Raw genomic sequence first — 288,358 nt, forward strand, 5'->3', positions numbered from 1 at the left:
TAAATAATAAATTCACTAATGTTAACAATGAGACCTTATTGTAAAGTGTTTACCAGATAATTGTTTTACGAAGGCTCTGATACCCTCTGCTGTTGAAACATTGTAAAGCAGATAATTAATCCAGACTTTCACTGTGTAATTTCTACATAGGATATTTTCACACACCTTATACAACTGCCTGATCATTGAATTTGGAAATGATTTGAATCTACTGTAAATAGCCATCTGAAAACCATGAGTATCCCACTCAAACCTTGCAGTACTGCCAACTACTACATACTTCAGTTTATAACCTAAATCTTTTGGTGTAGAAGCCATTTTTATGTTCAGTTTTTTTTAACCTCAGGTTAAGATCAGTTTTACTGAGTTTTCAGTTTTGAATCTCTGCCCAACAGAGATTTTGTGCAATTGTTTTTTTTCAATTGCCCCCAAAAAAACCTTTACAAATTGAAATGACCAACCACATAAATCAAATGATATTGATAATGTGTCTGGTGTAAGTGCAAAAAAATTAACATTGGAGGTGAAAGACTCAAAACGACTAAACGAAGTAAAAGACTAAACGAAGTGACTAAACGAAGTAAAAGCATTAGAAAATTATAGCTTTAAAGAAAATAGTCTTGGACCTATCAGGAAATTTGAGGCAGATACCAATATTTTAAAGGGATACTCCACCCAAAAATTAAAATTCTGTCATCATTTACTCCCCCTCAAGTTGTTGCAAACCTGTGTGAGTTTCTTTCTTCTGCTGAACACAAAGGAAGATATTTTGAAGGACGATTGGAACTTTGGCACCATTGACTTCCATAGTATTTTTTTTTTCTACTATGGAAGTCAATGGTGCCAAACAACTGTTTGGTTCCAATCGTTCTTCAAAATATCTTCCTTTGTGTTCAGCAGAAGAAAGAAACTCATACAGGTTTGCAACAACTTGAGGGGGAGTAAACGACAGAATTTTCATTTTTGGGTGGAGTATCCATTTATCATCAAGATCAGCCATAAACAGATCATTGATATGTTTACTTCCCCTTGCCACATTTATTTAGTATACTGCAATGTAGAACGACACATTTCAGACAATTTACATTGTGAAATGCTAACACTAAAAAGGGTGAATAGCATGAATATTGCCAAAGATCATGACAATGGGGAGAAAAAAAGCAGCGATATTTGAAAAGGAGATTAGAAGCTCCAAAACTGCACAAAAGCCTCAACTATAACCACTTTTAAATAGTCCGCAAATTTGAGTTAAACAGTGAATGCTTACAAAAAATAAATTAAGACAGACACTGAATCTTAACCAATTTGGTACACAGAAAAACCCTAGATGGGACCCTTTACGAGTTAATACTCAACTAGCATGAGATATCCTTTAAATGTTGTATAAAACCCACAAGAACAAGAAAAACGTTTCAAACATTTTTTCAATTTTATTCTGGAAGACATATTTTGCATTATGAGGCAGTTTTTCTAGTCCCTTAGCCCTTGACGGAGTAGCGGCTTGAGGAATGGTTGCTTGTATAGCTGGACATCTGACCCAGATTCACGTAGAGCCTGTGCAGTCTGACTCTGCGGGATACCAGAGAACATACCAACAGAAGATGCTTGGGAACTCAAGCCTAAAACTGGAGCTCTGTTGGAACCTGTGAGGCGCTCCTATGTCACAAAACGCTCAGATATTTTCTTACTGATTGGGGAGTCAGAAGGAGCTTGAGATGAAAGTCTAGAGGTTCTTTCAACTACACCAAGGAGACCCTGGGTTCGCCGAGAGTCTGAGCTATACAGGCCATTTGACCTCTGATCAGTGATAGACTGACTAGAAACAGCTAAGGGAGGGTAACCAAGCTTGGCATATGTATGGGACCCAGGGATATACTTGCTAGAGGGGCTTTGAGAAAGCCCACCATAACTTGTGCTACCATCCTGTGCAGAAACAAACTGTCCAGAATCTCCTGATGAGTCTCCTGCTGAAGACAGAGAAGAGAACCTACTCTGCATTGTTACTCAGTATTTGATCATTCAAATAATTGAACAAAATAAGGGATGGTTAGTGATAATTCAAAACACTTTATACAGACATTTTGCAATAAATTGGCAGTGGTGGACAGTAACGAAGTAAATGTAATTCGTTACTGTACTTAAGTAGCTTTTTTGCGTATCTGTACTTTACTCAAGTATTTAAATTTTGGGAGACTTTTACTTTAACTCCACTACATTTCAAAGTCAAATATCTTACTTTTTACTCTACTACATTTTCAAAATCAGTCGTTCCTTTTTATTTATGAGTGGATAAAAACGTAACTGGTCAAACGAGCCACCAATCACAGTACAGCACGTGCGCCTTGTTTTGAACTTGCCTTGGCGGTATCTACTAAGCGCGAACCAGAGCAGTTAAATATGAGAGTTGCGAACATAGATGGTTGTGACAGTGATCTCGCCGCCGCGTGGTCACGTTATTCGTGTAGCTCTCAATAGTTCCAAACAAATCGCATTGACAATGATTTTAAGCGGGACAGAGAGCAGCTGCTATTATTGCAGCAATTATCGGTAAATGACGCATAATGTACATTGCTTACGTTGCCACTAAAATGACTTGCATATAATAGCTTTTTTTCTTCTTCTGGGGAGTAGCCTAGCAGAAACACTGCATTAATACGTTTTTGTGTTTAATGTTGGAGGGAAATTGGCTGCTCCCATAACATAGAATATAGAATGTATATATATATATATATGTATGTGTGTGTGTGTGTGTGTGTGAATATATGTGTGTATGTGTGTGTATATATATTTAATGGCGTTGTGCAGGTTTATGTGAATGTATCATAACATTAAGATGTTAATAATTATGACCATAGGCGCTGGAGAAAAATATATACAGTAAATACTGTAAATGTTTTATACCTTATGGGAACAGTCCCTTTCCCTCCAAAATTAAACACACAAAAAATTAATTCAATTCAAATATATATACACACACATATATATATATATACACACATATATATATATATATATATATATATCAGACTAATTAATGCCATTTCATTAATAGATTGGTGTGCCAAGAGTGACATTAGTCTTCACTTAGACTGAGTTAAGCAAGAGTCTTGTGACAAATTATAATAGGACATTATAGCCATAAAAAATCTAAGTACTTGGATGCTTAAGTACATTTGAAGGCAAATACCAAATTGTACTTTTACTCAAGTGAATGTTTAAAGGCAGCACTTCTACTTTTACTTGAGTAATATTTTACCTTGAGTATCTTTACTTTTACTCAAGTACATGTCATGTGTACTTCGTCCACCACTGTAAATTGGTATTTTTTATTTTTGCATATTAACAAAATTTGCTGTTGCAGTCTTATCAGCCATTCTCTCTCTCTCTCTCTCTCTCTCTCTCTCTCTCTCTCTCTCTCTGTGTGTGTGTGTGCACTCTTATTTGCACTCTTGATGTTTTAGAGTGTCACCCCTTCATTGCTGTACACTTTTTTTCTCCACAGTGGCTGATCTGTAGCTTGTACCACCAAAAGTTTCTCTGAGTTTTCCTATTTTTTTCGTATTTCCCATTCATTTCCTATGTTGGTCATTTTTGACCGGGAGGAAGCTAAGTGGGACTATTTTTTTTACGACCCTTTAACATATCCAAATCATCTCCTTGATTTTTTTGTGTGATCACATAGGTAATACAACAAAAGTCACCAAGTTTCATCCCCCTCTGATGAAGCAAAAAAATTAAAAAAATCAAAACGTAAATTATTTCGGTCATTTTTGACCGAAGAAGCCGTAAGGGTTAATAATGCTCTTCATTTCCATCCTACTGATGTTAACTTCTACATCGATGTCTTCTCTTTTTGTGGCCTCCTTTGCAGCCTTATCTGCCTTTTCGTTTCCTTTAATTCCAATATGTCCCCAGACTACCTAGTAATCTTCACTACTGATCAATGTAAGATTCTTCTTCTTTCAAGTTTAATGGCGGTTGGCAAACCAAACTTTAATGGTGCATTCCCGCCACCTACTGGATTGGAGTGTGGATAACGTAATGGTATTAGTGACCTAAATCCTAATGTAAGATTAAAATATCTCCAACACAAACCTCACAATAAAATAAAAAAAACCTTAGCAAATCAAGGAGAGATAGATAAATTGTACCTTTAAATCCAGAAACATTACCCAAAAGCAGGAAGATTACAAACAAGGGGAACCTACAAGTATTTACACAAAATATTAAATACAGAACATAAAAAAATAAACTCAATATTTGCTGAATCATTCACAAACACAGATTGATTACATTAATAAACTCACTTGTTCCACCATTGATCCATGACAAACAAACCCCTTTCACTTTCTCAAAACACTACACAGAGGCTACAAATACAAGCATACATGTAGCTGGAGAGAAGTGTTTTTTATAGGCTGTCATTAGTCCAGTTAGAGCAAATAACTAATTACATGAAACATCGTTCACCTGGGAAACTAACTGGATGTTAAAAGATAATTTATGATTGTTTTATGAAAGCTCTGATACCCTCTGCTCTTTAAAGATTGTAAAGCATATAATTAATTCAGACATTCATCCAATGTCTAGGACATTCTCATACACCTTACACAAAATGTGCCTGTTTGTTTTGTGTAATGTCATAATGTAATGCAGACTTTGCAGAGACAATACTGATATATGGGGCACATACGTTTTAGGATTGGGCACATGCAGAAGAACAAAGCTCAGTTTATGCTAAATTGGGTGGAGTTTAAAAACAATCCTGTACATTTTCTTATTGTCTGACTTGGCACATTACATGGACAAGGTTAAGCAAAACGTACATTTTTCAATGTCTTACAAAATGTGTTTTGCACAATTGAGAACCACTGTGCTTTGTAAAGTCCCTATACCCTGTTATGCAAATTGAATCAGTACCAAAATTGACATCAGTCAATCAGGATGTGCATTGCTGCAGTATTATATTTGATTACTTTCATCATGATCATTAATTTACACCACATCAAAGTTTATTTAATGAAGCAAGTGGTCACATACATATTTCCAATATAGTGTTCATGCATTAGGATAATCACTTCATTATGAATTACCCTTGATATTACGCACTGTATCACAGTAAATATTTATGGCACCAAAATAAATTATAATAAATACATTTCTTACACAACTATAAATTACACCTTTTTATACAAAACATAAATTAACGATACGACAAAGCATGAAAAAAAATATTGCTCAGTGTTTGGATTTCTTTCTTTGATTTGATAGAGCCACTGTGCTTATCTATTCCCTTTTAATGCATTCTATGAACATATGGCTTCCTTTTATACTTTATGATATATGTACTTATAGATATGTAGTGGATTCATTTTAATGATGACAAATTCATAGAATACATTAAGCCATTATACATTAATCTTGGCACTTTTTGAAATAAATAATCACTGTTTTGCGACATACTATTAGTTTGTCAGTTCAAAAATTTTGCAGGCTAAGAGAAAGGTTGGCCTTTACATCATATACCACTTGGTCAGAGCACTGTTTGACACACTGAGCTACACACTAAAGAACGTTCACACTATAGTGTAGCGACAATATTCATACAATATTTTCTTTACTAATTAGCTAAACTTTCACAATAAATAAATACCAAGAGCAGCAATGAAAAACAACTTTGTAATCCGTCAGTGTAGACTTGGTGTACTTGATCAGAGAGATTGAGTAACATCTAAAAGTGTAGAAGACAGATTCATAGCTGATTGAACGACAGAGTGAATGAACAAGGAAAAAAGCAAGACTAATGTTTGGAGTCTCGGGGATAAAACTCAGCCAGAGTGCTCTGAGGAATCCTCTTCAGCATCTCTTTGGGGAAGATTCTCAAGAGCTGCCAGCCAATGTCCAATGTTTCGAACACAGTTCGATTCTCATATGCACCTGTGATACAAAACATGTTAGGTTCATTCTGAAGTAATATAGAGTACAGCCCATTGCCATTCACGGAATTTAATTACATTTGATAAAAAAAAGAAAAAAGTATACACTTTTTTATTACTTATCAATATACTTTCTAAATGTCCTTTCACACCAAACTTGAATAATGTGAAAAAAAAAAAAAGATTTAGAATGCAAACAATGCATTCCTGAAAAGCTATTCACACCGGGGTGAACATATGCCTGACAACAAACTAAAGTTTTTGTTTCTTTGTACGGTGCTGAAACAGCATTGACAAATAAAGTTATAATTGTCGGGTCATGTGACCATTGCGGGTACACATATCAGTACATCTCAACGTGCCAATAAGCATTAAAAAAATAATACAAAGATTCAGATTTATTTGAAAGTAATAAAGATAGAAAATGCAAGCATTTGGTATGGTATTTCAAGTGTTTGCTTTGAAAGGGCCTTAAAGAAATAGTTCCCCCAGAAATAAAAATTCTGTAATCATTCACTCATCCTCAAGTTTGTTCTGCTGAACACAAAAGATGTTACTTTGAAGAATGTAGGAAACAAAACAGTTGCCTGTCCCCATTGACTTCCATAGCATTATAAAAATATACTATGGAAGTCAATGGGGACCAAAAACGGTTTGGTTACCCACATTCTTCAAAATATCTTCTTTTGTGTTCAACAGAACATAGAAACTCAAACAGGTTTAGAACAAGCTGAGTGTGAGTAAATTATGACAGAATTGGTTTTTGGGTAAACTATCCCTTTAAGATAAGATTTTTACATCATTCCACAGGTGCCCTCCTGTTGTTACTTACCCTGTGCAATAAAGTTCTTCTCAAATTTCTGTAAGAACTCCAAGTACAACAAATCATCCGATGTCAGTGCTTCTTCCCCAACCACGGCCTTCATTGCTTGCACATCTTTCCCGATAGCATAGCAAGCATACTGCAAAAGAGGAGATGTCCATACACAATTAACTCAAAACATTAGATAAATAAAATAAACATTTGCATGAAAGAGACCAAGTGCTTTGGTCATAATACAGGTGTTGTTCTTTCTCCGTTTCTTTACAATTTACAATATCATTCAACTGTTTGGGATAGAAAGTTTATATATTTATTTTTTGAAATCATTTTTATTTATTTATTTAGCAAGGATGCATTAAACGGTTCAAAGGGGGAAAAAGACTCCTCAAAACATTTCTATTTCAAATAAATGCTGTTCTTTTCGATCATTCTATTCATCAAAGGATCCTGGAAAAACTGTTTTTAACATAATAATAAATGTTTCTTGAGCATTAAATAAGCACATTAGAATGATTTCTGAAGGCAAATGTGAAACTGAAGTCTGAAGTAATGATGCTAAAAATTCAGCTTTGTCATCACATACACAAATTACAATTTATGATATTAAAATAGAAAACAGGCATTTTAAATGTAAATAATATTTAAAAAAATTTCTGTTTTCACTGTATTTTTCATCAAATAAATGCAGTCTTGGTGAGTATAAGAGACTTCTTTCAAAAAATATTACAAACCCCAAACTTCTGAACAGTATTGTATGTTCATCCATACTTACCAACTGATTAGAAACATCTGAGTGGTCTTTGCGTGTCATTCCCTCGCCAATGGCTGATTTCATCAATCGAGACAAAGAAGGTAGTACATTGATAGGAGGATAGATCTGGATAGAAATATCAATAGTTGGTATAAAACAGCACATGAGATTTATTAAAGTGTTAGTTCACCCAAAAATGAAAATTCTGTCATCGTTTACTTAAACTCGTGTTGTTCCAAACCACTAAGACTATTGTTCATCTTCGGAACACAAATGAAGATATTTTTACTACAATCTGAGTGTTTTCTGTCCCTCCATTGACAGCTACGCAACTACCACTTTGACTCTTCAAAAAGTTCATAAAAGAAAGGCAAAACTAATTCATATGAATTGAGTGGTTTGGTCCAAATTTTCTGAAGAGACACGATCGCTTTATATGATGAACAGATTGAATTTAGGCTTTTATTCACATTTAAACATTCATCAACTCACACATCAGTTTTGGTAAACGGAAGCTCAAGCATGTTCTGTTACACAGCACGTTTGAGCTTCGACTAAACCACTCAATTCATATGGATAAGTTTTACAATCTCTTTATGGATTGTTGAAGCGTCAAAGTGGTAGTTGCGTAGCTGTCAATGGAGAGTACAGAAAGCTCTCAGATTTTAGTAAAAATATCTTAATTTGTGTTACGAAGCTGAACGAAAGTCTTACGGGTTTGGAACAACACGAGGGTGTGTAAATGATGACAGAATTTTCATTTTTGGGTGAACTAACCCTTTAATGAAGTATTCAACTAATGTTCACACTGTAAGCTTGTTTCCATCACTTGCCTGTCTGTTATGAAGCTGTCTGTCCACATAAATTTGACCCTCAGTGATGTAGCCAGTTAAATCCGGAATAGGATGGGTAATATCTGCAGATAATAGTAAGCAAACCATTAAAGTAGTAAGCAAACCATTTATGATGATATAAAGATTAAAAGATGAGTAGGTAGATGTTTGCTGACCATCGTTGGGCATAGTGAGGATTGGGATTTGGGTGATGGAGCCATTGCGTCCCTCCACACGTCCGGCCCTCTCGTATATCGTGGCCAGATCGGTGTACATGTAACCTGGGAAACCACGTCGACCAGGAACCTCTTCTCTAGCCGCAGAGACCTTCAAGACGATGATAGAGTTTAATGCATAGCAATGAGTAGCAAGTTTAGAATTAATCCTAACGGCTGTCAGTATAAATTCACATATTATATCATACCTCTCGTAAAGCCTCGGCGTAAGAGCTCATGTCAGTCAATATGACCAGTACGTGTTTCTCACACTGGTAAGCCAGAAACTCAGCTGCGGTCAGTGCAAGCCGAGGGGTGATGATGCGTTCAATCCTGCAACAGGTAAATCAAACTTTTTGGTCCAAGTTGCTCCAAAAAAAAAAAATATATATATATATGAGTCTTATCATGTACTCACATTCATGTTGTTCCAAACCTGCATGACATTTTTAAGGATTGTACTAATTACTCTTCTTGCATTCATTTAGTTTTGGTCTACTTGGAATCATTTAGAACACAAGTCATATAGAATGACATGAGGGTGAGTAAATGATGACAGAATTTCATTTTTGGGTGAACTATCCCTTTACTTTCAAGAATATTCGAGAGAATACTGACGTGGGATCATTGGCCAAATTTAAAAAGAGGCACACGTTGTCCATGGACCCGTTCTCTTCAAAATCGGACTTAAAAAATCTTGCAGTCTCCATGTTGACCTAAAGATAAAACTAATGTCATGAAGATATCCCACTGGTATGGATGCATTTATTTAGATTAAAAACTTTTAATCCGAAGTGCTCCTCACCCCCATGGCAGCAAACACAATGGCAAAGTTATCCTCACTGTAATCCATCACATCTTTGGATTTCTTCACCAATCCCGCCTGACGACAGATCTGTGCAGCAATCTGGGAAAAGAAGAAGAAGAAAATAATAATAATAATCAAGGATCAATTGTTAGGTAACTACATTAGACTTAAATTAAAATTGGCATTTTTTGGGTAAGGAGAAGCAGTCAAGCATGAGAAGTGGACAGCAGCGTGTAAGTGTATTTGTTTTTGATTTAAGCACAGTTGTTGTTGCTAGGAAACATTGTTTTGTTTACTGTATCCACCTTATTACTGACGACCTTACTGCGTTTTGAATTATGGGTGGCACTTCCGGTTTGGGGAACTTCCATTCAAAAAGACTGAAACGAATCATTTCAAATCATAAGGTTGCCCTACAAATAAAGCTGAACCGTCAGTTTGACTGGATGAGCTGTCAATTTTCCTTTATGATTTATTTTTAGACATCATGAGAATAACGTTATACTTGGCATTTTAACGTGACATGTTATAACAAGAATATCTATGGCAAGAGCTCTTTTCAGTCGCTGCTTTCTTTTCCTCATGATGATTTTTATTTTTTCCTTTACAATCCGCTGTAAAAGTATGAAAAAGGACAACATATACGGCACATTTGTGGTCTGTTCTCCCGAATTTAATTTACGATATTCCATTAATAATTCACTGGAATGCACGAAGAATCTCGTTATTCTACTCAAATCCTCACGTCTCTTTCCAGGTTTGTTTTCACGGGTAAAAGCAATTTATAATCTGTCAAAATGACGAAAATCACTTTGATATAGTGTCACGTAATGCTGATGAACATTTTTGATTACCGGTTGGCTTCTATACAATACATTTGCCTACAGTGATAATAAGACTCGCGCTTTTGGGGCTATTTTTGTCTGTTGAAAGTACCTCGTTGATTCTTTTAAACTTTTAAATTTCATTTTAATGTGGTTGAAGGGTGAGTCGATTAATGTCATCTCATTGTGACACTTTTTTAGCGTTCATAGAGCAAGCCTTTCACTGATTGTTTACAGCTTAACGGAAGTTACACCCATAATTCGTGCAAAGCGTCATGGGGCGTAGGAATAAGGTGGATACTGGTAAACTGTGTTTACCATTTGTTCTCATGCCATGTCGTGTGGTTTTTCAGTTTCATTCAGAAGGTGTTGCCAACTAAATTCAATAATATTTCAGGCAGGTACAGAAATAGAAATCTTTTGTAACATTATTCATGTATTCAAGGTCACTTTAATATATTTAATGTATCTTTGCTGTATAAAAGTATTCATTTCTTTCAAGAAAAACCCCAAAGAAGATGGACTGACAGCGGCCTCACCTCATTGTGGGGTAGACCAGCCGCAGAGAAAATGGGAATTTTTTGTCCTCTGGCAATACTGTTCATGCCATCAATGGCAGAGATGCCGGTCTGGATCATTTCCTCAGGATAAATACGACACTGAGGATTAATCGGCTGACCTGCAGGAAGCAGGAGGGAATTTGATGGAACATTTTTCATCAATATATATAAAAAAAAAACACTTATGACAATGTACTATGAGCATAACAGCTCATGTGGTGCATCACAGCCTCATTGAAATGTACCCATGATGTCTAAGTAGTCCTCCGCCAACACTGTAGGCCCTCGATCAATCGGCTTTCCTGATCCGTTGAACACACGACCTGTAATAGACTTCAAGTTTAACCAAATACACATAATAAAAAACATCACATGGCTTCAGAGTGCCTCTTTTTTATTATTACCCAGCATATCCTCGGACACAGGTGTACGCAAAATGTCCCCTGTAAATTCACATGTGGTTTTTTTGGCATCAATACCAGATGTTCCCTCAAACACCTAAAAATGAAATGATGAGATACTACAGATCAGATTACAAAATGGTGGGAAAAAGTAAAAATGTAGGTCTATTTCAGAAGTGTTATTCCCTGACCTGAACCACAGCTTTGGAGCCCGTGACCTCCAGCACTTGTCCGCTCCTCTTGGTGCCATCAGGGAGCGTCAGATGGACGATCTCAGCATACCTGGGGAACTGTCCCAGCCAGGTAACCAGTTAACATTGCATCAAAAACATCAATGTGTGATACAGTACTTTCCAAACAAATTAGCTGATGTTTGCAGAAATCCAATACCTTCACTTGATCCAAAATCACCAGGGGTCCATTAACACCAGCCACGGTTTTATACGCTGAGCACACAATAAACATGAATGTCACAACACAAGAGTGTTTTCATAGTCTAGATCGAATCACAAACACAACTAAGGTACGCAAATTCAGCATACAGATTTTCTTCATGTAATTAAGAGAAAAGCCTTAAGCACTGCATTAAGGAAAACAAATACAGTAAAAAATAAAACACATCACCTGATAAAATATGACATCATGCTATGGTCAAAGTGTCTTAAAAAGAAAAATAAAGAAAACAAATGAGAGTGTGTTATTAATATTATATGAAAACATAAATAACAGATATAAATAACAAACACAAACATGCTCAGAATAAGACAATAAAAGGGCATGATGCCTTAGAAATGTGTTATTAAGAAATAATTATATATCTTAACTAAAACAACTTAAACTTGAGTAGGGAATGAACATGTTTAAATTTTGTTTTTTAAAGCTCCTTGCATGTTTTGACCATCAATGCATCTGATGATGCTGTCATCTATGGCAAGCCAATTTAACATTATTCCTCACAACTAACTATTTCTATTTTTAGTACTTATTTAGCCTAATTTCTAGTAAAAAACTAAAAAAACAATTAGTAACCAGTAGGGGTATATGAAATTTACAAAAAATGATATCAACATTTTCTGGGATTTCATTGATAACGATAATTAGACGATATTTTGCTCAGTGTGTTTATTGTGTTGGCACCTTGTCCGGTTTAGAACTGCCGTGGACAGCTGACTCCTAAAGTCTTGGATATTGGTCTGTTCGCAGTAGTGACAGAAATGATCTTTTCAAATAAGTTTAAATAGATTTTTACCTTTGATAGGTATTTTTACCTTTGTAAAGATTTTTTTTAACCTAATTAAATGTACGCATCATCTTTTGTCGCATTCTTACATTTGATCAATAAATTAAATTAGAATAATGAGACACAATAGGGCTTTTACCATAGACTGTAAAAAAATATGGATGTCACCCGTAGGTTTCTGAAGAGCATTTTTGAAGCCCAAAGTGGGCGGGGCCGGCCGTCGCCATCTTGGTAGCATGTCACCACTAGTCACTCCCGGATCAACGAAAATGAGCAAAGAGGCTGGATTAGCTGAGCTGACATGACGGCTAACAGACAGCAGACAAACGGCTAGCAGTGACAGCAGTGGCAATCCATCAGTCACTCAGGTGGCCACGCCCTTAATTATGCAGAACTTTAAGGCTTAATATAATTTAAACGGATGAGTTATAAAAGAATTCACCCCCCTCACAGTTGTCATGAAGGGCAAAATTAGCTATTTAAACCAAAAACACTTTTTGCACCAGGCTGTAAACAGATTTTTTTTCTGCTGTAAAGTTGGGCATATTAGGGGGTCTATGGGATTGACTCTAGCCTGTCTCTAGCGGCCAGTTGATGAATTGCAGTTTAAGTCACTTCCGAAACTGAATAGAGGCATTCTAAGTGCATTTTAATAGACTAAATCATACAGCGAAAGCGTGCACTCTAAATGCACAAGCACACTAGTCTAACCGACTAGACTACATCACGTAGTGTTAGTGTATGCGTGCACTCTCTTGGTGTGTTTTTGAAAAGTGAGGAACATACTAATGTCAGATCGCACATCATTAAAACAACAATCGCGATATTATTGTAGACGGTATATATCGCACACACTAGTAGGGGTTGAACTTTAAGCTTGACGTCGACTGTCGCTGATCATTCGTGGCCTACAGAGGGCGCAACAGGATAATACATTTTTGAAGTCCACTTTTAAGCTCTGTGTCAGTTAAAATGACAAATAAATGCATACTCAGAGAGCGCTCCACAAGATATATTTCATTATACCATCTGGATGCTCAAAATTGATCGCGTGAACCCACTATGTTTTGTTCACATGCTCTGATAATAACAGCTTTGTAGGACTTTACATTATTTGGATAACTGGTCAAAAATAATTCTGATAAATCAAAATTGTGTTGCATAGAACTGAAAAAAGAATAATATATGGTTTCATTATTAATATTAATATAATATAAATTAATATAAATATTAATATATTTCCAGTCTAATTTTAGTGTTAGTTTCAATAAAAGTGTGGTTATTTTGTTTTATTGTCTTGTATTTCTTAAAATCAGTTTTTGGCCAAGTGTATCCAGAATTTTCAGTTTCTACCCAGAGTTTTCATTTCCGAGCATCCCTACGATTACTTATTTTAAATGTCACTTTCAGTGTAACCCTATTTTTTACTTGGTATTGTACATAATATAAAAAAATAAAATGTATAATAAAAATAGGCCCATATGATTTAATTTATTGATGTGAAAAATAATATTTCTATAATTACTCATTTAAAAAAAAAAATATATATATATTATATTATATAACTGAAATATAATTTTCCTTATTTGGATGGTAACTATTCAGTAGGTAAAAGTTGTTATAAGTTATTCTGGAAGTAATGAAAAAAGAACTAGAAACAAAAATAAATACTAGTTAAGGAATAGTCTAAATGCTGAACCAGCTTGCCACTCCATCACGATGCAGAATTGCAGATCCTACACGCATCAACCTAAATCCTGCATCATGTTGATTTATTAACATCTAATGTGATGAAAATCCAACCAATCATTCATTTAATTTTTTAGATCATGCACTTAGAGTTAAACAATATGCATGAACAGGGAATATACCCTTTATTTAGTAAACTAACCCTAGATTATTTACCTGACTGCAAAACGTTATCATAAATGTACAACATCAGAAATGTTCAAATGTTATAAGTCTACAGTTGAAAATAACATGATGATTAGCAGATTCAGTGGAAGTTAAATACAAAACATGTCATTCATTCGTTGCGCCATACACACATCATTGTATCGCTCTAGTGGGGTTCTGTTTGTATGGGCCCCCCTTCATAGTCAGCATTGGACACTCACTCAATCTCGGCTGAGAAATGTAGTCACGAGTCACGGCAAGGACATTTTCCCGAACGGCGACGTGTTTGGTCCCGGTAACCGCAGATGATATTTCGCTGACAGCTCCACTCACCATTCCCCTAAGAGCCTTCATGATGACTATAATACTCAAAAATCACTACAGGTCTGAAGCTAAGCTTGTGACAACACGGCGGCACATGCGCAATAATGCTTATGTGTTTCTTTCCCCTCCCCTTTTCAAAATCGACGCAGTGGACGACGACGCCCTCTAGAGGTGTATGAGTGGTTAACACGATAACCCATAACGGTATAAAAACAGTATAACATTTTCTCTAGATATTACAATATATTATTAGAATAACAATGTGAGTAAAAAGTTGAACTGAACATTCTGAAAAATGTCCTTAATAGGACTAACAGAAACGGCTGAAGAACAATTATTTTGATTGCACTTTATTTTACAGTACGTGTACTTATAGTATACTTACCTAAGAAAGTACTGGGTTAGTACCTTATTACACAGTTATTATAATTACTATAAGTACATAGTATGTATATGGGGAACAGGACTGTAAAATAAAGTGCTACTATTATTTTTTTATGGTCATCCTTCTTGTAAAAATAAAATAAAAATAAAAAACATAAAAAAATAACTCATTCAAATGCATTTCAGTAACATATTTAGGACAAATAAGTAGAGACAAAACAACAGCAAAAGACATTTTTTTTACCAAATTTAAAAAAGCACTTAAAAATAAAGAGAATGATGTCAATTTAAAAAAAAAAGGTTTTCTTTTACATTTAAATTCATTTTTAATGTCATTTTTGTCATTAACATCAACGTCCAAATCTCATATAAAACCATGACATTTATTTAAAAGAAATACATTATCTTAACAAAAAAGAGAAAAAAAGCAACAATGGACACCTCACCATGCATCATTAATCTGAGGAATAATGTATCCTTCTCTCATATTAAACTTTATTACATTGAATGCTACACAATTACAAGACATAACATTTTGGTTCCATATTGTATCATGACAGAAAGAAATGGGGTTCTATATAGAACCCTAGGATTCATGACTCAATTTTAAAGAACAGTTCATGCCAAAAAGGTAAGGAGAAACATCATAAATGATTGCATAATACTTTCATGATTAACAGGTTATTTAATTTCTTTCTTGTGATAAAGTGTGTTTCTAATTCATAACATTTTATCAAAATAAAAATATTTTTTTAAATAAAAACAAAATTTATTTAATTAAATCTAAATCCATAAAATGATCACATAATGGGAACCTCTAAAAGGTAATAAGAGTAATCCTTTAAGGTCCTTTAAAGAACCTTTTCTTCTAAGAGTGAAATAAAAGGTCACCTGAGTCAATATACATAATCAATCCTTCTTCCAAAACGTGTTTTCGTCTTACCGTTATTCACTAAGGTGAGTCTATTATAAGTGTTTATCTTTCAGACTTGACAGGATGGTTTTCGCTGGAACTTGCGTACAAACGACACTTGCCCTTTCTTGTCTCGTCACATCAGTAAATAGAGAAAAGTTGCTCCTGCTACTCTGGGTGCTTCTCAATCTGAAGGCCGTGTCCTAGTAAGGCTGCATACTGTACCTTGGCTGCCACTACATCAGCCATGTGCACTAAACCGTCTCATTCTAGCGTTCAATGCTGAGGAGGACTCAGTGTATTTCTACGGAATTAGGCTACTTACCGGGGGGACGCAATTGGGCTAGTTTCTATTAGCAATTAGGTGGGCTTTGTTGTGCAGACCTGGAAACCCTGACTCTAGCCTACAAGCCTCAAAAGGACTGGACTAGGAAGGACAAGGCCTCACTAGGATGCAGCTTTCCGTTTGAGAAGCACCCTTTGATGCGTGTATGGTGTGGGAGTGGCATAGGTTCGTTGTCGTAATTAGCGAGAAAGCTTGACATGGAGTCGCTAAATCTCGAACCTCCGGGGAATCACCCATTTAAAAAAAAAAAACGTGAGAAAAAAGAGAACGTGACAGAGCTGGTAATAAAATGAGAATCAACATTGGCTTTTCAGAGATTGCGAGAACTGAGGGATTTGAAATGTTGTAAAAAAGACACAGAGATGGCGTTTTTATTACTCAACAGGCGAGTAAGGTATTTTATTGAACAGAAAAACTCCCATATGTAGCTCTCTAACAGTTCATTGTAAAGCATTTTCTATTGTGAAAGGTCATATTCACCCGAAGCACAACCGAAACGATGTTCTTCCGCAAAATGCGTCCATTTTTGTTTTTTAACCTCTACAGAGCAAAAAGTTACATATTGTACCTTTAACTGTAAACCAATGGCAATCTACAGTATAATATAAGTATGAATCCTCATACAGCATAGCCAAATCTGCTGTCATACTTTGCAGTGCTGTTGCTGGTGTTAGTAGAGGGTGGATGCTCAGTTTGGGTTTGGCCCACCTGGCTGTAGGCCACACCTGAACGGAAGCTGGAGATTCGGCTGGTAGGACGGCTCTCAGGCGCAGGAGCATCCTCTCTTTAAAGACAGAAAGAAAACAGAGCCAGAATGTCTTGTTATCATCATCAAACTTCACATGATTGATGGAAATGGAGGGATTCATGGAGGAAAATATCACCTAATCTCATTGGAGAAATCTTTCTCCTGTCGATTCCTGTTACATCTGAAGACGAGAAGCCATATAATGAGCAGGACGATCATGATGAGGAGTAAACACCCAACAACGGTGCCTGTGATGACCCCCGCTCTGTTAGGAGCTGTGAAAGATTACGATTTTTAAGACTGACCATTATGAATAATCAGTTAGCATCAAATCACTGGAGTGTGTCTATGCGCTTCACATACGCTTCACAGCTTGAAGGTTAAGCCGACAGCTCTCTTTCCCAACAGAATTGGAAACTTCGCAGGAATAGACACCGGAATGGCTTACGGAGTGGTTACTGATTAGAAGTTCTCCTGTGAGGGAGTCTAATGTATAGAGAGAACAAAAAACATGCTTTTCCTCCTGTATGTTAATATAAATAGGTACAAATCCTCCACAGAAATGAATTGACAATACATAATAATAACAATAATGACAATTAAACTTTTTTTAACTACATTTCTTTAATGCTCTATATGGATTTTAGTTATAAATAAAATAACTGTTAGGTTTTTCTCAGATCCGATTTGATTTTATTACCAATTAATTTACTTAAAACACTTTAACAGTGTTTGAAATTAATATATTATATAAGTCTCATCACTTCACTTTTGCATTTAAAAAAAAAAAAACTAAAAAACTTCTGCACACTTTTAAAAATAAAGGTTTAAAAAGGGTATTTTTCCACAACAATGCAATAGAAGAACCATTCTTGACTTCCTTAAGAACCTTTTAGTGATCAGTTCTTAAAATAACCATTTTTTAAAAGAACATTTTAATCTGAAAAACATCGTTCCACTATAAAGAACCTTTTTGTGGAATGGAAAGTTTCCATGGAAGGATTTTTAAGGGTGTATTGGGCCCTTAAATAAATAGCTAAATAAGCCATGATACAGTAAATTGTATTGGCTCCACATTGTTTTGCAAAAGCCATAATTTATATATCAAAATAAAAGACGTAATTTAGCTATCAAAGTGATGGTTTGCATACTATTTTAGGGAGTCAAAACGGTTTAGAATCACTGATGGAAAAGCAACATTTCATTACAATACATTACCACCAGAGGTAGCACTAACTCTGAATGGCGTCTTGAGGAATGGGACCTCCGCTCTCTCTCCTCCATGAATACAGCAGAGGAGCAGAGCCTTGATCCGATCTGCAGCGGAGAGATGCTGTCTCACCCACGGCTTCGCCAGCATCAACCCAACACTTCGGCACGGACGGCCTCACTACCACACAGAGAGTCAAAACACTGTTATTCTCCCATAGAAATTCAAGACTGTTTGAATTATTGCATTGTGCAGATCTGTAGGGAGCCGAAAGCACTGCTGAGAAATGGTGCATGGCTATTTTCCTCAAAGACTCTTCTATTCAAAGTAATCCTTTCAAAATCGAGGAAAAATCCAATTTTGAACAATAAGTCTTAAACCAGAAGAACTTGGGAACTTTTGTTGGAGGTAAAACAAATAAAATTAAAAGGCCTATTTGTTTTTTTGTTGAGTATTATGTTGAGATAGGCTCATACATTAGGCTATGAAATGAGAATATGGAGTTCATACTCAAAGAGGAAAAAACATCTGTTTTATTTAGAGGCCCAGACTGAGCATACATATGCAATTCGGTGCATATGCTGATATTTCTATGGCCAAAAAGTAACATGATGAATTATAGTGTGTAATGTAAATCAATGAAATCTGTATAACAGTATAGCAGACTATAGATAAAATGCATATACATAATCAGTTATCTCCACAATAATGTGTTATAAGATTATATTTAAATGCTTAGTTTTATGATCAAATCTCTGTATTTTTTCATTGTGGGGGGAAAAGGCATATAATGCAATGCAATAAATTGATGATTGAAAGATCAGATGCCTGATGCATCATATTTGATACTCACAATTTAATGTGAATTTAATGTAGGGATTATGGATAATGGACAAAGTTGCATTAAATTGCGTTATACATTACCCCTAATCCCATAAATATTTTTTTTATCAAAATAACTTCCCCTCACTCTTGCAGCGACATCTCTACTCTTCTTTGATGACGTGTTTACTGATGCAAGAGAGAGACAACCTGTCAATCATATGAGATCGACCAATAGCAAACTACAACCATCAAATCAATTCCACATGGACAAAATCAAGCCCCAGCCTACATTTTTTCTTGCTCGAGAAGCCGTTTCACTCGGATATACGTCACAATAGAAAGATTATGGAAGCAACTTCTGTTTAATGGCGTCTTTAAAGATTCCTCATAGAAAAGCTCTGTGAAGTATTCAAAGACTGGAAATACATGACATTACCCATCACAATCAGAGATATTTTCCGACTGTCCACCCCAGGTGCCTTTTTAACTTTGCACTGATACGTTCCAGCATGACTGACCATCAGCGAGGTGATAGATAGAGATGCATCTCCCTGGGCAGGGTCAACAGCTGTGAAGTTCACACCTTTCATTAAAGCAGGGTCACCATGGGTATATCTCCTTCCACCTGTATATGATATGATCTAATAGACAACAAATTTAAATAACAGTTCAAATTGATAGTTGTTTTTCAACACATATGTAAATCATCAGTAAGAGTCTGGTCAAAGCAAGTGCCTATAGGGAGATTATATTTCACTGATATAAGCAGATCCTTACGCACCATCTGGTCTTTTTTTGTGGTGTCTGGACTGACAACTGACCACTCAATGTCAAGCTCGCCGATGTCTGCTGGACTTGAGGTGTAGGTGCAGTCTAGTGTAACAGGTTCCCCTTGAGCCATCTGCATAGTCTGTGGTCCACTGGAGGTCACTTTCATCGCTACTGACACATCTGCAAAAGATTGATGTGCATCTGCTTGCAAAATTCTCTGTAGAGATGTTTAGTCATGACGTCAATGACTATGCCAACCTAGAAGGCTTATCGATATCAGCTTCTCTTCATAATGAATTGGATTTTTTTTTTATGAGTAAAAAGGCTGTTTAACTACTTGAAGAAATGTTCATGTTTTGTTAAATATTATTATTATGAAAACCCAAATCCGCCAAATTTACCTTTGGTAAATCATAATTATGAGATAAAAAGTAATTATCATGACGTTAAAGGTCGAAATTATGAGATACTAAATCATAACTATGAGATAAAGATCAAAATATGAGATAAAATTTCATAATCATGACAAGACAACTTACAAGATAAAAGGTTATTATTATGACATAGAATTATGAGATAAAAAGTCATAATTATGATGTAAAAAGTTGAAATGATGAGACACTAAGCCATAATTATTATGTTATGTTATTATATTAAGTCATTATCATGACAAGTTAAAATTATGAGATAAAAAGTCATAGTTATGACATAAACATCCTAATCATGACAAGTCAGAATTTTAAGATATAATCATAATTATGACACTAAAATCAGAATTATGAGATAAAAGTCAAAACAATTATATAAAAAGTCATGGCAAATAACTTTGGAATTGTGGCATAAAAAGTCATAATTATTACATTAAAAATCTAATTATAATTGTACAATTTTATTTGACTTTTATATCATAATTATAACTTAGAATCTCATAATTGCAACTTTTTATGTTTTAATTATAACTGACAAAAGAATGATTTTGTTTTTCTCATGTGACAGAAATGGGCATATATTACATTTCACAGTCACCTCACATCACATATGATTATACAACTATATCTACAGTATAATGACTACAAGGTAACCGTACATCTTTGTTGTAGTTGTAGTCCTTATTTAGCAACTTGTTATCAACTTAGCACACAATGGTTCCAGGATTCTATTTTAGATGACTGTGTAATTTTTGTTGTAGAACATGACTTTATTTGACACATTAATTGAAAACTACTATTCTAATTTCAGAGGGAATCCGTGGACTGAAAATGAAAACTCTGTCACTTTAGAACTACAAACTGATTACAAATGTTTTGAGACTGTAAATATAGAATTTGGTCAACAAACTACAAAGACACTTTTCTTTGAACTATGATATATTAAAGCATCAAACTTAATTGAAAATGAAATAAGTTATGAGAATTACTAGTCTTTTTAATTATTCTGTTCTTTCTAGGTCATTCAGCTTTTTTTCTTTGTCATTTAAAGTCTAAGGATGATTATTTTCAATTAGCCTGTAATTCCAAAAATCCTGGTTTCATACTGAAGTTCCATCCTGGTGCTCCCTCATAAATGATTCATATGGACTCATATAATGAAACTCTCCAAATGACTAATATCTGGATTTTGTCCAGATGCTTGTGAATAAATCCCATCATACATCCATGCCTTGGATGAAGGAAAACTTTCAGGCCTAATTGAAGAACTTTAGCAGGGTTGTGAGCAGAATGCCATATTATCTGGTCTAGTAGCTACAAATTGTGCTGGAAATCAAGTTTGAAAGTTTTTGCCAAGAAACTTACTTGCATTGAGAAACACGGCGAGCACAGTCAATATCACAAATGAGGACAACGGGGACAAACTTCTTCGTCTAACACAAGGCCATTTTAGACATCTGTGAGAGATGAAAGTAAAAAGAGAGTTAAAGCTAGAGGAGAGGAGCATGACTGAAAGAGATTTGAGGAAGATAATGAGCATGTCTTGCTGGGTACCATATTTTGAACTTTCAGTTCTAACATACAGTACCTTGTGTTGCAGCAGCAGTTTTGTACATTCATGTTTGTACACGCTTTTTTGTGCCACTTCCTCCCATTCAGCTGAGTGAAGTTTTTAAGACACACGCTTAAGCCTAGAAATGAAAAGAGACTGCAAAAAGGAACGATATTTTACACCAGTAAATTGTTCGGTCTTTGCTATTTTAGTAACATTTTACAATAACGTCCCATTAGTTAACATTAGTTTATGGATTAACTAACATTAACTAAAAAATAAGCAAGATATTTGTTTCTGTCACGAGTGGTTGCAGGAAGGCAGATGAAGATGAACTTGCAACACGTAATTAAATGAAAGATCACGAAGGGTAAACAGCTAAAAAAACACACACTAAAAGCAACGTAGACATGAGAATGAATATGAGGGACTAACTTATATAGCAAACACAAATGAGGATGATTAATAGAACACAGCTGACACAAATAAACTAATAATGAGCGGGAAAACTGAACAAAGGAGCATGTGATGGGAATGAAAACAAACTAAAAGTCCATCATAAAGAAACTAAACTGAACATAATGGTGACAGAATGCCCCCTCCCAGTAGGCGCGAACTCGAGTCGTAGTAGCAGAGGTGAGGGAGGGATGGAAGGGGATTCGGAAGTGGACGAGGAGGTGGCAAAGGAGTGGTGACAGGAGACGGTGACAGAGGATTGATGGGTGGATGACGATCCCCTGGCGGCGATGATGGCAATAGTCCACAGGCACAGACCCAGAGCTATCCAGTGCCGACAGCCGACGGCGGAGTCAAGGGAGGGAGGAGCCAAGGTGGTGTAGTGGCTGACGACAGCTGGGGGATGACCGCGGGAGACGCGGCCGATGGATCCACAGGAGCAGACGGAGAGCCGATGGAATCGAGCGACATCACTGGCTCTGAAGACCAAGGCGATGCCATGGCGACGAACGTCTGAGGAGGAGCCAGAGTACCTGACGGCTGAGGTGGAGCCGGTGTGATGGAGGACAGAGGCGACGCTGAGGGGAAGGAGGAACCAGCTGCAGCCTTAGGGGTGGAGAGACGGAGTGCAGTGGACGGCCTGCAAGTCCGTTGCGGAAGTGGTGTGAAGACTGATCAAGGGGGAGCCGGCAGGACGAGGGAACCCGGTGGAGCCCAAGGTGGGAAGAGATAGACGGAGCTGACAGGCCGAGATGGAGAGAAGAGATCTGAGGCCAGAGGCGAAGCCGCAGGATCCTCTCGCACTGACGCTGCTGGTGGTAACATGACCTGCAGCTTGACGTCATAGCAGGGCTTCCACGGAGACGGCGCAGGGCTGTTGACATCCGGCAGTGGCGGGGCTGGAGGACTGGCTGAGCTTCACGGTGATGACAGAAGAAATCTCGACAGAATGATGGTGAGTATGGCACAGTCTATGTCAGGGATGGGCAACTTCAGTCCTGGAGGGCCATTGTCCTACAGAGCTAAACTGTAGGACAGTGGCCCTTCAGGACCGACGTTGCCCATCCCTTGTCTACGTAGGTCGATGAAAATAATAGTTCATAGTTTATACAGTCAATGGTACTGTTCCCAAAACAGCAATGATGAAGGTACCAGGTGGGATAGGGTGGGAGTCGATAATTCCACATTGAAGTCAATCAGCCAGCCAGTCCTCATCGTCTGTAGTCACGACTCCCTCGTCCGCTGATGTCGTGGGCTCACGCCCCTGGTCAGACTCACGATGGAGCTCCACTTCCGGGGCGAGGGTCAGCTCTGTACTCTCCTCCTCAGGCTCTGGCTAATACGTCGCGGGGGTGGGTAGCTCTCCGTCTACAGGGGGAATTCATCACACGAATTCTCCGCGGTCGATGGTGGTGATTCGGGCTCTGGGTCTGGCTGTGTTCTGGATCGTGGAAGGACGCTCTCCAGACACTGGATGATTGCTTCTTTCCAGTTCAAACCGGTAGTGGGAGGTCAACTGGATGATGATAGTTCGCCCCGATCCAGAACAGTGACTTCAGGGTCTCGTCGTAGAAGGGGCAGGTGATGGCGCGACGGAAAAACTCCTCTGAGAAAGACAAAAAATGTGCCACGGTCGCAAACTTCGCTGCGTTAGATATGGGTTGGTCTTCTGTTATGGGTGGTTGCAGGAAGGCAGATGAAGATGAAGATATAAGTTCCAACATGTAATTTAATGAAGATAACACGAAAGGTAAACAGACAGCCAGGGCAACACACACTAAAAGCAACGTAGACCGAATAGAGAATGACAACACATTCTCATCCTATGGCGTCATATAGTTGACGCCATATGACATTTCGTCGAAATCTTACGCACATGGCATCCTTTAGCGTCAATATAACACGCACTGTTATGGGTAGGTTTAGGTCTGGGGTAGGGTTACGGTTATGACGCCTTGGGATCTGCGTCTCATATTGACGCTAAAGGATGCCATGTGCGTCGGATTTAGACGAAATGTCAAAAGTGTCACCTGTATGACGCCTTGGGTTCTGCGTCTTATATTGACGCTAAAGGATGCCATGTGCGTAAGATTTCGACGAAATGTCAAAAGCGTCACATGTATGACGCCTTGGGATGAGAACGGGCTGAGAATCAATGTGAGGGACCAACTTATATAGCTAACACAAACGAGGATGATTGAAGACATGTCAACTTAAATTACATTAAACTGGCATAAAAAAATGAATCTTGTATAACTTATAAAATAAAGTTGAAAATTGCTTAACTTATTTTGATGAGTTAAAGTAATGTAAAAACATATGTTGTCATGACTTACTGATCATATCATTTTTTACAGTGTATTTGTTGAAGTTTACATCAACTAAGATTAAGAAAAGGATTTGTTTTATTGTTAGTTCATGTAAACTAATGCAGTTAACTAATGTTAAAGCTGCAGTCCGTAGCTTTTTTTGGGTTAAAAATGATCCCAAATACATATTTGAGAAAATACATAACCAGCCAGTGTTCAAAACTATCTGCTTGCCTTAGCTCAATTCAAAGCGGTAAGCCTGTAATAATGTTTTTAATTCCAGTGGTACTGGTGGATTTCCGCGTGAGATTCGAGCATGTCTTTGCGTCATTACGTCACATCTGTACACATAAAGAAGGAGTCTCGGCTAGTAGGCTATATTGCGAGTGAGGATGCTGGAGGTGGAGATTTATAGCCTTTTCTCACAGCACTTGATATAATTAAACTTATCAATTTGATGGCGGATCCAGAAAGGTTCAAACGACAATCACCAGTGACAACAGATTCACCCGCTGTAAAATGCAAAAGACTTCGTTCTGACTTCGGAGTGGCTAACTTACAGAAAAAAGAGACTGCAACCGGCCCATGCGAAAACAAGGAAGGATACATATCGGAAGGACATTACATGTAGGCCTAGTCACGCAATGCTTGCTTACGTTGTTAACATTAACAATTTGAGAACAAAGTATAATTTGCACGGTTTTGCTTGATATGATAACTTATGAGCGATTGTTGGCAACAGATGGCAACAAAGAGGAAAAACGCCGAACTGCAGCTTTAACAAATGGAACATTATTGTAAAGTGTTACTATTTTATTACATTTTTAAGCATTAAAATATTTTTAGTGTCACTTTACTAGCGGATGTCACCAAAATGCCTCAAAATTACTCATCCCAAAATTAGTAATTCCCACTTGTTATAAGCAATTCAATGGTAGTCTATAATTATAATGCATATAAATAAAAAATAGGACACAAAACCTGGAAAATATTACAACTGTAGCAAAAAGTCAAAAATACGCACCTGTTGTGACCCGAAGACATTACCAGCATGAAAAGTTTCTTATCTACTTCCCTGCTGAGAGAGAAAAAACACATCTTTGTTGTTTTTCTTTTTGTAACGCACTCCATTCTTCCTCCTACACTATTTTGAGAGCCTGTAACCTCATTGTTCACCAAAATCTATCCTGTACCATGCATTATACAACACAAGACGAAACATTTTGGCTGCTTTTATGCTGATCGACTGGAATAACTGGTTCCTCTGCATGTTCATCTGAGCAGGAAAATAGGCCATGAAAACATGGATAAAATGGAATTATTTATAGAAACTTACAGATGGAGGGCCAGTTCATCTCTGTGCTTTAGTCCTCATGCACGTCCCCTTCTGAATGGCTCCACTGTGAGAAAACAAGTCACTGCTGGTATCAAGTGAAGGTGGTGCCATGGTGATGTGGTCCACGGAGACTGGTCTCAGGTGACAACTGGTTACTCCACTCAGAAAAACAAAGGACACAATAATAAGTTATTATAACTGTTCAGTATACACATGCAGGGCATTTTTTATTTTATCGAAAATAAACAGTTTTTCTTTTCTTGCTATGCCTTTTCACCAAGCTATGCAGTGGAAGTCCATCTAAAGGTGATTCTTTCACAATGAACAGTGAGGCTCCACACATCTTCATGAATAGGCCACTGCAACCTTATCTTTAAGACATATACATGCTTGAATATAATGAGAAGAGAACCATTAACATAATTTAAATGGTGAACGATTACTTACATTTAAGACATTTAACAGCTGCTCCAGCTTCACATGTGAGGCTGCTATAGTCAACAGATGGCAGTTATGCAATTCAGAAAGACAGATGGGAAATTAAATGTTTCCTAAAGAAATACAAATAAACAAGACACATTTTCCCCCCAGTTAGCCCAATTCTAATCATTTGGGCTATGGATAAAATGGCTATATAGTTAAAAATGCATGTAGAAAATATTATAGCAAATATGAGCACACATGGTTTCACAAAAGCACATGAGAATGAGATCACAACATTTAGTTCATGACCTGATCACAACTTTTTCTTTCATTTCCATGAAACGCTAAATCCTACTTTATATAGCCTACAGAACTACATTTCTGAACAAATGTTCTGCACGTTTCATGTCTAAATCAACTGAATCAAATTATTATTCAACATGATAAAGCTACATGTATTTAAAATAATACACATTTATATTGTCAGAATTTTTTTTTTACTGTACCCTAAAGGTGCATTTTTTTTGCACATTTTTATCTGAGAGTGTTCTTTACAGTTTCCGTTAGCCAAAATAATGGTTTGATATTCTGTACATGTTGATATTTTTTTGCTTTTGTTTGGTTTGTTTTCTGTTTACATACACATTTCAGTTTACATTGTTTGCAAATGCCATAGTTTGATATTTTGTTGTCTAATGCAACATTCATTTTTTAAATGTGACTTAAGTACAAATACTTTTTGGGAGGTTTTATATACACAGAAAATCCAAGTAGAGAGAATAATCAGTTAAACACAACAAGTGGGAGGTCTGAATGTCTCCCACTGCAGTCAGTGGTCCGCTTTATCAGAGCGAAGTGCCAAGTGCGTTAAGTCATAAAGTCGAACTTTAACCATTCTTGCCTTTGCAGTTTCTCACTGCAGGATAATCGAGGTGTTATATTCGCCTGTGCTACACATTCCCTCGAGCTATTTCATCAAACCGCTGCAGGAATGAGTGAAGATCAGTTTGACGTAGTTGTCGTCGGCGCGGGCCTGTCAGGACTCAGTGCGGCTCGAAGGCTGCAAAAGAGAAACTCGCAACTCAGCGTGTTGGTTCTGGAGGCCAGAGGTGTGTCACTCGCAAGAAAACATACTTTTATCTTAGATATTCTCTTTAATTAACAATACTTGCATATGTCTGCAGTCCACGTGCATAGCTATGGAAAATATGAGCATTTCTTGTTTTCTATTGGCTGCATACAGACCGTGTCGGGGGAAGAACTGTAAGCGAAAAGCTGCCAGCCGCGAATGGCGTTGACCAGTGGGACATGGGGGGACAATGGGTGTCCAGGTAAGCTTTCGATGATTAAGCTTGTGATGATGATTTCATTTTTCAAGGAAAGTTTTTTAAATGTCACTTTGGGTAGAGTAGAGAACTCTTATTTGCCGAGAGAGTGAGGATGAGTGAGGCTCACACTCATTTCCTCCACATAAGAAAACAAAATCATGACATGAAAAAAATCGAAATTATGAGTTATATGTGATGAAAAGGATAAATTATGACAAAAAGTCCAAATTATGACATAAAAAGTCAAAATTCTGAGATAAATTCGAAATTATGACAAACTAAATCATAATTACAAGATTAAAAGTCAGAATTATGAAAAAATCTAAACTTTTATGCCACAATTTTGACTTTTTAAGTCATAATTATGATTTTCTTCTCATGAATATGCGTTAAGTGATAATTCTATCATCTTTTACTCACCCTCAAGTTGTTCCAAACCTGTATTTCTTTCTTCTGCTGAACACAAAAGATATTTTGAAGAATGTCGGTAAGTAAAAAGTTGATGACTTTGATAGTATGGAGAAAGAAAATAAAGACTGTAAGTCAATGGGGCCCATCAACTGTTTGGTTACCCATATTACCCATATGTGTTCAGCAGACGAGAGAAATTCATCAACTTGATGGTATAAAAAAAAATATGACAGAATTTTTCATACAATAAAAACAGAACTATCCCTTTAAAGCTGCAGTAGGGAGTTTTGAGAAAACGTTGATTTAGCCTGAAAATTTGAACAAGCACAACTTACAGGTCCCACCCCCTTGCTCTCTGCTGCGCTACAGCCCTCCCTCCACAGCTCGTCCTCCACAGCGGAGCCTGTCGTGAACGCGCAGGCTAGTAAACAGGGCCACCCATAACGGCGGATAAAAAGTTATATGGCACATTTACTAATAGGGACTAAACGTCAATAATATGCTTTACATTGACTATGGCCTGCCCATACTTTGACTACAAACTTGGTCCTCAAATCATTATGTATTTTCCAATAGCCTACATGTAACTTTATAACGTTGCACTCTTTCTATAAGTTATAAATAGCTAGTAAGATAACGTTAATATAACGGTAACTAACGTTACGTTACAGTATGTAAGTAATTATTCTAGCGATATATAATGCTAGATAAGGTGTGCTAGTACATTATTTCAGCAACATGACAAGCCAGTGAATTAGCAGGTTTCAATGGTTGCTTAGCAGAGTGCGTGACATTTTATCTAACGTTACATGTTATTATCGTCATCAGTCTTTTTCCTTTTACCTCTTTGTTTTATGAGCAGGTGTCACTCGAGAATTGGCAGTTTAGGTTGTTTCTCCGTCATAAGCACAGCTGCAGCACGTCGGCAATCTTGAGTTTGAACCGGTTTGAACGACGGCTCGCGCTCCGGCGCTCGCGCTGTGCAAGAGAGGGGTGTGATCAGCGAGTACACGAGCGTGACTGACACTGCTAAGACACTCCTCTCGGCTCTGATTGGTTGTTTCTGACCGGGAGCGTGTATTTCTTGCAAATGGCAATAGGACCACTGGGAGGAGCCAGAGGAGCTTGATTTTTACACAGATTATCTGTCTTATATTCTACTGTCAGGACATAATGACAGTTTTAGCAAATACATGTTTTCAAAAGTTACCTACAGGAGCTTTAAGGCATATTTATTAGACTTTAAAAAAGTCAAAGTTATGGCACATACCTCATAATCTTTTAATCTAACAATTTTTGTGTCATAATTAAGATTTACCAAAGCATGATTTTTTTTCGTATGTGGCGGAAATGGGCTTCTGTACTTAGTTGCACCAAATAACAAGACAGCACAAAATAAATCACAAAAAAATCCGCTCATGCATGGTCTCCTCTGGTTTTGGTTTCCTCCTGGTGCTTCGATTTCCTAGCCTGGATGCCAGCCGAACTTAGCCCCGCCCACAACATTTGAGGATGGGAAGTTCTGTCTGGACTTGATCCGTTGAGAAGCAAGTATGCCTGAACCATAGCTGTTCGGACCAATCAAATTGTCAGGGCGGGCTTTATACGATGATGGACAGATGATCAACCGTAACGTAATCATCCACGTCACCAAAGAGCGCTTGAGATGAATAGAGAGCCTAAGTCCCTCCCATCCGCGTCCGGCTCATGGGACCTTATTTCAGAAAAAATATGTATGGTAGTCAATGGCAAGAGACATCTTATCTTTTTATTCCATCTGAACTGTGCCCTGAATTACACATATGATGTTTGTCAATTTAAAAGATAATTATGAAAGTCAAGAAAGTCGGTAACATTTAGTTTTATGTGAAAATCGCTCAATGAACTACATCTCCCGGGAAGCGAAACAACGAGCAAGATCCGTTGCTCGTATGTGTGCAGTCTGGTACAAAACACTCAGGCATGGCGGCGTAACGTTACGATTATAACATAAGACTATAGAAAAAATGACAGACGTTAGCTTCAGTAAAGTTAGCTTCATTCATTGAGAGAAAATGTGTGCCTTTTGGGGTTTGTAGTCTTTGTAATTACGTATTTTCAAAGTCTTATACCTCAACAGTTTTACATCACACTGCGACCTTTTTTTACTTTAAAATGTATCTTTTAAATTGACAAACATCATATGTGTAATTCAGGGCACAATTCAAACGAGATCAAAATATTTGTTGTCTCTCGCCATTGACTACCATATAATATTTTTCCGAAATAAGGTCCCATGGTGATCGACTGGAAGGGGAGGGACTTAGGCTCTCTATTCATTTACAACAAAGAATGGCTGCCGCTGGAGAATTTAGATGTGTAGATTCAGCCATTGCGTCTGTTATAGAAGATCTAGACAGCGCATTCATTTTAAAAGAGGAACAGAGAACCGCGATCAAGGCATTTGTCAGAAAGATGTTTTTGCCGTTCTTCCTACGGGATTCGGTCTATCCAATTGAGTGGAGAGGCATTTTTTTCCTGGTTCGGTTGAAACACGCCCCATAATCACAGCCCAATGGAGCAGTATCAGACTCACATTCTGACTAGAATCTGAGTATGAAGACGTCAGGCTACCGATTTCCCCCACAATCCAAAGATATCCAGGTTTGGGGAATTGGAGACACTAAATTGGAGACACTGCGAGTGGGAATGACATTTTTCTGGCTAAAATCAATCTATTTATATTGATATATTATTTATTTATATTGTAATAATAAAATGTATACATTTAAAACACGTGATGCCTTGCCCAACCTGACATTCATTAAAAATAACCTTGTCCTGAGACTACCTTTATTATAAGTTTACTCTTGCTGGAATGTATGTTTAGTGTGGTTGTATTGTGTTGTTTTCTTGTTACCAAGCATATACAGCATGATCATATTGTGAAGAACATAATTTATTTTTAATTTAACATGGTTAAACAACACACATTTGTGTAATTGGACCTTTGATTCAAAACCTCATAGTTACTGACTGAGATATAGCCATTGTGACAACTAACCCCAGTCTCCCTATAGTTTGTTTTCGAGCTGTGATAATTGGAACATCACAAAAGCTTGTTTAAGCCTAAAAGCAGTACAAGTGTGTTTTCAAGCAAGGCATTTTATTCCAGCAATCCACTACCCAAACTATTAGAAAAACACCCAGAGCTACTCTCAGAATCCACAGAGATCAATAAACAGCTGTTGCCTGGGGCTTTGAAAGCCTTCGCTTTAGACGAGGGAAAGCAGGGACTTTCATCAAGTTACATAAAAGCTGATTTGAAGCAGGTTTCCGCCTTTAGACGTCCGAATGTGTGCAGAAACATGGTTTCTCGCAATTTTCTTGATTTTCATTTCTTGTAGCTCACAGACCCATGTCATGGAGCTTATTCGAGAGCTTGGCGTGGAGGTCTTTCCACAATACACAGAGGGGAAGAAGGTGCATCACATGGGCGGCCCACATGCCAAAATCTCAACGTATTCTTCTAGCATCCCATCATACTCCCCGCTGGTCCTGCTGGATTTCACCCAGATTCTTTGGCGGGTAGGAGAAACAGCACAATCTCATCTAACAAAGTGCTGGTCTACAATAGAATAAATCTTTTTTTATTATTATTGAGTAGTAGAATGTGACTAATAGCCATCATTTCATATCTTAATGGATGAATGGATTTTTGTTCCATACGGAATTTAAGATGCATGTTTTCCTTATACGTTCAGCCATGAACATACGCAATAGTTTTTAGATTTCTCAAACATGTATGGATGTATGAAAGCTTTTTAGCTGCTATTCCTAAGACTACCGAGTAGATTCATGTTTTTTTTTTATCTCTTGATGTCATTTTTTACATCATGCTAGTTTTAAACTCAACCATGAGGATAGAAATGTGTTGCTGGTGTTAGGGCTGCACGATATTGGGGGAAAAAACTGTTATTGTGAAATTTGGGTTTTCTGCAATATATATTGTGATGAAAAAGTATAAGAAGTTTCACTTAATGACTTGAACAGCTCTATTTGGAAAACAGGGTTTTTCCTGGGTCAAAAACATGGTCATCCACACACATACAGTACACAAACTGCAAGCCTAGTACTGACAATAAGTCCAAAATAAATGCCAAGAAACAGTTTGTAGAATTAAATAATCTCATCCTATTTATTTGTGAAATAAACAATAACCACTCTCAGGACAGATGATAAAACTAAGTGCTTTATAATATACATGTACAAAAAAGGCCTATTTCTCTCAAATATTGTTCACAAATATGTCTAAATCTGTGTTAGTGAGCACTTCTCCTTTGCCGAGATAATCCATCCACCTCACAGGTGTGGCATATCAAGATGCTGATTAGACAGCATGATTATTGCACAGGTGTGCCTTAAGCCCCGTTCACACTACACGCGACCAAGCGACGCGATACCATTCATTTCAATGGTGAGCGGGCGACTTCCGGCGACACGCGCGACAGCGACCGTTGGCGACTAGATGGGGCGTGTCTGGCGACGCGACAAAGTTGAGAAATTTTTAACTTTATGCAAATGAAGAGCGATTTTCGCGAGCGACAACCAATAGGAGTGGAGCGCACGTGATCCTTCTCCTCAGCCCCTGGGCCTGCAGTGATAGCGACAAGAAAGCTGATTCGCTGTCTTTTGGATGTCATACTAGTCAACCAGTAGTGGGAACGCCCACTAGCGACCTCATCGCCAGCGGCTGGCGACTTGCAGCGACAAAGTCGCGTGTAGTGTGAACGGGGCTTTAGGCTGGCCACAATAAAAGGCCACTCTAAAATGTGCAGTTTTACTGTATTGGGGGGACCCCCCCCCAAAATAAAGGTTGTTGATTGTGGCCTGTGGAATGTTGGTCCACTCCTCTTCAATGGCTGTGTGAAGTTGCTGGATATTGGTAGGACCTGGAACACACTGTTGTATACGCCGATCCAGAGCATCCCAAACACATTCATTCATGCTGACTGCAGGAATGTCCACCAGAGCTGTTGCCCGTGAATTGAATGTTCATTTCTCTATCATAAGCCGCCTCCAAAGGCGTTTCAGAGAATTTGGCAGTACATCCAACCGGCCTCACAACCGCAGAGCTCGTGTAACCACACCAGCCCAGGACATCCACATCATCTTCACCTCCAAGATCGTCTGAGACCAGCCACCCAGACAGCTGCTGCAACAATCGGTTGGCATAACCAAAGAATTTCTGCACAAACTGTCAGAAACCGTCTCAGGGAAGCTGATCTGCATGCTCGTCGTCCTCATTGGGGTCTCGACCTGACTGCAGTTCGTCGTCGTAACCGATGTAGCGTCTGGACCAATCAGAGACACACAAATTATTCATTATATTTAATGGATAATACAGCAAACTGTTACAAGATTGATAAGTTTTACTACCCAAAAGAATGTGCATGGACTTAATTCTTGCTGAGAAGGAGAAATGAACCCTTTTAATCCTATATATTCTATATATGAAGAGTTCAGATGCAAAACCCTCTAAATCCGTCAGACTTATTTTCTTTAAATGAGCATTTTTTATCAGGCTCCTATGTTCACGTCCAGTAGTTTCATTTTAAAGGTACTGATAAGGTTATTAGTCATTGAATAAAATAACTTTTTTTCAAAAATGTCACTTGAGTCAATTCAGTGATTTTTAACAAATTAGATTTTCTTTTGCGTCAAAAACAGCTAAATCCACTTGTGCTTTTTTCGCAAAAACCTCTAAATCCACCTCTTTGGGACAAGACATAGTAAATAGCTGAAAAATCAATACAAATGTAACTAGAAACACTGAAAAAGATTAGAGCACATTCATTTCAAAACTAAACAGTAGACACACCTCTTTACAGGGGGGCTGAATGAGATCTGCGATTATTTGCAAATCCCACCCCATTTCTCTGCAGTCACCTTTCTGCCCTGTCTGAATAAAGACAAAAGCCCCCCCGATTCACACAGTACAACCACATTGGCAAAAAGAATTGGCGATTAAAATAGTTTAATAGTTTTAGTTTGTATAATCAAGTAGAACAGAGCAACATTCTTAAACATCAATATCTGTGCATTTTGTATAAGAAGCTTATAAGACTTAAATAATGTAAAGTAATATTATAATGTATATCTCAAGTATAATAAATCAAATTCCTTCAAAGTTACAGCACTGCACCAAGAACTGTTATGAGTGCATGCTACACTTGCGACCAAGCTATTTTCACTGTAAAGTTACCGATTTTCTTTTGCCTTGTAAATTAACGGGAAGAGTTTTGAGGTAGATAAACGACGTTCTCTTCTGCCTTTTGATGTCAGTAGGACAGGCTCCTCCATTTCATCGTACTCCATCTTAAAAATGTAAAAAATCTGAATCCAAAAACAAAACAATCTCCTCAGCCGTCTCAAAAAATCCGTCTCCTCAGCGCACCGCTCTATTGAAACAGCCTGTACTGATTCGCGCGGCTCGCGCCTTCTGATTGGTTCTCGGGATGTAGTGGCTTTTGCTGCCAAAGGGAAGTGGCGTCTAGAGGCTTTTGCCGACAAACTGATATTTCTGAATGGGCTGAGGCTGAGATTTCGAGGATTTGAAGCAAATATATTTGTTGAACGTGTACTGTGTTCAGATAGCTTTCACTCAATGTCATTATCTCATTTTTGACGGAGGTGGCGTTTAGAGGCTTTTGCATCTGAACTCTTCATATATAACCATGTGATAAATGTATTAACATGTATCTAATGTTCCATCTCATGATTTTCCTTTATGTTGTTTGGTCTATGTTTTCTTGTAAACTCTAATGGGTTAATGTTTCAGACTTTGCATACTATGGTTAACCAGAATCATATGTGTGGCATATTTGATCTCTATAACCTGGTACTTTGAAGATCGAAATGACTGTGTACATGATATGTCGATAACAACAACATATTAGTATTACAAGAATCTTTCATAGTTTCTTCACTGGCTACCACCCCTCCAGCGTGCACATGCAATCAGCACCCTTAAAACAAAGAGCAATAAACCAAATTCCCGCCTGGAACTTCCACCCTTCTTATTGGCCGAGCCAACCCTGAGAGGTTTGACTTTTCTCAGGTAATAAATTGCATCCACACCAGCCCTTCCCTCTCTCTCACTCTCCTGTCCTCTCTTTTCCTCTAAGCCCTCTCTGAGCCTCTGGCTCTCTTACTCTCTTGGGCCTTCCTGAGAAGTCCTATGGTGAAGATGATGCTTAACTAGAAGTCCCTCAAGGACTCCCAAGCTTGCGCCAGGCTGTGACCTTGTCTTTCCATTCACCAAAGATCCTCTGACTACCACTGGTTCTCTCTCATCAAGACCACATCAGCAAAGATCAACCGGAGCCTCAACAAATTGCATCAGGACAGTTTAATTCAAATGGACGAGACATGCAAGTATCAAATTTAGTCTCATTATTTGATACATTAAGTATCCTTACCCCTTTTCAAGAAGGGCGTGTTAGAACTAAACTGATGGTTTGCTCAGGCTGTTGATCTGCTGAACATCAAACAATGCTATAACCTCTTGCTTTCCTGTATTCTGCTTCAGCTTTCTTTCCCTTGGTAAACTGTATGCATGTATGTATGTGTATGTTAGACTAGTTTAAATGTTTAGTCTAGTTAATAATAAAGTCTTTTTCATATCACACGTAAAGTTGTCTGTGTCTCAAGCTCATATCTGGAGTCACTAATCATAGATCTTGACTACTTGCTCTTAGTAGTACTTAGTAAGAAAGACATTTCCCATGCCCCGAAAATGTACATTTCTATTAATTAATTAATAACCAATATTGAGTGTTCACGGGATGAACCGGGTAATTGGTTGTAATGTTAAAGCTACATCAAGTTAACCAGATTAACTGATCCAAATATTCATAATCAATTATAACAAGTTGTGATTGATTATTAATATTTCATAGAGCTAGTTTGCTACACCGATTTGAGTGGGCAAATGCTCACATTCGATGGCGTCTGGCACTTTGGAGAGGTGTTCTCTTCACGGATGAATCCCGGTTTTCACTGTACAGGGCAGATGGCAGACAGCGTGTATGGTGTTGTGTGGGTGAGCAGTTTGCTGATGTCAGCGTTGTGAATCGAGTGGCCCATGGTGGCGGTGGGGTTATGGTATGGGCAGGCATATGTTATGGACAACGAACACAGGTGCATTTTATTGATGGCATTTTGAATGCACCGAGATACCGTGACGAGATCCTGAAGCACATTGTTGTGCCATTCATCCACGACCATCACCTCATGTTGCAGCATGATAATGCACGGCCCCATGTTGCAAGGATCTGTACACAATTCATGGAAGCTGAAAACATCCCAGTTCTTGCACATTTTAGAGTGGCCTTTTATTGTGGCCAGCCTAAGGCACACCTGTGCAATAATCGTGCTGTCTAATCAGCATCTTGATATGCCACACCTGTGAGGTGGTTGGATTATCTCGGCAAAGGAGAAGTGCTCACTAACACAGATTTAGACAGATTTGTGAACAATATTTGAGAGAAATAGGCCTTTTGTGTACATAGAAAAAGTCTTAGATCTTTGAGTTCAGCTCATTAAAAATGGGGGCAAAAACAAAAAGTTTTGCATTTATAATTTTGTTCAGTGTATTTAAATATATATATATATTTAAAAATCTGTAAATTTATATGTAAAAAGTCACTGAGTGACTGATTTGAAAAGTTAGTAATAAATTGAACAACAAAGTAGCACATTATATAGAAAAAGTTGCAGGACTATTATTTTGCATTTACACTCTAAGACTTAATGCACTGGGGCCGTATTCACAAAGAATTTTGTCTTACCACTAGGAGTACTCCTAAATCGCACTAAAATATTTTAGCTAGGAGTTTTCTCTTAAAAGTTATTCACAACGCCTTTCAGACCTACTCTTAGTAAGGAAAAATGACAACTCCTAAACTAAGAGTGAGTCATCGTTGCTATGGATGACGTCACTTCTCATGCACGAGCTTCCTCGCAATGATCACGGTGATTGGTTGTTAGATGACAGGGCCATCATGGGGAACATAACACAGACGCAACAAATCATGGAATTACGACATCTAAATATGTCTGTGTCCTACACAAAATAATAATAGTAATGTCATTGAAATGCATAATGACATGTTTGTGCAGGCCCCAGTGAAGTGTAATTCTAAAAAGGCAGAGAGAGAGAGAGAGAGAGAGAGAGAAAAGTGGTGAATTCAATTAAATCAAGCTAATACCCTAATGAAAATCATCACTTGCCTAATAATGAAAAAACGACACTTGCATTTACACTTGCTTGGTTAATTGACATCCTATTAGCCTAAATAGACTACTTAAAGCAAGGAAATGTTGCTCCTATTGAAGTAATGTAATAGTTGATTTACGGTGGATTATGAACTTGCCAAAACTTAAAAGAAAGCCCAACTGGACGCAGGATCAGTTACTGCTGCTGGCCCAGTTGGTGGCTTGGTGCTGAAAAAAAGTAATAATGATAAAAGTGAAATTCGGCACTGGGATATCAAGCAAAACTAAGCGTGAGACATGGGAGAGGATTTGTTTGCAGATCAATGCAGCATTCCTGCTTGTGTCGCGGACCCCGGACGACTGCGAGAGGCGGTGGTGTGCGCTACAGTCCTTTGTGAATAGGTCTTAGTGAGTTAGGAGTCCTCTCGACTTATTTTAAGCTGTCCCAGACTTAGGTGCTACTTTTAGGGCTAAAATGCTTCGTGAATTACTCTTAGTGAAAAAAATTAGGAGTCCTAAAGTTAGGAGTGACACGCCCATTATTTTTAGGAGTTGCTCCTAAATTCGCCAGTTAGGAGCTACTTTTAGCCTTAAAATTCTTTGTGAATACGGCCCCAGATCATTTGACATACAGTATCTGTTTTGTTCCATCTATTAATACGGTTGAAATTTTCTGTAAAATATATATAATATACAGAAATTTAGCAAAGATCGCTGTCATTATATTCACTAAAGCTGTCAATTACAACACGAGGCACACAAAGCTGTGAAAACCCGTTTTAATCAATGGCTGTCTACGTCGTGCAATGAATCTCATATTGACATTGTGTTTACTTTGTTGGTTATAATGAAAGGATTTGCAAGCATGCATAACTCGTGTTGAACCAAAACTCAGCCATTTTGAGCGGTGTTGGGCGGATTCTGACTAACTTAAACACATCTGATTGGCCATTGCTTTCACACACTCAACAGATATGTCTGTGATTGGCTACAAAGCTCATCGCTGTAAAAACATAATGTAAATAGAAACCTTTGATGCTCTTCACAGAGTGCAAACACAAACAACTCACCCCAGCGTTTTAAAGGAGCCGGCAATCAGTGGATACCGTTACTGCAGAACTGCAGGTATCATCACGTTAAATGATCAAATAAATGTTTGGTGGGATATTTTCATCAATATTTTCAATGCAGGAAAAACCCTGGAAAGAATGAATAGTTGTAGAATATTTGGGTGATTTTGTTTGGGAGTGCATCTGTATAGAACATTTTTTTAAAAAGGCAGAAAAAGTACTTTTTACTAGGAAATCCTTTTGGGTCTGAACAATTTGGGAAAACTTGAAAAATATGGGCGTTCATCCTTGGGTTTACTTCTAAAAGAATAAACTCAAACCAGTGTGACCAATTAAAAAAAAAGTCACTCAAGATTTCATAGACCACATTCACACTGTAAAATAATAATAATTATGATTTTGTAGTGATTATTATTAAATATATTAAACAAAACAAGAACTATATTGTAATACTATACTGTAAAGTACAAAAAAATTACAATACTAATATCTATGGCTTAATTCCTCATTTTCAAACAGTAGCATCAACTTTTATTTTTGAAGTGTTTCTGTCAAATAAATAAATGGGCTGCTGCTTTCAATGTGAAGGCATTGTATGTTCATTTACACACGTGCAGCTCACAGCGACTCAGAGCGGCTTGATTAAATGAACCAAGCAGTTCTGACACTCTGAAACGCTGTATCATGAACTACATGTTTGTAAATGTCTTGCTTCACTCTAAAACGGGTAGCACATATATTTACTTAAATCACAGCCTGTGCGAATTGACAATCGCACTAAGCCATATCGCGATACTGATTTTATTTATATATATCGTGCAGCCCTCACTGGTGTACTAAAAGCATGCTTTTTCAAGTGGATTATGTCTCCTAGATTGACTCTCTCACTAAGACCATATCAGTTGAAGACCCGATGAGTTCTCCTAATGCCGAGCTCTATGACAGCATGACGCTTTACTCCTTCATGGAAAAACATATCTGGACCACACGTGAGCATTTTGGATTTCTTGCGTGTTCAATTCATTGGATTGTACAAAACAGTCCATTGACATTTGTCGATACTTATCTATCTGTCCCTGTGCATCCTACAGAGATAAAAGAGGAGATAGCCTTGTGTAGCCGTATCGTGTTCGGCCTGGAAGCCTCTCAGGTGTCTTTCCTCTACTTTCTGATGTACTCCGCTGCAGCAGGGGGCACTCTACGCCTCCTGGAGACCACACCTGGATCGGGTCAGGAGTTCAGAGTCAAGGTGAGGGAGAGAGATAAGGTGGATAAACGACACAGAGACGTGACAGAGATAATTCTCACTATCTGCAATTGACCCTTCGCTAAGCCACGCCCGAAAACCGCCACTGGCCAATCGTGGCTTAGCAACCGTAACTAGGCGCGGGAGGTCTGTCAAGCTTTCGAGCGAGGGAAACATGCCGACGCGTTGTGCGTATGGATTGTGCAAATCTGATACCCGGTATTCTAAAAGTTTGGACAGTGCAGTGGGGTGGCATTTTTTCTCTTCCCGAAACCTAAAAGCCAAAGGGGAGAAATCCCGGGCGTGGATCAAGCAGTGTGGAGACCCATTCACAACTAAATGTCGACAGGATTAACAAAAAAAAAAACGCCTATTGCTTGGAAATAATGGCGGTTCTTCATAATGCATATATTTGAACGTAACATAAGACGATTAAAGGCAAGACGGAGGCTCACTGATATACTTTAAAATATGTTTCAGCATTTTGTTAATCGACGGCGGACGGCCTACGTTACCCCTGTAACTTTACCCCAATCCGATCGCGGCTCTCCCGGTGTTAGATTGATGGATAAACTGTTTGATTTGTAATTATTAGATTATTTTCACATTTCACTTACTCTGCTGTGCATGAACATAGCTGTTCAATTTGTGTGTTTCCCATTTGAATGGTCTGCTAAGGAGGCGGCTGCTACTTGCGCTGGGACTTAACGTTATAGGCTTTAGCTTCAATTTTGATGAAATTATTCTCTAATAAGTTGCATATTATGTCGTGGATATATCCCTCGAATGCATACTGCTGTCCATTTTGTCTTGCTCTCTCAGATATTTCACTTGTTCGCCAAAAATTACTAAATATCTCCTTTGGGAATGTCTGACACCGGTGCATTCACACTGTAATAGACGTGGCAGCCGCGAAAGCTTGACAGGCGTAGCAACAGTAACTAAGGAGGGCGGGGCTTAGCGAAGGGTCAATTGTTATTTAACAACGGAAGCGCAGTTTCAGATCTTAAAGAGGCCAGTCATTGCTTGAAAGCACAGCTTTTGTAATACAACTGGTTTGAAAGGAATAATTCAGCAAAAAAAGAAAACTTTTGTACTTATTTGCACTTTTGACATGACTTATTCCATAGAACACAAAAGTAGACAGTTGTTGCATTATAACAACATAGTGATCAAGGTCTTTCAAGCTCCAAAAAGTACTAAAAACACCATAAAAGTATTATAAAACAATTTTTTAATGTGGAATACTTTTTGCGGTTCTTATGGGGCTTTTTGGGTATTTACAGATGTGGTCATTATGGATTGTTTTTGTATGAAAGACTGTGTAACTTATACAAAACTATACTTTTGTCTTGCACTGACAAATAAAATCTGAACATGGGTTTGGAATGACGTGAGGTTAAGAAAACATTAAAAGGAAAATAGAAATATATATATATATATATATACAAAATTGCTTTTTCTTTTTTTTTCTTTTTTTAAACAAATGTGTATATGTTTTTAAATAAATTCTATTATAATTAATTTTCTTAAGGATAAAGAAATCAATCTTAGCTAATGCTGTAAACAATTGTTACACGTATGTCTTGTTTTTGCCCTTGTGTTCAGTATGTTAGTTCTGCCCTTTGACCTAGTCTTCCCCAGTCTGTTTAATTAGTAATTTCGTCCACCTGTCGTCCATTAATTATATCATTAGTTCTCACCCATTCTCTGTTCGTCCTCGTTTGAGATAGTGTTTGGTTGTGTTTATTCTTTGTTGTTCTCCAAGTTTACTATTAAATATTACTCCAGTTAAATCTCCTTCGTTAACTCAACCATTCCGTAACAACTATACGGGGAGCCCTTAATTACACAATACTATAATATTAAAGGTTACAATTACAAAAAAACAGATTACATTCAGTTGCTATTCATTTTTAGATGTAATAATCAACAACACTAAGTAAAAAAAAAAAAAGTACTGTAAATTGCACATAAAGGCAGGTTTTGCATTAACTTATAAATCTAATTATAAAGTAAATTTTCTACTCCAATTCAGTTTTGAAATATAGTCATTTACACATGCGGCTGTCATAACTTATTTTCATGACAAATTTATTTAAACATACATTAAACAATCAAGACATTAGGTTAAGTAAATGTAATAAATATGGCTAATAATGTGCATACGAAATGCTTCTCTCTAGTGTTCAATTCATCTAGCGAAGTAACCTGCTGTCGACACTAAATGCCTGAGGTAAATGTAATGCTACGTGAAATTATTCTCAAGCCATTTTATTGATATCTTTCCGCAGTTGAAACCATAGACAGTAAAAGAAATGGACAGAGCGATCTCATTGGAACTCAGTTGAGACAGTTGAAGCCCACTTTTAGCGATTTTTGAGAACTTCCGTTCCTGACGCGCAGACTCAGACCGACTCAAACTAAGCTTGATGACGTGAGCAACCTGTCTGACAGACGTTAATCTTCTAGTAGCTGTGCGTGAAAACTGCCAACGTTAATCTTGCAGAGACGGGGAACTTGAGCAAAGAGTTCTTTATCGTGAGTGAGCAGGAGGAAGTATTCCGTTGCTTTTATGGACTCATTATCTATGGGCTTCTCCCTTGACGGGACGTCCCCCTGATTGCCTGCGAGCTTCTCCTCCTGTCTGTACGGTCATTTCTGTACAGCGCGACAGAGAGTCGAGTGGTTATGACGCAATCGTTAGCCTATTTTTACTAAATCTGTTTCTACGGGGCCATAATGTAACATAGAAGGTAATGGAGCCCATTATACATTGTCGTGTTTCTTTAGAAATAAATAATGGACAAATGGAGTCTTTAAACGCCTCAGATGTAAAGTTATTCGCTGTCAAAGTGACGCCAAAATGACTGGGAGTCAATGGAAATGCTAACGCAAGTGAAGTTCTGCTACAACATGGCGGCACCCGGCCGGCTTCAACTTCCGGTCGATGGATTACCCCCTTGGTTGAAACGTTCGATCATTTCTTCTTCTGTGCTTTTTACTGGTAGCAAACAGCATTGCATTGCCGCGCGCGCCCCCTTCTGGATTGGAGTGAGGATCGCCTGTGACTGATTGTATTCTTTGTAGAGGTCTGCACGGGCTTTAAACTGAAGCCCGAACCCGGCCCGTACCCGCGATCATTTAACCCGACCCGACCCGACAATTACATTTACATATTAAGCCCGAACCCGACCCGAACCCGAGGTCCATTCTGTTTCTCACAGCAATACCATTTTTGCAATATGCTATGTTGTATTTAATGATTGCTTGACATATTAAACAAATACATGTAGGCGCAGCGGCCCTATCAGCAGGCAGCACAGCAGTAAGAGAAAAAACTTACCAAGTAATTTTTTGCTTTATCAGACTCATGGTTTGCTTGTTGTCGTCGGCTGTCTGTATTGTGACTGAAATAGCGCGCGAGAGCGGTAGCACATGCGCAAAACAGTTTTGTGATATAAATGATATGATAAAATAAAACAAATAATTAAAAAAATTATATTTATATATCATTATATTTGAGAGAGAGAGCCTGTATGCACATATTGCACATCTGCGCACGTAGCCTATACTTTCTCTCTCTCGCGTGCCGGTCACCACAACACAGCAAGCAGGCAAAGCACACGGCACGCAAACTATATAGCCTATTTAGTTTTTCTTAGTTAAACCCGAACCCGACCCGAACCCGAGGCTGTTCATTAACATTAACCCGAACCCGACCCGAAACCCGCACATTTTTCGGGACCCGTCGGGCTCGGGTCGGGTAGCAGACCTCTAATTCTTTGTGCGACTGCATGCACCGAACCGTCACGTCCGTACCGTACGGTTTGGGACGAATACTGTATACATGTACCGTTACACCCCTGATATATGTGTATATATATACACTCACCGGCCACTTTATTAGGTACACCTGTCCAACTGCTCGTTAACACTTAATTTCTAAGCAGCCAATCACATGGCGGCAACTCAGTGCATTTAGGCATGTAGACATGGTCAAGACAATCTCCTGCAGTTCAAACCGAGCATCAGTATGGGGAAGAAAGTTGATTTGAGTGACTTTGAACGTGGCATGATTGTTGGTGCCAGAAGGGCTGGTCTGAGTATTTCAGAAACTGCTAATCTACTGGGATTTTCACGCACAACCATCTCTAGGGTTTACAGAGAATGGTCCGAAAAAGAAAAAACATCCAGTGAGCGGCAGTTCTGTGGGCGGAAATGCCTTGTTGATGCCAGAGGTCAGAGGAGAATGGCCAGACTGGTTCGAGCTGATAGAAGGGCAACAGTGACTGAAATAACCACTCGTTACAACCGAGGTATGCAGCAAAGCATTTGTGAAGCCACAACACGCACAACCTTGAGGCGGATGGGCTACAACAGCAGAAGACTCCACCGGGTACCACTCATCTCCACTACAAATAGGAAAAAGAGGCTACAATTTGCAAGAGCTCACCAAAATTGAACAGTTGAAGACTGGAAAAATGTTGCCTGGTCTGATGAGTCTCGATTTCTGTTGAGACATTCAGATGTTAGAGTCAGAATTTGGCGTAAACAGAATGAGAACATGGAACCATCATGCCTTGTTACCACTGTGCAGGCTGGTGGTGGTGGTGTAATGGTGTGGGGGATGTTTTCCTGGCACACTTTAGGCCCCTTAGTGCCAATTGGGCATCGTTTAAATGCCACGGCCTACCTGAGCATTGTTTCTGACCATGTCCATCCCTTTATGGCCACCATGTACCCATCCTCTGATGGCTACTTCCACCATGTCACAAAGCTCTAATCATTTCAAATTGGTTTCTTGAACATGACAATGAGTTCACTGTACTAAAATGGCCTCCGCAGTCACCAGATCTCAACCCAATAGAGCATCTTTGGGATGTGGTGGAACGGGAGATTCGCATCATGGATGTGCAGCCGACAAATCTGCGGCAACTGTGTGATGCCATCATGTCAATATGGACCAAACTCCCTGAGGAATGCTTCCAGCACCTTGTTGAATCTATGCCACGAAGAATTGAGGCAGTTCTGAAGGCAAAAGGGGGTCCAACCCGTTACTAGCATGGGGTACCTAATAAAGCGTCCGGTGAGTGTATATATATATATATATATATATATATATATATATATATATATATATATTAATATGAAAAAAAATGATAAAGAAAGAAATATCAAGTTTAAACAAACTCCCATGTGGCTGAATAGTGTGAGCTAGGTTGAAACTCAGCGATAGCATCCGATATCAGCAGTTGATTTAGGTGAAAGGGTGAAAAACGGCTCATTTTGAAAAGCTTTTATCTCTTAGTCCTCTTTTACCTACATTCTGCCAGCACTGACTGCCTTATTTATCTCTCTACCAGATTAGGCCTGTCTTTAACCTCCTAACCATTGAGCACTGCATACGATTACCATGTGTACTGTATTCCCCATTGCGATTTTTCAGCACACACTCAATGCGATCTCATAGTCTCATAAAACAAAACAGATGTATCATCATGGCATGATACTCTTTTACACACCAGTCATTTTGAACATAATTTGTGGCAGAGGAGAAGCCCAGTGGAGCAACACAGACGTCTGAAACAAGGTGTTGTGTTTTTTTGTGTGCATTGAGAGCAGAATCAGTGGATGACCCTAGTGTGATGCCCATCTCTCTCCACAGGGAGGCACTCAGCAGCTGTCGGAGAAGCTAGTGGAGCAGATCGGAGCAGAGCGGGTTCGGCTGGGTGCCGGCGTAACCACCATATGTCAGGTAACAACTCCATCAGCGCAAGGCTTGACACAGAGATAATGAGCATTTCTCCACCAGCCGTGCGAGTGATAAGTTCCTTTCCTTTAAACGAGATACTATTCAGATACCAAGGCATGGGTCCTGCTGTGTGCTTTTCTCTCTCTCTCTTTTTTGTTTTGTTTTGCACTGCCTCTTCCTTTTCATTTCTGTATAATGCACTGCTGTACGCTGAAGTGCTTGTCATGACTAAAATATTTAGATAACCTAAATCAAATCCACTCCATTAGATCGTTCTCATTTGAGAATTGGTGACACAAAATCTTTTGAAAGCCTCTCGTCAGGGAATTAGCCTATAATGTCGCTCTCACACATAGAGAGGGAAAATCCATTAGCCATCTTAATGGTGTTACATCGACATGGCTGAGTAGAAAGTTTTACTCGCTCCTCACTGTTTATCAAACCAAACTCGTTGACTTCTATCAATATCAATTAAGTGAAGTGGTGGTCACCGTATAGCACATGTGATAATAAGTCTGCACTATTCAATAGAGGCAAAAGCCCCTGCAGCACATTTTTTTTAGTATTTGAATATAGTTGGTTACTTGTACAATCAAAACGATCTTCTATAATCAGTGTCAAATATAATATTCAAAGGTGTTGCAGTTGTAGCAAATTGTTTTTTTTGCGATACCATGTATGAGATTTCACTGAAATAGGTCCTCTGAGAAATCACACATCGGGAGCTCTGTAAACAGAAAAGGGCTCACATTTGTTTAGTTAATCAGAAAATTAGTTTAAAAAATGTTGTACTAAAAATAATATAAATTAATACATTATTTGTATATAAATAAAATATTAATGTAATTTTTTACTTTTTGTTTACTTTAATATCACATTTCTTTAGGTTCACATTTCTTTAGGTTTTTCACATTTCTTTAGGTCTTGTGTTATACGTATGAAGATACAACCTGAATAAATGTGATGTTGGTTCCTACATATATTTTTCTATTCTATGAACACACTACCGAAACTAGTTTGGGGTCTGTAAGAATTTTTTTTTAATGATTTTAAAAGAAGTGTCTTTTGCTCATCAAAGCTGCATTTATTTGACCAAAATTATATTTTAATAAAGTTTAATTAAAGGGTTAGTTCACCCAAAAAGGAAAATTATGTCATTAATGACTCACCCTCATGTCGTTCCAAGCCCGTAAGACCTCCGTTCATCTTCGGAACACAGTTTAAGATATTTTAGATTTAGTCCGAGAGTTTTCTGTCCCTCCATTGAAAATGTATACACAGTATACCGTCCTTGTCCAGAAAGGTTAGAAAAACATCATCAAAGTAGTCCATGTGACATCAGTGGGTTAGTTAGAATTTTTTGAAGCATCAAAAATACATTTTGGTCCACAAATAACAAAAACTACAACTTTATTCAGCATTGTATTCTCTTCCGATTCTGTTGTCAAGCCGTGTTCACGAGTCCGCAGTGACGCCGATGACGTGTATCTGGTGCGTCCGTGTATTCGGGTTCAAATAAATATGAAGTCTTCCTCTGTCGAAATCCTTAGACATGTTTGCGAAGATTGTTTTGTTTACAGCGTGCGTCTCCCTCAGACTCTAAACGAAGCTCGGGCGCACTGATAACACGTCAGCAGCGTCTTACGTCATCAGCGTCACTGAACGCGAATTGACAACAGAACCGGAAGAGAATACAATGCTGAATAAAGTCGCAATGCTGAATAAAGTCGTAGTTTTTGTTATTTTTGGACCAAAATGTATTTTCGATACTTCAAAAAATTCTAACTAACCCACTGATGTCACATGGACTACTTTGATGATGTCTGTATTTCCTTTCTGGACAAGGACAGTATACCTTGTATACATTTTCAATGAAGGGACAGAAAGCTCTCGGACTAAATCTAAAATATCTTAAACTGTGTTCCGAAGATGAACGGAGGTCTTACGGGCTTGGAACGACATGAGGGTGAGTCATTAATGACATAATTTTCATTTTTGGGTGAACTAACCCTTTAAGTTTCATAAAAATATGTAAATGTATTGAGAAATATTATTACAATTATTATTCTATTTTAAAATTTATTTATAAATTTATACATCTGATATACTGATTTGCTGCTCAATAATTGAATGAATGAATAGAAAGTTTAAAAGAAGAGCATTTATTAAATACATATAAATATTTTGTAACATTTTACATGTCTGTTTCGATCAATTTAATGCATCCTTGCTAAAAGTACAAATCAAATGTATTTCTTTAAAAACAAAAAAATCAAACTAAACCCAAACGTTATTATTACATTATATAAAAATATCAAACAGTAAAAGCTTCTTTTCAGTTGAATTTCCAGAGCCCAGGAAAAATGCTGAATGTATGTTGAACCCGGCAGTGTAAAGACCTGTTAAATGTGCCCCCCTTGTCCCATAGCCAAGGATAACGTTTATCAATCTCCTTTACAATGATTTCTATCTGCAGCACCTCTGGGGGTCGTACATACTGTAACAGCCTGTATTTATTTATATCTCAGTCTGGCCAGCGGTGAGATCTGTTGGGGGAGAGCTTTATGACAGATGGCCATATTAATAATATAAAATTAATAAAGAATAATGGCACTATTGTCGTCTTTAGGGCTGCTTATATCTAAATTTAACTCGTTTCATGATTGATGAACTTTACAAAGTTATTGTCCAAAACTGATTTTTGTGCATATCCGAGTGGAATCCGATCATATTTAGCAAGTAAAAATCACATGATCCTATTTCGAGATGCATTCTTATGTGGTTTGAAATCTTGTTCAAAATGCATTTCTGGAAATCCTTTTCAGTCTGACCGTTCTAATCGGATGTTGTGCCATTTGTTGCTTTCTTTTGCCATGCAAGACCTTGTTATAGGAAACATGATGAAAGTCTCTGCAGAAACAACTGTTGTTGCAAAGTGCCGGTCGAGCAGAAAATTTGAATATAATAGAGACATGTTTTGAGAATGATGTAGACGAAAGCACATCATGTTGTAAATAAGACACAACATCTGTTTTGCAAATCCCCTCCATTTTGCTGTTGTTGTTTTTAGCGTATTTGGCGTAAACGTCATTGCCATAGAAACCAATGCAGATATTCTGGAAAACACAAATCAGATCTAAACAGTTGCGATGCACAGTGTGGACAGCCAATAATGTAGATCAGATTCCAATCGGATACACAAATAATCAGATTTGGATTTGAATTTGTCTCATATTTGATGAGGTTTGCATCATTGAAACAATCTGCACTGTATAAAAGGCTGTTGAAATATAGGTGACATGCCTCCCTGTTGATATGTATTCTCCAATACATAATAACATGAATTTCTTGATAGGGATCAATAGAGTTCATTAACAATACCGTTATTGTGTATTGGCTACAGTTTCAGCAGCCACATTGTGTCAGTGTCCTTGCCATTTCAGTCTAAGCTCACAATACCAGACAGTTTTAGTCTTTGAATCAATTCTAATATGTTTTTCTCTTACAGGATTCAGAGAACATAAAAGTCACGACTTCTGCAGGCACAGTCACTTGTAAAGCCGTCATTGTTGCTTGTCCTTCTAACTTGGCAGGTTAGTGCCCGTACAGTATACACACACGTCTATGTGAATCACAAAGTTCATACAAAACAGTCTGTCGCATTGACCCCGAAACAGCCGTCAATCACATGCCCCCTGTAGTCTACTTCCTCCTGGACTGCCGCCATCCTGACTGCAAGTTTGGCTGCCACATTTTGTTTAACAGATAGTGCAGCGCAGTCTGTTGCACGGAGTCTGGCGTGGACACTTTTAATGTGACGGATCTAAGGACAGCTCTGAATTACGCAGAGTGCCTGAACTGCCATCGTCCTGCTGGCTCGAAATCAGAATTCACGCATGGCAAGCTGACAGGTGACAGGAACTCTTAAAAACTGGAGACACTGTTAACTTTAGACAGCCGCCCAAAATGCATTCAGCGAATAAATAATGAAGGCAGTGTGGCTTGAAGTCAACCCTCTGGCAACTTCTCCTGTTACAAACTGAAAACTTTTAATATGTACTGGGAATCAGACTGTTGAAGCATCACACAAGCTGTATTGTTGAGCACACACACACACACACACACGTACACACACACACACACACACATATATATATATACTCTGTCAATCGATTAAAATATATTATAATTTATAATTATAATTATATATATATATTATAATTTCACATTTAATATCCAAATTAATGTAGAAACAACATCAAAAACAGTACCTTAATTTTTTTTATATTTGTTTAATGGCATCTTTTTATGAAAGAAGGCCAGTCAGTATCACAGATAACAATTATGCTACTGATGTCTCTATGAAATTGATTTTTCTTTCTCAAATTTAGCCATTATAGCCATTCAGCATTACAGTATAATTGAAAGCTATAAATTGTTACATTTATTAGGTTTTAAAAAATATCACTACGTTTTGATTTAAGTGAACTTAAAACAATCTTCACATAAAACCATTATACTAAATGTCACATTTACCAATGCTCTTCAATACAGCAGGGTTAAAATTTTTCTATTAAGTTGACCCAGTCAGACTGGTTCAGATTTTTACTTGTCCAGTCAAAATGCCCAAAAAAGTTACTGTTTTCGTTGTTTTTGACCCATGTAACCCTGTAAACCAGTGGTTCTCAACCTCTCCTGCAGGGACCCCCTGACACACCATGTTTCTGTTTTAACCCTGAAATGGCACACCTGATTCAATTAATTAAAGGCTTAATGAGTCATTATTAGAGTAGGAAGTAGGAATTAGTTAATTGATCAATTAGTCAACTACTCATTAAGCCTTCAATTAATTGAATCAGGTGTGCCATTTCAGGGTTAAAACAGAAACATGGTGTGTCAGGGGGTCCCTGCAGGAGAGGTTGAGAACCACTGCTGTAAACAGTGCTTTAAGATTTTTAGGTCTAGCAGGTTGGATATATCAAACACTTCACAGTCTTCACTGCATAAATTATAAATTAAATATAGATTAATCCTGATTAAAGCTACGAAAGTTATTCAGTCAAGAGCAGTGAGGGATTTTCTCTTTTTCATTTGTTCTTTGATTACCCTTAATGACGGACAGCAGCAGGTTTATTAGGTTGCTGTCACTTTAAGACCTGCCGCACATCAAGTGGATCTGACACACATCCCATATTCTCACAACTCTTTACGTTCATTTTAGACTTCATTTAACTAATCTAAGACTGTTTGCGAGGACACGCAACAAAAAAGGGCATTTTGGCATAATTTTGTGTTTTTGTTCATTCAAGCCTGTCTGAAGCGGTTTTCTGTGCACATCTGCGCACTAGTCGTGTGTGTGTCACACAGACAGGAGATTCACAGACGTGGCCGTACCGCACTGCGTTCTCTTTTTGGGCTTGAATGGTTTAAAAGCATTAATAAGAGCATGATCATATAATGTAAAGCTTTCTAAAGGATGACGGGAAAAACGGAGGCTGCATTAATTGCATTAAATATTTTTAACATGTTAAACTGAAAATATTAATTGGATGCCTTAACACATTCAGTTTGACAGCCCTAATATGTGTGTGTGTGTGTGTGTGTGTGTGTGTGTGTGTGTGTGTGTGTGTGTGTGTGTGTGTGTGTGTGTGTGTGTGTGTGTGTGTGTGTGACTGTGTGTTTGTGTGCGTACATATTCTGATGATACGATGCAATTCTACTTGGTGAAACTAGTGACAGAAATTAGCTTTAAAGTAGTGCTGCACGATTAATCATATCGCAATCACAATGTCAAGCCTATGCGATTATATGGCGCAAAATGCTGCGATCTTATGAAATAAATAAATGCATGTGTGGACATGACAACCCATTCTCTCTGAGAGCTCTTTGCCCATTTTCTACACTGCCAACTTTCACTCATTCAGCTTGAGACTCACGCAATCGACACTTTTCACACGCTCTCACGCCACACATCCATTTTCTCACGCAGAGAAAAATCGCGAAGCAAAGAGAACACTGACTGTCACTTTTGATATGAAACTAATTTTCAGCTCTCAGATTCTGTAAATTTTATTACGAAATTCAAACAATAGGGTTTTTGCGCTTGTAAATGTGACGTGACAGATTGTGATCGTGAGCCGAACATCTCTTACTCTTTACTAGTTAATAGTAAATAAACACGAATGAACAATTGGTGTGTTGAAAGATACAGTACAACTTACCGAAATGTTTATGCCTCATACATAATATCGATCAATCAGTGTTTTTTTTCAACTGGAAAGAGGTCAATAACAGCTGGAGAACAATAGGCCTATGTCACATTACATGTACCTCAGGAAAGCCATTTGATAGCACGTTAGTTGGCTAGACAAATTATATATAGAGAGGAGTATTTTACTAAATATGTGCACTATATTAAATATTTATTTATTTTTACTTATCATTAAAATATTGTAACGTTGTTATTATAGCCTAGTAAAAACCACATTATATTTAATTTGAGTTGTTATTTTTAACCATTAATAATAATACCAGCTGACAGGGCTCTCTGTATGTTTATAGCATTAGGCGAGATATTTTTTTTCTTGAGAAAAATTAACATGTATCTACTGTTAGGCTACCTAATATTTATCCAAATGAATCGATATTGAATCAAGATCGGAATCAAATCACAAGATTTGAATTGAAATCGTGAAATTTGTGTCAAGGAATAATAAAAACAGTAGCCAACAAGTCATTGTACCATGTAAACATTGTAACATGTTGTCACTAAACTTAACAAAATTCTGTTTAGTTACCAAATGTTTTGACAATCACAATACACTTACACCAAAAATGATCCACAGGCTGAGTTTAGACAAAGCATATACGTTACATCCTGCTTATATGTCCCTGCTTGTCTTGACAGAATGTTCAAAATATCTTATTTTCATGAGCATACAAATGTTATTATTTATTGTTCTATTTATTTTATACTATTGTACTATTGAGACAATAACAAGTTTGCAGTAATGCAAAGATGTCATTATTTAATTTGGTAAAAAAATATTATTTTAATTTGAAAACATTGTGCATTTAGTTGTTGTTGCTAGTTTGAGTTGAGAAATACACATTTCAGCATTATCACTAATCTGTGTGTGCATTTTCCTTGAGAACCAAGCAAGTTGACTCATGAAACCATTTGTTTATAATAAATCGTGCAGCCCTACTTTAAAGTAATAATTCACTCAAAATTGCAGTTTGAATGCAGTATTTTCTTTCTTACATGAAGCACAAAGTATATCTTAATTAAAAAGAATGTCCTTAGACAGCTTTTTTCTACAATTAAAATTGATAGTGATTTAATATGCCAAGCTTAAAAAAAACACCAATCTCATAAAAGCTCCAAAAATTAAGGAGGATACTGTTAGGGAATAATATATATATATAAAAAAAAAAATTCTCAAAAAAGGTTATTATATAACTTCAGAAGACTTGGAATGTAGCAGTAGTCATCACATGGTTACTTATTTGAGGTTAGCATTTATAATCACCATCCATTCTAATTGAATAGAAAAGCTCCTTAAGGACTTCTGTTTCATGAAAGAAAGAAATTAATACTGGGAACTGAGGACATGATCACAAAACTAATTTTTGGGTGAGCTGTTTCATAAAAGGCTTGTCTTCAGAAAATGTCTTTATTTACATTAGTGTAAGAATTGTAATATGCTGTAAATATAAAATTAATATTATTAATATAATATTATTTATGATTAATAATAATACATTAATAAATATAATATGTATATTTTAAAAACATGTATACAGTTCCCTTTCAGTCGTTCACGTTCAACGTAGTCGACGTCGACTGAATGGGATCACGGCAGGGAGCCAGTCATCTTTGAGTACTATTGAAACGAGCCAATGGAATTGGCGTATCGTAACAAAATTTTTGATACCGATACCTTGACTTCGATACCAGTTCCTGAACGATACTTTTTTCGATACCAATTTTAGGAAATCCGTTTTAACAATATTACATTACCTAATTTTTTTTTTCAGTATGTTGACTTTTTTACACTCATATTTTGAGTCTGTAAAAAAGCACCAATGCTAAAGTTTTCTATGTTTCCTAATCATTTAACAACATGTATTCTTTACTTCAATGAGCTCATTGTTTCTGCCTTAACTTAATGCATTGTTTAACAATGAAAGAAATGAAACTGAATGAAAATTAATTGAAATGCATTACACACAGTCACCTCTGATAACAGATAATTTAGACACATGCATTTTCTGTAAAGCTGTTTTGAAACTATATGTTTTGTGAAAAATGCTATACAAATAAATGTGAATTGAATTAAATATAGGCTAATGGGGTGCGGAATATATGCCTCACACTCAGCACACATAAAGCTTGCCGCAAAGCAATGGGGAAAGTAGCCTAATGATAATGGATGTGTCGGGAAAAAATAGCAAGGAGATATTTTTTTTTTTTATTAATAAACAAGCGTTTACTGAGTGGGTTGGCTGCAGAGAATATGGCGATGTTGACACATGAACACGCACGTGCGCCTATATAGATTACATAATCAAACTATTTATTTCGTTTAAAAGTAGACATATTTTAACCGTCTAGGCCTATTTCTCATGTCTGTGTGTGAGTCAAGTATCCTATACGCTGAGTTTCGGTTCATTTGTGACGCGCTCCAGTTCTTGCAGTCGAAGACGGATAAACTTTCTACTCTCAAATGTATTCTGTGCGCTTTTAACCCTCTGGGGACCAGAAACGCGCCGGCGCGTTTTGCTCGTTTTTTTTTCACATAGCAGAAAAATAGACTTAAAGAACTACCATCATTTCTGTTCATATAGAGTTAAGAAATATGAAAAAATAATCTGGTAAATGTCTACTTTTTTATGTGCCCACATACAATCGAAATAAAATATTGTGCTTTTGTAAAATAAAGAAAATAAACAGGGTGTGCCTTCTGCCTCTCAGTCACCGTGAACTTTTTTTCTGGAGCACGTCTCTAATCTTCAACACAACTCAGCTAATACTATTCACCCAGCCATAAGCAATATATCTTTTAAATCATTTGAGTTTGTACTTTTAAATGATCCGATTCAAAACTAAAATTAATATTCTCCGTTTATGTCATCTATATAAAAAGAGAGACGTGTCAGCCCGTCTCATTATCGTTCTCTCAGCTGATTATCTCTGGTAATGTGACACGCCCACGGAGAGCACGCGCTATTCAAACACAAATATGTGAAGCAACACATTGAGACGCGTTAACGCCCATAAACTCTGAAAACACACATTATTTTTTAGTCAGGTTAATCTACTGTCGTCTTGCGCGGCTATATGAGGAACAATCCTGGGACATTTACCACTGGGTTTATTTTCACTTCGAGGATGAACAGATTCAGCTGAGAAGTAAGTGTTTTTTGCAAGTGCTTTGTTCTAATCGCGATATAGAATAACGTTAGTGTCTGTAAACGGAAAAATAGCATACTGTTTAAAATGTGAATCATGTTTGTGTGTGTGTGTGTGTGAATGAATGAATGAATGAATGAACGCACAGATACGCACTGTTACAGACTAAATAACAGACAACATTTCGTTGACTCGTTTTGGATAAAGTTTTTACTCTAAAATAGACATCAAATAAGCTTTTTTTAGGAGTTTCTGCTCATATGTTAAATATATAGTATGTTTTGTAAATAAACTAATCAACTAAGATGTTATAGTGTTTGTTCAAGCTATATCAAAATAATGAATCCTCAACTTTGAAATATGTATGATCAAACTAAGACATTTATGGAGAAAGACAATTTTCTTTTCAAGATGTTAAAAACTCTAACTTTGAATTGAAATAAAACCATGTCTATATGGTGAAGGGTGTGTGATAGAAGTGTCCAGACGTATGCACCCTGTATTTTCCTTATATAAATCCAAACAATCTAAAAGCCATTCTTTTTTAAATCTCCTCATTCTTTGTTCAAGTCTCCTGTAATGATAGGGCCTGATAGCACCTAATAGGGCCATTGTGGGAGGGTCTTTGTCTTTCTCAGGTGTGAAATGCCACACATATTAATGAGAGATCAAGCCTCCTGCATAAAGCTTTCTCAAACAAAACACGTCATTAAAAATGTAAAAGACTTTATTGACTTATCTGAATGAGTAGTCAGGATGATTCTCACATAGTTTTGGAGCAAATATTCTAGGCTATGTGATACAATTTTCAAAAGTCTTGTGAAGAAATAATCAATATGTGTTTTGTGGTCTTATTTCAGCAACTTTCATTTTTATTTTTTTCAATAACCACGCATAAACATTATTCTATTAAAAATACAAACATGTACATACATGTTGCTCAGATATCATGGTAGCCAAGTTTGTGCTATATAGAGTGAATTTACACCTTTGCCATTAACATATTTTCTATCTATCTATCTGGGTTGGGACGGTTGGGCCGCTCACACACACACACTACAGCCTCACGTGCGACAAGCCACGTCTCTCTGGGCATCCGCGTAAACTAACGTTAGTGTTTTTCCGCCACAGCCAATCATGCTGCATGATTTTTGTTTCACTGACATTGACTAGATTAACCCTCTGGGGACCAAGAACGCGCCCGCGCGTTTTGCTGTTTTTTTTTCACATAGCAGCAACATAGACTTAAAATACTCCGTCATTTATGGTCATATAAATAAAATCAATACATGATTATAAACTATAGAGGGTCTTCTTTTTTTGTGTACACTCACATTAACATCAAAACCTTGTGTTTTTTTAAAAATAAATAAAATAAACAGGGTGCGCTTTCAGCTCACTCTGTCTCCGCAAAAATCTTTCTGAAACATGTCTGGAAAATGAACGGAAACTCCGCTAATACTTATCACACAAACATGAAACATACGTCTAAAGAACGCTTTAAATTTCTACTTTTAAATAAAACAATTCACATTTAAAACAAATATTCTCCTGCAATGTAATCTGTCAAAAACTAAAGAGAAGTACAGTTTCTCCTGTCTCAGCTCATTATCGTTAATTTGTTCACACCCACTCGCAGAGCGCGCTATTCATAAGATAATGTGTTGAGGCCATTTGCAAAATAGATAAACGCCCCCAGGCAAATGTTGTAAACACACAATATTTTTTAGTCAGATTAAGATTCGTCTTGCGCGGCTATGAGGAATAATCCTGGGACATTTACCACAGAAGGGCTGGTTTATTTTCACTTCGAGGAGGAGCAACAGATTCAGCTGAGAAGTGTAAGTGTTTTGTGCTTTGTTCTAATCGCGATATAGAATAACGTTAGTGTCTGTAAACGGACAAATAGCATATCCTACTGTTTAAATGTGAATTATGTTTCTCTCTCTCTGTGTGTGTGTGTGTGTGTGTGTGTGTGTGTGTGTGTGTGTGTGTGTGTGTGTGTGTGTGAATGAATGAATGAACGCACAGATACACACTGTTACAGACGAAATAAAATAACATTTCTTTGACTAGTTTTGGATAAAATTTTTCAAATCAAATAAGCATCAAATAAGCTTCAAAATAAAGACATCAAATAAGCTTATGTTTTGTCAATAAACTAATCAACTAAGATGTTTGTTCCAATGCAAGCTATATCAAAATAATGAATCCTCAACTTTGAAATATGTATGATCAAACTAAGACATTTATGGAAAAAGACTATTTTCTTTTCAAGATGTTTCCAACTCTAACTTTGAACTGAAATAAAACCATGTCTATATGGTGAAGGGTGTGTGATAGAAGTGTCCAGAGTATGCACCCTGTATTTTAAAGAAGAACATTTAATTATTTGCGATACATTATTCATTCACAAAGAATTCAGGGACATTATTCATTTCCCTAAAGGTTAGAGTTTTCCTCATTTTTTAAATTAAGGCATTAAGATTTTTTATTCCTCTTCTTAGTCAACTTTAGCATGGGTGTTTTCACTTATTCTAAGCAGTGTGTGTGTGTGTGTATATACACTACCGTTCAAAAGTTTGGGGTCAGTGAGAATTTTATTTTTATTTTTTGGAGGAAAGAAATCAATACTTTTATTTATCAAGGAATAATTAATTTGATCGAAAGTGACAGTAAAGACATTTATAATGTTACAAAAGTCTTTTGAACTTCCTATTCATCAAAGAATCCAAAAAAAAAAAAAAAAAAAAACTGTACAACTGACAGACCAACAACTGTTTCAACATTGATAATAATAATAAATGTTTCTTGAGCATCAAATCCTCATATTATACTGATTTGTGAAGGATCATTTGACACTGAAGACACTGACACTGGTGATGCTGAAAATTCAGCTTTGATCACAGGAATAAATTACACTTTACTATATATTCACACAGAAAACAGCTGATTTACACTGGAATAATATTTAATACTATATACTATAACTATTTTTGTTGTATTTTTAATCAAATAAGCGCATGGTTAGCAGAAGAGAATTCTTTTAAAAGTATTTAAAATCGTACCGACCCCAAACTTTTGAACGGTAGTGTATATATAATTAAAAAGCAATTTTAACCAGAAACCAGTCCTTTGTTGTGTATCTTTGGATTATGTTGTGTTGTAAATAAATCCAAACAATCTAAAAGCCATTCTTTTTTAAATCTCCTCATTCTTTGTGCAAGGCTCCTCATAAGGGCCTGATAGCACATAATAGGGCCATTATGGGAGGGTCTTTGTCTTTCTCAGGTGTGAAATTCCATACATATTAATGAGAGATCACGCCTCCTTGCATAAAGCTTTCTCACACTAAACACGTCATACACATTATAAAAGACTTTATTGACTTATCTGAATGAGTAGTCAGGATGATTCTCACATAGTTTTGGAGCAAATATTCTAGGCTATGTGATACAATTTTCAAAAGTCTTGTGAATAAATAATCAATATGTGTTTTGTGGCCTTATTTCAGAAACTTTTATTTTTAAGTTTTTCAATAACCATGCATAAATAATATTCTCTCAAAAATACAGACATGTACATACATGTTGCTCAAATATTATGGTAGCCCCGTTTGTGCTATATAGAGTGAATTTACACTGTTGCCATTAACATGTTTATAAATAACTGAAAAAAGCACAAATGTCAGTGCATGTCAAAACATCCCAAGGGCCTCAAAAAACCCTTGGTCCCCAGAGGGTTAACCCCTTAGGTATCGAAATTTGGTACCGAAAAACAAGACATGTTTCGATACTCGGTAGTGTAGAGGCAATTCGGTCGGTACCTAAAAAGTATCGAACTCGATACCCAAACGTACTTCCATCACACACTCCGCCCCCGCGGCGCGGGTATAAATACGGAAGTGGATGCACACACTAGTTGCCTTTCGCTTCGGAGCCGATCGTTTGATGTCTCTGAAGAGTGCTGTTGTTTACAACGAGCGAGTGTGTCTGTGTTCTTCTGGAAGACTCTCCCAGTGCTGGTTGTTCTACAGCGAGAGCGCAGCGGTGATCGCGAGCTTCTGAGCTATCAACCGCTATTTTAACAGCATCATTTCTGTGTGTTTGTTGGCGATTGGTTAGAGGGCAAAGAAGTGAGTGCTTCACTGTTTCAGTTCAGTGTTGCCGCGGTCATTCCCGTGTGCTCCGGCACTGGTGATGGGTCCCATTTCCTGAAAGAGCAACACGGGTGCGTTTTTCAAGATGCCATTCCATCTGTAAGTTTCTGGATGCGGTCGTTCTCTGTACCCCTCTGACGGTCACAATGGTTGCATCACGTGTTTGAGGAATGTGTCTATATATGTATATGTAAATATATATATGTATGTGTGTATATATATATATATATATATATATATATATATATATATATTCAGCACGCTGAAGCAGCTTTTGTGGATAGTTCATGTTCTCATTGCTAGAACATGACTATCGCGGTGTTGAGATCGAGACTCGCCTTTACTCGGTGGAGTCCCCATTACCACGCCCCACTACGGCGCCCCACTGGGAGTGCCCGAGCCAGATCCAAAAATGTCAGCTATGCTGAAACGGGCCGCCCGTTGACATCATGCTGAACAGATGTTAAATAAAGTTGAGGGCTGGGCGACACCTATCACGTTCGCTAGAGAATTAGCCTATGTGTCGAACCGCTGCTTCCCGTGGGCTCCCTTCACATGAAGCCAGTTTCACTGTAAGCCCGGTTCGAAGTGTCGGCTTGCTGTGCCATTCCCCTCCTATGGACTGGAAATGTGCACAATTCTTGCTTCAGTAGAGTTCCCCTTATTAGCCGAACCCGGTCAAATTCCTCCATACCCTTCGACAATGGACGTGGCAGAATGTCCGAAGCTAGGCCTCTCCAGCGAGCCCGTGTCTTCCCTCGGCATAGTCTGCTCTGCCGTCACTGTTCGGTTGATCCTAACCCCTGTTTTAGGCTGGAGTCATCCCAGTTACATTCCATATGTTGTACTGCCCGGTCTTCCGCCCAGTCCATGTGTGTGCCCTCCACATGTTACCTCCCTTCGGGCAGGATGTGGCTTCCGCAGCATCCCTTCCTTCCATTTATAGGGTATGCTTTCCCAGTGGTCCTGTGGAACAGCAGTGAGTTCCCTGGCCTAAGCCCTTCCATCTCCGCCTCAAGTTGCGGAGGGATCAGGAGGCGTTTGTCTAGGCACTGGAAGGTGGCAGCACTAGTCTGCCCTACAAAGGCAAAAGACTCGCTAGAGTGTGGAACTGAGAAAAATCACTTTAAAGATTTTTAGTTGTCCCGCCAAATTGATTATAGGTAGGACATTGCAAATCTGGCAATTAGATGTTTAAGTAATGCAAATTATCTACATAACAAAATTTTGAGCTCAAACTTGACTTTTGACCACTATTTTAAAGTTACTGTACTCTGCCTTTGTATTGTCAGCAAAAAGTGAGAAGTCATGCCAAGGCAAAAGGCAGTAACTTCCACATTATCAATATTTGGTTGCTGATCACCATTAACAAAATCATTATAGTAACACCTGTATAAAATCTAGTGATCATGGCATTTATTTTGTATGATTTACAATTACCTAGCCTTCTAGTTATTGTGCTTTGGATGCATTCTGGTGGCCCTATTAATAGATTAGACATGACAAAATACCTCCATAGCGGTAAAGACTAAAGAGTATCTTCAAGTGGTACCGAGTGGCATAAGACTTGTTAAACACGCGTTATAATGTAATGTAATGATCACGATAAAACAGATCCTCGGGCACATTCGACCCGGAGACTGGTTTATAGCGGTGGATCTGAAAGACGCATACTTTCACAGGCGTTTACCGAGATTCGTGTTCGAAGGTGTCACGCTCCGTTCACGAAAAGTAGCCCATGCAGTGCTTTACCCCTTAGGACTCAGTAGGGAGCGCGTCCTGGACTACTTAGACGACTAATGCATTTATAGCACAACCTTCTGTGTTCTGCGTCTTTTCAGTATGCGTTGGTTTCAGCTGTCTGCCCTATTATTGTGCGTGCACTTCGCTCGTCCCGCGGATTTATTCCGGACGCTGTGTTTTGTATGCATGCTTTTAACAGCTGTTCTGATGTTGTATGCAGCAGCACTTCTTGCTCTATTATGTTGTACCTATGCGCCAATATACCCTTGTTGCTTCATTATTATCACTCTGTGATACATCAGTCTCGCGTCGGCTCGACCGAGTTCAGGGCGGAGCTGAAGGCGCCGGCGAAGTTTTGGCACCCTGCCAGCTAGATGCATGATTGTTTCAACTAGGTCCGGTACCCGAACTGGGTGAGGCGGGGCTTTAGTTCTTTGTTGTAATGACCTGCTTCGGCATGTGTAACATTTTTCTGTCAACTCTGCATATATCCTTCGCGATCGATATCGCACGTTTGTCGATGGAGCAGGTTAACCCCCTGGGGTCGGCTATCGCGCCGGCGCGATTGTCTCGCTTTTTTTCTTATCAGTGTAAAAGAGACTCAAAATACTCGGTTAATTTTGATCTTACATATAAGTGTTGTACATCATTAGATCCTGTTAAGTTTCTATTTTTTTTGTGGATACTCACAATAAAAACAAAGTGTTGTGCTTTTCACCAAAAAAAAGAAAAACAAACATGATGCGAGTTCTGCGTTCTCTCTGTCAGTGAAGTCCATTCTGAAACGCGTCCTAAGATTAACTGTAACTCCGCGATTACTTGTCACACAGGCACAAGAGGTTTTTCTTTATGAAGCTTAAATTCTCTTCTTTTAAATGAAGTAATTTATATAAAAAACAAATATTCTCAGTTTATGCAATCTGTATGAAAAGAGAGTGCTGTCAGTATTTTTTTCCCCAGCTCATTACACTTCATTACGCGTTAATCTGACACGCCCACGGAGGACGCGCGCTATTCAAACGCAAATGTCGAGGCAAGCCATGACAATGCCCACATCAGCCGTTCCACCGCGGCGGTAAAATGTGTGGTGTATTTGCTGCCTTTTACCGCTAAGAGGCGCTACAATCATAGACTCTGAAAAGTGTTTGTTTATTCCGGTTTATTCTCTCTAATGCGTAATCTGCTGCCGCACCGCGCTGATTCAGAGCGATTGAAAGCTGGTAGCAGAAGAATTCAACAAGTGAAATGTAGTTAAAATAATTCATAATCACAATACTGAAATTAGGCTACTGAAATGTAATTGAATAAATAATGAAAACATTTCAACATAAAACATTGCAATAAAAACATTTAGGCTACATGAATGAGGCTTTACAACTTTATCAGCGTACAGACGATAGCTCAGTGGTTAACGCAACGACACGAGCTTCGAGGAGCTTCAATAGACCCGAGGTCGAATCTCAATGTAGCATACATGTTGTTAACCGATGTTGTCCTACGTTTATATTTTCCCACCTTGATGCTTAAATAGGTAACTGTTTATATCTGTTTACTTATTTAAAGTCAAGAGTTTTGTTTGATTATCATTACAACATAAATTTGCTACATTCCTGTAGAACCGCAGCCGCTGCACAAACGACACAAACTGATGAAGGAAGATTGTCAGCCGATTGCATCAGAAAATGAAAAAGAAGAAGCTCGTCTTTAGTCTGCTAAATTATTGTGTAATGTAAAAGAACACAAAAATTACTTATGTTTGAAACCAAGTTCGAACATTTCAAGGTTTAAATAAAGTGTCGGGACAGTTTTTTTTTAATTTAAAACAGGGTTGCATCGGTTTAGAGTTTATTTCTTTTGCGATGCAAAATAAGAAACACTAGGCTAATCTTATTCTTGCGACATTTTAAATTCGTATTGCCAAAGAAATTACAGCTAAATTAAACAATTAAAACAGTACAAAACGAAAATTGTCCAAAGAAACATATTTAAATTAAAAACATGCGTTTCTCTTTGCCTCTCTCGCGCTGGATCTCTTTTTAACAAGTTTATTTAGTCTCCCTCGCTCTGATAATACTACTGTATATGTCGCTGCGTGTCAGCCATACAAATCACGAAAAAATTATTTAGCCTTTAATTGTTGCTTCAAAGACACAGCATGCCTTGTTGAATTCACCGTACAATAACTTCAATTGAAATTTTGTGTGAAAAAAAACTTTAAATAGGCTACAATAAATAAACTACAATATTTATAATATACTAAAACTACTATTATAAATTTATATAAAATATGGGGTCTACATTTGGACACAGATTTATCCTTACAATAATTTTGCCTGCTCATCAGGCTGGCTATCCGACACTCTCCATATGAAAGAGGAACATTAACACCTTTGTCCAGCAATGTCCCTCCAACCCCCCACAGGCTATCGGAGTCTGAGGCTGACTTAACACAAAGAGAAGTCGCAATTCACACTTAAATCGCTATTCTAGACAGTGTTGATAATGAAGGAATCAAATGGAATTACATGTAGCCTAGTGATATTTCTGTCATAAAAGTTTATTACTAAATATTTCATTATTTCAATAATTGATGAAATAAAACTGGTTTGGGGCAGCTTTTTCCAAGCAAAACTAAATATAATCTGAAAAAACGCTTGTTAATTTGTTGTCATGAACAAAATGTTCAACTCAATATTAAATTCTACAGGGATCTTTGGATCCTTACAACCAGGCATGCAATTTGTGAATTAAGTTTTTATTTGATTTTGTATTATTCAAATAAATATCGAAACACGGTGCTTCGTGGTAATGCTGCTAAATTAAATAACATTTATAGAACAATTATGAACTTAAATGAAACAATATCGCAACATTTCGACAAATACATTATTTGATCTGTTTTTACATTTTAATTCAGGGCGATTTAGCCTACATTTAATTAGAGCGAGATTTTCACCCTTGTCATTTTCTCATTGGGAAGCGCTTACATTGCATGTTTGAGTAGATCCTCTGTTCCTCTAGTTTTCATATGGATTAGCCTATAATCAGATAACATTTATTAGCCTAAATATTTAGACATTTAAAGGCTTTAGACATAGCCGATTTCTTATCGTGACTGAGCTGAAGTGGCTTTCGGTTCATTTTTGTGACGCGCAGTTCCCGAAGACAGAGACGACAGATAGCCTATAGCCTACTGTTTTTGTCGTTAGCCTAATATGAATACAAGTTTACAGTTTTGAACGATGTAAGCTACTATCTGTATGACCAAAAAATTACGGAGTCGCCTACTAAGTTATTTTAGCTGTAATAATGAGAAAAATAAATTAATCTAAATGAACGCGCCGCCGTGTTTGTCGAACACTAACTCACCATGCCAGAATAAAACCCGACTTTAGAAAAATGCATAGGGCCACTCGGCGTGGTGTGCCAAAACACTTAATTATAAACTTCAATATTTCATTCAAAATAATCTCAACACGCTTTGTGAAATTTGAAAAGCCGTGCATGCATTAAGGCCACTGGAACTAATGAACAACTGAAACGCTGGTTTTGATTTTATTGTTTGTCGTTTAAACGTGCCTGTTGCATATCTCTATTTTATATATTTGATATTGATGAAGTAGCCTATAGCACTGATTAGCTGTGGAGGGAGGGGTGTGGGGATTAAAATAATTCAGCAGAAGCAGGGATGTTTAGACCAGAAGGAAATCACAATCCCCCCTGGCAAATCACACTTTACTTAAAACAATGTTTTTAAAAACTCTAGGTTAGGGAACAGACCCCTCTGCCATGCGCGCGCACGGTTTGGAGCACAATATCTGTCTCGCATGCACGCTCGCTCTAGATAGATTACGGGATATTTTAACTAATTTGCGGTATAATAACTAGTCGATCACGAGTGGCTCAACAGGTATCTATAGATAAACTATATCCTTCAGGAATTTGACCGACCGGGTTGACACTTCAGCGTGAGAAATCGGGGGTGTGGCATGAGAGCCTGGAATAAAAAAAAATATATATATATAGCCTATATATATAGGCTATATATAATTTATTTTTTTACAGAACTGCTTTTGAAATTACGATTGGTAGCCTATTATTATACAGATGCAAAGTCGTTCTGTTGGATACTATTTTGTTTTTTTGTATTTTTACTTAGTGTGAAATGGAAATGCATGATAATTGTATTTTATAAATATAAGCAAAAAAAAAACTGTATGGTGTAACAGAGTTTTAGAGCTAGACAAATCTCTTTGCAATAATAAATATAAAATTTACAGCAGACCATGTTTGTGCGGGATTTGAACCTGTGTCATCTTGATGATGAACCGTAAGTTCTACCGCTCGGCTATGAATTTTCTCACTGAGAAATACCCAAACGTCTGTTTCTGACATGAGCGAGAAAACGTTTTGTCTTTAGCCGGTGAGAGTGTAGGCCTACTTTAGCCTTTTAAAGTTTTAAAAGATTATATCTTATCTGTATGACCAACAATTTGTTGTAGGCTTATTTGGAAATTACCATAACTTGTAGTATTTCATCCTTAGGCTACAGACATTAGCCCCACTTACGTTTTGCTAAATGTCTCTTTGAGCCACCTGGCGGTCATTTCGCGAACGACTTTGCAATGCGACTGGTTTATTTTTACCGCGGTGGATGGCTAAAAATGGTATGTGGATGGCTAAAAGGTCTGACTATAAATGTGCTTTTGGCTTTCATTTAAATTTTGATTCTTTGTATATATATATATATATATATATATGTGTGTGTGTGTATAAACATTTATTTATTTATATACACTACCGTTCAAAAGTTTGGGGTCGGTACGATTTTAAATACTTTTAAAAGAATTCTCTTCTGCTAACCATGGCTGCGCTTATTTGATTAAAAATACAACAAAAATCAGTTATAGTATTAAATATTATCTCCAGTGTAAATCAGCTGTTTTCTGTGTGAATATATAGTAAAGTGTAATTTATTCCTGTGATCAAAGCTGAATTTTCAGCATCACCAATGTCAGTGTCTTCAGTGTCAAATGATCCTTCACAAATCAGTATAATATGAGGATTTGATGCTCAAGAAACATTTATTATTATTATCAATGTTGAAACAGTTGTTGGTCTGTCAGTTGTACAGTTTTTTTGTTTGTTTTAGGATTCTTTGATGAATAGGAAGTTCAAAAGACTTTTGTAACATTATAAATGTCTTTACTGTCACTTTCGATCAAATTAATTATTCCTTGATAAATAAAAGTATTGTTTTCTTTCCTCCAAAAAATAAAAATAAAATTCTCACTGACCCCAAACTTTTGAACGGTAGTGTATATATATTGTCCTTGCATTCTTTCTTGTGTGACACCCCTGAATGAAAGGCTCATTAGTATGCAGACTGCTCAGGTGAGAACTGCCTAATTATTCATGAGGGGGTTGGGCCGTTCCGCCCATCCGCATATTGCCTTTGCAAACAAAAAAATGTTTTTCACAATTTAAAACAATCTATTGTTTTATGTGAATGATAAGGCAGAATGATTTTCAGATCAATTTGAAGCAAAAACTCTAGGCGATAACATCCACTAGTCAAAAGTCTTGTGGACAAATATTTAGTATGTTATTTGTGGCCTTATATTATAAACTTTAGTTTTTAGTTTTTTCAATAACCACGCATAAACAATATTCTCTCAAAAATACAAACATGTACATACATGTTGCTCACACATTATGGTAGCCCTGTGTGTGCTATATAGAGTGTAATTTCACCTGTGCCATTAATATGTTTATAAGCAACTGAAAAAAGCACAAATGTCAGAGCATGCCAAAACATCTCAAGGACCCCGAAAACACCTCAGACCCCAGAGGGTAAGAGCATACTAAATGTTCTGACCGCATTAGTGCAGGACAAAGCTCTGAGGACATCAGAAGTTACAGGGACGGATGGTAGCTGTACAAAGTACACAGGCTACATCGTAATTTCAATTTTAATGGAGAGTAAAACAAAGGCAGAACACCGTATAATCTGATAGGTAGCATTATTTGATAGAACGCCAGCACCGTAACTTCATATTGACGCGCGGCTAAACAAAGGCAGAGTGCCGTAACTCAATATGAGCGTTCCAAAACTAAGCCAAAGAGCCGTAACTGGTGTCACGGTGTTCTGCCTTGGTTTCTCATGGGCTTTTGGAAGTTACGGTTAAGACAAACCATTATTTTCTCGAACAAACGACAGAATTGACTCAAGATACTTATCCACATGATAAAGGAGGTCTTGAATGTGCCAAAAATATCAATAACTAATTTTCGACCAAAAACGAAGTTACGGTCTTTTGCCTTTGCACGGCAGTAGTGGCATTTTCAATGGTGATCCCATTCAGTCGACGTCGACTACGTCGAACATGAGCGACTGAAAGGGAACGTCTCGGTTACGTATGTAGTCCCTTCGCCACTATTGCTGGACCACCGCTGACTCCGAGTTACGCTCGGCTCCTCAGCGAAAAAGCAACTAGTGCGTGCATCCACTTCTGTATTTATTCCCACGCCGCGATTCCATTGGCTCGTTTCTACAGTCTTTGAAGATGACTGGCTCCCTGGTGTGATCCCATTCAGTCGACGTCGACTACGTCTCCGTTCCCTCCTTCAGGGAACGAGGGTTACATATGTAACCGAGAAGTTCTAAAGCGTATTTTGTCATCTTTTTTTGTTTTTTTTTTCATTTGTTTAATTATCCTCACTGAATTATTATTTAATTAAATTTTTTAAACTGCTATTTACAGTGTCCAAACTGATATAGTCAGGGTGTCAGCAAGTGTCGCACAGACAGATGATGAAGAAGGATAAAGTTCAAACATGAGTCTTTAAGTTGCTTATACAAAGAATTTTATTTCAACATATTTCAGTCGATTTTTAGTCATCTCAGCATAGCAATATAGTTTGGTAAAAGCTGTTCATTCATTCAAACACAGAAAGCGATTCATATTTAAACAGTCTTTTTGCGGTTTACATAGGCTATTCCATATCGCGATTACAACAAAGCACTTAATAATAAAAAACGTACTACATCAGCTTGATCCATCGCTCCTCGAAATGAATTTAAACCAGCACTTCTGATGTATTTTAGGATTATTCCTTACAGCCTCGCAAGACGACGTAAGGTAGCCTACTGTAATCTGATAAATGTTTTATCGCATTGATGTGGGGGCGTTGACATGTTTGCATGTATCGCCTCAGATCATTTGCGTTTGAATAGCGCACGCTCTCAGTGGGCGTGATCAAATTAAAAGATAATGAGCTTATATGAGAACGGGTGACATCTCTCTTTTTTCATATAGATTACATAAACAGAGAATATTTGTTTTTGTTATGAATTAGACTATTTAAAAGTACACACTTAAATGATTATAAAGATATATAGCTCATGCCTGGGTGAATAGTATTCGCTGAGTTTTTTTTAAAGTTTAGAGACGTGCTCCAAAACAAAAGTTCACGGTGACGGAGAGCCAGAAAGCACACCCTGTTTATTTTCTTTATTTTACAAAAGCACAATGTTTTGTTTCGATTGTAAGTGGACACATAAAAAAGAAGACATTCAACAGTTTTTTTTTTATATATTTCTTAAGTATGAACCAGAAATGACGGAGTATTTTAAGTCTATTTTGCTGCTATGTGAAAAAAATCGAGCAAAACGCGCCGGCGCGTTTGCCGACCCCAGAGGGTTAATAGTAATCCACAGCATAAAACAGAACAAAAGGAAGTTGCATACCCAAACGCTAACGCAAACGAGACCGGACCTTAAACACAGGAAAAGGCTGAACGGAAGTATGCTGACTAACAAGGTAATTAATGTAACACTGCTGAACTAAACAAACTAATGACATAGTAACCATGACAACACAAGAGAAATGGGAAAAGAACAAAGGAAAACAGGAAACTAATGAATACAAACTAAAAATCCATTAAAACTCAACTAAGAACAAACACTTATTTATAACACAGGGCTTTTTTTTGTTTGTAAAGCCTATAGACTCACTTACTCTACGTGTGGTCTTGTCATCCGGGCTGATGGAGAACAATGTTTTAACCTCCCATCCATCTATCTTTTATAATGAGGGAAGTCACTTCCCCACCACCTCCATTTCAATGATTAATGTGCTTGACTTGATACTTTATTGTGCTTCAGTTTGCCATGCCAGGTGATTGAAGACTTTGAAGGTCTCAATGTATACTTTTAATATTGAGTTTTTGTACATTATTAAGTATTTTAAGGAATAATTCAGCCAAATATGAAAATTGTCAATTTAGTAGCATTCCAAACACATGTGTTGTTGTTTAAAAAAATAATAATTATAAAACACACGTTCTTGGCATTCAAGCTCCAAAACACTAACATAGTGGTCCAAATAACTCATGGTCTCTGTCTTCTGAAATCATACAATTAAGTACTATTAGGGCCATATGAAGGAATCACGGAATCCAGTCACAAAAATGGAATTGACTGTATAACGTGGAATGTCACAGAATTTGGCAAATTTGGGATGAATAAAGGGCTGTACACTTAATTATATCATGATATGGACTAGTGTCTTTGAAAAATAAATGATACACACAGGATATCTGAGAAAAAAACATTTCATATGGCCCTATTATTGTAAAGAGAAAGAAAATTATTAAATTAAAACTCCACTGATTAGACATGCTTTTTAATTATTAAAATGTAATTTAATTGAGTCCAGAAAAATTTAAATGGAAAAATTGACCTTTTTAGAGCCTCTGGTTACAATGAACTTCTATTGCATTCCAAAAGGTGCATTTCTTTATGCATATTAGCATACAAATAACAGCATATAGGTTTAGAGAGACATGAGGATGAATGAAAAATAATTGAATGTTTATATGTGGGTGAACTGTTTCTCTGATAGTGAATTGGACACTTTTGCCTTGGATTTGGATTTACAGTTTTTAGATATTTCTTTACTTTTAAAGTCATAGGTAATGGCTGTCACGAGTAAAGTCAGCGGGACAGACGTCTTCGAGCAATCGCTTTATATCCGTGTGTTAAAACCGTATTCGCAATCCTGGATTTCTGTGACAGTTGGGGAGAGGACAGAATATGAAGTGTGGGTGTGCGTGGGCAACCATGAGAAACGAATGTGTGTGTGTGCGTGTGTGTTTGCTGGAATTGTTTTGCGTGGTATAAAACCATGAAGTATTCATGCTTTGCTGCATCAAGCCTACATTATGCCGGCGATTAGTCAGGTTGTGGGATGTATGTGCTTTTTTGTCTTGGTATTTTGGTTGGCGTTAAGATGCTCAAACAGGTTTGGACGCATTCCTTCGGTGGGTTTGTGGCGTGTCGAAGCATAACCGGGTGCAGCCGGTTGGTTGCTATATTTAACTCCCCAGTCTTCCTCCAAAACGCTGTACCTGACTTAGCTGGCATTGCAGCTGCATGCAATTTGAGCTGACTGGCAGAGAAAACGGTCCCCGGCCCAGCCTCCTATTGACTCCACTTTGATGAGAGAACATCTCCAGTGACAGCGGGCTACGGTGGAGGCAAGTTTCGCTTAGAGGCCTGTTTATACTTTAAGAAAGAAGGGAAGCAATATATTAGCATCCGTTTGACTGCAGTGACCTATTTTTAAGGGTGGTTACACCGAAGTTTAAACAGATTTTTGTTTTTGTTTAAGAGTGCCAGATTATTTCCAATTTCTCAGCGCTTTGGGAATGTGTTCAAAAGGACAGGCTTTATACCCAAACCTTTAATCACCAAATTGTTGGTATCACTTTTGCCATTTACAGATGAATGGAGTAGAGCCCGACCGATATGGATTTTTGGGGGCCGATGCCGATGCCGATAAAAAAAAAGCCTGATACCGATATATCGGCCGATATTATTTATGTGTACAGTAGCAATATTATTTATGTGTATTATAGTACAGTACCAGTCAAAAGTTTGGACACACTTTCCTATTGGTGTGTACAAACGTTTGATGGGTACTGTATATAGAATACACAGTATTTAAACAGAATAAATATATAAACGTTTTGCAATGATCACTCAAATGTGGTGATCAAACACTTGAGTGATATGTAATGGAAGCAGGGGGAATGATAGAATGAGAATGATACATTTGAGCTGTAACCAAACTAGTTTGCATTGCATGTTATTTTATATTATATTCTAAATACTGTTGCATAATCTTCACTGACGACTTTGTCTTTTAATTTAGTCACGTTATATAAAACAACTTGTATCAATAAATATATCAAAAGTGTCACTGACATTATCTTCTGTTTTTGGTCTTAATTCCTCTAATCTCTACCAGTGGAGGAAGAACTCAGATCTTTTTACTAAAGTAAAATGTATAATATCATAATGAAAACGTTTATAATTACATAATGTACAGACTTTTATACTATTTTAAATAAGTAGTAAGCAAAATGTACCTGCTAAACGTGAAACTAGGCTACTCTTAAAGGGTTAGTTCACCCAAAAATGAAAATTCTGTCAGTAATTACTCACCCTCATGTTGTTCCAACCCCGTAAGACCTTCGTTCATCTTCGGAACACGAATTAAGATATTTTTGATGAAATCTGAGAGCTGGATCACTCCTCCATAGGCTTCTTCAGGGATTGAACTTGCCGGCCTCGAAAAGTTATTAAAGACATTGTTAAAATAGTCCAAGTGACTACAGTGGCTCAATCTTAAGTTTATCAAGCGACGAGAATACTTTTTGTGCGCAAAAACAAACAAAAATAACGACTTTATTTCAACTATTCATGTCCATCTCCTTGGGCCTCGAGTCAGTTCACTAGTGTAATAGCGTAAGCTTCTGTTGTTGTACGTCACACGCATCACGCACATGACCAGTGTCGGCCAATAGTGAGCCTACATGTGACGTAGCTCTACGGAATCACACTACGTTAACTGACTAGAGGCCCAAAGAGAAGGACATGAATAGTTGAAATAAAGTAGTTATTTTTGTTTGTTTTTGCGCACAAAAAGTATTCTCGTCGCTTGATAAACTTAAGATTGAGCCACTGTAGTCACTTGGACTATTTTAACGATGTCTTTAATAACTTTTCGAGGCCGGCAAGTTCAATCCCTGAAGAAGCCTATGGACTAGTATGGAGGAGTGATCCAGCTGTCAGATTTCATCAAAAATATCTTAATTCGTGTTCCGAAGATGAACGAAGGTCTTATGGGGTTGGAACAACATGAGGGTGAGTAATTACTGACAGAATTTTCATTTTTGGGTGAACTAACCCTTTAATGCAAAATGGCCCTATATAAAGTGTTATAATTATATAAATTATTGGAATATTGCTTGATGTTGTAACGTAGCGTTATAGGCGGAATGAGCTTTAACACTGTGTCTACACACCAGACACGGCCGTTATTGCTCGCGTGAGTCGCAACAGCTGTTTACCCGAGACGCGGAAAAGCACCCGTTACAGAGCAGAATGGGCCATCCGTTTACTGTCGGAGAATTGTCGCTCGCGCCACGCATTTTAATCAATGTTTAATAAATTAATTGCCTGGATTTAATAAATAAGAAGTAGGCTAAATATAGCAGACAATATAATTAGGATTTCTCAGCTGCACGCTTGCAATAGTCACAAGCTCACACAATACGTGACAGAGGCTGGCAGCAGAGAAATCAATTCAGTGAATTACACTGCGCAAATCAAAAGTAATAGTCTACTACCCACTGGATGAAGAAGAGTTGGCTCTCAACAGAACATATAATATTCATTTTATTTTATTTTTCGTGTTCGCATTTATGAGGAAAAAACGGACGTGACAAGCTCCGAAAGCGGCACTAAAGTGCTTTAAAACTTTCACATAGGCCTACCTCGAACAGAAAGCACAAAGCCTTTCATTAAAGTCAATTTCGTTTTGTATTAATTATATCTTAATTTTAATCAATGTTTCATCAACCAAATGCCTGGATTTAATAAATAAGAAGTAAATATAACAGACAATAGATAATCTCGAAACGCGGCGAGTGAACTGCAACTCGTCTCATAAATGAACCTAAACTCAGCGTATAGACCTGAGAAATATATCTATTGAAATGTCTACTTTTAAACAGAACAAATCAAAACGAAAGACAAACTGCTCTCTGCCTATGTAATCCTTCTGAAATGTATACATTTCTCTCTGGTGCGTTCAAAGATCGCGAGTCCGCATCCTCAACTTCATCTTTGCAGCCCACAATGACTGAAAACACTTGTTATTAATAAACAATTAAAATGTCTCCTTTCTCTCCTGTCTTGACATATTTCCTATTAAATAGTGCAAATTCAATTGGATGGAAATTTTATATGCAATTCAAATACATACATCTTAATTTTAGGCCTAAATATATTATTTTTGAGTAAAGAATTGTCCCTTAAAAAATAATCAATTCCCAGACTGTTACAGGCAATGTCCCTCACATTGTCATTTCTTTAAGCATTTGATTGGTCAAAAATCTATGAAGTGCAGGATGAGTCATACTTTTAAAAATATTTTTAATGTATGTGTATATATATTATATTATATTATTTTATATATTATATTATGTTATATATTATATTTAATTAGTTTAGTTATTCAAAGCAATTGCTACCTGATAATTAGTACGTTTTCAGCCGTATCCAGGATTTTCAGTTTCACTGCATCACTAGCGTAAACAAGTGAATCTTTTTTCCCCCTTCCTTTTTAAGTATAGTTTTCCCAAAGGCTCCGAGCAGGAGGGTATCCTAGAGAAATGCTGAGAGCACCTGTGGCCCATTAGCCTGAGGTTATGCTATAACTGTCTGTTCCACCACTCACGGCTACCTGGGTAACATAGGTGACAGAGATGCCAAGGAGTGAGGGGGAAAAGAGACAACACAAAGACACACACACACAGAAAAAAAACCTTAAGGCAAGAAAGAGAGCGACAGACTGACTGAAGTGTAGGAGGATCTAGAATATGGTCTGTAAAATATCCTGGGAATTCACGAAAGCTTGAACTGCAGCCACATACCTGTGGAGTGTGCATAGTGTTGTTTATTTGCATTTAACATCTTGTTCACTAAAAGAATTATGCAAATCAGGTAAAGACAAACATATCTCACTCCCTAATTGGCTCTTTAAAATGAGAACTTGATTTGAATGATGACTTGAAAAAATCTTAAGTGGGGTGATTTTGTTGGGAAGTGCATCTGCATTGAAAATAAATATATATAAAAAAATAAAGCTTAACTATTTCTCTGAACACTTTAACGCAAAAATCCTTTTAGGGCTGAACGATTAAGGAAAAGCTTCACTGTTAAAAAAGTTAAAAAAGATAATTGGAGTATGTTTTACAATATACTATTTCAGTGTTTCTACTTCAGAAATTTTGTTTAATTCAATGTATTACTTGCCATTTCTTTGTAATTATTTGTGAAATGTACAAGCAATTTCTGAGTGAAACTTGTTTCAAGGTAAATCCTACACCAAATTTTTTTCTAGTGTTGCAAAATGTTTGTTTTTTTTAATCTCTCAAAGCCACATTCACACTGTTAATAATCATTATGATTTTATTGATTATTATTAAAAATAAAAATTACAAACATTTATTGACTTCTTAATTTCAAGCTTTTTTGTTAGGTTTCTGCGAAATAAAAATATGCGCTGTGGTTTCAGAGTGAAGCTCGGCACTGTGTTCATTTATGCAACTCACAATATCAGAGGTGTGTAAATGGCGCACTTCACTTTGAAACCGGTAGTGCATATAATAATAATAATAATAATTCATTAAATTTATATAGCGCTTTTCTAGGCACTCAAACCGCTTCACATGGAAGGGGGAATCTCCTCAACCACCACCAATGTGCAGCATCCACTTGGATGATAAACGTCATGATAAACGTTTATAATAAATATAAATATATTTATTTAATTATATTGCAGCCTTCGCGATTTGACAATTACACTAAGCAATGTTGCGATATTTTATTTTGATATATCATGCAACCCTAGTATATGCCTATTTAACACTCCATCATTTGATTGCAATTTGATGAATTTCCACTTCCATAATCAATATAAAATGTACACAAACATCTCTTAATTTCTTCTAAAGTTGCTCATCCCTTTGTCTCCCTGTGTGGCTGCCAGATTGGTGGTGTTGCAGTTTCCTAACATCTAGCAAATTGAAGCAAGCAGACAGTTGCTGTCTCTTACAAGCACACAGTTATGATGGACTGCCAGACGCAGAGCGATTGCTCTCAATCAACGAGAGCAACACTACACCTCAGTCACTGCGGTTAAATTAGATCTGTTTCCCCTGTCTGCCATCACAGCCCTTTCGAGAGGCAGATTCATGTGGGCTGTCATGGGATTGGCGGTCACATATAAATGATCGCAAAAATAAATCATGGTTAAGAAAAGATACGTTAGAAACATGTTTTGCCTTGTTGTTGTTTTTTCCATTAAAAGAATGGAAAGGGTTCTGCCAGAGGGTTTGTACAATGGAAATGTGCTAATCAGAGCCTCTTGTTCAATTAGCAAAGTGTTCGTGAAACATAATGTAATCAAAATATCTTTTTCTGATTGCCGTCGCTTTACACAATTACAACGTAGCGCTTCTCCACATCGCTTGTCCTGTTTGATTTTTCAGTCTGGACAGAGACGTTTATTAACATTAGCTCCAATTAAAATGCTTCTCTGCGTAATTCTGGAATGGATCCACTTTAATGAGATGTTGGGTGATTTGCTAAACATTTTACAGATGGACTTAGTGACAATTTCCTTCCCAACAGTATCCGAGCTCCCTTTTTTGTCCCTTTTGTTATAATAACCCTGGTGTTTTGTAATTGCTTTTCATTTCCAGCTCTTAAGATAATCACATTCAGTGTTTCCCACAGGATTTTGTGAGATTATATGAGGGGTCAACCGCGGTCCCTCTAGGCATGCCTCTATCCACAGTCTGTGTCTATATTTTTCTTCATGCTAATAAGTGCTAAATAACTACTTTTACAAAGGTATATTGTTGAGAACATTGTAGCATACCCTGTACACAACCTCATATGCACGCTGCTTGTGTGAATGCAGTCCACTGCAGAAGATGAGGTCATTTGATTGGATGTCATCTATTTGACCTTTTTTTATGGCATTTTGCCTGTTTGAAATACATGCACTGTTTTAATGTTATTTTAAAGTGGGGTAGAATTAAATGAATGGCAAAATTCAGCATTTTGTTCATGTACCCCCTCTTGAGCTGTTTTTAACTGAAAGCAACTTGCACTGATATATCTTAAAATATGTCAGTGCAATTGTTTTCTCCCAAGATGCACGCCAATAATGTTTTTTTCTATGGCACGTTTATAGAAGTTACCTACATGTCCCAACTGAATTATGGCCTAATCCTGGCTTAATTAATCTTTTTCATATCTTTTAATATTGTTATGCTTCTCAAGCATTTACTTCTCAATTGACCAACTGGATGGTAGGCTAACATTTATTTGTGTGTCCTCTCTTCAAAAGGCTAGTTCACATGTTGGCTTGTTGCCAAAAAGGCTGTCTTTTCAAAACTGGGGTCAGGGTCCCTTCTGGCACTGGTAACGTTACGCAGACATAGAGATGGCCCTGTGGGCCGCACATAAAGTTATTGGATACCCCACACTCGCGAAATGACTAAGCCTTAATTATGGCTTTTAAGAAAACAAAGTAGTAGTGTTAAATCGCAGGGATTCTTTAATAGATTGGCAATTTCATGGAGAGCTAGTCACTGGGGTATTAGATCCAATTTTCCAAAGTGCTGCTTGATTAGAAGGTATAGCCACCTAAATCAATACCCAGGGATGATCTGAGACCTATGAGTTATTCTATACCATATTCTTCCTGTCTGTGCTTCCCATTTTTCCCTTTCCCCTCATCTGGGAGTCCATTTTCTGTTTCCCATTGCTCTTTAAAATGTGTATTTCTATTCAGTCCTGTCCTCCCCTTTATAACACTCTTAATCCAATGTATACAGTTTTGCTCCTTTACGAGGTTCAATGATGGTTAAATGCTTTCTTAGAAGGTAGCTGCCTATGAAGACAGTTGGCAACAATGCAGCTTACTACTTTTAAAGTCACCATGGAATCAAAATTGACCGTTTTTTTATTTTGTATTTATTATAAATTATGTATGCGTCCACATCACGGATAGGAAAACCCGTCACTCACATGAGATAGCAGCATTATCAAATCACAATCATCCAATCAATTCCCCAAGAACAAAGTCAAGTCCTTCCCTACATTTTTTCTTGTTTAAGAAGCCATTTTACTCGAATATACGACACGGGAAGAAAAGACTATCACAACTTCTGTTTCATTACAACTTTAAGAACAGAGCTGTTACCTTTCTCATCTGTCCTTCCTATTTTATGTCAGTATCATTCCACTGTTCTTTTTTAGCACTAAACGGCTTTTCATTCAGTGCTAATTATGCCCTCATTTCCAGCCCAGATCCACTACGAGCCTGCCCTGCCAGCTGAGCGCCAGCGCCTCATCCAGTGCCTGCCCATGGGCCACATGACGAAATTTATCGTCACGTACCCCACTGTGAGTAACACGCATAACCCATCCACTTACCCACAGCCGGCTTTACTGGCTTTCCTGGCTTTCCTAGCGCAGCGCAGTGCAGTTACTTCCCCTATGGCTCTATTGCATTATACTCTATAATGAAGTTAAAATGTGCAAAGGCATGGAGAGCTGTCTCCTAGTGCTCAGTCTACCATATTCAGTATAAGCCCTCACTTTAATTTAATATTTAATTTTGGCCCTGCAGTGACTGGAGAAACCACCTTAATTAGAGGATAAGCCTTGTCTGTCAACTGTGAAATGTTTACTTGAATATTTTCTATCTTTTGTATATTAATTAAGATCATGAGTTTCATTCATTAACAACTTGTGCATAAAACGTGAGAAATATTGATTCAATAATAAGTTCACACCTAAATTTATCATAAATTTGATTAGAACCAACTGAAACCAAAGATGCACAAAAATCACTCCCAGTGGCCTCTGAAATGTAGATTGTGTTAATGTGAATTGATTATTTATATATTTTATTATGCATTTAATAACTATGTGACGCTACAATTCAGGGAAACAAAATGATCGATCAAACCTCTTGTGAATCTGGGAGATTCTCAGGGATTTTCAGGGAGAAGCTTTTCTGTGCAGCACATTAAAATTGTAGTCCATGAAAGCCTGTCTGAGTGCTTAAAAGTGTATTTTAATCTTTCTTATTATCTCTAATTGCATATATACATGAAACACAAGTTTGCTAAATGAATAAATGTAAAAATATAAATGAATATATTTTACATTTATTTATTTAGCAAATGCTTTTATCCAAATCAACTTACAAATGAGGAATACACACATAAGCTATTTTTTCTTTTTTAAATAAGGTGCTTCAGATAAAGTGCTGTTTTGGAAAAGTACTACATATTTGAAACTGCACATAGGCAGAATGTGATTATGAATTACAATAGATGCATTTATATTTTAGGAACAAACAAACATTTTAAGAACAAAGTAATTTATTATATATGTGTTATTGTTTTAGTTTAATGGATAGTTGATGATGATAAGTAACAACTATCCATTAAACTAAAACAATAACAAGATAAGTTGTTATGGGAACAATAATCCCATTCATGCTAATCTAAGCTAGTCTCTCTCCCTTTTGAACTGAGGTGCTACGTGGCCCATTGAAAAGTGTATTTTGGATGGGCCACGTAGCACCTCAGTTCAAAAGGGAGAGAGATGATCAATATGCAGATAATGCATATAAAATCTTATAAATCTACAATTGAATATTTACATTTATGCAAATATAGTTGACATTTATGCAGATAATGTCAGTTGTCAGCATAGTGCTAATCAAGAATGAATGCTTTTCATTTTCAGGGATGTTGATTCTCTGCATTTTTGATCTGACTTCACAGGCATTTTGGAAGGAAAAGGGTTTCTCGGGGGAAATTGTGGTTCGCCCCTCCGAGTGCTGCCCTTTAAGCGTCACATTTGACGCCACCAGCCCGAAAGGCAATCCTGCATTGGTGGGGTTCATCACTGGTGTACAGGCCCTTGACTGGAGCGAGAGAAAGGTGAGAGACAAAGAATTTGGTTTATGAAAAACAGAGACATACTGTATAGTGAGCTGAACTGGAGTGAGAAATGGAAGGAAGGAGTGTGAGATAAAGAGAAAGAAGTTCATTATGTTCCGGTGTCAGGTCTATTCTCAGTTTCACACTTTCATAGGAATACTTAGACAGTGACTCAATAGGTGAAAATAAATACGTTTTGACATTTAGTTGCTCAAAATCTGCCCTTGTAAAGCATATCAGTCATAATACCCTGCTGAAAAGAAAAGACAGACAGCTGCTCACAACCGTTTTGGATGCTCATGTACTGGTTTGCTTCATCTAGCTGAACTTGAGGAAATCTATAATATGTGGAGAAATCTTTTAGCATTCCCATTTCAAAGTCTGTTTCATATTTTTAAGAGGCTTCAAAAACAATCTGTCTACCTATAGAAAACAATATAAAAGTTCCTTCAAGACAAGTCATTTTACTCAAGCGTTTTTTTTTTAAACCCCCCTCGGGCAGCTATTTCCGTCATGCAAGTACATCTCCTATCTCTATAAATGGGGAATCATCAAATTCTCCAAAGCTGTTCACCAAGTTGACGATTAAATTTCATATTTGAAATCACCATTGAAATCTCAGACAACAACGGACGACAGTTGTCTCATAAATGTGTTTTCTTATGTTAAGGTAGCGTTAAAAAAATTAATGAACTTTTCAGGCTGGACCAGCCAATGCGCATGTGCAGTTCTAAGCGTGCGTCTCAGAACACTGACTTAGCTTCTAATGTCAGCTGCAGTGAATCAATGACTTTACCATTTAGCGATTGCACTTTCTCCCATTCATAGGAATATGAGTACGAGCTACATTTTGCTGAAGAAAATCATGTCTATGTTGGTCCACCAACTAGACCAGCACCAGTGTTGTTAATGTTAATGTAGATAATAAAAAAATCTTTTTTAGTAATTGTAATAAAGGTGAAATAATATACCATATAAATATTAGATGAAAAACTTAGGCTGCGTCTGAAAACGTAGGCAGCTGGCTTGTTGCCTCGCTGCCTTATCAGGCAATGACTTTGCAGGAAGCGTTTGTGCATAAAGGCACCTCGTAACAGCGTAACAGTTTAATGATCTACAGCAGAGTAGACAGAGCTTTGGTGAAAACTAAGCAAATATTTAATTACTATGATTAATTAGAGTAAGTTCTTGCTAGGAATGACATCAGAAGTGGAAAACATTGGTCAGAAACGTACATTTACACACAAACTGACCAGCAACCGCAACTTTCAGATGCCATCTTTATTTTTTTAGCTCAACTGTCACAGAATGGAAAGCACAGGATTGTGGGATTATGGGATTTCAAAGGCAGCGAAGGCAGCATTAATACACAAGGGGTAATTGGGAAACAAGACACCCTGGTCTTGTGTGGACTTTGATTGTTCCCAGGTATGTCTTGTTTCATCTTTCAACAAAATTTTCTTTGTGAAACTCTCCATTTCACCTCGGTTTTGCCTCGTTTACAAAACAAAATGATGAACAAACATATATAGGCCATGAGACGGGACCCCAAATTTGGGCTACCGGTACCATTTTGAGGGATTAAATTTCTTTTTGATTTTCACGAAGGTACACATCTCTAGTGTTGGAAAATGTGTGATAGCATCCGATCCATGGTAGCTTTCATTAGAAATCAACACTTATATCATCCTACCTCAAGGTAAGGTGTTCAGTGACTACAAGAGAGAAAAATGTATCCTTTTATAATTTAAAAAATGTATTAAAAAAATGTATAATTTTTTTTATTATAAAAATGTATAAAAATTTTATAAAATTTATTTAAAGATAAATTCATTTATCCTTTTTCTTGACATATGTTTGAAAATTGTCCTCCGTAACCAAAAACTACCTTGAATCTAATGCTATCACACATTTTTCAAATACAGGGTCATATACCTACACAAAAATCACCATGCGGTTTAATCCCTCAAAATGGTACCAATCCAACCCTCTGTCTCACGGCCTAATAATCATCTGACGCAATCTGGGCCGTCATAAAAAAAAACACCCACTTGTTCCTGATGCTATCCTTCTGAAGTCTCTACAGAAATTAGCTAATGAGCTGTTTAAAATGGATGTGTCAAAGCGAACGTTCTTTAACGCTTCCTTTTACCCTTCCATTTGTTCTGTTGTCGACAGACTCCAGTGCGTGGAGTACAGCAGAAAATGAATGGGCATCTGTACACTGTATCCAGTTGTCAGGGTTCTGTCACTACAGTCTGTTTATTCTTGGTTTGGTGACAGAGCTCTGAAACTCCTATTGTCTTGTCATGGTGAGCATGAGGTTCCAAGTTCGCTTGGGCTGTACGCTCTTCCATCCATGCGAGATGTTTTTGCAAACTCTGAACCGCACGCTCACCATAACAATAGGAGTGTCAGAGCAAGAATCAACAGACTGAAGTTACAGAACCCTGACACCAGTGTAGACAGCGTCAGTGATTATAATGGGTTCTATTTGCTTTTGACGCAACGCTCACATCCAATGTAGACGAATGTCAGTCTTTAAACGACTGAATGACAGTGGGCAGGGCCTATGGTGCGATGATGTATAACTATTCGTCCATGTCTTGCTCTGGAGGTGGTCATATGCAAATGTGTTTGCCCGTGTGATGTCACAGATCCCAAATAGGAATGTTGTCTTGGCAATTAACTGAAATAAATAAGTTGAAGTTGAAGTTCTAAAATGATTAAAACTAAAATAAAATTTTGAACTGAAAATATAAAAACAAAAGCTAATTCAAAATATGAATAATTTAAAAATATTATTGTATAACTAATACTAAAATATAAAATAAATAATTCTAAAATAACAAAAATAACCAATTTTGCTAACATGCTAGTTTAAGCTAGTCTTTGTGAGTGTTTGAGCCAGTGGAATGAAGGACAAATGTTTTTTTCAGCATTCTAATCTTATAAGCGATTAGCTAAATGTCTTTGCTACAGTTTTAAACTGGAAGCCTTATCTTGGGAAAACAAATATTTCCAGCTTTGAGTCTTCAAAGGGTCTTTTCCTGACTGATAATGTGGCAAAATATTGATTTATCTGTTACTCGATGCTCAATCAAACAAAGATAGCCACACATCCTGCATGCAGAAAATAGCTACTGTAGCCTAAAGCTAAAAACTCCCTCTTCGAGATGAGCTGGTCTGATGATAAACATGTTTCCATCTCGCTTCTTATGATAAAACTCCCAGACCATCCGTAGTCATGCATTATAGACAAGAGGAGTTCTTTTAAGCCACTGAGTTTATGGTTGCTTCATTCATAATGAATCAGATGGACAAGTCAAACTGGTTCTCATCTACTAATACAACATTACTATTTTGTGTATGGTGGTATTTTATGCTGGAATAGCCAATCCATTTTTGTTTTGTCTGTAAAATGTCTTGTACTCTGCAAAGCAGTTGTCACCAGTTGTATACAGAATGATGTCCATAAGAAGTCCAGACTTACTACTCAGCACATTATGGCGAGCCGTGTGCTTTCTGCCGTTACTCCACATTAACTTCACATGAATGAGCTGGCAAAATTTGAAGAACGGACATGAAGTGCAATTTTGTACGGTTTGTTTTATGAGCAGGCATTAGAGATAGCGGCTACCCCTCAAGCTCCTTATGGACACTTTTATACCACCCACCGCATATGGTTCCTCTGCCGCCCTGCCCCCTACCTGGTGTAAAGCCATAATTGTAGGCTGAATTATGGTCTGGGACACTTGGTTCAAGTGGAAGTGTGCACAACATGCAGATGCAGAGTTTTATGTGTTCCCTTAACATCTGTCACTCGTTGGCATAGTAACAGCAGGGGTGCGCGCCCCGGCCCCTTTCTGCCCATAACTCATAGAGTTATAAAAAGGAACTGACTTATTCAGATCGATGTAGGTTGGAGAACGGGACTCAGCCCATTTCCTGCCCTTGTGAAAATGTACAGTTTAGCGTAATTTTAAAAAGAGAACTTATTAAGGACATAATATACTTTAAAAGAATATGCTTTAAAAGAATATATGTAATATTTTCAGACAATTAATTGTTATTTACTATTAAATTAGAGTGTATTCTAGTTTAAATATATTTTAAATACAATTAGCTGAACTTTAGAGGGATTTTGAAATTTAAGTAGGTCTTAAGTACATATGTTATGTAATTTTCTATTTTACTTCTATTGTCTTTGAAATATGGTAAATGTGTACTGTTGAAAGTACTGACAAACATTTATGGTTAACTAAAATGTACTTAAATGTCATTTGTAATGAAACTTATCTTTATACTTAATTAGTAATGATGAAGTTGTAATTTAGTGCATTTAAAATATATGAACTTTAAATGTAATATCGAATAGCACAGTAACATTTTAAAATGATACTTTACATGTGTTTTAGTGTGTTGGTTAAAGTCGCCCTGTAGTCAGTAATTTTTTCCTTTAAAACTTACCTTTGATCACCAAAATTACATATTTAATAATTTTTTCCTTTGATTTTTTTTGTCATGCCTTAAAATTGCTTGAATGTAACTCTACACCCTTGCCTCATTTAGTATATACAGGTCTATGAATATGCAAATTAGCCCCACCTCCACTCACTCGCACCAGCTCAGAGATCTACTCGTTGATGATCACACGTTGACGTGATTGGTTGTAAGGTAGTTTGTGACGTCGGAAACACCAGCGATTTCAAACCGCGATTTTGAGGCTGTTTTTTTTTTTCACTGCAGTTTTAAGGAGAAAATACTCAGCAATGGTGCTGACTTATGAATTTGTACATGGTTTGTCAAAGTTATGGATTTTTTAAAATGACCTTTTGTAACGTAGTGTGTAACATAGCTCTAAGTGAATGAAAACATCCTGCAAAGTTTTAAATCTAAAAGTGCACCGTATATGAAGTTATTGTCTTTCAAAAGTAAGAGTCGACTCTGAGTCAATGAAATTAATCATTTTTCAAATGAGTCATAAGCCGTTTCGTTGTGAAGTCATGACGAAACATTAGCATATTGCCCGCCCACTTATTGCGCTCGCAGACACCAGGGAAAACTTGAACCTCAAACACTGTAGCTGATTCCTGTGGATACTGGACAGCATCATGTCGAGAAGACGCTGTGCTCTACAATGAGAAGGTAAAGCCAGTTTTTTTTCACTGCCCAAGGACAGTAGTTAAAATTAATCTTTACCACGATACCACAGCAGTAAAATCCTAAACTTTTGCTGTGTTCCCTTTATTTTACTGATGACTGCTTCTCAAATCTCAGAGTTCAATGCAGGATTCACAAACCGCTTGCTCTTGAAAGATGGTGTTCAAAATACTTAGATTTACATTTTATCTGTCATTCACGCTAGAGCTCGGCTGATACAGTTTCCACATATTCACCGCAATAAATTCGAAAAATAATCGGTTTGTTGATGAACATGCACTTGTTAATGCTGATGGTGAGGAATTACAGTTGCAACATCTCATAATCTGCCTCAAACTGAGTAGTGCATCACTGAGAAATGTCCTGCTCGAGTTGTCCTTGCGATGGAGGTTTGGGTTGATTACTATTTCTTCCAATGTTTCATCATCGGACTCGCGCTCGGATTGATATGGTAAAATCAACGTCATTGTTCGTATCTGTGTTTAGTTTACGCTGTAGGAAGCCTCAGGACAAGCAGAGCTGACGTTGTTATGGCAATGGCCGTTTTTGTTTTCGACACGCAGTACACGTTAAACCAATCACAACAGACTGAGCTGTTTGGCCAATCAGAGCAGAGTAGCTCGCGGAAAAGGAGGGATTTAGAGAGATTGATTCATCTGACTCTCAATGTTTGAGAGTCATTGAAAATGTGGTGATGTGCAAATGTATATTATTAGGAAATGAAACAGTTTTTTTTTACCTTTGATGCATGTAAACCTGTTGTAGGAGACTCCAAAACAACATTAGGAAACTTTAAAATAGCATAATAGGGGTACTTTAAAGGATATTAAAAACACCACATAGACATATAAACAACATTAAAAGCTAACACATCAAAATAAGTGTCCTTCTTTAAAGGCTGTCAAAAGATGATTGATTTAAGGATTTAAAATGTACTTTAAAATAAAACTTTTTAATTTACATTATTACAAAGTTTGCTTTTTAGAAGTGTACTTATTAACTGTGTTAAGAAACATAGTGTCCTCTCTTTAAGTACACTTAAATTGGCCTTTTATTTCAATAATATATTACCTACAAGTAAATTTTTTAATACAATTGAGATTTAAAGTACACAACAAGTGCACATTCAATACAACCAAGCACACTTCTTTTTCACAATGACAACAGTGCAGTCATATTCTAGCAGCTTTGGCCTTTTATGATATGATGATAAACAAATGTTTTTATGTTTTTCTCATTTTAGATGGAGGAGAGAAGAGATGCTGTCATCTCAAGCCTGGTAAAGTACCTCGGCCCAGAGGCGTCCACCTACATTCACTATGGGGAAAAGGTATGTGGTGAATTTCAACCAATATGTTCACTGAGTCAGAGAATTTATAGTCATTGTCTTGCAAAACCCTCCACTTCAGCTTTATTTAGGAACAAAATATTTTCTGAAAAAATTTGGAAAAGAGGCTAAGAAAGACACTCAGTTTTTTTTTAGGTATTTTTAAGGGAACACACATTTGAGTCTGTGGTGGTTTGTCTTATGCATTTGCAAGTGTCTGACTAATCATCTTTCATTGTGGAGAAGTTTTAATAAATGGTAATTGATTTTTAGCTAAGCTCCGCCCACTTCGGTGATCGTCGCTTATTTAGATAAGCTTAGCAGAACGCTTCTTCATAGGAATGAATTGGATATTTATGTCAACGATGTGATTTTCAGTAAAATGTGCTCATAAATTGGTAAAAATATAAACTGGATATTATTCTCAAGGGGGTCTGGAATGAATTGTCACATTGTACATTTTTTTAAGTGCTGCTTTTCTTTAAATAAAATCTTAAATTACACAGTAACATGATTAAAAACTGTAGAGCCTATGAAGAAGAATCAAGGCAATTGTTTCAAAAGAAATACAAAAAAGAGAAAAACCTGATTAACAGCAATTTCTAGTTATAACTTTAGTGATTCCTAATGTTTCTACAATACATTCATTATGGTGCTGTAAATGCTTTAGTTAATTTTAAGACCACAGTGACCTGACTCAATATGTAAATAATATTACCTTTTTAGTATCATTCATTTACATGTAGCAAATGTACAGTCATGTCAAAAGAAAGGACACCCTTAAGAATTTTGTGGTTTTACGTATCAGAACATAATAAAAAAAACTTCTGGTCGTTAGCAGGTCTTGAAATGAGGTCAATACAACCTCAGATGAACAACAACAAATGACATATTGCATTGTGTCATTATTTATTTAACAAATAATTTCCAAAATGGGAAAGCCATGGGTGACAAACTAATTACACCATATAATTTAATAGCTAGTAGTGCCACTTTTAGCTGCAATAAGTTGAAGGAATCGTTTTCTATATGACTTTATCAGTCTCTCACATTGTTGTGGCGGAATTTTGTCCTGCTCTTCTTCATAAAGTTTGTGGTTATGTGTTTATGCACAGCTCTCTTACGGTCTCGCCACAGTATTTCAGTCGGGTTGAGGTCTGGACACTGACTGGGCCATTACAACACCTTGATTCTTTTCTTTTTCAGCCATTCTGTTGATTTGCTGGTGTGCTTAGGATCATTGTCTTGTTCCATTGAAAGAGTTCCAATTTCGGCCAAGCTTTAGCTGTCGGACAGATGGCCTCACATTTGACTCTTGAATACTTTGGCATACAGAGGAGTTAATGGTCGACTCAATGACTGCAAGGTGCCCTGGTCCTGTGGCTGCAAAACAAGCCAAAAATCATCATCCCTCCATCTGCATGATGGACAGTTGGAATGAGGTGTTTGTGCTGATATGCTCTGTTTGGTTTTCTCCTAACTTGGCGCTGTGCATTATGGCCAAACATCTCCGCTTTGGTCTTGTCTGTCTAAAAGACATTGTTCCAGAAGTCTTGTGGTTTGTTCAGATGCAACTTTCCAAACCTAAGCCATGCTGCCATGTTCTTTTTAGAGAGAAGAAGCTTTCTCCTGGCAACCCTTCCAAACATGCAATAATTGTCCCGTCTTTTTCTAATTCAACTGCCATGAACTTTAACATTTAACATGTTAACTGAGGCCTGTAGAGTCTGAGGTGTAGCTCTTGGGTTTTTTGCAGTTTCTCTAAGCATTGCACTGTCATGACCCTGGGGTGAATTTGCTGGGACGTCCACTCCAGGGAAGATTGGCAACTGTCTTGAATGTTTTCCACTTGTGAATTATCTTCCTTACTGTAGAATAATGGACTTCAAATTGTTTGGAAATGGCCGTATAACCCTTCCCAGATTGATGGCAGCAACAATAGCTTCTCTAAGATCATTGCTAAGGTCTTTCCTCCTTGGCATTGTGTTTTAATACACACCTGGAGGCTCCAGACCAGCAAACTGAAAAAACTTCTGCTTTTATAGAGTTGATCACACTTGCTAATTATCAATAAATCAAAGACCTTTGATTATCAGCTCCTGACTGCTACTTACACTCTTAATTCCTATGGAAGCTGTAAGGGTGTACTTAGTTTGTCACACATGGCTTCTCCATTTTGGCCTAGTTTTTGCTAAATAAGTAATGCCACAGTGTAATATGTCATGTTGTTGTTTTGAGGTTGTATTTACCTAATTTTAAGACCTGCCAAGGAACAGATGACTTTTTATTATGTCCTGATACATAAAACCATAGAATTCAATAGGGTGTCCTTTCTTTTTCACATGACTGTAGTATCCTTTCTTAGATTATACATAGACATAGAAAATTTGAAAAAAAGAATATGATGGGGTAACTTGTATAAGATTTACTGTATTTTTGTTCAATTTTTAAAAAAATTTAAAACTTGCCAAAACACAAATCCTCTCAGCCAAAGATGAGAAAATGGCGGATGACAACAGTTGCTAAGGTAGAATTGGTCAATAATGTTTTTAAGGGCCATGACATGACACACCATCTGACAGTCGGCCAACTTTGGCTGTCTGTGAGTGTCTGTCAGGATAGTCTTTGCTGTGTTCCACACGTCGGCGGCAGTTCACCTGAGTCAGCATGATGAATCGGTATTGGGGTGTCGGTGAGAGAGATTGCTATGATTGGCTGTTCAGTTTAGCAAACAAGTCAGTGCACAAGAATAAAAGCGAAAAGCAACAGAAGGCATATTTTACTTCACCTTACCCAAAAGTTCAATACAGTTTGTATATCTGAAGTCCTTTTTTCAGTGTCCCTTTTTCAATGACGAATATAGACTATTGATACCTGCTGATATAGATAGTTATCTCCTTATGCGCAGGCGCAGAACGCACATACTAATTGGCAGTCACCTTTAGTCGTTTTGGTGTGTTCAAGCGCAGCTTTTTGGCTGAGACGCAGTCAACACGAGGTGACAACTTTTAATGACACTAATAACACTAAAAACAATACAATTACAAATTATTTTAATTATTGATAGTAATATCACTAAAATTATATAGGCCTAATAACAGTTTTAGGTCCAACTCAGCACAAATCAGTCATCTATGAAAATCAAAAGCAGCTTCAAATGCTGACTTTAAAAAACTTGAAATTTCACTGTCATGGTCTATTAGAGAAATATTAAGCCAGTAAATTAAGATTAACCGTTATCAGCTTTTGTTAAGGTAGATTGATCGTCCTCTCTGAGAGAGTGTGCCATTAATGCAGCGACAGCTGCTCAGTCAGTTTTTGCTTTCACTTTCAGGAAATAAGTGAGCGCGTTTATGTGCACGTTCTTAACCCGATTATGCTGAATAAGCTGACAATGCATGTGGACATGTTATTGCGTTTACCCGGTTTCCTTTATTGGAGTAAAGTCATAAAAGACATAAGCATAAACCGATTGACACAGCTCGATTTTTGCCCCTTACCCCTGTTTCTCCCGGCATGTAAACACATTAACATGCGTTCTTTGGGCTTATTGAAGTGTACATATGTGATAGGCTGTATGACAGGAAAGCGTCCTTACTGTGCATTTACGTGTATCCAGACAGTGCGAGCTTTTCGCGGTAGCTTTAGGGAGGAGGAAATATTGCAAACTCCAACTCTTTCTTGACCCAAGAAACTCTAAAAATGTGTTTTCATCTCGTGTCTTACAGTCCTACAGTAAAAATGCTGCATCTGTAACGGCATGAGAGGATATGTGTCCATAAATTTCCCGCTGACATGTTGAAATACTCTTTCATTTTTAATGCTTTATTTAACATCACAACAGACATAATAAATGGAATACTCAAAGTCAGATAAACGAATGATTAGGCTATGTTTTTACCTCACTACTGGGAAATGACCTGATTTGTTAATATACACTCCACCTTTGCTAGCAAAATAGAAAAAGATTCTCATATATAAAGCAAATTAATGAGTAAAGAAATAAGCAAAGAAACAAGCAACTTAATGATCAAATAAGTAATACGATAATATCGTGTATCGCCGATCTCCCAGGCTAACGATAGGGTTAAACTTTAGGAAATTACACTCGCCTAAAGGATTATTAGGAACACCTGCTCAATTTCTCATTAATGCAATTATTTAATCAACCAATCACATGGCAGTTGCTTCAATGCATTTAGGGGTGTGGTCCTGGTCAAGACAATCTCCTGAACACCAAACTGAATGTCAGAATGGGAAAGAAAGGTGATTTAAGCAATTTTGAGCGTGGCATGGTTGTTGGTGCCAGACGGGCCGAGTATTTCACAATCTGCTCAGTTACTGGGATTTTCACGCACAACCATTTCTAGGGTTTACAAAGAATGGTGTGAAAAGGGAAAAACATCCAGTATGCGGCAGTCCTGTGGGCGAAAATGCCTTGTTGATGCTAGAGGTCAGAGGAGAATGGGCCGACTGATTCAAGCTGATAGAAGAGCAACTTTGACTGAAATAACCTCTTGTTACAACCGAGGTATGCAGCAAAGCATTTGTGAAGCCACAACACGCACAACCTTGAGGCGGATGGGCTACAACAGCAGAAGACCCCACCGGGTACCACTCATCTCCACTACAAATAGGAAAAAGAGGCTACAATTTGGAAGAGCTCACCAAAATTGGACAGTTGAAGACTGGAAAAATGTTGCCTGGTCTGATGAGTCTCGATTTCTGTTGAGACATTCAGATGGTAGAGTCAGAATTTGGCGTAAACAGAATGAGAACATGGACCATCATGCCTTGTTACCACTGTGCAGGCTGGTGGTGTAATGGTGTGGGGGATGTTTTCTTGGCACACTTTAGGCCCCTTAGTGCCAATTGGGCATCTTTTAAATGCCACGGCCTACCTGAGCATTGTTTCTGACCATGTCCATCCCTTTATGGCCACCATGTACCCATCCTCTGATGGCTACTTCCAGCAGGATATTGCACCATGTCACAAAGCTCGAATCATTTCAAATTGGTTTCTTGAACATGACAATGAGTTCAGTGTACTAAAATGGCCCCCACAGTCACCAGATCTCAACCCAATAGAGCATCTTTGGGATGTGGTGGAACGGGAGCTTCGTGCCCTGGATGTGCATCCCACAAATCTCCATCAACTGCAAGATGCTATCCTATCAATATGGGCCAACATTTCTAAAGAATGCTTTCAGCACCTTGTTGAATCAATGCTACGTAGAATTAAGGCAGTTCTGAAGGCGAAAGGGGGTCAAACACAGTATTAGTATGGTGTTCCTAATAATCCTTTAGGTGAGTGTATATTCAAATGTCATTCAGACAGACCTACAGAAATGTTTCATACACAGTATGTAAAAATAAGCCTGCTAAGTGTAGGTATTTTTTTTTATTAAGACCAACCTACTCATTTTGATGGTTCATTGTTTAATTAGGGGGTTCATACTCAAAATTGACATCTTAACCAGTATGATACGTTTTCATATTTACTCAATTCCACCAACACTTGATACATTATGTGATCATGTATGGCCCGGGATACAGAGATAGGCCCAGTATCCCAGCGACCCTATATTGAACAAGCGGTTTGAAAATTAATGGATGAAAGATTGACAGTGAAAACATCTCAGTCTTGAATGGATCCAAATGCCAAAGCCCTCAGTTTGTGGCTTTTTCTCACTGAATGAGTCAGCATGTGAATATAACACACATTGTCCAAAATCAGGCATGAAACCTGTTAAGGCCTGATAGAGTTCATCACCTCTGTCCAAGCTCCCTCTATGGCTTTGACAAGCCTCCATGTGACACTCGCCACAGGCATCAAGTGAAATGGTAATCTCTGCAGCCACCTCTATTCCTAGTTGGCCAAAGCTGAGAACCAGTCCTCCACTGTGCCTAAAAAGCACAATTTCACAAAAGAAATGGGAATTTATTCCCCCTGAGAGGTAAAAAGGCGACATAGACCGTGCTGAGGGCGTAATTGAGATTGACAAACGGGCACATTGGTTTGACAGCCATCAGCTTCAACAGAATGTTAACATTTTACCACCTTGGTGCAAAAGTGGTGTCTGGCCACTTTAGCACTATAAGTGAAAAAGGAGAATAGCCTTAAGCAACTCCTTGGCCTGTGAATGGAGAGGGCAGGAGAGACTTATAGGACTACGGATGGCAAGGCCTTTTTTACAATGAGCTGCTACTGAGAAAGGAAATATACTATCTTTTCAACCCAGAGAGTCTTGAGAAGTCTTGTGTTGGGCTTATGGGTGCATTGTGGAAAGCAAAGGTGCATCAACTCAGAAAACCTCCAGATGGTGTTTAATCTAAATAAAACTGAAATAGTGTTAGATCTTATCAAATAGTGATTATCAAATCAAAGGCTGCTGTGCTGTGTGAGTGAAAACCGGCACTGTGTTCATTTGCATGTGTGTAGCTGTGGGATTAAATGAGTGCACTCGATGACGTACACTATGGTTTTGAACACCACTACAAATGGCTGTCCCCTCAAATAGTGTCCTATTTAAGGGTGTAGGAGGCAATTTCGAACAAAGCTGCAGTCTATGGGTGCTTCTCATTTCTAATGTGTGCATCCTCGCTTCCTTAGGATGCGAGGGAAGGCTGCAAGGAAAGAAAGTGAGGATGGAGGAATCAAAGGAAAGCTTATTTGTATATTGGAAATATACTTACAATATAACAAAAACTTATATTGACACCTAGTGGTGTGGAGACAGCATTGGTGTTTAGTATTCAGCTGATTGTATCAAGCTAATTGTTAACTGTAATTGTGTTATTCATATTTTCATAGAAAGGTGATGCATACTACCAATAGAGCTGTCTGAGATGCCAAAACCTTCTTCTAATAAAATCTTATACACAAGTTATTCACAAGTTAACATGCTTGGATTGTTTAAGGGTTTTGCTTCAAGTACCTTCAACAAATCCACAAGAGCATTTAAGAACATTCAACATTAACCAAGACGCCAGCAGGGTATTTCGTGAAGAACGGCTACAGGGCTCTAATGATGAATAATGAATAATTGTTCATTAAATGAAATTATAAATAATTTCTAGACCTTATATTTAGTTCAACATGAACTGAACAAGCATAAGGGGAACAGTTAGTCTAATCCACACAGAATTCATTAAGGTGACCTTATTAAAAGTGAGAAATAGGGGGTTGTAGGGAGTTTATGATAATGTGAAGCTGCATTAATATAAAAGTAACCTGCTCAGTGAGAAGAGAAACAAGACGACTTTCTGCCAAATGTTGTCTGCCAGACGTCTAAATGTTTTGTTAGTGTCAATGCAAAAGGCACCTGCATAATAAATCCGTCTCTTCTAAGAAATAAAGGACAAGCGACATCAAACCACAGAGTGTAAATGTTTCTCAGATCATTTATTAGCCCCGAAATTAGATTTCACATTGACGCTGACTGCTGCAAAATGTTAATTGTTGTCTTGTTTTTTCAGGACTGGGCAAAGGAGGAATATAGTGGAGGCTGTCCTGTGAATGTAATGACCCCCGGGATGTTAACGTATTACCACCCCAGTCTTCGAAAGCCCTTCGGCAGGTAAACCAATCCACTACACTGGCCAAATCCCTTCATGTTCAACAAAGCCTATTTCAAAGCCCCAATCCCTCATTTCACCACTTCCTCTGTCCTACAAGGAATAGTTCACACAAAAATGAAAATTCTGTCATTATGTGCTCACCCTCATGTCGTTCCAAACCCACTATTATTTAGCCTTCTAAAGACTTTGAATACTGAACATGAGTCATATAGGTTACTTTTATGGTCTTGGAGTGAAACAACTTTATCAATAAACTTAGCCAATAAAAGTGGCTCAGATCTCATTTTAGTTAATTTTACTTGTCGTCAGGTCTTAGTCCACTTTCTATTTTTTAGTGCCACGACCACATAATAATAATAATAATAATAATTATTATTATTTAGTTAATTTCTGTTATTAATAATAACAGTGGCCCCGGCACTAAACAAATTGCAATGTTATTAGAATAAATAATAAGTCCCAGTAGGGTAGTTAAAAGTACCGGTACTTCGGTACCAGGTCCGTACTGAAATTAAAAAATGTGACGATGATATGCATTGATCATTGTAGCCAATCACAGACATTTGTTGAGTGTGTGAACACAGTGGCCAATCAGAGGTGTTTAAGTTAGCCAGACTCCACTCAACCATTCATAACCTTTTGTACACAGTGCGATTTAGCTCTGCACGCTTGAAAATACTTTCATTATTACCAACAAAGTGTAAACACAATGCAAATAAGAGATTCATTGTGCTGTGTAGGCAGCTTTTTCGAGTTTCCACAGAACTGTTAATCTCAGTAAGCAGGTGCTGAACATAGCCTAAGTTATTGACAGCTTCAGTGATAATAAAGGTAGTGCTCTTTGCTCGCTTTGTGGTTGTTTATAACCCGGACACATTTGAATAAAAGTTTTGTTTTTCATGCTACTCAGTACACTGCACAGTTTCTGGATTTCCAACTGTATTTAAATACGTGATCTGATACTGCATGTCAAAATGCATTAAGTCTTAGAGTGGGAATGCAAACTAATAGACCTGTCTTTCTTTGTCCTTGATTTTATTACTAATTTTTCACTTAATTTTTTTATAAGCAGTATTTACTTATAAACATTTGAAGGCTACATGCTGTTTAAATGTATTATTTACTCATTTAATTAAATTATTATTATTTTTTTTTCAAATAGATAAATAAAATAGTAAAATAGTTCCCACTATTTCTGCTATGGGTCGGAAATTGGTAGAGAGAATCGTGACATTGTACTGGTATTTGTACCGACTAATGGAATTCTGGTACTGTGATAACCCTAGATCCTAGTACCAAAACATATTGTGGTACTATTAGAATATTTAATAATAATAATAATAATAATAATAATAACAGCCTTTATTAATTACTGTTATTAATAAAAAACTGTGGTCCAGGCACCAAAACAGATTGTAATATTAATTTAATTTATTATTATATTATTACTTATAATATTTATTTATTTATGATATTATTCAATATTATTTTAAATACTAATTTGTAATAATAATGTTTAATAATAATCGTTATTTTTTTTCACTTTTTTGTCCTTGTATGTACAGACATTGAAAAGAGGATTATTAAAATGTTATTAAAACATTTTTACAAAAAAAAAAACAGCATACAGGTTGGGAAAGACACTAAGAATAGTAAATAGTGACTGTTAATTTTTACTATTTAACTATTCAACTATTTAATTGGAGATCTCATTGACTTTAGCAGACATTAGCTGCAGATAAAGATAAAAGTGAGAGTAGTACATAAATGCCCATTTTACCATGAAGTGCAAATGCTACCCGAATGCATGACTTGATGTCAAAAGGACAGCGCTCTCAGGGGAAACCGTCTCAAAAGCTATTTGAAATTGGCCGGTTAAGCGATTGACAGGGCTGAACTAATGCTCGCCCAAGGAGAACGTACAGAAAGAGCGTGCAAGAGAGAAAGCGAGAGTGTGCGGTGGCTGAAATATAGGGGAAATTTCCATAATAGAATTAAATCCATAGGGAGAGGAATGAGTTCATCATGTAAAGGTGGTTGAGGCATGTACAGACTTCTCATTCTCTCTGGTACCTGTGCGGGCGATGAGACGTTTTCTGAAAGAAGGCTGTAATCTGTCCTTGACCCACTTGGAAACCGACGAGATCTTGAAGCTCTTGATCTCTCAGATGCTACAAGACTCTGTCTTCGTCAGAAGACTCAATCTCCGTCCATTCGTTCTTGCTATAAAAGTGATTCATATTAGATGTGAGTAATTAAAAGGCCTAAAACATGAATTTAGCACACAATTCTCAAATATGCCATTTAAGATGTCTCGATACAGCCTGCTCTGATTTTTGGCACTGCACAAGGGCAGTCGTTCTTAAATTGTAGTGCACGGCAAGATTCTGTAAAATTATAAAGGCCCTGATATACTTCAAGAGAAATCAAAGAACAAACTGGTGTAACATCATTTCGAACAAAATAAATGCTGCTTTCTGAGAGAGAGAGAGAGAGAGAGAGAGAGAGAGAGAGAGAGAGAGAGAGAGAGAGAGAGGACCAAAGTTGTGACGAGGTGGTACTTGGATGTTCTGACTTTGAAGGTGGTACTTGGTCAGAAAAGTTTGAAAACCGCAGAACTAGACTTTTAGATATTATGCTGGCTGCTTTTTTCAGTGCAGTATTTCCAGAGTTAGAAGAGCATCTCTTGCCTGCTGCCATAGATGGTGGAATAGAAAACAAACCGCTTTCATGTCTTCGAAGTGATTCGCATAGACAAAGAGCATAGGTGAAAACACTGTGGGTAAGTGATATCCCTGAGGGTTTAATTCAAGTCCACACATCCATAATGCATAAAGAATAAACAGTGTGGTGGATGGGAAATGGTCTTGCATGGGGAATATGTTGTTGAATGCAGCAATAAGCATTTTTGAGAACCCAATTAAAAATTATTTCTGTTAAATTCACAACAGACATGAATGTGTCCGTTATCTGCTGGAGGTTGACTGAGTTGTTTTATATGTGCATAAATTAACCATCCAATGGAGTTACTAGGACTGTCAGATTAGATAATAACTTTTTTTAGTAAATAGCTTTTGCTTTTGTTCCTCTTTTGTAAGTCGCTATGGATAAAAATGCATCTGTTAAATGCATAAATGTAATTCTGTCAGGACCACTATCATTAAAGATGATTGACAGTTACCTAACAGTTTGGATTGGGCGCCTAGCATGGGTAAGAGCAGGGAGAACAGTGATAACCCCCTCAGGGTAAACAGAACAGAACCAACATAAATGTATTGCAGATATAATTCATGTTCAATAATTTAATGTTCAACTTAACTCAAGAAAAAGGAGCCTGATTAGAAGAGGAATATCAGAATGCTAAGTCCTGACGGGACGAGGAGGAGCTGGAGATGGATGAGGGTCATTAGCTCCTGAGCAACACGATAAAGCTGCTGAATACTGAATGGGCTTTATATATAGGGATGCTGTGATAGGCGTTGTATTATAGGTACATTAGACAAGGATCAGCTGAGAGTCAGACCTGCCAGAACTAACTCTATGCTTGATATGTTTAATCTTGTAGGTATTAACTTTAATTTTACTACAGTTTTATATTTTAATTATTGTATAATGTTTACGCCTTTTTAATTAAAAAAATATATATATTTGTATTATTCATAGAATATATTTATAATTATATTTACTGTTCAAATGTTTTATTTAAGTTAGTCTCTTTTATGCTCACCAAGGCTGCATGTATTTGATTAAACATACAGTAAGTACAGTACTATTATACTGAAAGATGAATTTTCAGCATCATTGCTCTAGTCTTTAGTGTCACATGATCCTTCAAAAATCATTCTGATTTGATGTTTAAGAAACATTTCTGATTATTATTAGGGATGCACCGAATATTCGGCCACCGAAAATTTTCGGTCGAAAATGGCCCAAAAGACCATTTTCGGTTTTCGGCCGAAAGACTTTTATCACCGAAAAAATACGGCCGAGATGTTGTGATGACGCAAACAGAAACCGCGACCTGCACGTGCTTGTCTGAAGCAACATGTCTGCGGTGTGGACGTATTTCAGTATCTGAACTCGCGAGGAGACGGAAGCCTTGTTTATACTTTCGCCTGCCTCCGCAGAGGAGATTCACATCACTTTCGCTGTCAGATGCTGGCAGAGCTGACAGCGAAATAACTTGCGCTCTGAATGGAGTGCCCATCACTTTAGGAGCATAGCCATGTCTAGGTCTGAGGATGACTTTAGAGTCATTCGGCCCGAACTCAAGACACGACAGGTCCCCCACACGTTTTACTGACGATAGTGCAGTCAGAAAGACGGTTTCAGTGATAGATATTTCAACCCCACGGAGTCTAGTGGTTCAAATGGAAAGGCTTTCAGGGCCTCGAGCACCAATGAAAGATCCCACATAGGAACCGACGGGGGGCGCGGCGGGTTCATCCTTCTAGCTCCTCTAAGGAAGCGGATGACCAACTCATGTCTTCCCAGTGACTGGCCGTGCGTCGATTCTGCGAACGCTGCCACGGCCGCCACGTATACTTTGAGCGCGGATGGGGACCTCCCCTTATCCAACAGCTCTTGTAGGAAGGTGAGCAGATGCGCCACCGCGCATGTCCGTGGGTCCAGACCTCTGTTGGTGCACCATCCGGAGAACACCGACCATTTAGACGCGTAGAGCCTTCTCGTGGAAGGAGCTCTAGACTGCGTGATCGTGTTCATCACTCCTTCTGGCAGGGCAACGAGTACCCGTTGATCAACCATGCGTGGAGAGACCAGCGCTCTGGATGGGGATGCCAGATCGCGCCGCGAGCCTGAGAGAGGAGATCTGCCCTCACCAGAATCGGCCACGGAGCTGTATGTGACAGTCGTGCTAGTTCCGGGAACCAAATCTGATTCTCCCAACGCGGGGCTATGAGGAGCACCGAGTGGCACGCTTCCCTGATTCCCTTGATCACCTGTGGTAACAGAGAGACTGGAGGGAAAGCATATAGCGGGAGGCTGGGCCAAACCTGGGCCAGCCCGTCCTCGTCCTTCGAGAAGAACGTCGGGCATTGAGCGTTGTCTTTTGACGCAAATAGGTCGACTTCCGCTCTGCCGAATAGGCGCCACGGTTTCTGGACCGTTTGGGGGTGCAGGGACCATTCCTCTGGGGGAACATTGTCCCTGGACAGTTTGTCTGGGCCGTCGTTCAAATGGCCAGGCACATGCATGCGCCGCCCTCAGCGAGCGCAGGTGCATCTGAGACCAAATAAGGAGGTGTTCCGTCAGATTGCAGAGATTTCTGGATCTGACACCGCCCTGACGGTTTACATAGGATACCACAGACATGTTGTCCGAGCGGACAAGAACATGTTGGTCCTGTATGAACGGGAGGAAGCGCTTCAGCGCGTTCTCGACCGCTATCATTTCCTTACAGTTTATGTGAAAACACTTCTCTTGGTCTGACCACTGGCCGAAGACCGGTCTGCCCTCGAACAGCGCGCCCCAACCCGAGTTGGACGCATCTGTCGAAATGACTTCCCGATAAGAGATGGTTCCCATCATCACTCCCTGCTGGTACCAGTCGGCTACTAACCAGGGCTGCAGAGCCGCTATGCAGGTCTGAGTCACTCTGATTTTCTGGCCGCCAGAAACCCAAGCTCGGCGGGACGCGCGAGCATTCAACCAGCGTTGGAGCGGGCGCATGCGCAGTAGGCCCAGCTGAAGCATCGTTGCAGCTGATGCCATACAGCCCAACATCCTTTGAAATGTTTTCAAAGGGAGAAAGCTGCCCTTCTGGAAAGATGCGGCTAGGTGGCTAACACGGCGCGCGCTGTGTCGATAAAAAGTTTTGGCACATCCAACTGTTTACTTCATCAATGCATTGGCACATGGAGTCAATGGGGCTGTAGTCGTTAGGCGATAGGGCTAAGTAGAGCTGTGTGTCATCTGCATAGCTGTGGTAAGCAATTTTGTTCTTTCTCATTATTTGTCTCATTGGGAGCATATACAGGTTGAACAGGAGTGGTGCAAGAATTGAGCCTTGAGGGACTCCGCAAGTCATGGATGTCCACTCAGACTATGGTCTCCTATACTCACATAATAACCTCTCCCTTCTAAGTATGACCTAAGCCATTTTAGGACTATCCCAGAAAGCCCCACCCAGTTTTCCAGCCTGTCAAGAAGTGTCGTGATCAACAGGGTCAAATGCAGCACTGAGGTCGAGTAGTACCAGCACTGATAATTTGCCTGTATCAGTATTTAAGCGAATATCGTTTATTATCTTTATGAGCGCTGTCTCTGTGCTGTGATGCGATCGGAAACCAGATTGAAAATTGTCAAAGTATCAATTTGAGCTCAAGAATTTGTTCAGCTGATTGAAGACAACTTTTTCAATGATCTTGCCTATGAAAGGAATATTTGAGATCGGTCTATAGTTGCTCAAGATGGTCTTATCCAGATTGCTCTTTTTCAGGAGGGGCTTGACAACTGCAGTTTTCAGAGAGTTTGGAAAACTACCAGAGAGAAGTGAGGCATTTACCACTTCTAGGAGATCTGCTTCTAAGCAGTTTAACACACTTTTGAAAAAAGATGTGGGAAGTGCGTCAAGGGCGCAGGTTGATGTTTTAAGGTGCTGTACGGTTTCTTCCAAAATTGTGCCTTCAATTTCTTCGAAAACAGACAAAGTAACTACTTTCTCAGGTTGTGGTCTGATCTGTCTGACCCCAGCGCAACTCAAGGATGAGCTGATCACCTTTCTGATATTATTGATTTTCTCAGAGAAGAAAGAAGCAAACTCACTGCACTTGCTGTCTGAGAGCATTTCACTGGGAATCTGGCTTGGGGGGTTTGTCAGTCTCTCTATAGTAGCAAAAAGTGTGCGTGTGTTGTTTAAGTTTCTGTTTATAATATTCGAGAAGAAGGTCTGTCTAGCTTTGCCTATTTCAATATTAAAAGCATGGATGCTGTCTTTGTAGATGTTATAATGGACTACAAGTTTTGTCTTCCGCCACATGCGCTCTGCTCTTCTGCATTGTCTTTTCATATTTTGCACAGCTGTTGAGTTTCTCCAAGGTGCTTTTTGTCTACCACTATTCTTCCTGACTTTCACAGAAGCAATATCATCAATTACACTTTTAACTTTTGAGTTAAAAGAACCAAGGAGAAAATCAACAGAGTCAGCAGATATGCTTGGTTTTAAAGATATGGCCTTCATAAATAGCACACTAGTGTTCTCATTTAGAAAAGTGTCCTTGAGAGCTGAATCTTGGAGCAGTTCTGATATGTCCCGGTCTGTCTGTGGAGAGCTCTGTGGGCGGGGCTCTGCTGAGATTGTGTCCGTGAGCAGAAGTTGTTGTGGCTGCATGGTGTTATCGTTGTCCTTGTGTGATATGTCAACCGCATGTCCATTCAGGTGCTGAAGTGAAGTCCTGTGGTCATTCATACTGTGTCCAGGTGTGTGTGTGGCATTCAGGTTGAGTGGATTGGCACACACTGCAGAAGGATGATTGAGAGAGAAGTAGATGTTGTCCTTTAGCACTCTTGAACCAAGTTTGTTTGGTTGGAGCCCATCCTGTTGAAAAAGTTGCCTCTGACTCCAGAAAAGATTGAAGTTGTCAATGAAGTTCACTCCTTTTATATTGCAGGTTTTTTGCAGCCATGTGTTGAGCCCAAGCAACCGTGAAAACCTGTTTGTTCCTCTTGCTGGGAGTGGTCCACTGATGAATGGCTGAACTTTCAGTCTTTTAAGTGTTGCAAAAAGTTCATTGAAATCCTTCTTAAGGAGTTCTGACTGCTCTTTATGAATATCATTTTCCCCCACATGAATGATGAGTCGATTTGCAGTCTTATGTTTCATCAGAATGTTCTGAAGTTCCCTATTTACATCAGAAGTCGTTGCTTGTGGAAGGCAGCACGTAGTTGTATCCCTGCTAATAATGTTTCTGATTATGGGGTCACCCACTATCAGAGTCCTGTGCTCGGCTGCGCTCTGAGCTGAGTGCCGCTCTCTGCTCGACCTTGAGCGCCAGTTAGCAGTGTTGGTAACTGGCTGATTCAGTCTGTGTTCGATCACATTCATCACATTCAGGGATTCCTCATTCATTAATACTTCAAATCTGTTCTCAAGATGTATAGGCGGTGGTAGTAGACCAGTGTTTGCAATCCTTGTCAGAGCCGTATCTGGGGTAGAGGATGCTACTGCAGCAATATGTGATGCTGGTGACAATCTGATGTCTCGAGTGCCTTTGGGTCTCGCTCCCTGTTTGTGCCATCGATTTGTAAGTCGATCGGCTTGTTTCTCGACACTCAGTATGCCCTGTATAGACCAATTTTCAGTTGGTAAACATGGTGACGTTTTTATGTGGGCGGAGCTTAAGTGGTGGCAGAACGATCCCTCTGGCTGCTTCACTAACGTAAAGTCTGCAAGTTTTGTTAGCTTGTTTTTAACAATGACTGGAGAAAATCCGATTTTATCTTAATGTGCAAGGTCACTCACTGTCCAGGACCACGATTGTTATTTGCAAAAGTTAATTTTAATCGGACGGAACCAGATTGGCCGACCCGTACACTCATTGAGGATCTGACAGGATTAACGTTAACGTTACCTCCGGTTGAGTGGCCTGACTTCTACACCTACCTGATAGAGAAACGGAGGGCATGTAAATCTTTAGATGCCTATAACTATGTGCTGAATGGTCATGTACAAGACTTGTGTGGTACGATCTGCAGTTCTGCCTAGCCAGCGCCGAGAAGACGACAATGTAAAGAGGGACATTACGGTGCAATTTTTATGAGGCGTATATTTCTAGAAATAAAAAATTGCAGATAAAGCATATTAATTTTTCATTGATTCTTGCACCCAACAACACAACAAGATGACATTTAATAATAAGAAGAATAATTTAAGATCCTTATTTTGTAGCCGAATCTGTGCTGGTTTGTATTTGCCGCCTCCAGTTTTCCCTTTGTTCTGCCACCAGCTAGCGCCGTGACGTAACTGTGACGTCGGCTGAAAATTGGTCTATTGGAGCACTAGATTCATGGGACTCACCGGCTGTATGCTGAGGGCGTCCATGACGAAGCTCTGTTGTGTGTTCCGTCTGTTTTGGTGGTCCCAGAAATAACTTTGTTTCAAGAACTGCAATCCTTTGTGAAAGTCTCTGGCAGTTAGTGCAGCAAGTAGATTCCAGAAGAGGCATTTTCTCTTATCCTTTTGCAGTTGTGTTTTCCCTTCCCCGGAATGTAAGCTTTCAGTGGGAGGCTGGTCGGAGAAAAGAATTCTGCTTTTTTGTAGTAATCAAGCATTTAAACACTGTGCTGATTTGTTGAAGTTAAAATTAGGTGATAAAAGGAGATAAAATTTAAAAATATAGAAGCAATAGAGCGATTAAAAAATATAAAAGCGATAGAGCAAAGCGCGGAGCAGTAAGCAAGAGCGTCCGAACAGTAGCTGAACAGGAAGTGGAAGTGTAAAGTAAAGTAAACGTAAAGAGAGCTAGCCGCGTGCTCGTTGGTCAAGCAGAACTATATAACAATTTCTGCTTTTACCACGCATCCAGTACGTCGCTCGCGTATGTTGATGCCCGTCCGGGTACCTCTCGAGCTCTCTGCATGACGCGCGAACGGCGACGCGAGGGCGGGGTAGCTCTCTTGTAACGTAAAGAGAGCTAGCCGCGGTCTGATGCCAGGATGGAGCAGCAGTCTCTCGTGGCGTGTCCCTCGGCCTCATCCTCAGATGCGACGGCAGTGAGGCTCGTGAGCGGCAGCTGCGCGTTGGTGAGGGGAGGCGGGGAAGGCGAAAGCGAGGCTTGAGGGAGGTTCTCCGGCGAGCGCGTCGCTGTGGCCACGGGTTCCGGCTGTCTCAGGGAACGGCGCTTCTTCCTGCGCGGTCCCACAGAGGGCGGAGTGACTGCTTCGGGGTTGAAGGCTTCGAGTCGAGCCCGCAGGGTCGACAGCGGAAGCGCTTCAGAGAGCTCGCAGCCCCCGGACGCGAGGGCGAGCTCTGCATGTTCCAGGCCCAGGCAGAGAGCGCAGATCACATGGCGTTCTCCGACGCTGAGCGGGGCCCTACACGAGCCGCAGGAAGTGCGAGGCATCTTTAAAAAGACACTCGCGCTCTTTTAGGAATAGGTTTTGCAAGGTAAAAGGATACGTCGCCGGATAGCGTAGTTCGCACGGATGGCTGAAGGTGGCGAAGACGGCCGGCTCCTCAGCGCTGTCCTAAGCTGGCTGTTCGCTGTTCGACGAACAGATCCAGCGATGCGAAGAGCTCGCTGAAGAGACGAAAAATCAGGGAAGTCAGCCTACAGCCTCTACTTTTATACGCTAAGCCACGCCCATTCTGGCGGGCTGTGACGCTATGAAAGCGCGGGCGCCCTTCATTAGGCGTGACGTCACGCCGGGCTCACTGGTAGGCTGCAGCAGTTGCCCGCAGGGCAGCCAATGAGCACTCGCGTGGTCTGCTAGCGTGGTCTGATGGCCTGCTCTAGGTCTGCTAGCTGCTGCACTGCGTTGACAATGAATACAAAATTAAGGATAATTTTTTGGCTTCAATATCTCGAGAAGATGAAACTTACGCAATACGAGAGAACCTCTCGTAAGAGAACCCAGTAAACCCTGAGATTATTACTTGTGACATTACAAAAAAACAATGTAGCCTATATGGGAACATGTATGTATACAACTAAATTAATGCTCTCTTAAATATTTTCTAATTTCACTAAACATATTTTATTAAGTTTCGTGTACATTTGTATTAAACATGGACCTTTGTTCATTAAAAAGGCTTTTTATGCTATTGTGTGTTCATTTTTTTAAAAATGTAAGCAACTAATTTAGACGTGCAAACTGGGTGCTAGTGTGATGAGAAGTTCGTGCTCGGCTTTGTTTTTATGAGAGAACATTTCATTTTAAAACCTTTCTGCAGGCCAGTAGATTATTATTTAATGTACACATGAGTGGGGTCAAGTTAAACATTTTAGTTTGAATTTTATTTTATACTGTTCATTGTGCTAAATAAATATTTGCATAATTTGTAATTGATTTATTCTTTGAAAATTTTATATTAATTTATGCAATTGCAATGCCTTGATTTTAGTAAAGTTTGTACACAGTCATAGCCATAAATGCAATGGTACTAAAAATTGGCATAATTTCTTTCGGTGTTTCGGTTTTCGGCCTTGGTTTCCTCTTTTTCGGTTTTCGGTTTCCGGTTTCGGCCAAGAATTTTCATTTCGGTGCATCCCTAATTATTATTACTGTTAATAACATTTTTGCTGCTTAATATTTTTGTGAAAATCATGATAGTTTTTCTGATTCTTTGATAAATAGAAAGTTTCATATGTATACAAAACACATCTTAATACCAGGTAAAACATACCTCAACTCTGATATACAGTACATCACAATAAGGAAGAAAAGACTATCATAACTACCATGTCATGCCGACTTTAAAGAATACAGAAAGTATTAAAACTTTGTCTATCAATTTTCTTTCTCCTTTGTCAGGATTCATTGGGCAGGCACAGAGACGGCCACCCAATGGTGTGGATACATTAGCGGGGCAATTCAGTCCGGTCAGCGGGCGGCTATGGAGGTCCTAGCTCAGATGTGTCCTTCTTCTCTGTCCCGGGAGGAACTGGACTCAGTGCAAGCTTCCCTGAACCACAGTAACTCAAGAAAGGAGTCAAAGTGCAAGTCGTCCAAGTCTTACTGCCTCCTCGGTGTGATAATGACAGCAGCTGCACTGGTGACCGCCTACCTGTTGGCTAAACCAGAACTAGGATTGAAATGGATCTAAAGGGATTTGTTTCTTGACATGTATTTAATTAGTAGTTGTGCCTTAAAATACATTCTAGTCAACATGAGGGCCGAGTGAAACATGATTTTCAGTGAAAAAAAAAAGGGCGGGACTTGATTGTATATTTATTGGAAATTGATTGGTCCATGAAAATATACTATAATAGAAAAGTGTGTTGCATATCAGAATAGAGAGAAATAAGACGGCTTAGAAATTGGAGTGGCAGATACACAGCAAGTTTGTGCTGAAATTGGATGCTGACTTTTTTTGTGTGTGTGTGGAAAAAAGACCAGGAATGTGAATTAAGAATGTAAAAATGGTCTGTGGAAAAAAGACCAGGAATGTGAATTAAGAATGTAAAAATGGTCTGTTGTTTTATTTAAGTATCAGTATTTAAAAAAAAAAAAAAAATGACAGTATAATCACTCATTGTTGTATCTTGCACTTAATCATATTTCCAGATTTTAATTTCCAAGATATAAACTACGGTAACTTTCGGTGCCTCGTCATGAAATTACGTGGAATAATGTGTTATGTGGAGGAAATATGAAACATCAAAGCTCAGAAGTGAAGCAAACACATTGTGAGCTATACATGTATTTTTGTCAAGCACTTTGAGTGCCTCTCTTTCTTTCAACCCCGTGAGACTCTCAATTGTTATCATGAGAATAAAGCATGTCGGACACTCATGTCAAGGCCTCTTTGAACACGTTAAATGAGTTTAATGGCTCGCGTTGTGCATAAATGCACAATGCCACATCATTTTAGATAATGACAATAGTATAGGCAATGAAATTGTCAAGCTATAATGAACTAAACTGTAACCAAACATTTTTAAAAATGTGTACATATTTATTAATAATGTATTAGCATTCCATATAATATCCCAGAAACAGTATCATTGTACAATATCAGTATTAACAATCTTGACACTAATATTCACTAGTCTGTATACTCACCTACAATATTTCATACAGCCTGTAGGTGAAAGCCTTGAGCACCACATAATTACATCAAAAATAAATTCTAAGCTTGAATTAAAGCTTTTGAAATAATAATTTAGTATACAGAATTATCCACCTTTTAGGGGATACTGCATAGGGACTGTTAATTGTTAGTTTGGTCACACTTTATATATGTGTTTAATTTAATTCAGAAACATTCATCTTGTATGTGGTAACATAACTGCACAATAAAGCATTTAATCTATATTTGTTTTAATGATTGTTATTCCTTTTCTAAAAGAAACATATCAATATCTTATCGATATACAATCCCAAAAAAGCATTGCGAATGATATAAGCAAATTAAGGATTGAGAAATATAAAACAATTGATTTAAATATGTTGATTGTATATAAAAACAATATATTTTGTTTATTGTAAAATATGCATGTGCAAAAATATTTAAGTAGCCTAGTTCCCTTTCATTGTCACTCTGAGTTACGTCGGATGACGACGAATGGGGTTCACTTAGAAGCCTCTCATCTTCGAAAGAAATAAAACAAGCCAATGGCAAGGACATGCCATGGGTCTGCGGAATTTGCATGGCGTAACTCCGACTTCGATCACGTTCAGACAGCGTTCGTGGATGCGTCACGTTCTCCCAGCGGGAACATGACCATCGCAGTGTAACGGTCGAGACTCGATGAGCTCAATAGAGCGAGAGTCCCCTCATCCCCACCCCAATCTATTTTCTCCACGCGAGATAATACTTTGGCTGGTGGCCAGGGTGACCTAAGACGGCAGGTCTGGAACTAAACTGACGAAATATCCTCGGTTCACACCCCGTCTTTCACATTGCAACCCGCGTGGTTCTGAATGCGATCTCATTCGGTCTCCCGGCTGATGAAATCATGTATATCGCTGCATCACAAGGTGAGCTGGAGTCCTCTGGAGATGATGGCTTGTCTGTGCTGCCATCCTCGGGTGCGCTAGTATAACGAGTCTGATCCAGAGTTGACAGCTATGCTTTCCCGGGCCGCCGCGAGTATCGGGCTTGTGTGGAACCATCCGCCATGTCCCGAGCACTTAAGGCTGATGATTGGTTTTTGGGGGAGGCGAACCAAAATCCTTTCTACCCGGACGTGCATATCCCCGGTCATGAGATCGTGGGAGTCTCCTTTGACTTTTCGCGACTGCTCAGCAGCCTCTTCCGCCTTCTTTGCCCTCACAGAGGCCGCGGCCAAGGGTACACAGCTGCCACCCAGCCGCCGGCTCAGACGCCTCATGGTGCGTTCACACCGGACGCGAATAGCGCGTCAGGCGCGAGTGATTTCAATGTTAAGTCAATGCAAAGACGCGTTACGCGCGTAAAAAATTCCTGCGGCGCGAATGAGGCGTAGAGCGCGGCGCGGTAGACGCGAATACGCCTCATTCGCGCGTCAAGTTCGCGCGAATTGAGCGTCTGGCGCGTTAAGCGCGTTACGCGCGAATGATTTAGTTAGTGCTATTTGTGCATTCACGCGTTTGACGCGAATTCGCGTCTGCCGCCCGAGTTGAAAAATCTGAACTTCTGCGTCAATTCGCGCCGCGTTAACCAATCAGGAGCCTAGCTGCTTGCTGCTGTCACGTGGTGAAGTATCTGGATGCTTCAATAAATTATTTTGTAATATATGACTGTGGTTCTAATGCACAACAAAGCAAATATTTTATCACATAAAACTTGATTTCAATATATGAGACATATTCATTTTGCATTGAATGCTATTTATTCCATATCTAGATTATATGAAATATTATTATAATGTAAAGACAACCAACATATAAGTTCGTGTCTGGACAGTGATGTGTGAGAGAGAGAGAAAAATCACAGGACAGATTAATCACTTTTGGAGGCTGGCTTCATTTATTATCAAAACAAAAATAAATGACAGATTAGGTGGATGCGGGCGAGGGTGAACCTCGCGCCGGGCTGTAGAGCGCGGGCTCGACAGGCATAGACCACTCGAGGCCGAGGGCTTATACGGCCTACGCTGTCCTCATCAGCGTCCTCACCATTAGGTCCACCAAACCTAGCTCCTGGAGCAAATTGTGAAACTCCTGAAACCCTCCGGAGGTTCTGGTGGACCCGAGTACAGCGACGATGTCCCCTACGGAGCTGCTTCTGCTCTCCAGAGCATATACGAGCGGTGACTCTCTCGAATAATGCTAATGCTAATGCTCGATAAACATCTAAAAAGATGGCCGCCAACGGGTTTCGAAACTTTCGCCTCCGGATTTCGCCTCTGACGCGCGTAAATTTCGCTTCAAACTTTTGTTTTTACGCGCGTCAATTTCGCCATTGACACGCGAATTAACACAAAGTGGTCAAGCGTCAAACTAGACGCGGTAGACGCGAATTTGACGCGCTATTCGCGTCCGGTGTGAACGCACAGTCAGTCCGCTTGCCGCCGAACGCGCCCTCCTGCGACATCCGCCCCCTCCCGCCCGGCCCCTACTTCATTGTCCCGAAGAAATACGGTGGGTTACGGCCAATCCTGGACCTGCGCATCCTGAACCTCTCCCTTCACAGGCTGCAGTTTAAAATGCTCACGGCCAAACCAGGCACGGATTAACGCACATGCCTACTGGGCACTTTCCCAGGGCACTGGGCCAGCAGGGGGCCCTGTAAAATGTACTGTGTCTATTCTTTTCAAATAATTATTTTTATTTTATTTTTATTTTCAGTAAAATTGTGTTAAATATTGAGGAATAATGTGTGTTTTTTTGCAGTTGCAAAGTATTAACTAGTAAATAAATCAAATAAATAATTGTAATGTATTGCTGCGCTGTTGAGAAGGACATCTAGAGGCGAGTGAAAAGCATTGCGTAATATAAAAGTCACGCAGAAGACGGTTACTCAAAAACCAAAACAAAAATGAGTTTAAAACCACAACCAAGACAGAACATAGGCTAAGTTGTTTATGTTTTACAATAGTTGCCTATGGGCTTATTTTTTTAACGAAATGTCAATCTTCATCTTTATAACAGAAGATATAATACAATACAACAATCTTCAAGATACAGTAAATCTTCAAATGTGTAACGGATTGTCACCTTAAAAAGTGTCTTTTGTGGTGGAACAAGCAATGCTATATAGCATCTTAATTTAATCTTTGTTTTATTATTTTAGTTCATTAACTAATTGTTAACTCAACTAATTTAACGTAAAGACCTGTGCCCGGTTGCATAAAGCACCTTAAGTGTAATTTTCCTTTAAAGTCGCCCTTATGTTTCCCTTAAACCTAAGGGTGTTGCAGAAAAATACCCTTAAGTGTTACTTAAAGTTTTTTTTAAGTGAAACGTCATAAACACTTAGAATTTCCCTTAAATGCTGTTTTTTCACTTAAGTAATCTTTAAGTGTTGCATAAAACCCCTTAACGGTAATTTCCCTAAGTATAACTTAAGGTTTGGAAATCGTAACCTTAAGAGTAACGCGGACAAAAATAAGACGACATGGCTGAATTTATGAAACCAGCTGAAGATCATAGGGAATAGGGAGAACGGTAACCCTTTGGTCCAATTTAGCCATGAAAAATTGTTGCAAGAATACCGATTTGATCGACGCGCAATATTTGACATCGCTATCAAACTAGACGGCTGTCTGTCTGTCATTACACGCGACTCGCATGTAAACTATCACAACGTTAAGTCAGTGCGCACACGGAGAGTGTGTGGCCGACAAAAAATTCACAGGAGAACGAGCTGATTCTGTGTTTTAAAAGGAATCATGACAGAAGAAAACAGGTATGCTATGGAAATATACTCAGCTGTATTTCGAGACACAGAGCCAGAAGTGCATTCACAAAACCTAAACAAATGCCAAAGCATGAGACGGTGAAAAACACAAACTGCCGCCACGTTCGGAGCTAACGCGGTGTTGCATGATAGCGTCACTGGACTGACACGTGATATTCCGACATGTTAGTGTTTTGCGTATCTATGGCAACAACAGACTTTTATAACGTGAATCCAGGATCGCTGTCGTGAAACACTTAAATGTTTCCCTTACCTAAGAGAACCGTTTAAGAGATTATATGCAACACCCTTAAGTTGTTCTCTTAGGTAAGGGTAAATCGCCCCTTAAGTATCATACTTAAGGGAAAAACTTAAGGTGCTTTATGCAACCGGGCACAGGATACTAGAATTAGGCTACTAATTAAATAAATGTCAACTAGCCTAAATGCATTGATTAGAATTGCCATTGACTAAAGATTTTCTAGTCGACGACTAGTAGTCATTCCTTTAAGCAATTAGTCGACTAATCTCACGTTAATATTAATTTCTGCTTAAATACTGAGTGGAGGTGGAGGCATATAGCCTATTCCGCGCTCAAGCAAGCGCATGCATATATTGCTGCAAAGCACCGGCAAAAGCAGGCTAATGATAATATATGTCTGGAAAAAAACTAGGCATTTTTATTGTTTAATAATAAAAAATAAAAAATGTAATCAGTGTCGGCTGCAAACATATCTATATCTCCGCTGTAAAGTGGATGCGACTTTAGAGAGAAATGCACCTTTCGTATCATATCAGCCGGTATTTGCTTTCGATTCAAATTTTTTCTTTAAAAGTGGACATTTCAAGCTTTATATAGAAATATTCATCATGTATGTGAGGCTACCCAGATAGCAAAATTGTTCCAGGCCTTTTATGGCCCAAACACTGTTTTTATTTTTGGCAATCATACCGCCAGGAATGCAGGGCCAAAACTGGCCCAGACAGTTTTGCCAAAAGCACGCCAGAAAGCTGCCAGAAAAATGCCAATGCCTTACCAGACGAGAGCCAGAAGACCCTAAATTGGGCCATATTCATGCCATAATATCGCCATTGAAAAGCCAGATGTCTCCCGAGCACAGGCCACAACTCTGCCAGATTATATTAAAATAACTAATTTGGCCCATATTCAATATCTGCACCCAATAGCAACCATGCAATTCAGAGAGAAATCAAACCAGGAAACCATAATTGCAGAAAATTTGTTTTTATTTTCAATTAACAAACATATGACCTAAATAGGTAAACATTTACATTTTTTTTTTTTATAGAAATAAAATGTAAATACATACAAAGCTTAGTTTTAGAAATCACACTTAGTTGTGTAAACCATTAAAGACCACAAACTTATGAACGGTAGTGTGTGGCCAGAAACGGGCCAAAGTAGCATGTATGTGTGCGCCTGACGACGTTGTTTGTTGGTGTGTGTGCGCCTGACGATGTTGAGTGTTGGTGGGTGCCTGACATTGTGTGTTGGTGGGCGGTTGACGTTGTGTGTTGGTGTGTGTGCGCCTGACGACGTTGAGTGTTGGTGGGTGCCTGACGTTGTGTGTTGGTGTGTGCGCCTGACGTTGTGTGTTGGTGTGTCCCCTGACGTTGTGTTGGTGTGTGCGCTGACGTTGTGTGTCGGTGTGTGCCTGTCGTTGTGTGCTGGTGGGTGCCTGTCGTTGTGTGTTGGTGGGTGCCTGTCGTTGTGTGCTGGTGTGTGCCTGACGTTGTGTGCTGGTGTGTGCGCTGACTTTGTGTGCCTGTCGTTGTGTGTTGGTGTGTGCCTGTCGTTGTGTGCTGGTGTGTGCCTCATGTTGTGTGCTGGTGTGTGCCTCACGTTGTGTGCTGGTGTGTGCCTCACGTTGTGCGCTGGCGTTGTGTGCTGGTGTGTGCCTGACGTTGTGTGCTGGTGTGTGCCTGACGTTGTGTGCTGGTGTGTGTGCCTGACGTTGTGTGCTGGTGTGTGTGCGTGCCTGACTGACTGTTATGAACCGTTGTGGGTCTAGGGCTGGTACCGCAACATTTATATATTGAGTATACTGCTGGAAGTGGTGTATGGTGGAAAAACACATGTCAGACTCATTTTGAAGAGAAAATAACTGGAATTTATTTCCATAAGCCGAAGCCACTGAATCCAGTCAAATAATAAGGTGCTATATACAATAAATGATAGGGTGAACAAACAAACAATAAAAATAGGAAAAGAACAAAAGTGGCGCCAAAAGAAAGAACGCAAGATAACAAAACACTCCTTAATCTAAACTAATCTAACCAAAGTAAAATGTAGAAAATAAACCGAAATCTTCGGTGCATCCGGCACCCTAACTAAACTATCTAATAAAACAGAAATACAAGGAGTGGCGCTCACTTCTTACCTGGTGTGTCTAACAATTATCTGCTACGGGTGCAATGTATATCGCGATATACTTGCCTATGTTCTTTCCCCAGAAAAGCAAACAAAAGGTAGACAACACAAATTAATCTCACCCATCCAAAAGGAAAACATATCAAGTACATAGCACACAGCACAACACTCATTCAGGCAAAAGTATAAACAAACTCATTCCGCTACTAAGAGCTCAGATCGCTACTAAGATCACAAATCACTACAAAGAGCACAGATCACTACGAAGAGCACAAATCACTATGAAGAGCACAAATCACTACGAAGAGCACAAATCACTACAAAGAGCACAAATCACTACGAAGAGCACAAATCACTACAAAGAGCACAAATCACTATGAAGAGCACAAATCACTACAAAGAGCACAAATCACTATGAAGAGCACAAATCACTATGAAGAGCACAAATCACTATGAAGAGCACAAATCACTATGAAGAGCACAAATCACTATGAAGAGCACAAATCACTACGAAGAGCACAGAGTTTGTTACCAAAAGCTACAGAGAGAGACTGCATCAATGAACACAACATCCTTTTAACCAGCTAGGACGGCCTCCAATTAATCATCAAGCCCCGCCTTAAGGATGAATGACGTCCGACTCGGCCAATCACAGCAACCTATAAGCAGAGATAGGGTGATAGAGACAGAGAGAGGATAATGAGCATAACGACCAACACGTGATAAACACACCAACGTGCACAAAATAATAAAAACATAACACACACGCGTGGAACGTAACACTGACGTTGTGTGCTGGTGTGTGTGCGTGCCTGACGTTGTGTGCTGGTGTGTGCGCTGACGTTGTGTGCTGGTGTGTGCCTGTAGTTGTGTGCTGGTGTGTGCCTGTAGTTGTGTGCTGGTGTGTGCGCTGACGTTGTGTGCTGGTGTGTGTGCCTGACGTTGTGTGCTGGTGTGTGTGCCTGACGGTTGTGTGCTGGTGTGTGCCTGACGTTGTGTGCTGGTGTGTGACTGACGTTGTGTGCTGGTGTGTGCCTGACGTTGTGTGCTGGTGTGTGCCTGAAGTTGTGTGCTGGTGTGTGCCTGTCGTTGTGTGTTGGTGGGTGGCTGACGTTGTGTGCCTGACGTTGTGTGTTGGTGTGTGCCTGTCGTCGTGTGCTGGTGTGTGCCTGTCGTTGTGTGCTGGTGGGTGGCTGAAGTTGTGTGCTGGTGTGTGCCTGTAGTTGTGTGCTGGTGGGTGGCTGACGTTGTGTGCTGGTGTGTGCCTGACGTTGTGTGTTGGTGTGTGCCTGTCGTCGTGTGCTGGTGGGTGCCTGTCGTCGTGTGCTGGTGGGTGCCTGTCGTCGTGTGCTGGTGTGTGCCTGTAGTCGTGTGTTGGTGTGTGCCTGACGTTGTGTGCTGGTGTGTGCGCTGACGTTGTGTGCTGGTGTGTGCCTGACGTTGTGTGCCTGACGTTGTGTGCTGGTGTGTGCCTGTAGTTGTGTGCTGGTGTGTGCCTGTAGTTGTGTGCTGGTGGGTGCCTGTCGTCGTGTGTTGGTGTGTGCCTGTAGTTGTGTGCTGGTGGGTGCCTGTCGTCGTGTGCTGGTGGGTGCCTGTCGTCGTGTGCTGGTGTGTGCCTGTCGTCGTGTGCTGGTGGGTGCCTGTCGTCGTGTGCTGGTGTGTGCGCTGACGTTGTGTGCTGGTGTGTGCCTGACGTTGTGTGCCTGACGTTGTGTGCTGGTGTGTGCCTGTAGTTGTGTGCTGGTGTGTGCCTGTAGTTGTGTGCTGGTGGGTGCCTGTCGTCGTGTGCTGGTGGGTGCCTGTCGTTGTGTGCTGGTGTGTGCCTGACGTTGTGTGCCTGACGTTGTGTGCTGGTGTGTGCCTGTAGTTGTGTGCTGGTGTGTGCCTGTCGTCGTGTGCTGGTGGGTGCCTGTCGTCGTGTGCTGGTGGGTGCCTGTCGTCGTGTGCTGGTGGGTGCCTGTCGTCGTGTGCTGGTGGGTGCCTGTCGTCGTGTGCTGGTGGGTGCCTGTCGTCGTGTGCTGGTGGGTGCCTGTCGTCGTGTGCTGGTGGGTGCCTGTCGTCGTGTGCTGGTGGGTGCCTGTCGTCGTGTGCTGGTGGGTGCCTGTCGTCGTGAGCTGGTGGGTGCCTGTCGTCGTGTGCTGGTGGGTGCCTGTCGTCGTGTGCTGGTGGGTGCCTGTCGTCGTGTGCTGGTGTGTGCCTGTAGTTGTGTGCTGGTGGGTGCCTGTCGTCGTGTGCTGGTGGGTGCCTGTCGTCGTGTGCTGGTGGGTGCCTGTCGTCGTGTGCTGGTGGGTGCCTGTCGTCGTGTGCTGGTGGGTGCCTGTCGTCGTGTGCTGGTGTGTGCCTGTAGTTGTGTGCTGGTGGGTGCCTGTCGTCGTGTGCTGGTGGGTGCCTGTCGTCGTGAGCTGGTGGGTGCCTGTCGTCGTGTGCTGGTGGGTGCCTGTCGTCGTGAGCTGGTGGGTGCCTGTCGTCGTGTGCTGGTGGGTGCCTGTCGTCGTGTGCTGGTGGGTGCCTGTCGTCGTGTGCTGGTGGGTGCCTGTCGTCGTGTGCTGGTGGGTGCCTGTCGTCGTGTGCTGGTGGGTGCCTGTCGTCGTGTGCTGGTGGGTGCCTGTCGTCGTGTGCTGGTGGGTGCCTGTCGTCGTGTGCTGGTGGGTGCCTGTCGTTATGTGTGGGTGTGGGTGGCTGGCGTTGTGTGTTGGTGGGTGGCTGGTGGTGGAGGACTGTGCTTCTCCTCCTTCCCCCCTCTCGATCGCCAGCCAAATACAACCAACGCCTCAACCATTGCTCCACCTCCTGGTTCGTGGATTCTCTGCATCCAGGATTTGCACCAAGTAATTATTACCAAGTCCTTTCTCTTCTCTGGCTTTGTCTTAATGTCGCGGTCCAGCGCCAAAAGAGCCTCAGCATCCCTCAACGGCAGGAAACTTCCGTCCATGTGGTGTAGGTGTAGATTGGAGATCCTGAACAATCCGCAGCAGATTTCTTTGCATATCACACATCACCTCCTGCTTGGCAATGATCTCTCGTAGTAATGCTGAAACCAGAACATTTTAAAAACTGTTTAGTCCTTGCTAGCTATAACATAGAAATGTATTGTAAATTGGAATAGAGCATAAGGTCTCACCAGACTGCAGGTCCATCTCAGAAGCAGCATAAGGGGCAAGATGGATTGGCTCTTGATAGTCAACAGTGAAATCTCTGTCTGGAAATGTACAGGAACATTTGGTTTGGTCAGAGAAACGGGGTCGGTTTGGTGAACAACCTAGCAGCTAGCTAAAGTAAGTGCTGACGCTAAGGTCTGGTACAACTATTCAAAAACGGGACAGTTTAAGATTCTCATAAACCTTTACCTCAAAATGCAGTAAGGAATGAAAACAGTATTCTGAAACAGAGAAACAAAAGTGTCAAAAAACTCAATACCACACTCACAACCCATGTGACTTGAACTTATATTGCAAATAATGATAACTGGGAAAAAAGCAGAAAATTCTCATTTTTTGTAATTTTCTACATTCTGTAATTTTCTACAAAAATCTACACAGTCATATAAGTAACCTTAAATAAATATCCGAACTTTTACCATCGTGTCGTTTGATTTTGATTAATAGCGCAAGGGAGAGCAAGGCAGCGCTTTGAAGACGGCGAGAGCGGGCGTGCGGCCGAGGATCTCTGCTCGTTCTTTCAGTATGCGCACTGTCACATGAGTATGTCATCTACATAAATCAAAGAATAGATCCTCCAATGGGAATTCCCCCAGAGAATTTTGTGATGTGATTTTACTCAATTTAATAAAAACTACTGTTCAAAGGTTTGGGGTCAATATGATTTTGTTTTTTTAAAGAAATTAATACTTTTCTTCAGAAAGGACGCATTAAATTGATCAAAAGTGACAATAAAGACATTTATAATAATGCAAAATATTTATTTTTTAATTAAATGCTTTTCTCTTGAACTTTCAAAGAATTCTGAAAAAATGAATCACGGTTTGCACCAAATTATTAAGCAGATTAATTTGATCAATTTAATGCGCCTTTTCTGAAGAAAAGTATTAATTTCTAAAAAAAAAAAATATATATATATATATATATATATCATATTGACCCCAAACTTTTGAACAGTAGTGTCCATTTTTATTAAATTGAGTAAAATCAAATCATATCACAAAGGTAAATGAATCCATACCAGAAGTGTTAGCAGCTAGAAAAATCCTCCACCAAATTGCCAGTAATCATCAAGATCCTTGGTGAGTCTGGAAGGGAAACAAGAAATGATTTAGGGCTGGGCGATAAAACGATAACGATATGTATCGCGATAGACACGTGATCGATATCAATAAAAAATGTGTTTGATAAAACGTTCGATATTTTTTTTCTTCGTCGGAAGAAACCACAGGTTGCGAAGCTTGGTTGCATTATCAAGGCACTCGCTCTCTGGTAACCTAGCAACGTAGGGCAGGGCTCTAGAGTGCGACCATTTTGGTCGCACATGCGACCAAAATTTGTAAGGGTGCGACAAGAATTTTTCCTAGGTCGCACCAGTGCACCTAACGTTCTCGCATGATCGCATCCGTTGCCTCTCCACAAACGAGTATTTTGTTCTCCTTGCACGCATGGTTGGATCATATCGTGGTCTAAACCAATCAGAGATAGAGATTGGGCGGGTCTTTGCCTCTGATTGGTTGTGGTTCAGATGTTCCTGTAGGACTAAAATGCTCCGTGCCCGTGCTGTGTGATTGAAATAAATTGCGACCTGTCACCTGAGCACCAGAGAATCAGTTACGGCAATCAGCAGCATCAGCTAAATAAACGCAGGAAAACAGACGACGAAGAAACTTTTAAAAATGTAGGCTACTTGAACTAGGTCAATTTCTCGATTTTAATCGATTCTCGTTGATTTTTACGAACCGTTGGGCTATGCTGTTTTCAGTTGATGAATGAATGGAACATTGTAGCGAGCATCCCATCCAATAAAGCGCAATAATCTTTGTGCTTTGTTACTATTGATATGAAACAAAGTCTCAGATTTCAAATTAGGTCCATTTTCTTACGAAATTCAAAAACATAAATATAATAGTGTATTGACGCTGTGGCGTGAGATCGCTCTGGTTCTGCTCAAGAGAAGCATGATTTTCTCTTCCGCCTTAATAATACCAGTTACAGCGCGAAATAAACATGAACGAGCATCTGAAAGTGTGTTAAAAGATAGAGTACAACTTATCGAAATCCGTATCTTTCACATGGAATCGCTCAATCAGTGTTTCAACCGTGGAAAGACGTCAGTAAAACGCTTGTAAACAATGTCATGTAACGTCACATTTACCTCAGAAAAAACATATCCAGTGCCCATAAACTCGTTAGCTAGCTAGAAAAATTAACTCTAGAGGAGCATTGTGCCTAATATATGGACCATATTACATATTCATTATAATTTTTTATGTTTTTCAATATTTACTGCATGTTGTTTGAAAAAAATCTGGCAAGTTTTTATGCAGCCACCATTTAAATGTTTATATTTCATATAACTTTATTATTATTAAAAAAATAATAATAGTGTAATTTAGGTGTTTGTGTACAAATCAGGTAATTTTTACCTTCAATATTATAGTAGGCTAATGAAGCATAGTAGGCTACAACTGACTCCCAGTTTACAGCATTAGTTGAGATTTGTTTTTCTTGAGAAAATTTGCCATGTATTGTACCTGATATCCAAAATAATCAATATTGAATCGAATTGTGAAATTTGTGTCAATACCCTGCCCTAACTTGAACAATGTAAAAACAGCACTTTAATTTTTTTTTAAAGATTTATATTTTTATGTACAGTATAATTGTGCTTCAAAAAAAAAAAAAAAACTACACCTTATTCTTGTTTAAAAGCATTTACATAATATATATGAATATATGGAGCATGATAAAAAGGTGACCTTGAAATTGTGGCGTTAAAGGCGACGCGAGACGAGGAAAAATTTGAGTGCACCTAAATTTTGTGCTAGTGCACCTAAATAAAAAAGTTAGGCGCACCAGTGCAACCAAGGCAAAAAGTTAGTCTAGAGCCCTGTAGGGAGTGACACGCTCAGGCAATCATGTAACGTGTCAGTTTGGTTGCGCCATCGTTGTCTCGTGCTGCTGGGTTCTTCTTCAGTAACCGGCGATTGATAAGCAGAAAATGAGTGTCCTTCATCTGCATGCCATGCAGGCTAGAATTGCGAAACATTATTGGATAATTCGCTCTATTCGCGTTTGATGTGAACACAGCATAATGAACAGGCTGCGATGTCAAGATTGCAATGCTGGAGTGTGTGTGTGTGTGTGTGTGTGTGTGTGTGTGTGTGTGCGGCGCGCGCGAGAGAGAGAGAGAGACACGCGGGCGCGATCGAACAGTGGAGACATAAAAACATACTCCGTCATTTTGTTAATACAGGACATCATTCAGTCTGCAAAGTGTTTACTTATATTTGTGTAGGCCTATACTCGCAATAAAACACAACATTGTGCTTTTGTCACACTGTATTTCTTGTCAAACTGTAACCTACAACTGTCACACACCGTTTTAAAAGCAAAACATATTTATCCAACCCCTTTGTAAAACAGTCTGTGTGTTCCATCTTTTGGACATTCATCATATCGCATTGGTTTTCATTTCTTGTCCTCAAAACAGAGCACTATATGTTTATTTTTAAGTTACACATTGATTAAAAAAGAAAGTGAAATGTGTTGGTAGATTATTTTATACGGAAATCAATTATTTATAATTCTGATGAGAATAAAGTTAGGGTTAATTAAAATTAAGGAAAACAAATATATTGATCTGAAATATAGCAAATTAATTTTAAATTCATTCAGGTACAATTACCAAACATATCTCATATCTATCTTTTTATTAGTTTAATTAATAAACCAATTATATAAAACTATTATCAGTGCACTATAAATAAACTGGTTCTATGCCTTTATTAATAAAACTTATTTAAAAAATACAAGGCTTAAGACATTTATAAAAATGCCTTCTATATTTCTGTTTTGCTTTTCACTCCATTGTACCGAAATCGTACCGAACCGTGATGTCTAAAAAAAAAAATCAAGCAGGGGGCACATACGATCACAAACCCCCACCACCCACGTCCCGCCGCGCCACTGTCACCTTTTTTACTCTGAGGAGTTTGCAGGTCTGATTGTGAATTTAGACTTATGTTTACATTTTAATTATTTGAGTTTTCCATGGTTGTGTTGCCATTTCTGTCTTGGGATTGTAATCAGAGGAAGGTTAAGTTTAAAATAAAAATGTTTAAATGTAATATATTTTTTCTCCTGGTCCTTATTTTAAATGGGTCATAAAAAAATCAATAATTATCGATATCGACCGATATGAAACTGATATCGTGATACAGTTTTCAGCCATATCGCCCAGCCCTAAAATGATTCACTGATAATTTAAATGTAAACGTACACTTAAAGCATGGCAATCCCATCAGAAAAATGTGTATCATAGAAAGGGAACCACACAAAAAAGCCAATTCACAGACAGCCAATTCTGCCACTTCAGAGGAAGAAAGACAAAAGTACAAAAAGTTACTCAGACTTTCTATCAGTAACGTTAAATGTCTTTGATGATGAGAATCATACTTAATACTTTATATTAATCCCAGTGTAGGTTTTCGAAAACGTTGGTAAAATTGACAAAAAAACAAAAACAACTTAGGGTGTACTCACACTAGCCAGTTTGAACCGTGCCCGAGTGCGTTTGACCACCAAAGCGCGGTTCGTTTGACTAGTGTGAGTGCTCCGAACCGTGCCCGGGCGCGGCTCGATTAGCCGGCCCTGGCCCGCTTGGAAGAGGTGGGCCAGAGCACGGTTCAGTTGGACTCGGGCGCGGTTCGCATGCAGTGTGAGCGCTAACCGTGCCGGAGCACGGAACAGGACGCGTGGCGTCATGGTTTTGCGACGCTCCAAAACCAACACAGTCCGTAATCAAAGCTGCAAAGTCCTTGCTGCACTTCAGCTGGTACCTTGCAAACCTCCTCATACGAGCAGCACGATTACGTGAAAATGTTCGCGCCACTAAGGCGACGCATCTGTTTAACAACAGGCTGTGGACCACCGTGGACCAAACGACACAAAATTATCCACAAAGAAAACAGAGCGATGGACTTCATTGTGTTCAGAGAGCGCCGCTCTTCTTGTTTGTTTATCCCGAAACCGTCGCACGCACCATAATGACGTAAGCGTGCTCCGGCACGAATGCTGAAACCCTATGTGAGTGCAGGCCAGAGGGGGAGTGGGGAGGGGGGACAATCGTACTCGGGCCCGGTTCATGGCAACCGTGCCTAGTGTGAGTACCCAGCTAACAGGGAACGTTCCCAGAACATTCACTAACGTTCTTTAAAAGTTGTGTAAATGTTAGTACAAAACGTTATTAAAATAATGTTTTCGGAACGTTCATATAACGTTATTAACGTTCTTGTAACGTTGAGAGAAAACGTTCTTAGAACAATGTTCTTGGAACGTCTTTATAACGTTATTTGTGATTGATGAAAGTTCTCATTACGTTGATAGAAAACGTTCTTAGAACAATGTTCTTGGAACGTCTTTATGACGTTATTTGTGATTGATGAAAGTTCTCATATCGTTGATAAAAAAACGTTCTTAGAACAATGTTCTTGGAACGTCTTTATGACGTTTTTTGTGATTGATGAACGTTCTCATTACGTTGATAGAAAACGTTCTTAGAACAATGTTCTTGGAACGTCTTTATGATGTTTTTTGTGATTGATGAACGTTCTCATAACGTTGATAGAAAACGTTCTTAGAACAATGTTCTTGGAACGTCTCTATGACGTTATTTGTGATTGATGAACGTTCTCATTACGTTGATAGAAAACGTTCTTAGAACAATGTTCTTGGAACGTCTTTATGACGTTATTTGTGATTGATGAAAGTTCTCATATCGTTGATAAAAAACGTTCTTAGAACAATGTTCTTGGAACGTCTTTATGACGTTTTTTGTGATTGATGAACGTTCTCATTACGTTGATAGAAAACGTTCTTAGAACAATGTTCTTGGAACGTCTTTATGATGTTTTTTGTGATTGATGAACGTTCTCATTACGTTGATAGAAAACGTTCTTAGAACAATGTTCTTGGAACGTCTTTATGACGTTATTTGTGATTGATGAAAGTTCTCACATCGTTGATAAAAAACGTTCTTAGAACAATGTTCTTGGAACGTCTTTATGACGTTTTTTTGTGATTGATGAACGTTCTCATTACGTTGATAGAAAACGTTTTTAGAACAATGTTCTTGGAACGTCTTTATGACATTATTTGTGATTGATGAACGTTCTCATTACGTTGATAGAAAACGTTTTTAGAACAATGTTCTTGGAACGTCTTTATGATGTTTTTTGTGTTTGATGAACGTTCTCATTACGTTGATAGAAAACGTTCTTAGAACAATGTTCTTGGAACGTCTTTATGATGTTTTTTGTGATTGATGAACGTTCTCATTACGTTGATAGAAAACGTTCTTAGAACAATGTTCTTGGAACGTCTTTATGATGTTTTTTGTGATTGATGAACGTTCTCATTACGTTGATAGAAAACGTTCTTAGAACAATGTTCTTGGAACGTCTTTATGACGTTATTTGTGGTTGATGAAAGTTCTCATAACGTTGATAGAAAACGTTTTTAGAACAATGTTCTTGGAACGTCTTTATGACATTATTTGTGATTGATGAACGTTCTCATTACGTTGATAGAAAACGTTCTTAGAACAATGTTCTTGGAACGTCTTTATGATGTTTTTTGTGATTGATGAACGTTCTCATTACGTTGATAGAAAACGTTCTTAGAACAATGTTCTTGGAACGTCTTTATGATGTTTTTTGTGATTGATGAACGTTCTCATTACGTTGATAGAAAACGTTCTTAGAACAATGTTCTTGGAACGTCTTTATGACGTTATTTTTGATTGATGAACGTTCTCATTACGTTGATAGAAAACGTTCTTAGAACAATGTTCTCGGAACGTCTTTATAACGTTATTTGTGATTGATGAAAGTTCTCATAACGTTGATAGAAAACGTTCTTAGAACAATGTTCTTGGAACGTCTCTATGACGTTATTTGTGGTTGATGAAAGTTCTCATAACGTTGATAGAAAACGTTCTTAGAACAATGTTCTTGGAACGTCTTTATGACGTTATTTGTGGTTGATGAAAGTTCTCATAACGTTGATAGAAAACGTTCTTAGAACAATGTTCTTGGAACGTCTTTATGACGTTATTTGTGGTTGATGAAAGTTCTCATAACGTTGATAGAAAACGTTATTCTCATAACGTTGATAGAAAACGTTATTAGAACAACATTCTCAGAACATACTTATAATGTTATTAGTATTTTCTGAATGTTATATTTAGGCTATCATAAAACGTTCTGGGAACATGTTATTTGCTGAACATTCTCATAATGTTAAGTACACTTGTTAACAAATGTGCGCTTCTTAACATTAGTTTACAATCACTAGATTTGTATAATATGACTAGGCCTATATCCATATAAACATTTTAAACATCACAATAGTTTATAACACCACCCCAATAAACCAGCACTTATATAGCCTATTAATAAATTAATATTAACTAGTGCAAAATGCCGGTGCAAAATCAGTTTTTGTGTGTGTTTTTAGTAATTGTTGTTTTGGTGTGTTTGAGTGCTCATTGTTACAATTACACAGCAGAAGTTCAGTGAGATTTTTAATTGTGTAGAAAGCAAATACTGATCCTGAAATAATGACATAAAATAAATGTGGAAAATTGAACTACACGATGCAGGGAGCAGCTACACAGTGAACTCTGAGAAAACGCTACGCTTGAGCAAAAACTGTTTGTGAATAGGCTACTAAAAATGATGCCTGTGAATGCATTGAATATGTTTTGTTGTAATAGCATTAACAATTAAAAGCTACTATTACGATAACGTTAAGCGCACCAGAATGAAAGATAATATTCAGAAGTAAACAGCATAGCTGACTTACAGATTCAGTTAACATCCACAAATGAATAAGCGCGACGATTCAGGGAGCAGCTATACAGTGAACTCTGAGAAAACGCTTGAGCAAACAGTGTGTGAATTGGTTACTACAAATGATGGCAAAGTGCCCGTGCAAAATCAGTTGTTGATTGTGTTTTTAGTAATTGTTGGTTTGGTGTGTTTGAGTGCTCATTGTTACAATTACACAGTAAAAGTTCAGTGACATTTTTATTTGTGCATGGTATAAGCAAATACAGATACTGACATAATGACATACACATAGTTTTTGTCAGAATGTTTATTTTTAACGATATCTTTTGCATTTCTAATCCAAACAATGTCAAACTTGACACTGCACTTACGCATGCCCGTAGCAAGAAACCTGTCAAGTTTGAAATCCATTGGACAAACGGTTCGAGAGATGTGTGGTTAACAGACAGACAGACAGACCTTTCTGTAATTTATAGATATGCTATTCACATTATGTGAAGCACTGTTAAATATATTGAAATACATTTTGAAAATATATTATTTCAAAAATACATTGAACATAAATCTTTTAAATTGTTCCTCATGTTACATCTGTAAATGTGTGTACATATTGTGTATTTTCTTAAAATATATCCATGCCTTATATCATGTTTAGTTTTTAATAAATGTTTTTTGCAATTTTATTTCTACACCACGTTAACCATTTATATAAAGCTATATAATATTATAGCCTATTATAACCTATTATATAAATGACTTTGTGGTAAACATTGTTTTACACTCAATGCCTCATATTCTCATTCCGTTTACAGTTTGGTGATGGCCATGAGCCTATACACTTAATAATGTTAACCACACATTTCAGGATATTTTATCTGATTATCAAATAATTCCCTCGATCAAATCTTCTTTAAATGCAGCGTGACTTCTACATTTTTTAATATGCGCGCGCACTGAACATTCGAGTTGCATTTGAACTGGAGTTACCATGGAAACGGGCGGGAGCTCAACTTTGGCTCAACTGACGACAAGCAGCAACTCCGTCTCTCACTGTTGGTTTCGCTAATTTCAGGTAAGTTTAGTCCCCAAAATTACACAAATAGTACATAAAAATGTTTCACACACATTCTTTCATGGAAATAACACGCTTCCGTTGAATATTTACTTTACAGAAATGGTTTAGTGTCTTCGGGAAACGTCCGTTAGCATCTCAACTGTTAGGCTAACGGTAAGTTAACTAACTTAGAGGTGACGTTAGGTTGACTAGACTTTAGCTGTAAGTTTAGGCTTTAGGCTTTAGGCTTTTAACCTTGATTCGAGGTTTTGTAAAGGTTTTAAATGCCATTTATGCCTAGTATTAACATCAATGTCACGCAACCGCTTAATTCACAGGTAACGTTAAGTTAACGTTAGTTTCAAGTCAGTTGAATCAACGTTTTATATGAATATGCTCTTTTAATTTGACGTTAAGCATACAGCCGCACACACATACGTTACACACAGATGAATAACCTTACTACAAAAAATGTATATTCCTTGTCAAGCTACTTTTTTTTTTTTGATGGAAGTTTTAATTTTCAGGTGTAACGTTAGCTAATCCTTTACAATGTGTTATTGAACCTTTCCATTGTATAACCTTTCTCCATTGAAACAATCTCCATTGTTAAAAGCGCTATATAAATGAAGATGACTTGACTTGACTTGACCTTTGTAAGCTACATTTTAATATTGTGTGGTTTAATATTTATAGTACTCAAAGCACAGCCTAAATAACTTAAGGGTTAACATTTATGGAGTAGCCACACTGTTATTATTAAATGTTTATGAAATAATAAATCACCATTAGTAACATCAGTCAATCTGTTCACTTTACAGACGGGGCATGAAGAGACTGGACCACAGAGACAACCACAGTGCTAGTTTGGCACCCCCACACTACTTATATTTAAGGGTTAGTTCACCCAAAAATGAATATTTTGTCAGTAAGTATACACCCTCATGTTGTTCCAAAGACTTCCATTCATCTTCAGAACACAAATTACGGTAAGATATTTTTCTAGGCAATTTCATTCTGCCAGCCCAGGAAGTTAGTAAAGACATTGTTAAAATAGTCCAATGGCGCTTTTCCACTGCATGATACGGTTCGGCTCGGCACGGCTCGCTTTAGCTCGGTTTGCTTTTCCACTGCAGTTAGTACCACTTCAAAGTGGGTGGGATTATAAAGACTGATCGTTTATAGTTTATCCGCTCCTCGGCAACCAACGAGATGAACGTCTGCACTTCGTCCACTGAACACTATTCAGCTATTTATTTTTTGGAAGTTTTTTTTTCTTTCTTTTTTCTTCAAGCAAGTAGTTTTAAAACAGGTGCTACAGCGGTGACTGTTACTGGCTATTTAAATCTAGCGGGTTTGATGTCTCGCAAATACAATGACGCTGGTAGTGACGATTCTGTCTGACCAATCAGTGATCTGCAGTGTTTTCACGTCACATTTTAGTATCGGTACAGTATGCTTGGAACCTCAACAGAGGTGGTACCATTTAAAGCGAGCCGTACCATGCAGTGGAAAAGCGCCAAAGCGTGCCGTGCCCTACCATGCAGTGGAAAAGCGCCACAAGTGACTACAGTGGCTCAATCTTAAGTTTATCAAGCGACGACAATAATTTTTGTATGCAAAAATAACAACTTTATTCAACTATTAATTTTCTTATGTGTGGGCCTCTGAGTGAGTTCTCAAAATTGCCGCACTACATCGAGACCCATCTACGTCATCTTCTCAGTTCTCGCTGTCTCGTGAACTCTAGGGCTGGGACGATACACCTATCTCCCGATTCAATACTATCACGATACTTGGGTGCTGATACTGCTGATATTAGGATTTTTTTTTAAGAATTGCGATTCGATATTGCGATTTTTATTTTATTTTTAACACTAGACCATCAGAAAAAGTTAAATCATACACTTATACAGACTGTACAGGCTACATGATGTATAAGATGAGTCATATTTACAAAAACAATTCATCACATCTCTCTGACTTATTTCAGAAGCATCATACGATAGTACTACATTCTCTTAAATAAATGATTCAATAAATACATTTTGTAAGTCACTTGTTAAACAATGTAATCGATAATTATTTTATGCGTTATTTTAAGCTGGTTTAGGGGCCGATCACACCTAAATGCGTTTTTGGCAGTGAGAGGCGCCTTTTTTCAATTGATTCCCTATGGCAGTGCGCGTTCTGTACTCTGTTTATACACCCCAGGCGCCTCGCGTTTAACCGCCGGTTGCGCCTCACGTTTTTGGAGTTAAAAAAAAATCAACTTAGAGCAGTAAATGCGCTGTCCTATGTTTTTTTTCCACTGTCCAATCGAATGAATGGAGAGGCGGGTAGGGATGGCTCGATACCACAATTTTGGCTTCGGTACGATACCAGAACCTAATACCTCGGTATCGATACTAAATCGATACCACAGGTAAAAAAAAAAAACGGTCTCAAAATTTAAGTGACACTTAAAAAACACTGCTTGAAACTCTCCACCAAATGTGAAAAGATGTATCAAAATGTAAAAAAAATAATAATAATTCAGTCAGGGAACATATAGTAGGTTAAATTTTGATTTTGAAAAAAAAAAACCTTGACATTATACATTTAAAATAGGTTAATATCTATAATAATAGATTAACATATAATAATAATAATAATAATAGAATAATGAAATGACATGTAAACCATTAGCTGTCATGCATCAACAGAGAATGATCAACATTTATTGCATTTATTCATCTTGGTTTGATTACTCTTTGGGTTCATATTAATGCATTGCATAAAGTAATGTTAACATGCTAAACATGTATTAGTATATTTAATTTTCTAGGTCATTTAATTACTGATTGATATAGATTAATAAATGCTATAATACTGTTAGGTCAGGTTACCTAATGAATGTTGACAAATGTAGCTTAACTGTAATATTAGTAATATTCATATTAATACAATTCCTCTTGCTCTCTCTCTCTCTCTCTCTCTCTCTCTCTCTCTCTCTCTCTCTCTCTCTCTCTCTCTCGCGCCAGAGCGGCACTAATATGCCATTCATTTTACGATCACTTAATACTAAAATTAATATTATTCAAATTTGTATTCTTTATTCATTCAAATTCAATTAATATGTTTGTTTGAAAGTGCAAAAATGATGAGACCTAAACTAATTGGTTCTGGCGTGTCATGCAAGCAGATTTGAGCTTTCGTGTTTACCGTATCATATATAATTGATAAGCTCTTATGTGCGCTGTTCAGTGTTCAATAAAAGTTAAAAGTCTAAATTAAATCAGTTGAATGATGGACTAACCTGTCGATCTCTGAACTCTTTGAACAAGTCAAGATGAGCAACTGACAAGTGCTTCGGCAGATTTGATGTGTTGCCTCCCCGTTTGCAGAGTGCTGCATTGAGATCTGTTTCTTTACTTTTCTCATTACTTTTGTAGGCAAAGTAATGCCTTATTTCACTCATACTGCTCTCTCTATTTATTAATTTCGGGCGTGTAGAAAAGAAATTCGAATGAGCTTCGTTTGATCCATCGTCTTCTTCCGTTGTCACCGTTTGCCGGTTTCGCGTGACCCGCGTCAGTTTAGGTAGCGCACTGCCGCCTAGCGGTGAACTTCGAAACAGCAGCGCATTAAATACCGAATTGAACAAAATTATGATATTGTACCGTTTGAAACATAATATATACCGGTATTTTTGCAGTACCGGTATACCGCGCATCCCTAGAGGCGGGTCTTCCGTTGTAGTTTTGAAAGCTACTGTTGCTTTGAACGCCGGAGAGTGCGATGATGGAGGATAAACTTGTGGTGCTCTCGGGGGTTACCAGGAGCTTAACGACTTCACAAATCATAACTACCACAATGTTAACAGAAAGTAAACAAAGTTAATAAAAGGCTGATTTGACGTTTACTTGACTGACAGGACAGCTGTTTCTGTGTTTGCCTACCAACAAAAAATGCAGTTCACTGCTCGTTCGGTTTGATTGGGTCAGTGCTGTCGCCTCGCGTTTTCGAACCGGAAAAACATTAGGTGTGATTGGGGCTTTACTCTATTTTGATCGCTATCATAGACATCAGTGTTTATATTTTTTAAATTTAAACTTTTATCCTAGTACTTCTATTAGGGCTGGGTGATAAAACGATAACAATAATTATCGTGATATAATTTTTCTCGATAAAACGATATCAAGAGGTCGATAAATGTTCGATAATGTGTATGCGCCAAAAGCGGAACGAAACTCATTTGAACCGCGCGCCACACGGACCGTTTATCCGCTCGGCTCAAAGTCCAAATGGCAGCGCAAGCTCACTAGAGCAGACGTGTTTACTCCGTTCGTCTCGCTCAAGAGATCCAGTGAGAAACACTTGAATTCAGCGAAGAACAGTTTAATGTCCAGTTTAAATCAGTTCAAAGGCAGATGAAACACCGCTGACAAACAGGAGAAACACTGTGCGCAACGATATAGTCAGAATCTGAATTGAAACTGAATCCATTTAGCCTAGCATGGATTTACTGTAATGTTAGCCTAGTAATATTAACTGCACCATGAAATGTGGGATATACATATTGAATTGTATGATATTATTAATGTAGACAATGTATTAAATGACTAATGGAATATAATTACAGTATTTAATAATGTATTTAACTGTTAGGCTACTGTTTTTCATACAAATACCATAGAAACCATAAAGTTACATTTTGCCATGATAGTGAGGTGCTATAGGCTGTGGCTTTATCTGTGGTTATCATGATCTAAATGCACGATACTGGATGACCAATGGTTAATTTTAATAAAACTCAAACAGTCAGAATATTACATTTTACCAAATAAAAATGTGGTCCTTAAATAAAAAACAAACAAACAAACATGTTACTGTTTTTGTTAATGAACATAAATTTAACATAGTCGTATTAGCTTGAGTTAGGATGTAGATTTACTGTCAACTCACTGTCAAATATGCATTTCGAGACAAAACATGTAATTTGAATATTGCAGCCTGCACTGCAAACTGCTGAAGAAATATTTTTCTTTTCAGATATTTATTTTGTTAAGGAAAAATGACAAATGTTTGAATGTTCTACCTCAGATTTTTAAAACCACAACGCTCTGGTTTATACAACTTTCACTTAGGAGCAAAAATCTGCCTTTAAACTTGAAAGAAATAAAGATTTGACATTTATCGTGATAATTATCGATATCGACTGATATAAAAAAAAATATCGTTTGTGATAATTTTTTTTGGCCATATCCATAACTTCTATGATAATTTGAACTATTGTATTACAGAAATAATGATACTATTAGGTTGAAAAGACAGTTTGTGAAGCTGTTTCATGACGTCTCTGGGTCAGCACAGCTTTAAAAGTTGCGATATGATTTTGTCAAAGGTTTAATAGACAGACGAAATGGAAACAAATCGCGTGGGTGTTTGAATCGAGATCAAGTTTTTTAAAGATGAATCGTGCAGCTCTATTGTCTTATCTCTCTGTATATGAGTAGCGCAAGGGCTTTTCAATGCATTCAATCTCACGTCGCTTTCACGCGTCCTCTTGAAAGGGATATTACGTTACTCAAAGATAACGACACATTTCATTCTCTGTTGGAACGGAAGTGACTTACTTTGGTCAACCTCGTCTATAAGCAAGGACAAAAATAAATTTAATTTGAATTAATATCGATTCTTTAATAATAATAAAAAAATAAATTAAAAAAAAAAAAAAAAAAAAAAAACGTGATACCTAGGTAGGGCTGGGTATCGTTACAAAATGTTCGGTACCGATACCGATACCTTGACTTCGATACCGGTTCCTGAACGATACTTTTTTCGATACCAATTTTATGTAACCAGGTTTAACAATATAACATTACCTAATTTTTTTTTCAGTTTGTTGACTTTTTTACACTCATATTTTGAGTATGTAAAAAAGCACCAATGCTAAAGTTTTCTATGTTTCCTAATCATTTAACAACATGTATTCTTTACTTCAATGAGCTCATTGTTTCTGCTTAAACTTAATGCATTAATTAACGATGAAACTGAATGAAAATTAATTGAAATGCATTACACTGTCACCTCTGATAACAGATCACTCTAAATTGTAATTTAGACATGCATTTTCTGTAAAGCTGCTTTGAAACGATATGTATTGTGAAAAATGCTATACAAATAAATGTGAATTAAATTAAATATAGGCTACTGGGGGGCGGGATATATACCTGCACGTGAAGCTTGCAGCAAAGCACTGGCAAAAGTAGCCTAATGATTATGGATGTGGAAACAATAGCAAGGAGATATTTTAATTATTTATTAATGAACAAGTGTTTACTAATGGTGTGTTCACACCGAACGCGAATTTAATTATTTGTGCGAGTAGATTACATACATAGTCAATGCAAAGACGCGAATAGACGCATCATTCGCGCCGGGCGTCGCGAATGACGCGAATTGGGTGACGCGTTTGCCGCGAACGTCTTCCGCGCAAGTTGAAAAATTTGAACTCGAGCTGAAGATTCAAGCGTCGAACTAGACGCGATAGACGCGTATTTGACGCTCTATTCGCGTTCGATGTGAACACCATTACTCTCAAGTGTATTTTGTGCGCTTCAGTGCCTAGATTTACCGTGTTGCCGGTCTTGGCAGCAATGATCTTGTCGAAAATATTGCATCGCGTGCATCTGGCATCGAGTCTGGCACATGACATAGGTACACTTTGGATCATTTCCACATCTATCTATCTGGGTTGGGACGCACGCTTACACACACACACACACACACACTGCAGCCTCACGTGCGACGAGCCGCGTCTCTGGGCAGCCGCGTAAACTAGTGTTTTTCCGCCACAGCCAATCATGCTGCATGCTTATTGTTTCACTGACATTGACGAGATTAACCACTTAGGTACCGAAATGTGGTACCGAAAAACAAGACATGTTTCGATACTCGGTAGTATCGAGGCAATTCGGTCGGTACCTAAAAAGTACCGAACTCGGTACCCAGCCCTATACCTAGGTGAATCTATTTTTTTCTCCCAGCACTAGTGAAGTCACTCAGAGGCCCATACGGAAGAAAATGAATAGTTGAATAATGTTGTTATTTTTTTATTTTTTTTTGTGCACAAAAATGATTGTCGTTGCTTGATAAATTCGCCAGAATGAAATTGCCTAGAAGCCTACGGAGAAGTGAGCCAGCTTTCAGATTTCATCAAAAATATCTTAATTTGTGTTCTGAAGATGAACGAAAGTCTTACGGGGTTGGAATAACATGAGGGTGAGTAATTACTGACAGAATTTTTGGGTGAACTAACCCTTAAAAACGGTTTTCATTTCATTTAAATGTTTATATGAAAATATTTGTTGTTGTTTTTTTAAGCTATAATGTAGCGTTTAAAATGTATGATAATCATGAAATGTTCTACTTTTTGATGTGCTGTAAAAGTGTGTGCTTATAATTCACATGGTTGTGTTAATAAAAAAAAATTAAGTTGAACGAATGGTGCAGAATTTTTTTTCTAACCTTAAAATGTAATTTTAACATGAAAGAAAGTGGACATTTTAATGTTCTTTGATTGTTGTATTGTTAATAACATTTTTGGGGAAAGAACGCTGCAGGAACGTTATGCTTACCTTAAGATAATGTTCCAGCAACGTTATGTCAATGTTCCAGCAATGTTAAGATAATGTTCCATGAACGTTATGCTAACCTTAAGATAACGTTCCATGAACGTTTTGCTAATCTTAAGATAACGTTCCAACAACGTTTTGCTAACCTTAAGATACTGTTCCATGAACGTTTTGCTAACCTTAAGATAACGTTCCAACAACGTTTTGCTAACATTAAGATACTGTTCCATGAACGTTATGCTAACCTTAAGAATGTTTCAGCAATGTTGTGCTTGCTAACGTTCCAGCAACGTTATGCAAACTTTAAAATAATGTTCCAGCAACGTTATGCTAACCTTAAGATAACGTTCCAACAACGTTTTGCTAACCTTAAGAATGTTTCAGCAATGTTGTGCTAACGTTCCAGCAACGTTATGCAAACTTTAAAATAATGTTCCAGCAATGTTATGCTAACGTTCCAACAACGTTATGCTAACGTTCCGGCAACGTTATGTTAACCTTAAGATAACGTTCCAGCAACATCATGCTAACGTTCCAGCAACGTTTTGCTAACATTAAGATACTGTTCCAGCAATGTTAGGCTAACCTTAAGATAACGTTCCAGCAACATTATGCTAACGTTCCAGCAACGTTTTGCTAACATTAAGATACCGTTCCAGCAACGTTAAGCAAACTGGACATTTCAACGTTTTTAGAACATTTCAAACCAACGTTCCCACAACGTTCTTAGAACATAATTTTGTTAGCTGGGTACACCCTTACTGTAATTGGTGGATTGGTCTCTATTTGGGTGTTCTCCCCCCGACAAAATCTTATTCCAATGCTTGATCTAAAAAATGTAAACAAATATATTCATTGGCAGTTATCAGTGTTCGAAGAGTTTATGTACTTCTAACGAATAAATTACGGTTTTATCACTTTATTCATTCCGAGACAGACTCTCATGCGTTTGAGTTTTAAACTGGGTGACAACATTAACACAAACCAACAACACAGCAGTGTCAGATGGTAATGTTAAGATAAGTTACATGAATAAGTGCTAATAATATCTAAAGCGCTTAGCTAAAGCAGTACAAAAACACTCACAGAGGTAACGTTAACTTGTTTGCAGGCTGCATTAACGTTAGGCCCATGTCCGTTACCAGTTTGTAAAACTCTTGTGTACAGACAGTGAAAAAATGAAGATAATGATCTTCATTAACGGTGATTATCCGCTTATAGCATTATTTAATCTAACGTTACCCACAAACCTAATTTATACTCTATTCAACAGATTTCAATGTAATACATTTTAAACATGTATTGATATTTGTTAACATATTTATCTAAAATGAAACTGTGGTAACGACGTAAGTTACATACAAACATTAAAGACAGGAACATAACGTTTAACCTATGCGTTTAACGTTAGACTGTTAAAGAATGAAAAATGTGTTCTTACCTGAAGTGATATCGCCAGTACTTTTATAGACCACGTAACGTTACGACCCCTTCCTCTGTTCACATTCCAGCTTTTGTCCTTCATTGACATATCACAACTCACATTCGCTCAAAATAAGAATATAACAAGAATTTATAAAATAATCCGTGTCCGACCGGGTAATAATCAGCAGCTGCTCACCTCACACACCGACTCAAACAGTAACGGACGTATTTTCAAACTTAAAATAGGCGCGAATATTGTCATTGGCTAGTTTCCTGGAAGACAGAAAGATTAACCAATCATGATCAAATTAAAACGGTGAAACAACCAATAACAGTAGTTTCAGCGTGATAACGTAGCGAAATGTGTATAGTGTATTTAGTTCTCTTACGAGAGGTTCTCTCGTATTGCGTAAGCTAGCTTACGCTGCGGGAAAGATTCATCTTTGCTGAGATATTGAAGCCAAAAAATTATTTCATAATTTTGTATCCATACACAACGCAGTTCCTCTGCGGCAGACCTAGAGCGGGCTAGCTAGCAGCTCATTGGTTCGCTCAGAGAGAACTGCTTAAGCCTATGGGAGAGCGGGGCTGAACCCGCTTCCAATGAGAGGCGCCCGCGCGCTCATTGCGTCATGACCCGCCAGAATGGGCGTGGCCATGGTGTATATAAGGCGCTCTCCCAGGCTTATATGTTGATTCATTTCATCTTCAGCAAGCTGCACGCTTCTGCTGTTCCTGAGAAAAGCCATCGCCGTCGAAGAAGGCATCCTCTAGCGAGCTCAAGGACCCTGAAGAAGCCGGCCGTCTTCGCCACCTTCAGCCGCCCAGCAAGCTAGGCCATCCGACGATTGTATCCTTTCTCTATTTCTAAAAGAGCCGAGCGTCTTTTTAAAGATGTCTCGTTTTTCCTGCGGCTCTTGCCGCGCTCGTCTCGAGGACGGAGACCGCCATGTCATCTGCGCTCTCTGCTTGGGACTCGAGCATGCAGAACTCGCCCTCGCTGATGGAGGTTGCGACCTCTGTGAAAGCCTGCCGTTATCGTCCCTGCGGGCACGACTTCTGGCAGTGAAAACCGCTCCCGCGCCGCCTATTCTCTCGCCGCGTAAAAAGAAACGCCGCTCTCAAAGGCCGCCGGAGCCCCCAGCGGAAACATGCGGGCCGCCGCCGCCGCCTCCCGCTTCCCGCTCTCCCTCCCCGCCCCTGCCGGACATTCAGTTGCCGCCGAGTGGCCGCTCTGTTGTTTCCGATGACGCCGCGGAGGAGAAGGACTCCTGTTCACTGCTCGCTTCTGACAGTGAAGACTGGTCATCTCTCGGATCCGCGAGAGAGTCGACGGGGACCCGCGCCGGGATAGAAGAGGAGCTGATGCGCCTCCTCTCACAGGCCGTCGAACGCCTCGGTCTCGAGTGGTCTCCTCCACCCGAGCAGGCCCCGAACCGAATGGACGGTAGCTTTTTTCATCGGCGCTCGACCCCCGCGTGCACCCGGGCCGCTCCATTCCTGCCTGAACTTCACGCAGAGCTGACAAAATCCTGGAATGCACCGCTCTCGGCTAGAAATCGCTCCGATGTATCCGCCTCGCTGCGCTCGGTGGACGGAGCCGCCGAGAAAGGCTATGCAGCCATGCCGCCCGTCGAGGACTTGGTCGCCACACACCTCTGCCCGCCCTCCGCTAGATGGCGTTCTTCACCCACGCTTCCTTCGAAGGCTTGCAGAGCGACCTCGAGCTTTCATGCTCGCGCTTACGCCGCCGCCGGTCAGGCCGCCGCTGCGCTTCACTCTATGTCTGTCCTCCAAGTGTTACAGAGCGATATTCTCCGTGAATGGGCCGAAGGCGGTAGAAAACCCCCCCCCGCCGTCACGGATTTGAGAAGTGCTACGGATCTCGCCCTTCGCGCCACTAAAGCCGCCGCACAAGCTCTGGGGAAATGCATGGCCAGCCTTTGTGTTGCTGAGAGACACTTATGGCTCACGCTCGCCGACATGGGAGATTCTGAGCGCGCCGCGTTTCTCAACGCGCCCCTCTCCCCGACGGGCCTGTTTGGATCTGCCGTCACGGGAATTGTCGATCGCTTTTCTGAAGTACAGAAAGCTTCTCAGGCGATGAACTTGTTTCTACCCCGCCGCGCTAGCTCTTCAGCGGGCCGCTCTCACGAGCCCTCCGCCAGAGCCCCATCACAGCGCCCCCCTCCGCAGACTCAAACAACTCAGCGCAGTCAGAGCGGCCGCCCTCGCCCTCGCTCTCGCTCTGACAGCCGCCGCAGACCGCCGCCCCCCCGTGGCCCGCGACCCAAGATCACGCTGAAGCCTGATCATCAGAAGTCTGCCTAACAATGTCAAGAAAACGACGGTGCTCTCCCGCCGCGGCCGGACCGCCGTCAAAGCTTCGCCCTCTGCCAGTCCCCGTTATTTCGCCGACTGCTGTAGTGTTGACCGCCACAAACAAGCCGGTGTCCCAGCCCGCTTGCGAGCGACAAAAAGCCGTTTTTACGGCTACCCAGAGAAATCTCAAAAAGAGAAATTTTGCCAGTTGTGTAGAAAATGTGCCCACAATCATGTGTTCACCCATACACACAAGCATAACATATCCCGTGTCTCTATCAGAGCCCCATCACATGAAACGGGCACAGCCCGCTCTAATATCAGAGAACATAAACACGCCCACGAGCTCGTGCACGTGTCCCCTCTCTGCTCGCTCTGTGTCACGGCCCATAGACTCCTCTCTGAGTGCAAATCCCGTTGCCACACTCATTCAAAGCGCGCCCACACACTGTGTCCAGCCCGCTATGTGCAGCAATCAGGGCAATACAGCCATTCGGCCACTAGCCGCATGCTCCAAAGCGTGGGAAGCCATTCCAGGCATTTCCCCGTGGGTGTTAAGCATTATAAAGAACGGCTACCTGCTACAGTTTCGCCGCCGCCCGCCTCGTGCGCGCGCGCAGCTCGAATCTTCTGTCAGCCCGCTGGCCGCCGGCACGCTCCGCTCAGAAATTGCGACGCTGTTGCAAAAGGGCGCGATAGAGAGAGTCCCGCCATCTATGACCGAGTCGGGGTTTTACGGCCGTTATTTTCTGGTTCCCAAGAAAGACGGCGGCCTCAGACCGATCTTAGATCTCAGGTCTTTGAACAAAGCGCTCATGAAGAGACCGTTCAAGATGCTCACTACCAGGAAACTCCTCGCGCAGGTGCGCCAAGGGGACTGGTTCATATCTCTAGACCTGAAAGACGCCTATTTTCAGATCCAGATAAATCCCCGTCACAGGCCATTCTTACGTTTCGCCTTCGAGGGTCTTGTTTATCAATACGCCGTTCTCCCGTTCGGCTTATCTCTGGCGCCCCGTACATTCACGAAGTGCATGGATACGGCGCTCGCCCCCCTGCGAAGCCAGGGGCTGCGCATTCTGAATTATCTGGACGACTGGCTGATTTTGGCCCAATCACAGACGGAGCTTCTGTCGCACCGCGCAGTTCTCCTCGACCATTTGGAAACGCTGGGCCTCTCTGTCAACTGGACAAAGAGCTCCCTTCATCCCAGTCAATCGATTTCCTTCCTAGGAATAGATTTGGACTCGGTCACGATGACGGCTCGCCTGTCTACACAGCGCGCGCGCAGTGTTCAGCGTCTAGCCGCCTCGTTCCAGATGGGCACCCGCAGGCCTCTGAAAACTTTTCAGAGGATGCTGGGTTACATGGCCTCAGCCTCCGCTGTACTTCAGCTGGGCCTTCTGCACATGCGCCCGCTTCAGTTCTGGTTGAACAGCCGTGTACCCCACCGCGCGTGGAACACGGGTCGCCAGCTGATCAGGGTTACGCAAACGTGTCTCACGGCGCTGCAGCCATGGACAGTAGCAGAATGGTTTCGTCTAGGCGTCACGATGGGGACCTTTTCCTGCCGAAAAGTCATCTCGACAGATGCATCCAACACGGGTTGGGGTGCAGTCTGCGAGGGCTCACCGGCCTTCGGCCACTGGTCGATTCAGGAAAGCCCATTACATATAAACTGTCTGGAAATGCTGGCGGTCGAGAACGCGCTCTCGCACTTTCTCCCGCGCATCCAGGGACACCACGTCCTGATCCGTTCGGACAATATGGCCGTGGTCTCCTATCTCAACCGTCAGGGCGGTGTCAGATCCAGAAATCTCTGTCGACTGACGCACCGCATTCTAGTTTGGTCTCAGAGCCGCCTGCTCTCGCTCAGAGCGACGCACGTGCCGGGCCATCTGAACGACGGTCCAGACATACTGTCCAGGAACCTCATCTCCACAGGAGAATGGTCCCTGAACTCACAGACGGTCCAGTTACTGTGGCGACTATTCGGCAGAGCAGAAGTAGATCTCTTCGCGTCAGAAGAGAACGCTCACTGCCCAATATATTTCTCGAAGAGCGAGGACGCGCTAGCCCAGGAATGGCCTCGCCGCCCGCTCTATGCATTCCCTCCGATCGCTCTGTTACCACAGGTAATTCAGAGGATCAGGGACACACGCCACTCGGTGCTCCTCATAGCCCCGCGTTGGGAGAGTCAGAATTGGGTTCCGGAGCTCACGCAGCTGTCACAGACAGCCCCGTGGCCCATCCCAGTCAGAGCAGATCTCCTCTCTCAAGCTCGCGGCACGATCTGGCACCCCCATCCACAGCGCTGGGCGCTGCATGCATGGGTGATCAACGACTATTCGTTGATTTGCCAGAGGGAGTAAGAAACACTGTCATACAGGCTAGAGCACCTTCCACGAGAAGGCTCTATGCGTCTAAATGGTCTGTGTTCTCAAAATGGTGCACCGACAAACAGCTGGACCCACGGTCGTGCGAGGTGCCGTCTTTGCTTGTTTTCCTTCAAGAGATGCTGGACAAGGGCAGGTCCCCCTCCACTCTCAAGGTTTATGTGGCAGCCGTCGCGGCGTTCGCGGAACCCCGACGCGCTCAGTCATTGGGCAAAGACGAGTTAGTCATCCGCTTCCTCAGGGGAGCTAAGAGGATGAACCCTCCGCGGCCCCCGTCGGTTCCGGTTTGGGATCTTTCTATAGTCCTTGAAGCTATGAAAGCACCCCCGTTCGAACCGCTCGAGTCTGTGGATCTGAAATACCTCTCGCTCAAAACCGTTTTCCTGACGGCTCTGTCCTCAGTTAAACGCGTTGGGGATCTTCACGCGCTCTCATCCAGCGCCGCGTGTCTTGAGTTTGGACCGAATGATTCGATTGTCATTCTCAAACCTAGGCATGGCTATGTCCCGAAGGCGATTGGTACCCCGTTCAGGGCTCAGATTATCTCCCTATCGGCTCTGCCTTCATCCGATAGTGAGCGCGATGCCAATCTCCTTTGTCCGGTGCGGGCTCTGAGATTGTACACTACGCGCGCTGCCGCGTTCAGACGCGCTGAGCAGCTTTTCGTGTCGTTTGGGGGGCGCACCAAGGGTCTGGCCGCCTCAAAACAGACACTGTCTAGATGGATAGTGGACGCTATCGCCTCTGCTTACGCATCTAAATGCCTGCCCTGCCCTCTGGGCATCAGGGCGCACTCCACTAGAGGCATGGCCTCATCGTGGGCATGGTCCTGTGGAATTTCCATTCATGACATTTGTGTGGCCGCGGGATGGGCCTCCCCGTCCACTTTTGTCAGGTTTTATAACTTGGAAGTTCCCGCCTTGCAGGCAAAATTACTAGCTGTCTGACGAACAGCTCTCTAAGAAGCTGCATTTCTGGAGGTCCCTCACAACCGGTTCGCCCCTTGTGCTCTCCTGTAATGCTTATACACTTCATGTGCCCGCTCTGCTGGCCCCATACATGCTTATGTGTACACTTCATGAGCCCGCTCTGCGGCCTCTTTGTACATTCACTCCACGTTAAGAAATTCCCCCGGTATATCCCTGGGTTTTTCATGAGTGGATTCGTAGCGCGCACGGCGTTGGCCAGGTGTTCCCGCAGCGTAAGCTAGCTTACGCAATACGAGAGAACCTCTCGTAAGAGAACGAATCGGTTACCTAACGTAACCTCGGTTCTCTCTAGAAGAGGGAACGAGTATTGCGTTCCCGGCCGTGCTTGCGCTACTAGCGTTTCGCTTCACGCTGAAATAAATCAACATATAAGCCTGGGAGAGCGCCTTATATACACCATGGCCACGCCCATTCTGGCGGGTCATGACGCAATGAGCGCGCGGGCGCCTCTCATTGGAAGCGGGTTCAGCCCCGCTCTCCCATAGGCTTAAGCAGTTCTCTCTGAGCGAACCAATGAGCTGCTAGCTAGCCCGCTCTAGGTCTGCCGCAGAGGAACTGCGTTGTGTATGGATACAAAATTATGAAATAATTTTTTGGCTTCAATATCTCAGCAAAGATGAATCTTTCCCGCAGCGTAAGCTAGCTTACGCAATACTCGTTCCCTCTTCTAGAGAGAACCGAGGTTACGTTAGGTAACCGATTCGTTTTATTTGCAGTCTGTATTTATTTTAATTGGTCAAATGGTGTTTTCATGACAGTGTGAATAATAAAAAAAAAATGCATGGTAAACTGTTAGGCAAGCACACAGTATTGTCCACACAAAATTCACGTAAAGCAAAAAGTTTCTGCTGCACTTGAGGTTGAAATTATTGGAGAGTTGTCTTGTCTATAATGATAATAATTATATTTTAACATATCCATTGAAAGGCTGTATTATCAGAATATCATTAAATAATGATCATAATAATACTTTATAAGGCAGATATTTCTGTAGTATAGTTGAAAACATTACGTTGTTTTCTACGTACAGATCTTGTAAAAATTTCAACGTTGATTTTGAAGTGTTTTTGTTAACATTTTTCAACCGTTTAGCATTAAACGTTATATCAACGTTGTTTCAACGTTGAAACAACAACTGGCATTATTTCAACCATATTTCAACGTTGAAGGTCGGTCATATGGCGGCTGGGTTGTCCATTAGAGGCTATATATATATATATATATATATATCATGATAAAACTGGAGAGGAAATACTTGTTTAAGTAATTTCACAATCACTCCCACACAACAGCAACTGAAAAATACGTTGAATCTGGCATGTTTCATATTTGCCAGAAGAGAGCCATAAAATAATGCCCCTCCCTCCACCACCTAAAGCTGCGCCACCACCGATTCCGGAACTCTTCAGGGTTGCCATGCATTTGCCAACATCGTACACAAACCAAACAAATGCCAGAAGAATCCAGAAAATGCCCGTAAGATTTTGCTATCTGGGTATACACTGTGTTTCAGTTCATTTTTGAGACGCGCTCCAGTTTACGCCACGGAGACCATGAAAGCGCGCCCTGTTTGTTTTATTTTATTTTACAAAAGCACAACGTTTTCTTGTTATTGTGAGTTTACAAAAATAAAAGTAGCTACTTGCGACTGATGCATTATTCTTTTCTGTATAGGCCTATGACCAGAAAAGATTGAGTAGGCCTATTTCAAGTTGTTTCCACTGTTGATAGGAAAATGCAAGTGTTCGCGCCGACGCCTGCCATGCAGTGCGCGCTGCACACTCCGCACACTCCGCACACACACTTGGATATGCATTTATCTAGGTTAAAGTTAGAGCGAGCTGTCATGCCAGACGGATAAGTCCTTTTCATGTTTAACAAATCAAATCATGCATTTTCTACCTACCGCGAGTAAGCGCTGCACCAGTTTGAAAAAGGTAAAAGCATAACGAGCGAGAGGCCCCACACTGGGGGATGCAGAGATGTTGCTGCGTCTGTTATTATTAACATTTCTGATTGTTTAAATGACCAGCCCTCGGGGGTCCCCTTAAAATGCCTGGCTTGCCTGCCCACTGTTGTCCAAAAAATTGGTGAAGGGGGCCTTTGAGACATCCGTGCCCAGGGCACATCATCGCCTTAATCCGTCCCTGGGCCAAACGCATCTTCGAGTGTGTGCGGCCCCAGGATTGGTTTTCAGCGATCGACCTGAAGGACGCCTACTTCCATGTCTCCATTCTCCCTGGACACAGACCGTTCCTGCGGTTTGCTTTCGAGGAGCAGGAATACCAGTACGCAGTTCTCCCGTTCAGGCTAGCCCTGTCTCCTAGCGTCTTTACGAAGGTCGTAAAAACTATCATCCTGAACTATCTCGACGACTGGCTGATCCTAGCTCGCCCTCGAGACCAGGTTTGCGAACACAGGGACCTAGTGCTCCGGCACCTAGCTCGTCTGTGCCTTCGGGTCAACTGGGAGAAGAGCAAACTCTGCCCCGTGCAGAGGATCTCTTTTCTCGGTATGGAACGACTGGTTCGCCATGTCCGCTCAGCTTACGAGCGAGCGCACGCAGTCACTGCTGACTTGCCTGAGACCATTCAAGGGCAAGAGTGCGGTTCCACTCAAACTATTTCAGAGGCTCCTGGGGCATATGGCATCTGCGGCAACGCTGCTCGGTTTGCTTCATGTGAGACCGCTTCAGCTCTGGCTTCGCGACCGAGTCCCGAGGTGGGCATGGCAACACGGCACCCTCCAAGTACCAGTTACTCCGACCTGCCGGGTTGGAGGGTTTCTAAGTGCAGTAGCGGTTTTAGGCACGGGCGAACCGGGCAGTCGCCCGGGGCGGCATTTCATCATGTCACATGGGGGGCGGCACGAGCAGTTAAAAAAAATCCTCTGTGCCGTGAAGGTTTTCTATTTTTTATCATTTCAATTCAATTATTGGCAATGGCGCCCCTGCTTGCTGAGAAGGTGCCATGCACAGAAGCGATGTCAAGGGGGTCTCCTGATTGGAGGAGCTCACCAAGCGTTCACGTATCACGTCTTTTGCGCGCTCGAGGTCGTTATTTCAAATGTAGGCGCACGGGAAGCGCGCTCATTATTGAAGCGACGCGCTTATTTTTTCCAGGAGCAGCGAGATGAAAAATTGTAAACTTTTCAGTATGGGGGTGCACCCAAACACGTGGGTGTTTTTCTCTTCTCCGTAAATAAATCTTTTAGCAGAGCTACAGCAAGCGTTTTTCTGTGGTGGAAATACATTAGCTACTAAAACTTCTTTGTCGTTGTAGAGAGCGCAGTGCATGGTTGTATAGCAACGACAGCCATGGGAAAATCGGACCGAATTTTACTATTAATAATAAAAGATAAGCTACTGTGCATTATAAATGTCAGGAATGTATCTTTATTGACTCATTCTTTTTTATAAAGATGATTTAAATGCTGAAATATGTGAGGTTTATCTTTTTATAAAACCTTTTTATCAAAAGTTTATTTGAACGTGTGCATGTTAGATAACATAAAAGACACTCCTTTAAAATGTGGCCATCATCTTTAATGTTATTAACTTGGTGAATTGATTTCATTGTGTATTAGGCTTTTTGAACAAGATTCTGTGTATAACCGTGATCATTTTGGTCACTATATTCATGAAATGGAAATCATTTTCATAATGATCAAATATAATTATGTGTTTTTACAGTAGCCTATAATATGCAAAGTACAATTTTCTATTAAAAATAATCTCTGATTCTGTCCCTTTCTCTGACATTTAAAGGATTAGTTCACTTTAAAAAAAACTTTTGGTGATAATTTACTCACCCCCATGTCATCCAAGATGTCCATGTCTTTCTTTCTTCAGTCGAAAAGAAATTAATGTTTTTGATGAAAACATTCCAGGATTTTTCTCCATATAATGCACTTTGCTGGGCACCAAACGGTTCAAGGTCTAAATGACCGTTTCAGTGCAGCTTCAAAGGGCTTTAAACGATACCAGACGATGAATAAGGGTCTTATCTAGCGAAACGATCGGTCATTTAAAAAATAAATAAAAAAGTTAAAGTTTTATAGGCACAAATGCTCGCCTTGCGAACTCTCCTGTTCTAGCTCGTTCATTTTCATGAACGAGTCAATGACTCGAAAAAAGATTCGTTCATTTTGATGAACGAGTTCGAACAGGAGAGTTCGCAAGGCGAGCATTTGTGCCTATAAAACTTTAACTTTTTTATTTATTTTTGAAATGACCGATCGTTTCGCTAGATAAGACCCTTATTCATCGTCTGGTATCGTTTAAAGCCCTTTGAAGCTGCACTGAAACGGTCATTTAGACCTTGAACCGTTTGGCTACCATTGAAGTCCATTATATGGAGAAAAATCCTGGAATGTTTTCATCAAAAACATTAATTTCTTTTCGACTGAAGAAAGAAAGACATGGACATCTTGGATGACATGGGGGTGAGTAAATTATCAGCAAAAGTTTTTTAAAAAGTGAACTACTCTTTTAAGAGTGACATAGGCCTACAAAAGCTATTTTAGGTCTAAAACAGTTTGGATAGTTGTTAATATGAGAGCTGTTAGAAATTATTTAAGAGATAAGTATTGTGTTACTACATAAATATCTCTCGGACCCTTTCACTTTTAAAAACTCTATTTAGTGACAAAGTATAGTTTAACAAGTCATAACTAAAAGTGCTCCATGCATAGAATTCAAGGCAGTAACCAATGAGCTAATGGTTCCTCCCTGAAAGTTAGATTAATCTAGCAAAATAACTTGATTCTATTAACTGTGTTTTTCAAATGAACGGTATGTGATATTATTGTTGGGTTGTTGTTTTTTTTGGTTGGGTTGAGGGAGGGGAGGGGAGGGGGGGGGGGGGGGGGGCTCGAAGGGGGTCTCGCCCAGGGTGTAAGTCAATGTAGAACCGCCACTGTCTAAGTGCCCTCAGAGTGCTCCCTTTGAGCCTCTGCAATCAGTGGAGATTAATTTCCTGTCTTTGAAGACAGCTCTGCTGGTTGCACTGGCCTCCATCAAGAGGGTAGGGGACCTGCACCCAAATCTCCGTTGGCGAAGCGTGCCTGGAGTTCGGGCCGGCTAACTCTCACGTGATCCTGAGACCCCGGCTTGGATATGTGCCCAAGGTTCCCACCACTCACTTCCGGGACCAGGTGGTGAACCTGCAAGCGCTACCCCTGGATGAGGCAGACCCAGCCTTGGCACTGCTCTGTCCAGTACGTGCTCTCCGCACCTATGTAGACAGAATGCAGTGTTTCAGGACCTCAGACCAGCTCTTTGTCTGTTATGGTGGGAAGCTGAAGGGAAAGGCTCTCTCCAAGCAAAGGCTGTCTCACTGGATAGTGGACGCCATTGCTTTGGCTTACCAGCAGCAAGGTCGACCGTGCCCCCTTGGTGTGACTGCCCACTCCACCCGGAGTGTGTCGTCCTCTTGGGCTCTAGTGCATGGCGCCTCGCTAACAGACATCTGCAGAGCTTCAGGCTGGGCGACACCCAACACATTCGCCAGATTCTACAAATCTCCGAGTGGAGCCTGTGTCCTCTCATGTACTCGCTTCAACCAGTTAGTACCGGACCCGCTCAGGTGTCTTCGCTTGCTCGCCATTCCACTCCACGGACTGGATACATGCGATATTTTCCTCAGGTGAGCTTCCTCCTTAAGCCCTGAGTTCCTCCAGCACTGCTGACGTCGACACCAGTGTCTATTGCCTGCGCGTTGGCTAGGTGCATCTGTGTGCATGGTCCCCCCTCTGAGCGACCCCCACATGTGTATTGCACTGTAAGCCTCTCTGAGCATGTGTCTTTTCCTTGGCAGGCCACCCTGCCACCCCTGGGGTTGAAATATTCCACCTTCAGCTGGACACCCCAGTGTTCTCCATATGCTCCCTCTGGGTCATATGTGCATTTCCTTGCCATTGGCTCGTTTTATTTCTTTCGAAGATGAGAGGCTTCTAAGCGAACCCCATTCATCGTCATCCGACGTAACGTCTCCTTTCCCTACTCAAGGAACGAGGGTTACATCCGTAACCGAGACGTTCACAGTGCTTCATAGGAGTGGGCGGAGCTTTTAGCATGAAATGCTTGTCGCGATTCTCTGATTGGTGGAAATTTTTGCAAAATTATGGGTAGGCCTATAGTTTTTCCACTGGAAATTCTGATGTTAAAGGAAATAATGTGTGCAGATGGCTTTAACAAAAACATTTACCATCAATTAGTCTTTAATTTATAAGTCAATCGATTCCCCTATGGAGAAAATGAGATTTTGTTTGCTTCCGGAACTCAACTGTTGCAGATGGTTAAAGGAAAGAAGTGTTTCATATGCACAGCAAGTTTTTGATGAAAGTTTACAGCCTGCAGACATGTTTTTGTTAAGGCCAGGAACATGAATTAAGTATATCTATTGACTTTAAGCATGAATATTTTAAAATCAGCATAAAATGTTATATTATCTTATAAAAAATCATGAACTTGTTTTTTGAAGTTTCCATATTTGATCTGCTAAGCTTCTTAATGCCCCCCATATAATTACAATGTGTTATATGAAAGGAAAGTGAAACATCAAAGCACAGAACTGAAGCAAACACTCCGTGAGCTATAAAAGTTATTGTCATGCACACTAAGTGCCTCTCTGTAAACTCCATGGGAATGTCAATTGGTTTCATTGCTTTAGCAGAATTAAACATGCTGGAAACGCAACAAGTTTGTCAAGGCCTCTTTAAACGTGTTAAATGTGTGTAATTGCTCTCTCGTTGTGCACAGATGGGAAAAAATAAATAAAGCATGAGGTTCAGATAGGCCTATAGATGGAATAAACTTCGAGCAAATCTTGCCACTGCGACTCGCAGTTACCCGCACTGTAACTCATACACTCACGGACACACGTGTATCCGCCCACACGCGCACAGTCTCTGGGAGGGTGAGATGTGAAAGTGATTTAATCGCTAGTGCTTGATTACACAGATGATGGAAAAGCTCCTGTCATGCTCGGATGCTCTCTAAGGGGTGATCTAACTCCTCTGGTGGCCCCTAAAGGAGCATTTTTAGTCTTCGTTACCGCCGCCTCGCGGGGGATCAACTCTTCATTTTCCCTGCCTCACGGCCACCCCATCAAGATCAAACCCTGCCTTGACCAACATATTTTTGTATGCGTCCAATTTATGGGCTCCAGTAGTGGCGAGATGACACAGCCAGCACTTCCTCCGCTCGCTCTGGCCAGAAGCCACGGGAATGATGAGTCTCTTGTGATTGTGAATCTGATTTTCCATTCCATTTGCTTGATTACCTCCACGTCCGGCCAGAAAGCCACAAGTCTTCATTTAGAGTCACTCCGCCGTGTGGATTGGCTATTATTTTGGATATCCCAATGAGCAGCTGTGTGCGTCTCAAAGGATCCACCGCCTAAAGATTGCATAATGTAACAACTTGTCCGCGGCTTTGGCAGATCGCCTGCATCGGTTTGCGGTTTGAAGATGTCCGATCCAAGGCAATGCACCAACTTTAGATTAGATGATGGAAGCCTTCCATCAGGTTTTAGAGGCTGCTATAAAGTAAAAACAAGAGAAAAAAAGTTCTAAACTCGCAATTGAGAGATATAAACTCGCAATACTGATCATTTTTTTCAGGATTCTTTGATTCTTTGTGTAATGTAACGTCACTGGCTTTGGCAGATCGCCTGGGTTGGTTTGCAGTTTGAAGGTGTCTAATCCAAAGAAATGCACCAAATTCATTTTAGATCCACCAAGGTGAAAGATGGCCCCTGAGAAATGCATAGCATAATGGTAGCTGTGCCCTTCTCTTGTGATATGACACGTTGCACCACATGACGGTCTGTAATATTCAGATTGACAGACTTTCTAATGGGGGGTTGGGATTTGAACTCAACCGTTCACACATGAGATCAAGAGCCGTCACACACACTTCCTGACGTGCAAAGAAATGATTCAATCACATACAGTGCTGTGATGTTTTGGTAACACTTTACAATGAGGTTTCATTAACAGTTAACATGAACTTACAATTTTTCGGCAGCATTTATTATTCTTAGCTTATTTAAACATTTACTAATTAACAGTAACATGAATAAACAACTGTATGGCGGGACAATCTGTCACTCACATGAAATCGACCAATAGCAAACCACAACCAATCAATTCCACATGGACATTTCATGCCGACTTTAACAAATGAGACCTTATTCTAAAATGTTACCAATGTTTTTGTTGTATTCACTGCATTTTAGGTTTCATAATGTTTTATGTAATGAAATTTGTATTTGAAATATTCATATTCAAACTAAAAAAAAATTGATATTCAGTCAACAAGATTTGATTAAAATGATTTAAAACAATTTTGCAAGACTGACGGAAAATAAAATTATCGCCTGCGCATATATGAACAGCAACTCCGTTGGACTGCCGAATTCTATAAACAGTTTGGGTCAGTAATTAAATGTTTTAATGTTTTTAAACCTGAGGAAACTTTTATTGCTCAAGGTTGGTCTTTCACACAGAAAACTGGAGTTCTCAGTTAAAGTTTCACTGAACATAGATCCATTTCATATAAAAGTTGTTTACACTATTCATGCATGTTCTGTTTGATTAATATTTTATTCAAATGAGAGACAGTTTAAATTATGAAAAACCTCCAAATCTTATTACAAAATACTGATAGGCTTAACGTCTCTTTTTGATCCAGTTGGCCAAGCTAGTTCTGTACTGTTGAGCCAATTTGTTTTAGTTAAGCTCATTTAAATAAAACATTAATAAAGCTATTAACGCTAAGTACAATGAACCTCATATTGTTAAGTCATGAGCATTGTGTCAGGAGGGAATACCCATAAGCCCTGGCTTTTGAAACATTAAAATATGTATGCTTAATAAGAAAAGGGGCATTAGAATTATTGAAGGCTTTGAGCTCAACTTAGTATTGTCATCATATTATTGATCTGCCTTACTTAAGGTGGACGTTGACGCAATTTCTTTTAGAAACAAACTTTGTTATATTGTTTTCATGTTATCACTGTGAAGCGCTTTGATACAATCTGTATTGTAAAAAGCGCTATATAAATAAAGGTGACTTGACTTGACTTGACTATTGTGACGTTGTTTAGTTAGTAAATAACTGTAGCCTACATAATCTCCTTTCATGTTCCACAGAAGAAAGTAAGTCGACTCGTAGGTTAAAACAATATGAGGGTGAGCAAATGATGACAGAACTTTTATTTTGGGGTTTAATATCAATAAAACAGCTGAGATGCTAAAGAGATCTCATCCTTTTACTAAACCTTATCTGCTGTCTTATGGATAAAACAGACTACTGGTTTCATATTAATTAACAGGTTGTTGGTCTTTTTTAACCATACTTTGTACTTCTGTGTGGGTGAACTGGAAGGCCGGGTGAACTGGACAGTCTATATCATCTCTTAACTTTTAATTAGCTGTGAGATGTGTTCTGGAAAGAAAATTTCTGGCTGGGTGTTGCATCGTTTCTCCAACCCCATGCTCCCTGGAGGATGTACAACCATTGGCTAAAGATCAAGAACGGGCCAGTTTTCTTCCTCTTGAGATATATTCCCATGAGGCCTAATCTGTTCCAGCAGCAGACACATCAATACATGATCATGTGTCAATCATCCGTGATGCAATTATGCTTTTCAACTGATAAACTGAAACCTCATCTAGTCTCATAATTAGGAGTATTTTTAAACCCTGACATGATCATGTCTGTCGATTCCTGCATATATGGATCGAAATGTACATTTTTATTGCAGTTAACCATTAACAAAAATTTACTTCAAATGTACTACAAAAAATGTTGCTCCAACAGAATTTGGACAATTCAATTACATGAATGTCTTTGCATTATATAGTTCAGTCATTAAACTCTAGATGGCACAGACTGACTTTTCCTTTACATGCAATCTGCAAGCTATTTCACCATTATAGGGCCATTATGTGGGCCAGAAAAATGTGGGAGATGTGGGCCACAACTGGGCCAGATGTCATTTGCTATCTGGGATACGTTTTTGCATATAAAAACGCAAGATGCAGGACTTAGGAATGGGGGGAAAAAAGCAAGGTATACAGAGATGCGTTTTTGGAGCTACTTTCAACTTTCAGTGCTGTGTTTTTAGAACCCTGTGTCTCACCCTGTGAGAGCAATGGTCACATTCATTCATCTACCACATATTTGCATAGAAAAACAATGAAAAAGCAGTAGTGCAAAAATGCTTTCTGCGTGAACGTCCCCAAAGGTGTCTGCCTAGTTCATGTCTAGCTCACACTTAAAAATAATGGAAAAATTGAGCACTCTTGGCATATCATGATTGAGGTTAATAGAGCACACAACAGCCAATATCTGGATGCAGTCGGGTCCTCTGAACACAGAACTCTTCCAGTAGGAGGCCGTTGACTGGGCAAAATGTCAAGACTCCTTTCTGAACAAGAAGGGATGGGGGCTGATGAATAATTCATGGGGAGAGTTTGGTCAGACACAGTGCTGTGTCTGTTTAGCTGTCGCTTCAGCAGGCAAGAGAGAGAAGGGGAGAGATACAACACTGTAGGAAAACACCGGAGCTGATATGCCATCTGGACCTCATATCAGACAGCTTGACTTGTTCCTTCAGGACTTGGTGCGGGACAAACTCTTCATGTTAGCCCCCTCTTGAGAAATGACATATTTAGTGATAATTATGACATGCCTGGAAGAAATTTGAACTTTCTTTGTTTAGAGAGGGCAGGGCTGGCACAAATCGGAGAGGCTCTCCTTCAGGGTTATGAGGCCAATATTGATCTGACAGCAGTCAAAGATGTGAAATATGGGAGGACATGTCCTTGGCTTGAGCATGCGGGTGCAGCCAAGTAGCTTGAACTTTCTTTTACTAACTTGTGGCCACAATGACAAAGATTTGAATGGCTGAAGGTTGCAGTACTGTTGGCCGCTAGTAGATGATGCCGCTGGCAGTGTGTAATTGGCCATAGCTTTTAAAAATCGTATCACAAATGAGAAAAAAAATGCCCACGTCTTCGCCTATGTTGCCAGAAATCGCTAACACTTACTGAAAATAAATGTCTTCCAGTGATTTTGTCGCTGCAAATCATGGTCAGTGTGAACAGCCCCTTTAGTCACACAAACTTAATAGCAAATGCCAAAGTTTGAGACACAAACAGCCATATAAGCTCTAAAGTAAAAACCTTCTGAACATATTAACTTTACATTACTGATCAAAAGTTTGGAATAATTAAAAAAATATATACAGTATGTTTATGAAAGAAGTCTCTTATGCCCACCAAGGCTGCATTTTTAAAATAAAAATAAAGTAAAAACAATAATGTTGTGAAATATTATGACAATTTAAAACAGTTATTTTAAATTGTAATAATATTTTTTTTTACACAAATGTTTACCTACTTTGATCAAGTTAATACCGCCTTGATGAGCATAAGAGACTTCTTTCAAAAACATGTACAGACCCCAAACTAATTTTGGTAGTTCATATTTCTAATCACATTTACAGTTGTTTAATTCTTATTTCCATGTACAAATGAGCTACATGAAATGTCCAACGAGTGAAAAATGATGTGTTGAGCCTACTCGGTTCTTCTCAGTAACATTGCTAAAAAGAGTATTAATAATAAATTCATAAAAATAGAATAAGTTGATCAATACTAATTTCCATTTGACAAATGTATATTTCTCACCATTGATTTTGACAACATTCTCATTATAAAACAGAACTTGGTGGTGTACAATTCATACAGTTTGTTACAAAAATGTAATTATTAAATTAACGTGGGGGAGCATAAAAGTAAATTACACTTTCAAATGGCAATATTTCAAGATTGAGGGGCAGGCGGAACCTGAACAAATCAATACCCACCCAATACACTCACACACATACTCTTTATGACCCTTCTCCAACACACATGCCATTTTAAAGGTGAAGTGTATAATTTCTGCACAACTAGCAGCACCAAATGACACGCTTCACCTCTAAACTAGCACTTAAAACGATACCTCTTTATTCAGATCTTGACATTTTCTACATGCTCTCATATAAAATGAGACTACATATTTACACTCAAACATTGAGTCAGTGTTGACATAGTCAGTGAGATCAGAGGTCATGTTTAAATTATTTGGTAAAACAGTACGAAGTCTATTACTGTCGTGAAGGGCATGTAAATCCGAGAATCTCCTCAAATAAACCTGTACAAAGAGGTTTGCAGAAACTCAAAGCATAACAAATCCAGTATTAAGCAGTAAATATAAAGGTTTTAACTCAGTCGTTTTATTAAGTTATTCTGATACACAAATTTTCCAAGGATTTACATTAAATAACAAAGGAAAGGGTAAATTTGAGGGTATATTAACAAAGTTTATAGTTTATGTATAGGTCCACACATACGTCAAATGACGCTGGGTGATTCATCAAAGGCTGGATAGCTTTCATTGGTATGTTCCATTGCTCTATATTTGAGCACTAACCCTGCTCTGTACGGCCCACCGGAGGCGCCTTCACCCAACTGACACATGTATTAAAGAACAAATTGAGGCATCCAAATGTGTTTTAGTAAAATATGCATCTGAGGCATCTGTTCCGACTGTCTCTCAGATGTCCATCTGTAATATCCAGCACAATCCATTAAAGAAGCACTGACAGCATGAGTGGTATCATGAGAACAAAGCTTGATGCGATTGGTGGAATGCAGGTAGGCACAAATCCTCCGCCGGTGGATTATTTTTGTGGAACAAAACATTCCCTTTAGTGTATGGTCGGTATGTCTCCAATCCAAGCTCCAGGTAACGGTCTGGGACACGTGTATTCATTCTGTAGGAAGCAAAAAAGACAGATGATGATTACTACGGTACAAACACATGAGGTTCAGCTTAGAACTGATACACGGGTACACTGATACACGATGCTCTCTTTCGCTTTTATTTATTTATTCCAAAATTTACATTTCAAAAATGCAAATCATACATCATCCTGAATACACCTTCTCTATGATGAGCATGTTTTTCTTTCTTTTCTTTTTTTTTGGATAAAAAAAATATTTCAATATTTCAATATTTTTTGGGAAGTCAAAAATATAAGGGTTAAATGATATCATAATGAAGAAAAATAGAATTATATTATTGAAAAGAAAATGTCATGTGGTGCGACCCCCCCAAAACAATGACATTTATGAATATTTATGATATTTATGTGGTGTAATAAAAAAAGTAAAATGTTATTCAATTTTAATTGATGGTTACAACACCCAACATTTATTTAGGTTTTCTATGTAATCAATACTACATAGAAAACCTTTCTTGAAAAGCTATACATGTTTTTCAAAACCATTATGAAACCAATGTGAATACAAGATTTTCAAAAGATCTTTCCTCTTCTGTTATTTGTCATTGACCCTTAACACTAATTAAAGATAAATCTGTTTATATAAAAATATCAGGATAATAAATCAGACACATTACTTCAGCCGCATGCAATTGTGATGTAAAATGAAACGCTCATGCATGGCCAAGAAATTTAAAAAAAAACTTTGTGAAGCAGAACTGGATGATTTGGCAGCTATCAGTAAAGAAAGTCAGAAATCAAATATGGCAGCACATTGTATGCCATCATTGTTAAGATGTTAATTACAGTTGAGACGACTGCTCAATTTACTCAGCTCAAGTGACCTTGCTGTCATGAGCACTTCGTCTTAAATGGATTAAAAAAACCGCTGTGAATACTAATTAGCAATATGCATTGAGCACAATCATCATTATCTCAATTATCCTCAAGTTCAACTAAGGCTCTTTCAGAAACCATGGGAATAGCAGCTATACTGCCCAATGAGTCAACCTGAAGACATAGATTGGAGTAATTACTTGATAAAATGAGGACAAAAGTGATGCCGCCTTTCATACCCATGAGAATAAAATCTTCACCGTCAAATGAATTAAATCTTTCTCACTTCATAATTTAACACACAGTGAATGGGTTGTTTGTCATATCTCTAACACTTCGGAGTAAACTTTTGATACGGCTCATTTCAATGGCTGCCCCTGGTTCCCATCCACTTTCATTGTATGGAAAAGAGCAGTTTGGACATTCTGCAAAATATCTAATTTTGTGTGGCATAAAAAAAAGAAGTCATACAAGTTTGGAAAGACATGAGGGTGAGTAAATGATGACTAATTGCATTTTTATCCCTTTTAAGAAAAAAAGAAAAAGATCAATGATCAATACAATGTCTTTGAATATAGAAATGGGATGGAATGCCAGTAAACTCAAGTTTCAGGCAGAGATAACGGTGCAAACAGCAGATTCTTCAAGAGGATGCTCTCGGAAAGACTGTAATTTGCAAAAGTAAGGGAATCTGATTTTTAGTTAAAGCCACGGTTTGTGTTTCACAGCGAGATAACTAAAAATGGCAGCTTTGTTCCACCATTGCGAGACGAGCAGCCTAAGGGCGAGCTTTGATTTTCTTGTATTCAAACTGGCTGACACAAGCTGTATACCCTTGACTTACAATTTAAATGAACTTCTAGTGAGGCTGAAATTATTGACAGCGAGTTCTTTCACTGAGATAGAACAGCATATGCATGGCTCTACGGCATGAACATTTGACATTGAAAATTACTCGGGTGTATGTGGAAAATTATTTGCATGCACTGGTAAATTTAATTGATTGATATAATACAGGTATCATTAAAAAAATGTACCCTACTTTATATGCAAGTTAGGGCATTCTGCTCCATTTAAAAACAGCATCCTGTATGTACGCCCCAATGTGAAATGAAGGTATACCACGTGAATATTAATTGTGTCGTGCAGATGTTGATGGGTAACCTTCTGAGAGTGTCTTGTAATTCATTAAATATTCATGAGCTATGCCCTCACATATTTGTTAGTTAATAGCTGTGTCTTTGTTTGCATACGTCATAAAGGTTGTTTTATTTCAGAACAGTAACCTTTGTAAAAATCTATCTATCTATCTATCTATCTATCTATCTATCTATCTATCTATCTATCTATCTATCTATCTATCTATCTATCTATCTATCTATCTATCTATCTATCTATCTATCTATCTATCTATCTCTGTAAAAAAAATAAGTACAATCAACCTTGATTTTCAAGTCATTTCAACTTAAATTACATTAAACTGACTTTAAAAAATGAGTTGAATCTTGTGTAACACACAAAAAGTTTAAAATGGCTTTAAAATCTATCTATCTATCTATAAAAAGTGACTTTTAACTTAGGAACAAGTGCTCCAAAACAAAAATGTGAGCACAGAGCCCTGCTATGCATGCAATGAAGAATCATAGCTAATAAAAACAAACCAAAAAAGCACCCCAAGTCCCCCAAAGGACACGCTCGGAGCAGAAGCACACTCTAGAATGCTAAAAAACAGACATAGCATAATAGATGGGTATTTCCTCGCACTCTGTAGCCGAGTTCAAAACCCTTACATTGGCGGCATGCAGCATTTGAATAGCAACCTTTAAAGTCGACCTTTACCTTCACAATGTTTAGGATATTATACAAGATAAATGACATATTTTGTCATTGACTGTGTACGGAATAAAATATCTAAAGAATAACTGATGACAGGCCAATGAATTATTAAAAAAAAGTTTGCTTTTGGGGTTAAGGTTATTTTGCTGTTGTATGCAGTAAGGACTTTTACTGAAGTGACTGAAATAATTAGATGAAGTGATATGGAACTGTAATTAGTTTAAATAAATAAAAAAATATAATAATTGTACACATTGGAATGTTTGTCAACCAATCAGAATCAAGCATTCAACAATAAAAAAAGAAGTATTATTGTTGTGCATTTTAATCCAATTTTGTGTTATAACACTTTTGCAGACCAATCAAATCAGAAAGGGATCATGGCTAATACTTCATGGAATACAGTATGGAATAAAATCTGCAAAAATACAAAATGAAAAGATTTTTTTTTTTAAATCATTGAAAATTACGATTTTTGCACTACGTGCGGACAGCCTCCATCAGTGACACACTGATATGACAAAAACACAATTTTACAGTTATATTCTTACATTGTGTTTTAATGACGAAACACAGAAAGTGAGTGATTGAATGCCACTGTCATCATTAACTCTTTCCCCGGCAGAGTTTTCTAAACAAGTTGCCAGCCAGCGCCAGCATTTTTGATCATATTCACAAAACTTGCATGGCTCCCAGAATATTTTGTTGTATGAATATTTAAACAGTCAATATACCAAAATAAAGAACAGAGCCTCTGCTTAAAAAATAATTAAATTATAGCTTCATTCATTCTTTTTTTTAATCAACACTAGGATGTAGGTACGTTTCATAAAAAAAACAAAGTCTTTGACAAAGACTTCATCTGGATCAGATTCAGAACGATGATCAAAACATACATCGAGTAGATCGAGTCCATCGAGATTCACAGTCCTATACTGTAACCCTTTGTGGGTTCACATTTTATTCGGTAACTATACACAGTTTTGATGTAAATGCTGTTGAATGTTTGATGGTCACATTAGCTTACTTGTGCGTAAGCAATCTTCTCTCCGCTCCTTCTGTTTTCAAACATGGGTTTCTGCAGGTCAGAGAAGTGGGCTGAAAGGTCTTTATTACTGGTGGTAAAAGCTGCCTGTTAGGGAGGGAGGGTTAGGGGTTGATAATAGATGTAGCATTGTGTACATTTCAGCACACCCGTTTCTTCGACTTGCAGCTATTCACGTCTCTCTGGTTTACGCAGATCTTCTTCTTCGCTTGTTTTTGGATTCTCAGATACTGTGCCAGACGGCAGAACCTGATTTCACCAAGTGCAACGTGTTCCTGGATCAAAATCTTTGTTATTCCAATCAACCAATCAGATTTGAGGGACAAGTTTACAGTTTATGTCAAGTTTAGGCTTACAACCAGGGTTATGTGCTTTTACATCAGTGTTATTCACCATCATTTCCCTCTGATTTTAGGGATGACTTATGTGTAGGGTTAGGTTTAGGGGGAGGGATGTGGTTAGCATTACACTTTCAGATAGGAATATTGTTCCAGAATCAATAAAATATGTTGACCCAGGAGCGCGTCTAACTCAGGACGTGCCAGGTTGGATAGAAACTTTGCAGGACAGTGGGTGCCCAGGAGCAGGGAAGACCTCTGCATTACTTTTCATTTTACTTATTATTTTTTTGGTAACACTTTAAGGTTCATTAGTTAACATTAGTTAGTTAGCATGAACTAATAATGAACTGCACTTATACAGTATTTATCAATCTTTGTTAATGTTAACGTCAACATTTTCTAATACTTTATTAAAATCTTGTTAACATTAGTTAAAGCACTGTGAACTAACATGAACAAACAATGAACAGCTTTATTTTTAGTAACTAACATTAACAAAGATTAATAAATACTGTAACAAATGTATTTCTCATGGTTAGTTCATGTTAGTTAATACTAATGTTAACCAATGAACCTTATTGTAAAGTGTTAAAAAAATGCACACTAGCATAAATTGTACAGACTTCAATGTGGAATATTCGATTGGTCAGTTAATCACAGAAAAAATCAACAGATGAATCGATTATTAAAATAGTAATTACTTACAGCCATAGTTCACAGTATACACACACCAGTATAATAGCATGTGATTTAAATCATATTCACAGTTATGACAGTAGTGACAGATACAATGACAGTCCTGCGATTCCTGACAAGAGACCAGCCACAAATCGAAATTGTAGCAGCAAAAAATGTCGATAAATCAGACAAGGTGAAAGATTTTGAACACAGTTAGAGTAAAGGAGATGAGCATGGCTGTGAATTCCAACAAACAGATAACTAACTAATTATGCTAATACGTTTTGCCTGGCTGAACCCTCAGCAACTTTAATTATCACACGTAGCACAACAAATGCGGTTTAGAGAAAGTCAAATAGTGTAGGATCACTTACACTTTATAGGCCAAGGTGATTACCTAGACTGCATTTCGTCTTTATTTAGGGAAGTAAAATTAACCTCACTTCCTCGTGGGCAGAGCTGTGATTAGATCATATTAGCGAGGTTTAATTAGGAGCAGAAACATGTAGTAATTAGCTTGTATTGTGTCGGCAGTGAAGCGCTAAGTGAGACATATGTCAGGCTCAACCTGTCAGTAAAGCCATGCTGTTTCTCTACTAGTATCCGGCCCAAGGCTCCAATTATCCCACAGTGCCTTGCAAACAATGGGAGGTCAGCTGCTGTGCACAGGGTCTCCTGCTTTCTTTTTCACATATAGCAGACATGAAAGTGCTCATCCAGTGAGTTTTGCTCTTGTTCAACTGCTGCCTTAGAACTAGTCTCCTTTATGATGCCTGAATGTCTGATAATTGTGTTGATTTTGGATGTGTAGGTTTTTCTATATAGGCAAAATAGCTAAATAATAATAATAACAATAATAATAGGCTAAGAATTTGTTTGATGTTTTTGATGTTTTATCTTAATATTTATTTATTTTCTCAAATAACTTTGTTTTTTCCCCATCAGATTATTGAACCAAACATTTTAAATCTAGTTAATAAACATAATCAAGGCACTGTTTTACTACATTTATATTGTCGAATAGAACAATAAAATGCAACATTTACGTATATATAAAACCAGTGTTATTTTAGTTTTATTTTGAATTAAGTTCTATTTTTCGATTTTATTTTTGTTTTAGTTGCTTTATGTCCCTTTGTAATTTTTTATATATATATATATATTTTGATATATATTTAATAAATATTTATTTCAGTTTTAGTTATAGTAACTTCCCATGGTAATTTCTCATTTTCACTTTTAAAGTTTACATTTTTAATCTAGTATTTATATTTCATTTGAACTTACCGTAATTTAAATTACAAAAAGATTTTTATTAGTTTTTGTTTTAGCTATAACAACACTGATGAGGACTTCCATCAACATTTCTGATTCATCAAATGAATAATCTGAGAGCTGAATTTCTGAATCAAAGTTTTGTATCAATTCATTTGAACTGATTCATGGAAATGAACCGATGTTGCACCATTTAAATCAGGAAGAATCATGAAACTAATCCAATGAAACTCTCAGAAAACTTAATGTCTAAATAAAAACCGAATTAATATCATCACAATAATCACATTGCTGCTTATAGACCAACAACATTACTGTGGATATATCATCAGTAGATCACTGAGTCTAAGTACTATATGTCTTATAAAAGAAAGTTTAGTGTTCGTACCCTTGGACTCGTTCACTGACAAATCACATCACACGGGGCATTTCTCCTTCATCTCTCTCTGATCCAAGGACAGCGTGGTCTGTCTGAAACCCCGGGGCTGGGTTTATTTATTTTTGCATTATTGAGCTCATTACTTTTGAGCCACATCTGAGCGTCTGGACACATTATTCACCACAAGACAGATATCGCTAATCTTTCTTTTCCTAATCTTGAGAAATGCAATATTGAAATTCAGTAGAGAGTTACTATAATAACAACTGTACATATTTTCTTTCACTAACAATAGTGATGCTAATCTCTCATGATTTCCATCAAATTCTATTTCTTGGTCAGTTACACTAAAATATCTTATTTTACAGAGATACTGTACGATACTGTTTCTGCACGTTGCCATAACATCCTGCAATTTAGTGTGTTAAAGATAGGGGAGAGTTTTATAATATGTCTCTGAACAATCAGAGATGATAAAATAAATGTCTTTCTTTGGCTCCTTTTTTGAAATGATATTACAGCACTTTATCTGGATCTAGAATGATTGAAAATCGAATCAAGAGCAATACTGTAGCTGCATGTATAAAAAGTGCATAAAAGGCTTGCAAACTTGAGATCATAACATGACTTTTCAAATGTTGACCCTTTAGACCAACATGAAACCCAGTCAAAAATCCAATTACACTACAGCACAGTAGAATGACTCACACAAACACACATTTCTATAGTAATGAACCCCAAAAGACGAATGTTATAGAGCCATGGAAAGACTGGATTATTTCCCATTAGTCATTTCAACTGTGTTCAAATCATATTCAGAGTGAGAAGAGCTGCAAATAAAAAAATAAATAAAAAACTTCTGTCCCTTGTGGCACAATATGAAAAAGAGGTAGAGAGAGAGAATGTGGATTGTTTCATTTCAGTGGACTGCAGCCTCCATATGTGAAACATGCATTTGTGTGCCCACTGCCCACAGGCAAAAAAATTCAACAAATTCTGTGCACTGCTCATCAGCCTTCAATAATTCAAAGATTGGCAAAAGTTGCAGAAAGAGACCTCTTAAAATATGACCACTCATATATATATATACACAAAATGAAAGAATTAACTATAAATTCAATAAAAAAGCTATTTATTATTTTGTTTTGTTGAATGAAATTAGTAACTAAAATATGGAGCTATTAAATTATACCTTAAATAATGCTGTTACATTGTAAAACAATATATATATTTTTTATTAAATTAAATAATAAAATAAGGAATATGGACTATGGGACATGGAAAGTCACAGTTCAAAGAAGTGTTACAACAAGATTTGTATGGAAAAACTGAATACTCGCCGTGAGCATGACTGTAAAAAATTATATGATCAATAAGTAATGACAACTTTAACTTTAACTCATCAAAATAAGTTAAGCAATTTTCAACAAAAAGAATTATACCATAAGTTATACAAGACTCAACTCATTTTTTAAAGTCAGTTTAATGTAATTTAAGTTGAAAAGACTTAAACATCCAAGTTGATTGAACTTAAATATTTAAGATTTAAGAACACAATTATTATATATTGTTTTACAGTGTACGCATCAGCTGATTTGTACTGTACACAAGAAAAAATCTTTTTAGCAATCTTTTTGTAGCCCATATAGGGCTTTTCTCTCTCTTAATGTGTGTATGAAAGAGAGAGGGAGGGAGAGAGAGAGAGAGAAAGAGAGAGAGAGAGAGAGAGTGTCTGTGTTAATGCATACAGTTTTTCCACATATTTTAATGTATTGCAATCAGCATGCATACAATTTTCTATCGACTTTAAACAGCTGGAAGCATTCTGAGGTCTGATCTTTTCTGATAATGACTGTCGTCAGTAGCAACGCTGTGTAACAAACCACCACCGGTGTCTCACATAGCGACTGTATTGAAAATGACTACTCGCATTAATATTGTTGTAGTGTTTGTCTTGTTGGTCAATTGTTTTGTACATTGTAAAGGACTATAACATAATAACATTATCCATTACATAATAATATCCATTACATCTTGGGACCTTTATTACAAACAAAACAGATAATAGAAAAATCATATACAATTACTTTGTAAATAGGATTTTATAGGAGTTTTTGTTCTTTTTTCTTTAAAGTTCGAGATGAAATTACTTGAGACTTGACTCGGACTCTAGTGATAAAGACCTCTAAGGCTCTTACATGGTAGAACACCCATTCCAGACAATCTAAAATGTAGTAAACCGAAGTCCTCAGAGACTACAGATCCTTTATTTCTCTGTATTCTATCCTTTATTCATTAAAGCTCTTTGGTAAATATTTACTCTGTTGACTCATAGATGGACAGATTGAAAACCAAAATATCAAAAATCCTAGTGTTCTACCACCATCATAAGATTCCATTGACCTATCCAAATGAAAGTTTGCTAAGAGATGCATAAACAGATGATAAAAAAAAACTTTATTAAATATACTTCCTCTATTTAATAATAAAGATTTGTATGGGCTAAACACTGAGGCTGCACTATATCAATATCAACAAAAGTAAAAAGCACATTAGATCAGCATGATAGTGTGCATTCTACATCTGTGTAGTCATCAAATGGACTAACACTTGTTTAGTCGTCTAAACAAGTGTTTAAATACTTCAAAATGCCCAAAGTGAAAGCAGCTCAATTTATTGCTTTTGTTGTTTGTTTTACCACTGCAGTAGATCTTTCTCCATATACAAAATCGCAACTGCACATTTATTTTAACTCTCCAAAATCAGGCTTTCCTGTTGTCTTTGCCTGAGGACTATGGTTCCAGCTGGGGCTTTTAATAAAATGAAAGAGCCACAGTAAAAGCCTAGAGTCATTTACAACATGCAAACAAGATGATTTGAGTTAAGACTTTCATGCTTGGTTCACTAAAAAGAGAAAAGAGAATATTACTTTTGGCTTAATACGTCCTACACATAATTTCTTTCACCTGACTTACCTCATGGCCTAGTTTTGAATTTATTTTTAAAGAGATGCCATTGGCATGCTTTGCAGCCTGTTTAAGGGTAGGTAAAAGGAAAAACAACAAGTTTGAAAGACGGGTTTTACTTATCTTGTTACCTTTAAATTTAACTATTTTTACTCTTTCACAGTCTCAAGTGCCTTACAAGTCCAATCGACTATTAATCTCCACAGAAGCTTGATTAATTTGAGGAGGTGTGAAGAAAAACTGATCTTAAAAGAACAGCTTTTAAAAAAAATATAATGAATGTGAATCATACATTTCCTAACATTCATAATGAGGCCTCTTTGACATCTAGAGGCATTAAGTATATGGCCATTAATGGCCATTTTAATCTTATGAGATAATGAGAGTCAAAGGGCATGGGATGCATCTGACTCATATGATGTCATACAGGAATTGTAGGGAAGGATGCTGCTGAAAATCCAATCATGTATTTTAATATCAGTAATCTCCACAGAACCAAACATTGGCATTGATGATGCTTTACTTATTATCATCGATGCTGGCACGCTTTTTTATTGCCATTTTTCTCTAATCACAAATCATTCGAATACTCAAAAATCATCATGTAAAAACCATTTTGAAATTGGACACTGGATTACCATGGAAACTGTACTTTTAAACCTTTTAGAACACTCTAAAATGGGTTGTTTCAACTCATGTTTGGGTCAAACCATTGGGTTTAAATATTTGGTCACACTTTAGATTAGGGTCCAATTCTCACTATTAACTAACTAACTATTAGCTACAAATTTTGACTTAATAAGCAGTAACTAGGAGTTTTTTTTATAGTTAGTATGGTAGTTGTTACGTTTAGGTATAGGATTAAGGGATGTAGAATATGGTCATGCAGAATAAGGCATTAATATGTGCTTTAAAAGCACTAATAAACAGCTAAAATCCTAATAACATGCATGCTAATAAGCTACTAGTTAATAGTGAGAAATTGACCCCAAAATAAAGTGTTACCAAAAATTTTATATAAAAATTTAAACCAATGGTTGGGTTTGCCCATATTTGACCCAAACATTGGTTAAAACAACCCAACATATTTTACAGTGTAGGCTCAATTTTTGTGATATCAACTTCAAATTTGGAACGCCACTTGGTTAGGCATATGGCTTTGATTGTCTAACCATTTTAGAGTCCAAAATATTTTGAAAAATACATATTTTGTATAAAATAATAAATGTTAATTTCAGCATTTCAGTTCAGTTAATTTGCTTTACAGTAAACACACTTTCATTACGTTTTTACACTTTAATTTTTTGAAGTGCTTTCACATATCTGAGTGTCTTCTTTAAAAAGAGACCAACGCAAGGTCTAAATTCCAAAGTTCAGATCTGTGCTTAAACAGGGGGGTGACAGTTACTGTTTAATTATTTTTTTTAGACATTTTTAAGCATATTTTCAGAAGTGCTGCAAAATTGCACGTTGGTCATTTAAGTTTAAAATATTGACAACTAAGGCCCACAGTTGCATTTTGGTGCATTTCATACATTTTCAAGATATAAACATACAAATTACAGGTCAAATAAAGAAACGTGTTCCAGAAGTGTTAGAAATTCTTTCACTCAGTAAGCAGCGACCTTGGTCAATATCTAATTATTTCAAAACTGTTGCTGGGAGACAATTTAGAGTGCCAGCTACTGTTATGTATAGCAAACAATAACAATAGTATTATTTAATTGTTTTACAGTTTTTCACTTTGGCACATTTTTCGAAACAGTCTTAATATTCTCTAAACTGTAAGTTCAATTGTCACAACTGTTTTCTCTAGCATGTCTGCAAAATGTAGTAAATCACCCAAAATATTTAATTCATGCTTCAAAAACTAGTGATTGTGTCAGTAAATTGGCCAATGCCACCAAAATAAAAAAGTGTTTTTGTCATTGCGTCAGCCACAATAAATCAAAATGTTTAAAAGTTTTTTTCACCATGGAAATATTTGTTATATACAGATGTCATGTGTTTTCTACTTTTTAGTTTAGCAGTTCAATTGAATAAGGATAAAAAAATAGGCTATATAAGGATACAATTGAGAAACAATTAAGTGGTAATAATCTAAGATCGGCCTGGCAAAGATATGAAGGAAATGGCAGGCTGTAAAGAAGAGGGGATAGGTATATTACAACGAATGGGTTTAGCTCAGCGAAAAAGTTTACTGATGAGCAGATCACATTCTATTTAAGGTTTGATGATAATATAGACGTTTTAAAACAAAGGACTGCAAGCAGTCAAGCTTTTAATATCAGTTTGCAAAGGGTTAAGGCCATTTCCAGTGTGTTAACAATAATAAAAGTCCCGGTCCAGATAATATTGAAGGAAGGGTGTTACGCACGTGTGCTGAACAATTGTGTGAGATATTTCATTACATTTTTTCACAATCACTCAAGCTACAAAGAGTCCCTGAAATTTGGAAAAAATCTATTATAGTTCTTGTAGCTAAGACTAGGGCTCCAAGGGAATTCGATGATTTAAGGCCGATAACTTTAATTCAATAGTTATGAAGTGTTTTGAGAAAGTAGTGAAGGGAGAAATTTTACAGCAGTCTAAAGATAGTTTTGATCCTCTGCAGTTTGCATTTAGACAGGGCAGTTGTGTCGAGGATGCTAACCTTACTTTGTTAAATTGTTTGTTCAAAACACCCATGCTAGGCTACTATGTATTGATTTTTATTTGGCCTTTAATACAATACGGCCCCATTTGTTGGCAGAGAAACTTATTTCTCTTTTTTAACTTGGATCTCAATATTGTTGGGTGGATCTTGGATTTTCTATTAGGACGTCCTCAGTGTGTCAGAGTCAATGGTGTTCATCTGATCTAATGGTGTTCCTCAATGGAGATCTGATGAAGGACCTTCGCCTAGACACGACAACAACGCAGCCCTGAAGTGTCAACCAGAATCTCCCCAGCGAAGGCCTCCTTCCCTTCCCTTTACCTCTGTACAGATAAAACGTTATCAAAATGATTCAAGTTCGCATGGATCCGTGGAAAGGACTAAAAATGATGTATTATGCAGGCCAGACAAGTAATTTGGCGATGTCTCTATGTAAAGAAAGACTACGCGCCTGCGAACATACATATTTAAACGCGCATACATATAGACCAAACACGTTACACGCATGTGAACGCCGTCACCGTTTTCATAAGTTTCACGTTTTTGAAGTTTACACGGAGATGATAACACTTTCAAAAATGTTAAAAACTCGCACCTTGGAAGTTGGAACCTATTTCAAAGTTTGCCTTCTCGAGCCACCAAACACCTTTGTTGTGCAAATTAACGTCCAGAACTCATAAAAAGTTTTCTGTTTTTAGTTAAAACGGTGTCGTGTAAGTGGCCCCCAAGTTAATAACTAATGATCTTTGCAACGGAAGTGAATCAATCAAAAACTTATTTTATCTGGACAATAACTTTATTCTAGATCTGCTGTAAAGCCAAAACAATCTCTGTTTTCATTCATTTCCTATTATCACTGTAAAGCTCCTTTGAAACAATCTGTATTGTTGAAAGCGCTATATAAATGAAGGTGACTTTACTTGATGTTCAGACCTTCAGTATTGTTCCACTGGTTCACCTCAAGGCTGCGGTCTTTGACCTCTTTTGTTTATCATGTACACCAATGATTGTCGGAGTTGGTATGAGAACAGTTAAATTATAAAATATGCGGATGACTCCATGATTGTGAGTCTTCTCCACGAACAGGATCTGAGGCATGGTCCTGTCGTGGAGGACTTTGTGTTGTGGTGTGATCGGTTTTCTATTCAGCTCAATGTTAATAAAACAAAGGACATGGTGACTGATTATATAGTTCCCAGTTTCCCAGTCCTTTGATGACAAGAATTAAAGGTTCGTAGATAGAAATTGTTGACACTAACAAAAACGTGTGGTCATTGACAATAAGTTGAGCTTCCAACCCAATGTTTGACTGTTTGTAAAAGTTGAGGAAATTAAAATATCTAAAATGATCTAGTGATGATCTGATGATACTGTTTTACAAACAATTTATTGAATGTGTCATTTACTTTTGTATTGTGGCATGGTATGGTACTCTAAGTTTGACTGACAAAAACAGGCTAAGTAGCCTTGTAAAGGTAGCAGGGAAGATCATTGGTATTGATCAGACTGGTCCTTTAGACATTTTTCATAATCATGTTTTCAAGAATGCACAGGTTATTATTCGTAATGTTGACCATCCACTACAAACTGAGTTCCAGGCGTTGCCATCAGGTTGTCAGGTCTTAAGTTTGTAAGCTTATATATGCTTGTTGTGACGTTCCTCCGTGTTCAAAAATGGTAGTGATTTTGCAGGGCAAACATAGCCTACTGTTGATTGGTTGGTTGGTAAGATTGTGATTCCCATTTCATTACAATGGCCGGCCATTTGCCAATTTAGCAGATATCACAACCATTCCATGTCATAGGTATTTATGGAAAATACATGCATGTCTGACAGATTTTAATAATTTAATGGATTGTTTAGCATGTGAAGGCTCACACGATGAAAGAATGTTTAAAAGTTGTGACGAGTTTCACAATTTCACTGATAATCATCAGTTTTGATCAACAAGCCATGTGCATTTAGTTATTGCACAAACTGTAGACAATTGTACTTACTCTTTTGCACACATGCCAAAACGCAATTTGCTTAAAGCAATACGAAATTCAAATCTGACGTGAATGAGAAACTAACTGTTCAGAGATCTGAACTTATTGTTTGGGGGGGGGGGGGGGGGGGGGGGGGGATCTAATTTGAGAATTTAGCCAAAGCGATTGAGAAAAACTGTAAAGAAGAGTTGCAATTTTGCTACAGTGGGTCTTCAAGGGTTAAAGACATTCAGAAATTTCTGTTTATCAGAAATGCCCATTTATCATGTCAGGGCAGTACGTTTTTCTAAGGTGCTCATGCTCATTTATACTGACATAGCTGCATCTTTTGTTCGTGTGTTAATGTCTGGCAGAATCTATTAAGTACTCCATGAGTTTGAGGGAGAAAAATATGTCTCTGTCCTTGCATGTTATTGGGTTGACAGCCTGCCAAGGACTGAATTTAAGCACACAATAGATATTGAAGCACAGTGGGTTCAGTACACCGCCTAAAACTCCAGTAAATGCAGTTAAAGCACTGAGAACTTTTAGCAAATGGTGCCTACATAAAGCACTTTTGACAACATTTATTAAGAATTGTCCATGTAGTTTAACACGCTCTGAAATGCTTGATTATAATTGGTCAGTTGAGGTATTCTGCTGATATAATGACAATATATATATAGGCTATGTATAAAAAAAAAAAAATTGACAGCGAACTGGAGGTACAATAACACTTTATATTTTATAATAATTTACAAAAACATTTGAATAAACAATACTGTTACGTGGAAAAGCGAACATGGGTATATTCTCAAAATGGCCATAATCAGTCCCTCTAATAAGGATCCTAATGAACGGCAGATTGTGCATTACATTACATATTCCATAGATATTTGAAGCATGCTCCCCAGCCGCACTGTGATTTTATTTTCATGTATTGCTAGTTTAGACCCAACATATCTGAATCATACTAATGCATTCTGTGGGAAAGGAGCAGATGAATAAGCCCAAAGAGCTGCCTGGCCTTTCATTCTTTCTCCTCACCGCTGCAGATTCCATTACAGACCAAAAGCTACAGCACACTGTGATACCAGCTTCCTGCTCATGATCAGTGCGTCTTACCAGCATCCACAGGGACGGCCTCCACTGTGTATGGGCTGAAATGAAAAGTTCTGAACCTGGCACAGCAACACTGTGCTTGCATAAGCAGAATGGGCGCCTGCTCTTGTATAATTGAACATCGGTAGAAACCGGTGTAGTAACAAATACAAAAAGAAACATTGAAAATGTTTCTACTGAGACAACTGAAAGGTACGGTAAGTGATACCGGTATAGTTAAACTGTTTTATTCCACACACTTTGCTCTAATCTTTATATGTTCTTTTTAAATGTTTCAAAGGAACTTTAATCATAAGAATAAAGAGATACTCTACATAGGCTCATTTCTTAAAAGTTTTACTGCTTGAGGTTACAGTGTGCTTAATGAGTCAAAATGAGATATTTTTAACTTGAACACATTGAACTCTAGAAGATGACAAAGACTTAAGAAGATATCTCTTTAGACTAAAAGTAAAGGCCCTTTCACACCAAATGCATCACTGTTAAATGGTCTTTTCACACTTGCCCTTTTTAAAGTTTATTCAAGTGTGCTATTAGTGTACTTTTTAACTAAAATTAAGAAAGTTTACTTTCATTCTACTTTTTGAGTACTTCTCAGAAATATACTTAAACTTACACTTAAAGGAACACTCCGACTTTTTGGGACTTTAGCCTATTCACCTTGTCCCCCAGAGTTAGATAAGTCCATACATACCTTTTTCATCTCCGTGCGTGCTATAAGTCTGTTTGACGCACCCACCGCTAGCCTAGCTTAGCACAAAGACTGGATGTAAATGGTTGCAGCTAGCATACTAATCCAAATAAGTGACAAAATAACGCAAACATTTTCCTATTTACATGTTGTGATTTGTATAGTCACAGAGTGTACAAAAAACAAAGTCACATGAGACACAGACATGTGTAACCCTGGTGATTTTCCCCTAAAAGTTAAGTGGGAGTTTAAGACCTTTTCTAATAATGTTTCTTGGGTAACAAGTTCTTATTTCGTTACAATGTGTATATAGGATCTGCCCTTTTAAGAGCATCGTTCTGTGAAAGAGTTTGGTTGAAATTTACATGTGCAAAACGTGGGTTTTACAAGCAAGTTAGGGTTTGTCCTTTATTCATTGGATCATAATGTACTAAGCCCGCCTGATACCTAATCAATGTGATGTGTGATTGGTTCTGGGGAGGGGGAAGTTGAAAAAAGAGAGAGAGAGAGAGAGAGAGAGGAGGCGAATGCAGCGAGGTGTAAGCGCACCACTCTGTGTGAGAATTGTGATTAATCCGACCAGGATTGGTTCATTTTATTTCTTTTATTAACAAAAAGTGTTGAAATAGTTTATTCAACAGATCTATATTTCGTTTTAGTAAGGATTCACTGGCTGTAAGTGGAGAGCCGAGTCATCTTAGTTTGTCGATAGACTCGATACACTTGTATGAGTTCCAGACGAGTCAAAGCTAACTGCAAACAAAATAGTGACTGAGTATCTAAATAAAGTGGACTTTATTAACGTGAATAACGGTGATAAGGAGGAACTGCACATCTGGACATCCAGGTAGTGCCCTGAATCGCCGAGGGGTTCAGGGTTCCCCTGGCAACGAGGGATCGTAAAGAGGCCAGGCCGCGCATATCAGGGACAAACTGATCGATTAAAGTTTCCTAACCCGGGAGGACTCAGCACTATACGGATTGAAGTTATCCCATTTTATGTTTATTTGGCTCTTCGGAGTGAAGCGGCCAATTATCTTTTTGTTTCGTGGCCTCAATGCACGCGAGCAACGGTACAGGCCTGCAACGAGGGGGTGTGTGTGTGTGTGTGTGTGTGTGCGTGTGAGTGGGCCCACATGAGTTTAATGTGTCTTCCTGTCATTTTATAACTGCCACAGCATTTTCCTAAGTAGGGGTTTTATTTATTGTTATTCCTTTTCTGTAAAGGGCAGTGCATATACATGTATATAGATTTTATGGTGCATTTAAAACAGTGCTAAAACTATATTGAGAGGCATTTGATTTATCTTTGGTTGAAAAGAGTTATACTCAACTGTCTATATTCATATTCATCTGTGGGTTGTCATACAATTCTTATTAAATATCTTAACTGCCCTTCTGTGACATAACTTTAAAATAGACAGTTAATTGTAGTTTACTGTTTATTTATCAAGCTTTTTAGTTTCCTATTTTTCCCCATTTCATTTAAATTCATTTTTGTTTTAATAAACACTGTAATTGTTTACTTGAAGTGATTTCATCAAGTTTTCTAATTGGTTTGTTTGAAGATTAACCTGAATATTTCTAATGTGTTAATGCACATTCCCATAAAATCATGGTTATAGCTTGACAGAGGAAATTGGGTATTGTGTTAAAGGGTGTTAAGAGAGTTCCCTTATAATTAGTCGAGAGACTGCAAAGTTCGAACCCGAGTATCCGCCCTAAGAGCTCAGGTACGTAATTTCTGAGAGGGTAGAGGGTGCTACACATATTTTAACCGTATAAATACTGGGAACTATATTCTCTGTAGGCGAAGCACTGCTACTTGGGCGGAGTGAGAACCGCAGCACCTGAGACGCGCCGTGGTGAGGAGCAGAGAGCTGCGGTATATTTAAACTGTAAATTTAAATTTTGGTCTTATTTGGTGTTATACTTTTCCCCCACATAGTTCTCTTATAAACTTCTATGTTTTTTGGCATCCAATACAACCGATTTGTTTGAAAACATTGATTTTTAAGGAAAACATACGTTCCTAATTCTGAGTATGTGAATTTTTGTGTAGTCCACTGGTAGTGTATATAGGAATTTACTCCAAATCTACTTTATATATATATATATATATATATATATATATATATATATATATATATATATATATATATATATAACTGTCCTTTAAATATAAAAATGAATACCTATATAGGAACATAGTATACTTAAAGTACAATAGTAAATTATCAGTAGGATGATAGTACCTTAAACTATACGAGTATACTTCAAAGTGTACTTTCATAAACTTAAAGGGGTCTTATAATTGTACATGCACTTTTTCAAGTTGATTGTACTGAAATGTGTGTTGGCAGTGCCTGTACACAACCATCATATAATGATAAAAATCCATCTAGTGTTTTTGTTTTAACCTCCTTATATGTTTTCCCCTGCCTCAAATCGAGCCGTTCGACCGTGTGACGTCACACGGTCGGACGCCCCTCCCGCGATTGTTGATTGACAGCCGGGTTTCAACACAGACCCGCCCTCGCTCGTGAGCGAGCTGTCAATCATAGTCTGCGTGGACCGGCGCGGTCATTGTTGATATGCTGGAGCACTGTCTATGAGCAGAATGGCGTCTAAGCGATTGTGGTGTTCTGTTCTTGGGTGCAATAACGAACACAGTCATTTTAATGTTCCTAAATCCGAACCGCTGAAGACGCAGTGGCTGAGTTTGTTTTCGAAGGGAATATTCCCCACGAGCAACGCCAATGCTTTCATGTTTGCGCGAATCATTTCACACCAGACTGCTTTATAAACGGGGGTCAGTATAAAGCTGGTTTTGCTAAGAAGCTACTACTGAATAAAGGATCGGTACCAGCTATTCGTGTTCCTGCTGAACCTCCAGAACAACTGAAGTGAGTGTAACGTTTTATTAACCTTTATATTAATATTTATATCTTTGCAAATCGCTTGCACGCTTCACGATGAATGCGTCTAAGGTTTACACTCAGGGTACATTACGGCATGTTTTCTATGTACGACGTTCTCAATATAATTCATAATCCCACGTTTATAATGAACAACGCGTTATGGTTATTGTGTTACAAACGTGTACGCACAGAGCAGAGGGGCGGAGTGAGCACAGCTCATGATCATTTAAAGTCATATGCACTGAAACGGCGTGCTGAAAACAGAGCTGTTTTTGACCAGGTAAAATAACTGTTTTCTTACAATACTAATGAGAATTTTTAATTAAAGTATATTACAAACTTTTAATTTAGACCCTAAAGAATCATACTAGCTTGTACAAAAATGGCATTATATGACCCCTTTAAAAATGTGCCACAAGTATTTAACTAGTACACTTTTACTATCAGTTCACTAGTAGTATAGGTGTACAGTACAAACAAAAAAATTACATGTAAACTAGTTGTGTATTCAAAGTTCTCTGTTACGCTTAAAGTATACTTAAAGGATAATTCCGGTATTTAACACTTTGAGTCTATTTTGTAGTTTGTTTTGGATGAACTAGAATGGTGGACTTAGAAATTTTGACGATGGGTCCTGTCTCGACTTTTTGACTATTTTAGAATCGCCTCTGAGTGCTTCAGAGTGGATGTCTATGGGCATGCTCAAACATGTCCTTAAAACAACCCTTAACGTTCATTTTCAAAACTGTGCAACTCACCGAGTGGTTAGTGGTGTTCGTTGATGTTCCAAAACAAGTAGCGTAGCGAAATACAGTTTCTGTCGTGTTTTATTTGCCATTTTTTAAAATCGCATTGATGTCTGCTGGAGGTCTCAGTGCTCGTTGATATTACTGCGCTACCGGAAACGGAAAGGGGTCTGTTTACATTTGGTTGTAGTCTTTTCGCTCGGTTCTCCGTCTCTCAGAAGGCTAGCGTGAGCTGAGCAACTGCGGCAAAGTTGTTGTCGCCATCAAGTGGTCGGGAGTGTGCTAACGCTTCAGACTCAAATATCGAGCGGAAGTTTATATGCGGTTGTGAGGTATCTGAAAAAATAGTTCCACTATAGCAAATAACACGGATTGAAAGCATACATTGCGCCGATATATTTGTTTCTAATCATCAACAAACACCACTAACCACTCGGTGAGTTGCACAGTTTTGAAAACGAACGTTAAGGGTTGTTTTAAGGACATGTTTGAGCATGCCCATAGACATCCACTCTGAAGCACTCAGAGGCAATTCTAAAATAGTCAAAAAGTCGAGACAGGACCCATCGTCAAAATTTCTAAGTCCACCACTCTAGTTCATCCAAAACAAACTACAAAATAGACTCAAAGTGTTAAATACCGGAATTATCCTTTAAAAAAGTATACTTAAAAAAGTATACTTTTATAAACTAAGAAGTGGGCCAATGTAGTACCAAGTAGTATTGAAATAGTACACTTACAAGTATACTACTAGTACAGTAATATTATTGGATCCCATTTTTGATGAAAATGTTGAAGAATGTTGAAGGGATATTTCATCCAAAAATAGATGAATTTGGGTGAGAGGGTGAATCTTATTTTGAAGAATTTCAGTAACCAAACAGTTAATGGACCCCATTGACTTCCATAGGCATTTTTGTTTGGTCACCCAAATTCTTCAAAATATCTTATTTTGTGCTCAGCAGAAGTAAGTCATGTGTGGAACAACATGAGGGTGAGTAAATGATGACAATAATTTTCATTTTTGGGTGAACTATCCCTTTAAGAATGTAGATGTAGAAATATATGCAGATTAGAGAGACCATGTCTCACATAGAACAAAAGTGTGAATGTGAAAATTTATTCAGGCAATTTGACAACCACAGGTTTTGCTCTTGTATATGTACAGTGTACAGTACCTGCAGCGGCTCTGGACATCTTAATGGTATATGCGTTTCATTGCAGGACGAGAAAAAAAATAACACCCTTTCCAAAGAAAATAAACTTCTCAGCGGGCGAAAGTTTGCATCCGATGTGAATAGCTCCATAGTGGTCACTTCTATTCAAAATCTTCTTGTAAACTAGTAAGGAGACTTTGGAAGGAAAATAACTCCATTCAGCCCTGTCACCATCAATGGCGAAGACACTGGGCTGGTATAGGCCTACCTGGGGTCCACTCGGTCAATAAACTAGAGTGGGCAGCAAATACACACTGCCTGTATAAGAAAGGGTTGCAGCACCTAGACAGGAGGTGCCACAGGGCTTTAGCTTAATCAAGAAAGGTACCTCAGTTCAAGAACAAACCCCAATCCCTTGCAGGTGGTGGAAGAAGGCAATGCTGGCCAGAAAGGTGTGCAACTTTCTCTCGGCTGAATATGTTTATAAATAAGTCTAGCTGCTGCAATACCTGAATTTCCTTTGTGGGTTCAATAAAGTTATATATTACTTTCTCACAATCCAGCACAAGATGTATCTTCATGGGGTAACATGCTTTGACTAATCTGTCATGTAACCACCCACACACCAAGATGGTGTTTTATACATAATCTTTAAAATAACAGACTAAAACTTGAACAGAAAATCTGAAGGATCAGTTAAATGGAAACTTGAATTGTCTGGTATTGTATTAGCACGTCTCATTATTTGTCCTATTCTCTATGTTCATTGTCTCATTAATTCAGCTCAGTGATTTCATTGCTCAAACTAAACATTTACAGAGTTTAATAGCTTTTCTTATTCAGTGATGTTTGGTTACCTCCATTAGCTAATTTGAACAAGTACATTACTTCCAGTTGAGTATTTTGGTTTCTTGCAATATACAGTTTCTCTTAAGTCTAAATAACCCTTTTTTATCAGATATGCCTGGAGCACATCCGTTTTTACTGACTATTCCTGGCTGAACTGAAGCAGAGCCGCATCATGGGATTTTGCATGACTGTTAAAAACCGCATCTTCACTTCACTTCACACTTAAGACTGTTCTGAACACTGGCGAAAACTTTATAGTATTTCCCTAGCTGCAACGATGCCATGCCAGAATGATTAAAATATCACATTCATGTCTCCACGGCCATTGTTTGGTACATGAAATATATCCAAAATTAAAATGCAGTCTTTAAAATCTTCAAAAAGGGCTACATAAAAACCAATTACAGATTTCGACAGATAAAGAGATAGGTGCTTTTAAACATGACATTAGAGAGTGAAGGAGGAGTCATTTTGGATGTATGTACCATTAGCCTGCACTACAATTTAAATTATCGACAGATGTCTTTTTTTACTTCTTTGTTTAAGTAATTGCTGTATTCTCAGAAGCTAAATGATGCAAAGCCATTCCCAATACAACAGGCATGGTTTTGACTGTTTGAAAAATCATGTTTCAAATCAGAGGTTTTCAGAAACCCCTTTAACATCTCAAGTGTATATGTGTTTCAAACCCAAAGCATACTAATCATAATCATGAGGACAAAAACAAATGAATAAGCCTTTCACAAGTGAAATAGCTAATGAGGCCAAAATCAAGATGCAGATGTGTGAGACGGGGCAGTGCAGGGAAGTTTTTGGTAAAGGAACCATTGACTCCTGGTTTATGGTTTATCTTGTACAGAAACATAAGAGATGCATAACATATCTGCAGTAATTTTGGTATCAACCAATAAATAGAACTTTAATGTTATCATTATCAGTCTGATAAGTAAAAAAAATGCAGATATATTTAATATGATGTTTGACAATATAAGCATGTAGAGATCTGGAATTTTAAAGGGAGTGTTGCAATCAATCACAAAAAATGCCAACTGTTACCTAACATCAGCCAATACTGGTTATCAGCTTCAAAATACAAATATTTATTGTATCAACCAAAAATGTCCATTTGGTGCATCCCAAGACAATTTATATATCAGTTTAAAAAGTGGAGTCAAGGAAAGTAGACTAAATAAGACAATCTCTTGTATGATACATTTTAAAGGACCTACGGAGTCAAAGGTGCTTACCCTTGCTTTGGTGAATATTTGCTGCATGCTCAATGACGAATTTACCTCTATTTCCTGAGTTGTTCATTTGTTTTGATCTGTTCTGATTTTAGGCTGCTTTCACATGTCATACCTCACATTCCCGGGAGCCGGATATGGTGCAGGTGCAGGTACCAGTCCCATTACCCAGCACCTCCAAGGCTTCTGGCGTGGCTGCGGGGTTGTAGCTCATGTAATATTCCTGGAGCTGGGAGCTCAGGTTCTGCTCTGGCTCCTGACTCTTTTTCCTCCGCTTTCGGCCCACTGAACTCTGCTGCAATAGCCGGGTGGCACCCGGGTAACGTCTCCAGGAGACATAAATTACCGACAGGACAAGGGACACTGAGAGGAACAGTGCTACCCCACCCATTACCACTTTGTGAAATGACACGTCTTGCTCAGGAGCTGGTGTCACTAATAAGCTGTTAGGAGATGAGGGTGTCCATTGACGGGAGTCTCTGGGATCTATATTTGCATGGCTGGGAAAGGTGGGGCGTTGAGCCGGTCGAGGGTGGGGAGGAGGAACGGGCGCCTCAGAGGCAGGTGAAGGCAGGGGTGGAGACGGTGTTGTAGGAGCCATTGTCGGTTCAGTTGGTTCAGGGGTAAGGTCAAAATATGGATCAAAGGTCTGCAGATACAAAGGTGATTGAGCAGTAATTTCATAGTCATCACAGTCAATGAAGTTCTTTGAAGCCTCCATGACCTTCTCCCCTTGAAGGTGCTTGGGACTGCTGCAGATTATACTAGTGTCCTTGGTGCCTCTGAAATTCTTGAGCCAGACAACAAGAGGACAAATGGCTGGCCCGCAATCCCACATGTTGCCTGCAAGGCTAATGGTTGTTAGGGAGATCCAGGCAGCCACAACTTCCTGAGACACATTGGGCAGTTTGTTAGACTCTAAGTTGAGAACCTGAAGATTGGGAAGGCATTGAAATACTACAGGATCTAGTACCTGTATCTCATTGCCAGAGATATCAAGCTTCTGCAAGGTATACCAGCTCCACGGAAGGCCTTGGTTGATAGCTCGAATACGATTCCACTGTAGGTACAGGGCACGAAGGTTAGCAAGGCGAGGAAAGAGAAAGAAGTTGATTCTTGAAAACTGATTATGCTCCAGGTGGAGTTCCATAAGTCGAGACAAACCCAGGAATGCAGTGCGAGTTAGAACCCGAAGCCGATTATAGCCCAAGTCAAGAAACTCCAAGCTTCTGCACTCCAGAAAGGCCCGGACAGGGATTGTCGTAAGCCCATTGGATCGTAAGTGCAGATTCTGCAGTTTTCGAAGACCATAAAACTGGCCTGGCTGCAGCTCCTGCAACTTGTTGTAGGAGAGATCAAGACTGCGAAGGTTAGGTACTCCGTGAAAAGTTACATTATGGAGCTGTGAAATCCTATTGGAGCTCAAGATCAACTCTTTCAATCGCCGCACCCCCTGAAAAGCACGACTATCCACAAATGTGATTTGATTGTGGTCCAGGTACAGCCACAGTAGCTGGTTCAGATGAGCAAACTGGTAGGGGAGCATTGTGTGCAGGTCATTGTACCGCAGGGATAGACCTTGGCAACTAATTGAAATATTTTCGGGGACATCCTGGAAGCCAGCTGACTCACAATGGACAATTTTTCCCTCGCAGCGACAGCTATAGGGGCACATCCTTTCTCCAGAACTGAACATCAGCAGGGAGGAGGCTTGAAGGAGGAGGAGGCCTGCTAATCTCTTGTCACAAGCAACAGAACCTGAAGAGGGAAACAGCACAACATCAACTTATGATTTTTAACAAGAAGACCAATTTTATTTAGCTAAATATTGAGTTATCAACACTCATATAATTAAATGGTGCTTCCATCCACACCTACAATATTTCTGTGAAGTCAAGAGGTCATTATCCTTTTGACATAACAGTTTAATTATCTTCTGTAAGTTTTTTAAAAACTGTTGGGGACCATCATCTTTTATTTTACTAAACCATTCTTTTATTTTTAATGATTAGAATCAGAATTAGAATCAGAATCATTTGCAGCCTTGAAGAAATTTAATTAGCATTGATGTTCAACAAGTGAAATATTACCCAGGACTGAGATACTGTCATTCATAGGAATGTTAATGGTAATTGTAATTAATGAAAGATGGTGGTTTTATTTAACATGCAACAATTTGCCGTTTTAGAGTGTTGCACCAGTATATGATGTAGAGTGTTTATAAAGTTCTACACAGCATAAGGCAAATCACTATAAATCTGTTATTTAGTTTTTGGCACTCTCTTTTGACTTAGACTAGAATTTCAAAAGGAGTCCCAAGACAGTCATTTGGATTAATTTACTAGGGACCATTTTTAAAGCTTAGTAATTATCACCTATGAACTAATGAACTTTAAGATATGACTAATGACCAGCAATATCTTTAATGCCATATTTTATAGTGTTCTGTGGAAATTGATTAGTCATTTTAGAGCTGAATCATTACATCAAACATAATTACTCTGAAGCTATTACCCATGCTATTTGAAATGTGTTTCATATTGTGTTATCCATGCCAGGAAAAAAATGATGCAAAATGTACAATTTCATTACAATCTTTTGCATCTCATACGTTTTAAGTGCAACAGGAATTGTCTTTGCCAGGAAAAAAGAATACAGCGTTATGCAGAACAAAGAAAAATTGATTTAAGTCTTAAAGTATAACCATTCAGTTAAAGATCTGCACTGTGTACCATGAACTCATTGTCTACTGCAAAAAAAGAGGGACTAAGGCCATTCAAGCATACACAGCAAACTACAGAGTCATCTGTTTTACCAAACTATAATCCCATTGGTGCTGTTAAGAAAATTTCAGAGGAGGCTGAAAACCCCCCTAAAAAAAACAAGAGATCACTGTCATTACATCCTCCAACAGTACTGTCCAATGGTCTCTTTTAAGGGCTTACCGGTGATAAAACCAATTCAGAGTCTATGGAATAAATAGGCTATCATAATTACATATCATTGTCGTCAATTGCTGTTAGCATGCAGTGACTCGGTATAGATTTCCGGTAACACTTTACAATAATAGTACATGAATAACCTAGAAGCAGACTGAGGCTACCAAACATGTTCTGACCCCGCGGTCAGTCCGCTTGCCGCCGAACGCACCCTCCTGCGACGAGGACCACTTTCAGCCGATGGTGCGGAACACACTGAGAAAACTCGGCCGACGCATAAAAACTGCCCGGCGGCTGACCGTCGGCTTGGTGTGTCCCGGGCTGTAAGCTTTTTGAGGAGAAAAAAATTGCCCAGGCGCATCTCTCTGCGTTTCCAACTGACTTGTTGACTATTACCAATTTGTATGCTTCACTGGTAGTCCGCTACACTCACACATATTGTTTCCTTCTCTACAAGGACATTTGTAATGGGTCATTATGTTTGGGTCATGTTGTACCACTGTCCATGCAAATCTTAAGAGCAAGAAACAGGAAAGGTAAAATGAATCAGAATAGATTAACCCTCACAATGAAACACACTGCACTGTCCATAAACTGTAGGCACAACAATACAAATGTAGTCCAAAAATACCCACCCTCTAGTCCCAAGAAAAAAAGCTCTATGTACAAAGGTGTACAAAAGTGAAAGAACTACCTGGTTGTTTGTCTGTCATCATACAATAATGGACATCATACAATAATTACCAAAGGTCAAGGTTTGGCTCAATAGTATGGCCCTGTTATCAAAGGGTAGCGCATTCTTTAAATTGATGATCTGGCTGCTAAAAGCATATTTCTCCTGTATCTCCAGTGTCACAGCAAACAACATTTTACCTATAAATACTATAATAAATTACCTATGCTATGAATGCGGGTTACCAGGCTGAATTGAATTTAATGAGATAAAAAGACAGTGCAATTCAAAATAATGGCAAGAAATATGTATGTCATGAAACCACCAGACTCAGAGGGATCCAAATGCAGCGTAAGTTTAATCACAGACTGGCAAAGGTATCAAACACGGGCAGGACAACCAGACTAAGAAATGCTTGGAGAACAGACTCAGAAACACTGGGAGATTACACAACAGTGAATCGTATATTCAAACAAGACTAAGCAAAGAGTGATAGTGACAGGGAGGTATACATGTGTGTGGAGCTGCGTGTGGAACTAGATGCAGGTGTAAGGGTGATCAGTGGAAACAGGTGTGTACGAAATCAGTTCAGAGTGTGTGCGTGTCTGCGTGATCAGTCCCAGGGAAGGCAGTGCAGGGGTACGCCCTTTAGTGACACTCGAGGGCAATCCAGCCGAACATCGTCACAATGTATTTTGACTGTGATGTCCTTGTAAGCTACATTGTAGTTTGATTCGCGATAAATGACTCTGTTATGCTTTTATAGCAGTGCTGTCAATCAATAAAAAAAACAATTAGCTAATAAATTGCAAATTTTTCTTTAATCGACCATGATCAATCATTTTATTTCTCACTTCATGGGGATGAAATGAGTAATTATAGTCATTCATCATTACAATATAATAAGCCATTTAATAAGGTTAAAAAATAAAAAAATATAAAAAACTGTTAAATGAACTAACTTAAAACAATCTTCACAATACATTAAACACATAACAAAATGTCACATTTAGCTGTGCCTTTAATATAACAGGGCTCAGCGGCAGCGCTAAGGATTTTTTTCCACTGGCCCTGCCAAAAACATTTTTTTTTCATTGTTTTTGACCCATGTAATCTTTATATACCAGTGAAATTTTACAAAACTCAATACAATTTTTATACCACAACAAAAACTATGAGCCTAAATAATACAAAGTTCAAACATTTTTAAAGACAAGTAAACAGTCAGTAATAAAATAAGAACAAATAAACAACACACAAGAAAAGATACACATGAAATAAATAGTGCTTTAAGGTTTTACGGTAAATAGTGCTTTAAGGTTTTACGGTAGGTCTAACATTATTCCGTTACTACAAAAATGTAATAAAGTAATAAAATGTAAAATATATGCATAGTCTTCTCTGTATAAATTAAATGTGAATCAATCCTTATTAAAGCTATTTAAGTGATTCAGTCAGGAGCAGTGATTGATTTTCTCTTTTCCTTTTGTTCTTTGATTCATATTAATGACACACTGACTGCACCAGGTTTATTAGGCTGCTATCACTGTTGCCGCTGAACTGACGGACATTGACAAAGATCTGACATGCAACCGATTTTGTCCAAACTCTTTACATTCATTTATGCAGCCTTCTGTGCTTGCGTTTCGGGTGTGTGCACAGACAGTCGCTTCACAGACAGTGTGCCAATAACAATATGAGTTCTCTTTTGCATCTACTTGAATGGTTTAAAAGCACTTCCTTGAATACAAGGACATTTTCATAAGGACATTATTTCTGAGCATTCTTTTTATTATTTTTTTCCATTACAAAATTTATCATTTGCTGCATCTTTGTAAAGCACTTTGGTCAACTTTGGTTGTGTTTTAAACGTGCTCTATAAATTGATTGATTGATTGGTAATTGTATATATTTATTATTGTGATACATTTTGCGAGACTATTATTTTTTACTAATATCTTCACATAATTGTTTGCTTACATCGCCAACCCTTAGCATTAAGTGTATTAGCAGGAGTTTAATGTTGTAATGCTAAAAGCATCTTGGTCTCCATTTTATATTCTGCAGCAAATTGGTATCAAGAACTTTCATATTCCAGGTGTAATATTTGATATTCAAACCAACAAACTGCCAGCTACTGCCAGATGATAGCAGTAACTCTCTAATGCAGGATCCTTATCTACCAAGGCAGTGCCAATCAATTGCAATCGAGTTTAAATATTTACAATGCTCCTCACCAAAATTTAGACTCTGAATGTCTTTGATACAACTCAAACCAAGATAATTACTAACAAGCCACAAATGCAGCAGCACAGAAGTATTTGACTGCAAATGGTGTAGTGTAGAATGAATCAGAGATCTAAGGACCGTGGTGGCAAGTGTGCCATCTGTGAGTATTACTGCAGATAAAAATCGATCCGGACAAGACTTTTTTACTCCACAAATTAAAATACTTTGAAGGCCCATGCGCCATAGATCACCCAAGGTTAGTTCATTTAAAAGCCACTCATTTAACATTGTACAACTGTGGCAGACAGACCCCTTTCAAATAGCTGGGGAAGATGCTGGCACATACAGCAGAGTCAGCTGCTGTATTCCTTGGCACAGTGACAAGCTGATATTTCATATAAATGCTTCGGTGAAGTTAAGGCTATTACCCAAAGTGCCAAGATAATGGCAAAACCTGGATAAAACATGAACATTTGAAGCAGAATGGAATTAAATGGTTTTAACTCATAAGTTTGCCTATTAATATTGGTTTCACTAGACTTCACTAATAGATTCACTAATCTTTAAATATAACTGATATCCCGCTGCTTGCATCAAGCTCAGCTGTCAAGTCAACACTAATTTTAATATCACTTCAGCCATATGATAGACTGAGCAAACGTTTAATAAAAAAACTGCACTTTCCATTTTAAAACTTCCTATTTCTCTAAACTAAACTTTGAGAGGAACACTGATATGTGAAATATTACATTAATGGCTTACGTGAGAGCAACATGGCCACAGGAAATGCAAATGTGCCGATTCTTGGAATGTAAAATAATGGTCATTTTCTCTACAAATCCAAACTTTCCCTCAAGTAAGATGAACTATGACTCATAGCCAATGCAAGATGTGTATAAGTTCTCAAAGTGTTAGATTCTCTATATAGGATGCACTCTTGAGCATGATTTGGTCCCATTTAAAGTAAAAATACAGCTTTGCATGACTACACAGTCAATTCCCAGTAATGAGACTCCTGAAACATTTCATAACACTAGTTCTTAAATACTGGGGTAAGACATGCAGTATAAAAACTTTTTTCTTTCTTCAAGGAATCATTTTGGATTAATCTGTTCAGGTATTTACCCACAAAATGTGCTGTATAAAAACTAAACGTATAGGGCCACAAATTAACCTCTTCCTTCTGTCAGGCATAAATGTTTTTTTCTTAAGTGTAATATATATTTCAATCTATATGAGGTTGTTTTAATTTTAATCTGAATTAAGTTGTGGTCCTATATTTAGTTTTAGGGGAAGTGAGTGATAATGTAATGTCTTCATTTTGATAAAGTAAAGATACAATCTAATAAATTGATAGAGGGACATGTTTACTTTCATGTCTCAAGAATCATACATAATTCACAACAATAGTAATCCAAAATAAAAAAACAAAATTAACTGAAGCTCATATGTCCTCCAACCAAAGCTTTTCTAAACATCTTGAGAAAGGCTTCATTTTTATTTGGACGAAGCTCACCGTGGCTCTTTCATACCAATGTCAAGACCTACTCTTTAATGTGTTCCACGATCATAACAAGTTTGAGGATAATTACATTTTAGAGTGGTTAAATAAGAGATCACTCCGCATGATGAAATCCATTCAGTATTTAACAAGAGATAGTAATGGCGCTCCAAACACTTGGCTGGTTCCAGTGCTGCCTGGGACTCTGGATTTTATCCACATGTGACCACAGCTCAAGCACATAATTTACGCCGTCAAACCAAAGCTGCAATATTAAAATGATAGATTCAACACACATTAATTGTGAGATTGAAGAGTGCTGTAACTGTGCCTCACTCAGGATGTGGAGCACAGAACAAAGGAGTGATTTATACTATAAAAGCATTATTTATGACAGTATTGTGAATTTGTGATTGTAAAATCGGCTTAATCCACTGCAATGAATAATGTGTTGCAGTAGCAAGACAATTGATTTGCACTTAAGTAACAGGCTTAGGATTAAGAATGCTAAAAGTTTGGTGGCGACTACTCGTAAATAAATTAAATGTTCCAATTAGATAAAAGAGAAGCTCATAACTGTAAAGACAAGCTTTATCTTTCATAATTCAATATTAAGAGAGGCACTTTGCATACTGTGCAGCTGTATAATTTGTTGTACCCATGTTTTTTAAAGGAATGGTTAATCCAAAAACGAAAATTATTTCATTGTTTCAAACCTGTATGACTTTCAGCGGAAGATATTTAGAAGAATGCTTTCACGTTTTGAAAGTCAATGGGGACTGAAACAACACTGGACACTAGAGCTGAATCATGACCTCGATTTTTCAACGATTCGCCTGACTATTAAATCTTTGACAAAAATCACAGCGGAACATTCAAATCTGCATTGGCGCTGCCACTGACCAAAGAGAAAGCAGTTATCATGTGTAGGTATGAAACAAGCTTCACCAACACTCTTTTCAACCACACAGTATCATTATTTCTGTTTCAAATATCCTTATTATCACAGACGTACTGGGATAAAAGTTTAAAGTTGTCTGTTCAGAATTGTGGGAGAATTGTGATCTTTGTTTGAAACAAAAAAATCGTGATTCTCAATTTATCCAGAATCGTACAGCTCTACTGGATAACCATTGACATTGATTCTGTGGCATTTTTTATGAGGCATCTTTTTTTGTGTTCCACTAAAGAAATAATTTATTGGGTGTACTGTATCTTAAAGATTTACCAGGCTCGCAGCAATTTTAACGCATCTTTCTCATTTATACCTTAGGTATTGCATTGAAAGAATATACTGATAAAACGCAAGTAAAATGAAAACCTGTGTCTTCTTTCAAAACATATTCTCTCCAGTCCAACCAAACTAGAAATAAAAGTTTTGAAAGGGACAAGTCTGTGTAAAAAAAGTGAAGAATGAATGTGTCACTTTCATGCCTGAAAGGTTATTTTATGTTAGGAAAAGAGATCTTTGATGACAAAGTCAGTAGTTTTAATACAAGCCTTCCATAGGCTCTTAAAGTCTGTATGTAGGGCTAGCGATCAATTTAATGGTCACAAGGATGGATCTGATTCATGTGGACGTGTATTTTCATGACAACATGGCAAGTTCTAAGTGCAATCCATCATCTGAGCAGGAATAAATGTGAAATCATTTTAGCTAAAGGCTGGCCTACACTAAACGATTTTTTAAATCTTATGAGATTTTCAAATATAAACAATATGACACAAAAAAAAAAATCATTTAACAGTTTTGTTCCTATAGTGTGTGGAGAGTCCCAATTATGACTTTAGAGTAAACAAACATGGTGGATGACGGGCAAGAAGAAATGGTGATAATAGTCCTCGGGGTTCCTCCCACACAACAGGATTTCTGATCGTAAATATTCCACATCCCCCCCCCCCCCCCCCCCCCCGTTCAATTGTTTGTTAATGCAAATATATAATCAGCAAATAACATAGCAGAAACTTAATGCATTTAAGTATGTAGACATGGTCCAGACAATCTGCTGAAGTTCAAACCAAGAATCAGAAAATATAGAAGAAAGGTAATTTAAAGGTGCAGTAAGCAATTTCTGAGAATCATTGTTGAACACTGCTGATATTTGAAATCAACCCAAACAAACACATATTTCAGAAACTGGCGAAAATAACCAGTGAGCTGCAGTTCTGCAGGCAAAAAAGCCTTGTTGTGGTCAGAGGATAATGACTAGACTGGTTCCAGTTGATTACCAACAGTGACTCATATAACCACTCGTTACAACCGAGGTCTGCAGAAGAGCATCTCTGAAAGCACAACATGTCGAACCTTGAACAGATGGACTACTTCCAGCAGGATAAGGCACCATGTCACAAATCATCTCAAACTGGTATCTTGAACATGACAATGAGTTCACTATACTCAAATGACCTCCACAGTCACAGATCTAAATCTAATTATAGCACCTTTGGGATGCGGTGGAACGGGAGATTTGCATCATGGATGTGCAGCCGACAAATCTGCAGCAACTCCGTGATGCTATCATGTCAATATGGACCAAAATCTCTGAGGAATATTTTCAGACCTTTTGTTGAATCTATTCAATGAAGAATTAAGGCAGTTTTGAAGGCAAATAGGGGTCCAACCCAGTAAGCTACAAGCAAGGTGTACCTAATAAAGGGGCCAGTGAGAGTGTGTAGAAACTGTTATTTTAATAGATAATCTTTTGACAAAGTTGAAATTTATATAAGCCGCAAAATATTCACTTGACTAAGGTGTGCCAAATAGCCTCAGTCTCCACATATGAAATTATACTGCGCTGTAAAAACTGTTACAGGTAATCTAAATCTTAAATAAGTGGTTAAAAGGTACATTAATCACATATTGCTGCTTTTAAGGAACAATTTGGATAGAAACAGCTTTATATATACGTATACGCAACAATTGACGACATTAGAAGACGTGTTTGTCATAAGAGTTTTATAGTACAAATATAGCATATCATTTACAGTGATCAGCAATAATGATAAGCCTAATAATAAGGTCATATAGACCATAACACAGTCTCGGAGATAAGTGGATTATCCTTCACCTGAAATGTTTGTTTTTTCATCCTGAAATGCGAAGCAACACAAAAATTGGATCACAATAATTAGGAACCACAGTTTCCACAAATCCCTTCACTCGATTAGGATGTTCTCTTTTATTTTGGACGGCAAGGGCAGTGACTGTAACATTGAGCGTATTTTGCATTATTAAACACGTATTTATACCGATTTGATCAGGCTCCGAAAATTCTTCAAAAAACCCCCACAAAGAATGACCTTCTCAGCTGCCATAGTTGCAACTCTTTCGCTAAAGATTTAGCATCAGAACAGGATGTTCAACGCACCACCGTTTTCGTTTAAAAAAACGTTTTGCAATTTTTTTGTCGGGGCTGAACGCAGCCCAGTTGACAAAACCGGCTTAAAGGGGGGTTCACAAACTGAATGATTATAATTACAGTATAATCATTCACAGTGATCTGGGTTAAGAGTTCACCAAAAAAAAGCTCACTAATGGCGCTTTTCCATTACCAGTACCAGCTCGACTCGACTCGACTCGCCTTGGCTCGCCTCGACTCGGCTCGCTTTTCGCTCCGTTTTCCATTGCAGAAAGTACCGCCACAAATAGTACCCGGTCGTCATAGCGACGCATTTCGTTCCTCGTTGCCCCATCAAGCTCTCGCTGGATCCTCTCTTCGCCAACCAAACAAAGGAATGTCTGCACCTCATCGTTTGACCACGGCGTATTCTTCCGAGTTGCCATAATAATAGTAGTAAGTTTAGTAGCCTAACTATCTCTGGCCAAACTATTTAAAAATGGCGGGGTTATTCTGGATACTCCATCTGGCGCGTGCAATGATGACGCAGATTCTCTGTGACCAATCAGCAGTCGGCATTGTTTTCACGTCACATTTTAGTATCAGCTTAGCTCGCCTCAGCTCGCTTAGAACCTCGCCGGAGGTGGTACTAAAAAAAGTACCCGAAAGCAGGTACAGGTACAACTTTTACACAGTGGAAAACCAAACAAAGGCGAGTCGAGTCGAGCCGAGCCGAGCCGAGGCGAGCTGGTACTGTGTAGTGGAAAAGCGCCAAAAGTGAATCGAGAACTGAGCGCCAGTGAGTAGCCTAAGCTGATCTTTTGGTTTGAGCCTTTGGAGTGGGGATTTGAATAATGGGGTGAAAGCCACCCATCTTTTGATAGCAGAAATATTAACAATTAAATCTTGACTGCATGGCAGTTTTACATGAGATAATAGTTATAATAGTACCATTACCAACTTTATTAAAACAAACTTTGTATCCAAAAGATGTCAATTAATAAGTTTAGTTAGGTTCTAAATATTTTTAGAACTAATATGTTAAACAACTAAATCGAAAAACAGAAATAAACAGCAATGTGTGCACAAATTACTTTATTGGAATATTTTAAAACATGCGTTATGATGTCAGAGACCACGTAATTACGTAAAAGCTTTTTTTTCGAACTGCTACTTTGACACGAATTGTTCGAAAGAATCGATTCGCGGAAATGAGTCGAACTGCCCATCACGAATTGATGCGTTGAAATAACAAAAAAGCCAATCATTTTGACAGGCAAGCCAAAAATGATTTGAAATGTGACATTATCAACACCATCTAACAAATGAAGAAGAAAAAACGAATATTTTACTTTAGCCTGTACATAGTTTGACTTTTTTTACTATGTAAAAAAAAAAAATGGGAAAAGGTGCTTTTTTGTTTAATTTTACATACATGGACCGACTATATGTTTTAAATCTGCAAATTATATAACATCAATTATAAATATAAAGATATTTTTTTTATGAATCGTCAATGGTAACGGATAAACTGTCTCCCAGGATGCCAACTCACCCATATCAGCCGCGCGCTTTTGATTCCACTCGCGTTTAATCCCTGCGGTTACTGCACAGATATCAGTCTCTCAGGATCCACTCCAACGAAGACTTTTACATTTAGTCCGAGCAGTATTACAGCCGAACTAAAATCATTATCGATCCGACTCCATGTCGCAAAAGAAACTTTAAAACGTGCTGCCTCCCCCGTTGAATCCAACAAAACGGAAAACCGGTACATATCCAACAGCATTAAACATGATGGTCATCCGTCGATCAAACGGAATATAATTCAATTCTCGCTACGCATCAAGGCAAGCAACTGTCTGAATATAAGGGCAAAAGTTGTTCTGGGTCGCACACTTTAGGGAATAATGCTTAAATCATGCGGAGCTTATCGATCAGAGAGGTAAGCAAAGCCAAAAGAAAGAACGAGTGTTGAGGGCTTTGCATGAGAGTAAATCTGTCCTCGCCGCCGCAGTCGAGTCTCGTCCCTGAGAAATATCACAGACCAGCGTGATGATGATTGCGCGCTCCCGCCCTCAGGTCCTCCACAGTCATAATAAAGGTGACCCGGAGGCAAACCTGCTGCGGTAAACACTAGCAGAATGCCAGAACACCCTACTTAACCAAGAATGTTGATGAATGTAAACGGCACACTGTTAATCACTACAAAGTAACAATGGAGACCCAGTGTGTGTCTGTGGTAGCCCACCACAGGTATGGACACTAACAGTGATTTATTTATTTATTTGTATTTTCTTAATATAAAACATTTATGTAACACTAATATACTCCATTAACAACATTGACATACATTATTGGGTTATGCTAAACTAGTTTTGATTCCTCAACTACAGTGCATCCTTATATCTGAAACGATTTTCATTCATTTAAAGATGATTCATGCTCCTAGAATCAATCAAATGAGATGATATAAGCTGCTGTTGTTGCATTTGACCATACAATTTGACGTTTTTTTTTTTTTTTTACTTTTGAATATATTTTTACAAAATAATAATAAATAAATACATATTTTGATATTTTATAATTTAATGGACCCCCATATGAAACCCAGTTTGAAAACTGAGCTATTTATGTGCCAGAACATTAAAATTGCTTTTAATGTATTCAGGTTAAAATTAGGCATTTATACAATTATTTTTTATAATATCACACAGATCCAGAATACTTGACTCTGACTCAGTCATGGAATTATACATCAATATTTTCTGTATAAACTGTATATTTGAAACTGTATATCTGGAAGCTTTTTGTTCTCACGTCTTTAAATAATTTCAGCTCAAATCAATATTTAATGTCTGTATATTTAATTACTTGGTAAGCCCCATAATAAGCAAGATTGTCAATCTATCATTAGCTGCACATTGTGAAGTAGAAGTTCAGAGACATGCAAAAGTGTATGTGATACAGGCACATAAAAAATGAAAGAAAATGTCTTATAAAACAAAATAATCCAGCATGTTAGCGACATAAAATTTTTTAACGATAAACAAAATATGGAAATTTCCTTTTTGGTCCCCCTGGTGCTTTTTTCGGAGTCCCTAATTAGTGTTAGGAAAAACAGCCATAGAGCTAGTTCCAATTTAGTGATCAAATTAGTGGAGAAATAAATCAAAATGGACAATTTTACTCTTTTTATGGAATATTGCGGTATTTATTATAAATAATATATCCATGCACATCATTACTTAAAGAAAAAAAAGTCCATGTGTCTCGTGATCTTTAATCAAAATAACTTCCTCTCCCTCTTGCAGTGGCATCTCTTCTCTTCTTTGATGACGCGTTTACTGGCGCAAGTGGTGTTAGTCACTCACATGAGATCGGCCAATAGCAAACCACAACCATCCAATCAATTCCACATGGACAAAATCAAGTCCTGCCATAAATTGTTTCTTGTTTGAGAAGCCGTTTCAATTGGATGTATGTCACAAAGACAATCGCCAAGTTTAACTCTTGTTGTTTTGTTATTCTTATTGGCATTCTTTAAAACAAAGTATTTCTGCAGGTCTTGATAAATACAGTATGCGGTTAAACAAGAGAGCCAGCAGCTGAACTAAAAAAAAACACTTGAAGAAATATGATCTATGAAAAATACTTATTCTGATTAATTTTCTGGTTTGAGAAGTAGGCTGTTCTTGTGATCTGACTGACTTGTCCATATATGATTCAAAGTAAAGCTAAATAGTTAGAAGCCACAAAGATTTGGCAACTTTATCAAAAATACTTTAATTTGCCAGCATCCATATCACCCTGTAGCCCAAGACTGGTTGCCCACTGAAGCTAAGCAGGGCTGAGCCTGGTTAGTACCTGGATGGGAGACCTTCTGAGAAAACCAGGTTGCTGCTGGAAGAGGTGTTAGTGAGGCCAGCAGGGGGCGCTCACCCTGTGGTCTGTGTGGGTCCTAACGCCCCAGTGTAGTGATGGGGACACTATACTGTCAAAGAGCACCGTCCTTCGGATAAGACGTTAAACCGAGGTCCTGACTCTCTGTGGTCATTAAAAATCCCAGGATGTCTTTCGAAAGAGTAGGGGTGTAACCCCGGCATCCTGGCCAAATTTGCCCAGTGGCCTCTGTCCATCATGGCCTCCTAATAATCCCCATATATATATATATATACACTGATTGGCTTCATCACTCTGTCTCCTCTCCACCAGTAAGCTGGTGTGTGGTGAGCGTTCTGGCGCACTATGGCTGCCGTCGCATCATCCAAGTGGATGCTGCACATTGGTGGTGGTTGAGGAGATTCCCCTAGAAAAGCGCTATATAAATATAATGAATTATTATTATTATTATTAATTAATATAGGAATTCTATAGATAGAACGTGACATTTTTCTGCCTGATGTTTTTTTTATCCTGTGGGTAAATGTAGTGTGCATGTTGATGAGTTTTCTTCCGGCCTTTACCTGTGAATCCATCTAATTTTATGCTCCGTAAGTCGATTATTTTATAATGGGCTCTTTTAACAAGGTGCAAATACGGTTTTTGAAGCTTTCGAAATGTTTTTTGGCAGATTATCTGCAAGTGAAAAAGACAAGATGATATCTCATTAGAACTAAAGTTTTTTTTTTTCAAAACTCAGTTCCATCTAGGCTGTCTTAAACAAGATTTTCACAATGAAAAAAAATCATTCTTGGAACTTTCACACATTGGCAGTCGTGATATGAGTGGATTAAGGATGCTATGGCTTTATTTGATCTCTTGCCGCATTGAAGACATGCAGATAATTTTAAGCAATGGAATAAATTTTAGCAGGGGATTATCCAGTTTAAGCAGTGCGAGTTAGGCAAAAACAGGAGCCGATGGCAATGTAAGGATGGACGAAGGCAAAACAAGGTCACTGTTAACAGCATAGCTTAATTTATCATTGTGTTAGCTGCTGTGTTGAAAAGAAATGTTTATTTATTAACTAAACCATTAACAAAAAGTCTTGTAATGACAGTTTAATATCCAATCCGAATCATTTAATCCTCAACCAAAGAAACAATTCTGTCATTATTTACTCTCTCTCATATAGGATTATGATTTATAAAAAGCATGTTGTCTTTTGAGTCGGTAGAGAGAGTGATGGATGTGATAAAGTGGTAAAAAAAAAAACTCAGCCCAGACAGGAAACCAATTGTCACCCATTTGTCTTGAAACAACACCAAAAGCTTCTGCTATGCTGATGTAAGCCAATTACATGGCTCTCAATATCTCTCCCAGGGCATCATAAATATTTCATGATTATGAGACGTCATAACAGGCATTCTGGATGGAAGTTCACACATTAAATTGCATACTGCGCTACACAAAAAGTTCTAGCCTGATGTGAATTTCTTTGCTTAGAAAAATAACATGCATCCCTTGAGGATGTCTTCAATAAGCATGTGACATTTTAAAGGTTATAAAGGAAATCTCTCATAACTGGTCAGTTCTGTCTGCTCCATTTGAGTGATTCAGAACTTAAACATGGGTCGGGCTGAGTTGTCTTTCTATTAAGAGCCCTCAATCTGAAGGACATCTGCCGTTTTACCAGGCTCAACTTTTTTATTTTTTTTTCTATAATTTTTATTTGTTTTTGTGAATAATTCCACTTCCTTTCAAAGGCTGTATTTCTGTATTTTTGCTGCTGCGCCCGTATACATGCAGGATGCAGGTTTGCTGTTTAACTTAACTGCATGTTGAAAAATGGACTCTATTTTCCAAATACATGTTTTTAATCTATTTTCCAAATACATGTTATAGATCGTATTGTGAACAATTCATCTGTTTCTTTTTTTTCATGATTTGACCTGAGTGTGTAATCAAAATCTCATAACTTGATCTTTAGGTGAAATGACAGACTTCTCTAATAATTTAGTCCGCTTAAACCCTACCTATGCAAGCTTTCATTCATCTGCCTCCACTTTTATGTGAAACACGCACATCTCAACATCTAATCAACAACCAATTGATAGAACCAAGAACCAAGTCTCTTTTCCAATAATCTGTTAGAAGAAAAAAAAGATTACAGAGGCCAGTTGCATTATCAAAGTTACTATGTTAAGCCTTAAAGGGTAACTAAACCCCTGGTCAGAGCCTGACTCCACCCACTGGCAATATTTGAAAAATGCTGGAAAAGTGGGCAGAGCCCAGCAGAGATAGAGGGGACGAACCGAGGGCAGGGCTGAACGGGGGGGCGTGCACCTGAGACCCGCAGTGACAGCTGCTGTCAGACTCGCTACAATGGAGAGCGACTGGAGTGACGCAAGTAGCTTTTGCAACAGAGCGGTCATTTGAAGACGAGGACTTTTCTCCCCCATCTTCACCTGAAGTGGAGGATGTTGAATTGTCTGTGGACACAGGGCCAGAGCCATATCAATTCAAGCCGCTGGCTCAAACTGCGGTCTTAACTCCCACGTCGCGATCGGCATCCAACGATGCTAGTGAAAATATTTTTTTTCCAGGATTATTATTACTATTACGTTCAGTAGGCTATATTTTGCTGCTATGTGAGAAAAAATATCCAGCAAATCGCGCCGGCGCGTTTGTCAACACCAGAGGGTTAACTTTAGCCTAATAGGAAGGAACCTAAATTGTGATTAAAAATATATGCTCACTCACATCAAGACGCCGCTGCGGTGGTGGAGTCCATAGAGCAGCGTTTGGCACTGCGTCGCTTTTCAGCGCGAGCTGTGTGGAGAAGCCCATTTCCACCTCCATTGCATTGGAGAAGCAATCCCGTGTAAAATGCAGGTTGCACACAGCGATAGACGGGAACTCACGGTCTTCCAGGCCAAGTGCATGCAAACGTACTCGGTTACTAACGTAACCTCTGTTCTCTCTAGAGAGGGAACGAGTACTGCGTAATAGCTTACGCTAGGGGAAAAACTCTTTTCCGCGAGATATTGAAGCCAAAAATTATCCTTAATTTTTTAATAATGTAAAACGCTTTGCAGCAGCAAGCAGACATAGGCGAAACAGCTCGCGCGCCTATTGGCTGCTCTGCAGCAAATGCAGCAGCCTATCGAGAGAGACTCTGCGTGACGTAATGACCAATGGGGGCCATTCGCGCCCATATCGTCACGTCCCGCCAGAAGGGGCGTGGTCTCACCCTATAAATATGCTCGTTAGGCTGATACAAACTGGTTTTTACCGCTGAAGCGAACCAGAGCGTATTCCAAGCACGGCAAGATACGCAGTACTGGTTCCCTCTCTAGAGAGAACAGAGGTTACGTTAGTAACCGAGTACGTTCTCTTACGAGAGTATCTCTCGTACTGCGTAATAGCTTACGCTAGGGGAACACAATGCAACACGCCGTGCGTACAGGGATCCAACACCAAAGTCCCGGGGGCCGAAGCCCAGGGCTCATGTAGTGCATAATCACCATAAACTCACATAGAGTGGAGGAAGAGAGGCTGGAAGCGTCATTCCTTATAAAAAAGCACCCAGCGGGGCTATTATATGACAACAAAACGCGCAGCCAGGGTGAAAGCTTTCAGCCTGATCTGGGTAGCCATACGTGTGTCAACACTCATGGGGCTGCAGTAAACTCAGCATCTGGGCCGCACAGCGGGGCAGATAGCACTGAATTTTAGACCGCCAAAAGCTTAGCTTGTAAGGCGGGTACCTCCAGGTTATAGTATTTTATAAATGTAGACGGCGAGGCCCAGCCCGCGGCCGTACAGATATCTTGCAGGGAAACCCCGCTCGACCACGCCTACGAAGAGGCCACGCCTCTCGTGGAGTGCGCCCTGACACCCAAAGGGCACTGTAGGCCCTTCGCAGAGTAAGCGAGCGCAATGGCATCCACTATCCATCTGGATAGGCTCTGTTTTGAGGCGGCGAGTCCCTTAGAACGCCCGCCAAACAAAACAAAAAGCTGCTCCGTCTGTCTGAAAACAGACGAGCGTGACACATAAGCTCTCAATGCCCTGACGGGGCAAAGGAGACTCGCATCATCCTCCTCACTGAGAACCGGAAGGGCGGACAGGGAAATTACCTGGGCCCTGAACGGTGTATTGAGGGATTTCGGGACATACCCGTGCTTTGGTTTGAGAATGACCTTCGAGTCATTAGGCCCAAACTCCATACACGACGCGCTTACTGAAAGCGCCTGTAAGTCCCCTATGCGCTTCACTGAAGCGAGAGCCATGAGAAACACTGTTTTGAACGACAGGTGTTTCATGTCCACCAGCTGGATTGGCTCGAACAAGGCGCCTTTCATGGCCTCCAGGACCGTGGAAAGGTCCCACGTCGGGACTGAAGGGGGGCTGGGAGGGTTCAGCCTCCGAGCTCCCCTAAGGAAACGCACGACTAAGTCGTTTTTCCCCAGCGACTGGCCAGACACCGGTTTTGCAAACGTTGCTATGGCCGCCACATACACTTTGAGCGTGGATGGGGTCCTGCCCTTATCCAGTAGCTCTTGAAGGAAGGAAAGCACTTCCGAAACCCCGCATTCCACAGGTGAAAAGCTCCGGGCTTGACACCATGCAGAGAAAACAGACCATTTCGAGGAGTAGAGCCGCCTGGTAGACGGAGCTCTAGCCTGCGCGATCGTGTTTAACACTCCTTCTGGGAGGCTAGCGGGTACCCGTTGATGGCCCATGCGTGCAGGGACCACAACTCCGGGCGAGGGTGCCAAATCGAGCCCTCCGCCTGAGAGAGGAGGTTTCTCCTCAATGGTACAGGCCATGGGGCAGTGCTGGTCAGCTGCATCAGGGCAGGGAACCACGTCTGGTTTGTCCAGAGCGGAGCTACGAGCAGCACTGGGCATCCGTTCTCCCTGATTCGTTCCAACACCTGAGGCAGGAGCGAGACGGGAGGAAAAGCATATAGGGGGCAGCGGGGCCAAACATGAGCCAGCGCGTCCTTGCTTTTCGAGAAAAACTCCGGGCAATGAGCGTTTTCGTGGGACGCGAACAGGTCCACTTGTGCTCTGCCGAACGTTTTCCACAGCAGCTGGACCGTCTGCGGGTGCAGCGACCATTCCCCTGCCGGGACCTTGTTCCTGGACAGTCTGTCTGGTCCCACATTCAGGTGACCAGGCACGTGCGCCGCTCTCAGTGAGAGCAGGCTGTGCTGAGCCCAGACCAGAAGGCGTTCCGTCAGCCTGAGAAGGCTTCGTGACCTGACGCCGCCCTGGCGATTTATGTATGACACCACTGACATGTTGTCCGACCGGACTAAGACGTGGTGGCCTGTTATCTGGGGACAAAAAAGCCGTAGCGCTTTGTCGACTGCTATCATCTCCAAGCAGTTTATGTGAAGGAGCTTTTCCCGTTCTGACCACAGGCCAGCTAGCGGTCTGCCCTCGAGCAGCGCTCCCCACCCCGAGGTGGAGGCGTCCGTAGACACCACCTTCACACTCGAAGCGGTCCCCAGACTCACACCTGACTGATACCAGTCGGTCACTTTCCAAGGTTCCAGAGCTGAAACGCACTGAAGGTCGACCCTGAGGCGAAACAGACCCAGTGTCCATGCCCTGGGTGGAACCCGCACTTTCAGCCACATCTGCAGTGGGCGCATGCGGAACAAGCCCAACTGGAGTACAGAGGCTGCTGAGGCCATCAGCCCCAGCACTTTCTGAAACCTTTTGAGCGGAACTATCGCGCCGTGGCGGAAGGATTTCACGCCGCGCTGAATACTCAGTACGTGCTCTGGTGACAGGCGTGCTGTCATGGACAGCGAGTCCAACACGGTTCCCAGAAAGGAAATTTTCCGACTGGGAGACAGTGAGCTCTTCGCCCAATTGACTGTGAGGCCCAGCTTCTCGAGGTGCTCGAGTAATGCGGCCCTGTGTTCTATGAGCTCCGATCGTGATCGAGCTAGAATCAGCCAATCGTCCAAGTAGTTCAGGACTCGCATGCCCTGAAGTCTCAGGGGTGCGAGCGCCGCGTCCATGCACTTCGTAAATGTACGAGGTGCTAGGGACAGGCCGAACGGCAGGACTGTGTATTGATATGCCTGGCCCTCGAAGGCGAATCTCAAAAATCGCCTGTGATGGGACGCTATTTGTATCTGGAAATAGGCGTCTTTCAGATCTATTGACATAAACCAGTCCCCGTGGCGCACTTGCGCGAGGATTTTCCTGGTCGTAAGCATTCTGAACTGGCGTTTGACAAGCGCTCTGTTCAGCTGTCGCAGATCTAAAATGGGTCTGAGACCCCCATCCTTTTTCGGTACCAGAAAATATCTGCTGTATAGGCCCCCTTCGCTCTGAGCCTGAGATAAAGGTTCTATAGCCCCTTTGCTCAGTAGTTTCGCTATCTCGGCATGAAGTAGATGAGACACTTCGTTTTTCACCGTAGTTTCGACGCGCGCCGTATAGCGGCGTGGGCGTCGAGCGAATTGTAGCGAATAGCCTCTCTTTATAGTGTTCAGCACCCATTCTGATACCCCGGGAAGCTTTGACCACGCATCTGCATGAATAGCTAGGGGCAGAATGAAATCCGGGCTCTGGTCGCGGCAAAACGGCAACTCGAGAGCCCGGGCATACTGGGAACACAACACCGTGTTTACAGCGTTCGAGGCGGGGGGCGCGCTGATCACAGCGGGCGGCCTGACCGTGCTCAGCTTTTTTATGGCAGATAGTGCAGAAAAAGCGAGCGGGGGAGATCCCGTAGGAATCGGCGTGTCTGTGACAAAATGTGGGCGCGGGGCTGCGGGCACATTTATTACACTGAAAACACCGTCGTTCATGGCCGACTGAATGTGTGTTGGTTTCGTTTTTACAGAAACCAAGGGACACGCAGCATGTAGTGTGAGCGGGCATGGTGACATGGGCGCGTTTACTACATTGTTTGCACAATCGACCTGAGTCGAGTTTATTTGTGCTAGCCCTGCACCGTGGCGGGCTGTGTCTGGGTGTGGGAATGGGCACTGGGTGGGCATTCTTACAACACTCATAACACCATCGGCCGTGGCCGGATTGTTTGTGCGAGCCCTGCATTTTTGCGGGCTGTGTTTGTGTGTAGAAATGAGCCCTGGGTTGTAGGCATTTTCAATACACTCATAACACCATCGGCTGTGGCCGGAATATCAGAAAATACACCATTTATGTGATTTATCTGGGTCGCCGTGGGAACAGCATTAGTGTGCAGGCAAGCGGGCATGGTACTGGCTTGCTTACTGCAAAATACACTGGAACAGTCACATTTTCTGGAACTGAACGAGCGAAAATTTCAGTGGAAGTCTGGCCACGGCGAGACTGAAACACCGTCAATTTCCTAGGAGGCTAGGAAGACTTGTGTTGGTTTCGTTTTACAGAAACCGTGGTAGTGTATGTGGGCACTGGGTTGTGGGCACATTCACTACATTTAATGCACAATTGTGCGAGCCCTGTACCGTGGCGGGCTGTGTTTGTGTGTAGAAATGAACACTGGGCTGTGAGCATTTTATTACACTTATAACACCATCGGCTGTGGCCGGAAAACCAGAAATACAATGATTTTTCTGGGTCGCCATGGAAACGGCCTTTATGTGCAGGCAAGCGGGCCGTGGTACCAGCTTGTTTACTGCAAAATACACTGGAACAGTCGCATTATCTGGAACTGAACGAGCGAAAAGTTTCGGTGGAAGTCTGGCCGCGGCGAGACTAAATTTTTATCTGCTGCGAGAGCCGGGATCGAACACGGGTCTCCCACGTGAGAGCTTCAGGTTCCGCCACTGGGCCACAGGGAGAACTACACTAGCGCAAGCAGATAAGAGAGTGTCATCACAGTTTTGTGTGTGTCGGCGTTTGTATGCAGGTGTGCGTGTTATACAACAGGCTCATTGCTGCAATAATGACATTTTCAGCCGCTCAAACTAGGAGCTGAGAAATGTTTGAGAAATGGAGATTAATCCGGCCTCGGCGGGGACTAAAACACACTCTTTTCTCATTTGCCGGTGACGCACGCCCATGGGGGGCGGGGTAGAATGCTGGCCCGTTTCCTTGACGACTCGCGGACAGAAGGCGGAGGTCCACAGAGCTCGCCTGTTGCGCGGCGGTTGCGCGGGCGCTTCCCAATCGAGGCCGATGCTATCCACGGCCTGAGAGAGCAGACGCATCAGCTCAGTCTCAATGCCGGCTCTCTTACCAGTGGTCTGGCGGGAAACGCTAGCGGAGGGGAGGTCCACGGAGCTCGCCCAATCCTCGCTATCGGATGCCAGAAGAGAACACGCCTCGGTGGGTTCGTCAAACTCGTGGATGGACGCGGCGGCAGGCGGCGGCCGTTGTCCGTCAGTGAGCGACTCGAGCGAAACCGGCGAAGCTGGCGGGCGAACCGGCGAGCTTTGGCGGGCTGGAGAGAGCTCGGGAGCGCGCTGGGCGCGGCGCTTCTTGCGGCGCGGCACCACGGCGGGCTGCGGTGAAGGCTCGGAGAATGATGCCAGGCGAGTCCTCAGAGTCACCATGGGCAAAGGCTCGCAATGAGGGCATCCGCCTTCAGCGAGCGCGAGAGCCGCGTGATCCTCACCCAGGCAGGAAACACAGATGACGTGCCGGTCTCCATCGCTGAGCGGGGCGCGGCACGAGCCACAGGAAGGCATCTTTAAAAAGACGCAGCTCTTTTGTGAGAGAAGTGTGAGTCGCGAAGTAAGCTGACAAACACTCTCAACAGAGTAAATACACACAGAGTATAAAAGGATATAGAACGCCGGAAAGCGCAGCAGGTACGGCAGTTGAAGGCGGCGAGGCCAGCGACTCCAGAGCTCGTCCCGCTGAAAGGCTTGCTTCGACGGCGCGGCTTCTCACTCCGGATCCAGCGATGCGTGTGCTTCGCTGAAGAGGTAAAAATCAGTTTGTATCAGCCTAACGAGCATATTTATAGGGTGAGACCACGCCCCTTCTGGCGGGACGTGACGATATGGGCGCGAATGGCCCCCATTGGTCATTACGTCACGCAGAGTCTCTCTCGATAGGCTGCTGCATTTGCTGCAGAGCAGCCAATAGGCGCGCGAGCTGTTTCGCCTATGTCTGCTTGCTGCTGCAAAGCGTTTTACATTATTAAAAAATTAAGGATAATTTTTGGCTTCAATATCTCGCGGAAAAGAGTTTTTCCCCTAGCGTAAGCTATTACGCAGTACGAGAGATACTCTCGTAAGAGAACACTGGCGCCTAATTTCCAAGTCTTGTGGAAAGTTATGCACTCCAGCAGTGCTGTTGCAACCAGCAACGCTACACCTACGTACCATCCTAACCACTGTACTAAATACAGATAAAGCTAATGCTAAAAATCTATGCTAATATACGCTATCCTGATTGTTTTCAATACTCGTAATTCCAACTCCTGACTCGCTACAGTAGTTTTGACGGAACCAGATGCTTTTATACCAGGGGCTGCCAAGGGCGTGGTGAGCTCGCAGCAAGGGCATGACAGAGTACCGTCACAGAGTACCCCTACTTCAGGAGCTTTCCGTTTAACCTGAAGAGGGCAGCACTCAGACGTTTTTACACCATATATTTGAAAATTAATTAAAACACTTTATACCCAAATGTCAAAAACTTGCTTAAAGTTATGATCAGTCTTAGAGAAAATAATGAGATGACTAACTTGTAGGACTTGGTCTAAGCAGTTCATCCAACTGGTCACTGTTGCTACTTCCATTTGATTGCAACTTTAGAGAGTTCCAAATAAATTGGAATTGTGTAGAATTAAATCGAGAGATTGTAACTCAAATTGAATTGGGAAATCTGTATCGATGCCTAAAGTACTAGTATTTTCAATATCTATTACGCCAGCAAAGAACATTGTTAACATGTGCCAATGAAATAGTTCCCAACTAAGTCACAAGAGAATGAAAGTTGTTAGTCTCTGAGCAACACAGTGGCATAGATAAATGAATCAGTGTTTCCCTTTTGAGGGAACTCAAAGCTGTGTCATTATGTTGACGGGAATGCTACCATGTGACAGGTTTCTGAAGCACTGTGAAATTACACCAAATAGAAATTATAAATTGATTGAGTACAAAAATACAAATGTTAAACACATTATAGATATGATTATAAATCAAGAATAAAGCATTTATAGCTGTATTTATAAACTGCTTATTAATGTCTATTAATGCTTTATAAATTATGAATTAACTGTTTACTAATGCTTAACTAATGATTAATAGTGTGCAGTTATTATAAAGTGTTACCGGGAATGTCTCAGGTTATGACTATAACCCCGGTTTCCTGAGTAGAGTAGAACTTCCTGCATGCCTGTGCTTCTTCCTTCAGCCAATCAGAAGCTAATGTCGTCTAATACAGGGGCCATTTAGTCATAACAGTGCACCATTTCATGACTGCCGTCGGCCAATATAATTTGGTGTGATTTCACACGTATTTCAGAGACCAGTCACACGGGAGTGTTCTCATAACATTCTGATGCAGTATCTCGTTCCTTACTCAGGGAACCCAGGTTATAGTCATAACCTGAGACGTTTTGAACAACTTGATTGGGCGAATAATTCAATGACTCTCTCAACAATGATAATTCTCACCACTAATACACAGACTGCGGAAATCGCAAACAAGTGCTGTTAGACTGTTATATCAGCACTCTTGGAACGCCACTCAGCCAATCAAATTCAAGGACCAACAATATACACTGCATAAAGCACTATACAGTTTATAAGAACATGTATTCAAACACAGACACCTATACTCACACACAAATTATCAGAGGCGATGACGGATAACTAAACTTGGCAGCGGAAAAAGGAGGATATTTACAGCTCTCAACAGCTTGCTGAAAAAGCAGGGAAGACATTAATTGCATTGCACTGTCGATGTCTTTTATGTATTGATCAACCAAACATAACACCCACTACACCACACTGAGCGAAATAACTCGGATGCTAATCAAATAATAGAAGAATAGATATAAGCACGGAAACAAGTCTGCAGAGAGCAAAGAGACAGCACAAGTACAAGGTCTAATAGTCACCTGTCAAAGGCTTAATCACTAATGGTGTCTTCTTGCAGGTCGTTCCCTGGAGTGAGCTGTACTTATGGGTCTGTGTGATTAAAGGTAAATGCATTAATATGGAAAGGAGGAGAGGTCAACATGTGACCTTCTAAAGGACACAAGTCAGAACCATTTACATCAAAAGAAAACCTGACTTCTAACAAACATGGAAATCCACTTAACAATTGTTCTGTGGTGGTGTCAAACACGTGATTTCTCGTTCAATTTTCTGTATGTGCTTTTGAAAATTGAGAGAGCTTGGATTGCTAATTGGTGTTTTTTTGTGGAAGTTATGAGGCTGGTTGATTTCTGACCTTTGGAAACGGGCATAGTTGTAAAAAATTGTAGTCCTTATTGTCAACAGTTTGTAATTAGTTTGGCCAATTACAAGCAAACTTAGTTGTCAAACACTGCACACACCATACTGTAAGTGTTCTGCCAAGATAAAAAGTAAATAATTTAAAACAACATTCATTATTAAAGAATCATTATTAAACATGAAGACATTCATGGGCATCACAGAAATGTTTAGCTTCTTGTTAATGATAAATATTTTATGTAAAACAGCCTATGCAACATTTTTTTCCGCATTCTTTTTTTAAAACAAACTACAGGGGAATATCTCATGCACAATCTCTCAAGTGTTTTTATGGCATTTCTTTGTTTTGTGGAGCTTGCTTAATTATTTAATTACTTTCAAACAGTACTTACTTACTAACTTAAAATAATGTTCCATTTCAACACATACATGTATTTATTTTTTAATCATGTACTCCCAGGTATAGGTCAAGCTCTATTTCTAACTGTTAGGGAATACCAGACTTTAGAGACAGAATTAGTTCAACCCAAACATGTATTTACTGAAACATGATAAATGCAAGCAGGTGAGTAATGAGTAATTTGCATCTGCTCAAATTTGATGATTTGAGCAGATGAAAATAGGATAACAGAGTCTTTGTGTCTTTACCAGGTTTCAAATATCTTTACTCTGACTGGAGCATGATGGAGCGGGAGAGCACACACCTCTTTGATGACAGTGGTAAGTAGCCAGGTGAGTAAACAGGTAAGTGGGATTCAGAGGACAGGACTGACATAACTGCAGTATCACATGTAGATATCAGGAGTCTTACTAGAAGATCACTGGAGTCTTATCAGGTGAAGATACTTGGAGATCACTGGAGTCTTCTCAGGTGAAGATAGCATGTAAGGAGTTGGTAATCCATGTTAGAGACCAGACAATGAGTAACTGAGGCTATGTTTACACGGAAATGATCTGAAGAAAAAACACAAAAGTGGCGTTGCGTTATCACTTTTTATTCTGCGTTTAGACGAGGGATATGGGTGGGAAATCTGGGTGCATATGGTGACGCAAAAGTGTGTGAAATTCGATGTAGTATGCACTCCAGGCGGCTAGGTGGCAATGTGAAGCACTGCCACACAACAACACCAAGTCCGCGTGCCTGCGTACAACCAGATCTGTGCCTTCACTGTCTAGCAGACTTTTGCGTTTTTACCGTTTAGACGGGAACGCGACGGTGGAGCGTTTTTAAGATTTCCACTCTGGAGGGTGGTTTCACTTGTTTGCGTTTTTAAGCCCCCAAATCGTCGTCACAGTGTAAACGAAAGGCACATCTGATAAAATATTTTTACGTTTTCACCCGCGAGCATTCTCGTGTAAACAGGACCTAAGATGTGTGTGCTCTAGAACCTATCTTGATTGTGGTGCTGATGAGAAACAGGTGTGGGTGATGAAGATGGGCGGGACCAGCGGAGACACAGGAGACTCATGCTGCGTCCCAATTCGCCTACTTTTACTATGCCCTAAAAGTATCTACTCTTTTTGTGAAGAAAAAGTACATACTTTTGAGTGTGTAGCAAAAGAGTAGGCAAGCTTTGGGACATACTACTTCGTCATCTTTAACGGACAGATATGTCGCGTGCATCCTGTCACCATAAACTGCCCTGTCAATCATCTCGTCACAGTTAAAATCCTCCATTCAATCGAAGTTAATTTCTTACGGTTTCGGAGAGAAATGTTGTAGCACGTTCATCTGCCAGTCATGGGTCTTTCATGGCGAGACTCTCCTCATGTGTTTGCAATTTGAATATAAAAATGCATTTAAAAGTTAATGGCTAAACGTATCTTTGCAAAAGTTCACAATGCTGCTGCTGAAGATGCAATATAATGTGGACAACATTGAATAAATACATTTTCGTCAGGTTAGATACTGATAATTAATCACTCAATACCCTTTAAACCTCTCTACATAACCGTCAGACTCGCACGTCCTCCATGTCTGTAGTTTTTGAACACTTTTCACTCGTGTTTGTAGTTCTAACCGAATGCTCGTCCAACGCGCGATGGGTTGTGGGCAATATTAGCCGTTAGAGTGTGCATCGATCTGCACTTCGGATTCTGACCGGAAATAGTAGACCATCCGGGTATGTTTGGAACACTCATTTCAACATACTACGATTTGGGACGTACTAATTCTATTTTCGAATACTATTTAGGACGGATAGTATGCGAATTGGGACGCAGCACCAGTTTGGGAATAGGAGGGAACTAGGGAGCCCATTATATTGATTGGGCTCATAGGCATCAACTGCACACCAGGGATGTGGATATGGATGGAACCCAACTCCATACAGTCAAATTCCTCTAAAATCCCCACTGGGACGGCTCTCGCACCTGGTCAGACACAATGACAGACACTGGGATGAGTAGGGCTGCAGGCTCTGGCTCCGGGTAACCTTACATTCGCGGAAGGTCCTTGGCAGGCTCTGGCTCAGGTTCTGGGTCTGCTTTGGGCTCTGGTTCTATGTCCCTGGTGGGTTGGGTAAGGGGCTGTCTGGGCTCGAAGTCTGTAAGTCACTGGCTCTAGCATGGTGGCGGGTTTGAGGAGGGGTGGAGAAAGACGAGGGAGGAGATCTGAGGCGGGTGGTGTCTCTGAGATGAAGACAGATGGCACCAGGAGGACTGGAGTGGGCTGGAGAGACTGCGACTGAGGGGCGATGGTGTCTCCATCCTCTTCTGCTATTACGAGGGAGAAGCCACTCATCTACAGTACATATTCTAGATACCATTCCAGGTTACATGTGGTAGTTCTCGCTGGTAACTGTTGGAAGAGATGAGTATCCAAACCACTCCAGAAGACTGTCCTCAGGGTGTCGTCCCTCCAGGACTCCAGGTGGTAAAGCTTGAGGAACTCCTCCACATAGTGTTCTAGAGGGCAGCTATCCTGTGAGAGGGAGAGGAGCAAGTCAGCGGAGTGGACGGGTGAATAAGCTGTTGGGTTCATGATGTTGTAGGTCTGGACTTCTGTCAGGGATACCAGAATCGGAGACAGAGTTAGTTCAACCCAAACAGGTATTTATTAAAACAGATGATAAACAATGCAAGCAGGTGAATAATGGAGAAGTGATTACTTTAGCAGATAAATATTGAATAACAAAGTCTTTGTTTCTTTACCAGGTTTCAGAGATCTTAACTGTGACTAGAGCATGAGCAGGAGAGCTCAAACCTCTTCAATGACAGTGGTAGGTAGCCAGGTAAGTAAATAGATTCACAGGACAGAAGATTCACAGGACAGGAGATCGCTGGAGACTTCTCAGTTGAGTATAACTCATAAGGAGTCTGTAATCCAATTTGGAGACCAGACAATGTGCTAGTACTGTTCTTGATTGGCATGCTGATGAGGAATGGGTGCAGGTGATGGCTGAGTGAGTGCAGGTGAGGGACAGGAGGGATGCTGGGAAATGTAGTAAAAGATGGGCAGATGGAGAGCAGACGTGTCATTAATGCTGGGTTCAGACAACACAATATTTTTGTCTGTTACGATAGTCACTGTATGATTATGCGATTTTGACTTCTAAATTCTAGTCATGTCGTGGACAAGAAACATGGCAGTCATTACTTTCCATCTTTAACGATGTGCGTGATGTCATCGAGAAGGCGGAACAAGCAACTGACTTCCGAAAAACAAGATTGTAAACAAACTACCGAAGCGCCGTGCAAGCTTAATGCCAATTCCAGTACTCACCGGGTTGCTGAAGAGCCTCCGCTATCATTTGCCAGCATTTATCTTTTTTCACTCGTGGTAGTCCATCGAGGAAACATCATAAAAGGCAGGAGTATTGTTGCCATGGCCCCACAAACCTTTGCGTCCATTGCATAATTCCACATAGCAGCACCAATACCATCACTTCTCTTTTGTTTCACCTCGCATTGTAGTTTATGAATCACCACGACACCTACATTGTCAGAGCAAGAATCATCACATTGACATTGTAACCTACATCAACATTAAATTAAATCTAATATGAATCGATCTGTTCACTTGATGATGGCATGCTATTTGAGATCAATAATAATTATAATAATAATAAAAAAATTATATATAATTTGGTAGTTACTGTATACATTGTTTATAAGTTCAGGGTCGGCAAGATTTCATTATGTATTTGAAAGAAGTCTTTTATGCTTACCAAGGCTGCATTTATTTTATTTTTAAAAAAGTATGGAAAAGTTATGAAATAATATTTGATGAATAGAAAGTTTGCATCTTTTGTAATATTATGTCTTTTCTTTTGATCAAGTTACTTTTGCTGAATAGAAGAATTAATTTCTTTAAAAATAAAAAGTTCAATTGTAGGCTATATATAATTTATTAGATAAGATCTTCCCCTTAATCACAGTTTCAAACTATATAACAAAAACTAGACGAGTATTGTAAAATACATTATTATAGATTTTGAAACACCTTAAAGGTGCAGCTTGGACACATCTTCAGTGAAGGACCCAGGGTCACAGGGGGTTTCGGGTCTTTGATCTTCAGACACCCTCACCTGGGCGACCCAACCGGGGTTGATCAGTCCCCGGTTTGTGTCCAAGTAGCACGCTACTCCATACTTCTCCCCTTTTGATCCATAACCACCTTGAGGCTTTTTCGGCGGCCTCACTGATGTTTTTAGTGGCTCTTCTTTCACGCAACCCTCTGATGCCAAGGAGCCCGAATTCCCAAATGCACAGATTGACTTAGAAAGCCACTGCAGCCCACTTCTATTGGCTCACAGTGGGCCCTCCATCCTCTCCCTCTGCATGCCTCAACCAGCTCAAGATATTTGGCCTTCTTCCTTTCGAAAGCCTCCTCCATCCTGTCCTCCCAGGGGACAGTAAGCTCCACTAGCACAACTTGCTTTGTTGAGTCAGATGTTAAGACCAGATCTGGCCTCAGTGACGTCCTTGCTTTGTGCTCTGGGTACTTTAACTGCCTCCCAAGGTCCGCCTGCAACTGCTAGTCACATGCAATGGCTAGCAGTCCTGTTGAGGCCTTACGTTCTCCCTGAGGTTTCTCCCCTGCCCTAACAAAGGAGATGTTGTGCCTCACTGGGACTTGATGTTTAGACTCCCGGATTGCGGTGCAGATGGTGTCCACTACTACCTTCAGCACCTGGTTATGGCGCCAAGTGTACCTCCCCTCTCCTAGTGCTTTAGGGCAGCAACTTAGGACGTGCTCCAGGGAACCACGAGCCGGGCACAGAGGGCATGTTGGTGTTTCTGCTAGGCCCCAGATATGAAGGTTAGATGGACTTGGGAGGACATCATACACCAACTGGATCAAGAACTTAAGTCTTGCGGGTTCACACTTCCATAGTTCTGTCCAGGTGACCTTCCGGGCAACTGCATGATTCCAATTGGCCCAGGCTCCTTGTTGGCGCATTGCCACGGTCCTACTTAAACGTTCCTCCTCCACCTCAGCACAAATCTCTCCCTGCACCATCTGGCGTCTCTCTCGTCCTTGGGCTTTGTCGTAGCGTGGTTTTGTGTGGCTACCTAGACCAGCTCTTCCCACTGCCACAGAGCCAACTAAGACCCTATGCCTCAGTCTTGCTTCTGCTTGGTCGACTGAATCTTGCGCGCGCCATTTCCTCCCAGTTCTGACCGTGATTCCTGCTGAAGAGAATCTGGTGTCAGCTGAGTCTCTGTAAAGCAACACCTCCCTGGCTCTGGTGACTTTGAACTCCTCTGTCAGGTCAGTAAATGGAAGCTGCAACTTGTTGTTGTGCCCATACAGAGCAATGCTGCTCAGGCTCTTCAGCAGACCCAGCCATCTCTGCAGGTATTGGCTGATATTATGTTCAAAGCCCTCCACAAGGGATACTGGGACTTCGTAAATCAGTAGTGGCCACAGGAGTCTTGGCAGGATACCATGCTGATATATCCATGCCTTGAACTTCCCCAGAAGACCGGACTTGTCCACCATTGATAGCCACGTCTTCAGCTCCATGTGGGCTGCTTCCACCGCTGCCTTGTCCTTCAGGGTGCTGTCGAAGATCTTTCCTAGGCTCTTCACGGGCTTCTTTGACACTGTTGGAATAGTGATTTCATCCACATAAAAACGGTTTTTGTCCTCCACTCTCCCCTTTTTCAGGACCAAGGATCTGAACATCATTCTTGCCCATGCTGTGATCCTTTCCAAAACCGCGGAGGAGCCACCTGCACCGTCACTGATGTTGATGTGACAGTCAGATCGTCCATGTAGGCTCGAATTGGCGGTTGGCGAATGCCGGATCTGGACAGGGGGCCCCTACATTCCACCTCAGCAGCCTTGACCAGCATGCTCATCGCTAGGGCAAACAATACCACCGATATGGTGCAGCCTGTGATAATGCCCTTCTCAAGGCGGTGCCACGCAAATGTTACTGTTCCAGGGGTAAATCTCTGTAGTAGTCCCTTATGAGTTCAGTGATCTTCTCAGGAATGTAGTGTATCGTCAGAGCTGTTGTGACCAGCTTGTGTGGAATTGATCCGTAGGCGTCGGCCAAGTCAAGCCAGAGGACTGCCAGGTCTCCTCGATTTTCTCTCGCCTCCCGGATCAACTGGGTGATCACTCCTGTGTGTTCCAGACAGGCCGGTATGCCTGGGACTCCACCCTTCTGCACCGAGGTGTCAATGTAGGAATTCCTCAGGAGATACTCAGACAACCTGTTGGCCAGAATCTTGAAAAAGATTTTGCCTTCCACACTGAGCAGAGAGATGGTGCGGAACTGCGTGATGTCACTCACGTTCTCCTCCTTTGGTATCCAAACACCCTCTGCGTGACGCCATTGCTGGGCCACCTTTCCCCTCCGCCACACTACCCTAATGAGTCTCCACAGCCTCTCCAGGAGTCTCGGACAATATTTATAGACTTTGTATGGCACTCCACTTGGGCCTGGAGCTGCGCTAGTACGTGCAGCTCATACGATGTTCCTGACCTCTGCCAAGGTGGGCTCCTTGATGTTAAACTGGAAAGAGGGTTCTGGTGGTGTGGGTAGCTCTCTGCAGGTGGGCAGATTCTGCTCTCTCCTGCTATCGCTGTATTTGTCACTGATTGATCTGATTGATCTCCTCCTTTGGGCATCACAGGGTCCCACTCCGCTTCTGCCCCAGCAGCTGCTTAGTAAAGCTAAAGGGATTTGCAACTAAGGCCATTCGCTTGCGAGCTCTCTCTCTGCCTCTTCTCCTGTGCCTCTCAGCCCGCCGTAGAGAGATACGTTTCTGCCTCAGGGATGTCCCGGAGCTCTGTCAGGGCTGGCTTTCCCTCCTCGCTCGCCCTCTTATACTGACGGTTTAGTGCCTTCAGCTCTTTCCTAAGCTGGGAGATCTTGGTCTCACGCCGGTTTGGCCTAGCGGTGTTCTGAGCCTTCGGTACTTTGATGCCGAATCTCTTTGCACCGATGCTGATGATTAGAATGCTCATCCACTGCAGTCGCTGATCAACTTCTCCTCTGCATGATGCATCTAGAGTAGCCTTAACATCCTCGTCAAACTGCCGCCACTCGGCCTCCTTGTTTGCAGCAGGCCATAAAACCCGGCGGTGTTCTGATGGTTTGCTTGGTGTAGCATGTCGAGCATGGAGGTTCTGGACACTGTGGGGTGACTCCGGTGATTATTATTATTGCTATTATATGATTCTTGTAATTACACAGTAATCAATGGTTGAGACAAACTCAAGGTCATCCACATGTACATGTAACACAACTGTTGGAAAGGTTAGCGTGTGTTTAGAAAATCCTCTCAGTCCTGCAAGGCAATTTTTGCTCTGACAGGTTACACAAATTTATCACAATCAAAAATAAAGGAATGTTATAACTGGTATATTCTGTCAGTGAAAGGAATTAAAAGTACAATAATCCTTATTAGCCGTTTTTGTTCTGTGGCACCAACATAACGTAGGCCTACTGTATATCGCTTGTCCTTGAGTTTGAAAAATACAGCTTGTTAAAAGGCAACAGCAAAGGTAGGCATGGAGCTGGAGGAGGAATTTAAAAAAGCACATCATGCTAAGATTATGTCTTCACAAAGTGTAACACACACTGTCTGCACTCTCCGCTATTACATTAATACCCCAGGGATCGGCCGCTGTGATATACTGTACACACGTGACTTCATAGCCATCTCTACTCTCTAAAATTGCAGCAGAAGCACAAAGAACAACAGCACTGTGGCTCGACCCTTTATCTGGTAAAAGGACTTAATTATAAATATGGATCTAACCAGGCAGCATGTGTAATAAAGACATAAACTCTAAGGAGCCGCTCGTCATGTGTCTTCCAAACAGTACCTGCACTGCCCATGAGATTCAAGCAGCTTCTCTGATTGTCAACATAGCATAGAACTTGACCCGGTTTACTTCCTTAATGCACATTTCTGGTCTTATTCTGCATAATTCATCAGGGCACATTGTTTCAAATAAAATAATGAAAGTTTTGTCTTTGTATTTTTTTTTTCTCAAAATGCCAGTCCATCCAACCATCTTCAGTATCTATTTACGATGCAGTTTAATCTGATAGATGGAATGAAAGTTGCCATGAAACAGAGGTAGTAATAGTTTTTTCTTCCTTTGTGATGTATATCTGAGTAAAACAGCTTCTTGAAAAAAAAAAAAAAATGCGTCCTTCATTAATAAAAAACTAAATCTTGACTTCAAAAACTCGAATGGTGGTGCATATTTAAAAAAAATATTTTAACATGATCAGTGCTGTATTCTCAATTAGGGATTATTACACTTATATTAAATGATATAGATTTTATTAAATTATATTAGGCTGATATTAAACTAACCCAACAAAGGTACACAAAATACAGCTAACAAAACTAAAAGACATTATGCAGCTCGTTAAAAAACAGGAACAGTAGAATTGAATTAAAATTAAATAAAATTTGTTGCTTAGCTGATTTCCATTCCAAATCCAGTCCGTGATCCATGCGGCGGACCGCAAACAGAGATATTTTCAGGCAGGGATGGGTCGTGGGTGGCTGTCTTCATTACTTACACTTTGTCTCCTTCCATCAGCAGGGCGATCATGAGGGCCAGTGGAGTCTGCTGTCAAGATGCTCCACACTAATTGATTCCTCAGCTTTTGACAATGCCTGGCAGCCAGATAATGGGTGACAGGGAAAATGATGGCTGCTTCTTGATTCCTTGCCTTGCTGACACTTGGATAAACACTGTTTATAGATAACATGCTGGAGGTTATCAGAGGGTGTCTTGACAGCGTGGAAGCAAACCAGAATGTGAGACTATTCTCCTGCGGGCCTTGTTCTGTGCTTAACATTACCCATAGCAGCGCTCTTTTATACTTTAATGACTATGGAACAGACAGTATTTGCCATCAGAGACTCCCCCAGAAGCATCTTTCTCAGAGATCCCGACCTCTTCGTTTGAGAGCCACTTTGTGCACAATCTTGCAAACACTGAAGAGGGCCTCCACAGGCCATTCGATATTTCCATGTACAGTGCTCCTCACATTCACAGGCAGTAAGTCCAAAAATAATGGCTAATAAATGGCATAGCTGCTGTTTCGAGACGGTTTTTGTCCCCAGTGCCCTTATAGGTGAATGGAGATCCAATGGGAATCTAGAAGCCCTGAGAATACATTATAGGCATGAGATGAACATTCAGCACATGCTTCTACTGTTTGTTGCACTTGGATCATTATTATATATATAAAAAAAAACTTTATAAGCTTGCTTCATTCGTTACTGTATCCCAAAGGGGTAAAAAAAAAAAAGCATCATTGTATTGTTTACGATAAAAAATTGCTCACATTACAAGCTGCAGCAACTAGGTTTACATAAGAGCAATGAATCATGGATATTCCCTTGTAGAACAAAGATTATCTATTTGACAATTTGTGCAAAGACGCAATGACTGTACAGGTAACATAATTTTAATGTTATTTAAATGTGTATTAAATATTTGTATATATATATATATATATATATATATATATATATATTACTCATTTGTAAGTCACATTGGATTAAAGCATTTAATTCTAATTAATTCAGTAAGAAAATTTCATTAGTGTTGTATGGCTGCATTACTTAATTAATCATGTGCTGTTTTTTGCTATGACAGATCATAATTGTTCTGTGGAATGTAATGTGAGTTTATCTTTACATTGCTTCTTTTGTGATAGTATAGATGAAAGTATAATAAATAAATAATAAATAGCACATTATTGTGTCGGCCTCATAACCCTCAGGTAATGGATATTTTAAACCTCTCCCTTCATCCAAAACATACTGATTCTGATTGAGTAATAGTAATATTAAAATATATCATAAAAATTGTATATGCAATACCCTTTAAAAGTTTGGGGTCTGTACGATGTTGTACGTTTTTGAAAGAAGTCTCTTATGCTCACCAAAGCAGCGTTTATTTGATCAAAAATTCAGTAAAAGCAGAAATATTGTGAATTATTACAGTCTAAAATAACTTTTTTATACACACACACAAATGTTTCATTTATATCAGTAACAATTTTTTTTTAATAAATTACCCATCAGTTGTCCCTCAATGAGTGCCTACAGCCCAACAGCATAACTAACTAGAATTGTCACTGAAGAGCACAGAAATTGTCTCAATTTGAAAACCAAACCTACAACCGACCTTTATTAGATACACCCACAGATATTAATCTTTCAGTGTATAGTGGGAATGTTTTATGAGAAGATCGCTAAAACATAGTGCACACATATTGACATGATGATGAAACCGCCAGAAGGCTGCTGCTGTGAAAGTTTTAGCATACACCCACAGGATTCACTACAGATTTATGATCATTACCATAATATGCAATAGGATTGTACAAGAGCTTAAGGATAGATGGTTTTTAAATTGTCATTTTAGGAAAAAAGCACACCAGCACTTCAGAAATATTGTTTAAAGGGTTCTGAAGGACAACACGACAAATAATTAGGTGTGGAGTGGTTGTTAGGACGTTTCCATAGTGGTTGCTAGGGTACTCACGTGTCCACCATGTCTCTATGATATCATTCTACCTTAATATACGCATTGGTATAGTAGCTGGGTTCCCTTCTAGAATGTAACCGTTCACGTTGTCCATCACAGCAAAACCAATTTAGTAACACAACTCAACATAGTACATTAACATTCATGATTCAATCCGCATTGGAAATAGCATCATATTGAATATTAGATTATTAGATCACTGAGATCATTAGATCAATACAGCTTTATATGCAGAACAGCACACCATAGGGTGACCTCTGCATCAATCCTTGAATATTCATTCCAGCCCTTTCAGAAATGTATGGCTGAATTGTTCTATATAATTATTCAGTTGTACTTTTTGCTCTCACTGGAATCAGCACAGCATTTGTAGCAGAAAGCGAACAAATCAGTTTAAGAGCTCTGGACACAGGCCTATATATATATTCAGGAGTGCTTTCATGAAGCTCTCATGTTTGCTAACACTTATAGGGAGTTCTGGGACACAAAGTAGATATTGCTGAAAAATAATGCAATATCTAATTAAATGTACTCTTGCTGGAAATGAAAATTACACTTTTGCATGTTACGCGAAGAAAAGAAAGTACACAACTACACGCTGAAATAAACCATAAAACAGAAATATAGAAGGAAAAAATAACTTTAAATTTTCCATCTAATTAAAAAATAATAATAATGCATTTCCCCAACCGTATATTTATGTTTTATATTGTATTATTTTTTCATTGATGGGTCTGTATGTCTGTCTATCTACGAATGTATGTATTTATGTATGTATGTATGTATGTATAATGTATGTGTATGTATTTAATTCTTTGTCTATCTCCTTGCGCATTTATGTATTTGTGTAGGAATATGTGGATTTATGTATGTATTTATTTATATGCATACGTATTTTTGTTTATTGTTTTTGCAGGTTTCGTCCTCCATGGGTTTCTGATATTCTATATAAAACTAAAAAAAAGAAATAATGTAAAAAGCAAAATGCAAATATAAAGTCTTACTACTTAAGTTCCTGTGTTCTCAGTATTCAGTTGTTGGGTCTCGTTAAAGTTATGTTGCGTTTGCTAGCTTGCTACTTTCTGTTGGATTTTCCTGTGGATTTATATCAAAGACTTTTTTTTACTTGTTTTGAAATCAATCTTCCCTGCCATCGAGCAGCCTGCCTCATGGAGGGATTTAGGTGTGGGCTGGACGATGAAACCCGCTTTGTCATGTCCCACGGTGATCCCTGTTGGACCCTAGAGGACAATATCAACTTTGCATTGTGGGTGGATGGATCCAAACTCACAGTGGGCGAAGCGAAAGATGATCACCCTAGTCCAGCCCCACCTTACAGATGTCTCGCAGCCAGACCCAGAGCCCAGCCCGCCACCACCCTGATGGACGGATATTATGCCAGAGCCCGAGTGAACCTATGCCGAGGAAGGGAGGACAGCACTCACCATTGCCCCAGAGCAGAAGCACCTCAGTGAGTCTGACCAGGGGTGTGAGCCGGCATCGCCGTGGGAGTCCTCGTGGAGTTTGAGGGTATGGAAGTGAGCCTTCTGAGAATGAGTACCAGCTGGACATACTGGACAGATTATGTGTGTGTGGAGAGATGAATTCCTTGTGTCCCTTGATCTTGCCAAAATCTGTATCGTTGTCTTAGGTCCCGTTGACACCGCCCAGCCTCCCTCTCCCACAACCTCTTCAGACTAACAGTCCTCAGCCAATCCTGCCACTCAGTCGTCATCTCCCATCGGTACCTCTGTGTCACCTCTACCTCCTCTCAGTGGCGTAGTTACATAGTGGCCCTGCTGGGAGCCAATTCCTCCTGGGCGTGATGATCCCGTGGCTCCCCCTCCAGCCTCAGATGGCAAAAGTCCCTCCTCGCCCCGTCACCCTGGCTCCTGCGCCTGTGATCCTTCCTCCCTCGACTCTAGCGTGGACCATCGGCCATTCGGCCTCGCTGGGGTTTCTCAGAGCGTCGGCTCCTCCTGGGTCAGACCTCGCCACACCTCCGCTGCGGACTTGCGGGCCATTTGCTGCTCCACGACTCTCCACCCTTTCGGCTTCGGCCAGCTCCGCCCTCCTTCAGGCTCCACCTCCGCCCGTGGTCACTCCAGATTAACCTCAGCCACCCGGATCCCCACTTCCATCTCGGCGGGGTCGTCACTGCGGCTCTGTCGCGGCCGCCCAGGTCATCGGCGTCCCATCACTCCCTCTGCCTTTTGTCTGCGCTTCACCTCCGTCGGTCGTCCCCCGGATGTCGTCAGCCAAGTCAACATCATGGCTCCTACCTCTAACTCCGCCGTGGTCTGTCGTCCTTGCTGTGCTCTGGGTCTGCAACATCTGGCCACTCCTGTCATCACCATGAATGCTCACACCATCTGCTCCTTCCTGGTTTCTGCTGCCTGCTCTCACCATCCTTTTGCCTGCTCCTCTTACCAGCCCTTCGCCAACTCCACGCCCTCCTCCAAAGCTCGCTCCCTCCCTCCCTCTAGCTTGCTACTTTCTGTTGAATTTTCCGGTGGATTTTTATTAGAGACTTTGGTTTCAAATCAATCTTTCTCATCATCTTCCTTCCTTAAACATGGTGTGACAATATTCATATATCTATAAATTCATTTTATATTTTCATGGTAATATTTTAATGCCAATTAAGTCACTTTGAAGCCAATTATTTATTTTGGAAACAACATGCTATCTTTATAATATTATTCATAAAAATATATTTTAATAAATCAAACATTATACATGGGTTTCTATAAGTGAGAATATAGAGCTCTCTATATATTGATCTTGTCATATTTGGGAATATTATAGATCACCATATTTTGAAAACCCCAGTTGTCGAATAATCATTTAGACCACCATATTTTGCAATATGCAACTCAGTGCATACAATAGGCCCTTTTCACATGACGTCACACAACTTCCGTTCTGACTCAAAGCAGTGTATGTTTACTTCCGCCAGCATAGTGGAACGCTATCAAAGAGTATTTGACGCCATTGATTTTACCCAGTCCCTTCAACACCTGCCAAAAAATACATTTAGATGATGTACAGTGACTTGCAGACACATTTCCACTTACAACACGTTCCAAACTTGACAAAGGATACAAATTCTTCATTGAGCAGTAACGTTACCTGTTTGCGTATGAAGGTAAGCATTTTGTATTGTAATTAACGTTACGTTAGCGGAGGAGTTAGGATAACGGTAGTTGTTAGCTTTCTCTCCTACAGTGAAAGTCCATAAAGTTCATATTCTTGATTAATTTACTATAATACAGACCTGTAAACTCTTGTTGCAATCATGTTTATTACTGATGTTAGCTACAGATTGTGTATTGTTAGATAAAAGTCAGTAATGCATTCATGGTTAATGTTGTATCCTTTCATCAAAACTGCATTGGAATAGTTTCGAATGTAGTTGTCGATGAGGTGACAGTATATTTTCCCTTTAAACTTCTAGTTGATATCTTCTGTATTATGAATATATATAGGGTTTGGGGTAGCTCAAAATATTTTCTTGTGTATTAATAGAGGTGAAATGTGTTGATGTCTGCTAAAATATGAAAGGTCAGGTGACAATGATATGTAAATTGAACTTGACATCTCACTTTTTTGTCAGGTCCTCTTCCAGATCCTCACATCCTTGCCAGTGTTGAGAAACTGCAAGACAAACGCCCACAACCAGGCATTTGCAAATTGATCCACGGGCTTGAGGCCCTTAATTTTGTAGTCTCTAAATTTGGGTCTTTGCTCTCTTACCAGTGCCTGAGATAAGTAGACATTAATAAACACCCTGGTGCCCCTGGATTTCCTCAGTTGCCCATTGAAGGTCACAATTTTAAATTTCAAAATACAACTTGAGCCTAACTACAAGCAACAATGCCACTTATTTTTATCACAACATCTAGTGCTACATGGATGTATTACTTTGAGGCAGAATTTTCAAATGTAAATAGTTCTATGTACATCTGATGAATGTAATTCCTGTTGTAAATACTTTTTCAATTTACAAATTAAGTCAGTGTTGCATTATATGAAAATATCCTTTGTCTTATCAAGCAGTGGTCGCTCTTCAACCAGTTTTTCCAGTCTTACAGTTGCAAGCAACTGCTTCCAACCTTGTTTTGTAGCTTTGAGCTGCTATGGAAGTTTTTTTATTAGTTTCCTTCATCTCACATAAATGCTATTATCAAATATGTATATAAAACAATGACAAGTTTTAAAAATATTCTCTTTCTTTTAATGGTTAAGGTGCAAATTCATTTTGACAGGCATCTCCTGAGATTCATCTAGGACTGCAGCCCTAAAATGCTTCCTTGCTCTCTGGTAAACTGGCTGTCGAGCTCATGAGGCTCTTCCTAGAGATGTGAAATAGATACACATACATTTCATTATGAATATTTAGTAATCATTTCTCAGGACTCAAACAATATGTATAATACTACCACACATGCAATAATAACAAATGGCAATTTTAATGGCAACAGTATGATTTATTATACTTTATTATTTATATGGGCTACTAAGCTGTATAAAATTTATAATGACATATTTTCTTCGTTTATTTCATACAAGCACAATTATATGTAAACTGTAAATAATGTAATAAATTATGATTTATTGTTATTTTAATGTGCTACCAGGCTTAATAGTGTCCTACCTTTACCCCAGTCATTCCAGGGGAATCTAGATGGCGTTGTTCCTTTCTTAATCCTGGTTCGTCCACTGGTTGATGTACATGTATCCTCTGGGGTAAAGTGCTGACTACAAACGTAAGTGCTCCCACGGAGGATTTTAAAACTCGGGCCCTCTTCTCTTTTGATCGCCCTAACCCCTTACTAGTCGGCCCCAATTTTGGCAAGTGAAGCATTCATGACATACCCAAAATAAAAAGGTTGCTGCTCTTAAGTCATTCTGAATAGACACATAACCAACATATATTTAGAAAGCCAACCCTTGAGAGTTTACATTTCAAGACTCAAAATTAATCAGACTGTTATTAATATTGAGATATATAAGCTCAAACATAAAAACAAAAACAACAAATATTAAGAACATATTTATTAAATGTATACAAATATTATGTGAATTTAGGATAGCAACTTGAAACCACAACTAAAGTGTAGCCACAATTGTGGTCATGCTTCATTTAAAATCTGAGGATGATATTTCTAAAATTATGCATTTTTTCAACATATGCAAATATTTTATTGCCCTGTAAACACCCATTTACAGTCTCTGACTAATGTCTGGCGAGGAGAACTGGCCCATTCATGTTCTTTTCATTTAATCGACCAACCTTTCACACCTATGCCGGTATGAGACTTAATCTTCATTATTCTTTTATCCTTATTCTTTTGTTTGAATTCAGCCATTATAGCCTGTATTGGCCATCTAAACCTCTCTGATCCCACCCTACATGATCAATCCATCTATTATATTAAGTCTTGTTAGAAAACAAACAATTCTTGGAACTTTAAATGCGAATTATTTTTTTTTTTAAATGATTGTATGAAATGGAATAGCTTCTGCAAGCAGGTGCATTAGCACAAGTAGCCTCGAGCTACATGACACAATTTAATGTATTAATATTACACTTTTATTCAAAGTTCACTTTAAAACAACATCGAGTATTTGTATCATATGCCGGTCGCGGATTAAAATGGTTTCAAGTCATGAAAAGATTTTGAAATATGTTATATTTAGCATTTCAGATGAAGCTATGGGCTAGCCTTTCCTAGCATATGCATTCTGTAAACATTCTGTATTGATATGAAAACCCCAAATCGCACGAAAATCAAACACAAAACACATAATATTTCAATCGTGCATTTATTAGTTCCTTGTTTCGGGTGAAGAGATGTCAGTTTCGCTTTGTTATCACGGATGTCCAGTATGAGGAAGTGTACACATGACGCGTCATGCAGAAGAGGTCACGCTGGACCACGTGAGATGATTGACAGCTGTACAGCGAATGATATAGCTTTGAGGTCAAATGTGACGCGATTCAGGAAGAGAAGACACACATCTCGCTCCGTCCGCTGTCTGAGCTCTTTAGATCGCACATTTCAGTGGTAAATGAATAGAAATGTTATTCTTTATGAAGAAATATTTTACTAGCATGTGATAATTATTAATCATTTCTCCAAATATGCGCACCATTGGACTAATAGCCCTGGCGGATGCTGTATATTGTATGTATTTGAACACAAATAAACCGGAGAACACGAGAATTAATGTTTTATGAGTGATGATTTCTATTCAAAATAACGAACATTACAGATTAATTATTTTGCACTCCTGGCATAAATTAAGAAATTAATATCACTGCAAACCAGTTAAATCATAAACAGTGGTCAAACATCGAAGCTGTAGACTTCAACCTTTCTTATGATGCTGAGTTTGTCCAGATCAAGTAAGAGTGTGATGTTTTGACAAGTAATGAATTTTGAACAACACTAATCCGGGATCACCAGTGATCCCTGCCTATCAAGGGGTGCCCTAACCCAACGTGCACGTATTTCAGCGTCCACTGGAAAATCGTGGAAACTTAAATAAGGAAATGTATGTTTGTTGCTTGAACAACAAAGGAACACTACAATAGCATATACAAGATGACTGTGCCACGCTTATTGGATGGGAAACTGTTGAAAAATGGACACAGGAATAAAGAATAAAAAAAAAAAAAATTATAATAAAAATTTAGCACTTGTTAGTAAACTTGTGGCAAAACACGTGCTGACCGCGATTTAACAGTTATCTTGGTGGCACACGCATTAAGAATGCAATAAGTTACTGGACATGATTATTAACGTCATCAAAATAATCTAAATATAAGAACACATAACGCCACATACGTAAACATTATTATTATTTTAATTTTACCTTTCGTGTTGTCGGTGATCACCTTGTGTGTTTTCCTGAAGTAACTTTAACCAGCGCGCGCAAGTCAAAACGGAGGTTTACCCTGCTTTGCGGAAAAGCGCAAGTTATCTGACGTCACTGTGAAAAGGGCCTATACAACCCATCCATTTCAAGTTGTGCATACAAAAGATCAGTGCTAGAAAAAAAATAGCATGCTCAAGGTTAAGAAAAAAGTTTGACCAAACTTTCTTAATAAAGTGTTCCTAGTTTTCTTATCCATTCCAAAGTTGGAGACGAGTGACAGCAGCAGCTGAGCTGTCTGACTGCTAATTTGAGTGGTTGCTGATTGAATTATTTCTCGCTGTTCATTACACTACATAGCTGGCATCTGTACATGACAAATTAAAAAGACTAAGCAACTAGATTTTCTTTGAATTAGCATCGTTCATGCCTTTCATACTAACACTTTTGAATGAGATATAGCTGATGATTCATTATCACCGTAACATTGAAATGGCTTGAAAATAACATTATTCTTTACTTTTTATTCACTGACAGTTATTTTAAACCCATGTGGGCTGGATCCAGGATGAAGTCAGCAAGGCTCTTGCCTTCCTATACCATAATTTAATCTTTCCAGGATTCATGCCAGGATCTCTCAGTGTTAATATGTGTGCTTGTTTCATACACATTTTTAGGATACACAGTGGCCGTAAAAAGCACTTGGGCCCCTAAATCGCACTTAAAAATGCATGACTGTCATCAGGTGAGGTCTTCAGGTGTCAGAATTCATGTGATTGAATTTTGAAGTCAGCATAGATATATCCTTCTCTATGGATAGATGGATGGATGGATAAATAGGTGGTTGGTTGGGTGGGTGGGTAGATGAATGGATAAATGGGTGGGTAGATGAATGGATAAATGGGTGGGTAGATGAATGGATAAATGGGTGGGTAGATGAATGGATAAATGGGTGGGTAGATGAATGGATAAATGGGTGGGTAGATGAATGGATAAATGGGTGGGTAGATGAATGGATAAATGGGTGGGTTGATGGATGGATAAATGGGTGGGTAGATAGATGCATGGATGGATGGATAAATGGGTGATTGGGTGGGTAAATGGCTGGATGGCTGGTTGGGTGGTTGGATGCATGGTGGTTGGGTGGGTAGATGGATGCATGGATGGGTGAATGGAAGGATACATGGATGCATGGATGGAGGAATGGAAGGATAAATGGATGCATGGATGGAGGAATGGAAGACTAAATGGATGGAGGAATGTAATGATAAATGGATGCATGGATGGAGGAATGGAAGGATAAATGGATGCATGGATGGATGTAAGGATAAATGGATGTATGGATGGATGAATGGACGGATAAATGGGTGAGTGGATGGATGGAAGGATAAATGGATGCATGGAAGGATGGACGGCACAGGTGGATGGATGAGTGGTTGGGTGGTTGGATGAGTGGTTCGGTCGATGGATGAGTGGGTGGGTGGATGTATGTATGGATGGATAGATGGATGGATAAATGCGTGGTTGAGTGGGTAGATGGCTGGATGGATAAATAGATATATCTTTTTGCTGCTAATGTGACCACACCTTAAAATGTTATTTTCCTTGACTACAACTATGCTATTTAACTAAAGGTAAAATTGGCTGAAATTATTAAATGACGTAACTAAAACAAAACTGTAAAAAAAAAAAAAAAAAAAAAAAAAATGTACACTGCTATTCAGAGCCTCATTTCCAATTTAAATAATTAATTTTGTAATACACCAAGTTGTGCAGAAAAGTCTGATAATAAATAAATCTCTTTTCCGCCTCACTCTACAACTCTGGCAGTCTCTCTCGCTCGCTCTATCTCAAAGGCACAGCTCTCTCCACTGGTTTTCATTTAATGGGTTATGTGACTAAGAGTTTCTTTGTTTTCCATCCTGATCACTGTGTCGCAATGAGCCAGCGAGACCCCAAATCCTCTTGCCAGCAGTGTCGGGCGAACCGCTAGCTTTACCTCTGTTGTGCCACAACAGGCAGTGTGGGAGAGCCCCACTTTGCTTCGCATTAGCGAGGCTATTTGAAGGGATAATGATGAACTAACTTTAACACGGATGACTGGCAAACGGTTGACAGCGTCTATACATCTCCTCAGCATGAGGCCAACGTCCTGGGCTGCAGGTAGGCTGATGTCCACCCACTCAGATACTGACTCAGAATCAGCCCCACACGTGCAGCAGAACCATCCTTTGAAAATCGCTTCACATGGTGGGAATTTATGCAGCTCAGTCAACATCAAAAGGTTTGAGCTCTTAAATATAATTGAAGTAGAACAAACGTGAAAAGCATGCTTCAGTGTTGGCTATAAAATGAACAGCATCTGAAAAACAGATATTTGTCATTTGGTATGTTTGCCTTTTGCTTTAATGCACCGATATTAAAATTCTGTCAGATAGTGACCAGCTGACATTGTTTATTTTTATGTTACACTGTATCAATATGGCCAATACATACCATTTTGTAAAAATAAATAACACTAAAAATGAATTGTTTTAAAGAGATAGTTAAAAATTTTAATTCTGTTATCATTTACTCATGTTGTTCCAAATCCATAAGACTTTCATTTATCTTTTTTAAATGAAATCTGGGAGATTTCAGTCCCTCAAGATGTAATTTGGGCTTCATTCACATCTAAATATTGATCAGCGAACATTGGTACATAGAGCACATCAAATATGGTAAACAGAAGCTCAACTGTACTTGCTTGACAAACAAGAACCAATGAGGTTCATTCTCACATGTCACGCAGCACTTTTGAGAACCAATGAGGTTTGTTCTCGCGCACCAAGCAAATACGGTTGAGCTTCTGTTTATGTTCGCTGATGAATGTTTAAATGTGAATAAATTCCTAAATTACATCGGTTCCTCAAATAAAGTGATCCTGTCTCTTCAAAAGTCTTGGACTGAACCGATCGATGCGTATGGATTTATTTGATAATCTCTTTATCAACACTTTGAAGCATCAGATTTTTGGATGAATAGACTTTCAATGGAGGGACAAAAATCTCTCAGATTTCACTAAAATATCTTCATTTCTGTTCTTATGGGTTTGGAATGACATGGAATTGAATTTTCATTTTAAGATTAGCTAAAGACTACATTCAATTATTGTTTTATATAAGTGTTATTATAAAATGAACACTTTATAATAATAATTTTAAATAAGTGTTAGATGCAAAGGTAATCTAATGTAAAACAATTAATATAAAACAAACCTCTCTCTCTCTCTTTCTATATATATATATGTACATATAGTTCATTCCTATATTTCTCATTCATTGTATATACCCAACCAACATTTTTAATGTCCAAATACTTTATTTACAAATTTAAATGTAAAACATTTTTAAGTGTGCTCTCAGGCCCACTATATATTTTAATACGCCCCCCACACACATTTTTGATTTGTTGCTGCACCCATGAAATCCCACGTTGTTAAGATCAAACATCTTTATCCAAAATATTTCCATATTTGAAATTCAAATAATCTTGTGTTCATTTTCTCAGCCAACTGTCAGGGTTATGTTTGTTTTTGATCGGTTTCCCTGTTTTGTTCATGTCTGAGTTTCACATGTTCCTTTGTTCAGTTTCCCTGTTTTGTTCAGTTTCCATGGTTACCGTCATTATTAGTTAATTGGTTTCAGCTGTGTGTCATTTATTAGCTCGGTTCAGTTTATTTAAGCCTCACCCTTGCCTTCACTCTTTGTCCAGTCTCTGTTATGTTGAGATGTGTTTGCGCTGCCTGTCTGCTTGCTTTTTGAGTAGGAATTAAACTTATTAGTGTTTTCTGAGAACCTGAGTCTTCTGTCTTCAGTTTCCCTGCATGCAGCGTTACACCGACCTTGGAAAGCAATGTGCTATTTACATACAGAAATTTTCACCAACACGATGGTAAAGGGCTCTTTCCCCTGAACCGAGCTGATTATATACATTTGTTCAGCAGGGGTGTCATTTTCCTGCTTAAGTAGATTAAACCTTTGCAATACTTGCCCAAATAATTGACCTGACAAAACAGCCTACTTTATATTAAGACAGGTAGATTTGCTATAATAACATCTCTCTTGCAAACTGACTTGTGATATAAACAACATTTATTTGAGTATCATTGTGAGATTTTGCAGAACTGACAATCTTTATTTACAGTTATCTTTAAGGTTGATAGGCATCGGATGATGTTGCACAAGCCTGCAGCGTTAAGATAATCAGAAAGTCCGTGTTTTGATTTGAAACCATGTTGCATCCATTACACGGTTATTAAGAAACAGATCAGTTGCACAACAACAGCTGTGCTCCGTGATTCAGCCGTAGTGTTTATCTGGGAGCTAACAGGGCTTTCTCAAGGGTTTCTCCTGGCGTTGCACATCTATAACAGCCAGTCACACATTTAAAGATGTCCACAAGATGTTGGTACAACCATCATTTCTGGAATGACCGTTTGAGGTCATTTAAGGCAAGACACCACAGATGACTAAGGTACAAATTGTAACTAATGGATATCGCTACACTTCCCCAGTTGATTAATCAAAGTACATTGAGACAATAGAGTGCAACAGTCGGGTTCCGGAAGTTCCGGGGTAAAAAAAAAAACTCTGTTCATTTTCTCCACTTCGAAATTAATTTTGAATGATAACTTTTAAACCTTTAAAGACAGACCTACTGTGAGCAGTGGTGGATTAAGACTCTTTGGTGACCCTGGGCACTGACACCTAGAGTGCTGACGTCAACCCAACTTTCATTTTCAACCAAAATCCAACGTCTGTTCGTCAGTCTGATGTTGGGTTCTGACGTCAACTCAACTTTCTGCACTGAAACCTAGAGTGGGCATTGAATATGTATGTAATATACCAGTTATATGGGCATTGAAATGAAACGCGTGTGCTCACGCAGTAGTGTCAATCTGGCCAACACTATCTCATGAAAATGCATATCTACAATTTATAAGCAAAAAAAAAATAGTTTTTACGTGCATATGATACGCACTGTAAACCCCTTGGGTAGGATTAGTGGTGTGGAGTACGTGCGTATTACACGCCATAAAGTGTGTATCATATGCACGCGAAAACTCTTTTTTGCATATAAATTGCACGATAAATACAATTCGGGCTATAGATACACACTTTCATGAGATTAGGCTGATCTGGCAGTAGATCGCGCGTCCACCAAAAAATAAAAATAAAACGTATAAAATAATGAAAATAATAAACTTGCAACCACAACAATTGCAACTTCAGAATTGCAAATTAGAAAGTCAGGGGGGCTTTAGGGAGTTTATATCTCACAATTCTGACATTTTTGGCAGAATGTTGCTAGATGTAAACTCGGAATTGCGAGAGAAAAAAGTCAGAATTACCTTTTTTTATTCCGTGGCGGAAACAAGCTCCCATAACAAACAACTCAGATAAAAATACAAATCTTCACAATACAGACCGAAGTAAACCTAGTTTGTTGTATGCAAGTGCCTATCAAGTGGAGATTTCTGGCTCAGTGCATGAGAAAACAACAATGGTTTTGCAAATCATTGCAAGTGCTTTGGGAATGTAAAGCACACATTGTGCTTATGAGAGATTTCTGGTGGAAATCTAGACTCCAAAACATCTTGTTTTTATTCAAGTCATGTTCTAAGGGCCAAGAAATAAATAAGGAATGAATAAGACCTTAGGTGAACCTTCTTATCGCTATAAGTTGGCCACAAAAACACAATTTCACATTCCCTTTAGTGTGGGAGAGAGAACTATAATTAGCAGAAATTTGTAAGATCAGTATTTATTTTTAATAAAAATGGCCTTCTTATGCCATGTCCCATCCTTTGGGCTTCTGAATACTTAACAAAACTAACAGCGCTATGTACACAGATAAGGTCCTGTATCAATTAATTTTGACTTGCACTTACTTGACATTTAGTACTCAGCCAAGGGCTATAGATTCAACCCACTGCTCATTAAAATGATCTGGCTTTGGCTTAAAGAACAGTGGAGTCATACCATCATCATACAGTATTGAGCAATCTTTAAAGTTCCTCAAGACCAAGACCATAAAAAGGAGGAAGGGGTGAGAAAATGTGATATTTTTTGTTTATTGAAATGTACTAGCTGGTTGATTGAACCCATTTAATTCGGTACCAAGATGAAATGACTACGTGGTTGGCAAATGAAAAAACAAGTAAACTAATTTCAATTTCTCCACTGCATTTTCCTTTACAAAAACAAACTATAGAGATGAGTAAGTCAAAGGTCATTTGGAGATTTGCGTTTTACTAGGTTTTTAATATAGCACAAAAAGAAGAAAAGGAAACACTTTTGGGAAGCAGCATGTTTGAGAGAATACGAATTAATTTGTGGAGTTGGTAGCCCCATAAGGCTTCATTTATTCCAGACCTCGGGGTCATAACGGAAATGCAAGAGCTTTGAAAGAGGCTTGTTTTGTCTTTCTTACTGAATGTCAGCAGAGATCCTATCAACCAGACAATCCCCTGTGAAGGCCTCGTCGACACGACAGCCATCGGCACAGATCCTTAGCAAAGACCACGAGAACCAGACAAGTCCTCTGCACAGACGTTGGAGTTTGTGCTCCTTGCCACTGCCACCTTTTGGCTTGCTTAGTTAGGGACACGTAATATTCATTTTATAATACTCTATTTTCTTATAGAGCTGCTGTTCAACCGAAATGAACTCTGTTCGCCTCATTGAATCATTATCACTGTAAAGCTGCTTTGAAACTTATAAACAAACATATAAATAAACTTGACTAGACTTTTGTTTGCTAAATCATATTTCTTTACTGTAATTGTCCAGTGTTGGGGAAACAACTAGCGACTCACAATTCTCTTTTAGAAAAGCAGCTACAAGCTGCTAATGAAAATGAGCTAAATATAAGGCTATTTATAGTCAGGCTAAGCAATTTCGAAGAGGCTAAAAATAGCAAGCTAGTTTTGAAAGCATGAGATCCCACCTTCCATACAGAGTCTCCAAAGTGACAACTCCTTCAAAACACATGAACACACACAGCAGAGTCTGCAAAGCATCACGAGAGACGGCGTTAAACTACCTCATGTCTCAAAGCACATTACATTACAATAATAATGAACATAAACAACTTACAGAGCTCTTGTACCACCTGACTGCTGCAGTTTAATTTCGGCGTTGATAGTGTTGACATAGAAATGCATAAATCCGAGTCTGAGGACGTGAACAGCTCCGGGTAGAATGTCACTGGTTGCCATCTCGTCATTACATTTATGACATGGAGTGAAAGCAGGAGAGCGCAGCAGGGTGTGCGGAGGTATGGAAATACATATTTTGACAGGCAGGAAGGACATTGTATTACATCATAGAACAGAAAAAGCAGCACCAAACATACATCCGTGTAGGACAAGACTTGACAGGGAACACAAGAAACACTGGGATTTAAATACTAGAGGGGTAAAAGGCAAACAAGACTTGGGAATGATCACAGAGCTAATCAACTAGAAAAACTACAAAGGACTACAAAACATGGTGCAGAACAGGAAATAACATAAAAGTCCACACAAGACCAGGGGAACACAGGCTGGAATTATGAAAGAACACAACTAAGGAAATTAGAAAAAGAAGACTCTCGATTGTTATATCGGTAACACTTTACAATAAGGTTTCATTTGTTAACATTAGTTAATGTATTAACTAACATGAACTAACAATGAGCAATACATTTGTTCATGTTTCCCAAATAAACAGTAATTCTGAGGCACTCAAAAGGAATATAAGTTTAAAAAGCCTTTATTTAAACTTGGCTATCCATTAAAAAACATATGCCAACATGTTTCGGCCTCTTTGGCCTTCTTCAGGGCAAATTCAAAAAGGCAGTCCGTAGACTGCATGCTATATATCTGCATCTGGTCACATGACCTAGAAGCACAGGTGCTCATCTGCACATATCACCTGCAGAGAGCAAATACAACAAATTACTTTAGACAAGACAAGTCACATTTTCACATCAGGATAGTTAAAAATATCAATATAAATGGATGCATATAGCAAGAGGTTACTTTATATGACAAGTTACAGAAAAATGTTACATTGTAGAAAATTTCATTTCATTTCATGCTCTAATAAATATGTGCAATCTCAGATGTTGAATAATTTTACAATTTCTATATTTTACCTCTTTTCACATCAAGATACAATTTGAAATATTATTTAATATATACAGATACATATAGCAAAACATTGACATGTGCATATAGTCAGTTACAAGAAAGGAGAAAAATCCAATTCTACGTTTAGACCAGGGTATTGATTAGCTTTTAAAGTATAAATCCAAAAGGATTCTCTTTGTAAAAGTTTTTTAAGTCTATCTCCCCCTCTTGGTGATATTTTAACATGTTCTATATCTCATACTCTATGTAGAGTATCGCTACTTCCATGGTTCGCCTCTTTGTAATGTAGAGCCATAGGATACTGGTAGTTGCTTGTTCTTATCGCATATTTGTGCTCTGCTAATCTTTCTTTAAGTTCACGCTTAGTTCTTCCAATATAAAAACAGCCACAAGGACATTCAAGTCCATAGACAACGAATGAGGTGTTACAATTAATAAATGAATGTATACTGTATTCACGATTCGATGTCACATCTGTAAAAAAATTGGTCGTATTTGCTCTCTGTCAGGTGGTATGTGCAGATGAGCACCTGTGCTTCTAGGTCATGTGACCACATGCAGATATATAGCATGCAGTCTAAGGACTGCCATTTTGAATTTGCCCTGAAGAAGGCCAAAGAGGCCGAAACATGTTGGCATATGTTTTTTAATGGATAGCCAAGTTTAAATAAAGGCTTTTTAAACTTATATTCCTTTTGAGTGCCTCAGAATTACTGTTTATTTGGGAAACATTTTGGATCTCCAAGCTGAAGAGCACCAAAGGAACACACCTCTCAACACCCAAGTAGCACTCCTAGTAACTCATTTGTGGACATTTGTTACTGTATTTGTTAATCTTTGTTAACGTTAGTTAATAAAAATACAGCTGTTCATGTTAGTTCAAAGTGCATTAAATATTGTTAACAAATACAACATTTGATATTAATAATATATTAGTAAATGTTGAAATTAACATTAACAAAGATTAATAAATGTTATAGAAGAACAGTTTATTATTAGTTCATGTTAACTGTTAACGTCTCGGGTTACGACTGTAACCCTTGTTCCCCGAGAAGGGAACGAGACCCTGCGTCATCGTTGTGACACTTTGGGGAACGCCCCCAGCGTAGCGCATCTGAAGCATGAATGAAATCTGTCCAATCCTGATTGGTGCTGCGTCATGACGTAGTAGATGACGGCATAACCTGAAGATACAAAGGTACGCTTGGCAAACACAAACACTAGCTCTTCGCGATGAAGCTAGCGCTCTGCCTGTGATAGGTGTGGCGACGAGACGCAGTGTCTCGTTCCCTTCTCGGGGAACAAGGGTTACAGTCGTAACCCGAGACGTTCCCCTTCGAGGGAACTCGAACTGCGTCATCGTTGTGACACTTTGGGGAACGAAATACCCACTATGCCACACCGTAATCACGCCCGCCCCTAGTGTGAAGCTGGAAGACCAGGCACACTTAGGACGCGAGCACTCTGGGGCCAGGCGTCACGGGGAGTTGCAGACTGTAAAAACGTATGAAGGTGTGCGGGGTGGCCCACCCGGCCGCCTCGCAGATCTCCTGAAGCGAGACGCCAGAAAGGAGGGCCACCGAGGAGGCCATGGAGGCCCTCCTGGTGGAATGTGCCCTCACGGCCATAGGTGAAGGCAAATTGCGCACCTGATAAGCACCAGACTGATTGTCTGTTTAGATGCAGGCAGCCCTTTCTTGGGAGAACCAAAGCACACCAACAACTGGTCTGACTTCCTCCACTGAGAAGACTTCTCCAAGTAAACCCTTAGGGCTCTGACTGGGTGAAGTCTCCCCTCTTCCGCCGTCCCATGAGGTGGAGGATGGAAGGCCTGAAGAACCACTGACCGTGCCGCACTAGACGGCACCTTGGGCACATAGCCCGGTCTAGGATGTAAGATGGCCCTAACTCCGCCAGGGGCAAACTCCAGGCAAGTTGGCAATATAGCCAAGGCCTGGAGATGCCCCACTCTCCTCAGAGAAGTGATGGCAAGGAGAAAGGCCACCTTGAAGGTCAGGTTCTTTGCCTCAGCCGACTCCAGTGGTTCAAAGGGGGCCTCAGCCAACCCTTCAAGAACCACAGCCAGGTCCCAAGTTGGGATTCTGGAGCGAGCCGCAGGCCTAATCCTCCGAGCCCCACGGAGGAAACGTACAACCATATGGTGCCTTCCCAAAGGCCCAGCACCTATAGGTGAGTGGAAAGCTGCAATGGCAGCCACATACACCTTAAGTGTGGATGGGGAAAGACCGGCGGAGAAACGATCTTGGAGGAACTCCAGCACTGAAGCCACTGGGCAGTTAACTGGGTCCACCTCACGCTCTCTACACCAAGTGGAAAACACATTCCACTTTAGGCTGTACAGTCTCCTAGTGGAAGGAGCCCTGGAGCTAAGTAGGGTCTCGACAACACCTGCTGACAGGCCAGCCTCTAAGTACCGAGCCCCCTCAGGGGCCAGACCCAGAGGTTCCACAGCTCTTGCCGGGGGTGAAATATTGTGCCCCCTGCCTGAGACAGCAGATCCCTCCTCAGAGGGACCTGCCACGCTAGGCCGTCTAGCAGTGCTACAATGTCCGAGAACCATATCCGGGTCGGCCAGCGGGGTGCTACTAAAAGTAGGCTGATCCCTTCCCGGCGGACCCGCTCCAAGACTCCCGGGAGCAGAGCGATCGGGGGAAATGCGTACAGACGCAGCCTCGGCCACGTCTGTGTCATAGCCTCCAGCCCCAACGGAGCTGGATACCTGAGAGAGAACCACAGTGGACAGTGGGACGTCTCTCGAGACGCGAACAGATCCACTTCCACTGGGCCGAATCTCACGCACATGGCCTCCACCACCTCGGGGTGGAGTCGCCACTCCCCGGGCCTCAGCCCCTGCCTCGACAGGACGTCTGCTCCCTGATTTTGGTCCCCGGGGATATACATCGCTCTGAGAGACGACAGTTTCCCCTGGGACCACAGAAGGATCTGGTGTGCCAGTCTGCATAGAGGGCGCGACCTCAGACCTCCCTGGTGATTCAGATACGCGACTACGGACATGTTGTCCGAGCGTATCAGGACATGGTGACCGCAGAGGTCCGGGAAAAAACTCCTCAGAGCTTTGTAGACCGCCAGCATTTCCAGGCAATTGATGTGCCAGGAAGAATGCCGGGTCTCCCACAGACCTCTCGCAAAGCGGCTGTCCATGACCGCGCATGATGCTCCCAGCACCGGTCCCTGGGACAGGAACCAAGGTTTCCTCCATATGACGAGGGAACGAAGGCATCTGCGCGTTACCCTGATCATACGGAACGGATTTCCCCTCGGGGAAAATCCCTTGGTTCTCAACCACCACTGTAGGGGTCTCATGTGTAGCAGGCCAAAAGGTATAACACTGGACGCTGCTGCCATGAACCCCAGCAGTCTCTGAAACTGCTTCACAGTGAGGTTGTGGCCTAGCTTCGCTCTGGAGACCATCGCCCGTATGGACTATATGCGTGCGGGAGACATTTGTGCCCGCATCGTCGTGGAGTCCCATACAACTCCCAGGAACGTAGTCCTCTGGGAGGGCGTCAACACATTCTTCTTTGTGTTGAGTCTCAAGCCCAGGCTCTGGATGTGGGCGAGGACGACATCTCGATGCCGAATCGCCAGCTCTCGCGACTGGGCCAGTATCAGCCAGTCGTCGATGTAGTTGAGCACCCTGACGCCCTCGAGCCTCAGGGGTGCTAGAGCTGCATCCATGCATTTTGTAAAAGTGCGAGGGGAGAGAGCTAGGCCGAATGGAAGAACCCGATATTGGTACGCTTCGCCCCCGAAAGCGAACCTCAGGAACTTCCTGTGACATGGAAGGATGGAAATATGGAAGTATGCGTCCTTCAGATCTATCGTGACGAACCAGTCCTCGAACTGGATCTGACTCACGATGGCTGGAATTGTGAGCATTTTGAACCTGAATCTCCTCAGAGACCGATTCAAGTGCCTGAGATCTATTATTGGACGCAACCCCCCATCCTTCTTGGGAACTATGAAGTACCGGCTGTAGAACCCGGACTCCCTGTCTGGCAGAGGAACACGTTCTATGGCCTCCTTGACCAACAGGGATTGAACTTCCTGTTCCATAACCCGAACCTGCTCTGGGCCAACCACAGTTCAGACCACCCCGTTGAACCTCGGGGGAGGGCAACTGAACTGCAGCCTGTAACCCAGTTCTACAGTACGCAGGACCCACGCAGAAATATTCGGAAGGCATGACCATGCGCCGAGATAATCTACTAAGGGAACCAGCCTCTCGAGGCTGGCCTCAGGTGTTATTCGAGACTCGTTCCCGACCCCCTGAAGCGGCTGGCCAGCAGGGAGCGGTCGACAACGGTTTTCGGTGGACGGACGCGTTCGCTGCCCAGCCGCAAGTCTTAATAGAGGCGGCTGGAGCGGCGTGCGTACGCGGGAAATCAGTGTGGCCCGAAGCGTACTGGACGGCGGGAACACAGCACTGATTTCCCAAGAGCTCCGGGATGGAAGCGACCTCGATCGCTCCACCCCGGGGGGGACAGCTCTGAGGGGTGCGGCATCTAGGACCGCTTAGAGGAAGCCTTCTTCGCCTGAAGGACGGTCCTCAAATCGACCTTAGGCTCAGAAGGCTTGCCGCGAGAGCGCCGTCTCCTTTGCCAGGCTCCCTCGGGAGGGGCGCGGGAGGCGACACTCTCTTTTTGCACGTACCGGTGCGAGGAGCTGGCAGGCGGCCGAGGCTGCCCATTAGAGACAGCCTTCCTCGAGGAGCCAGAACGGCGAGGGAGGTATTGCTGGAAGGCCGCCGACTGTTTTTTCACCTCCTGAAACCTCCCGACTACGGTCTCAACCGCGCCGCCGAAGAGGCCAGAAGGTGAAATCGGGGAGTCTAGGAGAAAGTGTTTTTCTCTCTCCTTCATCCCCGACAAATTAAGCCATAAATGTCTCTCCACACACACCAAGCCAGCCATGGAGCGGCCGATGGCACGGGCCGTCTCCTTGGTGATGCAGAGAGACAGGTCGGTGGCCTTCCTTAACTCCGTGATGTCACTCGGAGAAGGACCCTCACCCTCATCAAGCTCCTTGAGGAGGTCGGCCTGGTAGGCCTGCAACACCCCCATAGTGTGCAGGCAGCTGCCAGCCCACCCAGCCGCCATGTAAGCCCTGCCCACCAGCGCAGATGTATCGCGGCAAGGCTTAGTGGGCAGCACCGGGGCCTTAAGGGACGAAGCGGCCTCGGGAGAAAGATAACTCGCGAGAGCCTCCTCTACCCGAGGCAACGTCCCATAACCACACTCAGCCGCCCCCAGCACATTCGAAAAATCAAGCACTGGGGGGTTTGAGAGCCTGGCTGAATATGGTTTCTCCCATGACTTGCATAACTCGTTATAACTTGCATAACTTGCATAACTTGCATAACTTGCATAACTCGTTATGCAAGTCAGGAAAAAACGGAAGGCCCCGGCGTGGAGGCTGAGACCTGCGCTTGAAAAATCTTTCATCCAGCCTGCTTGGTGGCTGGATTTTTAATTCCTCCTGTGGCCAATCAATTTTTAGTTTGGCCACAGCGCGGGTCAAAACCTCCACCAGCTCCTCTTGAGCAGGTGGATGAAGTGGCTGATCGATTTCCACCTCACCCACCTCGATGCTAGAATTATCTGACTCCTCAGAGCCAGACAAATGCAGCATCGTGTCCTCCACCTCGCGGGAAGAAGCCGGTTCGCGGGCTTCCACACGAGGCGGGAGAACATCTGAATCCTCAGACGAGGACTGGGAAGATGCCGTAGCAGTCCCATGTCCCCCTGAGAGATCCATCTGTGAACCCCACGATCTGCGGCGGCGCGTTGCCTCGACAACGGCGGGCCCAGAACCGCGGGTCTCGCGAGCCTGGCCGTGCTCATCAAACACAGCCAACCGTGAGCGCAAAACCCTGAGCGGCTGCTTATCACACTCGCTGCAAGCGGCTCCCTCGAGAGCCGCTCTAGCGTGCTGCACGCCGAGGCAATGAACACACAGCTGGTGTGTGTCCGCGCCCGTTATGTAACGCGGACACGGATGCACACACAATTTAAACTGCTCGCTTGCCATTAGGACTGTTTGAGAACTGAACAGGGACAGACAACAATAAATAGGACTGACAATTCACACAGAGCGCTTTAGCTGAAGAGCGAAAAAGCTGGTGTTTGTGTTTGCCAAGCGTACCTTTGTATCTTCCGGTTATGCCGTCATCTACTACGTCATGACGCAGCACCAATCAGGATTGGACAGATTTCATTCATGCTTCAGATGCGCTACGCTGGGGGCGTTCCCCAAAGTGTCACAACGATGACGCAGTTCGAGTTCCCTTGAAGGGGAACTGATGCAACCGTATTGTAAAGTGTTACCGTAATATCTAAATGGAAAACATGTCAAACTACAAAACAAATAAGGCATTTCTGGGTAAGGACTCAAGTGAACCGAATGAACTGATTCATTTAAATAAGAGGATGATTTATGTGAGCATGGCTCTTAGATCAGTTAATGACCATACATTACCAGCTATAAGGCCATATAAAAAGATGAAAACATATCTACCATAATGTTTTTAGCACAGTGAAAATTAGGCCATATCCTGCTGTAATGACACGGATCATGCCATGTTAGATCATAATAGGATGATTGATCCATCTCAAACGTTTTAAAAAGAATCCTTCTTTATCTGACTGACTTGTTACTTTAAACAGACCCTCATAAATAATTCAATGCAATTTTGCGACAATACATACTTTGATGTACAGTATATTCTTCAAAAAGCCTGTTTACGAGCTTTCTCTTTTGCCTATTAATATTTTATGTGCTCGCAGACATCAATTAGAAGTTTGATCACATCCGCTATGATGATGTAAGGCAAAAGAAACATTTTCTAAATTAAATCCCTTGCGACAATTATTAATGTCTATTACATTTAATTGTCTCCTGATATTTGAAGTAAAACTGATTATGAGGCTAACTATAAGTTAATCTCAAAAACACTGATAGATCATTAGCTAAATTAGCTTGTGACTGGAAAAGCTACACTATTTTAAAGTAGCTGTGCTCAAATCACAATACTGAAATTTTTTAGTAATGTCTTTCAATAGCTGTGAAAGTTTTCATATTATATAATTGTGAGTATTTGGAGATATCCCAAGTTTACCAAACAGCTTATGTAATTTCACAGCTAAAGTCAATGTCGAATTCCTCTCTGTAGCCGCTGAAGGATAAGGACATTTCATTGTACTGCTTTACAGTGTCTCCTGCACTAGTTATGATATTTATTATTTAAACCACATCATCTGTCAGATATCTGCATAATTATGAGGTGTTTTTCAAACGCCCAAAATATGCACAGAACTTCAAGTTCGGGGTGTTTGCATCAAAATGAGTTCAAAAAGTTAAACTATGAAAACTTTCGGTTTAGAAACAACAACATTTGGTCTTTTAATGTGTGTTACAGTTAGTTTAATATATGTACAAAGCCTACATAAAATAAAGGTTGTCCCTGGGCTTTATTTACGGTGTTAAAAGAGCATTTAAGACTTTATTAAAAATGCCTTTTAAATGCTAATGAGGTTACATGGCAAATCCTTGCTGTTTATCAGCCTGGATGCTGCTTATGTTTTTTAATTGAAACTTCCACTCGGCTGGATTGCTACAAGGTTGAAGCTGTGTTTTACAATAAATACAACAATTACATTTTAAGATATTAATAATGGATAACGTGAGAAAAGAACTTGGCAAAACAACAAAGGACAACAACAACTACAAAAAAAAAACGCTCTCTCCTCCTCAGCTTTTGCGACATGTAAAGTTGTTATGTTGTGCTTATTTCTATTTTGAACCGCAATGAGGAAACAGATGGAGGATCACACGCTTTATCTTTGCACTTATAACCCATTTGTACAGTAATAATTGGCCTTTGATGTGATTTTCATGTGCTCTGCGTTTGGAGGTGTGAAAGACAATTTTTTTGCCAATTGCAGTTTATGCCTTGTAGAGTAATCTTGTTATCTTTCTTTTTTTGGATGAATACAGAGCACAGTAGGCTAATAAAACATTAAAGGGAAAGTTCACCCAAAAAATTTAATTCTGTCAACATTTACTCACCCTCAAGTTGTTCCAAACCAGGTTTACACGACACTTTTAAAGTAAAAGCGTACAACTTTTTATACATTTTGGTCATTCATTTACACGACAACGGCGTTTTGAGGGCCAGGAAATGCAAGCTTTTGAATACGGGTTTCTTCAAATGGCAAGTTTTTTGAAAACAATACCGTTATTGTCGTGAATTTTTGAGGGGAAAAAATTGGTGATGCGCATGTTCAGTCTATAGGCGTGTAGTGTTTCTTTACAAAGTGACATCGCCAATTAGTGGTCTGGCATGAATAATACAGCATTTTTAGTCATTTAAACAGATCCGTTGGAACGGGGATTATTTTGACAACGTTGTCGTCTGTGAGCGGAAAACGCAAAAGGAATTTCCCCCTCCCGTTGTTTTAGCACATCGTTATCGTGTAAACGTTCCCAAAATCAAAGTCAAAGTCAAATCAAAACTGTGTAAAAGCTTTGGCTGTTAATAAGGATGAGGTTATGGCTTTTAATACTGAATCAACCAATATATATACTTAAGTTCAAGTAATTGTTTCAATTTAACATTATTATTATTATATTTATGTATTCAATTGTTATAATTCATGTTTATATTAGAATATGATTAATAATGAATTTAATATTAGGAATATTAATATTAATATCAATAACTATTTTTGTTAAAAATATCAATAATAACATCAATGTATTATTATTATTCACATTAAATTTATATTTCTATACATTATGAACAATACATTTAATACTAATAATTATTTTGTAATCATGATAATGATGTTTATATTATCCCATTATTAATATTAATACATGTGTTATTAATATTACTATTCATTTTTGGTATAGTTAATGATGATGATGATAATAATAATACTCCTACTACTACTACTAATAATAATGTATTATTATTCATTAATTATTATTACTATTAATACATATATTACATTTGTGATTATTGCTTTTATTAATAATAATTATTGTTATAACAACAACATTAATAATAATAATAATGATTATTATTAAAACAATTGAAATTACATTATATTAAAAATATTAAATATTGGTAAATGGACTGCATTTATTTAGCGCTTTCACAGACCCAATGGCCACCAAAGCGCTTTACAATTTGCCTCACATTCACCCATTCACTCACTCATTCATACACCGACGGGCGACGGCAGCCATGCAAGGCGCCATCCAGCTCGTCGGGAGCAGCTGGGGTTAGGTGTCTTGCTCATGGACACCACGACACTTGGTCAGGTGGAACCGAGGATTGAACCACCAACCTTCTGGTTTGTAGACATCCAACATGAACCACTGAGCCACTGCCGCCCCTTTATGCCTTCTAAATAGATACATTTGCAATAGTAGTCTTTTGAAGCTCACTGCAACACGCAGCAGTACTGACACTTTCCCATGTTCTAGTAGATGTTTTCAGACCTTCAAAACTCCACAGTTGTGAAACAAGAAAATCCCCTCATATTTTTCCCACTCAATATCGTAGCCCAATATTTCCCAACCTTCCGTGAGAGTCCAGTGGAGGAAGGTGAAAATCTGCTAAAAATAGGCAGATGCAATCCCTTGCTTGTGATGAAACTTGGTGGGAAGAGGTGGATGGTGGAGAGAGCCAAAGTGAGATAGAGTGATGAAAGAAATGAGCAGGGAAAACCTCACATCTAATGGAGAGATATTGAGCGCAAGGGGCTTTTTAACTGTATTCCCCAGCTGTGCCATGCCTCTAAGCTTGAGCTAAAACCTACGGCCAATCAAGCTCATTGTGCAAGAATCAATGTATGCGGATTCTTGAACGATCTAATTATATTGCCATTAAGAATAAGGACAGAGCTGCTCAGGAATGTCACAAAATGCTAAAAACATCAAAGTTATCTGTTCCAATCCTACTTAATATATCTGCTGGTCTCTCTCTTTTATCCACGGTGGATTTTTGTGGGCAGTGCTCGTTTTACCATTGCTAAGCCTGTTCAGGCGGCGGTGGAGTATATGGAAGATGTGGAGGAGGAACAGATCCACGTGTGCTTGTATGTGTGTGTGTCTTATAGCCCACTGCTTTTCTCCCAGCATGACTATCTGAGCCCCTTCACTCATTTATTTCTGGTTCACGCCGGTTGTATTTTTGGCCACTGCATGACGAGGGAACGACGGCAAAGCCGGAGCCGATTCTCTTCCTTGCCTTCCTCAGAGATGGATTGGGGACGGAATCTGAGTTTACACTCGCCTGGAGGAGGGTTCCCTGTCTCAGCCTTTCAGGGTGGAACTACATCTCGGCTGCATGTATCGTGATTGTGCTGTGCTTCCTGCAAGATTTAGTATGTTTTGCAGTTGAGAAAGGCTTTGTTTTAAAAGTGATTACATGTTTAATTCATACAGCCGCTATGGCCATGTAGCAGTCCAAAAATAAAGACAAAAGGAGGACAGGGTATGTTTATTATTAATAATAATTAGGCTTGGGATTTTTCAAATAAATTACTTCCAAAACAGGGCAGGATTACCAACCAGACACGTGGGGCAAGAGAGCAGAAAGCAGTGAACCCTTTACTCCGTGACATAAGGGTCCTTATTTGTTACACGTGTCTATATGCACTGCACAAGGAGGAGCACCGCAAGCCACTGTTTAGTTTACAGTTTGCACTGTAAAATATAAAATTACTGTTTGTTTTTACTTCAGCAGTCTGTACATTTATGGTATATTGCTGTAAATTTACTTAAAATCCTATTGGATCTCTTACAGTTTTATCATCACATATAGTAAGAGAGCTTGCTGTTAACCAATTATCAGGATTTTACCGTTGATAGACTTTTAATGTTAAAATTACAAAAATAATTACAGTGCAGGGGATGGCCATTTGTAATGCTATCCCCCTTTAGCAAATAATCAAAACATAGTTCTAATTGAACATTTGTGGGTATAGGCTATGCTAGCAGGCTAAAGCTACAGCAGTACGCCAAGCAGTTAACTTGCTAATTCTATGCTGAAATACAAACTTTTTCATTTAAAAAAAAAAAATCTTCTTATTCTTGACAATGTAATCTACCGATTGCCAACACCATGCTAACCAGATAAACCATGGCAAACTACTCTATTATAAAAAGAAACTAGAACTGAGCGGTCTAACAGTGCTCGCCAATGTTAAAATGATGGCCAATCAGATAAAAGAAGGCGGGGCTTAATGGTCACTGAAGATGAGTGTGAATTCCAACACGATGCTTTAAGTTTTTACATTGAAAGAGTTTGTGCGTGACAAGATATAAGTAGCTAAACATTTCATATTTGACAACTGTTTTACGATGTAAATGTGTAACGACCCACAGTAATATACAGTGATGCAACTCTTTTTTAATGTAATTTTGCCATTTTTAATTGAAAATAAGCTATCATTAAAATTATATCATTCATGACGGAATGTGACGAGGCAAGAAACGTTGTTTACATTTTTGGGTTTCCCTTTATTTTAATGGTCCCTTTAACACATTCTGTTGACTATAAGTAACGTTGCTCTCATTAGAGTATTAGTAGTGATGTGTAGTTGCTGTTGGAGGAGCATCACAATAAAGAGTTAGCAGGTATTAAGCAGACAGTCTATTAATACTCTAATGAGAGTAAGTTGAACTTTGGTCCCCAACCCCAATGTTCAAGACATGGTTATGGCCTTGTCAGAGAGTATATGATTTTGGACGCTGCCCTTATACTGACCCAGGGTTTTATGATGTGTCTGCCCCGTCCTCTTAAAGCGTCTTAGATTTCCTCTGGCTGTTTTCCTGTTTGCAGAAAACTCTGAAGTTTATGTCATCATATACACTTGATTTATAGAATGTGTTGATAACCTTGAGGGCATTTATCAAATTGAAGTAATCTGGATTGATCTGCAGTATAGATGGCTTTTGCTGTTTATTTGACTCGGGGCCCGTTCAGAAACTGGGCTGGCATTCAAATGATGGGCAGCTTGGAAATTCTCCAATGGAGAAGTGTAGGAGTGTTGGCTCATCAGATGCGGTCTTGTTCCAGGACTGATCAGTCACAATAGACAGCCCCACATGACCAGACCCGAGCCATTAAGTACAAAAAACCCAATCAGGCTAATGTATAGCATCACTCTCAGTGCAAAAACATACCATCAAGCTCATGAAGATTGTGTGTATAAAGATTGGACCTTTACAAAGGAAGAAAAGGGGCTGTTCATTCATTCCATTCACACAAAACACTTTTTTTTGTGTGTTTGTGAGACACAGGGCAGTGAAAAAAATACATAAAAAAAATGTAGATGCATTTTTAAAAGTTGAAATTTTAACTCGACCTCCTTGTTTTTAAAATGGCATGGCATGTCATGCAAGAGACGCTGAAAAAGACACGAAATGCGAGCGCAACAGTCAAATACGTCTGCACTTGAATACAAAAACATGTCCTGTGTGTACGGCCCCTAACTTGCAAACAATTATGATTGAAACAAGTTGACATGTACTTGCAAAGTTACTTATAGTCAGAAGGATGTGTGTTGGGGGAGCATCAAAATAAAGTTTTAGCAGATATGAATAAGCAGACAGTCTACTTATACTTTAATGAGTGTTGACATGTGATTGCAAAGTTACTTTTAGTCAATAGAATGTCTTAAGGGGACCATCAAAATAAAGTGTTACCGAAAGAAAAGTTTGGAATCACAAGGTTTTGGGTACTCAAAATAGCATGAATTTTTATTTCATCTTTTTAACACAACTTTGAAAATCATAGATATATTTCCCAAACCTGCAAAGAAAAAACGTAATAGCACTAATAATCGAACCCTTACACAAATATAGCGGCAAACCTCAAAACAAACTTCTGGCAAACAAATTACTTAAAGACTGCCTCAATTAAACCTTTTTTTTTCCCCTCGTAGTTGTAAAAATAACAACCTCAGACCCTCAGGACAGTTTCAGGACATGTTTCAGCACAGCTGTCCAAGACTAAACTCACGGCCCCATGATGATTCCTGACCCTGTTATTCTATTCTGAGAGAAATGCAAAACTGTACCGAATCGCCCTCACGTGGCAGGTTTATTGTGTCATTTTCTGAATGTGAGTCTTTATACTAGAGACAGGTTTTGTTTTAGAATTTTGTTTTCATGCCAGGCACAAATCACAAGGGCCTGGTGAAAGAATAATGAATGATGAGGGAAATTAATCAAAACGGACAAGGATGAAAGGGTTGAAGTATATTCACTGGCAAGCTATAAATACATGATACATTTTATAACTTTAAAGCTTGACTCACTCAGTTGTAAAAGTACAGGAATAGCACAGGCACATGCAATAATTAATCAATAATACTGTCTGCAATCCCTCTCATTCTAAAAGTTTGTTCGGTTGACCATTTTTTAAAAATATATTTCTTTTCTATGCATGCTTCTTGACATGTCTGATTATTTGATAAACGACTCGCTGTCCTTTCTCGCATTATGCTGTGCTCAACATGTTCTTTTATCACTCATCTTGCTAGCTTAAGCATATTTGCAGGAAACGTCGATTCTTTTAAATTCATAAAAGTGAAGAAATGTGCTCTTCAAGAAGGAGAGGGGAAATATATGACCTGCATTAAAGGCATTTTCACTATTCGGAGTCGTATACTTCAATCTTCAAGTGTTGTATAACATGTGTCGCATGATGGAAATTTCCATCAGCATAGTACGCACATACTGTAGGACTTTTCTACCTGCGCATACTCTAAAAATATCAAATGCTTTTTTTCTCTCTTTTACTGTCATTATTCCATGAAATATTTTTATGCAAACCTTGTATGTTGTATCGTTTTCTTTTTCGCCCAAAGAAGTACAAAATAAATTGTACTGAGGTTTTTAGGTACCATTGTCATGTTCACAGCCAATATTCGCTCTCAGTGTGAATAAGAGCCGCAAGACGCTATCAATTGTTACTGGATCATGTCCAGTTCACACAGGGACAGAGATGTTAAAAAATAACACCAGCTTGTATACTTGTAAATAATGCTCTGCATGCCGCAACAGCCTTTGTTTTCTGACTATTCCTCTCTCCACATCTACATCAATATTAGATTATTGAGAACCCACAAGATCCAATAACTATGGATGCAAGATGTTGTATGTGTGCGTGTGTTTGTGTATGGGCTTGAGAATTGTAATCGTTTTATACTTCTGTCATGAAGACAGCATGTCTTGTATTTTAAGAACAACAGCACAATGAGCTATAATTTCATACAGTCACAAAAGCTGGCACTGAAAAGTGAGGCAAATCAAAAGAAAATGAATACTTTGAGAATAAATGCAGACAAAAGAAATGCTTTGAAGATACATTAAAAGAAGATTTTAATCCCAAAAATAAATAAAAAATCCTGTCATCATTTACTCAACTCATGTTGTTCTAAACCTAAAAGACATAATGGAACACAAAAGGAGATGCTTTAAATAAATGTTCATGCTGTTCTTTTCCTTACAGCAAAAGAGGAATGTCAAGCTCCAACAATGACAAAAAGCTCCATTATTTTGATGTCTTTCATCATTACGCTCACATCATTTGCAGTGCCTTGCGCTTGAGACGCCATTCTAAATTATGTGGCGCTCAAGTTAAAGAAGTTTAAGGTATCTAGACCTTGTTTTTTTCTTCTTCTTCTTTTTTTGCTCCACTGACCTGCATCCCACAGTTTTAACCGCAGAGACGCGTTCTGTGCACTCTTAAACTTGACAGTACTGTTTTTCATGGATGGTTCCATAAACCATAAAAATCCATGAAAGCTTTCAATTGCACAAAATTAACTTTATATTTAAAAAAAGGTTCTTTAGATAATTAAAGTATTTGTTTACACCAAGAAAAAAGAACTGATCACTGAAAGGTTCTTAGGGAACCAAAAATGGATTCTCTATCACTGCAAAAAAAAAAAAAAAAAAACTTTGGAACTTTTACTTTTAAAGTGTCCCAATGTTATTTTAAAGGTACCTAAGTTTGTTTTGGAGGTCAATTTACATGCATCAAAAAAAATAAAAAAAAAATATTTATATATATATATATATATATATATATAACACTTTAATTTTCTCATAATACACATTGCATATTACCTAATTTTGACAGTTTGTTCGAAGATTCAGTCTCTCTAAACCCCTCCTTTCTGTGAGATGACTTATTGGTCAGATGGTCTAATCTGCTGTGATTGGTCTACTCAGCGCTGATTGGTCATATGTCTGCTGTGATTTATCTACTCTATTCGTACGCTATATTGTAAGTCTTACAATACATATTTGTCCTTGACAATTATGGAAATCCAATTTGTCATCGCTTGGAGGCGACGGGATTCCATGTTTTCATCAGTAACCACATGCTGTGGAAGAGTGTTCTCTGAGATTTCCGATGGGGATGTGCCTTCACCTCTAATGAATTGTTGTTTTTTTAACCAAAGAAACGATTGTTTTATCATCTCCGTGGGATTTATTTCTAGCCAGTGCTAATTAATAAAAAGAGAGGCCTAAATGGTTGCAAGCAAATACCCAGAGAGCTAAACCTCAGATTTTCTTTATTTTGAGAAAATTTAATTATTGTACTGCTCTCCTAGGGAGCAATTAACAATGAAGTCACTTCACCTCCAGACAGCAAAGACAATTGGGTTGTGTGTCAAAATGAGAATAATATTTTGAAAGTAAAGCATGTGTCTATAGAAAAAATATTTCAAGGGTATGACACTCTGTGCCTATGAACATAAACTTCCTGAGAGTCTTGCCTTTATTGCACAAGCCTCAATGTCATAGTAGCCTGGTAATACCAGACTCTGCTACTTCACTTTGCTTCGTACACAGAGTCTGGGATAGCATAATAGAGAAGTGTTTTCTCTCTCGCTAGGGGGCGCGTACTGAAGTTTAAAATCATTGGTTACCCGTAAGCCAATCAGATAAGTTTGTTTATGACGTATGTTATGCGCCGACACAGCCATCGAACCACAGACATCATGCATCGAACTCAAATCTATGATCGAACTTCCACTGTAAACACTTGATGATGCGAGCGAAATACCCGAGTGAACATGGCTGTAAACGACTTTTTTGATCTGTGAGTGATGTAATAGAATGACTGCTGCGCTTGACAGGGCACGAGAGAGAGAGAGGAGAGAGAGAGAGAGAGAGAGAGAGAGAGAGAGAGAGAGAGAGAGAGAGAGAGAGAGAGAGAGACAAACAACACGAGCGCTGTCTTGCTCTCTCTCCCTCGCGCATATTCATAAAAATCAATCGACAAGATAGTAAGAGGTCGGAAGACCGCGGTTTCACGTGGAGCATTTGGAGATTTTTAGAGATTATAGACTCTAGGAACAACATCTCAATGAACAACATCTCAACTATAAAGGCCTGTCTCATATAAGTTAGACGCCTATCTCAAGTACAAGCCGGTGCAGTTCGACGATTTGGGCAAATAAAAGCCCGGGCTATTATTTGAAGTTTTACGGTATTTAAGACCTGGAAAAGAAAAGAGACACTGACCTGTCAAAAGGCTCCCCAGTTTCTCGCTGACGATCGGTAATAGTTGATAAATTAAACTTTTCCCAAAGGGAGTAGGGCCACAACATCACCTCCATTCAAAATGTTTAATACACACTCTTCGTGTTCGGGCTTCAGTTTGCTAATGCCGGGAATATTCTCCACAACAGAGCGAATTGCATCCGCGTCTCCATATCAGCGGTCGTTTTCGATTTCCCTGACCTAATCTTAAACACGGCGCTTACCGACTACGTCACGGCTTTCAGCCCGCCCTCTGTTCGTTGATTGGCCAGGCTGTTTTCAGGCCGGTGGAAAACAGAAAGATAGGCTGCTATCTCAGACTGACTACAGGAGCGAAATGAAATTAGCGGAAGTAGGAAGTCTGACGTAGTCAGGCTAATGTCATAGCTCTACAGGAGTAGAAAAAATGCATGCATATAAATAGTTTTTATAGTTCATCAAAAAACACTACAGCATATTTCATGCAAAAACGCTGTCTCCAACATAAAATCTGAAGAGTTTGCATGAAGGAAGACGGCAACAATAGGTGGCACAAGCTGTAAAAACTTTTGTCTTAGATAATTAGAGTAGGTTTCGCCTGTGTGTGTCGACTTACAATGACTCACAATGCAATGTGTCACATTAGCTAGTGCAAAGACACGGTCTACTTCACACAGTCTCTGTTCTCCTGTCCTTTTTAGCATGTTTAATTACGTTCTGGGAGTAAGAGACAACTAGTCGAAAACAATTTGTTTAAAGGGACAACTCATCATCAAATTCAATTACCATTAACCTGAGACTGCACGCTTGTTTGGGCCATTTCATTCTGCATAATTGAACACATTCACGCACTTCAATGCATTAACAAGTCTGAGCAGCATGCCAATCAAAATTTTAATCAAAGATACAATTTGGATGCAGTTGTTCAAGATCTTGCCATTTTATTGGACAGAATCCAAAAAATGTCAGTATTTTTGCTTTGTTTACCAGTAAAAACAGTTAAACTATTTTGATGGTCAACTTTAGACATTCATTCTACTAACTATAAGTAACTTTGCAGCTATGTTCATTTACTCTTATTATAGTATAGTATTTGTAAACTGTTAATTTATATCTAGGATTAGTAGAATAAGTTGACATGTAGTTGCAAAGTTCCTTATATAATATCTAAAGTGGAACATCGAAAAAAATTGTTACCATAAAAAATATCTAAATATCCATAAACCATATAAACTTTCCTCGAGCAAACTTGTGTAAGAAAATACGACTAAATACTATGATATATTATCTTTATGGTGTATTCTTTTTTAACAATTGTTTTATTCTTTTAAACATAATAAACCCCATTGCATTTTGTTGAATTTATGCTTAAATCAAGAAAACATCAAATGAATTCAAAAATAAATCTTCTGCCAGTCCAAAATTCTGATTAGTAAAATATTTTTTTCTTACATACAGCATGCATATATAAATATATATATATAGAACTGTAGATTATTTTAGTATGTTGAGGTGGGAGTAAGTACCTGAGCTGCCAACAGGGAGAGTCATTGAGATTATATTCATGTCCTCCCTCCATTGTGCAAATGGCACAACATTTCTCCAGCAGGTCTATTCTGATAATGACTGAACTGTGAGTTTTTTATTTTTATTTTTTTAAACACTGCAAAACATCAATTTACGAAGTCCCTAATGTCACATTTGCAGAAATAAAAACTCAGTGAGACTCACATGCAGTAGTAGCAACAGTATATGAAAAATTACGGTTATGCAAATCTATTTTTTTGTTGTTGTTGGCCTAGTCGCTTTCAACTGCGCCTTGAAGCGGGCTGATGGCACCATTCAACTTTGTGCAATGTACTATGTGCTAAGTTTGTGGTTAATAAAAACGATTGGTACAGTAAAAGTGCTAAAAATTCTGATTTCGTTAGGTCAGTGTATTTATATTGTGTCATATAAAAAATGTATTTAAAAATATTGGTACTACGGTGGCCGAGAGAGCTCAACGCGCTGCAACTGAAGAAAACGCATGCAAATAGAAGAAAACACATGCAAATAGAAAACAACGCGTGCAAATAAAAAAAAACGCATGCAAATAAAATAAAACGCATGCAAATAGAAAAAAACGCATGCAAATAGAAAAAAAACAGCCCGTTCTCATCCCAAAGCGTAATATATTGACTCTTTTGACAAAGCGTCTATATCCAACGCACATGGCACCCTTTAGCGTCATATGAGACGCAGATATATGGCGCCTCCTAGTGGTCTAACCCTAACACTACCCCAGACCTAAACCTACCCAAAACCGAAGCGTGTTATATTGACGCTAAAGGGTGCCATATGCGTTGGATATAGACGCTTTGTCAAAAGAGTCAATATATTACGCTTTGGGATGAGAATGCGTTGAAAAAAACGCGTGCAAATAAAAAAAACACCTGCAAATTAAGAAAACATCTTCATCAGTTTCACAACACACGTGTGCTCCAAATACTCACAACACCACCAAATACATAAACGCGCTGCAAATAACACAGAGCACAACGGAAATGTTTCCAGGGGAACCAAATAAGTGACGAACCCGGCTGGGACGTGCTGGCATAGATATCCATAAATCCATAGACAGTATTTATTATGTCTATGCATAGGCCTAAATCTATGCGTGCTGGTGCTTACAGCTTAAAATTATACTTTATTTATTTGTTTATTTATTTATTTGTTTGTGCAAAACATACAGAGATTACATTTTTTATGACATACAACTTGTATACAATGTACAAAATGTATTAACAATATGTTCAATGTCATCAGAGTACAAATGAGAAAAGAACAATGAGCTGGAAACTAAAATAAATAAATAAAAAAGATAAAGAAGAAAAACATGAAGGAAAGATATTTATCTATAAGTTACATCAGTTACACTTTACAAATTGTTTCATGTTATTACATTGTCATAAAGAAAAGTTTCGTAAGAAATGTTAGGTAATGCAGGGTCCAAAATTTTAAAGTTGAGACACAGATATATAACGCATATTTTAAAAGCTTTTTTTGTAAACTAAAACTAAAAATGTATTTGCATCTGTTATGTTAACAGCATCATATTTCTGTCGTAAGACCAGCTGATGGACACCGTGCTGCGTTGTCATGGGAACATCCCACGTTGTCTTTAGTTGCTCCCTTCATCAAGTGCGTTCCACACGGCTGCCTAACAGCACACTAGAGCCTTGCTCACTCCAAAAGGGCTCTGCAATCTACCCTTCGAAGGGAGTATGGCATAGGGAAGCTCACGAGCAATAAGCACGTCTCAGCCGGGTTCGTCACTTATTTGGTTCCCCTGGAAACATTTCCGTTGTGGTCTGTGTTATTTGCAGCGCGTTTTCTGTATTTGGTTGTGTTGTGAACTTTTGCAGCGCGTTTCCTTATTTGGAGCACACGTGTGTTGTGAAACTGATGAAGATGTTTTTTTTAATTTGCTGGTGTTTTTTTCTATTTGCACGCGTGTTTTTCTATTTGCATGTGTTTTTTTCTATTTGCATGCGTTTTTTTCTATTTGCACACGTTTTTCTCTATTTGCATGTGTTTGCTTCAGTTGCAGCGCGTTGAGCTGTCTCGGCCACCGTATGGTACAGTAAAATGTGCTAAAAATGTGCATTTCACAAGACCAATTCACCCTGTATTAAAGCACTTTTTCTGATTACATTTTTTGGCGGAGAAATTAGATTCTATTCTAACAGCACTTATTGCGAGCAACACCATAGAAATAGAGGACCGTTGCGTCATACAAAAGGGGAGTGACAAACGTATACGTAGCTGGATTCAGCTTCGTACAAGACAAACTCCTTTAACGAAATCAAAATTGAGCGCTTTTTTACTGTACCAATCTTTTTTATGAGCCATTACATTTAGCACACATGCACACTGAGCTGCCTATATTGCGCCATCAGCCCATTTCGCTCAGCGCTTTCTCGGCTGCCACAGAGGATGTGTTTAATCTGACAGAAGGTCTTTGAAATAGTGGGACTGCCTATAACAAAATTTTACTGTACCAATCTTTTTTATTTTATGAACCATTAAACCTAGCATGTTTTCTTCATAGAAGGATGGCAGTGGGGACGCACAAAGGGAATAAGTTATTATAGTTTACATTAATCAGAAATTGCAATGCGTGATCATGCATAAAATAAATATTTGCATGTGCACAAGAAACTTTTTGAGTGCTCATGAGAAGTTACTGCATGCTCAAAAGGTTCTCTTCTGCCGTGAAAGTCTGTACATTTATTTCTGTATATAACATTTTTAGCATCTTACCCCGAGTTCTGTATTTTTAAGTTTTTTTTTTTTTAAAGCATTACAAAATCTTATTACTGAATTAATTTGATGCATGTTTACCTTTCTGAAAATGTGTTTTACCAGCGCTAATACTTAAACAAAATTTGCAAATTGACAGCCTACATTTTTTTAGGTCCCTGAGCTGGATGAGAGTCTGCATCTCTAAAGGTGAAAAAACCCCACCTTAGATGATTCAAATCAAGAGTATGTAATAAGTAGAGTGGTAATTAATTGGTCCTTCATTTAATTAAGATCTCCTACAGTTATAATTGGCATGACTGCAGCTCTACGCATGTAATCAGAGCAGGAAGAGTGGTCTACAACAATCTTAAAACTTCAAACCAACTACAACATCAGACCAGTCTTTTTTTGTTTTTTTCCTACTCAGCCATTCCCAGGCTCACATACACACATGTAACTTCATGGAGTGCAAACCTAGAAAAAGATTCTCATTCTCACCAAATCCCACTTCCAATACCTGTGGTAGAGATTACACTTCATCCTATTCCAGGAGCTTTAACACCTAAGCCTGTGCTGTACAATACAAATACTAATTTCTGTGCCATTCTTTATCTTCCTTTTTTATTTTAATCATTCCATTCTCCATAGACCTACACTGACCTGGCATAATTTTTGACATTCAAGCTAAATCTCCAATCTTCTCTATAAAACTTTATTTTAAGTTTAATATCTCAAACTCATACTTGCCTGACAAACTTGCAAACTCAATATGAAGTCATATGTTCTTGCTTGCACTGGTTGAACTTCTGTCTCAAAATCCTATGTCTTTGCAAGCGAAGATACAAGAATGCCACAATAACTTCTGAATATATTCATATGTTAATAAATTCAGAATATAAACACTGTCTGTTGGATCCAACAGTCTGATCATCAGTAAAAAAGCTTCTATAAAGCATTCTTTTGTAATTTAAAAATGTTTCATGACAAATCGTATTTTGTGACCTTTTTTACAAAGGAGGTCATATGATCAGGGTCACAAATTTGCTTATCTTATCAGTGAATTAAATATTTTATTATTTTTTATTTATTTATTGCCTTTGTTTTAAAACTTTCAAAATCCTAAAACAAAAGAAAACTGTGTAAGGTAACCTCAATAAAATCTTCAATTTATTATTAAAACAAGATAAAAAAAGACTTAAATTAAATTGAATATGCAATATTAACTTTGCTGCAAACAAGACAAAAATACTGGTTAATAAAATATGTTTTCACATCTCATGATCAGGGTGTTACAAATTAGCAATATTATTATTGTCTAGGTGTTACAATTTTCAAAACCCTAAAGCATAGTTTATTTCCAGATTTCAATTAGATTTTCCATGTGCTCAGACTTTTGGATCCAGATTTGGATTCTAATTCTACATGATTTACTTTCTCTTGAAGCCCATTATTGTGAACTTGTGAAATGATGGCTATAAAACAAATTATATTTCATTTGGCAGATTGACTGAGCATCAGGAGAAAAGGATTGACAGTTACAGTCATATTATTTCAATGCCTTACCTTGCAGAACACAGTGTTTTGACAATTGTTTTGTTTTTGTGAGTCTGTTGGACCACCTACAGTACAGGCAATACAAACTCGTCCTGAAACTCAATATGAAAGCGGACAGAACATCATGTCTATAGACAGAATGGTTGTCCTTCTGGAGATGATTCTGCACTCAGGTTTTTATAAAAGTGGCATTGGGAGCCCTATAAATACACCATGATTTTCAACATCGGGTTGAACAGAATGCCCTCACTGACAAGACAGCTGTAAACAGAGTGGCCTTGAGCCATTATTACTCGTATAAGACGAGCGCTGTGGACTGAAGAGAATATGCAGTAAAGTGTAAAAGCAGAAAACACAGTTCACAGATCACAGATCATAATTACTGTTATTGTTGAATCTGTTCATATAGTTCAATTTAGTAGAGAGATAAGAAAGAGAGAATGTACAGTCAGTCAGCCATTCATCACAAAGTAAACCAAGACCAGGTGAACAGGACTTGTATTAGCCTGCACGGGTTTATTTCAAGTGGTACTGAGTTCCTCCTTTCATGGTAGCCTGGCAAGACCGGTCTTCAGTCTGTTCTTTGCGCTCTTGAAATTGAGAAACAGCCTTACTTTGTTCTTGGAGTTGCTTTAAGCGAGAACGAGAAGTTTAAAGCGCACAGGCTTCCATACATCATCCACCTGCAGAGTCTTCTGGGATTTCTAACGGTTCAATTCTCTCTCAAGTCTGCTGCGTCCCAATATAGAGGCTGCATCCTTCGAAGGGCACATTCGAAGGACCATTGCGTCACCGTGGCATGCGAAGGCTGTCCCAATTTGAAGGCTCCTTTAAATCTGGCCTACAAATGCGTTCTTCGTTTCCCGCAAAATTAAGGATACAGCGGATGGATCTTTCACGGCCTTGCCTACCCCAGAATTCATTGCGTGCCAGTGATGACAGGATTTTTTGAGAGAAATTGCCCAATTACACTTTTAAACGTAAGCATTGTGTTTCAGCTTACTTGTATATCTAATGATACAAATGTAAAAAAAAAACAAAAAAACTTTAAAGCGGTTCAAATGTTGACTTATATCTTACTACGATGCGATTATAGTGTTTACTGTTTATTATATACCTGTACAGAAATGGACATATTTAAGAAAGTCTAGAAATAAATAAGAAATATCTAAAAATTCAAAAAAGTCTAGTACAAAGTTACTTCACTCATCAAGGGCAGCTGCCACAGTTGCTAGGTGACAAGAACAATCATCTGTCCGTCCCTTTTAACAACGCGACCTTCACGGCCTTCGAAAGCTTGGCCTTCGAAGTCTGAGTTCTTCACAGGATGCAGCCTTTGAATTGGGACGCAGCCTGCATTCGATGCATCCTCGATATCAAGAATACATCAGGGTACTTTAATGCATCCTCTGTACTTGCGTTCTTGAGTATTGAAATTGAACTTTGACTGTAGATGATGACGTAGTACGAGAACACATAGGACGCAAGATCGCTTAAGAACCCATATTGAGAAACGGCCCATGTCACATCTAGCAAGTCATGTGATTAAAGGCCCGTTCACACAGAGAACAATAACTATAAAGATAACTATATTAGCGTCCACACCAGCGGATGATATCATTCTGTTTATTCTAAGCGCGTGCTTGTCTGTCACTTTAAAAGGCTTGAGCTTGTTACAGCAGGATGGATTCTGATTGGCTGTCAATGTTTTTATCGTTCATCAGCTGGATAAAATCGTTCTGAAAGTGATTCCAACGATATCGTTTCTCTGTGCCGTTATCGTTATAGCTGTGGTGTGAACTCGACTTCTCATTAATATTGAGAATGATTTTTAGAACTATATCTTTATCGTTAACTTTCAACACATTCTCATCCTTTGGCGTCATATAGGTGACGCCATATGACATTTCGTTGAAATACTACGCACATGGCACCCTTTAGCGTGAATATAACACGCACTGTTATGGGTAGGTTTAGGTCTGGGGTAGGGTCTGCGCCTCATATTGACGCTAAAGGATGCCAGTAACGTGTATGACGCCTTGGGTTCTGCGTGTTAAATTCACGCTAAAGGGTGCCATGTGCGTAGTATTTCAACGAAATGTCATATGGCGTCACCTATATGATGCCAAAGGATGAGAACGGGCTCTAACTTTATAGTTATCGTCCTTGGTGTGAACAGGGCAAGTACCACCACTGTAACAAGGTGGACTGGAGTTAGAGAGACAAGCTAATTTAATGCTTTTAAATATTAAATCTCAATAAATTGTTTTTTTTTTTATTAAAGAAAACAAATATCTTATACTCAAAATTGCTCATTTTGAAATATACATGTAACCTTTAATTCAAATTGAAGTTGAGAAAACATGATTGGGGAGATTGGAATTTGCATGTGAAGTGCTTCAAAAAGTTTTTATTATTATTATTATTCTTAGGTACTATTCATTATGAATTTGTGTTATTTTGGGGACATTTACGCATTGAAATTTAAATTTTATGTCAAATGCAGTATTGTTTCATGGGTGCATGAAATTCAAAGTCTCATGCATTTTCATATGAATAAAAACGTACAAATTCCTACGAAATAAAATAGAAAAATACTAACCCTTCCACTAAAATGTGTACCTGCAATGTAAGTCCTTTCGGAAAAAAAGTGTCATCCGAAATGCATAAATGTAAATGTAAAACGCAGCTAATGATGACTATTGCATGATGTTTTGATTGACTTTCATTCTTAGGTGATCTGGGCTTGTTGCTGCATGCTCATTTCGTTTATTATTTCATATGCATTCACAATATACATTTTATCAGTATATGCGTTCCCTGAGAACCATGACCTTGGCATTTCCACCCCAATGGACTTCAGGAACATATGTCAGAGCGCTGTTGCTTAATTCAGGGAATTGCCTTGTCTTTTTCAATTAAGGTCTATCTGGTCCATAGTCATCACTGCAGATGGACACACACAACCTATAACCTTAAAGCACCACAGAATAACTGAACGCTTTCCAACTAACTGACAAGTATTTCTGGAAGTTATCTGAAGGCTATGGGGGCCTTACATCTAACTGATTTGCTTTTGTTATTGCTGTAATGGTCCACACTCCCACATTAGAGAAGCACTGAGGGTGGTGAACTTTACGCTTGATAGCATCTGCTCTTTTCTCCCCTAGAAACCATTTATTTTGGATTAAAGCAAGTTAGAGGAAGCGAGGGCGAGAGCAAGACTTTCATGTAGATGTCTCTGATGTAGCTTCAGCGCAGAGAGAAAAACTTATATAAAAACCTATGCCAGGATTTTTTTTTAAATCTACAGAGATTTACCAATGTCTGTACTTTATATATAAAAATACAGACATTGGTTTATACAGTTTTAGTTGTATTTGAATCATTGGGAGGCAAAAATCGGAGAGTTCAAAAAGTTTTTATTTTCAAGTGAAATTTCTAAAGATCCTTAAAATAAGATTATTTTTCGAGAATATACGTTTTTTCTTTCCCCACTGGCTTCTCTGCTGCTTCTTCTTCACAAGATTAACTTTGTGAGATTTAAAACAAAAACAATAACATATATATAGTGAAATTCTCTGAAAATCTAATTTTTGTGTAGCTTTGCTTCTCAAGTAACTTTGAGAACGTTCAGATATTTTTATTGTAATAAAACAAAAAGTTTTTGGCCGTTTTTAATTAGCATTAACGCATCTCACTTGTTTCAAGAGAAAGGATCATTTTTATACAATGAAATGTGTCAACAATAAGATGACAAATTAAAATGTACAGGTTGCCATGCATAATGCAACAGACATTCAGTAGCCTCTTCATTCCAAATGTGGAATATACTGGATGAATTTGTTTGAGACTTTCTTGCCATATATGTTGTGAAGCTGATTTAAACCCAACTTAAAACAAAGATTTGATGTCCAGTACACTGGATGTTGGACTATACATTCAGTACTATTTTGTCAAATTATATAATTACATGTGATTAATAACAATGTGTAAACTACTCCAGGAAATAATTGCATGTTGATCATTCAATATCTTCTTAGAATGTAGAAAAATTACTAAAATTGATATTATCAGCCCAGACAAAAAGTTGCAAAGCGTTTTTTAAACGAACCCGGTGGTGCGTTGAACACCCTGTTCTGATGACGCGAGAGTTGCGACTATGGCAGCTGAGAAGGCCATTCTTTGTGTTCTTTTTGAAGAATTTTCGGAGCCTGATAAAATCGGTGTGTTTAATACTGCAAAATACGCACGATGTTAAAGTCACTGCCCTTGCCGTCCAGAATAAAAGAGAATATAAGAGAATTTGTGGAAACTGGTTCCTAATTATTGTGATCTCCGAGACTGTGTTATGATCTATGTGACCTTATTATTTGTATTGTGAGTATTCGGCAATCATTATTCACTGTTGATATGCTATATTTTTACTATAAAACTCTTATGACAAACACGTCTTCTAATGTCGTCAGTTGTTGCGTATACCGAGCTGCAGCGGACACATTTATAAACGACTTTACTTGGACCAATTGTGCGAGCTGTCTCTTTAATACCGTGTGGTTTATATACATGTTGCTGCTGATTGGGCTGACATTTTTGACACACCCACCAAACAAGAGCAAACGTATCTCAAACCCTGTTGCACACCGTTTCCAGGGGTGTATTCCAGAAAGCTGGGTTAATTTACCATCAGATTAACCCTGAACTCTGGGTTGATTAACCCATAACCTGCTTACTCGGGGGAATGTCGGTTCCAAAACACCTGTGTCGAGTTAGTTTAATCAACCTACTGCTAATAACCTCGAGTTAATGCGCGCGCACGGCGAACATATAAAGGCATTTTCAATGGAACGCCGAATTCAGGAGTCACCATGGAAACTAAGGGTGAAAAGTTGCGTGCCGCCTACTTCTCCGAAGCAGAGTTAGAAGTTTTAATGTTGGCTTATGAGGAGTTCAAGCCCATTATAATGAAAAAAAGCAATACAGCTGCATATGCGAGGGAAAGACAATTGGCTTGGCAAAAAATAACTGACAGAGTAAATGCGTACGTTTTTTTTTTTTTTATTACATTTTAAATATGCTTGCCTTTCTTTTGTTAATTTGCAAAGTTGAACAATTGTCTTTTTGAGCATGTGGCCTGACTCGACAAGCATTTACTTTTCTCTACATCAGTTTCTTAAGAATACAGTGCAATGTATATTGACAAGAAATATTTAGGCCTCTTGTTTTATAAGGTGTAATCCGTCTGGAGCCAAAAGAACTCTTTCCAAAGTCAAAATGAAACACAAAAACAATCTCCAAAAAGGTAATATTTTATTTTAACTGTTGTAAGATCAATGTCTTAAGTTACTTTTACAGTATTCTTCCTATATAGCTAATAGAAAGAAGGCTGAGGCCCGTCTAACTGGCGGGGGTCCACCTCCACCTCCTCTCACCCCATCTGAGGAGTTGGGTCTTTCCCTTAATAAAGGTTGCCCTGTGGTCGATGGTATTCCAGAGGGCACTTCGTCAGACTTAGCTACCTCCCACAACAACTCAAGTGACTTGGTACAATGTAGGTATACCATATTAGTACTTATGATTATTTAGTCATACGTTTGGACAAAACGATCATTAACTCTTGTCATTAGGAAGAAGGCTAAATGCTTCCCAAATGCAGTCATTGTTTCACTTGTGCATTATGCATACATATTCTATTTTACAGCATATGCTGTATACAGTAATCTGTTTTTTTATCCTTGCATGTTCCTAATACCTTTATTCAGTGTCTGTCATACTTTAGTAATTTACACATTGAGTATCTTTATTTTTTCTTGCAGTTGCTGATGGACGCATTGTATTATTGGATCCTCCTGAAACCACACAGTCTGTCACAATTGTTAGTGATGCATTTTAAGAACCAGTTGCTTTTAGATCTTTCACTTTGTCTGCCAGACAAAGTAACCTTGCATATTTCCACTCTAGGATGATGATGATGAAGAGACCACATCTGCTGTGACAGAATTAGAAAGTGCTGGGAGACCCACAGAGGTATGATGCATATACTGGACAATGCATAGCTTTTTAGATGGAGTGAAAAATGTGTAATTTGTCCTGTGACAGAATCTAGCTGGGGATGTACATGCAGATGATGGTCCATCTACCTCTACACATAATCTTAGCAGTGTAAGAACTTGTCCCTGGTTGTCCTTATTTACATAATGTTACTATGTGGCAGATTTTCTTCTTTAACCATCTTATTTACTTTGCCTTCCTAGTAGTCTGCAAAGGAGCTGTATAAGGTCCATCTATTAAGGCAAATTAAAAAAACTGACATGGACATGGACCTTATACAGCTTCAGATCGAGGAGAAAAGGCTGGCCATTAAAAAGGACAAACTTGAAATAGAACTACTGGAGCATCGCCTTAAGGTGAGAATCATATGTGAACATGAATCTGTTATTTCTTTTTGTGTGTGTATAAAGCAATAAATACAAATCTGTCATGTCTCTTTTATTTCAGGATATAAAGAAATAGAACACATTAAATAAAGTGATTTTGACAAATCATGTCTCTAAGCCTTCTGCCATCTCTGTGGTCTGCCAGATTCATTGGGTGTTGTTCTAGGTCATCTTCATCAGGACAGGGGGGATGCCTCTCTCCTCTTATTGTGGCAATGTTGTGAAGTACCACACAAGCAACTGTGATGTCACATGCCCTATTTGGAGTGACCCTGAGCCCACGCAGACACTGAAACCTCGCCTTCAGAATGCCTATGGTCATCTCCACCTTGGCCCGTGTTCTGCTGTGAGACCGGTTGAAGCGTGTCTGTGGTCCGGGCTCAGGATCAGGGTAGGGTGTCATCATATAGGGGAGGCAAGGGTATCCTCTGTCCCCCAGCAAGTAACCATAGAAGTGTCCTGTAATGTTAGAGTTGTTTTGTAAATGTAATAAAGACTACAAGCATTTGTCTAACAAAACGTACCCTGTTGAAATTTGTTGCACAGAGATGAGTCTCTAAATATTCGGGCGTCATGTACAGACCCAGGCCATTTTGCCTCAACATTAGTGATGAGGTGGGTTGCATCACATATTACCTGTGGAGAACAATTAGTTTATTAGGCCTATTTGTAACACCAATATTAAGGAGCCAAAATATAGCTACCTGTACGTTGATTCTATGCACAGACTTCCTATTAACATAGTCTCCCTCATTGATAGATGGAGCTTTAATAGGAATGTGGGTGCCATCAATGCACCCAATCACGTTTGGGAACCCTGAAATTAAGATTAATTACAAATTTAAGAAGTCTGTGTAGCCTTTATGTGTGTGCAGTCAAAATAAACCTATTAAGAAATGTAATTTATTTGAAGTAGATGACAGAATTTCTGAGAGCAAACCTGCAACCCTGTAGAATTCTTCTATAATAAAGCGCACAGGTTTATGGCCAGGGAACTGTACAAAAGTGTGTAGAAACCGTTTCAGTGCCATGCATACTGTACGAACAGCTCTACACACGGTTGCCTTTCCCACATGCTCTGCATCACCCACATTGTAGAGAAAACTCCCCGTAGCGAAAAAGCGCAGAGCAATACAAAGAATTTGTTCGGCGCTAAGCGCTGACCCGCGGTTTGTCACGTTTGAGATGTGTGGTTTTAGTAGGTTTGTTAAATAAATTAACGACTCCCTAGAAAAACGATAGCGCTCCTGCAAATATTCGTTAGGATAAGAAAATACATGGATACGTGGTCTTATCACCCTCTCACGGCGGAAAAACCCTCGTGTAATCTGTGCCTCTACGTCCACAGGATCCTCATCAAAAGGGCACGCCATGCTCGGAAACCTCTCTGAAACAAACTAACCCTGCAACATAACCTGCCCCGGAGCAGGTTATCCTCAGAGAGTCAGTTGCTATGGTTACTTACATAACCCGAAAGTTACCTCCGTTTTTGGAACCGAAAGCAGAGGTTATCCGCTTACTTACTCCTAAACTTACCCGGGTAAGTCACATAACCTGCTTTCTGGAATACACCCCTGGAAACGTGTCGTTCAACCCGGAAACCATAGCAAAACGTTGCGCACCGTTTTGAGCTTGAACGTGCCCCTGATTTCAACATAGAAATATTAAATGTTTCTTGAGCAGCAAATCAGAATGATTTCTGAAGGATCATGTGACACTAAAGACTGGAGTAATGATGCTAAAAATTTAGCTTTGCATAGGAATAAATTACATTTTAAAAAATAATTTAAAAATATTAAAACAGAAAACGTAATTTTAAACTGCAATAATATTTCACAATTTTACCGATTTTTCTGTATTTTTGATAAAATAAATGCAGGCTTGATGAGCATAAGAGACTTCAAAAACATTTAAACAAACTTATACACTTTTGGTTACACTATTTTAAGGTGACGTAGTTACATACTCAAATAAGTACTGAGTAATATTTATCAACAGTACTAACTATAAAGTTACAGTTAAGGTTAGTTTGGTTTAGGGTTCGTTACTTGTAATTATGCATAATTTTCTGTCATATGTGTAACTACGTCACCTTAAAATAAACTGTTACCAAACTTTTGAATGGTGTATACTATAAGAACTATTGTATTTTCCTATATAATTGTTTGACATTTAGCCATAAATAAACATTGTTTGTTCATAACGTTTTTCCAATTTGGGACTGAGGTGGTTAAAACGATCAGTGTACCATCAAACCAAGCATTTTACTGTTGGTAAGTAACAGTAAACATAATTTACACTATAAAAAACACAACGGAAAGCACACTGATTTCTCCACATGACATTAGCCATTAGAAAGAAGTCATTAATGGGATAATAACAATAATGCAATGTTTAAACGCTAACATCTTGCATTAGACTGCACATGCACAGCACAAAGACATGATGTTAATGTGATAAGGTATCATTAATATATGAGCATTCACAAAAGCTAAATATTTAAAGACAAATGCTTAAGAAACTTTGAAAAAGATTAATCCACATAAAAAACTGGAACTACAGTGTAGTCAATCCACCCGTGTGATTTATTCAATAATCGCATGACCATGAAATGATTATTCATTACTGCATAAATGGCAGAATCCAACTCAAAATCCATGTCAATGAAAGGAAGCGATTTGACATGCATGTTATCTAATTCTGATTATGCAAAATGGCTGAAAAGATATTCCAGAAGAATTCATGGAGTAATGCCAGAGATTTCAGATGAATGGATTCAATGTCTAATGCGTGCAGTTCATGTCAGTACTGACCTCTTTGTAAAACTCCTGCAAATCTCCCTCACAGAATATTGCTCTGCAGAGGTGATATTTTATTACAGAGCTATATTTCTTCCTAGGGCCTTTCCTATCTCAGAGCACTCAACAATTGACTATAAATCAAGCCAGTTTTGCTGGTTCTGAATGCAGAACCAATTAAATAGCAGTCGTCTACCAAGTTTGAAATAATAAGGGTTTAAATATAGAACATGAGATCAGCTCAAGTGTGCCTGTGGCAAGAGTCTTGGGATAAAAAGGCTTGTTCAAAGGTATTTACAAACAACTGTAGTGAGAAATGAAGCTGTCATGTATCCCCTAACACTGTCTTGAAATGTTAAAGTCTCAGTGCAATCTCTCCGCACCATCCAGGGGATTGGAAAAACATGTGCTCACCGTAGAGGTGAGAGGCGTGAAAGGTTGATCCAATGATGGTGGCAATAACTCTGCCAGGAATTTGCTTTGCTGCTTTTTTTATTGTGAGGCTGTATAAGACTGTGTCGTCGTTATACAGTAAATTCATTCTACGGGATGAATTCATCCCTGTGTTTGTGAGAATTAGCTTATCCTGGGCACTCGCAGTAAACATGTGCATCTCTGATGGTGTAAGCTCATTCTTAGATTAACATCTAAATAAAACACAAAAGGCTGTTCACCAATATACCAGCAGCATACTGTTACTCTCTCTTCAATAGAGTGCAACAGTGACCGCCCACCTTTTAAGAAGCCGTGGTTCCGGAAGGATTTATCTCATTCTTTTTCCTCAAAGGCATTGAAAAATTTCAATGAAGAGTTCTAGTCATAAATCAAACCAACCATCTCTGAGATGAGTCAACACATGACAGACTTTGATTTGAAGCAAAAATGTTTTATTGCTTCTGATGAGGGAATAAATTTCTTGTCACAACATTGCGATTGCTGTAACAAAATAAAAAACAACAACAGTAAAATAGATAAAAATCAAAGATAAGTATAAAATGGCATGTCATTTTTTTATAATGTTTTCTATATTCTATTTTAATTTATTTTAAATTGTAATTTAATTTAAAAGCTGAAATGCTTTTCAAAGCTGAATTTTCAGCATCATTACTCCAGTCTTCAGTGTCACATGATCCTTCAAAAATCATTCAAATATGCTGATTTGCTGCTCAAGGTTATTATCAACAATGTTAAAGACAGTTGAGCTGCTTTATATTTTTGTGGAAACCGTGATACTCTACCATTCAACGGTTTGGGGTAAGTAACTTTAAAAATGAAAGAAATGAAATTAATACTTATATTTAGCAATAATAAATAAAATTTGTCAAAAGTGACCATTTTTGGTAACACTATACATTTCTTTACTATTTCACATAAGTGACGTTCTTTTCAACTTTCTATATTCATCAAAGAATCCGGAAAAAAATGATTACAGTTTCCACAAATAAAAAAAACAGTTTAGAACATTGATAATAAGAATAAATGTTTCTTGAGAAGCCAATAAGCATTTTAGAATGATTTCGGAAGGATCATGTGTCACTGAAGACTGGAGTAATGATGCTGAAAATCTTATCTTATATCTTAATAAGTTTATGGAGAGTGCAGGGAGATTTGATTATATCTTGGTGTATCACATTTCAGTATTATTAGCAGTTCTTCTCCAATAATAGTGATAGTATGTTAGAGGTAGCGCAGTTATTCACCAGGAATTTGCCAATCAAACAATAATAAAAAATGTTTGAAGTTTAAATGTCTCATTGTTGCTCCTACTGAAGCATACAGTAATCACCTAACAACTTCAGAGCTCATGGTTCTGTCACGAGTGGCTGCAGTCAAGTAGCGCACAAAGATGAATGTCTAAAGGGAAACAGACTTTTATATAATAATCCACAAAAGTACACAAGAGAAGCTCAGGGGAAACCACAACCACATAAGTTAGATGACACAGAACACAGGACTGAGTAAACTGAGGGCTTAAATACACACAGGGATTGTTAACGTCACAAACAACACCCGGGTAACTCAATTAATGACTATGGCAACAGACAAGGCAAGGAGAAACTAGCGAACAGAAAACAATGAGGACTGAAACAAAACGTCTCAGGTTACTACTGTAACCATAGTTCTACCAGAAAGACTCGGGAGATAAGATACTGTACAATAATGCATTTTATTAACAGCCCAGCAAGCCATATATGCAATAAAGTTCTTTGGCGTAGGCCCCGTCCATAACTCGCGATCCGAGGGTACGGATTCTGCATATCCTGCCTGAAGATGAAGGCAGGGGCGCAGCCGACCCCCCCTTGGGGTTTTGGAAGGGACCGACCTGGTGGTGGTGGAAAGGATGGAGCGAAGACCGTCTTGGTGGAGGTGGGGAGGATGGTGGAAAGTGAAAGCGTCAGCATCTGCGAACTCAGACGAGTGGAAGTAAGGATCTTTTATACTTCACGTATTAGAAAGTGATTGGATAGATGAGAAGGTAATACATGACGTAACAATTGAGTCTTCCTGGCGGAACTTACGCTACGCTTCCATTTCTACCAGAAAGACTCGGGAGATAAGATACTGTACAATAATGCATTTTATTAACAGCCCAGCAAGCCATATATGCAATAAAGTTCTTTGGCGTAGGCCCCGTCCATAACTCGCGATCCGAGGGTACGGATTCTGCATATCCTGCCTGAAGATGAAGGCAGGGGCGCAGCCGACCCCCAAGAATGGGTGGAAGAATAATTCCACTGGACAAAGCCCACCCCCAAAGAACATGAAAGAAAAGTATACCCACCAGCCGTATGTTATGTGGTTCCTAAAAATAGAAGAAGAAAAGAGTTAGCAAACAGCGATAGACATGGATGTGTCAATTTCCATAGATAGTAGAGTTCCATCGATTATCGTCGTGGGATCGGAACTCTACAATCTAAAAGTGGAGCATGCTTAACTTTATATGAAAATATACTTTTCTGCTGCTGAATTTACATGAGACATTTACGTATTTGCTGACGCTTAGGATTTATTTATTTATTTAATTAAGTTTATTTATTTATTTATTTAATTAAATTTATATATATATATATATATGTATTCTTTTTTTTATTTTATTTTTTATTTTTTTTTATATATGCCACGAGGCCACGCTGAGCCACATAAAAACGAGGCCACGCTGAACCACATAGACGAGGCCACGCTGAGCCACATAGACAAGGCCACGCTGAGCCACATAGACAAGGCCACGCTGAGCCACATAAAAACGAGGCCACGCTGAGCCACATAGACAAGGCCGCGCTGAGCCACATAGACAAGGCCGCGCTGAGCCACATAGACGAGGCCACGCTGAGCCACATAGACAAGGCCACGCTGAGCCACATAAACACGAGGCCACGCTGAGCCACATAGACGAGGCCACGCTGAGCCACATAGACAAGACCACGCTGAGCCACATAAAAACGAGGCCACGCTGAGCCACATAGACGAGGCCACGCTGAGCCACATAGACAAGACCACGCTGAGCCACATAAAAACGAGGCCACGCTGAGCCACATAGACGAGGCCACGCTGAACCACATAGACGAGGCCACGCTGAGCCACATAGACAAGGCCGCGCTGAGCCACATAGACGAGGCCACGCTGAGCCACATAGACAAGGCCACGCTGAGCCACATAAAAACGAGGCCACGCTGAGCCACATAGACGAGGCCACGCTGAGCCACATAGACAAGACCACGCTGAGCCACATAAAAACGAGGCCACGCTGAGCCACATAGACGAGGCCACCCTGAGCCACATAAAAACGAGGCCACGCTGAGCCACATAGACGAGGCCACGCTGAGCCACATAGACAAGGCCACGTTGAGCCACATAAAAACGAGGCCACGCTGAGCCACATAGACGAGGCCACGCTGAGCCACATAGACAAGGCCACGCTGAGCCACATAAAAACGAGGCCACGCTGAGCCACATATACGAGGCCACACTGAGCCACATAGACAAGGCCACGCTGAGCCACATAAAAACGAGGCCACGCTGAGCCACATAGACGAGGCCACGCTGAGCCACATAAAAACGAGGCCACGCTGAGCCACATAGACGAGGCCACGCTGAGCCACATAAAAACGAGGCCACGCTGAACCACATAGACGAGGCCACGCTGAGCCACATAGACAAGGCCACGCTGAGCCACATAAAAACGAGGCCACGCTGAGCCACATAGACAAGGCCGCGCTGAGCCACATAGACGAGGCCACGCTGAGCCACATAGACAAGGCCACGCTGAGCCACATAGACGAGGCCACGCTGAGCCACATAGACAAGGCTACGATGAGCCACACAGAGACGAGGCCACGCTGAGCCACAGAGACAAGGCCACGCTGAGCCACATAGACAAGGCTACGATGAGCCACACAGAGACGAGGCCACGCTGAGCCACATAGACGAGGCCACGCTGAGCCACATAGACAAGGCTACGATGAGCCACACAGAGACGAGGCCACGCTGAGCCACATAGACGAGGCCACGCTGAGCCACATAGACAAGGCTACGATGAGCCACACAGAGACGAGGCCACGCTGAGCCACATAGACGAGGCCACGCTGAGCCACATAGACAAGGCTACGATGAGCCACACAGAGACGAGGCCACGCTGAGCCACATAGACGAGGCCACGCTGAGCCACATGGACAAGGCTACGATGAGCCACACAGAGACGTGATGAGCCATACGAAGACGAGGCCACGCTGAGCCACAGAGACAAGGCTATGATGAGCCACGCAGAGACAAGGCCATGCTGAGCCACGCATGGACGAGGTTCGCTGAGCCGCTAATGCTGCGCATGAACGAAAGCGCATAGAAAAGCCACTAGGCTGCGCGAAGCCAGACCCCAAAGGACCGCATTGCCAGCAATAGACGCAAGGACAAATTATTCAAGCTGAGACTATCGCCAGATAGTCTACGCATGACACCACCACCAGTAGTTGCATAGGTATATACCTGAACCGTTACTGGAGAGCTTGCTGAGCTTCGAGGATGACCATCTGCCCAGTCTCTTAATAGCTGAAGTAGAAATGCCACGATCAGCTGCTGTAGTGGCTGCCCCGATCCTGAAGGAATAACCAGTATACTGGGAGGGAGATAGACTGCGGCTTTTGAGGACAGAAACTGATGAGTCCTGAACCAGCTTAGAGAGGAGTGCTCCGTTAGTTAGGATAATAGAGGGGAATTTAATCATAGATGAGAAGGGACGGAATTTATTACTAATTTATAAATGATAATGTGATACAGAGCCTTGAGAGTCATTCTTAGAGTTCTTAAGAAAGCGAGTAAAGAATTAGGTGAAAACTTAAATCAGAAGAGACCATGGGGAAAATCGGAGTATTTAGCTCCTGGAGTGAAGCCCCTGGATGCATGAGCCATGAACGCTGTAACAGACACAGCTACGATCTGAATACGACAATAGGAAAAGAGACCATTGCGGACGGGAGGTCATAAAAGGGGGTTGGATGGATTTCCTTTTCTAACATACTTAGTGTGAAATGTTGCCGTTTAAGCATAACCAACACCTGCAAGGTTACAACACTCAAAGTTCAAGCAATGGGAGAATTCCATTAAAGGAATTGCTTTTTAAAGACTACAACAACGCTGAGAGGAGCTAAACGACATTCCTCCTGGGTTAATGCATCACAACCCTAATTTGCATGAATCTGCCCACGGGATATGATTTATAGATTATCGAGACATAATAAGCCCATCAGTGACTAGAGATAGCTATGCATGAGCTACATAATTCATCAACGACCATTCGGAATATTGTCTATATGTTGACACTTGAGTCCCCATCTTGTATGATACCGGTTGAACAAAGCGAAAAGTTTTAAAATTGTCGGTGAGAAGTAATCGAAGCTGCAAAATGAGCTGGTGAAACTCCGACCCCTGTGCCGGGAGCAGCAGCCCTACCACATCCATAGGGATAGACATAAATGATATACTTACTCACCCTTGAAATGACCATTCCAGCATGCTATTCAAAATTATCTGTGGGGCATTCCGAGCCAAACCCTGCATACACACCGGAAACCCACCACATATCCTGTGAAAAGGGCACAATTATACACCTTTTATCTTTGTGGTACAATGTGATTGGCAGGCATTTATCGGAGGTTTACTACAGGACTTGGCTAAGCCTTAAGTAGCAAACAAAGAGAAGGTACGGTGAACAACTTGGATAATTAGGATTAAAATACTTGCGTGAATTTGAATGCCTGCGAGCAAACTACGAATGGAAGAAATATTTAATTACGATTTTTGTAATTGTAAACGAGGAAGGAACAAACGGCCCTGATCAGGATGCGAAAAGAGGAATCTGAAAGAAAAGCAAAACATGAACAATGACGGCAGAATATAAGCTTTTAAGGTTAGGGAGCCACACCTTCAGAGATATAAAGTCTAGCTGGATTGAGCAGAGTGACTAATTTAACATAATCTGTTAGAGGAGGGCCGGGTGATGGATCCGGGTTGCTAAAGGGCAAAGCCGTCTGAAAGCCTGAAACAAAGAGTGACGCGCTGTCGTTCGTAGCTATGCCTTTGCAGTGAGCAGAAATGAGCCCAACCAAATCGAAGACGACTGATAGCCAAACTAACGTCTCAGGAATGGCATGATCGCGTAACAATAAGATCTGCCTTGATGACAACCATGCTTCGTTAGCACAACGATATAATATGTTTTGCGACCACGTCAAATCCCAAAGGACGCTAACGAACGCTATAGGATGATTTTTGTGAAGAGCGGACGAAACAAGCTTGAGTGAGCTTAGAAGATTCATCTGGCCTTTACTGATCCAGATATCCAAATCTGAGATTGGCCATGCACCCTTTATCTAGTTTTTTTTTTTTTTTTTTTACGACAAATTCTGACTTCTGAATACGGTACTTACCTGAAGTAAGGTGACGACTTCCTGTCAAGAAGCTACTATCATTACCTAAATGATACTTGATCTTTTGTTTTTTGAGCGTAGAATCCTTTTCTCAGATGCGCAGCATATGCCTAACCTGGCTCCCAAGTTGCTCTTTGCAGAAATAGCCCCATTCATGGCTGGCAGATCGCTGGCCACAACAAACAGTTGAGACTCTTGAATAGAAAGATACATGAACATGTAAATCATACAGTTGAGCAAAGACAATGTCCCTCGACTCTCCTTCACTGATTAGTTCTGGTGATTGGAATAACTTGATAAAACTAATATGACCGTTAGTTCTAAGGAGATAGCAGTTTTTTGGCTGAGTACATGTGGTCTTTGACCGGAGCATCCTTAGTCTGCATTTCTCTGTACATTAATGTGGAAATACCCATCACATAAATTATTTCTATCACACATATCAGTGGATTAAGTAGTCACCAGGAAAGGTTGAGTATCACAGCAATTGAACACATTTTCCAATATTGAAGATCTAATTGTAGGTATTAAGAGACTTATTATATGAATTAAGTAGGCCTAAATATGTTTAAAAAATGGTTGTTTGTGAATTAAAACACTTTTAATTACTGCCATTGTAGAGATATCCACTACAGTATGCATAACAGTTCTTAAGTAGGCTACAAAAGTGTTTTTTTTTTTTTTTTTTTTACAATCAGTTACTCAATTGTTAGTGGGTATTTGCAAACTTTCCACTATACTGTGGAATACCGGTGACGCGAAACTTGCTACGAACATTTCCCCTTTAAGGCAAGCTTATCCAGCCCCGTTGCAGTCTGCAGATCAGTAGTAATTAGGAACACGCCACATCACCGTGGAGACCAATTTGAACTCTGCCGCTGGTGTAGGAAGCAACGGAGAAATACTTACCTGGATGAAGTTTAAACATGATAGAGGGGACATATTTGCAGTGGCTGGTGAAGCGCCTACCAACAACTTGAAAAACCGACTTGAAAGCCTTGAAAGTGGAGCTTGACATGAAACCAGCGAGAGAAGATCGCCTCTCTTGACTTGCAGAGTTGCTGATTCATGTCGGTGGATCGTGATCTGCGGGATAATGGCACCCGTGCAGACAGCGAGGTTCTTTTGCTGGACAAGTTGTTGAGGATGACATTGCAGTTTTCTTCCTGCCGGATTATCCTGGCTGAGCTGACGCTGTTGAAGCTTTTGATGACGTGAAGTGGAAACTGATGGGTTACCCAGGGTGTTTTAGGCCTAGAGGAGCAGAACTTCTCGAGAGAGGCCTTGGCTGATCAAAACTCTCCGAAGACCGCTGTGCCTACGGGGAGATGCGGCACTGAACGCGGGAACCGCGACGTGTAGCAGGAGATACGGCGGGACATATCCATCGTCAAAGTGAAAGCGTCAGCATCTGCGAACTCAGACGAGTGGAAGTAAGGATCTTTTATACTTCACGTATTAGAAAGTGATTGGATAGATGAGAAGGTAATACATGACGTAACAATTGAGTCTTCCTGGCGGAACTTACGCTACGCTTCCATTTCCCTGAGAAAGGGAACGAGACGATGCGTCATCGACGCTTTGGGAACGCCCCCAGCGTGAATGCGTCTGAGCATCAATGTCAACTAGTCCAATGGAAAGAATGAGCGTCACGGGCGGGTGACGTCATGACCAGGAAGGCATAAGAGCACATCCGGTGAAACGCGGCATTAGCTTCAAAAAGTCGAAGCAAGCCGATCACAGGGATGCAGGAAGTATGGCAGGGTGACGCATCGTCTCGTTCACTTTCTCAGGGAACTATGGTTACAGTAGTAACCTGAGACGTTCCCTTTCGAGGGAACTCGCGATGCGTCATCGACGCTTTGGGAACGAGAATACCCAAAACGCCAGAATTCCAAGTACCTGAGTGTCAGTCTGTTGGAACTAAGCACTAAGCACCTGAGAACCTGGGGCAGCATCCAGGTCCAAACTGTAAAACCTGACGAATGTGAGCGGTGAGGACCAGCCTGCCGCATCACAAACGTCTTGAAGAGAAACTCCAAAAATTAAGGCTTTAGAGGCCGCCATACCCCTCGTAGAGTGAGCTCTGACCGCCAAAGGACACGGCTGGTCAGAGTACTCGTATGCAAGGGTAAATAGCCTCAACTATCCACTTACTAACCGTCTGTTTAAAAGCAGGAAGACCCTTCTTAGGTGATCCAAAGCAAATAAATAACTGGTCGGACTTTCTCATTGAAGATGTCCGATGAACATAAGTATCCAGTGCTCGCACTGGACACAAGAGGTTCAGCCTTTCCTGGTCCGCAGATGTAAAAGGAGGACAGAAACCTGCAGCACAATAGGCCTCGGAATAATGGTAGGCACCTTTGGAACATATCCATGTTTCGGGTAAGATTGCCTTGGCCATCCCCGGTGCACTCAAGGCAGGTGGGGACCGAAAGGGCCTGAAGGTCTGACTCTAATAGGGACGAAATAGCTAGCAGAAAATAGTCTTAAAATAAAGGAACTTCTCTGAGACCAAATCTAAGGGCTCGAAGGGAGCCCCAGATAGGCCTTCTAGAACTATTGCAAGGTCCCAAGCCAGCACCCTAGTGCAAGTTGCAGGCCTCAGCCTCAAAGTGCCACGAAGGAAACGAGTGATCAGGGGGTCTCGACCCAAAAATGTACTACCCACCAGGGCGTGGAGAGCCGCAATGGCCGCCACGTATACCTTAAGCGTGGAAGGACATAGACCTAATACAAAGCGTTCTTGCAGAAACTCGAATACTGTGTTTACTGAACAGTTAACCGGATCCCACTGACGCTGGTAACACCAAGAAGTGAAAAACTCTCGAAATAGTGAATATAGTTTCCTCGTAGCGGGAGCTCTGGAGATTAGAATGGTCTTAACAACCTCGGTTGAGAGACCACTCTCTATGAGTTGGGCCCCCTCAGAGGCCAAACCCACAGTTCCCAAATCCCCTGCCGGGGGTGCAATATTGCATCCCCTGCCTGAGACAGAAGGTCTCTCCTGATCGGGACCTCCAAGGGAGGTCCGTCGAGGAGAAAAATTAGGTCCGCAAACCAAATTCAGCTCGGCCAGGGTGGTGCTACTAAATAGGCTTATTCCATCCTGGCGGAATCACTCCAGAACTCCTGGGAGCAGAGCAACAGGGGGAAATGCGTACAGACGTAGCCTCAGCCACGTCTGCACCATAGCAACCAGCCCCGAGGGGACTGGTTGAGTGAGGGATAACCAGAGTGGACAGTGCGTCGTATGCTGAGACGAGAACAAATCCACTTCTGCCTGGCCATAAAACTCCCATATTTGCTCCACCGCCTCGGGGTGGAGTCCCCTGGCCTCAGCCCCTGCCTCGACAGGGTGTCTGCTCCAATATTCTGGCCCCCCTGGAATATACACTGCCCTCAGACAGTGTAATTTCCTGAGGGACCAAAATAATAGGCCACCAACGTGTTGTCTGTGGGTCAAGAACCAGAGTTTCCTCCATATAACCAAGGCGCGGGGATACTGCCGCGTGATCTTGATCGTACGGAGTGGGTTTCCCCTCAGGGAGAACCCTCTGGTCCTGAGCCACCACTGTAAAGGTCTCACGTACAGCAGGTCAAAGGGTATCACATTGAACGCTGCTGCCCTGAGGCCTAACAGTCACTGTTTCAGAACAACACATGATGGCCCCTCAGGTCTGGGAGGAGATGTCTCAACGCATTGAAGACGACCATCATCTCTAGGCAATTCATGTGCCAAGCGAGATGATGACTCCTCCCAAGCCCTGAGCTGAGCGGCCTTCCAATACCGCTCCCCAGCCGGTGAGGGAAGCATCTGTCGAGATAGCAACTCGATGGCAAAGAGCTCCCAACACCGGACCCTGGGTTAAGAACCAGTGTTTCCTCCATTTAACCAAGGCACGAAGGCACCGCCGCGTGATCTTGATCATACGAAGAGGGTTTCCCCTCGGGGAGAACCCTCTGGTCCTGAGCCACCACTGCAAAGGTCTCATGTACAGCAGGCCAAAAGGTATCCCGTTGGACGCTACTGCCACAAGACCCAACAGTCTCTCGAACTGTTTTACAGTGCGTGACTGGCCTAGCAACAGCTCTTTTGTGGCTGTTAGGATAGCAGCTACACGAACGGGCGACAGAGTGGCCCGCATCGTCACTGAATCCCATACCACACCAAGGAAAGTGGTTCTCTGTACTGGAGAAAGCACACTCTTCTTGGCATTGAGCCTCAACCCCAACATCTGCATATGAGCGAATGTCTACACACTTCGTGAATGTGTGGGGTGATAGAGCTAGACCGAAAGGAAGTGCCTGATACTGGTGTTCTTTGCCCCAAAGAAAACCTCAGGAACCTCCTGTGCTGAGGGAGGATGGAGATATGGAAGTATACGTCTTTTAGATCTATCGTGACAAACCAGTCCTCGGATCTGATTTGAGTCACGATCTGTTTGAGTGTCAGCATCTTGGACTTGAGTTCCAGCACCAAACACTCCAACAGACGAAGATCTAATAAGTGACGCAGCTCTCCATCCTTTTTTGGAGAAATGAGATAACGACTGTAAAGACCCGACGCAATGTCGGGTGAGTACACCTGCTCTATAGCTTTTTTTTGCTAACAGGGCCTTTACCTCTTGCTCCATTACCAGAGCCTGCTCGGAATGCACTAACGTGAGCAACACCCCGTTGTAGCCTGGAGGACGAGAACCAAATCTGCCTCTTACTACTAACTGCAGGACCCATAGAGATATATTTGGCAGTAGCTAATGCGCTGTCAGAAAATCTACCAAGGGAACCAGCCCCTCGAGGCTGGCCTCTGATGTAATAAAGACAGCCAGCTCGGGGACCTGAAGCATACTGGCAGGAACCACCCGAACTGACTGTTTTCGAACCCCCCTCAGAGGGCGCGAGTCCGACGCAACGTCGAGTTGACGCTGCGCCAGAAGCTCGCTTGGAGACCGCTGCGCCCCGAGCACCAAGGGTGGCGGGTTGGCAGAACGATCCCCTGAGGGCACCGAGATGGAAAGGGCACCGTATAATGAGGTGTACACCATTCCACCCCGATTGGGGCTGCCCTCACCGGTCTGACGCCGGTGGCGCCAGACCTTTTCCTTCGAGCCAAAGCTTTCTCAGCATGAAGAACGGTCCTCGGATCCGGCTTCTGCTTTGAAGGCTTTGGCTGCTGTGTTGTGTATGAGAAACTAGACGGCTGGAGCTGCTCACGCCCAGCAGCCCCAGGGGGTTGGACATAGCGAGGGAGAGATTATATTGTATCTTTCTCCATGATTCCCATCAAATTGAGCCAGAGGTGTCTCTCAGTGACCACAAGGGCTGCCATCCCTGAGAGATAAATCTGTGGCCCGACGAAGTTCTCAAACCCCATCGGGCCAAACTCCCTCACTTCTGTCCAAATACCACAGCAGGTCAGCCTGATATGCTTGTAGCACTGCTATAGTGTGCAAGCAGGCTCCTGCTAGACCCACTGCCGTAAATGCTTTTCCCACTAGATTAAAAATAGTTTTCTTTAATGGTTTAGTGAGAGAAGCCGACGCCTTCAGGGTCGATACTGAACCGGGAGACAGATAGCTCGCAAGCGTCTGTTCTAACCGGGGTATTGCCCCATAGCCATACTCTCTTAACCCCCTAATATCTGAATATACATGAATGTGGGGGCTAAAAAACAAGAAGAGTAAGGCTTTTTCCATGATCTAGACAGCTCGCTGTGCAGATCGGGAAAAATGGAAGGCCCCATGATGGAGGTGAACAAATAGAGAGATTTATCTACAGCCTTACTAAACACCTCCACCAGCTTATTTTTATATATATATTTTTTATATATAATATATAAACTATCATATATATATATATATATTGGCTTATATATTTCTCATACGCTGGGGAAAGAGATGGCAAATCCACTTCCCCCATGATTGTGTACACTTTCAATGCCCAGCACATCTACCTCCTCGGAGGTAGAGCACTGAAGCATTGATTTCTCTCCCCGGGCGGAAGAGACCGCAGCGCGGGCTTCCGAGACCGGAGAGAGAGCACTGAATCCCTCGTGGAAAGGGAGGAGATAAGATCCGCGGACCCGATCTCCAACCCCGTAAAGAGATCCTATTCGCGATCCACAGGAATGCATTCTCCGCGCTGCCTCGGCAGACGCGGGTCCTGCACCCTGAGGATCGCGAGCCTGGCCACTTTCCTCAAAAAGTGACAGGCGGGAGTGGAGCATGCGAAGCGAAAGCTTCTCACAATGTTGCAATCAGCCCCCTCGGAGGCTGATACCGCATGCTCCACTCCCAAACAAACTACACAAAGCTCGTGTGTGTCCCCACCCGTTAAATAACGCGGGCAGGGAGAAGCACAGAGTTTGTAAAGTTGTTTCGCCATAACTCTTCCCAATAATATCGAACAGACAACAATAAATAGACAGAGACAGAGTAACACAGATAGCTTGCTGAGACACAGAAGCTAATGCCGCGTTTCACCGGATGTGCTCTTATGCCTTCCTGGTCATGACGTCACCCGCCCGTGACGCTCATTCTTTCCATTGGACTAGTTGACATTGATGCTCAGACGCATTCACGCTGGGGGCGTTCCCAAAGCGTCGATGACGCATCGCGAGTTCCCTCGAAAGGGAACTCAAAAGTTAACTAGACAGTTGCATAAGCCTGACAGTAGCTCCCTCTCTCGGAAGGTGCATCCTCACGCAGCAAAAGAGTACATCAAAGGAGGTAGGGTGGGAGGGGGCTCTGGAAGAGGACGTGTAGCAAAACAAGACCGGTGCGTAGATGGAGCGATCGAGGACAGTGGCCGAACTGAGGATCGAGGCAAAGCCGCTGACCTGAAAGTCAGAGGCAGAGCCAGAGCGACGATGGAATGAGGTGAGGTCATAAGGATGAGGGAGCCCGGCGGAGCCTGAGCAGCCCATTGTGGAGCAGAGGAAGCATTGTGCCAAGGTGAAACCGCTGGATTGGAGGGATGAGGTGGAGTCCAGGGCTCGATGGATTGAGGCGGTGGATCCATAGCTGGGGTCTGGAGAAGGTGTATTAGCAGCACAGGATGGGGCCAACTGAGAAAGAGCTGAGGGGCTGAAAGAAGCCAGCGAAGGCAGGACTGGAAAACTGGTAGACTTTGGAGGAGGGAGCGGGAGAGGGAGACTGGATGGGCACACAGGATTAGGCTGTACGGAACCAGCGGGAAAAACCTCTTCCTCAAACATTCCTCAAAATATCCAGAGACCAGTGGCAACTTTACCTCGGTGGCGGGAGTTGGCGCGAGCTCCACTCTATCCTCATGAACTCCACCAACATGTTCTCAACAACGGAGGTTGCTGCCGGCTCACACACCTTGGGCCCTATCATGCACCCGGCGCAATGCAGTGCCAGACGCAAGTGTTTTTTGCTAGTTTCAGCCTGACGCAGTTATCATTTTCACGTCCTGCACCACGTTGTTTAAATAGCAAATGCATTTGCTCCCATTTGGGCGCCCATGGGCGTGCTGGTCTGAAAAGGTGTGTTCAGGCCCATTGTTGGCACGTTGCTATTTTGTTGCAACTGAAATAGACTGCGCCATTGACCAACTGAAACCTTGTCTAACGTCAATGGTGCAGTATTTTTTTTTGTTATTTTAAGAGCGTGTTAGTAATATGAGCCTATAGGCGGGTCCACAACGCGCTTATTACACACACACACAGGGGCGCAGCAGCAAACAAACATGCCAAATATTAAAAATAAAAGGATTACAATGAAAAAGATTAATATTGTGTACATAAAGGTATGGTGGAATCCAGCTTGTCCTGTAGATGATCTGTTCCATTGTCTGTTCGCGCGCTTTAACGTCACGCACGAGCAGATCCGTTTCCTCTCTGGAGACGCGTTCAGTCTTTCTGCTAGCAAATTCCGTCATGTAAATAGCAAATCCGCCATGGCGCGAGCGCAACTGGCTTTTAAAGGGAATGGGAGATGAGAGACTGATTGGTTTATTGCACGTTACGCCCAAAACACACCCATTACTCATTAAAAGAGTAGGGACAACCCTTTTAGACCATGCGCCGGGCGTGCCGACCATTTTTCCCATCGTTAAAATAGCAAAAGTGGATTCGGAAATGCCCTTAGTGCACTTGCGCCGTGCGCTATAGACCATGCGCTTAGATCGTTAAAATAGGGGCGCATGACTGATTCTGCGATGGGCTCAAACTCCGGGCCGACATCAGCCTCTGGCGGTTGATCTGCCTCGATGTTCATGGTGGCTGCTACTCCGGCGCGAACATGGCTGGCGGCTGGCTGGGTTCTGGTTCGCAGGCTGTGAAAATGGATCCACCGTGCTAGAGCATCCAAAATATTCCAAATATGGCCTTTGTTCTAAGAGGAGGAGATGGATTGCTATTGTGTCCATGTTTAAATATGCTCGTTTTGTTGGTTCAATGTTCTGTCACGCGTGGCTGCCGTAAAGTAGAGATAAATGTCTAAAAAGGAAACAGTCTTTAATATAATAATCCAGAAAAGTACACAAGAGATGCTCAGGGGAAACCACAACCACATTAGTTAAAATGAGGGCTTCAATATACACAGAGATCGTTAATGTACAGTAACACACAATACCTGGGTAATTCAGTTAATGAGTATGGCAACAAACAAGGCAAGGAGAATCTGGCAAACAGAAAAAAATGAGGTTAACTAGACAGTTGCATAACCCTGACAGGTACAGCTGTCTTGGCAAGTTTAAACTTTATTACACAAAATTTGTTTCTCTTTGGGGGAAATTAATAGGTTTTTACTTTCAGAAGCTGGCTGCTGTGCTGTTTACATTGTTTATACTGCTGAGCATCATGGGAGAGTTGTGTAACAAACTGCTTCTTGTCAATAGGCTGTAATATATATAAGCGACTTCAGATAAAATGTTGACTTTCAAGGGCATGCACAAACAAATGCTTATTGTTCTATGCTTCTGCGGTTCAAAGATATAATTATGTTTCCTTTGGGAGCTATTAGGGAATGAGTTAATATAACAAAAAGGTGTGAAGAATATTAATTTACATCAAAACAGACCACTTAAAATGTTGTGCACACATTCGTTCACCATTCATTATATTCTTATGAGAAAGGCACAGTAAAAACAATTTGATTTCCACATTAAATTGCTCCCTTGATACAGGGTAACTTTTAAAGCAGTGACTCATCTCATTTATAGATCATCATGCACAGTGACATTTATTATGTTTTACCAGCTATTCTGTTGTATTATCTCTTATTGAGTTTACTGTTAGCCTTTAAATATTGTTCAACCTCTGTCTCATTTGTGTATATAGAAACCGTCTCGGGTTAAGACTGTAACCCTTGTTCCCTGAGAAGGGAACGAGACACTGCGTCGATACGACACTTTGGGGAACGCCCTTAGCGTCACGCATCTGAAGTATGAATGAAACTAATCCAATCCTGATTGGTGCTGCATCATGACGTAACCTGTGACAGCATACACGGTAGCTACAAAGGGACGCCGGCACACAACAGAGTTAGATTCTGCGATGAACCAAGTCACTCCCAGGCAGGAGTGTCCAGGCTATAAAATCTGATAAAAGTATGAGGGGTGGCCCATCCTGCTGCATCGCACACTTCTTGGATCGGGGCCCCTGAAAGGAGGGCTCTAGAGGACACCATTGTAAGAACTGATTTTCCTGCTAAGACAAAAGCTGAGATAAAACTCACCATAAAGCAATAAAACGCACCCTGGAAAGAAGATCGCAAAGACAGAGCACAGGACATTGTCTTGTCCAAACGTTTCTCCTACCTTATCTCTGCATCCCCCTCTCCCCCTGAGTCAAGTCACCAAAAGTTCACTAAGAATGCTTATATATCATATATGATGTATCTTGGGAATCTATTGTTTTTCCTTTTCGTGTTTGGTATCATTTTAAGTGTCTCGGTGCGATTGGTAAAATGGTCTTAATTTCATTGCAGTCATTGGTAATATGAGAAAGATTGAGGACTTAGGAGAATCCTGTGTTCCTCTTTGGGTGATGTTTCTTCAAGACATCTCCCCTCTCCCCCGAGACCAGGTGCTACCCCCTGGGGTACAGGAACTGACCCAAAACACACTGGAAAAATATTGGTACAACCCTTTTCTGGTCTGGGTATTTAAGGCTAGGTAACAGAGCAATCTTTGGGAACCTGTAACCAGGAAAACCCCCATACAGTGCTGTGTCAGTGTTTTCCCGGTGGAAAGCACTCACACACTACTGTGTGTCTCTGTCAGGAATGCATTGCTTACTTTTAGAATCATCTTTGAGTAATTGATGTCATGTATTTATTATTTCTGAATTGGCTGTTAATTGCTTGTGTAATTGGCATGATACATGTTTACCTGACAAATAAATGTTATATCTTGATTTATTCTGAAGTGTTCTGAAATCATTATTTTAGTCGATTATGAGGAGGCTGGTGCTACCGCAGCTCTGTGTCCAGGATAGGTCAAACTAAAGGCGCATATGAACGGAGCAGTAGGCACGTCATCTGAAGACCTTTTGATTTCTGTCTATCACTGACTTGGCAAGTTGTATGGAAGTGGCTAAATAAACTACACTTTTTTGTATGAGTGAGCAGTAGGCAACCGACTTAAGAGGTATTAGCAAACCCTGCACCCTCTGACCAAGATCAGACTGGCAAGACTGTGTCCGTGAGATCCACGTAAACCCGGAGCGTGTGACTCTATGCGGCATTGGGTCCCTTAATGAATGAATAATTGATAGTATGGGATATTCAGAATAATCAAAGATCTAAATTACATCATAATCAATATTTATGATTATTTTCTAATAAGAAACACGATCTAAAGTTGATTATCAGTCAAAATTGGAGTCAGATTAAGCGTAGAGCTAAAGTAATATTGAAACTAAATTCTAATAAATTAAGTGAACTTCACTGGAGCGCTGAAAAGACATACATGCATTATCCCTTCGCCCAGGCCGTTGGATTCCGTCTTTGGACCAATGGGTGGTCCTTACACCATGACTCTGGTTGAACGAGCCCTAACGGCCAAAGGTGAAGGCAAGCTGCGCACCTGATAGGCCATAGAGATAGCCTGAACGATCCAGTTACTGATGGTCTGTTTGGATGCAGGAAGCCCCTTCTTGGGCGACCCGAAGCACACTAGCAACTGGTCTGTTTTCCGCCATGGAGAAGACCTCTAGACATAAATCTTGAGAGCTCTGACAGGGCAGAGCAAATTAAGTCTTTCTTCATCCGGCGTCACGTGAGGTGGAGGATGAAAAGCCTGCAGAACCGTAGGCCGTGTCACATTAGATGGCACTTTAGGCACATAGCCCGGCCTGGGATGCAAGATAGCCTTAATGTAGCCTGGAGCAAACTCCAGGCACCCATGAGATATCGATAGGTGCCTGAAGGTCTCCTACTCTCCTCAGAGAAGTAATGGCTAGTAAAAAAGCTACCTTGAGGAAAAGGTTCTTGGCCTCTGCCGACTCCAGAGTTCTCGACCAGCCCTTCGAGAACCACTGCCAGGTCCCATGTGGGAACTCTGGTGCGAGCTGCAGGTCTCATCCTCCAAGCCCCACAGAGGAAACGTATGACCAGCTGATGTCTCCCCAGAGGCCCATCACCCAGAGGAGCGAGGAAAGCCACAATGGCAGCCACGTACACCTTGAGTGTGGACAGGGTAAGACTATCCGAGAAGCGATCTTGGAGGAACTCCAGCACTGAAGCACAGTTAACTGGGTCCACCTCACGCTCTCTACTCCAAGTGGAAACACATTCCACTTTAGGCCGTACAGTCTCCTTGTGGAAGGAGCTCTGGAACTGAGTATGGCCTTAACCACTCCAGCCGACAGGCCAGCCTCTAGGTACTGAGCCCCCTCAGGGACCAGGCCCAAAGTTTCCACAGGTCTGGTCGAGGGTGAATATTGAGCCCCTCCGAGGGATCTGCCAAGGCTGGCCTGCCAGGAGTGCTTTTGAAAACCATACCCGGGGCCGGCCAGTATGGGGATACTAGAAGTAGGCTGACCCCGTCTCAACGGACCCTCTCCAGAACTCCCGAGAGCGATTGGGGGAAAGGCGTACAGACGTAGCCTCTGCCACGTCTGTACCATGGCATCCAACCATAATGGGGCTGGATGGGTGAAAGAAAACCATAGTGGACAGTGGGACGTCTCTCAAGAAGCGAACAAATCCACTTCCACTGGGCCGAACCTCTCGCATATCGTCTTCACCACCTCGGTGTGAATTCTCCAAACCCCGGGCCTCAGCCCCTGCCTCGACAGGATGTCTGCTCTCTGATTCTGGTCCCATGGGATGTGCATTGCTCTGAAGATAACAATTTCCCCTGGGACCACAGGAGGATCTGATGCGCCAATCTGGATAGAGGGCTCGATCGCAGAACCCCCTGATGAATCAAGTAGGAGACCACAGACACATTGGCTGCGTGGTGACCTTACACTGGTGGTTGAAAACCCCTTGGTTTTCAACCACCACTCCAAGGCCCTCATGTGCAGCAGGCCGAATAGAATGATGCTGTACGTTGCTGCCATGAGCCCTAATACTCTCTGAAAATGTTTTACAGTGATGGCTTGGCCTCGCTTTACCTGGTCACCGTGGCCGGGATGGACTAGATCCATGCAGGAGACAATTGCACCCTGATACCCTGAAGTCTCAGAAGAGCTAGAGCTGCATCCATGCATTTGGTAAACGTAGGGAGAGAGCTAAGCCTAACGGAAGAACCCAATATTGGAATGCTTTGCCCCCGAAAGCGAACCTCAGGAACTTCTTGTGAAGGATGGATATGTGGAAGTATGTGTCCCTTAGATCTATCGTGACAAACCAATTCTCAGATTTGATCTGACTCACTATGATGAGAATAGTGAGCATCTTGAACCTGAATCTCCTCAGAGACCGATTCAAGTGCCTTAGATCTAAAATTGGCGCAACCACCCATCCTTCTTGGGAACTATGAAGTAGCGGCTGTAGAACCCGGACTCCCTGTCCGGCGGAGGAACACGCTCTATGGCCTCCTTTACCAGCAGGGAGTTTACTTGCTGCTCCAATACCTGACCCTGCACTGGGTCGACTGCAGTCCACACCACCCTTCCTAATTTCGGTGGGTGGTATCGAACTGCAGCCTGTAAGCCTTCTCTATTGTGCGCAGGACTCAAGGAGAAATATTTGGCAGGTCTTGCCATGCTTTGAAATATCCGAGCCACTATAGATTCTGTATTGCAATGCAGACCTTTAATCTATGCGCTGCCTCGGCAACACAAGATCCCAGCCACAGAATCTTTATTGAAGAGTAGACCCTTAACCCTTTCACACGTAAGTTTAAAATATTCTAACTGACCCCCCAGCGTGAGTTTTTCAAGGCGACCGTTATTTAGAACTTGTCACTTTAATGTTTCCATGGTGACGCGTCATTTCTTGTCACGTGACACAGCGCAATCACAACACAGAGCTGAATGAGTGATGATCTGCTTTTATGTCTTTTTTCCTTTTCTATTCAAAATATTCACAAATGTATTAGCTACAGCATGAAACACTGATATTCCGATTGTCAAATATGTGCAAGTGGATGTGTTTTGTTGTTTAAACATCTTTATAACGATCGCGTTAGTTGAGCTGTATGCGCGATGGGCGGCGCCATGTTAGTTTGTTTCACAGTTCAGAGAATCGGATCTGTTGTTTCTCACGAAATACATGAAAGTAAGTGGCCGGTGAACTGGGAGAAGAATAGGGTCAAATGTAAAGCTACTTACACAATGTGTATCTGATATGAATAAAACGTTTCGTCTTATTATAATGGAAATGATTATTGTTGCCGTTTCCATAGACATCAGTGTCTATTTTACTAATTCAAAATCACTGTTTTGCTAGTACTTATGTGTATTTAAATGTCTGAAACCTAAAATAAACATTATGTGGTTTAAAATACTCAATAGTTGTGATATATGACAGCACTGAGTGCGTCCGTCTCTGGCTCAGCGCCAGCCAACGCGCGAAAGCAAGTTTGAATTTAGCAGTTGATCACGTGATGCACTGACCGTTCTAATCACACCGGTGTGATCGTACGCTCCAGGGACCAGCCAAGATTGATCACACCGGTGTGATCGTACGCGTCAAAGGGTTAATCACCGGCTGCCTCTGCAAACGCGAGATCCGAGCCACTAGATTATATATTGCAATGCAGACCTTTATTTTAAGTTCTTACGGGCCAAACAACACCAAATAGGACAGACAGTTTGACACAGATCGCTTGCTGAAGAGCAAAAAGCTAACTCTGTTGTGTGCCGGCGTCCCTTTGTAGCTTACGTGTATGCCGTCACATGTTACGTCACGCAGCACCAATCAGGATTGGATTAGATTCATACATAATTCAGATGCGTTACGTTAAGGGCATTCCCCAAAGTGTCGTATCGATGCAGTTCGAGTTCCCTCGAAAGGGAACAGTGTTGGGGAAAGTGACTTTTAATAGTAATGCATTGAAATACTGAAATACTAAATATGGTCCTTAGTTACTTTTATAGAAAGTAATGTATTGCATTACTTTTTCTCTCCTTGGGCTTGCTCTCTTATAGGCCTTGCAGGTGTAAGTGCATTACAATAATGTTACTCCCTAAAAAGTAACTAAATACATTGCTTAGTTACTTTTCATAGAAAGTAGAACGCTACATTTGCTTGCTCTCTTTCAGGCCTTGCAGGTAAATCTTTTTTTTTTACTGAGAAGTTCTTTTTTTTGCAACTGTTTAAAAGCACAATATGTAAGATTTGTGAATTTTATTGCATTTTAAAAAAATAATAAAAATGAAACGTGGTGCTATCAAGCCATTTCGCCCCGCCCAATTCTGACACCCATATCAGATATACATTTAGCCAGTTCTGACGCGTGTGCAGCTTCGTGAGTTTTCGAGCATCATTAGGCCCTCAAAAATGCGATTCAGTTTGGAGAAGAAGAAGAAGAATAAACGGAGCAATTCCAATAGGGTCCTCACACCATCAGTGCTCGGGCCCTAACTATATAGACTAAAAAATCTATATAGTTTTACATGGTTAAAATAAAAACAATCATACTAAATACATTTGAGTGTGTTGAAAGTTGTTAAAGTGCCCCTATTATGCTATTTGAAAGTTTCCTAATTTTGTTTTGGAGTCTCCTACAACCGGTTTACATGCATCAAAGGTCAAAAAACTGTTTCATTTCCTCATAATATACATATGCACATCACAACATTTTCAATGATTCTCAAACGATTTATCAGATGAATCAATCTCTCTAAATCCCTCCGTAATCTGATTACATAATACATGCTACTTGTAATGTGTTACCCCAAACACTGATATACTGTATATCTTACTATCATATAACATAAAATATTTCAAAATATTGAATACATTAAAAAACAAGACAATATTAGTTATTGAAACACATTGGATTTGTTGCTGTCTTCAAATCCTTAAAAGTGTCTCACAATATGCTGTGACCAATTAAAAGAAAAATTCCCTGAATACAGATTAGAGGATTATTTGTTGTTGTTTTGTTTTTTTGGATCAATTAGATCAATTTGGATTGATCTGTATAAAAAAGCAGTTACCAGTAGGCTTTGTATAGATTAAAAAAATATCATTCATTGCAAATACAGACGATGCATGGGGTGATACAAGGTAAGCAGATGTGAACTAGCCATTGATGTGTTAGAACTGTCAATCATGTGTCTCTGTGGTTTTAATTACTGCAGGATATCCAGCAGATCTTAACACTGAGTTCAGTACTAATTTAAAATTTTATAAAATCACCACTCTTTTGCTAAAACCATGTTTAAAGAAACCATTGTTGTGGTTTTAGTTCTGCAAATAACTTATTTATTTGAAAATATATATATATAATTTCAATCCATACAACTATTTGTTGGTTTGGTGTCATTACATTTTTGCCTCTCAACACAAAAAAAAAATCCAGCCTATGTTGTAATGACGTTCATTGTTCTCCCAAGATAATGTGGTAATTGTGTGAAATGTTACTTGAACTTTTCAATCACTAGAGGTTTCAGACATGTTCTAATTGAAGTGCAAGAGCCCTTGCTTATTTCTGTTCATTAAGTGACGCCTCTTTCACCTTGAGCAACACATACATCTCTTAACGAGTACAGTATTTTTAATTACCAGTTAACGTGGGAGTAAAGGACAAAAATATGAATGAGCTGATGATAATTAGAAAGAAATAAACATCCATTTTCTGTCAGTGTTCTTGTAATATCAATATACTATTATAGTTTTTGTTAATATATTGAATTCGTTTTTATTTTTAGATTTTCTGTTTTAATTTTTATTTTAAGTGTCATTTTTATTAGTTTTATTTTTTAGTCGGTAGGGCCCGAGCACTGATGGTGTGAGGACCCTATTGGAATTCCTCCGTTTATTCTTCTTCATCTTCTCCAAACTGAATCGCATTTTTGAGGGCCTAATGATGCTCAAAAACTCACAAAACTGCACACGCATCAGAACTGGCTAAATTTATATCTGATATGGGTGTCAGAATTGGGCGGGGCGAAATGGCTTGATAGCACCACCTATAAAGGTTCGACGGACTGCGCTTCCCGTTACGTTTCATTTTTATTATTTTTTAAAAATGCAATAGAATTCACAATCTGTGATTTGTTAGTTCTCTTGAACCTTTTTTTAACTAACAAAAGTACAAAGAAAAGATTTCCAATGTTTTCACTGACCACAACAAATGTTGATATTGATGGCTGCAACACACTACAAAAAAACTTGGGACAGAGGCAAAATAAAAGATTATAAAGATTAGATTATCCAACTCTTTTGAAATGAGTAGGTGAATTGGTAATAGGTGAGGGTATCTTGTTTGGGTGTTTGCAAGCAAGGATGGGTCATGGCTCACCACTTTGTGTCAAATATCATGAGAGAATTGTCAACCAATTCCAAAATCTAATTTTTCAATGTAAGATTGCAAAGAATTTATGACTTTCACCATCTACCACACATACTATTGTGAAAAGATTGAGGGAATCCAGAGAATGAAACAGTAATTTGGCCTATCACTGTACCCTTGATGTGAGAACAATTAAGTACCTTAATTTCAATTGTACCTTAAAAGGTACCAAACAGTATCATCATAGGTCTTTCCTGTACCATTAAAGGTACTATTATTGAAAAGGTACAAAACTGTTCTTTGAGAAACATTATTTGTACCACCGTGTACCCCTTTTTCTGAGAGTGAGAGAAGTCTCAGTCTGTGTAGGGCAAGGCAGGAGACCTCCGTTGAATGTGTGAGACCTTTGAGCCCCCAGACGGTATTGCATGAGAAACCATCATGCTACTCCGTTAAAATACAGCCACATGTGCTCAGGAGTACTTTAGAAAACTATTTTCACTTAACAGACTGACGCTGCATCAAGAAATGCCACATGAATCTCTGTTACACAAGGAGAAAGCTATACATCAGTTCTATGTGGAGATGCCAGCGAGTTCTCTGGCCCGAGCTCATATCAGATGGTCTAGAAGACAGTGGAAATGTGTGCTGTGGACCGATGAGTCCATATTTCACCTTGTTTTTGGGAAAAACAGACATCGGGTTCTCAGTCTCAAAGACAAAAGGGACCATCCAGATTTTCATCAGTGACAGGTACAAAAGCAAACATCTGTCATGGTATGGGTGTGCATCAGTGCTAACGGCATGGGTGACTTGCATTTGTGTGAAGGTATCACTGACATGGAGGTATATATTTGGATTGTACAGAGACATTTAATGATATCAAGATGACATCTTTCCTGGGAAGCAAGACAATGCCAGGCCTCATTCTGTACATGCTAAAACTAAGTGGTTTCTAGACACTCTGCACCATAGAAGGGATGTGCCTGCCTGCAGACTAGATCTCTCTTATTGAAAATGTATGACCCATCATGAAAAGGAGAATCAGGAAACAATGACCACAGACTGTTGAGCAGCTGTTTTGTATCAGACAAGATTGGGCAAATATTCCACTTGCAAAGCTGCAACAATTAGCATCCTCAATTCCCAACTGATAAAAAAGTTGAATTGCAAGGAAAGGTGATGTGGCAGTGGTAAACATGCCCCTATCTCAACTTTTGTGGAGTGTGTTGCTGCCATCAAAATCAAAACTTGTTTATATTTACAAAATAAAATTAAGTTAGTCAGTGGAAACATTGGAAATATTTTATTTGTATATTTGTCAGTTAAATAAAGGTTCAAGAGAATGAACAAATCACAGATTCTTTATTGTATTGGATTTTACAAAATGTCCCAACTATTCTGGAAATGGTAAATGGTAAATGGACTGCATTTATATAGCGCTTTCACAGACCCAATGGCCACCAAAGCGCTTTACAATTTGCCTCACATTCACCCATTCACTCACTCTTTCATACACCGACGGGCGACGGCAGCCATGCAAGGCGCCATCCAGCTCGTCGGGAGCAGCCGGGGTTAGGTGTCTTGCTCATTGACACCTCGACACTTGGTCAGGTGGAACCGAGGATTGAACCACCAACCTTCCGGTTTGTAGACAACCAACATGAACCACTGAGCCACTGCCGCCACAAATGGTGTTGTATTTTAGTTTTAGTTATGTTTGTACATGAAGTTAAACTAAATGAAAATGGGAAATGTTTCCTTTGCAACCAGCTGGGGGCTATACATCCTATGCTCCGTTGGCCGCAGAGCTTGGCCCACTGAGGATCCCAGCCGTCATGGTCGCCACGACAGAGTCTCCAGCCTTCATGGCCGCCACGCTCTCAAGCCCGCCGGCCTCTGCGCTCTCAAGCGTGTCTGCCGCTGCGATCTCAAGCACGCTGGTCTCAGCACTGTCTCCCTGGAGGTTGTTCCTGTGTCTTCTGTGCTCCCTATAATGGTGGCAGCCATTTTGTGTGTTTGGGCTGCACACAGCTCACCTGTTTCTCCCAAAGAGCTGGCATTCTCCTCTGGACTCTCTTTTTCCCCTGACCTCCATGTTATGACCACGGAGGCTGTTTTTGAACTTTATGTGTTCCCTGGCGACTCCGCTCTGGCCCTGGAGGCTGCCAGCCCTAACTCGACCAAAGAGGTCGTCCTCGCACTGCCTGTCTGCCTCAACACGACCACGAAGGTCACCTATGACCTTCTTGCCTGTCCTGATACATCCACATAGGTCACCCTAGATCTCTTTGCTTGCTAAGATACGACCATGGAGGTCACTACTGAACTCCCTGCCTGTTCTGTCTCTACCTGAAAGGCCGTTCTAAGTTCTCTAGTCTCGCCGGCTCCCCTGAAGTGGCCACCAGTCCCACGTGCACCACCGTGGTGGTCCTAAGCTACACCTTGGTGGTCACCAGTCCTGAATGCTCTGCTCTGCTTTGGTGGTCTTCTGCTCCGCCATGGTGTTTGTCAGTCCCATCTGCTCCACTGTGGTGGACTTAAAGGGATAGTTCACTTTGAAATTAATTTTTGTTATGTTTTAGATTACCTCAAGGGCATCCAAGATGAAGGTGTCTTTGTTTCCGCAGTAGTTTCAATTTTGATATGTTTAGGTCAAACCGTTCTTGTCTGTCAGTCATATAATGCAGGTCTATGGTCACCACCTCAAAGAGAATGCACAGAGAAGTCCAAATTAAACATGATTTAATGACTCGTAAATGTAAGTTCACATTGATGGCCTAAGACACCAAACGAGCGCGCGTACGTCACTCATTGTTTACACAGAACAGAGATTGTAGGTAAGACGGCTAATTAAAATGGTACTAATTTGTGCTTATGCGGGATGTTTAAACCGTTGGGGGGGGGGGGGGGGGGTGAGCTCTGTCATATATTCCCTATGTCTTGTCTGGACTTTTGTTGTATTTCCTGTCCTAGTGCCATGTTTGTAGTTCATTGTAGTTTTTCAAGTCGATGACTCTCGCCAGCTGTTTTGCGTTACCTTGTTACGCTTGCTACCCCCTGTGTATATATAGCCCTTGTGTTTGGTGGGGGGGGGGGGGGGGGGGGGGGGTGAGCTCTGTCATATATTCCCTATGTCTTGTCTGGACTTTTGTTGTATTTCCTGTCCTAGTGCCATGTTTGTAGTTCATTGTAGTTTTTCAAGTCGATGACTCTCGCCAGCTGTTTTGCGTTACCTTGTTACGCTTGCTACCCCCTGTGTATATATAGCCCTTGTGTTTCTCATGTGCTTTAGTCAATCGATGTCTGGAGTTTCTTGTTTTTGGTGTTTTCCCTGTTTTGGACTTGTTTCAGTTTGTTTATTAAACATACTCTTTTGCACTGAGATCCTCGCCTTTGACTGCTCACTTCCAGCATTACACTGGGATTTTCACTCACAACCATCTCTAGGGTTTATAGAGCATGGTCCGAAAAAGAGAAAGTATCCAGTGAGCGCCAGTTCTGTGGGTAAAAATGCCTTTGTAATGCCAGAGGTCAGAGGACAATGGCCAGACTGGTTCGAGCTGATAGAAAGTTGATAACCAACAGTAACTAAAATAACAACTTGTTACAACCATGGTCTGTAGAAGAGCGTCTCTGAACGCACAACATGTCGAACCTTGATGATGTTGGGCTACAATAGCAGAAGAACACACTGGTGCCACTCCTGACAGATAAGAACAGGAAACTGAGGCAACAATTCACATGGGTTCACCAAAATTGGAAAATAGAAGATTGGAAAAACATTGCCTGGTCTGATGAGTCTCGATTTCTGCTGCGACATTCCGATGGTAAGGTCAGGATGTGGAGTAAACAACATGAAAGCATGGATCCATCCTGCCTTGTATCAAAGGTTCAGGCTGCTGGTGGTGTTATGGTGTGTTGGATATTTTATTGGCACACTTTGGGCACCTAAGTAGCAATTGAGCATTGTTTAAACGCCAAAGCCTAGCTGTATTGTTGCTGACTATGTCCATCCCTTTATGACCACAGTGTATACATCTTCTGATGGCTACTTCCAGCAGGATAAGGCACCATGTCACAAAGATAATCCCAAACTGGTTTTTTTGAACAATGAGTTTATATGAACTATACTCAAAGGGCCTCCACAGTCACCAGATCTCAATCCAATAGAGCAGCTTTGGAATGTGCTGGAAAGGGAGATTAATTTTAAAGTGCCCCAATTATGCAATTTTAAAGATTCCTAATTTTGTTTTGGATGTCTCCTACAATAGGTTTACATGCATCCAAAGTCAAAAACACTTTTATTTTATCATAATATATATTGCAGCATTACCTCTTTCCTCACAGTGTCTGAAACGGTTCAATAAAGGATTCATTATCTCTAAACCCCTCCTTTCTGAGAGCTTCCTCTGCTCTGATTGGTCAGATGGCCCAGTCTGTTGTGATTGCTCTGATTGGTAGAGATGAACCAGTCTGTTATGATTGGTCTACAATGCTCTGATTGGTCAGATAGTCTGTAGTCATTAGTCTACCGCTTACAGTGCTTTTTGGAAACAAAACGCCCATTACCATATCTGTATTTTAGCTCTGGAGGCTTCCTCAGTGCTTGATACACAGTGATACTAATTGTAACGAATATGTCTGTATCTATCAATTCCAGCGCTAGTCCTTATTCTTTAGAAGTGCATGCTAAGTGGATTTCTAAGTGGAACTACAGTGTTCTTGGGCAGGTCAAAGACATTGTTCACCAGCAGCCAATGAAAATGTACTCGGTTACTAATGTAACCTCTGTTCTCTCTAGAGAGGGAAAGAGTACTGCGTAATATCTTACGCTATGGGGAAAACCTCTTTTCGTCGAGATATTGAAGCCTATCGAGAGCGGCTTTGCGTGAAGTCTTGACCAATGGGGGCACTTCGCACCCATTTCGTCACGTCCCGCCAGAAAGGGCGTGGTCTCGCCCTATAAATATAGCTCGATAAGGCTGGTACACTGGTTTTCATCGCCGAAGCGAACCAGAGCGTATTGTAAGCACGGCAAGATACGCAGTACTCGTTCCCTCTCTAGAGAGAACAGAGGTTACGTTAGTAACCGAGTACGTTCTCTTACGAGAGTATCTCTCGTACTGCGTAATATCTTACGCTATGGGGAACACAGTGTAACACGCCGTGCATACAGGGATCCAACACCAAAGTCCCAAGGGCAGAGGCCCGGGGCGCATGTAGTGCATAATCACCATAGACTCACAAAGAGTGAAGGAAGAGGGGCTAGAAGCGTCATTCCTTATAAAATAGCATTCAGAGGAGCTAATCATATAGATATTATACCACGTAGTCAGGGTGAAACACTTTCAGCCTAAACTGGGTGGCCATACATGTGTTGACACTCATGGAGCTGCTGTATCAGTCAGTGAGCGATACGCAGGCCAAACTCAGCATCTGGGCCGACACAGCGGGGCAGATCGCACTGAATTCTAGACCGCCAAAAGCTTAGCTTGTAAGGCGGGGACCTCCAGGTTATAGTAGCCGTACAAATATCTTGCAGGGTAATCCCGCTAGACCATGCCCACGAAGAGGCCACGCCTCTCGTGGAGTGCACTCTGACACCCAAGGGACACTGCAGGCCCTTAGAGGTGTAAGCCAGCGCTATGGCATCAACTATCCATCTGGATAGGCTCTGTTTTGATGCGGCAAGTCCCTTAGAACGTCCGCCAAACAAAACGAAAAGCTGCTCAGTCTGTCTAAAACCAGACGAGCGGGACACATAAGCTCTTAGTGCCCTGACGGGGCAAAGGAGACTCTTGTCCTTCTCCTCATTGAGAACCGGAAGGGCGGACAGGGAAATCACCTGGGCCCTGAACGGTGTGTTGAGGGATTTCGGCACGTACCCGTGCCTAGGTTTGAGTATGACCTTTGAGTCATTAGGCCCAAACTCCATACATGACGCGCTTACCGAAAGCGCTTGTAAGTCCCCTACGCGCTTCACTGAAGCGAGAGCCATGAGAAACACCGTTTTGAAAGACAGATGTTTCATGTCTGACAAATGGATTGGCTCGAATGGGGCACCTTTCATGGCTTCCAACACCGTGGAAAGGTCCCACATCGGGACTGAAGGGGGCCTGGGAGGGTTCAATCTCCAAGCTCCCCTGAGGAAACGCACGACTAGGTCGTTCTTCCCCAGTGGCTGGCCAGACGCCGGTTTTGCAAACGTTGCTATGGCCGCCACGTATACTTTGAGCGTGGATGGGGTTCTGCCCTTATCCAGCAGCTCTTGAAGGAAGGAAAGCACTTCCGTAACCCCGCAGTCTACGGGTGAAAAGCCCTGAGCTTGACACCAATCAGAGAACACAGACCATTTCGAGGAATAGAGCCGTCGAGTAGACGGAGCTCTAGCCTGCGTGATCGTGTTTAACACTCCCTCTGGAAGGTTAGCGGGTACACGTTGATGGCCCATGCGTGCAGGGACCACAGATCCGGGCGAGGATGCCAAATCGAGCCCCCTGCCTGAGAGAGGAGGTCTCTCCTCAGTGGTACAGGCCACAGGGCAGTGCTGGCCAGCTGCATCAGGACTGGGAACCAGGTCTGGTTTGTCCAGAGCGGGGCCACGAGCAGCACTGGGCATCCGTTTTCCCTGATTCGTTCCAACACTTGAGGCAGGAGCGAGACAGGGGGAAAAGCATATAGGGGAACGCGGGGCCAGACATGGGCTAGCGCGTCCCTGCTCTTCGAGAAGAAGTTCGGA

At 40.0% G+C, this 288,358-nt stretch overlaps 4 protein-coding genes and 1 pseudogene across 8 annotated transcripts; 1 reads left to right on the plus strand and 4 right to left on the minus strand.

The window, feature by feature from the left end:
- Positions 1 to 5,532: 5,532 nt before the first annotated feature.
- Positions 5,533 to 228,270, minus strand: atp6v1b2 (ATPase H+ transporting V1 subunit B2). Of its 3 annotated transcripts, none has more exons than XM_056253254.1 (15): positions 228,259 to 228,270; positions 14,509 to 14,651; positions 11,542 to 11,597; positions 11,343 to 11,441; positions 11,155 to 11,248; positions 10,996 to 11,073; positions 10,730 to 10,869; positions 9,364 to 9,465; positions 9,177 to 9,274; positions 8,768 to 8,891; positions 8,520 to 8,670; positions 8,344 to 8,426; positions 7,532 to 7,636; positions 6,769 to 6,898; positions 5,533 to 5,937 (listed from the first exon to the last, which is right to left on the minus strand). In XM_056253254.1, the coding sequence occupies exons 2-15, from the start codon at positions 14,639 to 14,641 to the stop codon at positions 5,801 to 5,803; spliced, it is 1,530 nt and encodes a 509-aa protein (XP_056109229.1). In that variant the 5' UTR covers positions 14,642 to 14,651; positions 228,259 to 228,270; the 3' UTR covers positions 5,533 to 5,800. The 3 variants fall into 3 exon arrangements, with proteins under 3 accessions (XP_056109229.1, XP_056109228.1, XP_056109227.1); XM_056253253.1 differs by lacking the exon at positions 228,259 to 228,270 and adding an exon at positions 76,063 to 76,073; XM_056253252.1 differs by lacking the exon at positions 228,259 to 228,270 and having other exon boundaries at positions 14,509 to 14,706.
- vsig8a (V-set and immunoglobulin domain containing 8a) lies at positions 16,774 to 26,263 on the minus strand. 2 transcript variants are annotated; one of them, XM_056253256.1, is made up of 10 exons: positions 25,890 to 26,263; positions 25,578 to 25,631; positions 21,825 to 21,944; positions 21,602 to 21,693; positions 19,819 to 19,988; positions 19,474 to 19,678; positions 18,240 to 18,392; positions 17,366 to 17,488; positions 17,139 to 17,277; positions 16,774 to 17,038 (listed from the first exon to the last, which is right to left on the minus strand). In XM_056253256.1, the coding sequence occupies exons 2-10, from the start codon at positions 25,604 to 25,606 to the stop codon at positions 16,873 to 16,875; spliced, it is 1,197 nt and encodes a 398-aa protein (XP_056109231.1). In that variant the 5' UTR covers positions 25,607 to 25,631; positions 25,890 to 26,263; the 3' UTR covers positions 16,774 to 16,872. The 2 variants fall into 2 exon arrangements, with proteins under 2 accessions (XP_056109231.1, XP_056109230.1); XM_056253255.1 differs by lacking the exon at positions 25,890 to 26,263 and having other exon boundaries at positions 25,578 to 25,744.
- Positions 27,188 to 105,867, plus strand: si:ch211-127i16.2 (probable flavin-containing monoamine oxidase A). The gene is made up of 13 exons (XM_056253251.1): positions 27,188 to 27,421; positions 27,556 to 27,643; positions 31,438 to 31,618; positions 39,254 to 39,368; positions 39,471 to 39,628; positions 45,294 to 45,383; positions 48,889 to 48,973; positions 77,149 to 77,249; positions 78,644 to 78,802; positions 85,209 to 85,295; positions 92,772 to 92,872; positions 104,367 to 104,695; positions 105,746 to 105,867. Exons 1-12 carry the CDS (start codon positions 27,304 to 27,306, stop codon positions 104,656 to 104,658), a joined length of 1,575 nt encoding a protein of 524 aa, XP_056109226.1. The 5' UTR covers positions 27,188 to 27,303; the 3' UTR covers positions 104,659 to 104,695; positions 105,746 to 105,867.
- On the minus strand, positions 150,857 to 186,993 carry lrrtm4l1 (leucine rich repeat transmembrane neuronal 4 like 1). Of its 2 annotated transcripts, none has more exons than XM_056253250.1 (3): positions 186,374 to 186,990; positions 174,254 to 175,896; positions 150,857 to 151,418 (listed from the first exon to the last, which is right to left on the minus strand). In XM_056253250.1, exons 1-3 carry the CDS (start codon positions 186,375 to 186,377, stop codon positions 151,353 to 151,355), a joined length of 1,713 nt encoding a protein of 570 aa, XP_056109225.1. In that variant the 5' UTR covers positions 186,378 to 186,990; the 3' UTR covers positions 150,857 to 151,352. The 2 variants fall into 2 exon arrangements, 1 of the variants encoding a protein (XP_056109225.1); XR_008807323.1 differs by having other exon boundaries at positions 151,329 to 151,418; positions 174,187 to 175,896; positions 186,374 to 186,993.
- LOC130087058 (uncharacterized) lies at positions 204,611 to 207,698 on the minus strand (annotated as a pseudogene).
- Positions 228,271 to 288,358: the final 60,088 nt, after the last annotated feature.

Source organism: Rhinichthys klamathensis, unplaced genomic scaffold (assembly GCF_029890125.1).
Source record: "Rhinichthys klamathensis goyatoka isolate OS25496 unplaced genomic scaffold, OSU_Roscu_1.1 h1tg000104l_1, whole genome shotgun sequence".
Taxonomy (NCBI): domain Eukaryota; kingdom Metazoa; phylum Chordata; class Actinopteri; order Cypriniformes; family Leuciscidae; genus Rhinichthys; species Rhinichthys klamathensis.

Coding starts and splice junctions, on each gene's coding strand:
- atp6v1b2 (XM_056253254.1), bottom strand. CDS start 14,641: ATGAAGGCTCTTAGGGGAATGGTGAGTGGAGCTGTCAGCGAAATATCA. Junction 9,275..9,363: donor TTGTGTTTGCTGCCATGGGG/GTGAGGAGCACT, acceptor TTTTATCTTTAG/GTCAACATGGAGACTGCAAG. Junction 8,892..9,176: donor AATTTGGCCAATGATCCCAC/GTCAGTATTCTC, acceptor TACCTGTTGCAG/GATTGAACGCATCATCACCC.
- vsig8a (XM_056253255.1), bottom strand. CDS start 25,684: ATGGAGTGCGTTACAAAAAGAAAAACAACAAAGATGTGTTTTTTCTCT. Junction 21,945..25,577: donor ATGTCTTCGGGTCACAACAG/GTGCGTATTTTT, acceptor TCCTTTTTGCAG/TCTCTTTTCATTTCTAGGCT. Junction 17,278..17,365: donor TAACCTTCAAGCTGTGAAGC/GTATGTGAAGCG, acceptor AATCTTTCACAG/CTCCTAACAGAGCGGGGGTC.
- si:ch211-127i16.2 (XM_056253251.1), top strand. CDS start 27,304: ATGAGTGAAGATCAGTTTGACGTAGTTGTCGTCGGCGCGGGCCTGTCA. Junction 39,369..39,470: donor AAAACATATCTGGACCACAC/GTGAGCATTTTG, acceptor TGCATCCTACAG/AGATAAAAGAGGAGATAGCC. Junction 48,974..77,148: donor TTGTCCTTCTAACTTGGCAG/GTTAGTGCCCGT, acceptor CCTCATTTCCAG/CCCAGATCCACTACGAGCCT.
- lrrtm4l1 (XM_056253250.1), bottom strand. Junction 151,419..174,253: donor CCGGCTCCCGGGAATGTGAG/GTATGACATGTG, acceptor TGCTTCCTACAG/AATGAATACACGTGTCCCAG.